Source organism: Hyperolius riggenbachi, chromosome 1, assembly GCF_040937935.1.
Source record: "Hyperolius riggenbachi isolate aHypRig1 chromosome 1, aHypRig1.pri, whole genome shotgun sequence".
In the NCBI taxonomy this organism is placed as follows: Eukaryota; Metazoa; Chordata; class Amphibia; order Anura; family Hyperoliidae; genus Hyperolius; species Hyperolius riggenbachi.
In genome coordinates, this window is record NC_090646.1 from 372,188,119 (window position 1) to 372,476,476 (window position 288,358).

The 288,358-nt window shown below is 43.3% G+C and overlaps 1 protein-coding gene across 1 annotated transcript; it reads right to left on the minus strand.

Moving 5' to 3' along the window:
• Window positions 1–20,650: 20,650 nt before the first annotated feature.
• Window positions 20,651–233,747, minus strand: CORO2A (coronin 2A). The gene is made up of 12 exons (XM_068271342.1): window positions 233,541–233,747; window positions 104,289–104,489; window positions 91,081–91,197; window positions 89,723–89,872; window positions 68,244–68,423; window positions 60,027–60,143; window positions 51,184–51,288; window positions 50,996–51,092; window positions 42,877–42,989; window positions 40,238–40,328; window positions 29,309–29,580; window positions 20,651–20,882 (listed from the first exon to the last, which is right to left on the minus strand). The coding sequence occupies exons 1-12, from the start codon at window positions 233,553–233,555 to the stop codon at window positions 20,751–20,753; spliced, it is 1,590 nt and encodes a 529-aa protein (XP_068127443.1). The 5' UTR covers window positions 233,556–233,747; the 3' UTR covers window positions 20,651–20,750.
• Between the last annotated feature and the right edge of the window lie 54,611 nt (window positions 233,748–288,358).

Below are 288,358 nucleotides of genomic sequence, written 5' to 3' on the forward strand. Positions count from 1 at the left end.
AATTGAAGGCCACAACGTTTGTCTGCAGGTATCGATTCTGCAGAAATTTGGCAACCTCTGGACAATATCCATCTCAGTATGCCCTGGCCCTGTTCTGTGGTTTTAGGTTGTCTTCAGCTTTGTGGCTGGGTTATAATCCTAACGGTTGCTGTTCCCAGTTGCTCTCATACTCGTATAATGCCACTAACATTTGACTAGAATATAAAGTAGTAAAGAAATATTACAAATTGGCTTCCTATTATGGTACAAGGCTGATATTCACTGAGCTCCTGAGAGCAACCTATTCTTTCACAAATGTATAAGTTGGCTAAGTGCTGGTCTTCATACACCCATGGACATGGAAGTGGTTGAAACACTTGAGTTCCATGATTTGGAGGGGTGTCCCAATAATTTTGTTAGTAATATAGTAAAGCTTAGGCCTCTTCCGCAAGTAGCTGAAGGCTGTGAATTCACCGCCTGCCAGGCACTTGCTGGCATAGACTGTCCCCATCCCCCCATGTAGTTGCATTTCAGCAAGGCTGTTGCATGGGACGGTTTTTCACTGCCGGGCAATGCCTTCGCGTTCCAAATGTGAAGTGCTAGTGGCTGGCAGCTGGGCGACTGAACTGCCCGACCAGCAAGCTGTTCAGCCATTTGTGGAAAAGAGTCCTTATCTTTGTTAGCACACTAGGAGGTATGGAAACACTTTCTGGTAAGTCATTTAAAACAGAAGGCAACATGGACTTCAGAGTCCGATAACTAGACACTTTCATTGACTATTGCCAGAAATATGCACCAGTGCGCTACAACGCTAATAAAATGTACTTTCCATTAAACATGGAAAGCGATCAATGGTGTCCTGCCCGCTCTCGTCCCGGGTTGGACACCATTGATCGCTTTCCATGTTTAATAGTACCACAAGGGTGGGAAGCACTGTTTCCGGAGAGGGTCCTATAGTGGCATAGGACCCTTGTTATGTGAGTGATTAAGTTTTATACCTGATGTGCCTTGCTTGAATAAAAGCTGATTTTATATCCACTGAGAGAAATCCCTCTCTGCTTCTCTGTTTGAGTGCACTAAGTTGCACGATAGGAATGCAGATTGAAGGTGCAATCTCTGGAGGTGGATTGGATTCCGTTTATGCTGGTGACAACATAATTCCTGGCGCTGTGTCGTTGCATGACTGTTTATGTGAAGGTGAAGAGGATCTATCCTGGTCACAGCAGTGAAGGCGGTTGCTGAGCAGCATAATTCTTGTGATTATCCTGTGTGGAGCGCCTCTAATCATATCCTTACAAAAGGTACTTTCCATTTTAATTGATAGAGTAAAGCTGCACTTCTTTCCAAGCCTGAACTCTGTACTTAAGTCTAATACACACCTTCAATTTTGGTAGGCCAATCACGGACCAATTTTATCACCTCCATGCAATATGAGGGTCAATAGATTTTGAAATGTATCAGCAGAGTGTGTGGGTAAACTCATACAACATAGAGGTAGTAAAATTGGTCAGTGATTGGCCAATCAAAATTGAAAGTGTGTACCTGGCTTTACTTTGTGGGGTTTGGTCAGCTTCCCATTTAACCACTTGAGGACCCACCCTTTACCCCCCCCCCCCTTAAGGACCAGCACTGTTATTTGTGATCTGTGCTGGGTGGGCTCTACAGCCCCCAGCACAGATCAGGGTGCATCCAGAGCGATCAGATCGCCCCCCTTTTTCCCCCACTATGGGGATGATGTGCTGGGGGGGTCTGATCGCTCCTGCCTGCCGGTGTTGCGGGGGGGGCACCTCAAAGCCCCCCTCCGCGGCGAAATCCCCCCCCCCTCCCTCTCCTACCTGGCCCCCCTGGTGTTCCAGGCTGCACAGGACGCTATCCGTCCTGTGCAGCCAGTGACAGGACGTCCCCTGTCACATGGCGGCGATCCCCGGCCGCTGATTGGCCGGGGATCGCCGATCTGCCTTACGGCGCTGCTGCGCAGCAGCGCCGTACAATGTAAACAAAGCGGATTATTTCCGCTTGTGTTTACATTTAGCCTGCGAGCCGCCATCGGCGGCCCGCAGGCTATTCACGGAGCCCCCCGCCGTGAATTGACAGGAAGCAGCCGCTCGCGCAAGCGGCTGCTTCCTGATTAATCAGCCTGCAGCTGGCGACGCAATACTGCGTCGCTGGTCCTGCAGCTGCCACTTTGCCGACGCGCGGTATGAGTGCGCGGTCGGCAAGTGGTTAATTCATGAGCAGTGATGAGTTCTGCAGAGCTCCTATGTTCAGAATCCGAAATGATGAAAACTTGCGGGCCGCGGCAGGGTGTGCATGTGTGTATGCATCCTTAATTACGAATGAGACGGGAGGCTGACCATACCCCACACAGTATTTAATGTGCTGTTTAAGCGCCCAATTATCAGGAGTAACTGTGTTCTGGTTGCAAAATAATACAGATGCCGCACTCGCTTGGTCTGGAGCATTCTGCTCAGGAGCAGTACTTCTGCACCTGCACAGAATGCTCCAGACCACGTGAGCGCGGTCACCAGCAGCACTGGCGCAGTAGATACCGACCTGGCAAGGCCATCTGCACCGGAGGGAACCCCGAGCCACCAGCTGGAAGCGAAGCTGCAGCATGGCTGGCAGGGGCTAGAGAAAGCCCAAGGTAAGTATTTTTTTTTTTTTCATTATTCCTCGGATGTGATTTTAGAAACCCCCAAAGTAGATAATTACCTCTGTAAAAGGAAAACCTTTGTATGATCTAGAGCAGGCATGGGCAAACTCGGCCCTCCAGCTGTTACGAAACTAGAAGTCCCACAATGCATTTGCCTTTATGAGTCATGACTGTGACTGTCAGACTCCTGCAATGCATTGTGGGTTTGGTAGTTCCTTAACAGCTGGAGGGCCATGTTTGCCCATGCCTGATCTAGAGGCTTTTCTGGTCGACAGAATGGGCTGAATGACTCTGTTCTAAGGGAGCAATGTGAATGGATTATATTGATTAACCACTTCCCGACCGCCTAACGCACAGAGGCGGCCGGGAAGTGGAGCCCTTAACCACTTGCCGACCGTTCACTCATAACGTGCGTCGGCAAAGTGGCAGCTGTAGGACCAGCGACGCAGTACTGCGTCGCCAGCTGCAGCCTAATTAATCAGGAAGCAGCCGCTCGTACGAGCGGCTGCTTCCTGTCAAATCACGGCGGGGGGCTCCGTGAATAGCCTGCGGGCCGCCGATGGCGGCTCGCAGGCTAGATGTAAACACAAGCGGAAATAATCCGCTTTGTTTACATTTGTACGGCGCTGCTGCGCAGCAGCGCCGTAAGGCAGATCGGCGATCCCCGGCCAATCAGCGGCCGGGGATCGCCGCCATGTGACAGACCACATCCTGTCACTGGCTGCACAGGACGGATAGCGTCCTGTGCAGCCCGGAACACCAGGGGGAGGCAGCAGGTAGGAGAGGGAGGGGGAATTTCACCGCGGAGGGGGGCTTTGAGGTGCCCCCCCCCGCCACCCACAGCAGGCAGGAGAGATCAGACCCCCCCAGCACATCATCCCCATAGGGGGGAAAAAAGGGGGGCAATCTGATCTCCCTGCCTGCACCCTGATCTGTGCTGGGGGCTGCAGAGCCCACCCAGCACAGAACAATCAAACTAGCGCTGGTCCTTAAGGGGGGGTAAAGGGTGGGTCATCAAGTGGTTAAGGACCGGCTCACCCACAGAGGCGGCGGTCCATTTAAGGGCATGGGCGGAGCGATCGCGTCATCCGTGACGCGATCCTTCGCCGGCGCCTGTCACCGCTCGCTCGCCGCAACATCCCGCCGGCTATACGGAAGCGCCGGCGGGATGTTAACCCCACGATCGCCGCATACAAAGTGTATAATACACTTTGTAATGTTTACAAAGTGTATTATACAGGCTGCCTCCTGCCCTGGTGGTCCCAGTGTCCGAGGGACCACCAGGGCAGGCTGCAGCCACCCTAGTCTGCACCCAAGCACACTGATTTCTCCCCCCCCTGCCCCAGATCGCCCACAGCACCCATCAGACCCCCCCCTGCCCACCCCCCAGACCCCTGTTTGCACCCAATCACCCCCCTAATCACCCATCAATCACTCCCTGTCACTATCTGTCAACGCTATTTTTTTTTATCCCCCCCCCCCTGCTCCCTGCCCCCTCCTGATCACCCCCCACCCGTCAGATTCTCCCCAGACCCTCCCCCCCAGACCACCCCCCTGTTTACTGTATGCATCTATCCCCCTGATCACCCGTCAATCACCCGTCAATCACCCCCTGTCACTGCCACCCATCAATCAGCCCCTAACCTGCCCCTTGCGGGCAATCTGATCACCCCCCCCACACCAATAGATCGCCCACAGATCCGACATCAGATCACCTCCCAAATCCATTGTTTACATCTATTCTCTCCTCTAAACACCCACTAATTACCCATCAATCACCCATCAATCACCCCCTATCACCACCTGTCACTTTTACCTATCAGATCAGACCCTAATCTGCCCCTTGCGGGCACCCAATCACCCGCCCACACGCTCAGATTGCCCTCTGACCCCCCCTTATCAATTCACCAGTGCATTAATTACATCTGTTCTTCCCTGTAATAACCCACTGATCACCTGTCAATCACCTGCCAATCACCTATCACCCATCAATCACCCCTGTCACCCCCTGTCACTGCCACCCATCAATCAGCCCCTAACCTGCCCCTTGCGGGCAATCTGATCACCCACCCACACCATTAGATCGCCCGCAAACCCGCCGTCAGATTACCTCCCAAATGTATCGTTTACATCTGTTATCTTCTCTAAACACCCACTAATTACCCATCAATCACCCATCAATCACCCCCTATCACCACCTGTCACCTATCAGATCAGACCCTAATCTGCCCCTTGCGGGCACCCAATCACCCGCCCACACGCTCAGATTGCCCTCAGACCCCCCCTTATCAATTCGCCAGTGCATTAATTACATCTGTCCTTCCCTGTAATAACCCACTGATCACCTGTCAATCACCTGCCAATCACCTATCACCCATCAATCACCCCCTGTCACTGCCACCCATCAATCACCCCGTCACTGCCACCCATCAATCACCCGCTGTCACTGCCACCCATCAATCAGCCCCTAACCTGCCCCTTGCGGGCAAACTGATCACCCACCCACACCAATAGATCGCCCGCAGATCCGACATCAGATCACCACCCAAGCGCAGTGTTTCCATCTATTCTCTACCCTAAACACCCACTAATTACCCATCAATCACCCCCTGTCACTGCTACCTATCAGATTAGACCCCTATCTGCCCCTAGGGCACTCAATCACCCGCCCACACCCTCAGAATGCCCTCAGACCCCAGCCCTGATCACCTCGCCAGTGCATTGCTTGCATCTATTCCCCCCTCTAATCACACCTTGAGACACCCATCAATCACCTCCTGTCACCCCCTAGCACACCTACCCATCAGATCAGGCCCCAATTTGCCCCGTGTGGGCTCCTGATCACTCGGCCAAACCCTCAGACCCCCTTCCGATCACCTCCCCAGTGCATTGATTGCATCTATTTTCCCCTCTAACCACCCCCTGAGACACCCATCAATCACCTCCTGTCACCCCCCTAGCACTCCTATCCATCAGATCAGGCCCAATACAACCTGTCATCTAAAAGGCCACCCTGCTTATGACCGGTTCCACAAAATTCGCCCCCTCATAGACCACCTGTCATCAAAATTTGCAGATGCTTATACCCCTGAACAGTCATTTTGAGACATTTGGTTTCCAGACTACTCACGGTTTTGGGCCTGTAAAATGCCAGGGCGGTATAGGAACCCCACAAGTGACCCCATTTTAGAAAAAAAAGACACCCCAAGGTATTCTGTTAGGTGTATGACGAGTTCATAGAAGATTTTATTTTTTGTCAAAAGTTAGCGGAAATTAATTTTTATTGGTTTTTTTTCACAAAGTGTCATTTTTCACTAACTTGTGACAAAAAATAAAATCTTCTATGAACTCGCCATACACCTAACGGAATACCTTGGGGTGTCTTCTTTCTAAAATGGGGTCACTTGTGGGGTTCCTATACTGCCCTGGCATTTTAGGGGCCCTAAACCGCGAGGAGTAGTCTAGAAAACAAATGCTTCAAAATGACCTGTGAATAGGACGTTGGGCCCCTTAGCGCACCTAGGCTGCAAAAAAGTGTCACACATGTGGTACCGCCGTACTCAGGAAAAGTAGTATAATGTGTTTTGGGGTGTATTTTTACACATACCCATGCTGGGTGGGAGAAATTTCTATGTAAATGGACAATTGTGTGTAAAAAAATCAAACAATTGTCATTTACAGAGATATTTCTCCCACTTAGCATGGGTATGTGTAAAAATACACCCCAAAACGCATTATACTACTTTTCCTGAGTACAGCGGTATAGGAACCCCACAAATGACCCCATTTTAGAAAGAAGACACCCCAAGGTATTCCGTTAGGAGTATGGTGAGTTCATAGAAGATTTTATTTTTTGTCAAAAGTTAGCGGAAATTGATTTTAATTGTGTTTTTTCACAAAGTGTCATTTTCCGCTAACTTGTGACAAAAAATAAAATCTTCTATGAACTCGCCATACTACTAACGGAATACCTTGGGGTGTCTTCTTTCTAAAATGGGGTCATTTGTGGGGTTCCTATACTGCCCTGGCATTTTAGGGGCCCTAAACCGTGAGGAGTAGTCTTGAAACGAAATTTCTCAAAATGACCTGTGAAATCCTAAAGGTACTCATTGGACTTTGGGCCCTTTAGCGCAGTTAGGGTGCAAAAAAGTGCCACACATGTGGTATCGCCATACTCGGGAGAAGTAGTACAATGGGTTTTGGGGTGTATTTTTACACATACCCATGCTGGGTGGGAGAAATACCTCTGTAAATGGACAATTGTGTGTAAAAAAAATTAACAAATTGTCATTTACAGAGATATTTCTCCCACCCAGCATGGGTATGTGTAAAAATACACCCCAAAACACATTATACTACTTCTCCTGAGTACGGCAATACCACATGTGTGGCACTTTTTTGCAGCCTAACTGCGCTAAGGGGTCCAAAGTCCAATGAGCACCTTTAGGCTTTACAGGGGTGCTTACAATTTAGCACCCCCCAAAATGTCAGGACAGTAAACACACCCCACAAATGATCCCATTTTGGAAAGTAGACCCTTCAAGGTATTCAGAGAGGGGCATGGTGAGTCCGTGGCAGATTTCATTTTTTTTTGTCGCAAGTTCGAAGAAATGGAAACTTTTTTTTTTTTTTTTTTTCTCACAAAGTGTCATTTTCCGCTTACTTGTGACAAAAAATAATATCTTCTATGAACTCACTATGCCTCTCAGTGAATACTTTGGGATGTCTTCTTTCCAAAATAGGGTCATTTGGGGGGTATTTATACTATCCTGGAATTCTAGCCCCTCATGAAACATGACAGGGGGTCAGAAAAGTCAGAGATGCTTGAAAATGGGAAAATTCACATTTTGCACCATAGTTTGTAAACGCTATAACTTTTACCCAAACCAATAAATATACACTGAATGGGTTTTTTTTAATCAAAAACATGTTTGTCCACATTTTTCGCGCCGCATGTATACAGAAATTTTACTTTATTTGAAAAATGTCAGCACAGAAAGTTAAAAAAATCATTTTTTGCCAAAATTCATGTCTTTTTTGATGAATATAATAAAAAGTAAAAATCGCAGGAGCAATCAAATAGCACCAAAAGAAAGCTTTATTAGTGACAAGAAAAGGAGCCAAAATTCATTTAGGTGGTAGGTTGTATGAGCGAGCAATAAACCGTGAAAGCTGCAGTGGTCTGAATGGAAAAAAAGTGGCCGGTCCTTAAGGGGTAGAAAGCCCTAGGTCCTCAAGTGGTTAACACAGGAGCCATTCACCTCCATTAGGAGCTGGTCCATCCAAACAGACCGTTTTTTATGCCAGTGTGAACCGGTGTTCCAACATTTCAGCATACCCGACAGAATAGCATACAAATGCTACTGAGCATGTGCAAAGTCATGCAGGTCAAAAGTTAACCCCGTAATGGCCATTAGTTGGAACACTGGGACTAATGTTAACATACTATTTGTGCAAAAAGTGCAGAAATAGGACATTTTTAATAGTGCATATTGCAGTAAGTGGTTCATTTCTTACTTTCTTAGGTAACCTTTTGCCCACCTCGCACAAGTTACCTCATATGAGAACTCAGCACAGCGGCTCCAGCGTGGACCCGGAGGATGAAGTCAGCATACAGTGCGGCTCCCAGGAAGAAGAGGTGATCTGATGCAGTGAACAGATCATGTATATATCAAAACGCTTTCTTCACTACTCTACATTTCAGGGCTGGGGTAGGCAGGACCAGATAAGCAGTTTGTGGCACCACAGTGTATAGATCAGGTAAAAAAAAAAAAAAAAAAAAGGCGGCTAAAATGTTAAACCCCATTTACAAGTGCCAACTGCCACTCTTCCTGTTCTCATTGGCTTAAAAGGGGAGGAAATTAATTAACCACTTGACCGCTGAGGTTTTTTCTCCTTTAGAACGGAGAAATTTTTACCTGTCAGCGCTCCTCACTTTCTTTCGCCAATAACTTAACCACTACTAATCACAACCAAATTATATCCTATTTTCCCCACCAATTAGACTTTCTTTGGGTGGTACATTATGCTAAGAATAATTTTATTCTAAATGCATTTTAAATGGGAATAATAAGAAAAAAAAGGGAAAAAGTCATTTTTCCGTTTTTGGCCATTCTAGTTTTAAAATCAAACATTCTACTATGGATAAAAGCCACACATTTAATTTGCCCATTTGTCTCGGTTATTGCAACATTTAAAATATTTCCCTAGTTCAATGTATAGCACCAGTATTTTATTTGGAAATATGTGCATTTTTTCAGTTTTGCATCCATCACTAATTATAAGCCCATAATTTAACCACTTGAGGACCACAGTGGTAAACCCCTCTAAAGACCAGGCTGTTATTTTCATAATTGGCCACTGCAGCTTTAAGGCCAAGCTGCAGGTTCACACAACACAGCACACGAGTGATCCCCCCCCTTTTCTCCCCACCAACAGAGCTCTCTGTTGGTGGGGTCTGATCGCCCCCCTTGTGTTTATTTTTTTTAAAATAAATATTTAGGTTCATTTTTTTGTACTGATTTTTACTAATTCATTTTTTATTTTTTTTTTAGAAATCCCCTCCCTCCCCCAGCCGGCCAATCACGCGATCTGCTGTCATAGGCTTCTGCCTATGAGAGCCGATCACTCTCTTGTCCCCCAGGGGGACAGCCGTGTGACACGGCTGTCCCCAGTACAGCGCTGCTGATGATCGCAGCTCTGTACTATGTAAATAGACGGCAATCACGCCGTCTAACAGTCTCCCGAGTGGCAATAGCCACTCGGAGACTGAAGACGGTGCGGGGCTCCGCCCCCGAGGAGATTCGTGTGCACCCTGCGCGTGATCTCCTTCAGTAGCCAGCTCCAGGACCTGACGCCAATTGGCGTTAGGCGGTCCTGGGGCTGCCACCGCGGCCACGCCCATTGGCGTGCAGCGGTCGTAGAGTAATTAAAGTAATATACCCTCTTGGCATACATATTAAAAAAAGTTTAATCCCTAAGGTAACCATTTGTGTATTTTTTTTTTAATGCAAACATTTTTTGGGGGTACTATGGGAGAGTGTGGGAGAGAAGGAGTTAATTCTAAATGTAATTGTGGGTCTTTTTATTAAAATAAATGAATGTAGGTTTTCATTATTTGATCCCAAGATGTCCTTGCACATTATAGTACACTAATAGGAAATAAATACGCTAAACAGGAAGTAATGCGTGGATGTGTTAGTCCAGAAGATACAATGATGCAGGCATATCATTGATGCCGGCGATCATTGACATGGGGGCTTAGATCATATGATTCATCTCACTGCTAACCAGCGGTGACATGAACAAGAGCGGGAAAGGTGCATGGGAGATGGCAGGGACCCCTGGATCTACACCCCTGGAACGGGAACAGTCTTCCTGTAGATATAGGCGTAGCTATACTGCCTCAGCAACAACAAGTGGTTAATATCCTTGTATTTGAACCTTATAGTTTCATTACTAACAGATTATACAAAACAATATTCACAAAATCTATTTTATTATGGTACAAATAAAAACAACATATAACAAACATGAAAATTTATTTTTTCAAAGACAGGAAATCCAGATATCAGAACCAAAGCAAAGTCTATGCAATCACAAACATATGAACACCTGCTTCTCTGTATGTTCTTTATATAGGCATGGAAGTAGTCAAGTGCTAATGGTTTGTTCTCATAAAGGTTGCCTTGTAAACAATGACGGATTGAAAATTTCAAGTAATTACCACATCTGAGTACATACAGTGTTGGAATAATTGATTTTTTTTAAATATGTAGCAATTTATTTTAAATCTATTCCATAGAATTGAAGTTTACAAAATTACACAGTATATACTTTAATGTAGATTAAGAATAATTTAAATATTATATTCTACAAGAAAATAATCATTTCGATATAAAGGTAATATATCATGCTCCATTATAAACTTTTTACCGTACCTAAAGTTTTCCTAACTTTGAAGTAAAGAAAGAGGTTTCAGGTTATACAGTGAAATACATAAAAATAACTGTACAATGCATCAGCAGAGTAAAATGGCAGTTTAAGGGACGGCCATTTTGAAGTGCAGTGCAGGTTACTGAATGTTTTCAGTAATTATAAGGCTGAACCAACTGCATAGCTTGCAAAATAATTCAACTATTGTTCAGTAATATTCGACAGAAAAATAACCATAAATATCCAGTGTCGCTGGAGGGACTGCGGCAAAGAACGCAACTGTCTAGCAGCCAAAAAAGTCTCAGCTATTTAAAACTTAACTTGTCACCACCATTTAAAATGATGCTCATAACATATTGATAAATAAAACAAACAACAACAGTTTTCCCTCTGCACTTGCTCTGCCATTTTTGCTCCAACTGGAAAATCCAATTAAATTGCACTAAATGACAACTGCACAAAAAATTGCAGCAGATAGTGCATTTGTGATACAAAAAGAATCACACACATTGTAATGCAATGTAAAGGGAGCACTGCGGTTTGCATAGAAAAGCGATCGGCAAATTGCATGCTCTCTGAAAATGGGATTGAAGCCCTTGCATTTTAAAAGAGGCAATACAGAGGACTAAAGGGGCATACAGACATGCGACTAAAGTCGTTGGTAACGAACGACTAACGATCGTTTATAACGACGATCGTTACAAAATAACCGCTAACGATCATTAAGGGTAACGATCAGCGACTGAAGTCGTTGCAAACTGGAAATCCGTCCTGGCGGATTTTTTGTAACGACGATCGTTAGCAAAAGTACGTGTGTATGCTGATCGTTACAAAAACGATCGTTCGTTAAGTACCGTACATGCGCAGACAGAGAGAGAGAGACAGAGAGATGTATATAGATATATGTATATAGATATATATATATGTATATATAGATGTAGATAGATGTATAGAGATATATAGATATATGTTGACATAGATAGAGATATATCTATCTATATCTCTCTCTCCCTGTGTATATATATATATATATATATATATATATATATATATCTGTACGCAACTTCCTCTTTCCTACTGGCCATTAACAATGACGTTCGTTCCGGGTTCATTGATCTGAATAACGTTTAGCATACTAGATGCGCTGCATCATACGTTCGTCACTTCCGCATCGTTCGTTCGGAAACGATCTGATCGTTTCCCACTTTCAACACCTCTTTACTAACGACCTTTTCATTTCTCTCCTTAATTGATCGTTCGTCGTTGCTTACGAACGATCGTTATCGCATGTCTGTACGTAGCTTTAGACGCTGTAAGGCCTGGTGCACACCAGAGGAGTTTTTCTGAGCGTTTTGAGTTTTTAAATCTGCTGCTAATGTTATCCTATGTGTCTGTGCACACTGGAGCAATGAGGTTTTGTACAAAAACCCCCATAGCATTACATTGGGAAGAGCTTTTGAAACCTCTAGCGTTTGGGCGCTAGATGTTTCAAAAGCTCTTCCCAATGTAATGCTATGGGGGTTTTGTACAAAACCTCTAGCTCCAGTGTGCACAGACACATAGGATAACCTTAGCAGCAGATTTAAAAACTCAAAACGCTCAGAAAAACTCCTCTGGTGTGTTTCAGGCCTAAGACAGTTGAATAAAATACACAGTTCTCCTTCAGCCTAGACATGGGCTCAAGGATCCAGAATAATGGAGGGGATAAATGGAGTGGTATCCCCAACACTTATAACCACTTTATTTCCTAAATTCACAAACAAGTGAGACTCATCAGAAAGGGGACAAAAAACAAACAACGTACAAGGCTTAGTATTGCCCAACAGAAAGATTAATTCCAGCTCCACCTAATGGGGAGGCTGTCCAAATTCCTCTCTCCCCAAGCCCAAATGCAAACCTCAAAATGTATTTTCTCAGGAGTTCCCATCATGCATCTCCTCTGTGATAACCCTTGCATGATTCATTTAATTTGCATGCCCAAGGAGAGGTCCAATGGTCTTACCCACATGAATCATATTTAAGTATTTTCAGCTCAATAGATGATCCCGCCAGTATTATAGTTGATGAATCTTGAAAGACTGCCCATCTCTGGGGCTAGCAACAGATTTTGGGGGGTTCACAAGGAAATTGGCTTTACAATCTCCGAGCCTGAACATCCACTGACAGGTGCATCAAACAATGTGTTGTGTCTGTAGATCACAAATCTGACTCCATGGGAGGGCCGCCTGTCCACTGCCAGTACCAAGCACTAACAAGCGTCCGGCCGGAGCAAGAGAGCAACTGTCAGGCCGTAAATTCAGCCCTTACAGCTGCCAGTCTGAAAGAGGCCTTATTCTTAAACAGAAGTGGACATTTAAGTCAACCGACACTATTTCACTTATTTGTGTATTGAGTAATAAGGGGAGTCCTGTAGTAGATGTCATTCCATTTCTCCCCTCCCTTATTCTGGTTCAGCCACATATGTCAGAACTCAGTCAGCTGATATTTATAGTGGACCGTTTCTCATTACGGTCAGCACTTGCAGGTCTTCCTGCCTCTAGTGCTCTTTATTAGTCAATATTTGATGGACATCCCTTAAATGGTGATCATTAAAGTTGCATATTCATTATGTGAGGGTTTTTTTAGGCTACCAGATAGCTGTGTACTTTATTCTGCAGAAAATCCCAAAGTCAATGGGTAAAATATTCCCTTTTTTCAGTTTAAAGCAAAAAGAAGCTTGCTTACATACAAGATACTGACTTTCTGTGGCTCTGCACATCATGCATACTGATACAGAGCCTATATCATGCAGGAGAAAAGACACAAAGCCTTTCAGCTTCTTATAGAAAAAGGTTACCTGAATGCATGGAAATGTATTCACTCATCTACTCCCACAACCAGCGAAAACTACAGACCCCTGAATCAGCTAGGAGTGCTTCAAATGCAATAATGCTTATCTAATAAGGCAACGTGCAATGTACAATAATCCACACACTAACTACACTTCACTTCTGGCTGCTCGCTTCAGTGAAGTGTAAGTGTACCTCTGCAGCAAGGTTTTATTCAATAAACCTAATGGTGAAGTGATACAAATTCTGCTAAACTGGAATGCTAGCAAAACCCTTTTTCTAATTTTGGACAGAGCAAGGAAGAATTATCATCTCTGTCAGATATTCACTGTGTCTGTCTTCCCATTCCCTCATTTCTTATCCCACGGAGACCTCTCTGCATACGCTGAGTGTTCTGTTTCACTACCCTGGAATCAGTTTTCTCACTATTTCTATAGAATCTATAGGGGAGTCAGTAATATGGTTGCCTTGCTAGAGTCTTATTCTCCATAGAAATGTATGAATTGTGGATGTATAGAGGAGTTTAGGGACAGTATTACTACCCTATTGTGGAATCTTTGTAGGTATATAGATAATAGGATTTCCAGGGTGTGGCAACAGGAAGCTCAGCTGTGAGCACACAACAGGCCAGGAGGCGAGTAGTAATAGAAGAAAAAATTGTAATACAAAAAAACAAGTCTGACTGGAATTTAACTTTATAAGTTGATCATTCCTAGTTAATCAGCATAGTTTTGCAAATGGCTGCACAATTTATCCTTACTTATATTAAATGAGTTAAAATAGACAATTAATAAGAATTGTATCAAATATATCAGAAAGTATTCCACGATTAAGTGATCAACTTATAACCGTGTACTTTTAGGCCTCTTTCACAGTGGGACGTTGCGTTTGATGCGACGTTAAAGTCGCACAACGTGCCCCTAACGCAGCGTATGCAGGTCATGAAATTGGACGTTATTTTGCACTGCGTTAGGTGCCTCTTGGTGCGCTGTTTTCATCGCATACTGATGGAACGAAAACGGCACATGAATTACATTTAAAAAAACCAAAACATTACTGAGCATGTGCAACATATTTTTTTTATAACGTGCGACTTTAACATCCCACTGTGAAAGAGGCCTTAACCAAATGGCATACTTGTAAATTTGTGAAACAATAGGCACAATCGTATTGTTATTAACAGCCTGCACAGCGGCCCTTGGAAAGACACACACTCTTTAAAGCACCATGTACAGTACTATTTGGAAATGGTGTGCATGTCTGATGTGTGTGTAACCCATGCAAACCTATTACTTGACAGTGCATTAAAGTTTACTACAGGCTTGGACAGAACTATGTTAGAGCAGTGTAGTTTGGACAGCCCACTCTGGAGAAAGGATCTGCATCATGCTTGTTATTACTGGATTATTTAGCATCAACCTACCCGTAATTATGGCATAGAGTAGCTACTGTATATCACATTTTACATTTCCTTTGTAAGTGTAATATAATCTCTTATGCAATTACACCAAAAATTCTGGTCTTAATCTGCTGTATGCATAAATTACAAAACATTTCATCTGATGTTTTCATCAAAATATTGATCCGATTTACCTTAGAGCTGGTTCAAAGGGTGACTGCCGGTGGTTGTATGTGGCATTTGCCACTGGGACCCTGTCCCGCATTGAGATGAATGGCAGCGTTCATCTCAATGCATTTACCTTTGATTACCAATGATTGTGCGAACGCAACAGTCAGTCAACCAAATTTTTTGAGGCACTGCATGTAGCACCTAGCATTGACTGCGTTCACGAGAGGCTCAAAATGTGATGACAACGCCAGAAGCCAATGCCAAGCGTTTTTTTGCTTGGTAGCAAAAAAGCATTTAGCATCGGCTAAAGGCCTGAGCCCACTGATGCAGTTGAGTCTGCTGTTCAGTTACACATCAATGTTACAGATGCTGAAAAGCGGGCTCAACAGTGTTAGTGGGCTCAGGCCCTAAACAAGCCGCCGGCAGAGTGAACCGGCAGGTACACTATCAAGACAGAGTAAAATTACAAACACATGCTGCCTTTACATATCAGAGTTACATTTGTCCCAGTGTAAAATGTATGTAGCTGTCACTTACAGAAGGTAGTATTAATCTGACACTTCTTACCTCTTACTGTCAAGGTTTTAGGCTAGACAAATGTACACAAATGTATATCAATAAATGTATGTGTACACATGTATTTGAAATGCTACTTTTTTCACAATAATTGTTCTTAAAGGATAGGTAAGCTTTACACATAGCAGTTGTAAGAGTGCTTAATTCGCCACTACAGTATGCATACAAAATATCAGCCATATATGAGGCTAAATTAGAGGCCTCCTTACTTCCCAATCTGATTATTCTTTTAAAAGTCCAGGCTCCAGCGACCCTTAACAGGCAACATTTACCCCACGTGTACATTTCATTACTGACATTCCATGAGCACACCTGAATTGAGGAAGCTAGGAAGACACATACCTGCGTAGAGGGAAGACTCTGGATACCATAGAGCCTCGCTCTGTCGTTCCAGCGCCACCTCCTGTTGAAATTCTGCACCTGGCTGTGTGCTCGGTACACCTTGCGCAGCCTTTGGAAGTACTCGCATCCTCAAATGATCCTGAAGATCGAAGCATCTATATGGCTTCCTGAGACAGGAAGGACTGAGGACCAGGAAGGCTCTGTGGTAACCCAGAGTCTTTCCTCTACACAAGTATCTAACCTGACGTGAGTTTACTCACTTCAAGTTCACTTTATTTTACTTAAAGGGACCCTTAACAAAAAAACAAACAAAAAAAAGTGTTTCACTTACCTGGGGCTTCTACCAGCTCCCTGCAGCCGTTCTGAGCCCTCGCAGTCACTCACGGCTCCTCTGGTCCCCCCGCCTCCAGCTTGTTTGGTTTCTGCCGACTCGGAGTTGGCAGTTCACCACACATACCTTTGCACGCGTTCCCGCTGGTGCAGGACGCCATCGCAGACAGCAACACATATCTATATACGCATGGCGGCCTGCACCGCGTACACATATACATGTTGCCGTCCGCAATAATGTCCTGCACCAGCGGGGACACATGCAAAGGTATGCGTGGTGTCCCGCCAACTCAGAAACAGCTGAAACTAAACTAGCTGACGGCGGGGGACAGGAGGAGCCGTGAGTGACTGCGAGGGCACAGGATGGCTGCAGGAGACTGGTAGAAGCCCCAGGTAAGTGAAACCCATTTTTTTTTGAGTTTAGGTTGCCTTTAAGTGTGCTTAAAAAGAGCTTAAACTGACACTCATGTTAGATGTACTTGCAGTATTTTAATGCATGCCTTTTTAAACCAAACCCAAATCAAAAACTGATCATACCTTGCACAAGAATTAACATTAAATACTAATGTGCAATCCTGATTTTTTTTGGTAAGTATAATTTAACTAATTGCAAACTGGGCAATGTTATGGAGGCAGGGTCAAGTTGCATGCTGCGACAACTACTGCATAAGCTCCTGAAATTTCACCACCCTATAGACGCTAGATCCTCAGCAGAGGGGGCCCCCAACAGAGAATCTAGCATATGTACAAGGCTTTAAACCAATGATGATCAAGCTTCGATCTGTGCGGATCCCTGCTCAGGTAATCGGTTTTGAAGCAGTTCCCACTGTTTTTGAAAAGCTAAATAATTGCAAATGCCTTCAGTTTTAAGAAGGCACACTTACATTTAGTACACGATTAAACTGGCTTTTCTGAAGTAATTGGCAAACTTTTATTGAACTGCTTGTATACATCTGCAAATGCAGAGAACAGGCTGCTTCTGCCTCATTCATGTAATTTTAAGAATTCCAGAGTTTAGAGTAATGCAAATATACTGTATTATGGATTGCAGTCTCACTGGAAGTCATTTAAGCACACTTATGGGCAAGTACATCAACCCTTCAGATATCAGCATTTTACTTTCATTTGATCCATACAATTCTATTTCTGGCAATATTGGGTTGGCAGCATCACTTGCCATCACAATGCTGCTCACAGGAGCAGTTAGTTGTAAATTATACTAGAGCACGGTTGTTTAAGTACCAGGTTTTATGCTACAATAAAATTGTATTTGCTGAAAAAGACAAATTATTTATATTTTATATAAATTGAAATATGGGTATAATCATCTTGGTCATTAGTCATACCATCATTCAGAATGCATTCAATAAAATGTTTAAACATTATTTTGCTTACAAAACCTATATACATTTTGATTTTTTGCCAAGTTTCTAAAACAAAAAATAACTATGAATGACAATATTTATGCAGAGCGGCTTCTGGTATCTGTAGTGATACTCATAGTATACACAGCCAAGAGATGTCCAATAACTCCTCCCCCAGAAAGTCACATGTACATCGACTGCTATTGTGGAATAGATAATCGACTGCTATTGTGGAATAGATAATGAACATACAAACCAGTTTCCTTTATTAGGATAGGTTGCATATACCATGCACTTTCAAATAATTATTATATTATATAGTGCACTGATTAATAGTATAATCCACAAATTCTATTTTTAAATATTCTGCATTTTTTTTATTTACAAAGATGTTGAAAACATTTTATTTTTTAAATATGCAACCAATCAGGTTACTACAAAGGACTGAATATTAGCCTTTGTTCTATCATTGGTTCCTTGCTAGAGAAGGTGGTACCCTTGTTATGTCAATGACAGGTCCAGTGTATAAAAGCATTGGCTCTACATGGCTGTAAGTAAGACATACGAACCAGAAGTAGAGATAGGACATGACACAAAGTATGGTGAATCTAACCAATGTCTTTTCCATCAACATTATTTAGTATTGCAGGAGTTGATGACATTTTTGAGACAGATGCTGAAAAATATAGCTCATTTTATGTAATCACATTCATTTGCAGGCATGGAGCTGATACTCCCAAGGAATAAATCATTTCATTTTCCCTTCAGATTCCCTTTAAATATAAACATATGATATAATGACTTGTATTTGTAGTACAGCTAAGAAGTAGAACATTAGTAGCATAGATATAAGTCTCATATTGTTTCCAGTACAGGAAGAGTTCACTTGTTATCTATGCAAAAGAGCTTCTCTGAGCTCTCCAACTAATTTAGTCAGAGAGCAGTGCTGTTTTCTGAAGCACTTATACATCAAAGAAAGTGAAATACAACTTTAGATAAGATTTTACTGCAGGGAAGTTCAAAGTGTCATTAGCTCTGCTCTGTTTCATAGATTAACATGCAGTGTAGATTGTAAACTGCAAATATTAGAGAATGATGCAATATTATAAAAAAGCGATATAACAAAATAAAAATGAGATTTTTATTTGCTACTAATGGTCTATTAATTATCCATACTACACATACAATTCATGATATAATTTTTTTCCCATTTCAGTGTCATTTTTAGTCAACAATTAAAACAGGACTTGGATTCACATAAAAGTCCCAGTAAATCTACCTGATATCTACATGATATCAGGTAATCTGTTTTGACTCTCTAGCTGATAACAATTGCAATTTACAAATCAGCTCTCTGTAGCCAGAATATTTCAAATATTACCTGAACACTGAATGTCTTTTTTTTTTTATTAAAAGTACCTTAAATCAACCCCCCCCCCCATTATGGCCTAAAAAATAGCCCATATGCAGTGACCCACTGATAAGTCACCCCTCTCCCCCCAGCCTGACCCTAGCCCCCCCCCCCCCCCATGCAGAAACGTGTCCTTGCTGGGGAGCGCACAATAGAACCATAGCTTCCTCACATTGCTGCAGCTTCAGCCTGCAGGTCTTCCCTGCAGCTTTCTATCTCACTACGAGAGCTCTGATGCATACTCCTCATGTGACCACAGTGAGGCACTGAAATCTCGCTCAGGAATGGAACGGGAGAGGAAGCTAAGGTCATCGAATTATTATTCCAATGCATACTCTGAATTGGACTGCAGGCGTAGGCAGTCCCTTGCAAATAAGCCCACAAAAAAAAACGAAAGTTTGGTACAAATAGGTTGACTTACCTGTGGTGATTTGTATTTGTATGTTCTGCTCTAAATTTGAATTGTATACATACTTTGTGTCCATGATGTGTCATCCCTGATATAGCCTCACTAACCTACAGATTCCGCCTCCCTCTATTGTAAACAGAGTTATAGGGGCAGGTTATATCATTTTCAAATATTTCAGAGAAAAGGAGGGCAGCCCTAATGAGTCGGTATTGGTAAATAAGGATGATCAGTCAGATGCAAATAATTCTTAGTTCATGCATAATTATGCATATGTTAATGCAAATTTATGCAGATTGAAAATGTACTAATCAAATGAAGCCAAAGTAGGATTCTATTGATCCAGCTTGAAGCTAGCTGGGCAACAGTGGTGGAACAATGGGCCAGACAGAGGAACAGGAAGGCTCTATACCAGTGATGGCTAACCTTGGCACTTCAGCTGTGACAACACTACAAATCCCATCATGCCTCTGCCTCCCTGAGTTATGCTTAGAGCTGTCAGAGTATTGCAATGCCTCATGGGACTTGTAGTTCCATCACAGCTGGAGTGCCAAGGTTAGCCATCACTGCTCTATACTATCCAGAGCCTTTGCTTTTTTTTTATCTAACATGAAGTGAATTTCTCACTTTAGGTTTGTCTTAAGTGAAGGTTTATGATTGGTTGCTGTGAGCAACTGCTTTACTTTTGCAACTGTTTTGCCCCCGGTTTCCTCCAATTTTCGTTTCATTTTGATAAATCTGCCCCTTTATTATTTTGTTTTTGTGTCACAGGTGATCAGAGAGTCGCACAACCAGTCACAAAAGAGCCTCAGCAGTCTACTCAGAGGACTAAAAGCTCATACACTGCAATGCATTGCAGGGCTAAGGCTGTACAGATGCATCGCTAACCTGCAGGCTAGAGACATGTTCTGTTGCTTTGTGGGGTTGGGGGATTCGGAGAGCCAATGGAGCAGTTGTGACATCCCTTGGGGGGGGGGGGGGGTGTTTTCATTTACTTCTATAGGATTTATAAAAGGTAAGCATAAGATGCACTTAAGATTCATTGATTAAAATTGTACAACTGCAAAGGCATTTTATTTCTACAATTCCTTTTTCCTCCTCGCTTCATTAACAGACTAAGTGGTCTCTCAGGACTGATAATAAATGATTGTTTTTAAAAACATTTTCTTATATTAAAAATACTGGTAGTAAATATATATATATATATATATATATATATATATATATATATATATATATATATGCAGCATGTAGCATTATTACATATCTATCAGCAATTTTTTTTCGTTTTCATGTGTGAAAATAAAAACATAGTGGTTATCTGCAGACATTCTTGATTTTTGTATCTGAGTGTAGTCAATATGCAGTTTCTCTGTATCGCACATTCTTGATTTCCAACTCGAGTTGTCGGATATGAATATCTCTTTGGCTCAGCTGATCACGCAACCTGCGGATTTCTTCTTGCTGCTTGTAGAACATTTGCAATAACTGTGCAATAAAACGAAATAACCTAATTAGCTGTGACACAATAAGATTACTGAATAAAAGTAAGCACACGGTATACACCTAGTCTTTAGGAATCCAGCAAATGGACAATGGACTCCACCTATCTGTTCAGACAAGGGCCTCCTTCCTCAAGGGAATGTCACTGGTGAACTCATCAACCAGAAATGTATGGCATTTTTAAAACAGAGTATTACCACAGAGGACCAAGTTGCAGGACAGAAAGTAAATGTCAACAGGGAGTATGTTTAAAGACTTTGGGCCAGGAAAATGTTGGCTTGACTTCACTTTGTCCTGCAAATCTGCCAGAGTTGATGGAATTGTAGGAATCAATTTCGTGATCACTTTCACTTTGTATGCAGAGCTCAACTGTATATAGAACATGCCCTATGTAAGGGTTTATGACTCGGGAGGTTAAAGGTAACCTGAAGCAAAAGATACATGGAGGCTGCCATATTTATTTCCTTTTAAGCAATATCAATTGCCTGGTTATCCTACTGATCTTCTGCTTCTAACACTTTTAGCCATAGACCTGACATTTTTGTCAAATCTGATTAGCTGAATGCAGAACTGCCAGGCAACTGGTATTGTTTAACCTCCCGGGCGATACGCAGTTTCAGATGCTGCGCCCGCGGGAGGATTTTTTAAAAACAATTTTGATCTAACTGCTTAAGCTTGCACTTTGCTAGCTAACTGTGGCCCCCAAGTCCATTGGCACCGCTCTGATCCCCTTGATCGCCACCGGCAATATTTACCCATCCGCGATCCAGCCGAGAGACGCATCTTCACCCTTTAGCTTCAGCCGTCGCTATGGCGACAATCGGACATGTAATGCGCAATCCCGATCCTCCCCATAGCCAAGCCTGGAGCTGATTGGGAGGCTGCGCCATCGCGGGATCCCTGGGGGGTACATATCACGGCAGTGATCTGGGGGGGATCAGGGGTGAGCAGAGGGACTTTGGGGGCATCATTAGCTAGCAAAGTGCTAGCTTAAGCAGTTCGTTCAAATTTTATTTAAAAAAAAACAACTCCGAGGGCCATTTGATCCTCTCCGGCGGCTAGCCCAAGCGTAGGTCGGGCTTACCGCCAGGGAGGTTAACAAGTGCACTGCATAATGTATTGCAGCCATTAACCACTTGAGGACCGTGGGCTTTACCCCCCTTAAGGACCAGGCACTTTTTTTCCATTCAGACCACTGCAGCTTTCACGGTTTATTGCTCGCTCATACAACCTACCACCTAAATGAATTTTGGCTCCTTTTCTTGTCACTAATAAAGCTTTCTTTTGGTGCTATTTGATTGCTGCTTCGATTTTTACTTATTATTATATTCATCAAAAAAGACATGAATTTTGTCAAAAAAATTATTTTAACTTTCTGTGCTGACATTTTTCAAATTAAGTAAAATTTCTGTATACATGCAGCGCGAAAAATGTGGACAAACATGTTTTTGATTTAAAAAAAAAACCCATTCAGCCTATATTAATTGGTTTGGGTAAAAGTTATAGCGTTTACAAACTATGGTGCAAAAAGTGAATTTTCCCATTTTCCAGCATCTCTGCCTTTTCTGACCACCTGACATGTTTCATGAGGGGCTAGAATTCCAGGATAGTATAAATACCCCCCAAATGACCCCATTTTGGAAAGAAGACATCCCAAAGTATTCACTGAGAGGCATAGTGAGTTCATAGAAGATATTATTTTTTGTCACAGGTAAGCGGAAAATGACACTTTGTGACAAAAAAAAAAAAAAAAAGTTTCCATTTCTTCTAACTTGCGACAAAAAAAAAAAAAAAATGAAATCTGCCACGGACTCACTATGCTCCTCTCTGAATACCTTGAAGTGTCTACTTTCCAAAATGGGGTCATTTGTGGGGTGTGTTTACTGTCCTGACATTTTGGGGGGTGCTAAATTGTAAGCACCCCTGTAAAGCCTAAAGGCGCTCATTGGACTTTGGGCCCCTTAGCGCAGTTAGGCTGCAAAAAAGTGCCACACATGTGGTATTGCCGTACTCAGGAGAAGTAGTATAATGTGTTTTGGGGTATATTTTTACACATACCCATGCTGGGTGGGAGAAATATCTCTGTAAATGACAATTGTTTGATTTTTTTTTTTACACACAATTGTCCATTTACAGAGAGAGATTTCTCCCACTCAGCATGGGTATGTGTAAAAATACACCCCAAAACACATTATACTACTTCTCCTGAGTACGGCGATACCACGTGTGGCACTTTTTTGCACCCTAACTGCGCTAAGGGGCCCAAAGTCCATTGAGTACCTTTAGGATTTCACAGGTCATTTTTGTTTCAAGACTACTCCTCACGGTTTAGGGCCCCTAAAATGCCAGGGCAGTATAGGAACCCCACTAATGACCCCATTTTAGAAAGAAGACACCCCAAGATATTCCGTTAGGAGTATGGTGAGTTCATAGAAGATTTTATTTGTTTGTCACAAGTTAGCGGAAATAGATTTTAATTGTTTTTTTTTTTCACAAAGTGTCATTTTCCGCTAACTTGTGACAAAAAATAAAATCTTCTATGAACTCACCATACTCCTAACGGAATACCTTGGGGTGTCTTCTTTCTAAAATGGGGTCATTTGTGGGGTTCCTATACTGCCCTGGCATTTTAGGGGCCCTAAACCGTGAGTAGTAGTCTTGAAACCAAATGTCGCAAAATGACCTGTGAAATCCTAAAGGTACTCATTGGACTTTGGGCCCCTTAGCGTACTTAGGGTGTAAAAAAGTGCCACACATGTGGTACCGCCGTACTCAGGAGAAGTAGTATAATGTGTTTTGGGGCATATTTTTACACATACCCGTGCTGGGTGGGAGAAATATCTCTGTAAATGACAATTGTTTGATTTTTTTTTTTACACACAATTGTCCATTTACAGAGAGATTTCTCCCACCCAGCATGAGTATGTGTAAAAATACACCCCAAAACACATTATACTACTTTTCCTGAGTACGGCGGTACCACGTGTGACACTTTTTTGCAGCCTAGGTGCGCTAAGGGGCCCAACATCCTATTCACAGGTCATTTTGAGGCATTTGTTTTCTAGACTACTCCTCACGGTTTAGGGCCCCTAAAATGCCAGGGCAGTATAGGAACCCCACAAGTGACCCCATTTTAGAAAGAAGAAACCCCAAGGTATTCCGTTAGGTGTATGGTGAGTTCATAGAAGATTTTATTTTTTGTCACAAGTTAGTGAAAAATGACACTTTGTGAAAAAAAACCCAATAAAAATCAATTTCCGCTAACTTTTGACAAAAAATAAAATCTTCTATGAACTTGTCATACACCTAACAGAATACCTTGGGGTGTCTTTTTTTCTAAAATGGAGTCACTTGTGGGGTTCCTATACCGCCCTGGCATTTTACGGGCCCAAAACCGTGAGTAGTCTGGAAACCAAATGTCTGAAAATGACTGTTCAGGGGTATAAGCATCTGCAAATTTTGATGACAGGTGGTCTATGAGGGGGCGAATTTTGTGGAACCGGTCATAAGCCGGGTGGCCTTTAGATGACAGGTTGTATTGGGCCTGATCTGATGGATAGGAGTGCTAGGGGGGTGATAGGAGGTGATTGATGGGTGTCTCAAGGTGTGATTAGAGGGGGGAATAGATGCAAGCAATGCACTGGCGAGGTGATCAGGGCTGGGGTCTGAGGGCGTTCTGAGGGTGTGGGCGGGTGATTGAGTGCCCTAGGGGCAGACAGGGGTCTAATCTGATAGGTAGCAGTGACAGGGGGTGATTGATGGGTAATTAGTGGGTGTTTAGGGTAGAGAACAGATGTAAACACTGCACTTGGGAGGTGATCGGACGTCGGATCTGCGGGCGATCTATTGGTGTGGGTGGGTGATCAGATTGCCCGCAAGGGGCAGGTTAGGGGCTGATTGATGGGTGGCAGTGACAGGGGGTGATTGATGGGTGGCAGTGACAGGGAGTGATTGATGGGTGATTGACAGGTGATCAGTGGGTTATTACAGGGAAGAACAGATGTAAATATTGCACTGGCGAATTGATAAGAGGGGGGGTCTGAGGGCAATATGAGCGTGTAGGCGGGTGATTGGGTGCCCGCAAGGGGCAGATTAGGGTCTGATCTGATGGGTAACAGTGACAGGTGGTGATAGGTGGTGATTGATGGGTGATTGATGGGTAATTAGTGGGTGTTTAGGGTAGAGAACAGATGTAAACACTGCACTTGGGAGGTGATCTGACGTTGGATCTGCGGGCGATCTATTGGTGTGGGTGGGTGATCAGATTGCCTGCAAGGGGCAGGTTAGGGGCTGATTGATGGGTGGCAGTGACAGGGGGTGATTGATGGGTGATTGATGGGTAAGTAGTGGGTGTTTAGGGTAGAGAACAGATGTAAACACTGCACTTGGGAGGTGATCTGACGTTGGATCTGCGGGCGATCTATTGGTGTGGGTGGGTGATCAGATTGCCTGCAAGGGGCAGGTTAGGGGCTGATTGATGGGTGGCAGTGACAGGGGGTGATTGACAGGTGATTTACAGGTGATCAGGGTGATAGATGCATAGAGTACACAGGGGGAGGGGGGTGTCTGGGGGGGGGGGGTCTGGGGTTAATCTGAGGGGTGGGGGGTGATCAGGAGGGAGCAGGGGGCAGTTTAGGGAATAAAAAAAACAGCGTTGACAGATAGTGACAGGGAGTGATTGATGGGTGATTAGGGGGGTGATTGGGTGCAAACAGTGGTCTGGGGGGTGGGCAGGGGGGGGGGGGGTCTGAGGGGTGCTGTGGGTGATCAGGGGGCAGGGGGGGGGGGGGGGAAGTGTGCTTGGGTGCAGACTAGGGTGGCTGCAGCCTGCCCTGGTGGTCCCTCGGACACTGGGACCACCATGGCAGGAGGCAGCCTGTATTATACACTTTGTATGCGGCGATCCGGGTGCTAGTAACCCGCCGGCGCTTCCGAACGGCCAGGGGGTTACAGCGCGAGGTGGGCGGAGCTAGTCCCCGGCGGCCGATCACGTCACGAATGACGCGATCGCGCCGCCCATGCCCCTACAAGGACCGCCGTGCCTCTGTGCATGCGGCGGTCCTTGCGGGGTCCACTTTCCGGCCGCTTCTGTGCGGTGGGCGGTCGGGAAGTGGTTAACTCCTCCTGGTCCCGAACTACAGCAATTAACTTTCCTGGCCCCCGAGGTTCAGCAATTACCCCCCCCCCCCCCCCTCCAGCACCTTAGTAGGCAGTGCAGCTAGTATCTGTAACCCCCCATCCTTAACCTATTTTGGTTCCTGGACGTAGTTTCTACGTCCAGGAACCATGCGCGCTACCGCGCACTCCCGGCCGCGGATTCGGTAGCCAAGGAATCAATGTATCGGGCTATGGCGCCCGATCACTGATTCCTCTCCCCCGCTGAAAAAGCGACAGCTTCTCTCGGAAGCTGTGCTTTTTCTGGCTGTCTCCTTCCCGATGCGTCACTGTAAGCGCGTGCTACGCTTAGAGTGACGTCATGTAAACAAACTCATGGCCGCCATCTTGTGGCCAAAAAGTAATACTACACCTGAAAAAAAAAAAAGAATTAACACACATTTACATTATAAATCTATTGTTTACCTCCCACCCTCCCAAAAGTACCCAAATAAAATGTTTTCTATAAAAAAAACAAAAACATTACAATAAAAAAAAAAAAAACATGTAAATATTTACCTAAGGGTCTAAACTTTTTAAATATCAATGTAAAGATGAAATATTTCTATATATTTTTTTATTTTAAACTTGTAAATAGTGATAGATGCAAAATGGAAAAAATGCAGCTTTATTTCCAAATAAAATATTGTCGCCATACATTGTGATAGGGACATAATTTTAACGGTGTAATAACCGGGACATATGGGCATAGGCAATACGTGAGTTTTAATTATGGAGGCATGTATTATTTTAAAACTATAATGGCTGAAAACTGAGAAATAATGAATTTTTCCATTTTTTTCTTATTCTTCCTGTTAAAATGCATTTACACTAAAGTGGCTCTTAGCAAAATGTACCCCCCAAAGAAAGCCTAATTGGTGGTGGAAAAAGCAAGATATAGATCAGTGCATTGTGATAAGTAGTGATAAAGTTATAGGCTAATGAATGGGAGGTGAACATTTCTCACGTGAAAATGACGGAACCTGACTGGGTTAAGTAATCGGTTCGGAAACTATCTGGCCCCCTGCCACCCCCTCCAATAATTAGTGTGGCCAATATCTGTACCGCCTCCCTCCCTAGGTATCCGTACAGACAGAATCTGTTACCTTCCCTTTTTCTGGTAACCAGTGCAGTCAGTATCTGTCCCCCTGCCCTCTCATAATCACCCTCCCCATCACCCTACTTGTTAATAAGTATGGCCAGCATGCTTTAAGCTCTAACTCGTGTACAAGCTGACCTCAATACTTTTTTTTTCTTTTTTTTTTTCTGTAGTGAGTGAGATCTAAATGTCTTGACGTAAAGCCGAGGATGTTTGGTACCTTTTGACAGTGTTCCTGTTTCCCAGGATTTCTACAAAAGGACAATATGGACCTTGGCATACAAGAATGGGTACCCTCACTGGACTGTCTCTGATTTTAAAGTTGTATTCTGTTTTTTTTCCCAAAGCAGCTCTATTTTTCCTAGGAGAACATCATCCAATTTTGTGCCAAAATCTGGATCAGAAATGGAAACTTTTTAATTGGCATTTATCTTTTTTCATAGAATTAAGACTTTACATTTTTCCATACTCTGAGCAGAGGACTGGGGCAGGCTCTACCTGAAACCTGCATAGTAACTGTCTTAGTAACCTAGTCTTCTTAAAAGTACTGTATATACTCGCATATAAGCCGACCCCTGTATAAGCCGAGGTACCCACTTTCCCCCAGAAACCAGGAAAAAGTGATTGACTCGTGTATAAGCACCCTCCTCAATATAACCCCCTCCACAGTACCTAGATGTTCCCTCAATACAAGTCAGCCCCCTCCCCATAGCCAGATGTGCCCCATGATTATACAGCGGTGTCTCAAGAAGCCACTAGACTGTCTAGACTAGACTAGATATGAGACGATTGCCACACAGCAATTGCCACATAGGAAGAATTTTTGATTATTGAACTGCTGACACGTTGCTTGCGCTCTCCACAAGCCAGGGGACAGAGGTAGTCTTGAGCAGCATACTCTGCACACCATGTTGCAGGGGATAAAGGGCACAGACACAGCAGGGTGCAAGCTGGCAAGAGCAGGATCACTAGTGCATAATCCTTAGGCTCCTCTGCCATTAAAGCGGATCAGAGATGAAAAACTAACTATAACAAGTAACTGGTCTATATATCTTATCTAAAATTTAGATAGTTTGCACAGCAAATCTAGCTGCAAACAGCTTCAACAGTTTCAAAACCTGCTCCACCATTTGTTTTGCTCCCCTAACTCGCATATGAGCCGAGGAGTTAACTTTTCAGCACATTTTTTTATGCTGAACAATTAGGCTTATACGTGAGTATATACAGTACACCTGAAGAGAGAGGAATATGGAGGCTGTAGTATTTGTTTCCTTTCTAAGAATGCAAATTGCCTGGCTATCCTGTCTCTATTTTTTTTTAACCATAGACTCTGAACAAGCATGCAGATCAGATGTTTCTGATTGAATTTTGACAAGATTTTCTGCATGCTTTCTTCAGCTGTGTGATGCAGCCAAAGAGATCAGCATGATGACAAGAAACTAGTATTGGGAACCTAAAAACTGAGACGGATATGGATTTTTCCTTTTAAAATAATACCAGTTGCCTGACTCTTCTGCTGATCCTGTGTCTCTAACACTTTTATCCACAACCCCTCAACAAGCATGCAGATCACGTGCTCTGACTGAAGTCAGACTGGATTAGCTACATGCTTGTTTCATGTGTGCGATTACCACTACTGCAGGCAAATAGATCAGCAGGACTGCCAAGCAAATGGTATTGTTTAAAAGGAAACTTCCATATCCCTCTCAGTTTAGGTTCCCTTTAAGTTTCCTAAAAAAAAGGGGCAGTTTTACTTACCTGGAGCTTCTACTTGCCCCCTGCAGTCAGAACAATCCTCCAGTCCCCCTTTCAGTGACTGAACCTGTCGCAGGCCACTGTGCCTGCACAGCCCTGCCCACGCACTTCCTCGTTCATGCTCCTGTCACCGGGAGTGTCCTGTGCAGGCACAGTAGAGATATCCTCATACTGCAACAGGAGTGCGAACGAGGACATGCACGGTCAAGGCAGTGCAGACGCAGTGGCCGGAGACCGGCTCAGTGGCCAAAAGTGAAACTGAGCTGCGGCGAGGTACCAGCAGATCATTGAGTACCGGCCCAAGCACAGGGCAACTGCGGGGGGCCGTTAGAAGCCCCAGGTTGTACATTTCCTTATCTACAAAATCTATTAAAATGTTGAATCTGTTAAGAGTGTGGCATACCTCATTTTCTGTCTTAGGTGGGGGACGTTCAAACAAGTCCAAACCATTGGAGATGAAGGAGTGCCTGGATTCTAGCTTCCTGTCTGTGCTCCTCATCTTCCCTCTGTCTTCTCTAATGATCTCTGTCTTGTACTCTACTTCCAGCAAAGCTTTCCTGGGAGTCCTTTCCTCATAGGTTTTCTTTGGCTCTCTTGAAGGCAATTTGGACTCCTCCTCGGGAAGATATATCTGGGAATTCTTCGCTCCAGGCTTTAATGATATTAAAATAGGACCTAAAGGGAAAACAACAGCAGCTGACTAAAATTCATTTATTAAAATAAGGCCTTTGTGTTTTAGGCAAAGCTAGAAGATGAAGACATTGTGTTCCCTAATGAATAGTGGCATGTATTCCTAAAACACAAAGTATGTATGCGGCTTTCTTTATTGAGTGCTAATCAGAGGTGGATCTGCACCTAGCACCCTGTGTATGATGGCCCAGAGGCAAATGCCTGTGACAGCTGACCAACATTCATCTTTCAAAATCCAAGGTTATAGAGCACCCAATGGCCTCAATTCACTAATGGCAGTTAGGGAAAATAATTTAGTTTAATAAAATACTGCATTCTGTATTTTACACTTTTTTTTCCAAATTTGCTAAAGATTTCCTGCATGAGGAAGAGGTTTGGTAATTTACAGAAAAAAAACATGCTTCAATTCACCAAGCCCTGCTCGTTAAGAGTCACTTACTAGCTGTGGAGCAGGTCAGCGCTGAGGCAGGAAGTGGTCTGTATGAGTCGGGGGCTTCTGTCCAGTGCATCCTCAACATCCCTTTAGATGTGCTGCAGACACCAGTGGGAGCTCTTCTGTATAACAGTATACAGATTTTCACATCTAAACGGATGCAGAAAAGCCTCATAAAAAGTCTTTGCCATTCTACATTGAAGTCCCGCCTTCCAGGGTGTCAGACCAAATCAGGATGTGGCTTTCCCTATTGGCTGCCTGCTACATCTGTCAATATGCTACCGCATGGAGAGTGTGAGGTATCGGCTGGTCAGAGCTGGAGGTAAATACCAAATACTTTTGCCCGATTTAGCAAATGCCTAAATCTCTGTGAAATGCAATTTCTTGACATATCTTGAGGTAGAGGCCTGTATCGGGTCGGGTACCCAGCGGGTTACCCAAATTGCGGGTCGGGTTCAGGTACCCGTTTTGATTCTAATCGGGTTGCGGGGTCAGGTCGCAGGTAGTGAAAGCAAGCAATCATGAGATAATTTAGTCATAATTTAGTCAGAAGTTAAAAAAAAAAAAAAAAAAAAAGTTTGTGTATGAACATATGTTTCACTTACTTTACAGCCTTCCAGTGAGACTACCAATGTATTTTTTTATAATAAAATGGAAAAAGCGGGTCGTGGGTTGGGTCGTGGGTCTGGCGGCCTGTGGTTCGGGTGCGGGTACCAGATTCACCAGTAAGCGGGTTGCGGGTAGCAGGGCAGAGGGTGCAGGTCTGAAAATTATACCTGCACAGGCCTTTATTTTGAGGTATTTACCGCACAAGTCAGTAATTTACCTCACTAGTCAGTAATTCTATATTTTCTGTGCAGCAATAGGTTTAGTGAATTGGAATTTGTGAGGGTGATCCGTAAAATCAGCAATTTCTGCATTACCAAATGCTTAGTGAATGGAGGCCAATGTACTGTATGAACTCTGTATGATATATTAACAAAATCACATAGACTTCTAAAAAGGTCAGCCATGCTGCTGGGGCTTCATCTTCACTATTATTTTTTTTTCAAATTCTTTTTTATTGTGTTAAAGAACATATAAACAATAACACAAAAACACAGAAAATAAAAATTGTAGATCATGACAGCATCAAAGAAGTAAGAATATACAGTCCTCCAGTACAGTTCATTCGTACATAATTACTTGAATGTTTGCAGCAAGGTGAATACAAGTGAATATTCACAACAGTAGGAGGGGGGGAACACAGCAGAATCACCAAAGACAGGCATTGAGATACATAAAACTTAAGGAAATATTATAACATATCTATAACTTGAGGAGTGATATCCAGGTTAGCAGAAACTGATTCCTCAGAGTCAAGCCAAGGCTTCCAAATCTTAGAGAATTTAGAGACGGCACCACGTCTCTCCCAGGTAAGTTTGTATAGAGGAAGGGCTTGATTAATTAAGCGGATCCAAGTTTGGAGAGAGGGTTCCAAATTGCTTTTCCACTCTATAGCAATCGTTTTTTTCCCATAAAAAAGGAGATACCTCATTAGGAGCGTCTTGTGTTTATTTAGAGGAAGATCCCACAATACACCCAAGATGCATACCTTATAAGATAGAATACAGGGAAGACTCAATTTTTCTTGCATGAAAGAGAGGGTTTTGGACCAAAAGGCCTGAATAGACGGGCAGTCCCAGCACATATGCTTAAAAGAACCAGGGGTGTGGCCACACCGCCAGCAGGCGTTGGAAATGCTAGGTGAAAATTTACTCAATCTAATAGGGGTGAAGTATATCTGGTGAAACCATCTCAGTTGGATCAGCTTATCTCTAGAGGGAATAACCGTTTTGACATAATTCAAAATCGGCCCAATCATCAGAGGAGATTGCCTCTCCCCAATCTGCCCACTTATCCCTAGCTTTATTTATTCTGTGAGAGTATTTAGATTCAGTAAGATTGGAGTAGTATCTAGAAATAAGTTTAGAGGGATAATTAAACAGGAGCCATTTTTCAACAGTACCTGGGGAAAGACATACTTCGGAGCTGCCAAATTGACACAGAGCAGCATGGCGAATCTGAAAATACCGAAAGCGAGCACAACGTGGAAGATTAAACTCTAAGGCCAGATGGGACCACGTTTTGAGGCTATTATTATGAAAAAGCTGAGAATTCAGTGAGATTAGAGTTACACCAAAGTGGAGAACTAGGAGAGAGAACCTGTTTGTTATCTCCAGCAATCTGTTGGGCCTTGTGAAATGTCTTAAGGGAGAAGGATAAAATATCTGTGCCCTCCCCAGAGAGGGGACTACCCCGATAAATAAGGTTGCAGAGGGCTTCATATGAAGAGGCACAATCAGCTTCAGCATCTAGAGCGGAGTCATTTCTTATACTATGTACCCATCTAAAGATGTAGGAAAGTTGTGCGGCCAGGAAATACCTTTGAAAATGTGGTAGAGCCAATCCACCTTTACTTACTGGAAGACGCAGAGTATCTAAAGCCAGTCTAGGAGACTTCCCAGCCCAGAGAAAGGATTGAACCAATGAGTTCATTTTGGTAAAATATGACATAGGGATCCAGCATGGAGCCATCAGAAGGATATATAGGATTTTAGGAGCAATGATAATTTTTATAAGATTGACTCTACCTAACAGATCCAAAGGTAGGTTGTTCCATCTCCTAAGTTTCTCATCGATATTAGAAATAATAGGGGAGAGATTATTACTAATATAAGAATTGTTGTGCCTCGCAATCGTTATCCCCAGATATTTAAAGGAGGAACAAATTTGAAGGGGAAGGTCTGGGGGTAAATTATTGATAGATTCTTCGTCCACAGGAAAAAGGAGAGACTTTGACCAGTTAACCCTCAAGCCCGACAGATCACCAAATAGTTTGTAAACCTCCAAGACCCTAGATAGAGAGCGACCCGGACTGTCAAGGTATAAAAGCACATCGTCAGCGTACAGGGAAATCTTTTCATGTACCCTTCTAATTATCCAGCCAGTGATATGAGGGTCACCCCGAATAAATGCAGCTAGGGGTTCCATAGCTAGGGCGAACAGTAAAGGGGAAAGTGGGCACCCTTGACGTGTGCCTCTGCTGATTAAGAAGGGATCAGAGATTTGACCATTTACTTTCAGTCTAGCGGTGGGTGAATTATAAAGGATATTAATCCATTTCCTAAAGCCTGGGCCAAATCCAAAGGCCTCTAGGACAAACTGAAGATACCGCCAAGATAACGTATCGAAAGCCTTATTAGTATCCAAGGCTAAAAGTATTCTTTTCCCAGCATTCTTATGAGGAAATTGGAGGTTTACAAATAGTCTACGTAAGTTTAATTTGGTGGAGCGTGAGGGAATGAACCCGGTTTGATCCGGGGCAATTAGTTTTTCAATAACCACTTTAAGGCGGTCCGCAAGGACTTTGGCCAGTATCTTCACATCTGTATTTAAAAGAGAGATGGGACGATAAGAGTCACACATCTCAGGAATCTTTCCAGGCTTCAGAAGAAGGGTTATATGGGCTTCCCTCATAGATTCAGGGAGTGTACCCGCTTTATAGGCATCATTAAACATATGTAGAAGGGCTTGAGAGGTAACTGATCCGCTCTTAATATACCATTCAGATGGTATACCATCAGGACCCGGGGATTTATTAGCTTTAAGGGTTTTAATTGTGGCCACAACCTCTGAGATAGTGATAGGCGCATCCAGGGATGCACAGTCTTCTACATTGAGAGTAGGTAATTGACATTCCTGCAGAAAGACAGATATGGAGGACAGGTCAAATCCTGGGTCAGCTTTATAGAGGTTACTATAGAATAGGCGAAATGCTTCCAAAATCTCTGAAGAGGAAGATAGCACCTCACCAGAGGAGGAGATAATTTGTGGTATAGCAATAGGAGAACATTGGGCCCTAACCATGGATGCTAATAATTTACTTGACTTATTACCGAATTCAAAAAACGTTTAAGAGAATATAAAATTTCGTCTCTTTGCCCTGTTCAGTAATCTAATTTCATGCTCACGGCGGGCTTTGGCCCACACCGAATAGTTTTCTTTGATGGGATTGGACTGAAATTGAGTTTGAGCAGTTAGCATTATTGATTCAGTGCGGGCAATATATGCATCGTCATTTTTAAGGGTGATACCTTTTAATATGAGAGAAATGGCCACGCAGGGTTGCCTTAGATGCGTCCCACACAATACCCAAAGTAGAGGTACCCGGGTTAAGATGCCAATATTCTTTCATTTGTGAGGTACAGTAATTAAGCACCACCTCGTCACATAACCAGAGCTGACCCATCCTCCAGGAACCTGCGTTTCTCAAGGAGTCTCCCACCAGAGTGCACTGAAGAGGCGCATGGTCGGAGATTCCATGAGGAAGGTATTTGATGGATTTAAATTTAGTAAGCATATCATGAGAGCCTAATACTAAATCAATGCGGGACATAGTACCATGAGAGTCTGAGAAGCAGGAGAATGCCACCTTTTTGTAATTACGCCACCTCCAGATATCAGAAAGGCCATGTCTTTGCATCCACTCCACGAAGGCTAAATGCCCCCTATGGTCCCCCGGCGATGATCTGTCTAAAATTGGGTCCGTAATATTGTTGAAATCACCACAAATTGTGACAGGACAGGATGGTAGATCATAAATAATAGACATCACCTTGTCTAGTACAGAAATGTGGAATGGGGGAGGTACATACACGGACGCCACTATAAAGGATCGGCCTTCCAGAGAAAAATGCAGGATTACATATCTACCCAGCAGATCCGTGCGAACGTAGTTGATTTTAATGTTTTTTGACACAAGGATAGCTGTACCTCTGGAATAAGAGGAATATTGGGAGGCAAAGACATGGCCTATCCAAGGCTTTTTAAGTGTATTCAATCGGGAGCCTGTAAGGTGTGTTTCTTGCAAACATACTATTTTTGCTTTGGACTTTTTCAAAAAGTCAAAGACCAGTCTCCTTTTAATGGGATGGTTCATCCCCCGTACATTCCAAGAAATAAAATCAAAGTCACCCATTATGAAACATCGTGATAATGCAGGACATTAAGCGAAGTATATGTAAATGCACGTACAAACTGTCAGAAGGCAATAGTGCTATCATGACCACAGAAACTATAAGAAAAACAAAACCCAGAAAAAAATCCCCGCCCTTATCCCACCCCGCAAGTTGCCCTAAACTACAACCCGCTTTTGTCCCTAACTTAAACAGCTTACTGGAACGTGAAACCAGAGGTAAACTCCAAAACCCCAAATAGCAATTATTCTTAAACTCGTATTAAAGTTATACATATATATATATTACAGAGCAAAGAACCTCATACTCAGAAAATATTTCCTATAAAACAGGCACAGAACAGATGCGTATAAAACGAAAAGAATTAATTTGCACAACAGTTAAAGGAAAGCATGGATACACAGCAGGACCTTAAATAACTTTAAGGCATATTGCGGAAGACTAGGTGGAAGCAATTTTGCTCAGGGGCAATGTCGAGCTGGCATAAAAGACAGAGGTTCTACTTAGAGTCTAGCTCCAGAAGTATAAGGCCAGATAGGTAAACAATGACATAGGGTACAAAGTAGAAAGTTGCTGCTCTCAAACAGTTTTTAGCATTAGTGTCAGCCTAATTTCCATACGGAGGAGAGAGGAATGGGCATCAACAGTAAATCATCTTCACTATTTAAGCAGAAAATGCAAAGTGCAGCAACGTAGAACTACTAAAGAAATTGGAGTTAACCTCTGGCTTTGTTCTTTGCATTATTAGATAAACCTAACAGTGAAACCTAAAAGCCCTAGATAACCACGAACAGTGATTTTAGAAAATAACACATACACATTGTTCTTTTACTGTAGTCTAAAGACAATCAGTAAGTGGTCACAGTAGAAAGGTAGTCAACAAATTCTCATGTCTGGATCAAGAATAGAACTATAATGGTTGGAGAAGAAACGTTACAGATTGTCAAAGCTGTAAAACCCAAGTGCAGTAAAGTTGAACTCCAGGCTAATAATAACAAATGCATTTTGCCAATGGCTCAAAATCTGCACATTTCAGCCTGTACTTAGGATACTGGTGCTGGGCACTATGTGAGCAAGAATGAACAGCCCCTATGATCAATGGTTTTGGTATAGAGTATGTGCAGTTTGAGTCTTATCTGGATTTGCTCTTGATAGGTTAAGGCGCGTACACATGCCATACTGTAGCAAACGAAGGGTCCGTCAGACCCTCCCGCTGGGCGGACGTTCTGCCGACAGTAGCATGTGTGTACACGCTGTCGGCAGACTGATAAGACTGTTTCTGACAGATCCGCTTCTAGGCCACCTCGGCTGATGAAAGGGCAGGTGTAAATTGAGGTCACCTGATAATTGGTCACAAAGTCCATTGTCCTTCTTACCCCGCTTGCAGAAGTCATGCCGCTGTTCCTCCTCCTTTCTTTATAGGCAGAGAACACATTGCTCAGCTGCTGCCTAGCAATGAGTTTGCACAGCATTGGTACCTTGCAGAGTCACCCAGAACATAAGTTTTGATCCTGACTGGTGACACTAATTTGACCCAAATTGTGTGTATGTACGCACCTTTAGGCTAGGTTTCTAGAAATCTAAACTTTCTTTCTAACTTTCTTCACCTCATTAAAATGGCAGGATACTGTATATCTTATCTTCTCGTGATAGCTGGAATTATCTGTAGTAATTACGGTGCAGGACTGACATACAGGGTGTATGTTCAGTAGTCAAAAATTAATCCTACTAATGGGTCATAGGATGTAGTCATTTTAAGAAAAAAGGAACACTATGCAAATTCTCCAATCACAATAACATGATTAAACAGTTGATTTGTTTGCAGAAGTCATTATTCAGTTTAACGTAAGCTTGTCATTATGAGTATTAACTAAAACAAAATGAAACTGTGCACAGCAGGACATTCACTGCACACAACTGAAGCACAATACTGTACGGAAGAAATGGATTTCCTTTCCAAGACGCCCCTGACAGTGGAAAGCATATGCTGTAACAAGGACATGTGCAAGAACTTGCATCCCTGGAGCCAAGCACATTGCCAGCCTCTTCAAAGAAAGAAAGCCAGCTTTGGAATTGTCTATCTCCATGTGTTCAAATTCCACTTTCATTATACAATTGAAATACATATGGAAATATGCTGCATACATCTATTTGCAGATTTAAAAAAGAAGCCAATTTATCAAATTCTTGGAGAATGCCCTATATTGACCTAGAATAATGGAGAGCCTGTTAAACCCATATACTTTGTGCAGCCAGGCATTTGCCAATATCTATTTGGAGTGAGCATGAAACATTTTTTGGGACTTGGATCAAAGGTTTAGGCCAGTGTACCTTAGAGCGGACACTCATTACATGATAAAACATATTTGTTATAGACCCCAAGACATTTACAAACCACAATAAGAGCCCTATACTTTGGTACTGCTTTTCCATAGGTCTGTATAAAAGTGCTGATAAGTTACAGATGATGAAGTCGCCAGCATTGAAATGTCTCTATCATCATTTCTATGACTTTACCAAAACCAACCAGGGCACACTTGGTTGTATAGTTTCATAAAACTTGTCTGTTATTGTATATGCACATAGCCAGAAAGCACAGAGATACAATTCTTGGTTGCCCCAGTAGGCCTGCAAAAATATGTTTTCATAAAGTGAGTCTGCAGCGGAAATCAAAACAAAAAACAGATACATACCTAAGGAGAGTAAAGGCTCTGTGTCCTATAAAGCCTTCCCGGTCTCCTCACGGTGTTCTCATTCCCCTGCAGGCTCTCCCGTGTGAATCTCCCGCCGCAGGAGACTAGCAATCTTTGAAAGCACTTTGGCTCCCGAAGACCGGCGGCTCTGTACTGCATAAATGCGAGTGCTTGAGAGAGGGCACTCACATGTGCGCACTACAGAGCATCTGTCTTCGGCCCGAGTGCTTCCAAAGACTGTCGAAGCCCAGGGGAAGCAGCAGAGAGCAGTCTAAAACCCATGGGTCGGAGACTGCTAATGGGGGAGACTGCCGTGGAACGTGGACACCGTCAGGAGCCCGGGAAGGCTCTATAGGACCCAGAGCTTTCCCCCATCTTAGGCAAGTATCTGTTTTTTATTTTCGCTTCAGACTCCCTTTAAAGGAGTTGTAAGGCAAATTCAAATAAAATAAACGCTACTTACCGCAGTCTGCTCCGGCCCACGTGGCAGTGATTGACAGCGCCGATCGCGCAGGCGCAGTACAGAGCGACCTCCCGGTCGCTCTGACGTCATCGCCGGGGACCGGGTCGGAGCTCCGGCAAACGGCTGCGTGCAGAGATGCGGCGAGGGAGGTCCTGGGAGCTTGGGGCTGGAGGAAGCCCCCGGTAAGTAGCGTTTATTTTATTTAAATTTGCCTTACAACTCCTTTAAATGCATATATGGGAGCTTTCCAAAGTGAAAAACTCCAATGCTCTTCTAGTCATGGCAACAGTACTCCTGTTGCAGAATAAATTTGGTGCCAATCATACGCCTCCCTGATGGTATTGCATGATGAATAAGTATCTGCCTGTATTTCTCAGCATTGAGAACACCATTATTCCTGGCCAAACCTCCAACTCCATTTGCAGAAATGTAGTCCCAAATCTTCAAGGAACCTCCAAAATGCTTTACTGTTGCCTGCAGACACTCAATATTGTACCACTCTCCAGCCCTTCGACACACAAACTACCTTCAGCTAAAGTCAAATATTTAAAATTTTGACTCATCAGTCCAGAGCATCTGCTGCCATTTTTCTGCGCTAGTTCCTTTGTTTTTGTGCATACTTGAGTCGCTTGGCCTTATTTCCACATGATAGGTATGGCTTTTTGGCTGCAACTCGTCCATGAAGACCACTTCTGGCCAGACTTCTCTGGGCAGTAGATGGGTGTACCTGGGTCCCACTGCTTTCTTACAATTGGGAGGTGATGGCACTGCTGGACATCTTACGATTTCGAAAGGTAATAAGCTTGATGCGTCATTCATCTGCTGCACTAAGTTTCCTTGGCTGACCACTGTGTCTACGATCGTCTTCCAAAACCTCACCTTCGTAGCAGAGTTTGGCTGTTCCTCACTCACTTTTAAGCCTCCTACACATCCATTTCTGTTTCAGTTAATGACTGTGTTTCAACCTACGTGTGACATTGCTGATCATTATCATAACAGACTATAATCCTTCAAAATCCTTGACTGTGCACGTGTACTTATAAGAGTTGATACGTGTTTGATTTAGACTTTATTCCTGTTTGCTCACTTTGCATTTTGTAAATTCATAACAATTCTGAAAGCAGTCTTTGCTTACAGCATTTTTTCACACCTGCCTAAAACTTTTACACAGTACTGTATATATATATATATATATATATATATATATATATATATATACACATATATATATATATATATATATATATATATACACATATATACATACATACATACATACATACATACATATACATATATATATATATATATATATATATATATATATATATATATATATATACATACATACATACATACATACATATATATATATATATATATATATATAATGCACACACACACGTACACACGCACACTTACACACACACACCACCTATATTAGAGACGCTAAGCTTATAATAAATGCAGACATCTATTGAATGCACCTTTTGTAAGGCTGAACCGTATTTTAAACTGCCAATAATAAATCTTAGTAGTGAGCTATGATGGAAACATGCACATAACTGCAGCAGCAGCAATTCCAATAAGCGATGCCATGTTAGGTTCACAGTACATGCTGTACCTTAATGGATGCTACAGAAAGGATATTGCTCTATGTTGTCATAAATTTCTGATGTACAGAGGACTGCGAAGGGCAAAACATAAAGGCAGTTCTGTATAAGACATTACTGCAGTATGCTGTCAGTCTGGCCTTTCACTGGATGTCTTTCAGACATGGACTATTTAATTATTAAAGATGACTGCTCTTTAAAGAAGATCTTGCTAGTGATTTGCCTTCCATCTGCTGGTATTTTGTATAATTGGAGAAACATCTGAGTTTGAAAGCTGAACCCAATTTCACACGTTTATGTAGTTTCTTATTTTCTCTGATAAATGCTCAAAGGGGGAACCTTTCTCACAGCCGCTTAAAGACTAGAGCAAGAAATGCTAATGTTGAGATAACAACCAGTCATTCAAGATATCCCAGTCTGACCTTTATTAATTCCACTCAGCCATTCATGTGCGGTGAGGGCTGGCTTCATTCCAGCTGTCATTGGGTAGATGTCCTCCTGGTAAGAATCTGACTGGAAGATACAATATAGACAAGACAGCAGAAATATATATGGTAAGTAGCGCATTGGAGGTCAGAATACCCGATTACTGCACTAAATCATGTATTATCAAAAGGAAATCAGAGTTTTTTGCACAGATGAAAAAAGTTATTAGCAAACTATTATTATTAGTACAGTAGAACCTTGGTTTGGGAACATAATTTGTTCCGGAAACAGGTTTGTAATCCAAAGCACTCTTATATCAAAGCAAATTTCCCCATAAGAATTAAATTACTCAGAAGATTTGTTCCACAATCCAAAACCATTTATGGACAAATATTTAATGCAAAGTACTGTATAAAGTAAAAATGTAAAAAAGATCTTCACTATAACTAACCGAATCACTTCTATCTGTTGGCCCACCCCAACCTTTTTTAAGTGACTAACAAGAAAACGTATCCAAAGACCGTTGCTTTTGCCTACTTTTGAGGATTTTACAGAAAAAAAAATGTGACACTGTACTGTCCCTACACTCAGATTAAAAAAACTATACAGATAAAATTAAACATTACATGGATACTCTTCTGGTAAAAAGTTATAACAACTTGCTGGCTCTTTAGCTTTAAAGACTCCACTCAGAGCCCCTTAGGCACCTGTATATTATGGCTGTATACAGCATTGGTCCTTCCCTTTCAAAAGGGTGCTGACTTCTGGACTACCGATCTGATAGTAACTGTTTGTGTCACTCAATTTATAGACGGCAGGATAATTCCTGAAGTGTGGTGCCTCTCAGGATCCCCCCACCAAAGCGAAGTAAACATTGCTAGGCTGGCAGATGAGCAGCGTATCTGTACAGTCCTCTTTTCAAATACAGTCGCCAAAAATACTGATTGAGTGCACCAGGTGTAAGGCTTTTAACTGTTATAACTTAGAAAATGGCAGATTTAAGAGACCCCCGCGCAACACAGCAGAACAGAAGGGCACCATAGAGTAAAGAAGACACATGGCAGTTACTGGGAGGTGTGTTGTAAATGTAGCCCCTTCCTTTTTTTCAAATGTTATGGGATCATGCAAGCCCAAAAATACCACGGTGTTGACATAGTATTTTTTTTTTTACTTTTTTCATTCGTAGAACATGTGTACAGTGGTAAATAGTGTTAGAACATACCACTTGGATTGTTCATAATGCCAATGTCAACATTCAATACATGACAGCAATGCCTCTGAATAACTTCTTTTATTGCAATTCTTGTTCCACTAGACTAAGCCCTTTATGTAGATAAAACTTTCTATTATACAGACACAAAATATCAATATAATTTATTAAATATAAAAACAGTGGGACACCACATCAGTCGTCTTTAAGTGACCTCCCTTGCACACCTTAAAATGGGGCCTTTGCTTGTCCTCCCACCTGCTTAATATGTATTGGCTGAGGTGTAGTGCTGCTATCCCTAGGAGCGTGTGTACTCACAAAGACATGTATACTGAGTTTATATACATGCCTAACTGCAAACAAACATTCGTGTCACCCCTTATGTTCAACTCTGGTGCCTTCTCTTGGAGAAGTCAAAGCATTCAGAAAGGGGGGAGCCTGGTCAAGTGTGACAAATCTGCATAGTGTCTGTACCACTGCAGAATATCACGCAGTTCCTCTCTCCTCCATTTACTCCTAAACAAACTGCTGCACTTGTACTAGTGAGACAATGTGAGAAACAGCGGGCGCACTACATAAAGTGTATGAAACCTCTACATGTTTCACCCAATTGGGGCTTCGTCAGGAGTACAACAGATTACAGTATAAACATATGAAAAAACCCAAAAAGAATCCCATCAAGTCAAACAAACACACATACAACAGCAATGCAGCCCAAATCAGGCGTCTTTATAAACTCAGTATACATATCTTTGTGAGTACACACACTCATAGGGATAGCTGCACCCCACCTCAGTCAATACACACGAGCAGGTGTGGGGACAAGCAAAGACTCCCTGTTGAGGTGTGCAACAGAGCTCAGTTCAAGACAATTGATCTGGGCTCCCACTTTTTATGTTTAATAAATTATATTGATATTTTGTGTCTGTATAATAGACAGTTTTTATGAATATACAGGACTTAATCCAATGAAACAAGTGGTGCATCTATTATACCCTTGTACGACTTTTTGCGGTTCGTGTGGTACCTCAAAAGCTTTTATTGATCAGGTATATTATGTGGTGTTCATACTGCTATAAGCCTCTAGGCTAAAGCTTAACACACACTTTCAATAATGGTTGTCTGAAATGATCATACTAGATTGGTTGGGGTGACCTTTTCTTGTAAAAACATCTACTCTGTGGAGAGGTGGGGGTGGGGATGAGTAGGAGCAAGCAAACTCCAGCAGGAACGTAGAATAGAAACAATAGAAATCAGGTATGGTTTTCCAGCATGAGTGATTGCTAACAAGTAGTTGGTGAGCTTTGGTAGAAACCTGTACAAACTTTAAGAAGGTGCCCAGAACGGTCACAATTTGGCTCCATAATGTTGTAGGACTCCTCTAGTTTCTTCTGTAAGATATGGAGAATACAAATATTCTCTTACCCGTCTAGGCACAATCATGGAAACCGGCTCAATAAGTCCTTTTACAGTGATCAGTCTGTAAAACCTGAACACTTCACAGCAGGATACATCAAGTCCCCTCTTTGGCAAAGCACCTGGAAAATATTTTACAAATAAAATAACCATGATCAATACATTTACTAAATTCACATCCATATGTTGACATAATACGGTAATAAGAAAAGGTTTATATTTATGTGCCTCATAAACCACAATTTTCTAGGCAATTGTTTCAGTCTTCACAATCTGCTTTTTTTCAAGTTAACTGTATTAGGCCCCTGACACACCAAATAGTGTTTTGCAGGTAGTTTTCGTAAAACTGCTTCCATTGACTTGCATTAAAATCTAGGCAAAATTGCAGCGATAGCAATTTGTCCCAAACTTGTAAACTTGATTTTAATGCAAGTCAATGGAAGCATTTTTTTCAAAAATGAAAACGACCCGCAAAGCACTATTTGGTGTGTCAGGGGGGCCTTTCACACATCCACAGGCATTACCATAAACAAACCAACAGTTTGCGGAATATATTTCACCAGCTCTCTGTCTGCCATGCCTTCTAAATTGTATGATCTTTTTGCAATGCAGAAACATATTAGAGCTGGCAGCCCAGTTTAACCAGTGGGTTTGTTCACATCGACCATGTTTTGCATAACAACAACTGACTGCATGCTTCATGCTTTCAGACAAGGTGTGTGTTTCCATGTGTAATGCACTGTATATGGATGCATACGTTTTAACAAATTTGTTGTGTGTCAGGAAACTCAAATACATTAATAATTGTAAATGCTGCCGTACAAATCAAAGTTACCAAATATCCTCAATTAGAATAAACATTTGCAGCTCTTAAAGCAAGACATTGTCAAACTCAACATAGTGGCCATTAAGGGTAACGTTGCATTCTATGCAGCTTTAGCACTCTTTGTACAGTATTTATTTTAAAAAGCAGATTTTGCAGGTTGGGCATGCTGGCATAGGTGTATAGGGAGCAATCCCTGCCCAATCATCTGATCATACATCAACCTCTGCATTGGAGCAGAAGTTTGCTTATAGTTAGGTGACCAGAAAAGAAAAAAGCGTTGGCATGTCCCGTGAAGACACAGTGCAACCTGCCCTCCTGACTACCAGCTAATCTGCCAGTATCTTATGCATCACTCCCAACAGCCATGAGACTCGAGTCTCTTCAAACGAGCTCTCAAGACAACTTTTCATGCTTGCCTACCACCCCTCATCAGTATCATAATATGTTCTATTGGGCACCCTCTCAACAGACTCTACCCCCACTCTTTAGATAGTATGCCTCTGGCAGGGCCCTTCTTCCTAGTGTTTTTCCAGCTTGATTATGCAATCTCACTGTCGGACACCCCTCTAGCGGACTAGAACAGACCATTTTGAACAAAGACACCAAACTACTGCATGATCTTGTTTTGTTGTGAGTTCCTTGTATATCCTACCTTGTATGTTAACCCATGATATGTACTTATGCATAATATGTTGGCGCTTCATAAATACAATAAGTTATAACAACGGCTGAAAAGTTAACCACTTGAGGACCTAGGGCTTTCTACCCCTTAAGGACCGGCCACTTTTTTTCCATTCAGACCACTGCAGCTTTCACGGTTTATTGCTCGCTCATACAACCTACCACCTAAATGAATTTTGGCTCCTTTTCTTGTCACTAATAAAGCTTTCTTTTGGTGCTATTTGATTGCTCCTGCGATTTTTACTTTTTATTATATTCATCAAAAAAGACATGAATTTTGGCAAAAAAATGATTTTTTTAACTTTCTGTGCTGACATTTTTCAAATAAAGTAAAATTTCTGTATACATGCAGCGTGAAAAATGTGGACAAACATGTTTTTGATTAAAAAAAACCCATTCAGTGTATATTTATTGGTTTGGGTAAAAGTTATAGCGTTTACAAACTATGGTGCAAAAAGTGAATTTTCCCATTTTCAAGCATCTCTGACTTTTCTGACCCCCCGTCATGTTTCATGAGGGGCTAGAATTCCAGGATAGTATAAATACCCCCCAAATGACCCCATTTTGGAAAGAAGACATCCCAAAGTATTCACTGAGAGGCATAGTGAGTTCATAGAAGATATTATTTTTTGTCACAAGTAAGCGGAAAATGACACTTTGTGAGAAAAAAAAAAAAAGTTTCCATTTCTTCTAACTTGCGACAAAAAAAAAAAATGAAATCTGCCACGGACTCACCATGCCCCTCTCTGAATACCTTGAAGGGTCTACTTTCCAAAATGGGGTCATTTGTGGGGTGTGTTTACTGTCCTGACATTTTGGGGGGTGCTAAATTGTAAGCACCCCTGTAAAGCCTAAAGGTGCTCATTGGACTTTGGACCCCTTAGCGCAGTTAGGCTGCAAAAAAGTGCCACACATGTGGTATTGCCATACTCAGGAGAAGTAGTATAATGTGTTTTGGGGTGTATTTTTACACATACCCATGCTGGGTGGGAGAAATATCTCTGTAAATGACAATTTGTTAATTTTTTTTACACACAATTGTCCATTTACAGAGATCTTTCTCCCACTCAGCATGGGTATGTGTAAAAATACACCCCAAAACACATTATACTACTTCTCCTGAGTACGGCGATACCACATGTGTGGCACTTTTTTGCACCCTAACTGCGCTAAAGGGCCCAAAGTCCAATGAGTACCTTTAGGATTTCACAGGTCATTTTGAGAAATTTCGTTTCAAGACTACTCCTCACGGTTTAGGGCCCCTAAAATGCCAGGGCAGTATAGGAACCCCACAAATGACCCCATTTTAGAAAGAAGACACCCCAAGGTATTCCGTTAGGAGTATGGTGAGTTCATAGAAGATTTTATTTTTTGTCAAAAGTTAGCGGAAAATGACACTTTGTGAAAAAACACAATTAAAATCAATTTCCGCTAACTTGTGACAAAAAATAAAATCTTCTATGAACTCGCCATACTACTAACGGAATACCTTGGGGTGTCTTCTTTCTAAAATGGGGTCATTTGTGGGGTTCCTATACTGCCCTGGCATTTTAGGGGCCCTAAACCGTGAGGAGTAGTCTTGAAACCAAATGTCGCAAAATGACCTGTGAAATCCTAAAGGTACTCATTGGACTTTGGGCCCCTTAGCGTACTTAGGGTGTAAAAAAGTGCCACACATGTGGTACCGCCGTACTCAGGAGAAGTAGTATAATGCGTTTTGGGGTGTATTTTTACACATACCCATGCTAAGTGGGAGAAATATCTCTGTAAATGACAATTGTTTGATTTTTTTACACACAATTGTCCATTTACATAGAAATTTCTCCCACCCAGCATGGGTATGTGTAAAAATACACCCCAAAACACATTATACTACTTTACCTGAGTACGGCGGTACCACGTGTGACAATTTTTTGCAGCCTAGGTGCGCTAAGGGGCCCAACGTCCTATTCACAGATCATTTTGAAGCATTTGTTTTCTAGACTACTCCTCGCAGTTTAGGGCCCCTAAAATGCCAGGGCAGTATAGGAACCCCACAAGTGACCCCATTTTAGAAAGAAGACACCCCAAGGTATTCCGTTAGGTGTATGGCGAGTTCATAGAAGATTTTATTTTTTGTCACAAGTTAGTGAAAAATGACACTTTGTGAAAAAAAACCAATAAAAATTAATTTCCGCTAACTTTTGACAAAAAATAAAATCTTCTATGAACTCGTCATACACCTAACAGAATACCTTGGGGTGTCTTTTTTTCTAAAATGGGGTCACTTGTGGGGTTCCTATACCGCCCTGGCATTTTACAGGCCCAAAACCGTGAGTAGTCTGGAAACCAAATGTCTCAAAATGACTGTTCAGGGGTATAAGCATCTGCAAATTTTGATGACAGGTGGTCTATGAGGGGGCGAATTTTGTGGAACCGGTCATAAGCAGGGTGGCCTTTTAGATGACAGGTTGTATTGGGCCTGATCTGATGGATAGGAGTGCTAGGGGGGTGACAGGAGGTGATTGATGGGTGTCTCAGGGGGTGGTTAGAGGGGAAAATAGATGCAATCAATGCACTGGGGAGGTGATCGGAAGGGGGTCTGAGGGCGGATCTGAGGGTTTGGCCGAGTGATCAGGAGCCCACGCGGGGCAAATTGGGGCCTGATCTGATGGGTAGGTGTGCTAGGGGGTGACAGGAGGTGATTGATGGGTGTCTCAAGGTGTGATTAGAGGGGGGAATAGATGCAAGCAATGCACTGGCGAGGTGATCAGGGCTGGGGTCTGAGGGCATTCTGAGGGTGTGGGCGGGTGATTGAGTGCCCTAGGGGCAGATAGGGGTCTACTCTGATAGGTAGTAGTGACAGGGGGTGATTGATGGGTAATTAGTGGGTGTTTAGGGTAGAGAATAGATGGAAACACTGCGCTTGGGTGGTGATCTGATGTCGGATCTGCGGGCGATCTATTGGTGTGAGTGGGTGATCAGTTTGCCCGCAAGGGGCAGGTTAGGGGCTGATTGATGGGTGGCAGTGACAGCGGGTGATTGATGGGTGGCAGTGACAGGGGGTGATTGATGGGTGGCAGTGACAGGGGGTGATTGATGGGTGATAGGTGATTGGCAGGTGATTGACAGGTGATCAGTGGGTTATTACAGGGAAGGACAGATGTAAATATTGCACTGGCAAATTGATAAGGGGGGGTCTGAGGGCAATCTGAGCGTGTAGGCGGGTGATTGGGTGCCCGCAAGGGGCAGATTAGGGTCTGATCTGATGGGTAACAGTGACAGGTGGTGATAGGGGGTGATTGATGGGTAATTAGTGGGTGTTTAGAGGAGAGAATAGATGTAAACGCTGCGCTTGGGTGGTGATCTGATGTCGGATCTGCGGGCGATCTATTGGTGTGGGTGGGTGATCAGATTGCCCGCAAGGGGCAGGTTAGGGGCTGATTGTTGGGTGGCAGTGACAGGGGGTGATTGATGGGTGATAGGTGATTGGCAGGTGATTGACAGGTGATCAGTGGGTTATTACAGGGAAGGACAGATGTAATTAATGCACTGACGAATTGATAAGGGGGGGGGGGGGTCTGAGGGCAATCTGAGCGTTTGGGCGGGTGATTGGGTGCCCGCAAGGGGCAGATTAGGGTCTGATCTGATAGGTAACAGTGACAGGTGGTGATAGGGGGTGATTGATGGGTAATTAGTGGGTGTTTAGAGAAGATAACAGATGTAAACGATACATTTGGGAGGTAATCTGACGGCGGGTTTGCGGGCGATCTAATGGTGTGGGTGGGTGATCAGATTGCCCGCAAGGGGCAGGTTAGGGGCTGATTGATGGGTGGCAGTGACAGGGGGTGACAGGGGGTGATTGATGGGTGATTGGCAGGTGATTGACAGGTGATCAGTGGGTTATTACAGGGAAGGACAGATGTAATTAATGCACTGGCGAATTGATAAGGGGGGGGGGGGGTCTGAGGGCAATCTGAGCGTGTGGGCGGGTGATTGGGTGCCCGCAAGGGGCAGATTAGGGTCTGATCTGATAGGTAACAGTGACAGGTGATGATAGCGGGTGATAGGGGGTGATTGATGGGTGATTGATGGGTAATTAGTGGGTGTTTAGAGGAGAGAATAGATGTAAACAATGGATTTGGGAGGTGATCTGATGTCGGATCTGTGGGCGATCTATTGGTGTGGGGGGGGTGATCAGATTGCCCGCAAGGGGCAGGTTAGGGGCTGATTGATGGGTGGCAGTGACAGGGGGTGATTGACGGGTGATTGACGGGTGATTGACAGGTGATCAGGGGGATAGATGCATACAGTAAACAGGGGTGGTGGTGGTCTGGGGGGGGGGGGTCTGGGGAGAATCTGAGGGATGGGGGGTGATCAGGAGGGGGCAGGGAGCAGGGGGGGGGGGGGGGATAAAAAAAAAATAGCGTTGACAGATAGTGACAGGGAGTGATTGATGGGTGATTAGGGGGGTGATTGGGTGCAAACAGGGGTCTGGGGGGTGGGCAGGGGGGGGGTCTGATGGGTGCTGTGGGCGATCTGGGGCAGGGGGGGGAGAAATCAGTGTGCTTGGGTGCAGACTAGGGTGGCTGCAGCCTGCCCTGGTGGTCCCTCGGACACTGGGACCACCAGGGCAGGAGGCAGCCTGTATAATACACTTTGTAAACATTACAAAGTGTATTATACACTTTGTATGCGGCGATCGCGGGGTTAACATCCCTTCCGTATAGCCGGCGGGATGTTGCGGCGGGCGAGCGGTGACAGGCGCCGGCGGAGGATCGCGTCACGGATGACGCGATCGCTCCGCCCATGCCCTTAGAAGGACCGCCGCCTCTGTGGGTGAGCCGGTCCTTCAGGGCTCCACTTCCCGGCCGCCACTGTGCGTTAGGCGGTCGGGAAGTGGTTAAGGACTCTGCCTGATACAGACTACCTAGGTGTGAATTGCGACTCTTCCTGTTCTGTAAGCCAGCACTTTTTCAGTAAGGAGTCCTTGGGCTAGACTACCTAACACTGCTATTGCCTACGGAGCATGCCTTTGTGGCTGCAGCTCAATCGTTTTGAGTCCACCAGGAGAAAAGCGCACTATAAATGTTATTTGTCTTGTCTTGAACAAATAGACTACAGGTGGGAGAGAAGCACACACATTACACAGCATTGTGAGACAAAAGGGAATGAGAGTCCCGGCCGAAAGGTTTAATGCTGGGGATACACGGTACGTTTCTGTACCGTGTATCGGCCAGCTGACAATATTCAGCTGGCCCGATCAAGCCGCTCGACCCGCGCCCGCTCGATTCCCGCCGGTGGACAATGGCAGGGAATCGAGCGGCTGATAAGGACCACCGGCGGGGACAAGCGGCACTCGATCCGCACAGACGAGCGGGGACGCGGCTGGAGTCGATCCGGCATCTAATCGGCCGCCGGATCGACCCGTCTATGTCCACCATTAGGGACAGAACAGTAGGTGAAGAAAAGCTGTGTGTGAGATGGTGAAAAGTTGTGGTCAGCAGCCAAAGTGTCCTAAGTAGGAGAGTATGCTTGCCTAAAGAGGTGCGTTTTTAGGTTGAACCGAGTAAGGCCTCATTTCCAATATATGCGCTGCTGTGCGCACTTCAGCATAGTGTGCGACACACAAGATGACATAGGCATAGACAGCAATTCTACTGTTATCATATGCGCTGCACAGCAATGCGATGTGCAATCACACTGCTGCATGCATTTTTTGAAATTGCAGCTCCGACCCATTAACTGTAATGAATGAGATCAGCAGCGCAGATGGCAAGCAATCGTACGCATTGTGGTCCGATTGCATGCCATCTGCAATAATGGATGTGAACGAGGCCTTAGTGTGGGTGAGTGGCGGATGTGGTGAGGCAGGGTATTCCGGAAGAGGGGAGAGGAACGGAGAAGTCTTGTAAGCAGGAGTGAGAAGAGGAGACCAGAGGGGATGACAGGAGCATATGGTTAGTAGAGCGGAGATTACGTGTTGGATATAAAGACCTTTGTAGGCGAGAGTCAGGATTTTAAATTGTATCCTTTGTGAAACTGGCAGCCAGTGAAGGGTTTGACAGAGGGGGGTAGGGCTGGAGAAGCAGGAGGAGAAGTGGATGAGTCGTGCAACAAAGTTTATGATGGGCTGTAGCGGGGTAAAATGGTTAGCTGGGAGGCCACAGAGCAGAGAGCTGGAATAATCTAGTCGTGAAATAATCAGGGCATGCACCAGAAGTTTAGTTGTGTCCTGAGAAAAGAGTGGATGAAGGAGATTTTTTTTAGGTGGAAGTTACAAGGGGAGGATAGTTTGTCAATGTGTGGTTTGAATGAGAGACTCAAGTGCAGTATATTACACCTAGGCAGCGAGCTTGTGGGACAGGCATTATTGAAGTGCCATCAACATAAATAGTGATGAAATAGCGTTGAATTGTGAGGTGAGATTACCATTTCAGTCTTTTCCATATTGAGTTTTAGAAAATGGGAAGGAAGGAGGAGATTGCTTGAGCTGTTAGAGTATCCAAGTCAGGAGCCAAAAGGAAGATTTAGGTATCATCAGCATAGGGGTGATATTGTAAGCCAAAGGAATGGATGAGCTGACCAAGACCATAAAATCATAGACTCCTCAGTATTGCACTGTCCGAATGCAAAACTTACCGATTCCTTTTTGAGGTAAGGTAGAACGGTATTCATTCAAGTATTGTAAATATGGCTTTTGAGGAGCTACTTCATAATATCGAATGCTCCCTTCTCCCTGCAGGATAAAGCAATTTATTACGATCACTTTAACAATGTCAGATTTCACTCCCTCACTAAATGAATTGTGTAAACACAGAAACACTCACCTTTCCCACTAAATAGATCATATTTGTGTCATTGTCAAAAAAGGGGAAAAGCAGACCTGAGGAACCGTCCAACTCTTCAACATGTAAAGGCACTGAGAGGTCATTCTATGGTGTCAAAACACATTCAAACAGTGATTATTTCTAACATGCAAATTAAAATCGTGATTTATATATCTTTCCAATAAATCTATATTTAGGAGGTCAGAGAATCTGCACGTCTGTAGCCAACAGGGCTTTATAAACTTTAAGAATTATTACAGGCTATAAACAGTTTTAGTTATGCATACTTGTAAAGTTTTAAAATGAGGCTCTAATCAATAATGCAAAATGCTTGCATTACTGATCTTAGCACTGTTAAGCTACTGGCATGTGATCCACACAGTTTACACGGAAATCACTAATCCAGTACTCCATACTCAGTGGGTACTGACATTCTCTGCACAGAGGTGACAACAAGAAATAACATTTTGGAAACCCAGCACATACCACAGCATTGCTATCAACAATGATACAAAGTAACAGCTTAAAGAGACTCCGTAACAAAAATTGCATCCTGTTTTTTATCATCCTACAAGTTCCAAAAGCTATTCTAATGTGTTCTGGCTTACTGCAGCACTTTATACTATCACTGTCTCTGTAATAAATCAATGTATCTTTCCCCTGTCAGACTTGTCAGCCTGTGTCTGGAAGGCTGCCAAGTTCTTCAGTGTTGTGGTTCTGTGATGAATCTCCCCCCTCCAGGCCTCTCTCTGCACACTGCCTGTGTGTTATTTAGATTATGGCAGATTCTCTCTTCTCTCTTATCTTTTACAAGCTGGATAAATCGTCCTCTGAACTGGCTGGGCTTTCACATACTGAAGAATTACAGACAAGGGCAAAGCTGTTTGCAGGAGAAAAAAGAGCAGCCTGAAACTTCAGTGCATGAGAACTGCAGGGAGAAAGAAACACACAAATGATCTCTTGAGATTCAAAAGGAAGGCTGTATACAGCCTGCTTGTGTATGGTTGTATTTTCTATGTGTGGACATACAGTACATCAACCTACTTCCTGTTTTGGTGGCCATTTTGTTTGTTTATAAACAAACTTTTTAAAACTGTTTTTAACCACTTTTAATGCGGCGAGGAGCGGCGAAATTGTGACAGAGGGTAATAGGAGATGTCCCCTAACGCACTGGTATGTTTACTTTTGTGCGATTTTAACAATACAGATTCTCTTTAAAGTGATTGTCCAAGCTCCTAAAAAAAAAAAAAAAAAAAAAGATCCACTTATCTGGGGCTTCCTCCAGCCCGCGGCAGCAGTCCTGTGCCCTCGCCGCCGCTCCAGTGGCTCTCGGTCTTCTCCGCTGGTGCAGCCGACCTCGCCAGGTCGTCATCAAGACGGTACTGCGCCATCATCAGTGGGATCTGTTCACATTGCTCTGTTCGAACGGATCTATTAAGTTCGGTCCGCCGAATGGAGCGCAAGTTTTGGAGAGGCTTCATCATAACTGCACAGATCAGCCTTGTCTATGAAGGGGCTAATTCACATTTCCACCTTGACAACTAGAATTTCAAAAGGCAGGATAGCAATATCACCTCATTTATTATTAATTAGATCTTGTTCCAAAACTGTAAGTACATCTAAAGCACCACTGTCATTTTGACTTGTGATTTAAATAGGTCACTGGACAATTAACTATATACCGGTACATTACACACTGTAGTGTTGTTACCTTTAAACATCAGTGTGTAGACTAATACCACATACTGTATATTTGCAGATTCCATATGAGCATCAGAATGCCTGAACTGGAAATTAGCACTCCTGGCACGCTTGTAAACTCAACAGTATATGTTCCTTGACATACATGAAGAAAGCCACTAGAGGGCTCATGTGTACAATATGGAACCTCAAAAGTACTGTACTTCAGATGACCTGGACAGCAGAATCCAGCAATAGCGCTTACCATCATTCTGATTATTATGGTGTCAGGGTACTTTGTTTGTATGATGGGGAAGACATGTTAGAAACATATGAAAATGTTACTTATGAAAGTTTTAAGTGAGAAGAATATGGACAGGGCCTTTGCGGACTCCCTTCTGGAAATGCCTGCTGCATGGCTATTACAGCCCCGTTAACACTGCAGAGTTCCCCACATGTAAAAACGCGTAGTATCAAAAATAATTGAAATTTTGCTGGTATGGATCTGGAAATTTGCGTGGACCAATTACACTGAATTGCTAATTAATTAACTCATTAATAATCTGCTGCAAAGCAAATGAACCTGACTGGATTAACCTGATTAGCTATGAAAATGGACAGCTTTATCCCTGCATAGTTCCCATTCCTGTCAAACTAGAATTTGCCCATTCTGCAAATTTTTGATCATCAATGGGGTTACACAAACAAAAATTCTTCACGTGATCAACAGCCAAAGCCTTCTGTTACACAGGACTATCTGTAACACACCTTCTGCAAACACAATATGGAGATCATTTGATAAGGACTTTTTTTTTAGTTACATTTAACAAATATAGTTGCTAATTCACAGAATTTATGACATGATTTCTCACTTTTTCTATTTATCACCTTATATATAAAATGTATTTTCAACACATTCCAAGCAAACATTCCCTGAATATAAGTAGTTTGTGATGAACATAAGTGCAAATAGAGGAAATATGGGCACAGATTCTACCAAATAGGTTGCAAAACGTGCTTATATTTGTAGGAAAGTAGGCAGTCACATTTTCAATGGATAGGCTAGATGTGCAGAGGGGTAGGTGCTTTGGAAAGACAGGCAGCTAGTAGCATCAGGCAGGACATGAAAAGGTTGCTAGCTGCCTGACTTCCTGAAGCACCCACCCACCTGCGCATCCAGCCATTCCACTGAACATGTGAGTGCAGCCTGTTTATGTGGATCAGTGCCTAGCGCTCCTCCATTTGCATTTTGGAATATGTTTGCAAGTCAAAAAAAAGCGATTGATTTTTTTTTTTTTATTTCAAACAGACATTGTAGCCTGATGTTACTTAATACTTACTATGGGGTCCACATATGCCCGAGTGTGACCATTGTCTTTACAACAACAACAAAACATTCGTAAAGCACTTTTCTCCCATAGGACCAAAAGCACATAAGCTTGTCTCAGATCAGTACATAGTGATGTGTATAAGGGAAAAAGTTATGTGATCATGAAAGCCAGACTAAACAGGTGGCTTTTCTGTTTTGATTTAGATATGTCCAGGGTTGGAGCAGTCTTAGTTAAGTTTGGCAAGGCATTCTACAGGGTAGCGTCAGCAAGACAGAAAGCTCTGGCTCCTAAGGTTTTTAGTTGAACTCTTTAGTAAACTTCCATCATTAACTTAACTATGTTGTTATTTCTCATTCTTTTTAGTATGGTGATAAGGAAGGATTATTTATACAAATTTAATACAAAATAAACACACATTGTAATCAAAAACAGCAGGAAGCGGTTCCAGTTCCAAGCTGCATGCAATTTGCATGCAAATTGGAATAATTTGCATTGACCATCTATCTCTAGCCACAGAGTTACTACTAAAGACAAGAACAGATATTAGATGGGTTAAGGAGGTTGAATTTATTGTCATGTGGGGGCAAACTAGCAACATTTCTGAACAGCACTGATGTCAGATTGATAAAACACAAATTTCAAATAAAATATTAATTACCAAGAGATCTCTGTACTCCCCTAGTGATGTTTATTTAGGCTTCTTGCACACAGGGACATTACAGGTGCACGTTAGTGCAGCCTGTAACGCTCCCCCAACGCACAGCAATGTAGCACAAGTGGGCTGTTCACACTGCCCACGTTGCGTTACATTGTAACGCAGCAAAGTGCTGCATGCTGTGCGTTCTCCGCGGCTAAGCCGCGTTAGACTGCTTGCACATGCTCAGTCATGTTGGGGAGGAGGGGAGAGCGGCCGGGCACATGGCTAATTAATATTCACTGCACTCAGTGACGTGCAGTGTTTACTTCCTGGAGCTGCCGCTCTGTGCGGCGATTGGCCGGGCGGGACCACGTGATGCCGCATGCGTCCAAGAGTACGCATCACGGCAGCCAGAGTGAGCTGCACAACGTGGCTCACTCTGACGTCCACATCAAAGAGCACCAGGCGTTGCGTTAGGGGCACGTTATGTGCCCTATAACGTCCCCTAAACGCAACTTCCTGGTGTATAACTAGCCTTAATACAATTATTTAACACATTTTCTGCATGGAAGTTGTGAATGGCCCCATTCCTTCACCACTCCACTCAGCATGGACAAGTTAAAATTATTATAAAATGTATTACACTTAGTATTACAAGAGTGGTATATTGTGGCTTTTATGGAGACTGCTGCAATCAGAAAGATCGCCAGCATTCTTCTTTATTAATTTTCCAGCAGTCATGATGCAGTCATTGAGCTACTCATATGCTTTTAAGTCTGGGTGATTACCTTCAGTAACAAACAAATCGTTTGATTGGCTGCCTTACTTACAGCTAAGCTACTGATTGTCCAGGATGACACAGGAGCTTGTTGAAATACTTACAATATTGAGATAATGTGATAAGGTCCTAAAAAAAAGTCCTCAGGTCCTGAGCACAATTTTGTGCTTCTATTCATTTTTCAACAGAACATCAGTGTTACAGACCAATATGCGGTGCTTAACCACTTCTCTACCACAGGTTTTTTCCCCTTCAAAAGCTCTTCCCATACATTCAGTAATAACTTTATCACTAATTACCACACTGAAATGATCTATATATTATTTTTTGCGGGAAAAACTAGGCTTTCATTGGGCAGTACTTTTTGCTAAGAATTATATTATTTTATATGCATTTGACAGGGAAGAAGAAGAAAAAAATGAAAACAATCACAATTTCTCAGCTTTCAGCCATTGTAGTTTAAAAATAAAATGTGCTATTTTAGATAAAACAGACACATTTTATTTGCCCATTTGTCCCGGTTATTACAATGTTTAAATTGTGTCCCTAGTACAAAGTATGGCGATAATATTTTAATTTTGGGTTAGGGGTGAAGGAGTTTCAAAAACAATGAAAATGTATTACATTTTTCTATGGTAATTGAATAATGGTGTATCTGGAAGTAGTTTTACTTTTTGGCCACAAGATGGTGCTATACGTACTCAGTTTTCTAAAAATCGAAAACAACCAAATATTTACATGTGTTTAGAGATGTTTGTAAACAAGGACGTAGAAAAGCGTGGCAGAAGTTGCTAAGTGGTTAAAAATGCACAGAAGCGCACAAGTATGCTCAGGCCCTAAAGAGGTTTTTTTAGATCCACTAAACAAAGTTGTAGATATACAGCATGATTTCTCTACTTTTCTAATTCATTTAAGCCTAGCTGTTGGCCTTCACAAAAACAGCACTTGACTGCCTTACTCATGGCTAAGCCACTTATTGTCCAGGATGTCCTGGCCTGTCAGTGGTTCCTCTGTTAACAAACCAGCCAATCAGAGACTTTGTTTAACTATAAAAGTCCACCCATAGGGTTAGGCTAGTACGGTGCTGAAAATTCAATTATGGCTGCCAACAAAGTAGTAAATGTATGTAATGACAGTTAAAGTGGACCCAAACCAAACATTTTTTTAATTCAAAATATTTAGTTGCACTACTCTGACACATACAAAGATAAATAAATACTCCTTCAAGCCTATGAGCATTTCAGTGCATACTTTTCACCCTTCTCTTTTCATTAATAGGGTTATACAGGTGGCAGCCATTAGCAGACTGCCATTCAGTCCATCTGATTCTGTCGAGGATGCTGTTTGGATTAAGGTTTCTTTCAAAGGCTGATTTTCAGCCTGTTCAGCCACACTGCTGGCCAATCAAACATTGGGATATTCAAGCAACTCTAATGATTGGGTGCACCATAACTCCAGTTTAGCCTGGAGACCATTAATGACTTGAAACGTTGCATCACTTTCTATTAGAAAAAAAGTGTATGAAGAAGGAAGAAAAAAAAACAAAGTTTCAAAATCACACATTACAATTCTTGCAAATGCAAACAGCTGCCCTTAAGAGGTTTTTGTGAAGTTTCACATTGCACTACAAAATGCTTTTATAAACATTCCATGGTGCTCATTAGGCCATTATGTAAATGTGTGAGTAGGTGCGGTGGTGTGTGTGTGTAATAATTAATAAATATATATATATATATATATATATATATATATATATATATATATATATATATATATATATATATATATATATATATATATATATATATATATACATACATACATACATACACACACACACACACACACATATATGCCCACACATATATACAATGCTGCCCATAATTATTCATACCCCTGGCAAATTTTAACTTAGTTACTTTTATTTAACCAGCAAGTAATTTTTTTGACAGGAAATTACCTAGATGTCTCCCAACAGATAAGACGATGTACAAGAGGCATTATTGTGGGGGAAAAACAGTTCTCAGCTTTTATTTACATTTGAGCAAAAGGTGTCCAGTCCAAAATTATTCATACCCTTCTCAATAATCAATAGAAAAGCCTTTATTGGCTATTACAGCAATCAAATGCTTCCTATAATTGCAGGCCAGCTTTTTGCATGTCTCCACAGCTATTTCTGCCTATTCATCGTTAGCAATGAGCTTCTCAATTGGATTCAAGTCAGAACTCTGGCTGGGCCAACTCCAAAATGTTCCTGTTGTCTGCTAACTATTTCTTCACCGCCTTTGCTATGTTTTTTGAGTTATTGTCATGCTGAAAAGTCCACTGATGCCCAAGGCCAAGTTTCTTTGCAGATTGCCTGATGTGGTCATTAAGAATCCACATGTATTGCTCCTTTTTCATGGTGCCATTTACTGTATTAGGTTCCTTGGTCCATTGGCTGAAAAATACTCCCAAAGCATTAGATTCCCACCACCATGTTTGACAGTGGGGACGGTGTTCTTTGGGTTAAAGGCTCCTCCTTTTTTATGCCAAATGAAGGAAACATCATTGTGAGCCAAAAATTCAATTTTTGTTTCATCTGACCATAACACAGACCAGATCAGAAGTCTTGGTCTTTGTCCAGATGAGCATTTGCAAAGGCCAAGCAAGCTTTTGTGTGCCTTATCTGGAGAAGTGGAGTTCTCCTTGGTCTGCATCCTTGGAACACAGCAGTGTGCAGTGTCCATTGGATTGTCTACCTTGAGACATTGCCACCAGCAAAGCTCAGATTCACCAGGATGGCCTTGTTGGTGATCCTTGGATTTTTTTTCACCTCTCTCACTATCTTCCTGGCCAGTACAGGCATCACTTTTGGCTTCCGATCACGTCCTCTGAGATTTTCCACAGTGCAGAACATCTTGTATTTTTTAATAATACTTTGCACTGTAGCCACTGGAACTGGAAAACATTTAGAAATGGCCTTATAGCCATTTCCTCGTGAGCAGCCACAATGCGCAGCCGCAGGTCCTCACTGAGCTCCTTTGTCTTAGTTATGACTGTCCACAAACCACCTGCAGAGAGCTGCTGTTTTTCACCTTTTGAGTTGATTAAAACAGCTGTTCCCAATTAATCAGGGTAAGTAGGATGCTTTAGAACAGCTTGGACTATTTGAAATGATATAGAACTTTGGATTTTCCCACAGACTGACAGTCTGACAGACATTAGACATGGGACGGGTTAAAGAAGGCTGCTGGGTAAGTTTAACCCCTGCCCCGCACCAGCTCAGCTGCACGAATTAGAAGATGAAATCTGATTGAAACTCATTCAATCGGAGCTCATCCAATGGGGACATTTTGTTTGGTAAAGGGTCATTATGAGGAGGTATATTTAGTGTGGAACAGTAGTCAAAATTTCTCTTTCACTCCAGTAAAGGTTGGGATCAGATATTCACTTGTACATTATGCTGCTTTAATGCACTATGGCGAAAAATAGTCCAAAACCTGTCACTTCTGTCAGATTTCTACTGGGAAAAAAAAAGCCCTAAAAAAGTGCTCCTTAATGGTGTGGTGCGGCTCATAATCAAATACATTACAACAAAAATTGTATAGGCATTGAGCAATCAGCTCATTTCAGACATATCAGGATCCCCATATTGTACCCGGTGATTTAGCTGCTTATAGAAAATTTCCACTAGCACCATCAGGTACTTCCATCTTTTCAAACTGAAAGTGCAACAACTGGCAGTAATCTATGAAGATATTACCAAAGACAAGTAAAATGTTGTTCAATCAGTTCCACCCCACTTAACATCAGTATATACAAAAAATGGTCCACAAGGTTTTTTTTAACGGAACAGCATCAGTCTTTAATTCTTCATAAACAGTATATCATTTGATTGTAGTCGCATAGACAGGATATCCAATTCTAACACCAACAATGCCTGACACGTGTTTCACGGCCAAAGGCCGCTTCCTCAGAGGCAAACAAGTGCGTACAGTGTGTCTTTTAACAGACTGTACGCACTTCTTTGCCTCTGAGGAAGCGGCCTTTGGCCGTGAAACACGTGTCAGGCATTGTTGGTGTTAGGATTGGATATCCTGTCTATGTGACTACAATCAAATGCTATACTGTTTATGAAGAATTAAAGACTGATGCTGTTCCGTTAAAAAACCCCTTGTGAACCGTTCTTTGTATATAGTAATCTAGGAAGATGTTTAACAAGAAGCACAAACTTTGTACACAATAATCAGCTTCTCTGAATTAATGAATCAAACTAATTTAATCAATGCCGACCAGAGCTGCTGGAACCTTGGCCAGTCTTTGCACTAGACTTTAGAACCATGGGCAAATTAGGGCGGCACAGCTAACCTCAACTACTTTCTGACAACACATGGCTACAATGTATATGTACTTTACAACAGCAAATTCTACATACTTGATCAAAAATGATAACTTGTCTGTTGTTATGAGAAGATAATCCAGTAGATACAATTTTTTTCATGTTTCCTAGAAACAAAATTTTGCTGGCTCTGTGATGTTTGCCATCAGATTCCTGCAAGGATAAAGACATTTTATGCTTTAATATAGTAAACATTTTTAAATGAAAGACACTATCAGCTAACGGCAGGTATAAATATCATGGACTTTTAAAGCAATAACAAAAAAAGAACAGACTTCTAGTAACATGCATCAGTACTTGATAGCACCCAGAAGACCACAGATATGAAAGCCTAGTGCCTCGTAAAATAATAAGGATTTTTGTACCATGATGATGTTTCGCAGACATTTAGGCTCTTAAAAATTAATAATTATACAAGGAGGAACACGGATTTCATATTTAAGGTCTACAGAAATGTCTGTGTTTTAACAAAAGGAGGTAAACAAAACATTACTTAAATTAATGTGTTTCATATAAAATATGGTGGGTCCATTAATATTGCCAATACATGTTTTCAAGAGCCAATTCATAGTGAATTAAAGTTATGAAAAGCTTAGCCTAGCCAAATCATTGCTTAATATACTAGAACCTACGGTACATATGGGATATCTTGAGTGTATAGAGCAGGGCTTCCCAACCCTGTCCTCACGTACCACCAACAATGCAGGTTTTTCAGAAAACCACAAACATGCACAGGGGAGGTAATTAGTGTCTCAGCAGAGCTGATTAACCACCTCTGTGGATTTCCACAAAACGTGCACTGTTGGTGGTTGGTGGTACTTGAGGACAGGGTTGAAAAGCCCTGGGACGGAGTTACAGATTGCCCAGCAAGCTCATGGTGAACCAGAACTCCTAGGAGTGTGTAAGGGGGTGAAAGACACTTACACACTCCTAGGAATTCTGGTTCACCATGAGCTTGCTGGTTAGTCTGTAGCTCTGAGTGTTTTAAGTCCTACCCCGTAGTGCCATATTAATCCATGCCATGCACTGATGAGGATCAACCAAACCAAAACAGTCTGTATGCATGTTGGATTAGCTTGGCTCTGTAATATTAACAAGCATCACATCATTGCATTCCAGCGGATCTGAAGGTGTGTTTAGTTATCAGGGAAAACAATTTGATGATTTGCATATTCAGCAGTGATGCACTGTGAGACACCTCAAAGCTCACTCCCACCTGGATAATCGCAAACGCCTTCTGTTTTAAGAACACAAACTTCTGTTTTTGAGTGGATAGCACTGCCAGTTAAAGGGAACCTGAGGTGATAAACATGGAGACTGCCGTATTTATTTCCTTTTAAACAATACCAGTTGCCTGGCAGTCCTCTTGACCCTGTGTCTCTAATACTTTCAGCCATAGACCTTGAACAAGCATATGTAGATCAGGTACTCTGGCTCAGTTTTTACTGGATTAGCCATAGGCTTGTTCCAGGGTCTTGACTCAGACACTATGTATGCCAGAAGATCAACAGGACTGTCAGGCAACTAGCATGGTTTACAAGGAAATAAATATGGCAGCCTCCAGATCACTCTATATCAGTAGAAACAGTAGGTTCTGTTGCTTTTCCACCAGCCACACCAGATCAGGCCAATAGCCTGGGGCTAATAACTTGCCGATATGGCCGATACGGCCACAGTGGTATGCCGCATGGCTAGGACTGGCGTTCTTTCAACCCATGGGGACCCTCGGACTCCTTGTCTCTCTCATCTCTCTTTCTTTTCTCACTCTTCACCTGCACTTTCCAGACATGCGGTGGGGCATCTGTAATGTGCGGACAAGCAGTAGAGCGCCACACAATTTGTGGCTGCTCTGCTCAATATAGCACTCAGATGGACCCCTCTAGTCCTCTCCACTGTATCAAATGTATTGTGCAACATGTAATGTATATGATGAAAATTGTGTATTCCACTGTATGTTATGATGACAACTCTATATTCTACTGTATGCTGTTACCGTACCATCGCCATCCCTGTATGCGCCAAAAATAATTCCGGGTACAACCCCATTGTATTGGCGAAATAAATGATTGACTCTGATTCTGACTTTCACCTCGGGTTCCCTTTAAGACACTTTTTTTTTTTTTTTTTTTTTTAAAAAAGAGTCTGCTAGCATGGGCGCTATGTCAGCATTAAAAAATGGCCGCGGCACTAGTCCTTTAAGCGATGTCCATTCACATAACTGGACAGCACAGGTACCATTTACAAATGCTGCACATGATCCTGATTTTTTTCCCCATCTCGTTCCTTCCTGGATCTGCTATGCGCCGCGATTCCCCTGCGGGTGTCAAAAATGACGTAGGACCCCATTAAAGGTTGCCAAGTGCTTTTTTGCTCACTAGCAGAAAAGCAGTTTAGCGAGACGCCGTGGGACGCCCTTGTGAACATGCTATTAGACTGCATGAATTAACTCACAAATGATTTGCCCTTTGGTTTAGTTACATTTTAGAATAATTTGTCCCTGGTGAAGGAAGCGCAGTCACATGACTATTGGCGACCACCTCTTCAGCAAGTTGAAGGGAGTAAAGTAATGTATATAGGTCATTTATAATTTACAGAATCAGAGAATCAATGAGATTCTGCAATATATTTTATATATACTCAAATATAAGTTGACTTTCTATAGAAGCTGACCCAAATATTTGACCATCTTAACCACTTCGGTACCAGCAGCCTCTGCCCCCTTAACCACTTCAGGATTCTGCGTACGCATATATACGCCCCTGAATCCTGAAGTGGATTCCGTTACATGTCAGCTCACGGAGGGTGTCTCCGTGAACACCCTGCGAGCCGATCGGCGGCTCGCAGGGTAAATGTAAACACACGGGGAAGATCTTCCCCGGTGTTTAGTGGTTTCAGACCTCCTATCTGGCAGGACACAGCAAGTATGTCTGGGCACACACTACTCTAATCCAGTGCCACTTCCCTATGGAGTTCCACAGGGTTCTGTACTATCACCATTACTCTTTGCAGTCTACATGCTCCCACTGGGCAAAATAATCCAGAACTATGGCCTAGGCACGGGCGTAGGGGCCACGGTCGCAGCAGTCGCCTGTGCGACGGGGCCCTCAGGGGCCCGCACCTCCTCCCTGCGTGCCTCCCTCAAGCTCTGCTTCCTGCTTCTAAATATGTGGTCACGCATGACAGCGCGGCCACCGGCTCTGCTGACTGCTGCTATATGTCGGGCTTCTGCATCACTCACTCATCCCGACTCTCACTTTGATGCTGCCCCGCTCTGCACCGTCCGTGTCTCAGTGTATTTACAGCCCCTGCGAGTGGGGGAGTGGCGCTTTGCACACACTTTACTCAGTCTCTGTGCCCCTCCAGGCAGAGCATGCTGCTTTCTATATGGGCTATTGGGCTGGACGGGCATGACAGCGGATCAGTCAGGCTTCATGCAGCTGCAGCTCCAGCGGAGAAGAAAGTGTGGGATGCTCTTCCCCCTCCTCTCAAGGAAAGTTCAAAGGCTGCCTGTGGTAAAGTATTTGCTTCTCGGATGCTTGATTGTCCGGAGGTGGGGGGAGGAAAAATGGTGACAGATTGTGTGTATGTGAGAGAGAGAGAGAGAGAGAGAGAGAGAGAGAGAGAGAGAGAGAGTGTGTGTATGTGTGTACAGTGTGTGTGTGTGTACAGTGTGCGTGTGTGTGTGTGTGTACAGTGTGCGTGTGTGTGTGTGTGTGTGTACAGTGTGTGTACAGTGTGTGTGTGTGTCAGAGAGAGAGAGTGAGTGTGTGTGTGTGTGTGTGTGTGTGTGTGTATATCTGAGTGCCAGAGTGTGTATCCATAGTGTGTGTGTGTGTATTTGTGTGTCAGTGTGTGTGTCAGAGTGTGTATTTACAGTGTGTATGTGTGTGCCAGAGTGTGTATCCCCAGTGTGTGTGTGTGCCAGAGTGTGTATCCATAGTGTGTGTGTATATTTGTGTGCCAGAGTCTGTGTGTGTCCACAGTGTGTATGTGTGTACCAGAGTGTGTATCCACAGTGTGTGTTTGTATTTGTGTGCGTGTGTGTGTTTCCACAGTGTTTGTGTGTATATGTGTGTCAGAGTGTGCATGCACAGTGTCAGTATGTGTGTGCCAGAGTGTATGTGTGTGTGTGTCTGTGTGTATCTCCATGGCAGTGTGTATTCATAGTGTGTGTATGTGTGTGCCAGAGTGTGTATCCAAAGTGTGTGTGTGCCAGTGTGTGTGTGTGTGTGTTTTTTTTTTTAAAGGCATGCTTTCTGGGGAAGGGGGGGGATGTTGTTGGCGGAGACGGTATTACCTAGGCCAGGGGCTCCTTGGGAGAAGCGCTCTTAGGGGGAAGGGTGGTAGGCCATAAAAGGTACACTTTATGGGGGTAGGGGTTGACCTGGGGGTGTGGCCTGTGCTGGGGGCAGGGTTTAGGGTGCCAGAAATTCTGTGCCTACAGGCTCCTAAACTGTAAATCCGGTCCTGCTCTTGCTTATTAAATGTAGGGGGGGGGGGGGGGCCCGGATCAAAAGTCTGCATCGGGGCCCCGAGGTTTGTAGCTACGCCACTGGGCCTAGGATACCATTGTTATGCAGATGACACACAACTGTATCTGTCCTTCAAGCCTGGCACCCAAGACCCATCAGCATCCATAAATGCGTGTCTAGTGGATTTACAAAATTGGATGAACACCAGCTGGCTGAGGCTGAACTCTGACAAAACAGAGGTGTTGGTGGTAGGTGGTCCACACATGATGGATAAAGTTCAAAACGCTCACCACCTCAAACTAGCAATTGGGGGAGATACTGTACAGTATAAAGACTCTGTGCGAAACCTTGGGGTGATCCTGGATGGAAATCTAAAACTCAAACAGCAGATATCAGCTGTTGTCAAGTCTTCCTTCTTCCATCTAAGAAATATAGCGAAAATCAAACACCTTATCCCAGCTGAAGACCTACCTGCTCTGGTTCATGCATTTGTATCCTCCCGCCTAGACTACTGCAACGCCCTGTTCATCGGATCTACAGAAAAGGTTCTGCGCCCCTTACAGCTAGTACAGAATGCTGCAGCCAGACTCCTAGCCAATGCCCCCCGCAGCTCACACATCACCCCAGTACTGCAAACTCTTCACTGGTTGCCAGTAAAATGGAGAATCAATTTTAAGATCTGCCTGCTGACATTCAAGGCTCTACACCACATGGGACCCAAATACATAGCGGATCTATTGGAACTTTATGCCCCTCCACGCACCCTCCGCTCTGCCAACAAGATGAAGCTGATTATTCCCAGGATACACTTAACATTTGGTGCTCGGGCCTTTTCCTACGCAGCCCCTACTCTATGGAACTCACTTCCACAATCAGTACGAGAGGCTCCCTCTCTGGACAGCTTTAAAAAAAGGCTAAAAACTCACCTCTTTTCCCTAGCCTTTGAGACTGCATAATGCAGGGTCACAGCGCTTTGAGTCCCCAGGGAGAAAAGCGCTATATAAATATTATTGTTATTGTTATACGGCGCTGCTACGCAGCAGCGCCGTAGAGGAGATTGGCGATCCCCGGCCTCTGATTGGCCGAGGATCGCCGGCTTCTGATAGGCTAAAGCCTATCCCATCAGGCGCAGGACGGGAATCCGTCCTGCGCCGCTCACAGGGGGAGGGAGAGGGAGGGAAGGGGAAGGAGGCCAGGAAGCGCTGCGGAGGGGGGCTTTGAAGAGCCTCCCCCCCGCAAGCGCAAGCAGCCGGCGGCCATCAGACCCCCCCAGCAGGACATCCCCCTAGTGGGGAAAAAAGGGGGGGGGGGAAAGTCTGATCGGCCTGGCTGCAACCTGATCTGTGCTGTGGGATGGAGAGCCCACGCAGCACAGATCAGCACAAAATAGCGTGGTACAGAAGTGGTTAAGGACCAGAGGCTGCTGGTACGCTAAAACGCCGCATCCCGACGAATCGCCGCAATAATCCGTCGCTCCCACCGGTCACGCCGCTCTGGCGTATCTATGACGGCAGAGCGCTGTGCGCCGGTCAGGAGCCGCTTTCATTGGCTCCTGACCCTTTCACTCAATGTAAGCCAATGGGATTCGCTTATTAGTAATGACAGGGCCAGGAGCCAATGAAAACGGCTCCTGCCTGGCTCACAGTGCTCTGCCATCAGAGGCGGCAGGGCAGCACATTGCGGCGGGTAGAAAGCGGTGAGAGCAGCGGGGTCGGGCTGGGAACGCGCGGTGAATGGGACGTAGAGTTTACGTCCAGTCAGAACTGCAGCGCCACCCGCCCGACGTAGATTTAAACTGCGTCGGTCCGCATTTGGTTAAGCTGAAAGTGTACCACTAAGGGCTTAGGTCCCCAAACACAGCCATAATACCCTGTGGTTCCCAAATGCAGCCTTTAAAGTGGTCTGAAACTCCGACATACCATTCAATAAAAATGTGTTTTCCTACTTTTTATTACTCCTACAGTTATCATATTTGCTTTTGTGCATAAGTAATATTGTTTGTTTACAAATTACAAGTTTCTAAAGTGTAGTTTTCTTACCCTGAAAGCTGGCATTGCATTTTATTATTTTTCTATTATAACTGCTTTTTATTATATATTAAAATCTTCTAATGAGCTATTCTGAACACGGTGTGTGCCTGAAGCAGAGACAGTTTCTCAGAGAGTGTTTGTTTACATTCCAGTGTTGATACATTTGTGTTTAAAAAATAAAAAAGATACTGTTCTCTCCAGTTTGGATGCAGATTTGAAGCTGAATAGCAGGAGAAAGTGCTTTGTTTAATCAATTCAGTGATGTCCTGCTAGAATTTTTTTCTGGGATAGCTTTCAAGCTGTGAGGAATCTTTTAGAGCAAAGTAGAAATGCTGGCTTTCAGACCACTTTAACACAGCCAGTACCAGCAGAATAGTGCCTCATAATAGAGCATATGTAAAATGTGGGAAAGCGTTGCGGAAGTGCGACTCAAACTAAAATATGAGGGTGCAGGATAAATGCTGCTCCAGGCTGCTCTGTCTGCACTGGTGCGGTCAGGCGCTTCAGCCACTGGCTTCAGGCACCAGCAGCACTGACAGGAAGAAACACTAAGGGCCCATTTCCACTTGTGCGGTGGGAATCGCCGCTGGAAAAATTTGCATGCGGATGCGAATTTCGCATGCGGTTCTATGCGAATTTTCATGCAAATTTGCATGGATGACGATGTATGCGAATTTAACCATGGCAGTGCCTGTGTGCTTTTCCATGGATTCCATGCGAATTTGCATGAAAATTCGCATGAAAATTTGCATACCCAACCCACATGCGAATTCCCCATTAAATACATTGTATGTGAATCGAATAGCGGTATGCGGTATGCGAAGTCTGATGGCTCTCCCGTGCAGATTTTTTCTGCACAGACAAACGCTCAGAAATCCTGACAAGTGGAAACAGTCCCATCCACTTGTATTGTCTATGCGAATCTGCATGCAGGAAACGCATGCAGATTCGCTCTAGTGGAAACGGGCCCTAATAAGAGATGGTACTGTGGGAAGGAACAAGGTTTAGTAGCGCGAATTGTCACAGTATAACCTGCATTTTACAGGACTAAGGGCTCTTTCAGAGTGCGACGTTAAAGTCGCACGTTGGAAAATTTTATAACGCGGACTAACGCACAGCAATACCAAAGTCTGTGCGACATTCACAGTGCACACGGTGTGTTAGTGTGTACCGTGAGGCGTTATTAGAAAGTGCTGCATGCTGTGCATTTAACAATGAATCTGCTGCGTTAGTTGTGTTGCTCATGCTCAGTAATTTTTTTTTGTTATGTAACGCATGCGCCGTTTTCGTTCCATCACTGTGCGACGAAAACGGCGCACCAAATGCAGGGCTAAAGAATGCACTATAACGTCCAAGTTATAGTGCACAATGCTTTGCATTACGGGCACGTTGTGCGACATTAACGTTGCATCAACCGCAACGTCCTGATGTGAAAGTAGCCTAAAAGTCAGAAATCTAAGTAACCCCCTTTGATTTACTTTAACAAGTAATTATGGATTACCATGTTAATCTGCATTAAGAGCACACTGCAATCGTTCCAGGGAACAAGATCTGTGAAACATAACATAATGCACATTGTAGTGCCGACTTTGCCAATTTGCTTTCCTATATGATTACACAATGTTGTCAGTTAGTAACACCTGCTATGAATACCGATAGGTAATATCAGTGCACCCTTTCTTTTAATTAATAAGCACAATATTTATTATTTTCTTTATAAGGAGGAATTAAAAGAACAACAACATACAAACCTGTAGAATGCACCCATTATGGGGGTCAATTAACCTAATTTTTCTGTCTTTGCAAGAAGTTGCCATAAGACTTCCATCTAGATTGAATGACATAGAGATAATGACATCTTTATGACACTCTATCGTCCTGACAGGACTGTGAATTACTGGATCATCATTGTCAAGGTTCCATATCATGATCTGTAAGAATAAAAATACAAATGTAATATTGCTAACAAAGTAATTCTAATGAATGACAAAATATCTAAGTCGGCTGGTCTCTTCGCATGTATAGCTTAGTGATCACAAAGGGTTATACCCGTTCTAAGTTTATTAACACCAACCAGTAAAGTAAAATCTTTAGCTTACTTCAGTGGCTTCAGAAACCACATAGAAAAAGCAATGGTCATGTGAAAAGCAAAGTAGCCTATTGTAACAGAGGATACCCGAGAAAGGTGCATTTTGATTGGTTGCCACTGGTTATTTAACTTAACCTTATTGAATATACCAAATTGTGTCTATGGATTGTTGCATTTCTGAGAATTATTAGCTTATTTTAAACCTCAGTATTATCAAAAGGCAACACATTAGGTCACAACAACAATTGTTGATCACGATTTGGTCATCATACAATTTTTACAGACCAATGAGAGCACAAGGTAATGCCAGTCATTCTCATTATAAAAAGGCCCAACAGGCAAGATGATGCTGGATTCATCCTTCAAGCAGAGGAGGCTACACTTGCTTTGGCCTCAATTCACTAAGCTTATCTCCTGTCTTTAATAACTCTTCTAGAGTTGTTACCATGGTGATAAGGCATGTAGTATTCAGGAAACATTTTACCTCAGGCAAACCTAAAGTTAACTCTTCTGTCTTTAAGTTAACTCTTCAATCCTTAAAAGAACTTCAGAGTTAAAGACAGGCTGTTTATTAACTGTGTGTGAAAATAACTACAGAGGAGGTAACTTAACTACAGAGGAGGTAACTTAACTACAGAGGAGGTAACTTAACTACAGAGGAGGTAACTTAACTACAGAGGAGGTAACTTAACTACAGAGGAGGTAACTTAACTACAGAGGAGGTAACTTAACTACAGAGGAGGTAACTTAACTACAGAGGAGGTAACTTAACTACAGAGGAGGTAACTTAACTACAGAGGAGGTAACTTAACTACAGAGGAGGTAACTTAACTACAGAGGAGGTAACTTAACTACAGAGGAGGTAACTTAACTACAGAGGAGGTAACTTAACTACAGAGGAGGTAACTTAACTACAGAGGAGGTAACTTAACTACAGAGGAGGTAACTTAACTACAGAGGAGGTAACTTAACTACAGAGGAGGTAACTTAAGGAATGAAGAGATAAGATAACTCTCTCTTATGTGGAGGTAAGTTTTCTCTTGCCTTATCTCCAGCATGATCTTAGTGAATTGAGGCCTTTGAGTGTAATCTTTATATTTTAGAGGCAATAAGGTGCGTACACACGCACTACAGAAGCCAACGACGGGTCCTTCGGACCCTCCCGCTGGGCGGACTTTCAGCAGACAATAGTGCGTGTGTACGCACTGTTGGCGGCCTGATAAGGCTGTTCCTAAACGATCCGCTCAGCGTACACATGCACTACTGTCTGTTGAAAGTCCGCCCAGCAGGAGGGTCCGATGGACCCGTCGTTGGCTTCTGTAGTGCGTGTGTACGCACCTATAGAGACAGTAACTCCATCAGACTATTGCACCAACTCACATGTAATACAAAAGGGGATTTTTAATAGTTTTTTTTAATTACTTCATGAGGAAGAATAAAAATTGTGTGAATTTAAAGGGACTCAGAGCTAAACTATAAAAAAAGATTTAATACATACCTGGGGTTTCCTCCAGCCCCATCTGCTCGGATCGCTCGCTCCCACGCTGCCGTCCTCTGCTGTCTGCAGCTTCGAGAACCAGGTCCTGTCACTGCCGTCAGTCAGCTCCAGTCTGCGCACGAGAAGTGAGCCCTCTACGTATCAGCTGCTGGAGAGATACGCAAAGAGCGCACTTCTCTTACATCAGACTGGAGCCGACTGACGAAAGTGAGTGGACCCGATTCCCGTAGCTGCGGACAGGAGAGGACGGTGGCGTGGGAGCGATCCGAGCAGATGGGGCTGGAGTAAGCCCCAGGTATGTATAAATATTTTTATTACATTCAGCCCTGGTACACTTTAAAGCTTTCTGCATCCAAGTGAAAGGGCTATTAATATGATCTTAGATTAGCTTTATAGTTGGGCTTTTAACCACCCTGGCGTTCTGATTAAATCGCCAGGGTGGCTGCGGGAGGGTTTTTTTTAAATAAAAAAAAAACTATTTCATGCAGCCAACTGAAAGTTGGCTGCATGAAAGCCCACTAGAGGGCGCTCCGGAGGCGATCTTCCGATCGCCTCCGGCGCCCAGAATAAACAAGGAAGGCCGCAATGAGCGGCCTTCCTTGTTTTGCTTATATCGTCGCCATAGCGACGAGCGGAGTGACGTCATCGACGTCAGCCGACGTCCTGACGTCAGCCGCCTCCGATCCAGCCCTTAGCGCTGGCCGGAACTTTTTGTTCCGGCTACGCTGGGCTCAGGCGGCTGGGGGGACCCTCTTTCGCCGCTGCTCGCGGCGGATCGCCGCAGAGCGGCGGCGATCAGGCAGCACACGCGGCTGGCAAAGTGCCGGCTGCGTGTGCTGCTTTTTATTTGATGAAAATCGGCCCAGCAGGGCCTGAGCGGCGACCTCCGGCGGTGTTGGACGAGCTGAGCTCGTCCAGACCGCTCAGGTGGTTAAGTTGGGTACACATGGCACAATTTTCCTTCAGATTGATGGATTGATCAGATAATTTCTGACCAGCCCGATCACATTCCGATCAATAACGCAATTGATTTTGGGTAATTAGCACAAAATTGATCGTATTATCAATCAGGAACAATTTGGACATCTACACACGATGCAACTTATCAGATCACCTGTCGCCCGGATGGAAAATTGTACTGTGTATTAGGATTTAACCACTTGAGGACCGTGGGCTTTACCCCCCTTAAGGACCAGGCACTTTTTTTCCATTCAGACCACTGCAGCTTTCACGGTTTATTGCTCGCTCATACAACCTACCACCTAAATGAATTTTGGCTCCTTTTCTTGTCACTAATAAAACTTTCTTTTGGTGCTATTTGATTGCTGCTGCGATTTTTACTTTTTATTATATTCATCAAAAAAGACATGAATTTTGTCAAAAAAATGATTTTTTTAACTTTCTGTGCTGACATTTTTCAAATAAAGTAAAATTTCTGTATACATGCAGCACAAAAAATGTGGACAAACATGTTTTTGTTTAAAAAAAAAACCACATTCAGCATATATTTATTGGTTTGGGTAAAAGTTATAGCGTTTACAAACTATGGTGCAAAAAGTGAATTTTCCCATTTTCAAGCATCTCTGACTTTTCTGACCCCCTGTCATGTTTCATGAGGGGCTAGAATTCCAGGATAGTATAAATACCCCCCAAATGACCCCATTTTGGAAAGAAGACATCCCAAAGTATTCACTGAGAGGCATAGTGAGTTCATAGAAGATATTTTTTGTCACAAGTTAGCGGAAAATGACAGTTTGTGACAAGAAAAAAAAAAAAAAAAAAAAAAAATTCCATTTCTGTTAACTTGGGACAAAAAAAATGAAATCTGCCACAGACTCACCATGCCCCTCTCTGAATACCTTGAAGTGTCTACTGTCCAAAATGGGGTCATTTGTGGGGTGTGTTTACTGTCCTGGCATTTTGGGGGGGTGCTAATTTGTAAGCACCCCTGTAAAGCCTAAAAGTGCTCATTGGACTTTGGGCCCCTTAGCGCAGTTAGGCTGCAAAAAAGTTCCACACATGTGGTATTGCCGTACTCAGGAGAAGTAGTATAATGTGTTTTGGGGTGTATTTTTACACATACCCATGCTGGGTGGGAGAAATGTCTCTGTAAATGACAATTGCTTGAGGTTTTTTTTTTTTTTTACACACAATTGTCCATTTACAGAGATATTTCTCCCACTCAGCATGGGTATGTGTAAAAATACACCCCAAAACACATTATACTACTTCTCCTGAGTACGGCGATACCACATGTGTGGCACTTTTTTGCACCCTAACTGCGCTAAGGGGCCCAAAGTCCAATGAGTACCTATAGGATTTCACAGGTCATTTTTGTTTCAAGACTACTCCTCACGGTTTAGGGCCCCTAAAATGCCAGGGCAGTATAGGAACCCCACTAATGACCAAATTTTAAAAAGAAGACACCCCAAGGTATTCCGTTAGGAGTAGGGTGAGTTCATAGAAGATTTTATTTTTTGTCACAAGTTAACGGAAATTGATTTTAATTGTTTTTTTTTCACAAAGTGTCATTTTCCGCTAACTTGTGACAAAAAATAAAATCTTCTATGAACTCACCATACTCCTAACAAAATACCTTGGGGTGTCTTCTTTCTAAAATGGGGTCATTAGTGGGGTTCCTATACTGCCCTGGCATTTTAGGGGCCCTAAACCGTGAGGAGTAGTCTTGAAACAAAAATGACCTGTGAAATCCTAAAGGTACTCATTGGACTTTGGGCCCCTTAGCGCAGTTAGGGTGCAAAAAAGTGCCACACATGTGGTATCGCCGTACTCAGGAGAAGTAGTATAATGTGTTTTGGGGTGTATTTTTACACATACCCATTGCTGGGTGGGAGAAATATCTCTGTAAATGGCAATTGCTTGATTTTTTTTTTACACACAATTGTCCATTTACAGAGAGATTTCTCCCACCCAGCATGGGTATGTGTAAAACTACACTCCAAAACACATTATACTACTTTTCTTGAGTATGGCGGTACCACGTGTGACACTTTTTTGCAGCCTAGGTGCGCTAAGGGGCCCAACGTCCTATTCACAGGTCATTTTGAGGCATTTGTTTTCTAGACTACTCCTCACGGTATAGGGCCCCTAAAATGCCAGGGCAGTATAGGAACCCCACAAGTGACCCCATTTTAGAAAGAAGACACCCCAAGGTATTCCGGTAGGTGTATGGCGAGTTCATAGAAGATTTTATTTTTTGTCACAAGTTAGTGAAAAATGACACTTTGTGAAAAAAAAAAACAATAAAAATCAATTTCCGCTAACTTTTTGACAAAAAAATAAAATCTTCTATGAACTTGTCATACACCTAACAGAATACCTTGGGGTGTTTTTTTTCTAAAATGGGGTCACTTGTGGGGTTCCTATACCGCCCTGGCATTTTACGGACCCAAAACCGCGAGTAGTCTGGAAACCAAATGTCTCAAAATGACTGTTCAGGGGTATAAGCATCTGCAAATTTTGATGACAGGTGGTCTATGAGAGGGCGAATTTTGTGGAACCGGTCATAAGCAGGGTGGCTTTTTAGATGACAGGTTGTATTGGGCCTGATCTGATGGATAGGAGTGCTAGGGGGGTGACAGGAGGTGATTGATGGGTGTCTCAGGGGGTGATTAGAGGGGGGAATAGATGCAAGCAATGCACTGGGGGGGTGATCGGAAGGGGGTCTGAGGGAGATTGAGAGTTTGGCCGAGTGATCAGGAGCCCACACGGGGCAAATTAGGGCCTGATCTGATGGGTAGGTGTGCTAGGGGGTGACAGGAGGTGATTGATGGGTGTCTCAAGGTGTGATTAGAGGGGGGAATAGATGCAAGCAATGCACTGGCGAGGTGATCAGGGCTGGAGTCTGAGGGCGTTCTTAGGGTGTGGGCGGGTGATTGAGTGCCCTAAGGGCAGATAGGGGTCTAATCTGATAGGTAGCAGTGACAGGGGGGTGATTGATGGGTAATTAGTGGGTGTTTAGGGTAGAGAACAGATGTAAACACTGCACTTGGGAGGTGATCGGACGTCGGATCTGCGGGCGATCTATTGGTGTGGGTGGGTGATCAGATTGCCCGCAAGGGGCAGGTTAGGGGCTGATTGATGGGTGGCAGTGACAGGGGGTGATTGATGGGTGGCAGTGACAGGGGGTGATTGATGGGTGATTGACAGGTGAATGACAGGTGATCAGTGGGTTATTACAGGGAAGAACAGATGCAAATATTGCACTGGCAAATTGATAAGGGGGGGGGGGGGGGTCTGAGGGCAATCTGAGCGTGTAGGCGGGTGATTGGGTGCACGCAAGAGGCAGATTAGGGTCTGATCTGATGGGTAACAGTGACAGGTGGTGATTGATGGGTGATTGATGGGCAATTAGTGGGTGTTTAGGGTAGAGAACAGATGTAAACACTTCACTTGGGAGGTGATCTGACGTCGGATCTGCGGGCGATCTATTGGTGTGGGTGGGTGATCAGATTGCCCGCAAGGGGCAGGTTAGGGGCTGATTGATGGGTGTCAGTGACAGGGGGTGATTGACAGGTGATTGGCAGGTGATCAGGGGGGATAGATGCATACAGTACACAGGGGGGGGGGGGTCTGGAGAGAATCTGAGGGGTGGGGGGGTGATCAGGAGGGAGCAGGGGGCAGTTTAGGGAATAAAAAAAAATAGCGTTGACAGATAGTGACAGGGAGTGATTGATGGGTGATTAGGGGGGTGATTGGGTGCAAACAGTGGTCTGGGGGGTGGGCAGGGGGGGGTCTGAGGGGTGCTGTGGGCGATCAGGGGGCAGGGGGGGGGAAATCAGTGTGCTTGGGTGCAGACTAGGGTGGCTGCAGCCTGCCCTGGTGGTCCCTCGGACACTGGGACCACCAGGGCAGGAGGCAGCCTGTATAATACACTTTGTATACATTACAAAGTGTATTATACACTTTGTATGCGGCGATCCGGGTGCTAGTAACCCGCCGGCACTTCCGAATGGCCGGTGGGTTACAGCGCGAGGTGGGCGGAGCCAGTCCCCGGTGGAGGATCGCGTCATGGATGACGCGATCGCTTCGCCCATGCCCCTACAAGGACCGCCGCCTCTGTGCATGCGGCGGTCCATGGAAGAAGCAACTCTCCGGCCGCCCCTGTGCAGTGGGCGGTCGGGAAGTGGTTAAAGGGAACCTTAACTGTGATTAAATTAAAAAAAAATTAAAAAAAAGTTTCACTTGGGGCTTCCCTAAGCCCCCTGCAGGTGTCCTGTGCCCTCGCACGTCCTCTACGATCCTCCGTTCCCCAGCCGTGGGTTAATTTCATTATCATCGGCGCGTCTCCTTGTATGGGTTAACATCGTCAAGTCCGTCCTGCGCAGGCGCAGTACGAGATTTCTATGACTGCACCTGCGAAGGACACGCTTGATTTCGGTAATGCGTACAAGGAGACGCGTGGACAGAGGCCGAATGTCAGTCACCCGATAACCATGGGCGTTTCGGGGGGGGGCAAAAAGGGGTGGTGTTGTGCCAAAAAAATGGAGCTACGTCATGCGGCGCGCCGAAAAATGGGTGTGGTCATGAACCAGAATGTGGGTGTGGTCGTGGGTGGAGACAAGTTTACATGAACTAAGCAATGGTGGGACATTAGATTAGGACAGTGGTGGCGAACCTTTTGGAGGAATGAGTGTCCAAACTGCAAAGTCACTTTACTATCACAAAGTGCCAACAGCAATTTAAACTAAATACAAACGTTTTAACTCATACATGAACATGGAAAATCCAAGTTGAAAATGAACTGTGAAGATAAACAATTTCATCCATCCTACTTCTGAAAAATGTATTCATTTTTTTTTAGAACCTCCCAGTTTCATTTTCTGTTTTAAAAAGCGGAAAAAGCAGGTTTAATGCTATTCATATGATGAGGATTCAGCTTTTTCCATAGTCTCGCAGTTAGCAATCATGTGACCCCCAACAAGACAAATTCAGCAATCATGAGGCCCCCCCATCAAGACAAATTCAGCAATCATGAGGCCCCCAACATGACCAACTCAGCAATCATGAGGCCCCCAACAAGACAAATTCAGCAATCATGAGGGCCCCAACAAGACAAATTCAGCAATCATGAGGCCCCCAACAAGACAAATTCAGCAATCTTGAGGCCCCCAACAAATCATGAGGCCCCCAACAAGACAAAGTCAGTAACCATGAGGCCCCCAACAAGACAAATTCAGCAGTCATGAGGCACATAAATAGACAGCATGTCACATAAATAGACAGAATGCCCCCTTAATATGGTAGACACCTCTCACCTGGCAGCAGTTCCCCAAAATACACAATCTGACAGCAGTGGTTCCCCAAAAATAGGTAGCCCCAGGTCTATAGATGTCCCCAGAATAGGTGGCCAGCGGTATAGATGTCCCCAGAACTGATAGCCAGAGGTAGAAATGTCCCCAGAACAGGTAGCCAGGGGTATATCTGCCCAGTATATGTAGGCAGGGGTATATGTGTCCAATATATGTAGCCAGAGGTATGTGTGCCCAGTATATGTAGGCAGGGGTCGAGTCCTGCGTGGACGCGGGTGGACGGCGTCCACTTACTTTTTCCAGAGAGTGAACGCCGTCCACCCTGGCTTGTGTGGAGGAGAGCAGCGCAGAGAAGGCAAGCTATGGTGACAGTGGGGAAGGGCGGACGTCTCCCCCCCTCCCCTCACCTTCGTGCTCCCCTTCCTGCCTCTCCCCTCCGGTGTTTTCAAGTTTTGGGCCGGCGGCGAAAGTGGGCGGAGACTTACCGCCTTCTTCCAGCCGCAAGGGACGCTCCGCTCTGTGTGTGGCTAGAAGACCAGACTAGCTGCACACAGAGCGGAGCGTCCCTTGCGACTGGAACGCGGTAAGTCTCCGCCCACTTTTGCCGCCGGCCCGACACTTTAAAACACCGGAGGGGAGAGGCAGGAAGGGGAGCACGAAGGGGAGGGGGGGGGGGGAGACGTCCGCCCTTCCCCGCTGTCCCCATAGCTCGCCTTCTCTGCGCTGCTCCCCTCCTGCTGGGGGCACACCTGGCTAGCTGGGGACATATACCCCTGCTTGCATATACTGGGGACATATCCCACTGGCTACATATACTGGCACATATACCTTTGCCTATATATACTGGGCACATATCCCACTGGCTATATATACTGGGCACATATCCCACTGGCTATATATACTGGGCACATATACCACTGGCTATATATACTGGGCACATATCCCACTGGCTATATATACTGGGCACATATCCCACTGGCTACATATACTGGGCACATATCCCATTGGCTACATATACTGGGCACATATCCCACTGGCTACATATACTGGGCACTTATCCAACTGGCTACATATACTGGGCACATATCCCACTGGCTACATATACTGGGCACATATACCTCTGCCTATATATACTGGGCACATATCCCACTGGCTATATATACTGGGCACATATCCCACTGGCTATATATACTGGGCACATATCCCACTGGCTATATATACTGGGCACATATCCCACTGGCTATATATACTGGGCACATATACCCCTGCCTATATATACTGGTCACATATCCCACTGGCTACATATACTGGGCACATATAACTCTGCCTATATATACTGGGCACATATCCCACTGGCTATATATACTGGGCACATATCCCACTGGCTATATATACTGGGCACATATACCCCGCCTATATATACTGGGCACATATCCCACTGGCTACATATACTGGGCACATATACCTCTGCCTATATACAGTATACTGGGCACATATCCCACTGGCTATATATACTGGGCACATATACCCCTGACTACATATAGTGGGCACATATACCCCTGGCTACATATACTAGGCAACTATACCTCTGGCTACATATACTGGGGACTACTATACTCATGGCTACTTATACTGGGGACACCTATAGACCTGGCTACCTATGCTGGGGGTACCTATTTTGGGGGAACTGCTGCATTTTGTGGAACCGCTGTTATGTATTTTGGGTAACAGCTGCCAGATTATATGTATGTTAGGGGAACGGCTGCTGCCAGATTACGTGTATTTTGGGGAACTGCTGCCATATTGTGTATGTTTGGGGGACCACTGCTGCCAGATTATATGTATTTTGGGTGTTACGTGTATTTTGGGTGTTCCGCTGCCAGGTTTCGCGTATTTTGGGGAACTGCTTCCAAATTATGCGTATGTTGGGAGAACTGCTGCTGCCACATTGTCTATTTTGGGGAACCACTGCCATATTATCTGTATTTTGGAGGAACTTCTACCAGATTATGTGTCTTTTTGGTGAAATGCTGTCAGATTACATCTATTTTTGGGGGATACAATACGGCAGAGCTCAAACTTCCTCGGCAGACCTTTTACATCACTGCTAAGGTCATGTACATTTGGCCCCACCCATGACCACGCCCACGGTATGCTTGACCATGCCCATTTTTCTATGCGCGGTACAGGGGTTTTCCAAGTGAGTCCACTAGACCCCTGGGCAGGGGTATATGTGCCCAGTATATGTAGTCAGGGGTATATGTCCCCAGTATATGTAGCAAGGGGTATATGTCCCCAGTATATGTAGCCAGGGGTATATGTCCCCAGTATATGTAGCCAGGGGTATATGTCCCCAGTATATGTAGCCAGGGGTATAGATGACCCCAGTATATGTATTCAGGGGTATATGTGCCCAGTATATGTAGTCAAGGGTATATGTGCCCAGTATATGTAGCCAGAGGTATATGTGCCCAGTATATGTAGGCAGGGGTATATGTGCCCAGTATATGTAGTCAAGGGGATATGTGCCCAGTATATATAGGCAGGTGTATATGTCCCCAGTATATGTAGCCAGAGGTATATGTCCCCAGTATATGTAGGCAGGTGTATATGTCCCAGTATATGTAGGCAGGTGTATATGTCCCAGTATATGTAGGCAGGTGTATATGTCCCAGTATATGTAGGCAGGTGTATATGTCCCAGTATATGTAGGCAGGTGTATATGTCCCAGTATATGTAGGCAGGTGTATATGTCCCAGTATATGTAGGCAGGTGTATATGTCCCAGTATATGTAGGCAGGTGTATATGTCCCCAGTATATGTAGCCAGGGGGTATATGTCCCCAGTATATGTAGCCAGGGGGTATATGTCCCCAGTATATGTAGCCAGGGGGTATATGTCCCCAGTATATGTAGCCAGGGGGTATATGTAGCCAGGGGGTATATGTCCCCATTATATGTAGCCAGGGGTATATGTCCCAGTATATGTAGGCAGGGGTATATGTCCCAGTATATGTAGGCAGGGGTATATGTCCCAGTATATGTAGGCAGGGGTATATGTCCCAGTATATGTAGGCAGGTGTATATGTCCCAGTATATGCAGGCAGGTGTATATGTCCCCAGTATATGTAGGCAGGTGTATATGTCCCAGTATATATAGCCAGAGGTATATGTGCCCAGTATATGTAGGCAGGGGTATATGTCCCCAGTATATGTAGTCAGGGATATATGTGCCCAGTATATGTAGGCAGGGGTATATGTCCCAGTATATGTAGGCAGGGGTATATGTGCCCAGTATATATAGCCAGGGGTATATGTGCCCAGTATATGTAGCCAGAGGTATATGTCCCCAGTATATGTAGGCAGGGGTATATGTCCCTGGGCACATATACCACTGGCTATATATACTGGGCACATATCCCACTGGCTATATATACTGGGCACATATCCCACTGGCTACATATACTGGGCACATATCCCATTGGCTACATATACTGGGCACATATCCCACTGGCTACATATACTGGGCACTTATCCAACTGGCTACATATACTGGGCACATATCCCACTGGCTACATATACTGGGCACATATACCTCTGCCTATATATACTGGGCACATATCCCACTGGCTATATATACTGGGCACATATCCCACTGGCTACATATACTGGGCACATATCCCACTGGCTATATATACTGGGCACATATCCCACTGGCTATATATACTGGGCACATATACCCCTGCCTATATATACTGGTCACATATCCCACTGGCTACATATACTGGGCACATATAACTCTGCCTATATATACTGGGCACATATCCCACTGGCTATATATACTGGGCACATATCCCACTGGCTATATATACTGGGCACATATACCCCGCCTATATATACTGGGCACATATCCCACTGGCTACATATACTGGGCACATATACCTCTGCCTATATACAGTATACTGGGCACATATCCCACTGGCTATATATACTGGGCACATATACCCCTGACTACATATAGTGGGCACATATACCCCTGGCTACATATACTAGGCAACTATACCTCTGGCTACATATACTGGGGACTACTATACTCATGGCTACTTATACTGGGGACACCTATAGACCTGGCTACCTATGCTGGGGGTACCTATTTTGGGGGAACTGCTGCATTTTGTGGAACCGCTGTTATGTATTTTGGGTAACAGCTGCCAGATTATATGTATGTTAGGGGAACGGCTGCTGCCAGATTACGTGTATTTTGGGGAACTGCTGCCATATTGTGTATGTTTGGGGGACCACTGCTGCCAGATTATATGTATTTTGGGTGTTACGTGTATTTTGGGTGTTCCGCTGCCAGGTTTCGCGTATTTTGGGGAACTGCTTCCAAATTATGCGTATGTTGGGGGAACTGCTGCTGCCACATTGTCTATTTTGGGGAACCACTGCCATATTATCTGTATTTTGGAGGAACTTCTACCAGATTATGTGTCTTTTTGGTGAAATGCTGTCAGATTACATCTATTTTTGGGGGATACAATACGGCAGAGCTCAAACTTCCTCGGCAGACCTTTTACATCACTGCTAAGGTCATGTACATTTGGCCCCACCCATGACCACGCCCACGGTATGCTTGACCATGCCCATTTTTCTATGCGCGGTACAGGGGTTTTCCAAGTGAGTCCACTAGACCCCTGGGCAGGGGTATATGTGCCCAGTATATGTAGTCAGGGGTATATGTCCCCAGTATATGTAGCAAGGGGTATATGTCCCCAGTATATGTAGCCAGGGGTATATGTCCCCAGTATATGTAGCCAGGGGTATATGTCCCCAGTATATGTAGCCAGGGGTATAGATGACCCCAGTATATGTATTCAGGGGTATATGTGCCCAGTATATGTAGTCAAGGGTATATGTGCCCAGTATATGTAGCCAGAGGTATATGTGCCCAGTATATGTAGGCAGGGGTATATGTGCCCAGTATATGTAGTCAAGGGGATATGTGCCCAGTATATATAGGCAGGTGTATATGTCCCCAGTATATGTAGCCAGAGGTATATGTCCCAGTATATGTAGGCAGGTGTATATGTCCCAGTATATGTAGGCAGGTGTATATGTCCCAGTATATGTAGGCAGGTGTATATGTCCCAGTATATGTAGGCAGGTGTATATGTCCCAGTATATGTAGGCAGGTGTATATGTCCCAGTATATGTAGGCAGGTGTATATGTCCCAGTATATGTAGGCAGGTGTATATGTCCCAGTATATGTAGGCAGGTGTATATGTCCCAGTATATGTAGGCAGGTGTATATGTCCCCAGTATATGTAGCCAGGGGGTATATGTCCCCAGTATATGTAGCCAGGGGGTATATGTCCCCAGTATATGTAGCCAGGGGGTATATGTCCCCAGTATATGTAGCCAGGGGGTATATGTAGCCAGGGGGTATATGTCCCCATTATATGTAGCCAGGGGTATATGTCCCAGTATATGTAGGCAGGGGTATATGTCCCAGTATATGTAGGCAGGGGTATATGTCCCAGTATATGTAGGCAGGTGTATATGTCCCAGTATATGTAGGCAGGTGTATATGTCCCAGTATATGGAGGCAGGTGTATATGTCCCCAGTATATGTAGGCAGGTGTATATGTCCCCAGTATATATAGCCAGAGGTATATGTGCCCAGTATATGTAGGCAGGGGTATATGTCCCCAGTATATGTAGTCAGGGATATATGTGCCCAGTATATGTAGGCAGGGGTATATGTCCCAGTATATGTAGGCAGGGGTATATGTGCCCAGTATATATAGCCAGGGGTATATGTGCCCAGTATATGTAGCCAGAGGTATATGTCCCCAGTATATGTAGGCAGGGGTATATGTCCCTAGTATATGTAGCCAGAGGTATATGTGCCCAGTATATGTAGGCAGGGGTATATGTGCCCAGTTTATGTAGGCAGGGGTATATGTGCCCAGTATATGCAGCCAGAGGTATATGTCCCCAGTATATGTAGCCAGAGGTATATGTGCCCAGTATATGTAGTCAGGGGTATATGTGCCCAGTATATGTAGGCAGGGGTATATGTGCCCAGTATATATAGCCAGGGGTATATGTCCCAGTATATGTCGCCAGGGGTATAAGTGACCAGTATATGTAGGCAGGGGTATATGTGCCCAGTATATGTAGGCAGGGGTATATGTCCCCAGAATAAGTAGCCAGGTGTGCCCCAGCAGGAGGGGAGCAGAGAAAAGAGAGAGCTATGTGCGGACAGTGGGGAAGGGCGGACGTCTCCCCCCCCCCCTTCCCTCACCTTAGGGGGCTCTCCCTCCCTCGCTCTCCCCTCCGGAACGAAGTGTGCAGCGGCTGGGCCTTACCTCGTCTCCTCGCAGGCGGCGGATGGATTAGCCGCTACTCTGGTCTGGTCCAGACCAGAGTGCGGCACCAGAACTTCCGGCGCAGGAGCGAAACGAGGTAAGTTCCGCCCGCTGCCCAGCCGCTGCACACTTCGTTCCGGACTCTGGAGGGGAGAGCGAGGGAGGGAGAGTCTCCTAAGGTGAGGGAACGGGGGGGGGGGGGGGGGGGACGTCCGCCCTTCCCCGCTATCCGCACATAGCTCTCCCTCTTCTCTGCGCTGCTGGCCCCACGGGCACGTGGCCGGGGGGGGGGCAGCAGGCGGCCAGGGTCGGGCAGATGCCCGATTTTGCTATATGTGCGGACGCCCATGCCGATAACTAAACTAACTCGCAGTCGGGGAACAGAGGATCGTAGAGGACAAACGAGGGCACAGGACAACTGCAAGGGCCTTGGGGAAGCCACAGGTAAGTGATTTTTTTTTTATCACAGTTAAGGTTACCTTTAAAGGACAACTAGTGATTAGAGCAACTTTTTTTTTTTTTCGCTGTATGTTGGCGCTCACTTTACCACAAGTACTAGGAGCGATTTATTTTCTCACACAGCTCTGCCTCTCTGATATAATATCATGACACTTCCAGATACAGAAAGTGTAGGCTCTGCAGGACTGGACTATTTTCCTGCACAGGGGGGTTGGTATAAACTCCTCAGTGCATAGTCTAGAATAACCCAGCTAAAAGATTCTTATTCAGGTGATGGTAAGGGGTAAAGTTTCCAAAAATGTGTGTTTATTGTCTTCACTTCTCTGACTGCTCACATAGACATATCTTTATCAATGCGTTTCCCCCTCTCGCCCAGCATGGATAACACAGAGAAGCCAGTCAGCTAGGAGTGGTGTACTGTATACATACCCCCTTTGTTAGTTATATTGTAGCACATCTAGCTACCCGTTACCTCTTCTGATCAGCCCTCTCCTCTGACTCTGCTTTATGCTGCGAGGGGAACACAGTTAAGTATATATGTGAGCTGTGTGAGAAAAAAGGCTATCACATTCGTCTAGCGATTGTGATCCTGATTTTGGATTACTTTTTACAGCAATTTGTCAGCGATTGCAGTTTGCGATTCTCATTCTATTGAATGACAATCGTTATGCAATCGCTGCATGCAGCACGTTTGCGATTGGTGATAATCGCAAATACGCCACAACAGCGGTAATGTGGTGCAGAACTAGTGGTAAAGTTTACTCAGTATAATGTATACCACAAAGTATTAAAAAAAGTTTTCAACAGTTGTCCTTTATGTTTACATACCCTGGCAGAATTTGTGAAATATTGGCCATTTGGTTTATGATTTTTTTTTTTGTAGAAAATATGATTGACCATGCTCAAAATGTTCTCTTTCATTTATGGTTAGTGGTTGGGCAAAGCCATGTTTTATCACCCTATTGTAATTATAATGTTAACAAAAACAAATACAAGTGGAATTACAAATTACAAATGGCCTTGTTAAATAGGTTTACATACCCTTGAAGTTTTGGCCTAATAATATACACACTAATTGACACCCACATTGGACATTAAGGGCAACTGTCCACACCTGTCACTTTTTGCATGCAATTACAGTAGTATGTGCAAAGAAAAAAAAAAGTCAGATTCTGATCTCTTGATAGTCACCTGCACATTTCAATGTTGAATTAGTATATAAACAGAGGTGCCAGAAATAGAGTAAAATATTTAAAATCAGTTTAAGAAGGGAGGTAGTGGTGGACTTCCCTCCCCAAGCAGACTCAAAACAGTCAATTAGCAGCAGAACAATAAACTATTCATAACTCCAAAATTTGCAACACGTTTCATGGGTCTATGCCGGCTTCAACAGGCTAGAACAGCAGCAACTGTTATTAGAATCACATCAGAAGAATCACAGCGGCTTTGCCAGCAGTGATTGTTCTGCGGATAATTCCAGAGCTGCCAAAGCAGCCAGGAGAATTGTTTGGGATGTTAACAAAAACCTGAAAATAACTTCAGCTGACATCCAGGCTTCTGTACAATAGAGGGGTGCGGATGTTTTAAGATGTACAATAAGTAGCCACTTGAAGATAAATTAGCTGCAGGGTCGAGTTATCAGAAGAAAGCCATTAGTGTGTCAATGACACAAAATTACCCACTTAAAATATGCAAAACATGACCATGACTACCATAAATACCTACGTAAACATTTTTTGGGGAGTGATGAGAACAAAATTGAACTTTATGGTCCCAACCATAGACTCAACAGAAGAGTCAACAAAGCCTATGATGAAAACTAAATCATCCTTACTGTTACAGTAAGCCAGCACCTATTAAAGAAAACCTGTAACTAAAAAAAAAGTTCCCCTGGGGGGTACTCACCTTGGGTGGGGGAAAACTTCCAGAGCCAATCGAGGCTTCCCCCATCCTGCTATGTCCCACGGCGGTCTCGCTGTGCCCCTCCGAATAGCGGGGAAGTAAATATTTACCTTCCCAGGTCCAGCGAAGGCGCAGTATCAGCTCTCCGCTTGGAGATGGGCGGAAATAGGCGATCGCTGTCGTTCCGCTCTACTGCGCCTGTGTAGTAGTGCAGACCCGACTGAGATCGGCTATTTCCGCCTATCTCCGTGCTGAGAGCCGCAACAGCACCCCCTGTTGAAGCCAGGGAAGGTAAATTTATCAGCGCTTGTCAGGCTTGTCGGGGAGGATTCCGGGATGCTTTGGGGGACCCAGCGCTGGATAGCCTGCAGCTACAGGGATGGGCAAAGCCTCATTGGGACCCTAAGGCTTCCCCCTCCTGAGGTGAGTACACCCCAGGGGATTTTTTTTGTTAGAGTCTCTTTAAGTATGGAGACCCTGGGCAATACTCACTAACACTGCTACTGCCTATAGAGCGTGTCCTAGTGGCTGGAACTCTGCCACTTTTAAATGTTCTGTGCCTTGTCAATCATGGAGGAGGATGTTTTTCTGTGTGCATTTATTTTATTTATTGGGGGGGCGGAGGGGGGGGGGGGGTTAGGGGCACAGGTAATTTCTAGGTTTTCTTTAATAAGGGTGTTATTTCGAGAGGTCTCATTTAACCACTTGCCGACCGCCCACTATCTATGGGCGTCAGCAAAGTGGCACCCCCAGGACCGCGTAATGGGGATCGGCGGTCGTACCTGAGGGACTGAATAGCCGGGGATAGTGCGCATAGATGTTAAACCCCGATCTGCCGCTTACAAAGTGTATAATACACTTGGATAAGCTAACAAAGTGTATTATACAGGCTGCCTCCTGCCCTGGTGGTCCCCGTGATCAAGGGACCACCAGGGCAGGAAGCAGCCCTTCTAGTAAAAGCACACACACACACACACACACACACACACACACACACTGAACCTGCCCCCCCGCCCCCTGATTGCCCAAAGCACCCCTCAACCCCCCCCCCCTCCCCATCACCCCCTCAGACCACTGTTTGCACCCAATCACCCCCCTAATCACCCATCAATCACTACCTGTCACTATCTGTAAACGCTATATTTTAGATTAGGTCCTAAACTTCCCTCCTGGGAGCTCCTGATCACCCCCCCCCCCCCGCACCCTCAGATCCTCCCCAGACCCCCCCTGTGTACTGTATACATCTATTCTCCCCTGTAATCACCCACTGATCACCTGTCAAGCCACCCATCACCCCCTGTCACTGCCACCCATCAGATCAGACCCTAACCTGCCCCTTGCGGGCACCTGATCACCTGCCCACACCCTCAGATCACCCGCAGACCCGCCCTCAGATCACCTCCCAAGTGCATTGTTTACATCTGTTCTCCCCTCTAATCACCCACTGATCACCCATCAATCACCCCGTCACCCCACCTGTCACTGCTACCCATCATACCCATCAGATCAGACCCTCATCTGCCCCTTGTGGGCACCCAATCACCCGTCCACACCCTAAGATCGCCTTCAGACCCTCCATGATCACGTCGCCAGTGCATTGCTTGCATCTATTCTCCCCTCCAATCACATCCTGATCACCTATCAATCAGCCCGTCACCCCCTGTCACTGCTACCCATCAGATCAGACCCTAATCTGCACCTTGCGGGCACCCAATTACCTGCCCACACCCTCAGGTCGCCCTCAGACTCCCCCCCCCCCCCATCACCTCCCCAGTGCATTATTTACATCTGTTCTCCCCTCTAATCACCCACTAATCACCCATCAATCACCCCCTGTCACTGCTACCCATCAGATCAGACCCTAATCTGCCCCTTGCGGGTACCCAATTACCCGCCCACACCCTGAGATCGCCCTCAGAGTCCCCCTGATCACCTCCCCAGTGCATTACTTGCATCTATTCCCCCTCTAATCACACCCTGAGACACCCATCAATCACCTCCTGTCACCACCTGTCACCCCCTAGCACTCCCATCCTTCAGATCAGGCCCTAATCTGCCCCCTGCGGGCTTCTGATCACCTGGCCAAACCCTCACCCACCCCACCGCAGAGATAATTTTTTTTTCTCTGATCACTGCTGGTCTCTACGACTTAATTGTGGCTGAAACCAACCGTTATGCCACACAATACGCAACCGCCAATCCGAGAAGCTACCATGCCCAGCCTTTTCGGTGGAAACCACTCCAAGTTTCCGAGCGTAACATTTTTTGGGGCCTTCTCCTTAACATGGGTCTAGTCAAAAAGAATGTATTGCGGTCTTATTGGTCTACGCACCCAATACATCACATGCCCATGTTCTCTGCTGTCATGTCCAGGTCACGATTTGAGAACATCCTGCACTTCAGTGCCAATACAACCTGTCATCTAAGAGGCCACCCTGCTTATGACCGGTTCCACAGAATTCAGCCCCTCATAGACGACCTGTCATCAAAATTTGCAGATGCTTATACCCCTGAACAGTCATTTTGCGGTATTTGGTTTCCAGACTACTCCTCATGGTTTTGGGCCCCTAAAATGTCAGGGCAGTATAGGAACCCCACAAGTGACCCCATTTTAGAAAGAAGATACCCCAAGGTATTCCGTTAGGTGTATGATGAGTTCATAGAAAATTGTATTTTTTGTCACAAGTTAATGGAAAATGACACTTTGTGAAAAAAAAAACAATAAAAATCAATTTCCGCTAACTTGTGACAAAAAATAAAATCTATGAACTCACCACACTCCTAACAGAATACTTTGGAGTGTTGTCTTTCTAAAATGGGGTCACTTGTCACTGCCCTGGCATTTTAGGGGCCCTAAACCGTGATGAGTAATCTGGAAATCAAATGCCTCAAAATGACCTGTGAAATCCTAAAGGTACTCATAGGACTTTGGGCCCCTTAGCGCACCTAGGCTGCAAAAAAGTGCCACGCATGTGGTATCGCCGTACTCAGGAGAAGTAGTATAATGTGTTTTGTGGAGTATTTTTACACATACCCATGCTGGTTGGGAGAAAAATCTCTGTAAATGGAAAATTGTGTGTAAAAAAAAAAAAAATCAAAAAAATCTCATTTACAGAGATATTTCTCCCACCCAGCATGGGTATGTGTAAAAATACACCCCAAAACACATTATACTATTTCTCCTGAGTACAGCGATACCACGTGTTTGCAGCCTAGGGGCCCAAAGTCCTATGAGCACCTTTAGGCTTTACATGAGTGCTTACAATTTAGCACCCCCCAAAATGCCAGGACAGTAAACACACCCCACAAATGACCCCATTTTGGAAACTAGACACCCCAAAGTATTCAGAGAGGGGCATGGTGAGTCCGTGGCAGATTTCATTTTTTTTGTCACAAGTTAGAAGAAATGGACACTTTTTTTTAGTTTTTTTTTTTTTGTCACAAAGTGTTGTTTTCCGCTGACAAAAAAATAAAAACTTCTACGAACTCACCATGCCTCTTAGTGAATACTTTGGGATGTCTTCTTTTCAAAATGGGGTCATTTGGGGGGTATACTATCCTGGAATTCTAGCACCTCATGAAACATGACAGGTGCTCAGAAAAGTCAGAGATGTTTCAAAATGGGAAAATTCACTTTTTGCACCATAGTTTGCAAATGCTATAACTTTTACCCAAACCAATAAATATACACTTATTGGATTTTTTTTTTATCAAAGACATGTAGCACAATAAAAGTGGACAAAAATTTATATAGAAATTTTACTTTATTTGAAAAATGTCAGCACAAAGTTAAAAAAATCATTTTTTTGACAAAATTCATGTCTTTTTTTGATGAATATAATAAAAACTAAAAATCACAGCAGCAATCAAATAGCACCAAAAGAAAGCTGTATTAGTGACAAGAAAAGGAGGTAAAATTAATTTAGGTGGTAGGTTGTATGACCGAGCAATAAACCGTTAAAGCTTCAGTGGTCTGAATGGAAAAAGGATGCCTGGTCCTTAAGAGGTTTTAAGACTGCAGTCCTTAAGGGCCCTTTACCACTAGCGCGTTTGCGCTGGCTGAATCGGAAAGTCGCAAACCGCTAGCGATTTTACAATCGCTACGGTTTGCTTTTTAACATTGGAATCGCGGTAGGTCATTTCCACTACCGCGATTCGTTTTTTACAGGAACGCGAACGCGCGGCGGAACGATTATTGCTGCGATTTTGCTATGCAGTGCATAGCATAGCAAAATCGTGACCGCAAACGTCGGGAAATCGCCGCTAATTTTTGTACTTTTGCGATTCAGCAATAGCTAGCGTTCAGCGTGAACGCCAGCGACTGCTAGTGGAAAAGGGTCCTGAGTGGTTAAAGAATGGTATGCATTTTACAAACTCTTGCAGGGTATTTAAACTTACGAGTAGAACTGTAGATGTAACTCAGTTGAAAATCTAGGGTAGCTACAGGTGTCCTCCGAAGATGCTGGCAAAATGGTCTCAAAGACCCCTTTAACAGCTTAAAGAGCCCAAACAGAATTCACAAATTTCTATATACATATTTCAAAATGATTTGGCCAGCGCAAATACACATTTGGATGAGACATAATGTTCGGCACAAAAGCCAAGCAAGTGCCTATTCGTGATCTGTGAACAGCATTACCTTGTAATCATATGCAGTGCTGAAAATAATATTGCCTGCAGTGGGATGCCATTCAATAAGACCAACTCTTCTAGAGTGACCCAGAAGCTCTTTCCTGGCATTGGTTATAGTCTTTGATACGTAAGGTTTTGGAATGTCCCATATTTTTACCTGCAGGCAAAATACAACAGAAAATTAAGTAGGTTACAAAAGACATACAAATATATGAATACTTAGCACTCATAGCACCAACAAAGGTGGAATATGTCTGGAAAACCAGCAGGTGAAAGAGCCTTTGACTGGAAATTAGAAATCTTCAGTTTCTTCCACTAGCTTCTTGACACTAGTATTACTGTAACAATTTGCAGAAGATGTATCTTTCCTAAGGGCCCGTTTCCATTAGAAACTTGCAGAAAGCATCTAGCTTCTCACATCGCAGACAGTTGCGCATTGTCTTCCAGCGGCTGTCACTGTCTGCTAAGGTGAAACCGGATGTGTGCTGCAGAAATCTGCAGCATGCAATCAATATTTCGCCAAGCAGCGCTTCCTATCGTTCCATAATGGCTCACCCGCATTTAATGAAAACTACTCCATTGATATGCATTGGTTCAGAGCCATTGCGGAAAATCGCAATACAAATTTGTGTCTAGTGGAAACGGGTTCTTACTGTAGTGCACTGTAAAACCCTGAACAAAAGATCTGTACATCCCAGGACAGCAAAAAGTTTTGTCAGAGCAACACGGGCATACTACTCCCTTCTTTTGATGCTTCTACCCAAGGGTCTTGGGAAAGAGGACATGATGTATAATGCATTGCGTCTGATATATATGAAACAGACTTTTCCCCATTCCTACTTTAATACTCAGTCTGATTTAATGGAAATACAAAGAAAAAAAAAAGTCTCGTGAAGCCAGCATGATATTTAGGGCTGGTTCAGACGGACGCTTGCAGAGCGTTTACAGCCAGCATTCGGGGCTTGGTGTTAACGTTTGTACCAAGCTTTCAAGCGCGTTTGCATGAACGCGGCGTTCGGGTCACGATTTTCCCTGGCGTTCTAGGAGCCCCTGGAAGCTACATGTAGCTTCCAGGGGCGGTTAACCGCGACGGCTAATGTCCCTCTAGGGGAAGAAAAAACACGACCGCATCGGAACGCAACACGAACGCTGCTGAAAGCCCGCAACCGCGATGCCAACGAACGCGACGCCTCCAAACATCCGTCTGAACCAGACCTTAAACTAAATATAGGCGAGTGACTTTTTTGCAGTCAATGAACGATTTATTCACATTTACATGTAATTTGAAAGGAAGAATTTATTCAGAGATTTAAACATCTTTTTACAATTTTGTAACAAATCAGATTTAATCTCTTAAGGACTTACAGTTGAATCCTCTGAGCAAGAAGCAATTACATAGTCATCAAAAGGGTTCCACTTGATGTCAAGCACATTTCCTTTATGGCCACACACTCTGGGATAATGAGGGTCAAGTTTTCCTGACTGCAAAGAAAATATTTTTATTTAAAGATCAAATAAAAACATTACCAAGCATTGACATACAACCCAACCAGTCTGAAGACTCTACAGGATCTTCTCAAAAAATTAGCATATTGTGATAAAGTTCATTATTTTCTGTAATGTACTGATAAACATTAGACTTTCATATATTTTAGATTCAAATACACACAACTGAAGTAGTTCAAGCCTTTTATTGTTTTAATATTGATGATTTTGGCATACAGCTCATGAAAACCCACATTTCCCATCTCAAAAAATTAGCATATTTCATCTGTTTTTAAAACAAAAAAAGTCAACCTTCAAATAATTATGTTCAGTTATGCACTCAATACTTGGTCGGGAATCCTTTTGCAGAAATGACTGCTTCAATGCAGCGTGGCATGGAGGCAATCAGCCTGTGGCACTGCTCAGGTGTTATGGAGGCCCAGGATGCTTCGATAGCGGCCTTAAGCTCATCCAGAGTGTTGGGTCTTGCGTCTCTCAACTTGCTCTTCACAATATCCCACAGATTCTCTATGGGGTTCAGGTCAGGAGAGTTGGCAGGCCAATAGAGCACAGTAATACCATGGTCAGTAAACCATTTACCAGTGGTTTTGGCACTCTGAGCAGGTGTCAGGTCGTGTTGAAAAATAAAACCTTCATCTCCATAAAGCTTTTCAGCAGATAGAAGCATGAAGTGCTCCAAAATCTCTTGATAGCTTGCTACATTGACCCTGCCCTTGATAAAACACAGTGGACCAACACCAGCAGCTGACATGGCACCCCAGACCATCAATGACTGTGGGACTTCAGGCATTTTGGCATTTCCCTCTCCCCAGTCTTCCTCCAGACTCTGGCACCTTGATTTCCGAATGACATGTAAAAGTTGCTTTCATCCGAAAAAAGTACTTTGGACCACTGAGCAACAGTCCAGTGCTGCTTCTCTGTAGCCCAGGTCAGGCGCTTCTGCCGCTGTTTCTGGTTCAAAAGCGGGTTCATGCTTCCATCTGCTGAAAAGCTTTATGGAGATGAAGAAAAAGTTGAGACGCAAGACCCAACACGCTGGATGAGCTTAAGGCCGCTATCGAAGCATCCTGGGCCTCCATAACACCTGAGCAGTGCCACAGGCTGATTGGCTCCATGCCATGCCGCATTGAAGCAGTCATTTCTGCAAAAGGATTTCCGACCAAGTATTGAGTGCATAACTGAACATAATTATTTGAAGGTTGACTTTTTTGTTTTAAAAACACTTTTCTTTTATTGGTCGGATGAAATATGCTAATTTTTTGAGATAGGAAATTTGGGTTTTTATGAGCTGTATGCCAAAATCATCAATATTAAAACAATAAAAGGCTTGAACTACTTCAGTTGTGTGTATTTGAATCTAAATTATATTAAAGTCTAATGTTTATCAGTACATTACAGAAAATAATGAACTTTATCACAATATGCTAATTTTTTTTGAGAAGATCCTGTACATTAACCCATCTTAGTAGTTATTATTTATTAGATTTATATAGCGCCAACATATTACGCAGCGCTGTACAATAAATAGGATTACAGACAACGATAACAGGGGTGACAGAACAATACAGGTAAGACAATAGATACAACAATAGAGGTAATAGCAATAAGATACACAACACAATGCAGATAGTAAAATTACAAGTTCCAAATTCTGGGTAAAGTGCATACAGTCAAGTATGATACACAAGGGGAGATTCTATTTAAATTATACTGGTGGCAAAGCCTAGAAACAGTAGATTACAATATGTTGCACATATGATATTACAAAGCAACCCTAAAGCTAGTGACTGGATAGTGTAATGGCTGGGAAGAGACATACACTTGATGTCCACATAGTTTGTTTTACTTCATCAAGCAGTAAATGGCTAGTGGTTGGTGGATATAACTAATATTTTCTGCTGAAATCTCATTCATACTAAGTGGTGTATGGCTATAAAAAACGATCAGTATTCCCCGATCCTCAGTCAATCAGGGAAATATTGATCATATCCATTCAGGTAAACACTGAATAGTGTATGGGTACCTTTACTTTGAGTGAGGTCAAGGGAAGCAATGCCATATATAAGACATGTACATTTCTTATAGGGGTGCATATATTATAAACTACTGCGCATTTTATATATTTTAAAGTAATTCCAGCCTCCTGATGGGCATACAGGTCATACATGTAAAAAGGTGGATGCTGTAATTTGGGTGCTGGAGATAGCCGCTACTAAAATATTGGTAAAGTTACCAATACTCTACTATTGGGCAGTGCCAATGCCCAATAGTAGCGTATAGGTAACTTTACCATTATTTTACAATTACCAATTTTACAACTTTACAAAATATCAGTAAAAATTAGATATTTTACGATCGGAATTACCACTGCCGCAGTGGTAATTTCGACTGTAAAATATCAGTAAATTTTACTGATATTTTACTATTGCTAACCCTAACTTACCCCCACCCACTGCAAAATTCTCTAATATTTAACTTGAACCTAACTATTCTCACAACAACACTCATACACAAGATAAGTCACCGCCACACCATCTCATGCCCGCACCAAAACAAATGAAGGCTTTCCTTTGTGGTCAAACTTGGTAGCTGCATATCTGAGCATAGCAAGTTCTGGGACTCCCAGGGAGCTCCTATTACAGGTGTCCAGTTTTCACTGACACTTGCAGCTTATTTTTTTTTTTAATAATTTTGAACCAAAACCATACACCATTTGAGCCAACATTGTTTATTAAAAAGAACAGTGCAATCAGTGTAAGTCCAGAGCAATCTGTAATATGCAAATTTATCATAGTCAGAAATATCACACATGTCATATTTTACATTTTCATTAAACTCACTGATAAAACTGAGGTTTTATCATTGAGTAATGATAAAAATAGAAATCCTCTTAACCTTTAGGTGTGGATTTCCTCAAATAGGATCACTTTGATCAAATGTTCTGGCTATCTGTTGACCCTACTGTATACAATTAATAAACTTCCACTCAACTTTAAACAGTTTACTGTGTAGTGGATGGCACTCTCGCCTTATAGCACTGGGTCCTTGGTTCAAAGCTCAGCCGGGGCACTACCTGCACGGAGTGTTTGTATGTTCTCCCCGTATCTGCGTGGGGGATTGACAGCTGTATAGCATTGTTCTGCATCGAGTGATTTAAAGAGAATCTGTATTGTTAAAATCGCACAAAAGTAAACATACCAGTGCGTTAGGGGACATCTATTACCCTCTGTCACAATTTCGCCGCTCCCCGCCGCATTAAGTGGTTAAAAACAGTTTTAAAAAGTTTGTTTATAAACAAACAAAATGGCCACCAAAACAGGAAGTAGGTTGATGTACAGTATGTACACACATACAAAATACATCCATACACAAGCAGGCTGTATACACCCTTCCTTTTGAATCTCAAGAGATCATTTGTGTGTTTCTTTCCCCCTGCATCTCTCATGCACTGAAGTTTCAGGCTGCTCTTTTCTTCCTGCAAACAGCTTTGCCCTTGCCCTTGTCTGAATTTCCTCAGTATGTGAAAGCCCAGCCAGCTCAGAGGATGATTTATCCAGCTTGTAAAAGATAAGAGAGCAGAGAGAGAATGCACTAATCTAAATATCACACAGGCAGTGTGCAGAGAGGGACCTGAAAGGGGGAGTTCATAGCAGAACCACAACACTGAAGAACTTGGCAGCCTTCCAGACAAAGGCTGACAAGTCTGACAGGGGAAAGATACATTGATTTATTACAGAGACTGTGATAGCAGAAAGTGCTGCAGTAAGCCAGAACACATTAGAATAGCTTTTGGAACTTGTAGGATGATAAAAAACAGGATGCAATTTTTGTTACGGAGTCTCTTTAACACTAGTCATTCTCTAATGGTGCCCTTTAACAGTACAATTTTTTCACCAAATGCGATTTTTTGATGCGATGTTAAATGATCTAATTGTATAGAAAAATTCATAAGGAACAATTCTTTGGTCGATTGCTAAATAGGATAAAATGGACCCGAAAGTTGCATTTTATGATCGTATTTGAAGAAAGAATCATCCAGTAAATGTGAAAAATCGATCATTACCTTCCTATTATTTTCGATCATAAAAATCGCATCGAAAGATCGCATTTAGTGAAAAATGTATTGTTAATGGGCACCTTAACAGATTATCAGCTTCAATTTAATTGAGACTGACTGAGACAAGATGGTAGTGTTACATTATTGTTATATTTGGATTTATAAAGCACCAGCATCTTCCTTGGCACTGTGAAATAGAGTAAAAACGACAGCTACAAAACAGTAGGATACAGAAAATGGACCATTGAACAGGCAGTATTGATTGCTACCATTAGATCAATTCCCGATTGTGGATTTATCGATTGCTTGCCAGACTAGACAATTACTATGTATTTAAAGGGATTTTCTGATTTACAAATCCAAGGCACTCACATTCTGTAATGAGAATTGCTGTGAGAAGATGCAGCTGTGCCGTGTGTTCACTGGAAAAGGTACATGTACAATTGTGTCACATCTCCCTGTGCCTTTTACAGTTCAGTCAGCATATTGCAAGCCTGAGGCAAATAGGTCAGCTAACCTTATGTAATTACAAATCATTTCTCTGCAGCATTCACTGCTAGCTAGATATTATACAAGACTAAAGCACACACAAACACTATAAAGACATCCTGGGCACAGCTAAAAACAATCAAGGTCGTTTATAAGAACTATAAAACAAAAAGGTATTTTGCCTTTGGCAACAAATTGCATTTCAATTGCTCGTTTTATAGGATAGGTTAGAAACATGATTAGTTGCGTCAGCATTTTCTTTTGTTGCACTATTGATAGGCAAGCCTAAAGACCAGGCTGCACCAATCTTGTATGTGGTTATAGCGATCCATAGACTTTTAGTCTTTATGCCTGGCACACACCATGCAATTTCCAGTCAGATAGATGGGTCCAATCGTTTTTTTCCGAAAGGTCCCAGCTGATTTATAATTGTTTTTGGATCGATTTTCTGATCACTTCTATACAAAATCAATCAGGAAAACAATCAGAAAACAGATCTGACCTATCGTAAATAATCAATTTGACCTATCTGATGATAAATTGCATGGTGTGTACCAGGCATTAGACTGTTACAGCAGATCAACTTCTACTGAATATGTAAATGCTGGTAATACACCATGAGATTTTTTGGCAGATACAATAGATGGTTTCGATCTGATTTTTGAGCGTTTTTTTTATCGATTTATTATAGAAGTAAATGGAAATCGATCGGAAAAACGATCAGGCATTAAATCTACTGAAAAATGCTATTGTGTATGCCCAGCATAATACTATTCAGATTCCACAGACAACAAGAGTTGTTCATCAGGTGAAAAGTGGTAGTAGATATGCAACCATATCAGCCATTCAAAATAACATATCTATGTCCACATTGAGATACCTGACCACACCGGGTGTCTTCTGATCTCAGCTTCTCAACCTTTGCTACATTGAGGACTGGTTCACACTATGATGGAATGGCTGCATATCCAAATAGTAAGAAGGTACTGTACCAATCAGGCAGTCCCTGGCAGCGTGCTCTACACTTGCTGCATTTGGGAATGGATGCCTGTCATTCTGTGCCAACATATCTGCTGTCTAAGGGCTCAGACACACTATAAGCAATTTTCTGAGCGCTTGCGATTAATTGGGGCTCACAATCTAGTCCCTACCATAGTCATCGGTCTATGTATGTATCATATGTGTCATAGTCTAGGGCCAATTTAGGGTGAATTAACTTTTCTGCATGTTTTTTGGGATGTGGGAGGAAAACGGAGTGGCTGGAAGAAACCCACAGACACAGGGAGAACATACAAACTCCTCGCAGATGTTGGCCTGGCTGGGATTCTAACTGGGGACCCAGCGATGCAAGGCGAGAGCGCTAACCACTACGGCACCGTGCTGTCAGAAAAGGATCTAGGGTGAAAAAAATAAAAAAAATAACCTGCTGCCCAGACCTGATCATGCTGCTTCATGTAATACTCTATTGCACGTGGCTCTTCAGCACGGGATTGCAAATGTGACATTGTATGCAGCTAGGCCTGGGCATATAAGGTCGTAAAGGGTATAAAAGATCTTGTCAAGGCTTATCTTGAAAGCAGGCAGGCAGATTAACTTTTGTTTCCACTTGCTGCATTGTTAAAAAGACCTTGGATTTTGGGGTGCTTTTCCTCCAACACTTATGCCTGGTACACACAATGCAATTTCCTGTCAGGTTGATGGGTCGAATCAATTATTTCCGGTAAGTCGGATCTGATTTCCAATTGATTTTCTGATCGCTTCTATACAAAATCGATCAGCAAACATGACTGGAAATCAAATCGGACTTGTTGGAAATAATCGTTTCAACCCATCTGACAGGAAATACCATGGTGTGTACCAGGCATTAGTGATGACCTAATTTGCAAGAAGCACATAACTTTAGCTAGGGCTTAGGACTCTTGACACTGAGGGTAAATCAAAATATGGCAATATTTAGGTCATTTGCTATATTGTAATTTAAATTCAGACCAGATGCCAACAGAGGAACTGGCAAAATGGCAGTGATGGTCAGCATGTGTTTTAAAACACAAGGGGCTGTGTTATGTCTATGTCACCCAGAAATTTGACTGACGGGTTGAACTGGTCTGTGTGGCTCATTGCTACTGTGAAAATAGTAATAAAAACAATCAAACATACTAATGAAACATCCAAACTACTACTACTACCTACTGGTCCAAAGCAAAGAACTTGTGTCAAGTTATGGAAAAGGCGTACGTTAAAAAAGGGCGCCAGGAAAAAAGGGCGCACGGTTTTAAACGATAAGTATGAATAACGTTTAAAAAAAATTGTGCTATATTTCGTTTAAAAATAATGTTTTATAAAGTTATAAATCATTAAATAATGTGTATGAAATCGGCAATTGTAAAAACGTTAATCTTAGCTGTTTAATAAGTGATATTTATAATAACGTTTTATAAAACATTAATAAGAATGTTACTAAAGCTATACCTAACCCTACTCTCACACAGAACCCTCCCTGTACCTATCCCTAACCCCTAGACCCCCCTGGTGGTGCCTAAACCTAAGACTCCCCTGGTGGTGCCTAAACCTAAGACCCCCCTGGTGGTGCCTAAACCTAAGACCCCCCTGGTGGTGCCTAAACCTAAGACCCCCCTGGTGGTGCCTAAACCTAAGACCCCCCCTGGTGGTGCCTAAACCTAAGTCCCCCCTGGTGGTGCCTAAACCTAAGACTCTCCTGGTGGTGCCTAAACCTAAGACCCTCCTGGTGGTGCCTAAACCTAAGACCCCCTGTGATAAGCATTAATAACGTTTTAAAAAAATATTGTGCGGTTTTTCGTTTAAAAATAATGTTTTGAAAAAGAAATTTTTTTACAATTTTTCGTTAAAAAATAATGTTTTAAAAATATTGTACTGTTTTTCGTTTAAAAATAATGTGTAAAAAATTATAAATCATTAAATAATGTGTAATCATGAGAAGCAGTTATAAAACATTAAAAGTCTCCGGGCGCCGCTTTTAAAACATTTTTCTCCGGCGCCCTTTTTTCCTGTTGGGCGCCAATTAAACGATTATTATGGGAGTGAATGGCGGCGCCCTTTTTGTCCACCTGCCTCATGCGCCCAAATTTCCTGCTTCCATGGAAAAGCCTTATAAAATATGTACAAAAAATGGTCCTTGCAGCGCTGGGTCCCCTGTTCAATTCCATGCCAGGGCACTATCTGCACAGAGTTTGTATGTTCTTCCTATGTCTGTGTGGGTTTCCTCCGGCCACTCCAGTTTCCTTCCGCATCCCAAAAACATACAGATGATTGGCTCCCCCTAAAATAGGCTCTAGACTACGATGGGACATATGACTATAGTAGATATTACATTGTAAGCTACTCTGGGGGACAGTTAGTGACAAGACTTTTTATAGCCAGTAAAGTGCTTTGGAAGATGTTGGCACTATATAAATACTAAATTATAATAAAATATTTTATAAATGCAAAAAGTAGGAACATATGGGATAATATATCGAGATACTGAAACAAAAGCAAACAGGGTTTTATAGGCCAGTCAATCTTATTAAGATAAAGATAAAATATAACTTCTATTACCCAAGCATTAAATAGTCAGGTATGTTAACATGAGTAAGAAAACATACTGTACATATGTCACGTTAGAATATATGTACAATGTTTAGCCTAGGTTTAGGATTAAGGAGATAAAGTCACTCCAGTCATAGGGGTATTTCTTGTAAAGCAGACAGGAACAGGATATGGACATATTTTTCTCTTAAATCCGTAGTTAAAGCTTGTTTATAAAAATATGTATGGAATATATCATAATTTGCAATGCACCCCGGGGAGCTGCCTTGTCTGACTACCGTGCAGGCGTGAAACCTCCTGCCACCTGCACAGTGCAGCCAAGCTTATACAGAAGCACAGCCATACTGCACATGTGGCAGTGGGTTTCCCATCTGCATAACAGAACGGAACTGCTTGTGCACAGAGGGAAAAAAAAAAAAAAGCTGTGCATAATAAGTGGCTCCATTTTTTTTTTTTTTGGACAGTCCGTTTATCTGATGGTCGAATCTGCTGCAAATCTATAAGTGTATGGCCACCTAAAGGTCGTAAAGGGCATAAAAGAATTTAAAGTGGACCTGAACTCAGAACTCCTCTCTGCTCTAAAAGATACACAACAGCGTAATAACCTTTAACCAGTTCACCCCCAAGGGTTTTTATCCTAACGGACCAGAGCAATTTTCAGTTGTCAGTGCTCCTCCCTTTTTTTTTTAAACGTTTTTTTATTAATTTTTCAATAAACAATGACAGCTGAAATGATCTTCACAGCGAAGATATAGTGCAAATCAAACAGGATAGACAGTTCAAAGAACCCCTTCCCCCCACCCTTTCCCCTTCTTTCCCTTCCCCTCCCCTTGGTCACTCCTGCTTAGCTAGATTAGAGTCAAATGGAATCTCTTCCAAGGTCCCTAAATTTGGGATTGACGTCCAGTGTCCAGTAGGGTAAATCAAGCTCTTAGTTTCAGTCTGCCCAGAGAGCCAGATAAATCAGCCTTTGCGTACCACGAGGAGTACTTGAAGGGCTGCACGAGGCGTTGTAAGTCAGAGTCCGACATTGTAAGCAGTAGGAAAGGTTTCCATCTCTTGAAAAAAAACTTTGTCCCTTTATCCATATTCATTGTTGCGTCCAGTTTTTCCATTAGCATTAAATGTCTTAGTTCCTCTTGAACATCCCATAATGTGGGAGGTGTTGGGTATATCCATCTATTAAAGATTGATTTACGCGCTGCTAGCATTGTTATATGTACTATGTCCTGTATGCGCTTGGATTGAATTGGTGTATTTTCTTCAGGGGTAGCATTAAATAGAAGCAGGAGCGGCTCTTTTTCTATGGTGCAGTTTCCCAATTTACTTGCAAAAGTGCATATCGAGTCCCAGAATGTTTGAATTGAAGGGCAGTTCCAAATGCAGTGGGTCATGTTAGCCTGAGGTTGATGGCATTTAGGGCAGTGGTCTATGTATCCCGGTCTCGGGGTCTTATAGATTATATTAAAGGCATATTTTGCTTTATATATCATTAGTAAGTGGGACTCCCTCCATTTCTCGCTTACCACTACTCTCCTCACAGAATTATTGCCTTCTAGTATCATTTTCTCCAAGTTGGGAATTTGAAATGTTTTTGACCAGCTACTCATATTATGTATTGCTTTTTCTTCCATCCTAATTGCTATAATGGATCTTTGGATCTCCGTTAGGGACAGCCTCTCTCCTCTTGGCTTTAGGAATAGATCAAATGGTAAGATATCAGCTATTGAAGCTATGTTTTGTAAATTGGCTCTAACATAAGAGCATATTTGGTTATATATGAGGAAATCAATTCTTGGGATACCATAATTTTGGGATAGTTCTCTTAGAGTTAAGAATCTGTGCTCCCGGAGATCCAACATATTGCCCAGTTTCGTGATCCCTTTGTCTGCCCAAGCTGAGTAGTGTTCATGGAGAGAACCTGGTGTAAATCCCGGATTACCTCCCAGGGGCATATACTTTGATATCCTCCAAGGGAGATGAAATAGTTTACGTACTGCTCCTCCCTTTTATTCCCTAATAACTTTATTACTACTTATCACAAGAAAATGATCTATACCTCGTTTTTGTTCGCCACCAATTAGGCTTTCTGTGGATAGTACATTTTGCTAAGAATTTTTTTATTCTAAATGCGTTTTAATGAGAAAAACAGAAAAAAAAAAAGAAAGAAAATCATTATTTCTCAGTTTTCAGCCATTATAGTTTTAAAATTAAACATTCTCCTGTGGATAAAACAAACACATTGTATTTGCCCAGTTGTCCCAATTATTAAACCGTTTAAATTATGCCCCTATCACAATGTATGGCGACAGTATATTATTTTGAAATATAAGTGTTATTTTTCTGTTCTGTTTTTTGTTGTTCTGGCCATAATTACAAGCCCCTATGTAATAAATTAAAATTAATTTCCCCCCATAAAATATAGATTAAAAAAGCTGAGTCTCTAAGGCAACTATTTTTTTTTTTAAGCTGATTTTTTTTTTTACAATTCATTACCACTTTCTACTTGTCAGGTCTAATGTAAGCATAAACACACCATACCATTTTTTAAATATCTGTTCAACTTAAGAATTGCAATCAATTTTTTTTCTGACTGATGGAAACATATCAAAAATATGACCAGAGTACCACACACATATATGTTAAATTTTTCCCCAATTATGATAAAAATGATTGGAAACTGAGAAAATTGATAGGGTGTGTATATTAATAGGTTGACAAACACACACCATACAATTTTTTCTTTTAAGAAAAATTTCCAGCATTCCAGATCGCTAAAATAAAAAAAAAGGGAAATCAGATCAGATTTTTCAGTCGAATGAAAGAAAAAAAGCTTTCGATTTTTTTCAGGAGATCTGATCAGATTTATCGAATTGCCATAAAATCGGATAATTTTATTGTATAGCGTGTGGCCACCTTAAGTAAAATACAGAGATAAATGTTCATGCTTACGAGCACAAAACAGATGCCAGCTAGAGAATTCAGAACCCAGATAATTAAAGCTTTATGCAGATAATATATACAGTATATCCTTGTCTTTTTTATTGACTTAAGTATAAGTCTACCTAGTAAATATAATGTAAATTGTTGTGGCCAGGACTTGTGTTTTCTTGGCATTTCCTTTATCAAGAAAGCTGAAAGGATCACTTACCGTGGTAAATTAGTGGAAATGGGAATGTCACTAATAGTACACACGTTACTTAGTGTGCTCAGTGTTACAGCCATTGGTTCATAGTGGATGCCTCTAAGACTCACATATCAAAAGTAAGCTAGAAAGTAATGCTTTTCCAAGCAAAACGTGAAGGTGGATGGGGGGTTATAAAGCATGTTGGCTGCTGCGACTCGCTCTGCAAAGGTTTAAAGAGGTGTGGCCCCCATCCACTTGGCTAGAAGTTAGAAATGTAGGTCTGCCCTGAGAACAAGTAGACCCCCATTCTTTTATTTAGCGAGTCAGACCTAAATTTATAGACTTCTAGTTGAGTACTTTGTTAAACTCATGCAAACATGGATAGGAAAATGGCAACTTTTTTTTTCTGTATATGTTGTTTCAGCCCATTGAATACAATAAAGCTCTTTGAGTGAGAGTTATCTGTGGTCACAGTTGAGCTCAAAGCTCCTCAGCTCCAAAGAGGTCACATTAAAAGCGGTACAAAAACCCTGACATAATATTCAGTAAAAACGTGTTTTCCTACTTTTTATATGCCATACGGTTATCATATTTGCACTTGTGCATAATTATTATTATTCATTTAGAAGTTACAAGTTCCAAAAAGCACAGTTTTTTTTGCTTGATAGCTGCCTTTGCATTTTATTTATAACTGGTTTTATTCATGTTGTATTGAAAGCAGAAATGCTTTCAGTGTCTCTCTGTGTCCAGGAGCTTCTGCACAGTCAGAGAATGTGTCACATTCCTCACTTGATACAATTAAGTAAACACAAGACAACATTATCTCCACTTCTAATGCTCCACATTTATCTGCACTGAACTTTCAAGCCCTGTGTTTAACTAATTAAATGCTGTTCTAGTAAAAAAATGGTGGCAGTATATAATACACTGTAAATAATTTTTTTAGAGCAAAGAAGAAATGCTGGGTTTCATTCCGCTTTAACTCAATTCATTACCACTTTCTACTTAATAAAGTGTCATAAATTTAATAAATTTCAGTATTTTTTTTTTTTACCCGCTCCCTCCCCCCGCCAGCCAATCAGCGTGATCGGCTGGGATCACTTTCCAGAGCAACAGAGGGGACAGCCGTGTCACACGGCTGTCCCCAGTACAGCCCTGCCTTAGATTGCAGCGCTGTACAGCCTAATTAGACGGCGGTTTCGCCATCTAACAGTCTCTGAGCGGCGATCGCTGCTGGGAGACTGAAGGTGGAGCGATCTCCGGCTAGCCCCATAGAGAGCCGATCATGCCGATCAGCGTGGCACGGTCCTGGGGCTGCCGCACTGCTCACACCAATTGGCATGGAGCAGTGGGCAAGTAGTTAAAATCCATTTTTTCTTTGAATTTTTTAAAATAGATTTTATCAAAAACAAATCCAAATTGAATTTTTTTTAACTTTATCCCATGGAAACACACAATCCATGCCGTTAGTATCGGCGGGTCGTTCGCAAGTCGGGCGTTCATACGTTGGGGACTACCTGTAATTATATATATTTCACACTAAAGAATATGTGAGTTTCTCAATTCTTTATCTCTTAGCCATTGAATAGATGTATTGTCACTGGAATAGATGGATTGCCACTACCCAAATCCCCAGAGTATGCGCATTGCACTCATTTCTCCCTTGTGGACCAGAGTGGATCACCATTAGTTTTGTATACAGATCAAGAAGTCGATGCATTGCCAGTACTTCTATCTCTAGGCCCCAAAGTACATCATCACTCGTTATATGTGCAGGTCAAATCGTTGCATTGGCAATAATTCTGTTATTTCATGGATATCGCTCACCTGCTGTACTGGAATTACAATAAAGGCTCCACCACCTGCGCATTCTGTCACTACAGCAATGAAGAGTGGATTGACTGCACAAAAATGGTTGTCATGTACACTTCTTGTAATAGGCACATTGTCGTAGCAGTTTTCTTTGTTTGCATTCTTTCCAAAGACATGACGGTACTTTGAGTTCCGATACTGAGGCTGCCATGACATCTGTGGAAAGAAGAAAAAAGCTGGGGTCACAATCAGTTACAATGGCACTCTCTGCAACTGTAGAAGCATGCTTTATTATTTTACATTTGTCTCAGACGGTAGGAGGATTCTGACTTTGCAAAAAAACAAACAAAACACCAAAGAAACAAAAATCCATCTCCTTTCTGAAGCTTTTTGGATTTTCACAAAACAATTTGCTGAACAGCAAAAGCTCTGTTTATTAAAAGACAGGCTAGAAATCAGTAGTCAGATAAAAGTAAAGACAACAGTCATGTCAATTAACATCAAGGCTCTTAATAGGTACACATGAAAATGCTTTGGAACATACATACATATGGTCATATGATCATAGATGATGTATACCGGTAATACATATTTCAGGGCTGGAACAAATACAGGGAGAGCGGATAAGCCATACACTGTGCACCGGTACTCCTGCACTTAACAGCATAGGCAACATTGAGATAAAGCATACGCTAGTTAAAAAATTGCACCACTCTTTAAGCCCCATACACACACACACACACACACACACACACACACACACACACACACACACACACACTCACTCACTCACTCACTCAAACAGCGGTCTTTTAGGCTCTCACAACTTTTCTTGTGAAACACCTAAAAAAAAAAAAAAAAAAAAAAATGTTGAATTGACTTCTTATCAGTCTTATCAGCTGCTTGAACAATAGCAAGAGATTTTTTTTAGGTGTTTCACAAGAAAAGTTGTGAGAGCCTAAAAGACCGCTGTTGAGTGTGTGAATGGGGCTTAAGCATTGGCTTGAAGAGGACCTATAGTTTGTGAAGTTTGCATTAGTTAATTTAATCCTCATACCTGAAGACAGCATTGGCAACTGAATGGGTAGATCACTCACCTGTTTGTCTAGGAAACTGACATTCTTAAACTCCTACCCCTGTTGACAAAACTACTGTGGCCAATTTTGCCTGCCAGACAACTAGAGCCAGAGGGATATGGAGGCTGCCATGTTTATTTCCTATTTAAAAAAAAAATCCAGTTTACGGTCACCCCTGTTGATCTATTTGGCTGCAGTAGCGTCTGAATAACACCACAGGCAAGCATGCAGCTAATGCAGTCAGATTTGACAATATTGTCAGAAACACCAGATCTGCTGCAATGATTGTTCAGGGTCTATGGCTAAAAGCATTAGAGGCAGTAGATCAGCAGGATGACAGGCTTCTGGTATTACTTGAAATAAATATGGCAGCCTCCATAGCCCCCTCACTTGTCATTTAAGCCCCCCCCCCCCCCACACACACACAGTGGGAATCACAAAACGCTTGCAATATATCCAGCGTTTTGCAAAGAGATTCTCCTGTGATTTTTCACTGTATCGAAAAGTGATTTTGGAGTGATTGCATTTCAATTCTAAACAATCACAAAAGCAATCGCACCAAAATTGCTAAAAAAAAAAAAAAAAAAAAAAAAAAAAAAAAAGCTGCATGCACTACATTTACGATTTCAGCAAATCACTTATCGCTGCCGATTGCTACAGTGAGAACACCGACATACACTTTACATTTCAGTGGCACCAGTGGAAGAAAGCGGTGCTGAAATCGCTAATAAAATGTTCCTGTGTGAATGGGGACTTAGCCGGAGGTGCAGTAGGACTTTGACCACATGGAATGCAGATTATTAGTTAACCCACAGCACACCACAGAAGGCAGGAAATAGACTTATTTTTCTTTTCCTTCCTCATTACTACAGTGGAATCTGAAGTCATAAGTCTGTGATTACAGCAATATAAATGTTACTATGGAATCACATCTTTATTCCTGAAGGAATCCATATTTTTTTTACTGCTAATGAGGTCTTTACAGGACAAAGTGGAGGGAATCACACTTCTGTCCTTCTTAACCTTGAAAGTCTAACAAGTTAGCAGATGCATCAACTATATAAAAAAAAACTGCTAGAAGCTCAACTACTACCGCCAAGAAGAATATAAATTATTTGTACTATAAGGAGGTGCTCGCTTCTGCATTTAGACCCATTGAGTTATGCTCCTTTTTGCCTGATGAAGTGGGACCACACCTGCGAAACGCGTTGCACTAAGTGGAGTTGAATAAAAAATTTTGTATTGATATATTGTGACTCAATTGAGTTTTATATTTTCGAGGGAGGCAAGTCCACCTGAACATCCCCCTCTTTTAGACGGTTTTTATCCTACTCTGGCGCCTCTGTACACCAAGCCTTGCTGAAATCTTGATTCCACCCTCGGTGGAGGGGTGCTACCCAGTTTCCTATCTCCAGAGAGCGACATCTTAAAAACCTGAGTGGGACCAGGTTCTAATACTCCCCCACCTGCACTTGAAGTGGTTGCCTATGGGTAACCCATGTTTGCGAGTATATCTAAATATTTTGCTTTAAACCACAACCAACTTAACCATACTACACCACTACACCATATTGGGCTCTCGATTTCTCTTTGTTCTTCCAAGCATATTCGTACTATAAGATTTTCACAAAAAGGTACTTTCTAAAGCATTTGGTGGCCACACACTGTATGACAGTCTTGGTCAATAACAGGCACATGCAATGATTTGGTTCACGTGATGTCGCTTGTAATAGACTATTAAGCCTGGCACACACTTTCAATTATGATTGACCACAATTATGATTGACCAATCACTGACCAATTTTACCACCTGCATGTAGTATGAGCATTTACCTACACAATCTGCTCATTGTATTCAATATCCGTTGACCCACTTACTGCATGGAGGTGGTAAATTTGGTAAGTGATTGGCCAATTATAATTGAAAGTGTGCACCATGCTGTCTTGAATTTGTTAAAAATTCCTGATTAGTGCACGCATATTGAAATTCTCTAGTGTTCTCAAACTATTACCTCGGTAGAGGCAAGCCTCTAGTTCCTCCAGAGGATTCCACTATCCCTCTACTAAGTTCACTGCTGGGCCCCTCATGTTCTTTGCGGCTGGGATCCCGTCTGAAAAAGCATGGCTGAACTGATGGCACTCGCACCTGTGCACAGAGGAAAAAGCTGTACAGGACCACCTCTGTGCTACTGCGGAGGTGCTTGTCTTGCACCTGTGCAGTGTGGCTGCACACTTAGACAGGAAGATCACTTGGTGAGGGCCAGGGGCCAGAAGAAAGCTGGAGGAGAGTGCATGCAAAGGTTAGGTTTGTACGCTGAAATAGTAACGTGTAGAAACAAACAAGAGGGGGGGAGTGATCTGGGCAGACTAAACATGAAAAGTCCTTAGATATTGATTGAGAAAATACTGTACACCGTAGAGCAGAGTAGCATTGGGTTCGCTCTGAATGAATCAACTATGGCTACAGACTCTGTATTCTCCATGTTACCTCACAGTTTTATTAACTTAATTTATGGAGGAAGTGAGAGTAGATATATATTTCTAATTCTACAACTATTCCTGCTATTCATTCTTGCAAGGTTTCTGCACGACTTAGAAATAGTTTCATTCAACTTTACACACAGGTCAGCGTTCACACAGGTGTGGCAGTGCAATAATGCCATCAAGCTACATTCTTGTGTCACTTTTAGATAAACATGACCTCCTGGCATGGACTGTTTATCTCTGCTAAGTGTACCGTATTCCTCTGCCAAGAAACAACACTAAAATCATTCGGTAATATTTGTTTAATTTAAAGCTCAAACTCTAAAGGAAAAACGATCATCTATTTTAACGGAGTCAGTATGCAGACCTGATTTTGTCTTTGTATCAGCTTTCCCTAATCTACTGCATAGCCGGACAGAGACTAAAGCACAATCTACACGATACGATTCTTTGTGCGATTTGATTACAATTCTATTTACGATCCGATTAAATCCGACATGTTCGATTGGGATTCAATTCAATTCGATTTGCCATTTTTCGATTTGCCATTGCAAAACTATGGCAAATCGAATTGAATCGAATCCCAATCGGACATGTCGGATTTAATCGGATCGTAAATAGAATCGTAATTGAATTGCACAAAGAGTCGTATCGTGTAGATTGGGCTTAAATGCAGGTAAGCCAGCACTGTGCCTTCATTGGGCCCTATGGTTTTAGTATAGGCTTCATACGCATGCTAGATAACGACCGTCTCTGCCGAGGATCTAGTATGTGCACAGTGGCCTTCTGCCCAACCGGATATTGATCTCTGTTAAATGACATTCCTTGTAGATGTATATGATCCTTAAAGGTGCCCCCTAATGATACAATCTTATTTATTATTATTGGGCAGGACGGTGGCGGAGTTAGCGCTCTCACCTTGCAACACTGGTTCCCTGGTTCGAATCCCAGCCAGGTCAACATCTGCAAGGAGTTTGTATGTTCTCCCCGTGTTTCCGTGTGTTCCCCCTAAATCGGCCCTAGACTATGATACATACACTACACAATACATACATAGACATAGGAGTAATGTAGGTTAGATTGAGAGCCCCTCAGAGGGACAGTTAAGTGACAAGAGAATATGTACACCGCTGCGGAAGATGTTGGCGCTATATAAATACTAAATAATAATAATTATTATTATCTCCATGTCATATGAGGGACTACCTAAAGCACTTATTCAAAGTATATTCAGAAATTTTACACTACATAGATTTGGAGGAAAAAAAACAAAACTGTACAATTAAGACTCATTAGTGGGCACCTTAAAGGTCTGTACACACATCCAATTTTAAACGGCAAATGGTTGGCCAATTTTATCAATCCCATGTAGTATGAGAACTTATGCTAGGTACACACTGAGATTTTCTGGCAGATTTACTGTCAGGATGATTTCCAACATGTCCGATCTGATTTCCAATCGATTTCTAATAGAAGTTAATGGAAACCAGTCGGAAATCGGACTGGACATGTTGGAAATAATCGATCTGATAGTAAATCTGCCAGAAAAACTCATAGGTTGTACCCAGCATTACTCTATCCATTCAGAGATCAGCAGCTTCAATTTAAAAGCTTTCATTGAAGAAGAGTGCTGTTGGTGTTGAACCCCTTAGATTTATTCTGGATGCGATTGCTCTGCTCACTGCAGTGCACTGTCTGGATGCAGGGCTGTGCAGAGCGTGATTGGAGACATCACACAAAACAAAAACAAATAACATTTATATTGGAGCTTTCTCTTGGCAGATTCAAAGCACCATAGCTGCAGCCACTAGGACGCACTCTATAAGCAGTAGCAGTGTTAGGGAGTCTAGCCCAAGGACAATTTACTGAATAGGTGCTGGCTTACTGAACAGTAAGAGCCGGGATATGAACCCTGGTCTCCTGTGTCAGAGGCAGAGCCCTTAACCATTACACTATCCAGCCACTGAGACACAGAACATTTATATCAAGCTTTTCTCCTGGCGGACTCAAAGTGCCAGAGCTGCATACACTAGGGTGTGCTCTATAGGCAGTAGCAGTGTTAGGGAGTCTTGCCCAAGGTCTTCAACTGAATAGGTGCTGGCTTACTGAACAGGAATAGCCGAGATTCAAACCTTGGTTTCCTGTGTCAGAGGCAGAGCCCTTAACCAGTTCACTATCAGACAGCACCATCTAAGCACTGTCATGTCCTGGCAGATTGCGATATGCGTTGCATTGCTCAATCAGCAACACAGAAGTGTACATGGATCCTAATTTTGTGGGGGAAATGCTAGATAATTTTGTAGTGGAAACGCTGGGTAATTATACAGACAAGAGCTGGCTAATTATTATTTTCCTTTTTTGGTTGGGAGGGGGCGTGCTGAATAATTTTTTGGGTACAGAGAGGCCTAGCAGGTTTGCCCAGTATGGGTAGCCCCAATGGCAGCCCTGCAGCATGGTATGAGGTAAACAGTGGAGTGTCAAACATAAGAAAGGATGGAGTGACTTCATTTTCTGTAAAGAAAAATCACAATTTGGTCACATACCCTTGAATGCTTTTTTGTGAACATTAGTAGTGAATTATTTCACATTTAGTTACAGTGGAGGAAATAATTATTTGACCCCTCACTGATTTTGTAAGTTTGTCCAATGACAAAGAAATGAAAAGTCTCAGAACAGTATCATTTCAATTGTAGGTTTATTTTAATAGTGGCAGATAGCACATCAATGGGAAAATCGAAAAAATAACCTTAAATAAAAGAGCAACTGATTTGCATTTCATTGAGTGAAATAAGCTTTTGAATCCCTACCAACCATTAAGAGTTCTGGCTCCCACAGAGTGGTTAGACACTTCTACTCAATTAGTCACCCTCATTAAGGATACCTGTCTTAACTAGTCACCTGTATGAAAGACACCTGTCCACAGAATCAATCAATCAAGCAGACTCCAAACTCTCCAACATGGGGAAGACCAAAGAGCTGTCCAAGGATGTCAGAGACAAAATTGCACAAGGCTGGAATGGGCTACAAAACCATTAGCAAGAAGCTGGGAGAGAAGGTGACAACTGTTGGTGCGATTGTTCGAAAATGGAAGGAGCACAAAATGACCATCAATCGACCTCGCTCTGGGGCTCCACGCAAGATCTCACCTCGTGGGGTGTCAATGTGGTTCTGAGAAAGGTGAAAAAGCATCCTAGAACTACACGGGAGGAGTTAGTGAATGACCTCAAATTAGCAGGGACCACAGTCACCAAGAAAACCATTGGAAACACATTACACCGCAATGGATTAAAATCCTGCAGGGCTCGCAAGGTCCCCCTGCTCAAGAAGGCACATGTGCAGGCCCGTCTGAAGTTTGCCAATGAACACGTGAATGATTCTGTGAGTGACTGGGAGAAGGTGCTGTGGTCTGATGAGACCAACATAGAGCTCTTTGGCATTAACTCAACTCGCTGTGTTTGGAGGAAGAAAAATGCTGCCTATGACCCCCAAAACACCGTCCTCATTGTCAAGCATGGGGGTGGAAACATTTTGCTTTGGGGGTGTTTTTCTGCTAAGGGCACAGGACAACTTAATCGCATTAACGGGAAAATGGACGGAGCCATGTATCGTGAAATCCTGAACGACAACCTCCTTCCCTCTGCCAGGAAACTGAAAATGGGTTGTGGATGGGTGTTCCAGCACGACAATGACCCAAAACATACAGCAAAGGCAACAAAGGAGTGGCTCAAGAAGAAGCACATTAAGGTCATGGAGTGGCCTAGTCAGTCTCCAGACCTTAATCCAATAGAAAACCTATGGAGGGAGCTCAAGCTCAGAGTTGCACAGAGACAGCCTCGAAACCTTAGGGATTTAGAGATGATCTGCAAAGAGGAGTGGACCAACATTCCTCCTAAAATGTGTGCAAACTTGGTCATCAATTACAAGAAACGTTTGACCTCTGTGCTTGCAAACAAGGGTTTTTCCACTAAGTTTTAAGTCTTTTATTGTTAGAGAGTTCAAAAACTTATTTCACTCAATGAAATGCAAATCAGTTGCTATCTTTTATTTAAGGTTATTTTTTCGATTTTCCTTTTGATGTGCTATCTGCCACTGTTAAAATAAACCTACCATTGAAATGATACTTTTCTGAGACTTTTCATTTCTTTGTCATTGGACAAACTTACAAAATCAGTGAGGGGTCAAATTATTATTTCCTCCACTGTATATGTAATACACTAGAATCTCATTATAGTAATCTCTGATATAGTAAACCTCTGGCTAGTAAACTCAGTCTCCAGGTCTCAACCATACAAATTATGACCAATCCTTTATATAGTAAACTTTTCATATACTGCACTACTTGGCCAGGTCCCTTGGAGGTTCCTATAAAGGCATTTACTGTATCAGGGCTGCGGTATGAGTGGATAGTGTACAATGTCTTACTACTGTGGCTATATACATATAATGCTGGCAAAATATGTCTTTAGATAGACAACTAACAAAAAACCTAAACCGCCTAAATCCAGTGCCAGTCAGCGAGGCATCTGCCAATTGGCCGACTACACATACAAATCTGTGGCTGAGATGTGTGATGAATCTGTTTTTAATGTTATCACAATGGTTAATACAATTCCCTCCCTCCGATGACATTTATAAACCTTGTAATTTAGGTCTAACTTAAATTAGGATTTTATAGGTGCAATCTGCTTCAGTTATTTATGATACAAAAGGTTGGATTCATTAGCAATGAAAAAAATCAATAGGTCATGGGAAATGCAATTAAATCAGTACACAGGAGTCACGACCTGTCAATGCGAGCAGTAAAATCCTTATGTACTGTATCATGTTTTTTTAACCCCCAAGGCTGTTGAGGACATTTGTACTGAATGTAAACTGGTCAGAAGTGAAATATGCAGATTCTACCAACCAAAAGGTCAGGCCATATCTCTGTGTGAGCAGGCACTGATCCTTCCACTTTCTATAAAGGAGGGTGACGCCAGTTAAATGACACCAGTGACTGGGGCAGTTCCTGGCAGGTTCTAGGATGGGCACGTGTCCCAGAGCTCATCGTCCTTTATGAGACATCTGCACCTGCATTATATCCAGCCCAACTTCTAAAAACGGTGTGGACCTATTTTTTTCCCCTCTGTTTCAGGGTGAATATGACTCTTTATCTGTCATCATTCCACAACAAGGCTTTGCAAAGTTCAAGTGTACTGAATAGCTGAGAATGGCTTTACACGCCATGCTTTAATTACCATGATCTTTCATAGACAAGTACTGCAGTGTTTATTTGTTTCACCTTTTAAGTGTGCTGGCGTAACCAAGGTATACAAACACTGCTCTGTCAACAATTCAGAAAACCTCATGCTTTTGGCCTTCAGCTTTTCTTGGAATAATCTTATTTCTGTGTTTTATGTAGTTTATTGTAAATAGCAATATTATTACATCACTTTATGGAGCTACAGTCAACCCCCACAAAACACACCAGAGAACTGATGGATGTGTAGACATGGTCTGTCACTACCAGTGCAACTAGCAGCCAGTAGCCAAAACTAAGTAAAGAAAGCATTGAGTCATTTGTATATGTAATGCTAGGTACACTGAGATTTTCTGGCAGATTAACTGTCAGTGATTATTTCCAGCATGTCCGGTCTGATTTCCGAGCATTTTCCGATCGGTTTCCTAATGAAGTGAACGCAAAATGCACGGAAATTAGATCAGACATGTTGGAAATAATCGATCTAACAGTAAATCTGCCAGAAATTCTCATAGTGTGTACCTAGCATAAGTAGCATTAATGTGTACACACACACCATTGGTGTTGCCTACCAGTACTAAGCTCGATTATGCAAGAGGCAGTACAGGAAAGCGTGCTATACAGATGTATGGATTTGGTACAACAGAGCGGTGCATACGGTTGCTATGGTATGGGAAGGAGGGACAATGGCACAGAGCATGTGGCGTGGCTTCCATTAGGAGGAGTGAGAAGGGAAGCAATGCACTCAGGGGTTGTTGTCGTTTAAAGATCTGGCATGCTGGATATTACAACCAGCTTGGGGGATACTTGTACTCATGCTAGATTCCATAAATAGACAAATTCATCCGAGTCACATCGATCATGTGTACGCAGCCTTAGGAAATTTGTATTTAAAAATGGCCTAAAGCAAGCCATACATGAGCCTGTAGGGCTAGCGACACACTGTTGCTGTAACAATCTGTACATGCACATAAGGGGGAAGAGGTGCCCAGGTTAGAGAAAAACTTCTAAAAACAGTTTAAAAGCAAAAAGTAATGAGTTGTCTTACCTCAATGATGAAATCCTTGTAAATTTACAAGAGATTTTTATTTAGCTAAATAAAAATCTTTTGTAAATTTACAAGGATTTCGTCATTGAGGTAAGACAACTCATTACTTTTTGCTTTTAAACTGTTTTTAGAAGTTTTTATACAACCTGGGCACCTCTTCCCCCTTATGTGCATAGTATATCCCCGTACATATTTTGCACATGGAGTGGTGACAGAATACCCGTGGTGTCTACCACAGTAGACATCTGTCTCCTCTTTTCGTCAAGAGAGCGACCACATCGTGGACCACCCCGAGTGGAGTCGGGTTTATGATCTCCACCTGCTTCCTTTGGTCGGTTGCCCCAAGCAACCCTCTTTTGTGAGTAGTAATTTACTTCATTTTTTCCACAACACTAACAACTGACATATTGCACTACTGGGATCCAGGTTTTGTCTCCTGTGCCTTTTTCTACAGGACAAGACACCACTACAACATCTGTATATGCAGATCGTTCTCTTGACTGCACAGGAACAGATGAACATTTGATAGGAAACAATGAGGTCCAAACCATGGATTTAAAGCGAATAATGAGTTTATTGCAAGGGTGCAATATACATATGACAACACACAGCAAAAGCACACGGTGCACCACAGATCCCAGAACAACAACACCAACTAAACATATACAAGGCACATATTCAAACACAGAGTCATACAAATATGTACACAAACGTCATAACTAAAAATGGCAGGCAAGAGTAGTCAAACAAACACTGGATCAAAGACAGAACATCCGATAATATAAACAGCAGGGGAAAAAAAAAAAAAAAGAAAGGAGTAGAGTCAGACAGGCAAAAAATCAATACCAGGGAGTCAGATAATCAGAAATAGGGAACAAGAAACAGATGACTAGAATCACAGGCGATAATGCTCTAGCAGTTCTGTGATGGCAGAAGCAGAGTTTAACCACCCTGGCGTTCTGATTAAATCGCCAGGGTGGCTGCGGGAGGGTTTTTTTTAAATAAAAAAAAAACTATTTCATGCAGCCAACTGAAAGTTGGCTGCATGAAAGCCCACTAGAGGGCGCTCCGGAGGCGATCTTCCGATCGCCTCCGGCGCCCAGAATAAACAAGGAAGGCCGCAATGAGCGGCCTTCCTTGTTTTGCTTATATCGTCGCCATAGCGACGAGCGGAGTGACGTCATCGACGTCAGCCGACGTCCTGACGTCAGCCGCCTCCGATCCAGCCCTTAGCGCTGGCCGGAACTTTTTGTTCCGGCTACGCTGGGCTCAGGCGGCTGGGGGGACCCTCTTTCGCCGCTGCTCGCGACGAATCGCCGCAGAGCGGCGGCGATCAGGCAGCACACGCGGCTGGCAAAGTGCCGGCTGCGTGTGCTGCTTTTTATTTCATTAAAATCGGCCCAGCAGGGCCTGAGCGGCAGCCGCTGGCGGTGTTGGACGAGCTGAGCTCGTCCAGACCGCTCAGCTGGTTAAAGGACAACTGTAGCGAGAGATATGTGGAGGCTGCCATATTGATTTCCTTTTAAACAATTCCAGTTGCCTGGCAGCACTGATGATCTATTTGGTTGCAGTAGTGCCTGAACAACACCAGAAACAAGCAAGCAGCTTATCTTGTCAGAACTGACAATGTCAGAAACACCTGATCTGCATATGCTTGTTCAGGGGCTATGACTAAATTGCTAAAAAAGGAAATCAATATGGCAGCCTACACATACCCCTCACTACAGTAGTCCTGTAAATGTGCTGAGTGTTGGTCATGTGACTGCTCAGAATGTTCACAGGGTCTAACCCGCAGGTGAGCCAAAGAACTGCAGTTCTGAACAAGAAGGGGGACATCTGCTGCTGGACAGCGGAAGCCCATACAAAAGTTCACAAGTGCTGCCACCAACAGGAGACTTGAAGGCACACTTCATGCGGGAGAAGGGAAGACAGAGTAGTGCATAACAGAGGGGGAAGGGTGAGTAAAGAACAATGCCCTAAGTGGATCTCTCAGTGAAACATCTAGAGGCCTAGATTCTCTGAGGGGCTGAGGTGGCTACGAGCATCAGAGAACCATCTGGTGTGCTTATGAAACCTAACTCTTCCTATCTCACAAAAATGCTTTGTTGTCCTTTCTGGGATGCTTGTATATATTTTCACTTGAAATTCTCATGGATAACACCACAGGACAGCAGTCAAAAGCAAAAAAAGATTTGTTTTGGAAGGGTGCTGTAAAGAAAGGGGGGCTCAAATAATAAAAAAAAAAAAAGTAGGCTACTTGATCCGCAGGGCTGAGCGGATCAGGTAGCCACAAAAATCACCTCTCCCTTGGGCCACAATGGCTCACTTGCGTGACTCCTTGGTCACGATGCTGCGCTGAGAGACTGTGTGGTCTCTCATAGCATGCAGGGAGGCGGGGGAGCGGCAGGAGGCACGGCCAGGGGAGAGAACTGCCCAATGGCATCTAAGGGAACCCTGCAGGAACGCCCCTGGTGTTTAAAACATGGAATTCCTCTCCCCTAAGAGATAGTGACAAATTTACCTCAGAGTTAGTGACAAATCTTTTCACTAAACTCAGGGGGCTGTAGTGTGGCGGGGGGGGGGGGGGGGCAGAGTGCAGTGGTTGGGGGACACAGAGCCAAGTCATTAGGCAAAGAACATGGCTCTGTGTCCCATCTGCCCCCCCAAAGATCCACCTCAGGTTCTCTAATAGTGGCCACTAATGATCCAATCTTTTTCATCCAATCTTACCATTTCTATGTAATGTAAGGGAACTGCCTGAAGTATCTATTCAGTATAATCACTCAGTTTACCCCTATAGTACATAGATTTGGTAAGATTGGTTGAAAAAGATTGGATCATTAGTGGCCACCATTAGTCAAAGCTTGCATTTGGAACCCAACTACTGCAGTGGGGTCTATGCACAGAAATTACTTTATATGTTTGATATCTTCCTGATATAGATCATTTACCTGTTCCACCACTTTGCACCACAAGATATTAGGCAAGAATTTGGTAGAAGCCTTGTATATTATATATATCCCACCATCACCTCCGCTAGCTTTGTACTGTGTAATGCAAAACAAAGCTATAAAATCATCACTTAGGTACTGCGGCGCCAGTGTCCTCCCTACTCTCCTGCCTGGGATCGATCATACCATACAAAAAATAGGCATCCCTAATCAATATTTTGATCAAACCTGAACCAAATAACCCTCGTAAAAAAAAAAAAAAGTTTAGATTTGATGTTCATATGGAGTCTAACATCTATTCTATTAAAAACATTGTAAAATGTAGTCTTACTTTAATCTAAATATCTAAATTCAAATCTCCTCTGGTTAGTTTTGCAACTGGAAAACCAAATATGTAAGCATTGTACATAGAGCAAGGACAACACATTTTAATCTTTAGTCTCCCAAATTCCAAGGATCAAAAACAACGTATCCTACAAGAAAAGCTAACCTTCAAGGGGCTCAGCTGATAGCACATTTGTAACTCTACTTGTAAACTGGCCCTGATTTCCAAGGACAGTCTCAAAGTCCCAATATTTGTACTGAGATATTTGTGTTCCAGTAAAGCCTTTTACAGACACTCCAGTCTTCTGACTTGTCCTGACTATAATCTAATGTCTGCACACAGCTTACATCTGTTTTCCTGCACATTATTATTACCATTTAGTATTTATATAGCACCAACATCTCCCACAGCACTGTACAGAGTACATGTAGTCACAATAGTAATTTGCCAGTAGCTTGAGCACTAGCACAAAAAAAAAGTTGTAATTTCAAATGCATGTGTATGCATATGTACGAAATGTACATTTGTTCCCGAGTAAAATGCACCATAAATTTATTTTTTTTCTGTGTTGCTGTCGCTTGTAGAAATCTGACCGGTTTTGGACTAGTCCAACTCATAAGGAATTCTTTGGGTTCCCTTTATTTGTAAAAGCATTTCCTGAACAGCAGTTGCTCAGTCCAAATGCCAAAATAGTGTGCAAGTAAGTAGGGAGGCTGACTGGCTGTATAGATCCTTTCCTGCTTCCGTAGCTGTCTGTTTATGCCTAGGAGAATCAGATCTGTGCTGCAGATATCTGCAGCATGCCATCCATAATTTTCCCGGGTCGCATCTCATAATTCACATGCAATGGTAACTACTCCATGCATTAGCTTCAGGTTAGATGCGATGCAATGTGAATTTGCGGCTAGTGGAACCGGGCCCTAAAGGAAATGTGGATAATCCCTCATGAGGAGATAGACTAATCCAAGACCTGTCAGTTCTGTCAGATTTGTACAATATATTGTAAGTGACCGCAACATAGATAAAATAAAACATTTTCTAGTCCAAAGTCGGTCAGATATTTCAGATTTTAAATATTCACTGTAAGGGACAACATAGGAGAAAAGTAATTTATAGTGCATTTTATTCTGGGAGAATTGTAAAATTACACATGAGTATTTTAATTTTTTACGATAGCGGTCCTTTAAGTGCTTACCATTCTTGCCTTGCATATCTGGCAACCTATGATTGCAAGCCAGGCAGGATGCTATCTGCACTGAGGGCTGGTGCACACCGAGCGGCTTTTTCAGCGTTTCTGCAGCCGCTTGCGGCTGCGGATCCGCTTGGTCAATGTATCTCAATGGGGTGGTTCACACCAGAGCAGGAGGCGTTTTGCAGAAACGAAAAATGCCGGGGTGAGGCATTTTTTGGATTGCGGGTGCGTTTCTGCCTCAATGTTAAGTATAGAAAAAACGCAAACCGCTCTGAAAAACGGCACTTCAGAGCGGTTTTGCAGGCGTTTTTGTTACAGAAGCTGTTCAGTAACAGCTTTACTGTAACAATATATGAAATCTACTATACTGAAAATGGCAGCAGCAATCTGCAAAACGCTAGCAAAACGCCATAGAAAAATAAAAAAAAGCGTTTCAAAATCTGCTAGCATTTTGCGGATCTGCTCGCGGTTTTTGGTGTGCACCAGGCCTGAGTGCATATGGGTTCCCAATGCTTGTGTGGGCTTCCTGCCACCCACAATACAAAGATATTCTGGTAAGTGAATTGCTTTCCACCCCAACACTGGCCCAAGAGGAAGGAAGGGAAAAGAACTCTCAGTGACAATCTACAAACACATGAGGGAGAAATGCCACTTGATACTATCCTTTGTAATCCCCCGATCAGCCAAGCAGCTCACACTGTTTTATGGACAGGGGAGAGGAGAAGACCAGCAAGAGTTATCACACTGCATAGATTTCATTAGCAATATTTCATTACTATGGATTTACAAACATACTTAATATTTAGTACTGCATACAATAAAATAAAAATAAAACTATCAATTCCCAGAAGTTCAGCTCCCAGAAACAGGTCACTCAATTGTAAACAGGCCTGTGCAACAGTACAGCACCATTCCTAAAATATCTTTACTGTTTCAACAAGTATTTGCAGCTTGAATACAGAGCTTGGTAACCATGCACCTCAGTACACGATAAAGGCAAAACATCAAAAACAGAACAAATCTGCAGTTAGAGCAAAATGAAAATTTGCTGAGAATAAAAAGGTAAGACAATAAACAGGTAAAGCCCCCCCCCCCCCCCATATAATGTCCATACACAGTACATTTTTTTTCATTTTTTTTTAAGATCAGAAAAAAATTTAAATCAATGATTCCGTTTGGTCGAATAGTTTTTAAAATTATTTTCGAGGTACCATGCACGAATGTTAGATTTTTCTGAAAATCCGAGAAAATGATTGTAGAAGAAAAAACTATTGGATAACGTTCTCTTCATATTCAACCTACCATACACTATACAATTCCCCAATCACTCAGTTTTTTTTTCAACATGATTTTTAAACTATGATCATTTTGGTTGAATAAAACGGGAAAAATCAAACCTTTTAATTGTACCATGTATGGGCACCATTATAGATATATTACGATTGTGCCTTCATAGAATAAAGAAAAGTGGGCATATACTATAATTTCTTATAAAAATTAGTTGCAACATGACCACTACCGCCCTCCTGCTGTCTGCTTTGATTGGCTACATTTATTTATTTTTTCCTGGGTGCCCAGGGAGTAGCAATCAATGGAACCTCAATTTAAAGTATTAAAATTAGTAACATGAGGGGCATAAAATCTCTTGCTATATAGAGGGATGGAGGGCCAACAGCAAGGCACATAACAGAGCTTGCACACTGCCAGGTTGATCTGCCAGGCAGATGGCCTGCTAACACATCGAGGAGGATCAGGCGCTGCTGTATACAATACTTTCAGGTGACCCCGACTAGCGGTCTTGGCTGAGAACCATCTAAAGAGTGTTTTTACCGTGATGCTGCGCTCAGTCCTTTATCTCTGATGAGGCTGCTGACTATAAATGGAGAACAATCCCAGTCACAGTTAAACATTTTGGTAATAGTCGCGCCAGTAGTTCATACACAATCAAATCGATAGATCTGCAGAACCTTAAAAACAAGGTTTAAGGTTCCGCAGATCGATTGATTGTGTGTGGACTACTGGTGTGACTATTACCAAAATTTTCATCTAAAGAGTGTACAAGGCTTTACTACCCCTGTGACACCAAATTTTCAAGTCTACACCCATGTCATCAGAAAACAAATATGGTTGAACCAAACCCAGAATTACGCCAGTTAAAGTGAACCTCCGGACTAAAAATCTACTCAGCAGAACTGAAAAGGCTTGGTGTTTAACAGATTCACAGCATCAGAACTTTGTTTTTCTTACCAAAGCATCATTTTTAGCTACATTTTTACCTAAGCTCCACCCATCAAAGAAAAAAAGCCTGGGCTTTTTTTTCCCTGATGCTGTGCAGAGCATGATGGGATTTCCTACGTTGTTATTCACGTTGCCTAGCAACTGGGAGAGGTGCTAAGGACACAGGACAGTTGGAACTGTGTATCATGCTCCCTGTCACCTCCTTTCAACCAAAAAGATGGCTGCCATCATGAAATCAAACATTTGCCTGTTCTTTTAAAACAGGGTGGGTAAGAGATATTACCGATCTATTTTAATTAACATAACTAATGTAACTTAATGACATTATGTTTGTTTATGCTGGAGTTACTCTTTAAGAAGTCGCCTTCAGCCAAAATAATGCCACAGCAGTTACTTAGACACCCAAACCTTGGCTGTTGTCTCTCTATTTTCCCTCTTCTGTGTGGCTACTACAGGAGAGGAATTATGATGCCATTCTACTTAATCACCATTCCTTCCTAGCTTTCGGATTTGCCAGTCTCCTCCCACTCTCTGACATCCATTTGTGATGGATTGATGTGGTCAAGTAACTGGTTTTTCAGCCTGGAACCAAAAATAGCCGAGACAATAGCTAGGGAAGATTCCTTCTTGCATTTCATTTGTCTTGTATATTCTCATGCATTGTTCCATATTATGAAATGTTTTCTTTTGTCAAACTTTCTCTTGTTTGATCAACCCCTGAAAAACCCAAGTCTGTATATGCAAATTACTCATGTCAAGCAAATGTTCACCTTGGAGGGTCACATGATAAATACAGTGGCCTGCAAACAGGACATATTTTGACAGGTTAAAGCCCCATACACATGGTCAAAAGCGGTCTTTTATGCAGCACAATTATCAAACAACTTTTGTTGTGAAACAAGTTGAAACAACCAGAAAAATGTTGCTTGCTATTGTTCAATCAAATCATAAGACTGAAAAGATGTCAATCCAACAGTTGGATTGACGTCTGATCAGTTGTTTGAACAATAGCAAGCAACTTTTTCTGGTTGTTTCAACTTGTTTCACAACAAAAGTTGTTTGATAATTGTGCTGCATAAAAGACCGCTGTTGAGCGTGTGTATGAGGCTTAAAGCATCTCCTTTTATAAAAAAAAAAGCAAACCTACGAGCTTCTGGAAACGGAGGCAGAGATATCTTCCTTTTGGATTCTCTGTATAGGTACGCTCCTACATTTACTCCTCAATGTCCAAAATTTCAATAGTTAAGGTGTCCACACACACAATACAATTTTTTAAATAACTTCTCATTTCAAGAATTGCAATCACTTTTTCTGACAGATTGTAACATTTGAAAACATCTCACCAATGTACTACACATTTATGTGCAGTTGGTCCCCAATTTTTTAAAAAATGATTGAAAACTCAGAATTGGTGGGGTCTGTACATCAAGAAATGTCAATCTTTCAAACACCATTCAATTGTCATAAAAAATTGATCAGAAAAATCTGACACCCTAGATCTATCTTTAGCAAATAAAAATGGGAAATTCTATCAGATTTGTTGAACGAATAAAAAAAAAAAAAAAAAAAAAAAAAAGAAGCTTTTGATTTTTTGGGACAAAAGATCATTTTTATCACATTGCTGTAAAATTGAATCATTTTATTGTATGGTGTGTGGCCATCTTTAGGCTTGTAGCAACTCCTTTAGTGCCACATAGAAACATCAGCATAGGTCATAAAAGAAACAGTATTTTGAAGATGCACTTCCCAGACCATTATTCATTTTTCTTAAAGAGACTCTGTAACAAAATTTTCAGCCTTATTTATTTTATCCTATAAGTTCCTATACCTGTTCTAATGTGGTCTGTCTTACTGCAGCCTTTTCTTGTCGCACAGTGGCTGTATTATCTCTGTTAGGCTCAACACACACACCATACAATCTTGGTTGTACAGATTTACCAAATCTATGTAGTATAATGGCCAACAGATTGCAAATACCTTGAATGATTGATTGGATAAGCTCTTATACTACATGAAAGTGGTAAGATTGAACAACTAAGATTGTATGGTGTGTGTTGAGCCTTATATAATCTTCTTTCCTTTAGATTGTAAGCTTTTGGGCAAGGTCCTCCCTTTTGTGTCCTACCTGATCAAGCACCTCCATTACTGTGCACCCATGCTATGCATTTGAGTGAACCTAACTTGCCTAATCTCCATGCTCCCATCCAGTGACTGACTAAGCATTACCTTGTACTCATACTGTGCTGTGTGATCTGGTTTTCTTGTATTCCTGTATTGTCATATGGCTGTATGTCACCACTAAATATTGTTTGTAACCTAAATGAATGTCCAGCGCTGCATAATATGTTGGCGCTTTATAAATACAATAATAATAATAAATAATAATTTCCTTTGTCAGCTTTGTCGTCTCAGGCAGGAATGTGCTGCTCTGCTGTGATAGGTAGAAGTTATACACACCCTCTCCACGCCCCCTCCAGGCTCTGTATGAGTCACAGACTGAGCTTCTCTCAGCCTATCACATGCTGGTTAGCAGCCATGTTTTTTGTTTGTAAACACTGCCTAAAACTGACAATTACAAGCCAGGATTGCAGCAGGGAGTGGCAGACACAGCAAAGGGGCCCAGGAGAACATAATGAATAAAATGATATGATTTTTATTGTAAGAATTTTAGAGTACAGATTCTCTTTAAGCCAAGTTCACAGTGGTGTGTTGTGGTGTGACATTATGGGGGCATCTTAAAAAGGACCCTGTACAGGTGCTAAAATAAAAATTTCCACTTCCTCCAGCCCGCAAGGTCCCCCAGCGTCCTCCTGGCTCTTCTCCCGGTCGACGGCTCAGTTATTGTACGACTTCGGCCTGAAGTCATCAGGGCTGCTTCCCAATTTGCTGATAGTCATCACGCCGGCCCGCTTAAGAGTCCTGCACATGTGCAGTTCAATATTAGAGAACCGCACATGTGCAGAACTCTCACGCCGGCCGGCTTGATGACTATCAACCAAGCGGGAAGCAGCCCTGATGACTACTAACTGCATTCCTGCCGTGGTCAATAAAAAATTCTGGTTGGTAGCTCACGCTTACTCACTACTTGGAGCACTACGTATTTCCCCTTTCCAACAAATGGATAAGCAACATCATGGTTGTTCACTCACATGGATACACATATTTTCTATAGCAACAGGCAGCTTCAATAGGATGCCATTATAGTCTGCTTCTATTTATATTCCCATGCATTTACTTCCTAACGGTTTCATTTCCAAAGCACATCTCTCAGAATGAGGCTTTTTCTTTTTATAGCCCCTCATTATCTTGGTGGCACCCTCATGTTTTATAAGCCTTTGTTTTGACAAATCAGTACGGATATTAAAGGGAAACTGTATTGCGGACAATCCTCACCCAGATAGTGCCCTCATAATATACAACTAATTTCTCAGGGCGCACTCCCCATTTAACACTTTTTCTCATACACCCAAGCTGGTCACTTCTCAGTTCTCCGGTTTATGTAAGATTTTCATAGTACAGATTCTATTTAAATAATAAACGTACCAGCCTGTTTGTGGTCTTCTAGTCCCACCCCTCCCCCCCCCGCACCCCGCTGCTTTCTTGGTGATAAAATCACTGTTTTATTCATTGTTTTTGTAAACAATGAAGATGGCTGCCAAGCAGGAAATACATCAGAGCAGGTGCCTACTCACACTTGTTGCCTTAGCTGCTTGTCTAAACTCTGCACTGATCGCTCAGCACTCACAGCTCTGTGAGCCACGCAGACAGGCTGGCTGTGAGCAGAGACCTTGCCTGTGACTCATACAGCCAGCACACAGGAGAGCTGAGGGGGGCGTGCATAACTTGTCCCTATCACAACAGAGGAAGTGCATTCCTCTCTGGGTCGACAAAGCTTGACAAAGAAAAGATGATAAGATATATTACAGAGACAGTGCAACTAGAAAAGGCTGCAGTAATCCAGGCCACATTAGAACAGGTATAGGAACTTATAGGGTAGAATAAATAAGGCTAAAAAATTTTGTTAGAGTCTCTTTAACACAAATCTATCATTTTCACCATTTCAGATGAAATTTAGTAAAGCTTTGTAAAAGATCCACATGGATTATTTAATTTAAATAACACCCAACCCCCCCCCCCCCTCTCCCAGGTCCTCCTTCTCCCTCCCAGGTCCTCCTCCTGTTTAACGAGATCCTCCAGCCAGATACCTTCTCCCTCAACCCCCCCACCCCCCTCCCAAGTGGAATCATTTGATGTAGAACTGTGCAATCGCGTGAGCACAGCTAAAGCAACCACTTGTCCACAATTTTTTTTTTTTTTACTGTGTATTGCTCTGTGCTGCTTGGAAGAACGTCTGAGCAGCTGGGGAAAAAAGAGGGTTGGATAAAGGGAAGGGAGCAGACCCCAAAGAGACAGGGCAGGAGCAGCACTGAGGGGGAGGTAATATAGTCCACCATAGGCATCAATCAATAGGATTTTCTCCGATTTAGATGTACTTTAACCAGTTCACCCCCAAGGGTTTTTATCCTAACGGACCAGAGCAATTTTCAGTTGTCAGCGCTCCTCCCTTTTATTCCCTAATAACTTTATTACTACTTATCACAAGAAAATGATCTATACCTCGTTTTTTTCGCCACCAATTAGGCTTTCTGTGGATAGTACATTTTGCTAAGAATTTTTTTATTCTAAATGCATTTTAATGAGAAAAACAGAAAAAAAAAGAAAAAAAATCATTATTTCTCAGTGTTCAGCCTTTATAGTTTTAAAATTAAACATTCTCCTGTGGATAAAACAAACACGTTTTATTTGCCCAGCGGTCCCGATAATTAAACCGTTTAGATTATGTCCCTACCACAATGTATGGCGACAGTATATTATTTTGAAATATAAGTGGTTATTTTTCTGTTTGTTCTGGCCATAATTACAAGCCCCTATGTAATAAATTAAAATTAATTTTCCCCCATAAAATATAGAATAAAAAAAGCTGAGTCCCTAAGGCAACTATTTATTATTTTTTTTAAGCTGATTTTTTTTTTTTACAAGTGTTATTTTTGGGGGGGAGGGTTGGAAGTGTAATTTTATTAATGATGTGTATATACTTGAAAATGTATGTATTTTGTAAGTGTAATATACTTTTTGGCCACAAGATGGCGCTGGTGAACACTCATAGGACGTGTTCACTTTTTTTTTTTTTTTTTTTTACACACTTTATTAAACTGTTACATTTCCTGTTTATGTGAATGGACGTAGCCGCTGTTCGCGGTCACGTCCATTCACTCCAGGCACTGCGATTGGGTAGAGGACTGTTCAGTCCTCTTCCCCAATCGCCCAGCACGGGATCCCGACGGTAATGGCGGCGGTAGCGGCGGACACACGGCGGTAGCAGCGGCGGGAATGCGCGACGTATTAAAACGTCATGTTGCTGTTAATAGCGGTAAGCATGACGTTTTAATACGTTAGGATGGCGGTAAATGGTTAAGGAACATTGATTGGACAGGTTAGAAAGCCACATTTGGTTGCTGTTATTTCCCACTGGTAAGCGAGCTTCACTGTCTCCACACTATACTCTCTCTCTTCTACATGGATCAGGCAGGCCTTCCTGCTTACCATATGCATGCAGTCAAATATTGTGGTGTGAGGGAAGTCATACTTGGTTGAGTGACCATCCTCATGACTGCTCTGGAAAGTATTGCCCATGTTGTACGTTCAGCTCAAATGCCACTTTTATAATGTATATGAATTACATTTCTGTCATTCAGGAAACACCCGAGTATCTGTAATGTGTTAGTAAAAAACTGCAATGAACATTCATACATATTGCTCATATGAACTGCAGACAGCAACGCAAATACCTAATGCATTCTGAATCTTCAAGCAAATATTCTGAAAATAGAAATACTTAACAAGGCAATACATGTCTAAATATTTTCCCTTTAGGTATATACAGAACTGCTATCTAACATGAATTTTCTGTATATCGCATGAAGTTTTGTGCAAAGAATATGGTACATGTATAATATATTTGTAAATTCAAACAAAGATTTAAGCTGAGGAAACCTCATTATGTCAATTTAGAAATACAGTACATTTTTTTTCTTGACACCAGTTAATCTCTGCAAAATACACCTCTTGTGTCCCTGGTCACAGTATCACTATCGAACCAAGTTTTATATGCTGCAACATCAAATTTTGTGGTCAACCTTAAAAATAAATAAAGTAAATGCAAAACATCTTTATATGCAGAGTACAGCAGAACTGTACTCTGAGCTGGGTGTTCTGCTACAGTGACTACTTCTTACCAGCTCAGTTGTGGCCTGCCCTGGATCCCTATTCACTTGTATTGGAATCAGGGCCGTCCTTTGAACGACCTGAACGATTGTTCTGGGCACCACAATAAACTTCTTGGAAGGGGCACAGAGACCTCTGTGAAGCTCCACCAACACACCTGTGACCTTGCTGCAGGGGTATAGTTAGGCTGTAACACAAGGTTCTTTTCCACTTACAGTCCTGCTGTTTGAAATATATTATGAAGGGTCATACAAGGCTGCTATTTTTTTTCATTTTGTCTGTCCTTCATACTAATCTTTTGTCTTCAGTTGTTTCTGAGTATCAAAACTGTAACAAGCACATATCCGGGTCTGAATACTTATTCTGTGGCAAAAACTTACAAGTAATGAGGGAGAGGATCAGAATTCAGCAGTGGCACCTTTAATATACCTCACACTTCACGTTTCCAATAATTCCTTTAGAAGGAGTACAGTTAATCCCTTCAATCAGTTCACAGTGCAAGCTGTAACCTGCAACGTACAAGCATGAGGACTGCAGGTGCTCACACTGGTTCCTACCCCTGGTATTAGAAAAAGAAAGCTTTGGCTGGTCAACAATAATTTTACTGATTCTACTTTAAAACCCCATCAAAATATAAGGGTATCTTTGTAGTGTTATTAACCATAAACTATAAATGGAACGCTGTATTTGTATACATCCATTCTTTATATTTGTCATAACTGAAAAAAATCAGTTAAAAGCTCAGACCATCAGTGAGGATAAAAACCTTTATTGTATAAGAACTATTTGTAGGAGAATGTCTGAGAAGGCTGTGACAGCAGCAATACAGTAAGTCAGACCGATCAGCTAGTTTCTGTGCCAGAGGTCACCTTAGCTGTGACTGGACTATGCTCCATTTTGTGGAAGACAAAAGTAAGAAAAGCTTAACCAAAAAAAAAAAAAAAAAAAAAAAAACACACTAAAGCGTACCTGAACTTCCTCTCTGCTCTAAAAGATAAGCAATAGCAGAATAACCTTTCAAGAAAAACATTTTACAGCTGATACAAATCCTGCAATAAATTTGCAGTATGTCTACTTTCTGCTTTCATGGAAGCAGACAGTGTTAACATCCTGTTTTATAAATAAGATCCCTGTCGTGGCAGTCAGCTGACAGAGCTGAGGGATCAAATTACAATTTGTGCTTAGTGACAGATAAGGGGGAATTAGGCTAAATTCTAAATACAGTGTGCATTTCTCTAAGTTTTCCTTCTGTCTTGTGCAAGAGTTCCGGTCCACTTAAACCACTTCCCCACCACAGGCTATTTTCTCTTAGCATGTGGTCACGGTGGGGAATTTTCACACATCACGCTCCTCCAATTCATTCGCCAATAACCATCGCCACTTATTACACCAAAATTATCTATACATCGGTTTTTTTTCGCCACAAATTAGGCTTTCTTTGGGTGGTACATTTTGCTAAGAATTGTTATTTTAGCTGCATTTTAAAAGGAGTAAAAAGAAAAAAAAATGAAGAAAAAAAAAAAATTCTCAGTTGTCACCCATTATAGTTTTAAAATAAAATATATGATGAGATAGAAAAAGACAGACATTTTATTTGCCCATGTGTCCTGGTTATTAACCACTTGAGGACCGTGGGCTTTACCCCCCTTAAGGACCGGCCACTTGTTTTCCATTCAGACCACTGCAGCTTTCACGGTTTATTGCTCGCTCATACAACCTACCACCTAAATAAATTTTGGCTCCTTTTCTTGTCACTAATAACGCTTTCTTTTGGTGCTATTTGATGGCTGCTGCGAGTTTTACTTTTTATTATATTCATAAAAAAAAGACATGAATTTTGGCAAAAAAATGTTTTTTTTTTAACTTTCTGTGCTGACATTTTTCAAATAAAGTAAAGTTTCTGTATACATGCAGCGCAAAAAATGTGGACAAACATGTTTTTGATTAAAAAAAAAAACCCATTCAGTGTATATTTATTGGTTTGGGTAAAAGTTATAGCGTTTACAAACTATGGTGCAAAAAGTGAATTTTCCCATTTTCCAGCATCTATGACTTTTCTGACCCCCTGTCATGTTTCATGAGGGGCTAGAATTCCAGGATAGTATAAATACCCCCCAAATGACCCCATTTTGGAAAGAAGACATCCCAAAGTATTCACTGAGAGGCATAATGAGTTCATAGAAGATATTATTTTTTGTCACAAGTAAGCGGAAAATGACACTTTGTGACAAAAAAAAAAAAAAAAAAAAAAGTTTCCATTTCTTCTAACTTGCGACCAAAAAAAATAAAATCTGCCACAGACTCACCATGCCCCTCTCTGAATACCTTGAAGTGTCTACTTTCCAAAATGGGGTCATTTGTGGGGTGTGTTTACTGTCCTGGCATTTTGGGGGGTGCCTAATTGTAAGCACCCCTGTAAAGCCTAAAGGTGCTCATTGGACTTTGGACCCCTTAGCGCAGTTAGGCTGCAAAAAAGTGCCACACATGTGGTATTGCCGTACTCAGGAGAAGTAGTACAATGTGTTTTGAGGTGTATTTTTACACATACCCATGCTGGGTGGGAGAAATATCTCTGTAAATGACAATTGTTTGATTTTTTTTTACACACAATTGTCCATTTACAGAGAGATTTCTCCCACCCAGCATGGGTATGTGTAAAAATAAACCCCAAAACACATTATACTACTTGTCCTGAGTACGGCGATACCACGTGTGACACTTTTTTGCAGCCTAGGTGCGCTAAGGGGCCCAACGTCCTATTCACAGGTCATTAGATTGTAAGCTCGCAAGGGCAGGGTCATCCTCCTAATGTTTACTGTCTTTGTAACAATATTTGTGCTGCTTGGAACTCTGCTGTATATTTGTTAGTTGTATCTATGTTCCCCTTGTCGTCTTATTGTGCTTTGTAAAGCGCTGCGGAATATGTTGGCGCTATATAAATAAAAAATAATAATAATAATAATAATAATAATTTCGAGGCATTTGTTTTGTAGACTACTCCTCACGGTTTAGGGCCCCTAAAATGCCAGGGCAGTATAGGAACCCCACAAGTGACCCCATTTTAGAAAGAAGACACCCCAAGGTATTCCGTTAGGAGTATGGTGAGTTCATAGAAGATTTTATTGTTTGTCACAAGTTAGTGAAAAATGACAATTTGTGACAAAAAAAACAATAAAAATCAATTTCCGCTAACTTTTGACAAAAAATAAAATCTTCTATGAACTTGTCATACACCTAACAGAATACCTTGGGGTGTCTTTTTTTCTAAAATGGGGTCACTTGTGGGGTTCCTATACCGCCCTGGCATTTTACGGGCCCAAAACCGTGAGTAGTCTGGAAACCAAATGTCTCAAAATGACTGTTCAGGGGTATAAGCATCTGAAAATTTTGATGACAGGTGGTCTATGAGGGGGCGAATTTTGTGGAACCGGTCATAAGCAGGGTGGCCTTTTAGACGACAGGTTGTATTGGGCCTGATCTGATGGATAGGAGTGCTAGGGGGTGACAGGAGGTGATTGATGGGTGACTCGGGGGTGGTATGAGGGGAAAATAGATGCAATGAATGCACTGGGGAGGTGATCGGAAGGGGGTCTGAGGGGGATGTGAGGGTTTGACCGAGTGATCAGGAGCCCACACGGGGCAAATTAGGGCCTGATCTGATGGGTAGGTGTGCTAGGGGGTGACAGGAGGTGATTGATGGGTGTCTCAAGGTGTGATTAGAGGGGGGAATAGATGCAAGCAATGCACTGGCGAGGTGATCAGGGCTGGGGTCTGAGGGCATTCTGAGGGTATGGGTGGGTGATTGAGTGCCCTAGGGGCAGATAGGGGTCTAATCTGATGGGTAGCAGTGACAGGGGGTGATTGATGGGTAATTAGTGGGTGTTTGGAGGAGAGAACAGATGTAAACACTGCACTTGGGAGGTGATCTGATGTCAGATCTGCGGGCGATCTATTGGTGTGGGTGGGTGATCAGATTGCCCGCAAGGGGCAGGTTAGGGGCTGATTGATGGGTGGCAGTGACTGGGGGTGATTGATGGGTGGCAGTGACAGGGGGTGATTGATGGGTGATTGACAGGTGATTGACAGGTGATCAGTGGGTTATTACAGGGAAGGACAGATGTAAATAATGCCCTGGCGAATTGATAAGGGGGGGTCTGAGGGCAATCTGAGCGTGTAGGCGGGTGATTGGGTGCCCGCAAGGGGCAGATTAGGGTCTGATCTGATGGGTAACAGTGACAGGTGGTGATAGGGGGTGATTGATGGGTGATTGATGGGTAATTAGTGGGTGTTTAGAGGAGAGAATAGATGTAAACACTGCGCTTGGGTGGTGATCTGATGTCGGATCTGCGGGCGATCTATTGGGGTGGGTGGGTGATCAGATTGCCCGCAAGGGGCAGGTTAGGGGCTGATTGATGGGTGGCAGTGACAGGGGGTGATTGATGGGTGATTGACAGGTGATCAGGGGGGATAGATGCATACAGTACATGGGGGGGGGGGGGGGGTCTGGGGAGAATCTGAGGGGTGGGGGGTGATCAGGAGGGAGCGGGGGGGGTAAAAAAAAATAGCGTTGACAGATAGTGACAGGGAGTGATTGATGGGTGATTAGGGGGGTGATTGGGTGTACACATGGGTCTGGGGGTGGGCAGGGGGGGGGGTCTGAGGGGTGCTGTGGGCGATCAGGGGGCAGGGGGGGGGGAAATCAGTGTGCTTGGTGCAAACTAGGGTGGCTGCAGCCTGCCCTGGTGGTCCCTCGGACACTGGGACCACCAGGGCAGGAGGCAGCCTGTATAATACACTTTGTAAACATTACAAAGTGTATTATACACTTTGTATGCGGCGATCGTCGGTTTAACATCCCGCCGGCGCTTCCGTATAGCCGGCGGGATGTTGCGGCGGGTGAGCGGCGTCAGGAGCCGGCGGAGGATCGCGTCACGGATGACGCGATCGCTCCGCCCATGCCCTTACAAGGACCGCCGCCTCTGTGGGTGAGCCGGTCCTTGCAGGGTACACTTCCCGGCCGCCGCTGTGCGTTAGGCAGTCGGGAAGTGGTTAAAACATTGAAATGGTACAATGTATCGTGAAAATATTAGATCAATAATAGATCAATAATATTAGATCAATAATTACAAGCCCTAATTTGCAAAAGTAGTACTGATATACCGTCATATACATTAAAAAAAGCTCCCTAAGGTAACCATTTATGGGTTTTTTTTATGCGGTCCCTTTTTTTTCCCCTTAACAATAACTATAGTTATACAGGTAGGAGGGGGAAATGAGGGGTTAAAATTAGAATTTTTTTAATTAACTAACATTTGTAGGTGCAGTTTTATATTTGGCCACTAGACATCCCATACAATCCTGTGCACTGAACAGTACACAGGAAATAGCGAAGAGATGTGAATTAAGACGGCATTTCAGTGATGCCAGAAGATCATTCACTGCTTGCACAATGAGTACCAATCTTACCAATTCTTTCCCGGAGGGTCGATAGCTACGGTTGCTGTATACACCGCGGATCATGTATCTACGACCCTACTGTTCTTAGGGATGCTCATTCGGATTCCGTGGAATTGAAATTTCTGCATTTCCATTAAGAAATCAGAAATTCAGGGGAACAGATTTACAACAACCAGGGGAGCCTCTAGGCATAGGCAGTACAGGCCATTGCCTGGAGTGCCATTGGTCCTGAGGGGCGCCATGTTGCTGGATTAAGCCCCACCCCAAATTAAGCCCCACCCCGGACTAAGCCCAACCCCGTGGGTGTTCTATTACTTTCTTCTGCTGCATCTACTTAGCGTAAGTCGCAGGCAGCTGCCATCTCTGTGCCTTGAGCATCCTTCTTTCCCCCTTTGTGCCTCCTTCAGTCCCTTGTGCCATTTCTGACCTCGTTTGTCCTTCTGTCTCCCTTTGTGTCTGTCTCCATGTGCCTCCTTCAGTCCCCCTGTGCCACCTCTGCCTCCTTCTGTGCCCCTTTGTGCCTCCTTCTGTCCCCCTGCCTTTATTTGCCCCTTGTGCTTCCTCTGCAACCTGTTCCTACTTCAGTCCCACTCTGCCTCCTTCTGTCTCCCTTTGTGCCTCCGTCTGTCCCCATGTGCCTCTTCAGTCCCTATGTGCTACCTCTGTCCCCTGTGCCCCTTTGTGCCTTCTTCTATTTCCCTGTGGCTCTTTATGTCCCCCTCTGCCTCCTGTCTCCCTGTGCCTCCTTACATCCCCCTCTGCCGTTTTCTGTCCCCCTTTGTACATACTTCTGCTTCCCTCTGTGCCTCCTACTGTTTCCCTGTGCTTCCTTCTGCCACGCTTTGTGCTTTTTTCTGTCCCCCATTCTGCCTCCTTCTGTCCCCTGTGTGCCTCCTTCAGTCCCCTGTGCCTCCTTTTGTCCCCCTTTGTGCCCCTCAATCTGTCCCCATTGTGCCGTCTCCTGCCCCACTTTTTGCCTCCTTCTGCCACACTTTGTCCCTCCTTCTGGCCCTCATGCCTTCTGTCTCCCTGTACCTCCCGCTGCCCCTCTGTGTACCTCCCTCTCCTCCTGTGCCTCTTTCGGGCATCCTTTGTGTCATTCTGTCCCCCAATGTGCCTCCTTTTGTCCCCCATTGTGCCTCTAATCCCCTTGTGCCGCCTCCTGTCCTTTTTGGCTTCTTCTGACCCTTATGCTCCTTCTGTCCCCCTGTGCCTCCCTATGTCCCCGTGTGCCTTCTTCCTTACATGTATTTTCTGTCTTACATGTATTTTCTGGTGAAACGCTACCGCAATAAGTCTAATTTCTGGTGAAACGCTGCTGCATCACAATTTTCTGGTGAAACATTGCCGCATTAGCTATTTCCTGGTGAAATGCTGCCGCATTATGATTATTTTCATGGGGGAGCACCAAGGGGGCAGGGGGGCGCCACAGGTTTTCTCGCCTGAAGGGACAAAATGGCTAGAGGCGCCCCCGCCAACAACTCTATAATTTTAGCCCAATCACAGAACTCAGAAGCATTGGACCAATCAGAGAATGCAGTATTTTTCTGCAATAAATCGGATACCCGTGGTAATTTTAGATCACAAGATTCCGACTTTACGATTTTTTTTTTGGTGGGGGGGGGGTGTAAAATAAAAACAAAACCAAACAAAAAAAAAACAAGACTCCTTGGAAAAATGGAAATCAGCATTGGCAGAAATCAGAATTAGACATGGGCATTTCCGACCATCCCTAAAGGCCCTATTCACAGTGGTCAATTGCTGCAGAATAATTCTGCATGGCAATGCACTTCCCATATAATTCTATAGGCCTGTTAACAGTACTGCGTTGTAACTGATCGTGTTATTCTAACTCATAATGTGTGCATTGTGCAAGTGACCACTGTGAACCCAGCCTCACTGTTATCTTGAGTGAATGGAGGCTTAGGAGCATACATCTAAAAAAGGGTGCCGCAGTAATTTGGGTTCTGGGTAAAGCCGCTAGTTGAATATCGGTAAAATTGCCACTGAATTCACCCTCCACCAATATCTGTACCTCCTAATTCTGATATTTATTGGGCGCTATCCACTAATTGCTGGTATAGTATTTTCCTGAAGCGGCGCTGTTGCCCAAATTACCTGAAGTCTTAACCCCTTTCCAACCGCCTAACACTGATAGGCGTCTGGAAGGTGGCAGCCCCAGGACCACTTAACACTGAAAGGCATAAAGTCCTATGGCGGGGGTTTGCAGGGGATTGTGCACACATCCCCACTTGAGAGACGGAGCTTTGCTTCATCATCAGTCTACCAGCGGCGATCACCGCTAACAGACTGTTAGTGTCTATTTATACGGTGCAGAGCTGCAATCTACGGCAGCAATGTACTGGGGACAGCCGTGTCACTCGGCTGTCCCCATGTAGAGGCTCCGATAGCAATCCCCTCTCATAGGCTTATGCCTATGAGAGAGGATCGCCGTGCTTAGTTGGCGGGAGGAGGGAGGGAGAGGTGAAAAAAAAGAAAAAATAGACATATCTATCTATCTATCTACCAGTTCACCCCCAATGGTTTTTATCCTAACGGACCAGAGCAATTTTCAGTGGTCAGTGCTCCTCCCTTTTATTCCCTAATAACTATTACTACTTATCACAAGAAAATAATCTATACCTCGTTTTTTTCGCCACCAATTAGGCTTTCTGTGGATAGTACATTTTGCTAAGAATTTTTTTTTATTCTAAATGCGTTTTAATGAGAAAAACAGAAAAAAAAGAAAAAAAATTATTATTTCTCAGTTTTCAACCATTATAGTTTTAAAATTAAACATTCTCCTGTGGATAAAACAAACACGTTTTATTTGCCAAGTTTATGCCGATTATTAAACAGTTTAAATGATGTCCCTATCGCAATGTATGGCGACAGTATATTATTTTGAAATATAAGTGTTATTTTTCTGTTGTTTTTTTTTTATTCTGGCCATAATTACAAGCCCCTATGTAATAAATTAAAATTAATTTCCCCCCATAAAATATAAATTAACAAAGCTGAGTCCCTAAGGCAGCTATTTTTTTTAGCTGATTTTTTTTTTTACAAGTGTTTTTTTTTGGGGGGGGGGGGGGGGGGGGGAAGGGTTGGAAGTGTAATTTTATTAAAATCTGTATGTACTTGAAAATTAATGTATTTTGTAGGTGTAATGTACTTTTTGGCCACAAGATGGCGCTAGTGAACACTAATAGGAAATGTTCACTTTTTTTTTTTTCTTCACTTTATTTAATTGTTACATTTCCTGTTATTGTGAATGGACGTAGCCGCTGTTCGCGGTCACGTCCATTCACTCCAGGCACTGCGATTGGGTAGAGGACCGTTCGGTCCTCTTCCCCAATCACCCAGCACTGAAGCCCGATGGAAAAAGCGGCGGTAGCGGCGCACACACGGCGGTAGCATCGGCGGGAACGTGGGACGTATTAAAACGTCATGTTGCTGTTAATAGCGGTAAGCATGACGTTTTAATACGTTAGGATGTCAGTAAATGGTTAATAACAAATGAAAAGAAAGGGGGAGCACCAGCGATCAGAGCCCACCAACAGAAAGCTCTATTGGTGGGCAGAATGGGGGGGGGGGGAGGGGGAGAAATTCATTTGTGTGCTCAGTAGTATGGCTCTGCAGCGAGCTATTAAAGCTGCAGAGCAGTAATTTGTAAAAAAAATAGCCTAGTCACTAGGGGGGGGTGTAAGCCTATGGTCCTGAACTGGTTGAGGTGCCCATACATTTATTGATCGAATGATCACAGAGGGGCCTTCGAAAACGAATGATCACAGAGGGGCCTTTCCCTTCCACACACTGCACATAAAGTTCATGCTGAAATCTGTTGAAAGTCTATTGAAAACAAAATTGGCACTTTTAAATGTAGACAAAAATGCTTGCGCATGGAGGAAAAAAAGCAATGCACGAGTGGCTTACTTCTACTGGGCATTCGCAGACATATTCACAACGCCCAGTCAGGATTCCCTTGTACATGGTGGGAGCTCAGCCACAAGAAACCTATTTGACAAACATTATTATTGTTGATTTATATAGCGCCAGAATCTTCCGTGGCGCTGTACAATAGCATACAGGGTATAACAATACAGAGTATACAATACAACACTTGATACAAGACAAGAGGGTATAACTGCTGCTAATACAGTGAACAAATTACAAAAGGTGGGGAGGTATATACACCCATTACACAGCATTGTGAGACAAAAGGGGAGGAGAGCCCTGGCCAACAGGCCTTACAGTCTAAGCATTTAAGGTATAGGACAGTAGGTAAAGGGAAGCTGTGTGTGGAGTGATAGAAATGGTGGTTAGTGGGCAGGGTCCTAGGTAGGATAGTATGCTTGCCTGAAGAGGTAAGTTTTCAGATTGCGCCTAAAAATAGTAAGTGTGGGTGAATGGCGAATGTGTTGAGGGAGGGTGTTCCAGAGGAGGGGAGAGGATCGAGAGAAGTCTTGCAAGCGGGAATGGGAAGAGGTGATCGGGGAAGATCGTTTTCCGAAGGGGGTAGGAGGCGCCCGTATAGTGTATTAGGTGTACTCTTTATACCAAGAGACTCCACTTGATAAAAGGTTAAGGAGGTTTATTTTAGCACAATTTGGTATAAAGAGTACACCTAATACACTATACGGGCGCCTCCTACCCCCTTCGGAAAACGATCTTGTATCACCTCACTCGTGGGGTTCTTCGCGACCTTCGAGAAGCGAAGCCTTTTTCTAAGGAGCAGCGACCAACGATCGATAAAGACCGAGTGGGGACGGGACTTCCCTACACGCCGGTACAAGTGGTTGCCTTTAGCAACCTACACTTGTGAGTATATTTACTCTTAAATTTTATCTCCTTATCTGAGGATAATACACCATAAGGGCTCCTGGTACCCTGCGGGTTTTTTCTTTTTGTCTTTCCTCTATAGTGACCTGATCAGGGAAGAAAAAGGAGGATATCGTTAGAGCAAAGATTGCGTGTAGGATGGTATATCATATATTCAGAGGGACCCAGTGCTGGAACAGTGGGCTGGAAATGGATCCAGGAAGTCTCTGGACTATTCCAGATGTTTACCGCTGTGGAGGCAACCATCTAAATTTTAACAAATGTTTTCAAACCAGGTATGCTTTAATCCCTTTATTTACTCATATTTCCACTGCTTTGCATTATTTCCTAATCGTGGCTGCTAGCGTGAACCAACCCACAAAAAAAAAAAAAAAAAAAAGCTTTTTAAAATGTTAGCATACACTGATAAGCGTTCCGTTTAGCTGACCTCTGTCCGATACACACCCAAAAACATTTAAAGGACAAGTGCATTTATAGTTCACTTATTCCTGGTTTAACTGGCATGAGAGCCAGTAACAAAGAAAAATATTAATGAAAAAAAATCCATGAGTTCTAGGATTGGGCTTGCTGCAGATTTCCATTGTTCTGAGAAACACACAAAAATCTTAATCTCCTGGCCACCATAGGTGGGCGATTGAGACTAGTATGACAGGTTCCCTTACTAATCACTGTAATGGAGGAATGGATGCTTTCTCTACACTCACTGGGCCCAATCCAATTCACTTTTTCTCCTTAAAAGTGAATCCAAGATGAGAGTTATACGGAGGCTGACATATATATTTCCTTAACCACTTAAGGACCGGGCTATTTTCGCCTGATCTGTGCTGCGTGGGCTCTCCAGCCCACAGCACAGATCAGGAATCAGCCAGGGCGATCAGACTCCCCCCCCCCCCCTTTTTCCCCACTAGGGTGATGTCCTGCTGGGGGAGGGGGGGGTCTGATCGCCGCCGGCTGTATTTGTTAAGCGGGGGGGGCTCTTCAAAGCCCCCCTCTGCAGCGTTTTCTGGCCTTCTTCTGTTTCCCTCCCTCCTGCTTCCCCTGGGTGGCGCAGGACGGAGATCAGTCCTGTGCCGCCTCTGACAGGCTTCAGCCTATCAGACTGCGGCGATCTCTTTTACAGCGCTGCTGCACCGTAAGATGTAAACAGCGGGGATTTTTTTCCCCGCGTGTTTACATTTCGCCTGCGAGCCGCGATCGGAGACACCCTCCGTGAACTGACATGGAAAGTTTCCAAGGAAAACCACTAACGACCTGCCAACGCCTATCGGCGTTATATATATATATATATATATATATATATATATATATTTACCTCAACGTGATTCGGGGGGTCCCGGCAAAACAACGGAAGGACGGAGGAGGACAGGAGAAGCTTTGTTAGGATCCAGAGGCTTTCCCCTCCCAAGGTAAGTATCCCCTAGGTTTTTTTTTTTTTTTTATATACATATCCTCTTTAAACAGAAGATATAAAATGATCTCTGGGGAGAAAAGTTAGGATAAAAAGTGAATTGGCTTGGGCCCCATGTGTGCGTACCCCAGTAATAGCTTCATACTCCTGCCAGATTGCTGGAAACCTGTCACAGATGGATGGAAACACTTCTGACTACACAGACCTTGAAGGTTTTACGAGTAAGCAAAACATTTTCTTGCTCCTAGAGGGCTCGTTCACACTTAGGGGCGTTTGGGGCCTTTTTCAAGTGCAGGCGATTTTTAACATCTCCTACAAAATGCTTGTAAAATAAAGCTCTATGAAAAAGTTAATATCACGGTTCATGCGCTGTGCATTCAGCAAAGTGGTGCCTGTATCATTTTTGAGGCGTTTTTACTATAATGGAAGGTACAGGAAGAGCAATAAACGCTCACAAAACCGCTTTATGCTGCGATTGCGTTTGTGTTTTTTGAGATTAAATATATTGTATTTATTATTTTCCAGGTCAAAGAGTTCACTTTCTGACTTGCGTCAGAGACTGAAGTACAAAACCTCCTGGAAAAGCGCTTAGAAAAAGCGCTTTTACCAGAAACGCAGCACGCAGTGGAGCGCCGGAAGAGGGGGGGGGGGGGGGGGAAGCGCACAAAAAACGCAAAATGCTTGCGTTAGTCACATTTTAGGTGTGAATGAAGCCCCTACCAGCTTATAGGTAATACCAGTTCACAAATACAATAACTCAGAGCCTAGGAGCTAAAAGTCCCTCAGGGAAAAAAACAAAACACACTAGGAGCCATGTACAAATTAATGTATCAAGTGAAGGGGCGCAATGTAAATCTCGCCCACAGCCCTTTAGCTTTGCCACTGTTGCTTTTCTAACTGAAGAGATCTGATAAATCCTAAGGCTAGGGCCCGCTTCATCACTTTCAGCTGTGCTTTGGGATCCCTGGCACTCCCAAAAAGCACTACACTGATGCAAGTAAATTTCTGGAGCAATCGCACTCCAATACAAGAGAAAGAAGTGTTGCAAAATAACTTTTGAATCTTTTTTTTTTTAAAGCCATTTTGCAGCAACTTTGAGGGGCAATTTTGCAGTTTAAAGAAAGTTTAAACTACCGTGTTTCCCCGAAAATAAGACAGTCATATTTTTTTTTCTTTCAAAATATGTGCTAGGGCTTATTTTCAGGGAGGTCTTATATTTTGTGAGGGTAGCCAGATCCCCCTTTAGTATTTAGCCAGAGTCCCCCCTGTGTGTTGCCAGAGTCCCCCCTGTGTGCAGCCAGAGTCCCCCCTGTGTGTAGCCAGAGTCCCCCCTGTGTGTAGCCAGAGTCCCCCCTGTGTGTAGCCAGAGTCCCCCCTGCGTGTGTAGCCAGAGTCCCCCCTGCGTGTGTAGCCAGAGTCCCCCATCCACAACCCATCCGCTTTACCTTCTCTCTGTGGACAGCTCCCGGCCCCTGGAGACAGTCGGTTTCCCCTGAAGTCTATGCCCGGCAAAACTCAAACAGCAGATCTGCGGTGAAGGCAGCTAATGCAGCTCAGTAAGCGCTGCCATATACAGGAAGTGATTTTTGTTTACTTACTGTACAGGGCGGCACTGTTACTGGTCTACATGAGCAGCCTTTCACCGCTGATCTGCGCGGTTTCAATTATGCCGGGCATAGACTTCAGGTGGGTCCGACTTTCAGAGGGGGCCAGGAGCTAAGCACAGGACAGGTACAGCAGGTGGGCTGATCGCGCTTTGGCGGGAGGGCGGGATTTGGATGGCCGAAGGTAGCAGGAATCCAGCGCCGACCGTGTCCCCACCTGGCCCCCTGTCTTATTTTAAGGTAATGTCTTATATTTCGAGTACACTCGAAATATATACTAGGGCTTATATTTAGAGGAGGTCTTAAATTCGGGGAAACAGTGTTTTCTGGGTCTCCTTCTGGAACTCGATCCTTCAGGCAACTGTTCAGGCCCAGTTCTATACAGACGCCTCGAGGGTAGCAACGCGTACTGTTGCCATGGAGCGGAGAGGAGGGAGGATGCGTGGCATATCGCAGAGCAGAAGGGATAAGGAGGGGAACAATAGTCTTGACCTGTGCTTGGCCGAGATGATCCTGCACTCCAGTCTCTGGGGGAACGTCATGGACCACCGTATACAAGCTCAATTCTCAGAAGATGATGCCCTGACCAGCTGCCTCAACCCAGAACCATCCAGCTTGTGTACAAGGATTAAGACAGGGTTACTTGCATAATTGTGATTTTTTTTTCTGCACATCAGATAGCCTTTCTGCATAAACATCCTTTAGTATTGTATTATCCAAGTACCTTTACTGGTCGGTTGAAATTAAATCCATTATTAGCTTTGCTCAGTTTAGATAAACAAAGCACTAAAAGGCCAAGTATGTAGGACTTACCATTATTGTACATGCTGTAAGTTAATTTGTACTCCGTTTACTTTTGTAAATGAATGCATGATCCATGGATATCACACAAAGCAAGTTTTATGTATCCTGAATCAACAGACACCATTCTACAACACACTAAATTACTACTGGCAATTTACACAGGCGCATCATTATTCTATTTACTGTGCACTGTATATGGCTGTATAACCACATCCTAGTCTCGTATTACAGAGAACCACTGCAATGAAGGCTCTGAGGCAAAACGATAATTTGGGTCATCAGAATACAATTACTTTCGACTGCGATTGTTTTCACATAAGTATATGAATATATATGTATGTCTGTGTGTACATACAGACAGCATACTCATGTCTCATGTACATGCACTGAACTGCTATGACAGCACTTATCTACACAACTAAGATCAATGAACCCATAATGGTATCCAGGAAATACAACTGTGCTACAGTTAGAAAGTCTGTTTTGTATAGACAACTGCTGTCAGGCTCATGAAGCTCCTCAAGGGGCAGATCTGCAGCTTCCGGACACAACTTCCCTGCAATGCTGCAATGTATTTGGACTAGGATGTTGTGTTCTAAAATCGATGTACAGACTCCAGTTAATAAATTATGATCTGACTGTAGAAGTGAATAGTATCAGATAGGATTTTCACATTTAATAGTCTACTACCTACACATGGTAAGTGGCTCTCATTTCCCCAACTTTAATAAAGCTGAAATACTGACCCAGGTCCTGTTTTAGATAAAACAAACAGCACATCTTGGCCTCTATTCCAAATACTATAAATAGGCGGCAAGTCCCCCACATGAAGTTAGGTAGCCATGTCCCCCATATTATAATTGTAGGCAGGTATGCTCCCCAATTAACAATGCAGCAGCATGTCCCATGGGCAGACACTGGATTTTTAAGGGGGGGGGGGGGGGGGGGGGGAAGATTCCTGAGAGGTCCAGCCAGAAGTACTTATATCCCCCGAGTGCTTCCGAATACAGGTGGCTCCATACTGCCCATGCACAAAAGTGCGCTGGCGTATTACGGAGCTGCCTATCTTTGGAAGTTCTCAAGGACACGAGTGTTTCTGAGGGCTTCTGGTAGCAGCAAATTTGAACAGGGGACAGCGCTGCAACAACTCCCCGAGAGAGGAACGGGAGATAGACTTAGTTTGGACAATTCAGTGGAATATGCCACATCGTGTCACATAGCGCAAGCGATAGCCATATGATGCAGGGATATATGCATCTGCGGAAGATGGCGGCACTATATAAATACTAAATAATAATTTGCCTCACCAGGATTGCACTTTTATTTAGCTTTCCTGTATGACAAGAAGACACAGCCAGCCAGCACTAGGGGAAGAGGGAAACAAAGGTGAATGAGGGAGGGCTGGTGCACACCAAGAGTGCTTATGAGCGTTTTTTCAAATCGACAGTGATTTGAAAAGCACTTGGCTAATGTTACCCTACGAGGGTGTTCCCACAGCAGCGTTGTGATTTTTTTTCAAAAATCGCAGGTATACTGCATGTAGCATTTTTTTGAGCGATTCATTCAGAAATCGCTCTGAAAAATCGCTTCACAAAATTGCAGTCACAAATTGCTAGCAAATGCTATTGTGATTTTGTCGTGCACTAGCCCAGAAAGAGGAGGAGTGGAGAGAGACTGAGAATAGCCTAAGATGGAGCAGAAATCTTATCTGTATTGCAGTCCCACATGACACAGAGGCTACTTGCCTGTAATAGGACTCCTGTCCCTGCTGGTCTCTCACACAAGTCAGGATGCAGCCCTCCTGGAGTCTAGGGACTGTCAAAAACTTTTTAACTTGTTTAACACCTTATCCACACATGCAGTCATAACAATGGGGAGAGACCAGACAGATTTTTGCCCACGAACTCTCCAGGGAAGCTCTGCATCATGCTGTGTATATTTACCAGCTTGCCTGTCCTCTAATTGCACTTTTATCAGCTAGCCTAGTGTTTCACATTGCCTAACAACAAAAAACTGAATGAAAGGCGGCCTAGGGGGAGATTGACCCTTACAATAGTGAAAGAGCTGATTTTTTTCCACAGACCCTGCAGGAGGCAAGCCTCTGTACAGGATCTTCTCAAAAAATTAGCATATTGTGATAAAGGTCATTATTTTCTGTAATGTACTGATAAACATTAGACTTTCATATATTTTAGATTCAAATACACACACAACTGAAGTAGTTCAAGCATTTTATTGTTTTAATATTGATGATTTTGGCATACAGCTCATGAAAACCCAAAATTCCTATCTCAAAAAATTAGCATATTTCCTCCGACCAATAAAAGAAAAGTGTTTTTAAAACAAAAAAAAAGTCAACCTTCAAATAATTATGTTCAGTTATGCACTCAATACTTGGTTGGGAATCCTTTTGCGGAAATGACTGCTTCAATGCGGCGTGGCATGGAGGCAATCAGCCTGTGGCACTGCTCAGGTGTTATGGAGGCCCAGGATGCTTCGATAGCGGCCTTAAGCTCATCCAGAGTGTTGGGTCTTGCGTCTCTCAACTTTCTCTTCACAATATCCAAAAGATTCTCTATGGGGTTCAGGTCAGGAGAGTTGGCAGGCCAATTGAGCACAGTAATACCATGGTCAGTAAACCATTTACCAGTGGTTTTGGCACTGTGAGCAGGTGCCAGGTCGTGCTGAAAAATGAAATCTTCATCTCCATAAAGCTTTTCAGTAAATGGAAGCTTGAAGTGCTCCAAAATCTCCTGATAGTAAGCTGCATAGACCCTGCCCTTGATAAAACACAGTGGACCAACACTAGCAGCTGACATGGCACCCCAGACCATCACTGACTGTGGGTACTTGACACTGGAGTTCAGGCATTTTGGCATTTCCCTCTCCCTAGTCTTCCTCCAGACTCTAGCACCTTGATTTCCAAATGACATGTAAAAGTTGCTTTCATCCGAAAAAAGTACTTTGGACCACTGAGCAACAGTCCAATGCTGCTTCTCTGTAGCCCAGGTCATGCGCTTCTGCCGCTGTTTCTGGTTCAAAAGTGGGTTCATGCTTCCATCTGCTGAAAAGCTTTATGGAGATGAAGATTTCATTTTTCAACACTACCTGGCACCTGCTCACAGTGCCAAAACCACTGGTAAATGGTTTACTGACCATGGTATTACTGTGCTCAATTGGCCTGCCAACTCACCTGACCTGAACCCCATAGAGAATCTATGGGATATTGTGAAGAGAAAGTTGAGAGGCGCAAGACCCAACACTCTGGATGAGCTTAAGGCCGCTATCAAAGCATCCTGGGCCTCCATAACACCTGAGCAGTGCCACAGGCTGATTGCCTCCATGCCACGCCGCATTGAAGCAGTCATTTCTGCAAAAGGATTCCCGACCAAGTATTGAGTGCATAACTGAACATAATTATTTGAAGGTTGACTTTTTTTGTTTTAAAAACACTTTTCTTTTATTGTTCGGATGAAATATGCTAATTTTTTGAGATAGGAATTTTGGGTTTTCATGAGCAGTATGCCAAAATCATCAATATTAAAACAATAAAAGGCTTGAAATTCTTCAGTTGTGTGTATTTGAATCTAAAATATATGAAAGTCTAATGTTTATCAGTACATTACAGAAAATAATGAACGTTATCACAATATGCTAATTTTTTGAGAAGATCCTGTATATTTACCAGCTTGCCCGCTTCAGCAATTTCATGGATTTTTTTGTACAGGAGTCTCGGGGGGGACTGGAGACGGTAACCCCCGTCTGAATGCGCCAGTGTGTCCCTCAATAAAAACAAACAATCAGGTAGCATGCCTATCCTAATAACTAAGCAGTTATGTATTCCAAAGAAAACAATTAGGAAGTATTTCCTACAAATAACACAATTAGATAGCATGTCCAGAACCAAAGACCTTCATCCAGGAAACATGTGAGGGAGTGTTTATTTACCTGTAATGGGTGTGGCTGCAGTTCCTTTCCACTCAGTCGACTTGGTCTCTTTATAATTATCTCCTGCCAGCACTTGCATGTGACATCACTCAAACACTAAGATTCCAAGAAAGGCCATTGGGAGAGGAAGCCAGCCAGTTGGAGAGGAACTATAGCTGTGGTCAAATCTCACTAATATTATAAATGCGAAAGTTTGGATGTTTGTTAATCCGAGTGGACTGCAGTAGAGTAGTTCGGTGAGAGATATTGCAGCGCAGATAAGCTGGGCAGAGTCCAAAGGAATGGGACAGACGGCAGGCGAGCAAGTGCAGAGCAATGCGCCCTCTAGAGGAAGCGCTCAGAGGCTGCAGCCTGCCCAGTCTCTGCCTCGTCCCGGCCCTGCTTGTACTGTTAATGGCACACGCCTCAAACCTGGTACAGTTGGTCATTGGGTGACTGGGGTTCAAATTCAGAAAAAGGGGTAGAGCCAATAGCTAGTAGTAAATATAAATACTGCCTCATATGCTTCCCACTTATGTTTTATTATTATGGGTATTTGTTTTACTTTATGTCTTTCTTCCTGTGATAAGGGGTTGGTATAGCCCATATACCATGGCACATAACTGATGTCAAAAATGCTGTTCCTGATCTGTTTGGTAATGATTGGTAGACCTCAGTAATAGGCAGGTAGTTATGGGTAGATTCTTGTGGTAAGCAGATATGGATAGGTAGATTCTTGTAGCAGTCCCATAATGATGAGGTGGTTTCTTGTTAAATGCAGGTATTGATCTGTAAATTCTAGTGAAAGGCATATAGTCATAAGCAGGCAGATTTGTGACATGTAGTTTCTAGTGGCAAGCACACAGTGACAAGTAGATTCTAGCAAAAGGCAGGTAGTGGTTTTAAGATTATGACGAAAGTGAATTACATCACACTTTTAATAACACTTGCTAGATTTCATCTTCATTTCCTAGGAAATAGGCAATTAGCTGGTTAGATAAAGTAAAATCAATAGAGAAATAAAAGGCATCGGAAAATAAGAAGTGTAACAAAAGTGGGATCAGATGTAGAAGTTTGTTGACAAAGTTATGAGTTATCTTTTGAAAACTTATATCTGTTTAGCAATCACAGATTTAATATTTGAAGATATTTTGGTAAATTTTTATTGGTTTTTAAGAAGAAAAGTGGATCCACAAAGTGGATGCAGAATATTTGAAGATATTTAGATCTAAAATGTCAGGATGGTATTTTCCACTATGAGATTGGTTGGTGCTGTAAGGAGGTGGTTAATGTAAACACTGATATGAAGGGGGCATATGAAGATTTTTATGGTGAACTTTATTACCTAGAATCTTTTGACTTCTGGAAACTGGCAAAATATATGAGACATAGGGCCAAGTTGGCACTGTTACTCTAACAGATAATTCAGGCTGTAGGATGGATCCATTGTAGGTGAATTGGCATGTATCATGACTGATAAATTATGTCAAGGTGCTACTTAAAGAGGAACTTTACTATACATAACTTCATAAAAATTGCTTATTATTTATAATGTAAAGTATTGTAAAACCCTCTCTTACCCTGATTTACATTCTTAAAATGTATCAGTGATATCAGTATCTTTACTGCTGGCAAATTGAATCACTGTTGGATTTTTTTCCTCATTATGTAGTGAGCAGGGGCATCAGCTGATCTCCCAGAGTGCTCTGGGGTAGAAGGCTGAGCAACATCCTAGACTAGGTTAAAACATCACTGGGAGGATGGGGTTACATACCAATATATAAATATAAGAAGTGTTTCTGATGCTTAAACCAGGAAAAATTACAAAAACATGGGTATACTGAATAATGTGTTATATTCTGTTGTGACCCATTACAGGTCCTCTTTAACTGTTGTAAAATGTTGCATGTACTTTTGCTCCAAAGATTTTGCCACTTCTCCATTGTAAGTCTGTACCAGAATTCAGCATCTCAGACTTTAACAAGTATCAGAAGCCAATAATAACTCTACCTCCTCTCAGGGCGGGACCACATCCAAAACCCAAGTCTTGATTACTTGGAAAATCCAAACGGCAATGCTTTATGAATCTATCATAAGAGGCCCATGTGATATCTTTACAAATTTAAGCACAAAGGAAGAATTCCCATCTGCCCAGGAAGAGGAGACAGCCCTAGTGGAATGTGCTTTCATGTTCTCAGGAGCTGGCTTCCCTGCTATATCAAATGCTGTCAATGCATAATTTCAACCAATTACTGAGTGTACTTTTAGACACTTTTAACCCTTTTCGGGTACCCTGAATTTGAACAAAATATCTTCCATGCCGAGGTTCTCCTTAGTCTAAAATTGCTGAGGTGACAAAGTCCCTAGCACACAAAGTGATAACTTGTTCTGACGGACCCTTGTTTAGTAACAAGCGCTGTTCAAAAGCCGCATAGTGAGAAGGAGTCAGTACTATGTAAGAAATTCCCCATGTTTCTTTATTTCATTATATTAAAATGACAAAAAAGAGGCTGCTGTACAGCGATAACCCTTTTATTTCAGGCAAATGAAAGCCTTTCTTCAGGTTGAGTAGACCACACCTTTTAGACACAGATAGGCCACTGTGAAACGGTACACCTGCTCCTGCTTCAAAAAGATCTTCCATGTCTGTCTCCATGGCCCCTCAATCACCATGGAGAATAACAGTGGATACCAAGACTTTTTTGGACAGTCTGGCACAATAAGATTTATTGTGGCCTGATCCTTCACCGCTTTTTTGAAGTACCTTCCCTATTAAGTTCAAGGAAGGAAAAGTATATGTTCTCTCCAGTCCTCAGTCCAGCAGAAGTGCAGCCACACACTCTGGGAAGCCTCTGGGGCTGAGGAAGCAGAATCTGGCAGACCTATGGACGGCAGACCCCACTTGCTGCCGATCATCATAAATACATCCTTGTTCAGATACCAGTAGTTCTAAAACAACGGTTTGTGACTCAACCAATTTGCTAGAACATTGTCCTTTCCTTGTGTTATGTCCAGCAGAATATCTGAAGAGAGAGAGAGAGAGAGAGAGAGAGAGAGAGATAGAGAGAGCGCAAGAGAGATTAGGGGTAGACTGATTACCCCTTGCTTATCTAAATGAGTAACTGACGTCTGATTGTATGTTTGAACAATTGCCTGTTTTCCAGCAGATTCTCCCATTTTTGGATGGTCCTCCAGACTGCAAGCAATTCCCCATGGTTTGAGGAAAATATTTTTTTTTCTTTTAGTGGAGACTATTTGCCCTGTATAACATTTTATCCCCAGATGCACTCCCCAACCCTAGGGACTTGCATCTGTTAAAATAACTAATGGATTTGAGCTCTCTCTCTTACTCCTCTCTGCAGATCTTGTCTGAAGTCCACAATTTTAGGGAGAGAGGGTCACTGAATCAGACAACCAGATCATTTTCTCTAGATCTTTGTAAAGATCCTGGGAGCATTTGATATCCTGAAAGGGAGAGCCTTGAACTGCAAATGAAGGACCTGGGATTAAATCAGAGCTGCTGCTTTTCCTTATTATATGAAAAAGCACATCTGCACAAAACCATTATCTGAAAAGCATATTTGTTATCAGAATATCTATGTGGAAAAACATCTTTGCTATCAGAATGTTTGCCACAAAAATTATCTGGAAAAAAAACATATCAAAATATTTATGCACAAAAATCATTATCTGAAAAACACACTTGCTCTCAGAATATTAATACACAAAAATAGTTATCTGAAAAGCATACTTGCTATCACAAAGTATGCACAAAATCATTATCTGAAAAAGGAGCATTGCAATCAGAATGTGTATGTGCATATTCCTTGCACATAATTCTTATCTGAAAAATACAATTGCTATCAGGATGTCTGTGCATATGCTCATTATCTGAACAGCTGAACCAAAAGTATTTTTCCCCCAACACAAGGCCACAAACTTTATTTTGGCTAGACCACCATTTTCAGCCACATGAACTTCTAGTAGAATCAATTTATACTGAACTGCAAGTAGAAATTTCCGATTGCTTCACAAGATGCGTCAGCAAGACATTTTGCAGAAATTTTGCAGCTAACCTTAAGGCTCATACACACATCAGACCATAGTCTTTTGAAAATGAAAGATCACAGACCAATTTTACCCCCTTCCATGTAGTATGAGAGCCATACCTTCACAGTCTATTCTATGGAGCTGAACTCCCCATCAGACAGAAATCTTTGCAAGATGCTGCACACACAGATGCTGTAGACATTCAAACGATCAGTATCTGCAAAAGATCTGTTCCTGTCAAAGATCCGTTCCTGAAAAATGCATTCATAGTCTGAGATCTACAGATCATCATACACACCTTGTTTAACAGATATTCATCTGCAAATCAGATTCACCAGGATGGATTTTCAGATCTGCAGATGATGGTCTGATCTGCAGATTAATGTCAGTTAAACAAGGTGTGTATGAGGATCTGCAGATCTCATAGACTATGAATGCAATTTGCAGGAACGTCTCTTTGGCAGGAACAGATCTTTTGCAGATACTGATCTTTTGTGTCTGTACAGCATCTGTGTGTGCAGCATCTTGCAAAGATTTTTTTCTGATGTAGAGTTCATCTCCATAGATTAGACTGTCTAATACTCTGCTCTCATACTACATGGAAGGGGGTAAAATTGGTCTGTGATCTTTCATTTTCAAAAGACTATGGTCTGATGTGTGTATGTGGCCTTAGAGATGACAGATTGAGAATATTCTTAACCTCCTTGCCGTTCTGATTCATTCCAGATTTTAGGGTCTAAAAGCGGTGCAATTTTTTTCCACTCTTTCAGACCCTAAAACCTGAAAAAAAAAATCATTCTGGCAGGGAGATCTGCAGCAAAAAAAAAAAAAAAAATTACCATTCTGGGCTCCTGTGCTGCAGTTTTCTCTTTGCCCACAAGATGGCGCTAATATACATATAAACAAACTTCTCTATATTTCTCTAATATAGAGAAGTTCGTTTTCAATATTAGCCCCGCCCCCGATGACGTCACGCTGCCACCACCGCTCTGCTGCCACCACCACGGCTGCGCTGCTCCAACTGGCTGCCGGGTCCCCGGAAGAATAGCGGGGACATGGGGGATCCCGGCGGCCAGTCAAAGACCCCACACTGCCAGGGAGAGAGGCTGGAGTCCCGCTGCGCAGCGAGATCGCGCGCGGGACTCCACAACTAAAGGTAAAGCTCTGCAATGCCTACCCCGACCTGAGCTCGGGATCACCGCTAATAGCTTCTTTTTTCTACCCCGAGCTCAGGTCGGGAAAACCGGCAAGGAGGTTAATAGGAGATCCAGTTTTAGGATGGGTCTGCATCTCTTGCAACCAACAATTAAGCATCTGGCTGTGCAAGTGGCTGCCAAATTAGGAGCACATTAGGCTGACCACCTCCCATACTCTTGCAAGGAGAGCTTCCATTCCTTGCCAACATAGCTTAAAAGTTCCTGTATCCTCAAAGGAATACCTCATTATAAAACCAAACTATTTCTTGTCAGGTTATTTCCATTTATTTTCAATTAAAATTAATCATGGTTTTATGAACCAGAAAACCCAACCACATAAGTGACTTTGTTCTGAATGCATAACATGCAAGTTTCAGTCTGATATTTCATGCTGAATATTTACCCTCTAGCAATTTTCCAGCTCTAGGAGAAATTTAAATTTTCCTTTAGCAGAGCTATAGGGAGTGCCTCACCCCCACTGGTTTGGCTGCCTCTGAGGAGGAATCTGAAACCCTAGGAGGATGAAACACCTGAAGCATCTCATTAGCATGATTAGACTGGATTACCTCTGAATGCAAATAGTAAAAAAGGAGATTCTTAATGTGTAACGGTCAGGCATAAAATAAAAAATCAATTCTTTATTTTTATCTGGTAAACAAGTTCTAAGGATGCTAACCAGGCAATGCAAAAGTTAAAATCATTATTACTTTTCTTGTTGATAAATGATCATTCCCCAGTGTACCTGACTTATGTGGTACACAAAAAAAAAAAAAAAAAAAAAAGAAGAAGAAGTTGCAGGGCATGCTGGGTTGTCCTTATTTGCTTCTCTAATTCCCCTCAGACTGAACTAATGCAGCCGGATTGGCTGAAGCCTCTTTCCCTCCTGTTTTCCCTCCCACACCTCTGTTCCTCTCTGATTGGCCAATATTTCTCATGCCGAGACAATGCACTTTCTATATTTAAGGGCGGGCATTGCATACACAATCAGGCAGAGGAGAATAAGGGAGGAAATGACATCAGGATTGGTTTAAAAATAGCCACACAAAATGGGAAAGGTTAAGGATTTTCTCTTTTACTGTAGAAAAATCACTAAAATAAAAATGTGGACAGTGCAATACATAGGTTATGTAACTAGAGCAAGTATTCTTTCTGCTTATATATGTGGGGGGTTTTCTGAGATAGTATGGCTGACAGCTCCTCTTTAACATAAGAATATTTCCCAGTAAGTTGTACTTGAAAATTTGAAAACATTCAACCAGGTAGCAAGTTATCTATGGCGAATACCACCAAGTCAAATGGATTAGATTTGCCAGTGATTTTAGCAGGCTTAGTGTCCTGAAATAATACAACCAGGAATATCCCATTACTTTCCTGCTAGTTTTCTGCCATAAACCAAACATTTTGCTTCCTTAAGGCTACTTACACACCAAGACGTTGCGTTTTAAGGGACGTTATGGTCGCATAACGTCCCCCTAACGCAATGCCTGGTGCTCTTAGATGTGGACGTCAGAGTGAGCTGCGTTGTGCAGCTCACTCTGGCGTCCGTGATGCCGCGATGCATACTCTTGGATGCATGCGGCATCACGTGGTCCCGCCAGCCAATCGCCACACAGAGCGGCGCTTCAGGAAGTAAACACTGCACGTCACACCGTGCAGTGAATATTAATTAACCATGTGCTGGCCGAGGAGGAGGAGGGAAGACCTCCTCCTCCAACACTACTGAGCATGTGCGCAGTGTCTAACGCGGCTTAGCCGCGCATAACACATTCAACGGACGTCCTGTGTTACAATGTAACGCAACGTGGGCACTGTGAACAGGCCATTGATTTTTCATTACTGTGCGGTGGGCTGCGTTACAGGCTGCACTAATGTGCGCCTGCAACGTCTCACTGTGAAAGCAGCCTTATACTAACATTCAAAACCTTACCTGGTCAGAGTCAGTTTGTGGTGCTGGTTCCCAAGAGGATTCATCCATTGTGTGGAAAAGTATTGTGGAATATCCGCCAACAGCTCTGCAGTGAGACACTACACTGTTAGAATGGAAGCCTGCCCAATTTCCGGTGTCTTCTCTGCGACTCTTCTTCCACTCTTGGCCGGTGGAGGTCCAGGATTAATAGCCTCCGCCGGAAGTCGCATAGAGACGCCAGCTAGCGCTTCAGCGATGTATCTACAGCTGTAAGCAGTGACAAAGTATCCACAGGGAAGCGTCTGCATGTGCCGGATCTCACCTCCAGAAGCCACTCACCCAGACCACCCAGGTCATCTCATTGTTCCCCACCTTGGTTCACCATAGATAGGCGGCAGCCCCTGGTCTTACCCTTGGGCCTCAGGTTTGCGAATTTGGCAAATTCGCAAACCTGAAATGTGATATTCAGCCCATCTCTACAGAATAGTACTATAGCCTGTAAATAACAGTAGCCTGTACTTTGCCTAGTTCTACTCCTAGTTGTGGCATCTTAAATTAGTCATTGGTAGAGATTGACAGGGAATTGCAAAAAAATATATATTTCGGTCTAGCACGCAAATTTAATTCAAAAATTGTATGCTGCTTGAAACGGAGTCAGGAGGAAGCCTAGACCCATGATGCATACAATTTACATTTGCAAGTCGGAATTTAAAAAATAAAAGGGTGAAAACTATTTGCATATTACTTCGCATCTGAAGCAGTTATATAGAGTTAAGGTGGCCACACACACACACGCGACACAATAAAATGATCCAATTTTACGGCAATTCGATAAAAATGATCGGATCTCCTGAAAAAAATCTAAAGCTTTTTTTTTTCATTTGACTGAAAAATCCGATCAGATTTCCTGTTTTCTTCGATTTTTATCCATCTGGAATGCCAGATATTTTTCTTCAATCTTTCTAAAGATTGTATGGTGTGTGTTAGATTGTCAGTTTATTAATATACACACCCTAGCAATTTTCTCAGAGTTTCCAATCATTTTTATCATACGGTAATTGGTGAAAAATTTAACATAGGTGTGTAGTGCATTGGTCAGATTTTTGAAATGTTACAATCAGTCAGAAAAATTGACTGCAATTCTTAAAGCAGATCTGCCAGTCCACATGCAAGGCCTTATAGATCAGAGGATCTGCTGAGTCGCTAGCTGAAGGGAGATTTGCACTATACAGTAGATGTGAATAATCCTGTGGTGGTCTGCAGAATACCAACACTGAACACTTGTATCCCTCCTATAGAGACCTTTTAAGGCGCGAGCACTTCACTGTTTGATATTGATGTGCATTTACCCATATGCAACAAGGGCAATGCTATATAATCTTACTTTATCTGTTCAGATAGTATACATTGTATTGCGAGTGCTGGCTAGCTTTCTTTTGTGCATAATATCAGTGCAGAGCACTTAGACAGTAATATCACTTATCACCGCTTTATAATATGAAAACCCTTTGCTTTTTTTGCTGCCCTGTGCTAGAAAGCCAAGAAAATGAAAGCAATAAATCACAGCACAACAATGTTACCACTGCTCCTCCTATGAAAACAGCAGTCACTGAAAAAAATAACCCAAAACAAAACAGAGTGATTGCAGAGATAAATAGGTATCATTGTGGCTCTATAAATACGCTCCTTGTCTGTGAGTTAATTTATAGTGGCAGGTACAAATAAGGTTGTGGCAAACTTTGAACAATTGTGTAGCGAGCAGTCATAAGCCTTTATTTAACAGCAGAAACCTGATTGCCTGCTGCAGGCAATTCTACACCTTGCTACGGTTTTGATAAATCAGCTCCTTTGAATGGTAAGGCTATATGAAACATTTGACAGTACTACTTCCCGCCCTAAATTGTCTGCTGCTCATAAAGTGCACTCTGCAAAGAAAAGCTTTTAAACATAGCTCATCTTCCCCTGAGAAAAGAAAATAGGGCAGGCGGAAGACCAGGCAATTTCTGCTTGCTGATTCAATCAACTATGTATCCTGACGTCAACAATTAACCCTTCAGACCTCTCAAGCAGAAACGTCTAAAAATGACCTTCAAAAGATATGTATCAAATATCACATTTTCTAAATAAGAACTATTCAAGTATACACCCATTTCTACAGGTTTTGCAAAGACACAATAAAACTGACATGTATGCAAACCTTGTCCTATTAGCAATCACTGAAATCCACAAAGCCTAAACCCACTCAAAAAGTCTCTGTGTCTCCAATATTAAGGGCCCATTTACACTTAGGCGATTAGCAGGCATTTATCGCTAGTCGCAGGTGATCGGCGTGCTAGTGCTTTTAAAGCGCTAACGCAATGTTAACTATATGGCAGTGATCTCACTGCCACGAACAAAGGCGACTGGTGCTAAACGCAAAACCTGGTTCATGCAGCATTTTTTAAGTGATCGCAATGTAATTCAATCGCAAATTGTGATTGCTCAAAATCCTCAAAAATCTCCAGTGAAATATACGCAATAATCATGCAAAAATCGCCCTCGCACAACATTAACTAGTGTTTCGCCATCTTAAGTGTGAACAGGGCCCTAAGGATCCTTTTACATAAAGCACATTGCATTGCAATACCATCGTAATGGAACATAAATACCTTAAAGTCACATTGCAATGGTATGACCATATAGTTCAATGAAACCATGCTTCACCACCACCATAAAAGTTATTCAGTAAAAACGCACGGCATGCTGAGCGTTATCCCGAAAGCAATGCGAACATACCACAGGAATATATTGTTTGTTGCAACAGAACGCAATGGATTCAGTGTGAAAAGACCCTTGACCCATTTTCCAAGTCTATTTAAAAAAGTGTACCTGAGACAAGAAATATAAAACTATACATACCTGGGGCTTCCTCCAGCCCTCTTAGGCTGATCAGTCCCTCGCTGTCTTTCCAGGTCGCATGGATCCTCTGCTAGGCGACCCAGTAATTTCACCAGTTGGGGCCAATTAGCACAGTCTGGCCGGGCGGACTCCCCATCACCCTCCCACAGCTGGGAGTATTCGGAGCCTGCACAGTAGTGCTGCGCACATGCAGTACTATTGCAATGTAAGCGCAATGTGCGGCACGGCCTTGCATGCGTAGTATGTCCCGACTGGCAGAATTACCGGGCTAGCAGAGACTTCAGGAAGCCTGGAAAGGTGGTGAAGGACAGATCAGTCTAAAGCTGGCCACTAACGGTCCAATTTCTAGCGAAAAATCGTTCAAGCGATCAGAAATTCTGATCGGACGAAAAATCGTTCACTACACCATCAACTAACCAATCATTGCTTTCTATCTATCACGACCACCAAGAAAATCCAAATTTTCGTTCGATGAAAATTCATTCGGGCGACATTTTTTTCACTCGTTCATAATCGATTGTGTCCATCAATGGAGATTATTTACAACCAATCCGATCAGAATTTCTGATCGCTCGAACGATTTTTCGCTACAAATTGGACCGTTAGTGCCCAGCTTTAAGGGGCTGGAGAAAGCCCAGGTACCATATGCATATTTTTTTTGCTTTTTGATCACTCAGGTTTCCCTTAAAGAGACTCCGTAACAAAAATTGCATTCTGTTTTTTATCATCCTACAAGTTCAAAAAGCTATTCTAATGTGTTCTGGCTTACTGCAGCACGTTCTACTATCACCATCTCTGTAATAAAATCAACTTCTCTCTCTCTTGTCAGACTTGTCAGGCCTGTGTCTGGAAGGCTGCCAAGTTCTTCAGTGTTGTGGTTCTGCTATGAACTCCCCCTTCCAGGCCCCTGTATGCACACTGCCTGTGTGTTATTTAGGATTAGAGCAGCTTCTCTCTTCTCTCTTATCTTTTACAAGCTGGATAAATCGTCCTCTGAGCTGGCTGGGCTTTCACATACTGAGGAAATTCAGACAAGGGCAAAGCTGTTTGCAGGAAGAAAAAAGAGCAGCCTGAAACTTCAGTGCATGAGAGATACAGGGGGAAAGAAACACACAAATAATCTCTTGAGATTCAAAAGGAAGGCTGTATACAGCCTGCTTGTGTATGAATGTATTTTCTATGTGTGGACATACTGTACATCAACCTACTTCCTGTTTTAGTGGCCATTTTGTTTGTTTATAAACAAACTTTTTAAAACTGTTTTTAACCACTTTTAATGCGGCGAGGAGCGGCGAAATTGTGACAGAGGGTAATAGGAGATGTCCCCTAACACACTGGTATGTTTACTTTTGTGCGATTTTAACAATACAGATTCTCTTTAAATACTAGTTCTACTTACATAAGTACGTCCAATACTGTCCACATTATGATTCCTATGAATTTTATAAAGGAAAAGCAGAGAATACTATTCTATACAGTTACCATCTTGGTTACCTTTGAATGAAGCTAATAGGGCTTGTTCACATCTAAAATCAAAAATCGATTATGCCAGCGATTTTTGATTTTTGATTTTTTTTGGGCTTCCCTCCCCCCCCTTACCTGCGCGCTTCAATTTGTATAAAGCGCTTTTGTAAGCTCTTTTTCAGAGCGATTCAGATTTTTCTATTCCTGACTTCAGGAAGTCAGGAAGTAAATGCTTTCAATGTATTTATGCATGAAAGCACTGGGGAATTGCTATACAAAGTGATTTTTCAAGCGCTTTGCGTTTTCCCTAGATCCTCCATTGAGGCAAATCGCCCCAAAAATGGTACAGGCAGCGCTTTGCTAAGCGGCTCAGAAACGAAACGCTCAGAAATCAACACTCATAGGGAATCTTTGCACATGCGCTTTTAGGGCGATTTTGAAAATAGTCGGTTCGATCGACAGCAGAGCTGTACCGGGGACAGCCATGTGACACGACTGTCCCCCTGGGTGGCAGGGAGGCGATCCGATGTCATAGGCTTCAGCCTATGCCAGCCGATCGTGCTGATTGGCTGGCGGGTGAGGGGGGAGGATTTAAACAAAAAAGGCATTAAAAAAAAATATATATATTTGTTTTTTTTTATAAACAAACATCCTGGGAGCAATCATAGCCCACCCACAGAAAGCTCTGTTGGTGGGCAGAAAAGGGAAAGGGGGGGGGGGGGGTCACTTGTGTGCCAAATTGTGTGGCCCTGCAGCAAACCCTTAAAGTTGCAGTGGCCTGAATTGTAAACTATAGCCTGGTCACTAGGAGAGTTTAAGGGGGGGGGGAGGGTTAAGACCGTGGTCCTTAAGTGGTTAAGAGATACACCCACTAGATACCTATTAACACTTCCCTTTGATTTGCAGACTGTATACAATAAAGGTCAAGTGGCTCCTTAGGCATATCTTTTTCTGCAGTACACACTAAACTGGGTATAAATGCTTTACAATCAGTAATTTACGGTTTGAAAAATATTTAGGGCTGATTTATAGAAGCATAAAAGATGAAAAAAATGCTCAAACCATTTTTAGTACAAGAATGAGTGAGCAGCTGTTACCGCATTGATGAATATATCTTAAGAGACTGCTTCTGCTACCCTTTAGGCTAGGGGTTGGCGTGGAGAGGGTAGCAGCTCCAGCTTCCAAAAGGAAGGATGGGTATTGTCACTTAAATATATTGTCACTCCAGAAAATTAATGGAAAAAAAAAGTTAAACGTGCACAAGTCAAAGAATTATGTGCATGTGCATACTTCTGTAGTGGCCTGCCATCTCCATGGAAATGTCAAAGAACACACAAGTATACGCACACACACAAAGTATACAGCATGGATTTTGTAACTGCATGCAATCATGTAGATGTAAAGCTCTTGGGGGCCACATGAAATGGTGTGGGGGGCTGGATTCGCCCCCCATGCCTTGTGTTTGACACCTGTGCTTTAGGCAATAACGTCTATAACCTTGACTAGGGGAAGTAGAGAAGCTTGTACAAGTGCAAGCTGTTTCCACTCAGTGGGGCTGCCTATTTGTTCCACTAGAGATGCAAATAATTTTTGCTTTTATGTAATGTAAATAGTATGCTGCTTGGAAATGGACTAATCGAAAACACCAGGAAGTGCATCTCACCCAGTTACACGCTGCATTAAATCATTTAAATCATCATGCAACCCAATCTAGCCAGTCAGGGCCTAGTGGAAAAGGAAAAAGTACGACAACTGTGTACTTTTTTTTTGTTTTGTTTTTTTTTAATCGCAAAAGGATCTTTGCTGGGAATAAACTGTTCGTTTTTTAGGTGATTAGATGGTTCGATAGATAATTTCCGACATGGCCAATCTCCCTTTTCGATTCTTTCACCACTTGATTTCTGATTGAAGTGAATGGAAAAAGATAAGAAAAACAAGCAGAAGATAAGAGACTCGACTGCAGAATCGAGCGGCAAAAACGATCGAGAGGAGAAACGCACAGCAGAAATGAACCATGTAGGCTTTTATAAATAGGCTGAAGTTTCTTTAAAGTGTACCTGAGGTGAAGTGTGACATGATGAGATAGACCAGCAAAAGCTCGGTATACAGAGGTACACTTGAGTCTTGATAAAACAGAATTGACAAATAATTTATTCAACTCCACAAATGCAATGAGTTTCGCAAGCGTGACCCCGCTTCCTCAGGCAAAAATGGGAGCACAACTCAGTGGGTCAAGCAGTAGGTTTGTGCTCCCATTTTTGCCTGAGGAAGCGGGGTCACGCCCGCGAAACGCGTTGCATTTGTGGAGTTGAATAAATTATCTGTCAATTCTGTTTTATCGAGACTCAAGTGAGTTTTCTTTTTTTGTAAGAGGGAGGTAAGTCCACCCTAACATCCCCCTCTGCTTTTAAACGGGTTTTAAAACGTTTTACTCTACTCTGGCGCCTCTGTATACAGAGTTTTTGCTGATTTTCTAGTCCACCCTGGGTGGAGGGGTGCATCCCCATCTACTATCTACAGAGAGTGACTTCTTAACCTGAGTGGGGTCAGGTCCTAATGCTCCCCACCTGCATTTAAAGTGGTTGCCTATGGGTAACCCGTGTTTGTGAGCATACACACATAAAATTGTATTGAACTCTTCATTTTACCTGTCAATACTGCACCATATTGGGCTCTCGATTCTCTTCTTGTTTTTAAGCATGATGAGATAGACGTGCATGTTCAGTGGCAAGCAATAAAATAACGAAGTTGTATTCCTTTTCTTCTTTTCTGCCTGAAATGGTTAACTGTTATAGTGCTATCCTCACTGATAAGGAGTACAAGGGATAGGTTAAAAAGGGTAATAGTCAACCGTTCATATTTTAGCTCCTGGACAAGCAGAAACAATAAAACATTAGATCTACTTACGGTAAGTTTTTAAGCATAGGATAAAACTGTAGGATATCTGAAAAAAAAAAGGTTCAATTGTTTTTCTCATCAGTTTATTTTCCTCTCAGGTTCCCTTTAAGTGACGTGAAGTGGGGCTAAGTGTAATGTGGTCTACTGCAGGAGACACTGGAAAGCTGAAATACACTACAGTGGACATTGGAATTATAGAATATAATTCATGGTACACTGTAAAGTTGTGATATACTGCAAAAGAACTGGAAACCTGGGATATACTACAGGGGAAAATGGAACCCTGGGATACACTATAGGAAACAGTGCAAGTCTTTCACAGATAACATGGATGTAGAAAGAAGGGGGGCTTTGGCACCTCCATATTTTTTACTGCATAAGAGGTGTTCTTCATCAAGGGATTCAGTGGTTTTATCAGTCAGTGTATGCGTTCTTTAGGGTTCAAGTGTAATACAGTATAAGCACTAGAGAAAGTACATACTAGACAAATAAATTATTATTGATGTAATAGCTGCTCCTAAATGACGTTCACTTTCTGAAATCATTTCTTACACAATTCAGTTGAAAATTACAAAGCAAACATCTGCTTGGGGAATACGATTACATAGTATTCATGCAGTTCAACAATACTCCTTTTACTGTAGAACAGTGTTCCTATTGTCATGTTATAACCTAGACAGCGACTAGATAAACAAAATAATGGTGCAGGAAAAAATTGTGCTGTGCATTGCCAATGCCACATTGGAGGTCCATACTAACCAAAGATGAAAGAAAAAGAGTTTGCAAAGACTAGAATTTGTGCTAGTTTAATTATATCGAGGAAATCTGATCAGGTTGCTTGCAGAGGAGCATTGCATCATTCAGAGCAGCATCTGCTTAATGGCGTTGTTGTAATTACTTCAGCACATCTCTACGTGCTAACCCTTTACTTTCCATTCACATGAATGTACATCATGGAAAACAGTCAATGGGCCAGTTTCTGACTATACATTATTTCTCCATCAATATCTCAGTATTGCAGAAGCATGTAGCACTGGAAATCATCCCTAAGCCCCACAATGCTGCCCTAATGGCATGTCATGTACAGGCTTTTAATCTTTGTCTTTCCAATTTTTAGCAACAGCAGCTTTGGAATGATTGCCATACCAACACGCTGTCTGACTAAGTTATACTCGATGTAGAGGTAAGAGGGAAGGACAATAGGGAATTAAATGTCAGCACAGTAAAACGCGGGAGACTTGGGCGCAGGATACAGCCGGTATATGGCTGATCCTGCTGCTGCAAAAGTTACCGTCTGCATAATTACTATTCCTCCTCCAGGCCACCATGGATGGTGGAGAATGAACTAATTTGGCTTCCAGCAATTGCTGGAAGCCAAATTATTGTGTTTTAAAAGTAACATCAGCTCAGACTTCTAACGGCGCAGAAGTTACTCCCTGTGCGCCCAAGTCTCCTGCGCTGGATTCACTGTGTTCGAGTGAAACTACATAACAATTGGGCATGATTTCTCAGCATTTCAGATTGCTTGTAGCTTCTTCACAGGCATCAGGGGCACTTGTGCATACATAGAACAGTAGCCCGAAATGATCTTGAATGATCGTTCTGGTTGCAAGTTCGTACATCCCTTAACTCTGATCTATACTTGTCCCTCTTCATCGATGAAGTGATCTCGGCCCTTCTAGTGACCACTCCGGTCTTATTTCTTCAAGTATTGACTGGTTAGATCTTCTTCCAGGGAACTCTTTGTAGCTTTCTTCACAAAGTTCAAAAGAATCAATTTTTCTGTGCATGGCTTCATTTATAGTCCAACGTTTACAGTCATATGTGAGCAAGAAGGCGTTCTGTACAACAGCTGTTGCAAAAAAGTATCCAATCTTTATTGAAACAAGTTAAAAAGTCATATAGCTAACATGTTTTGGACCCACACTGGTCCTTAATTATGTAACATGTGCTATGACTAAGGACCAGTGTGGGTCCGAAACATGTTAGCTATACGGCTTTTTAACCTGTTTCAATGAAGATTGGATTCTTTCTGCAACGGCTACGTACGGAACCCCTTCTTTTTGCTCACATTGCTAGTGGGTTCAAGTCACCTGGTTCTCAAGCTACCACTGCAGCGTGGGTTGAGCTGCAGTCACCTTTTTGTATTTTACAGCCATATGTTACAACTGGAAAAACCATAGGTCTAACTATCCTAATCATTGCTGGCAAAGTATCTTGTCCAAAGTTGCCATAAGTTTTCTTCCAAGCAACAAGTGTCTCAAACTCATTGCTGCAGTCACCTTCTGCAGAGAACTTCAACTACTTTTTCTCCATCTATTTGCATATAGTTCATTGGAGCAGATGACATGACTTCTTGATGTTAAGCAGTAGACCAGCTTTGCCACTTTTTTGTTTGAGAGGACTAGGCTCTTAAATTTTTCCTCGGTTTTAGCCATCGGTGTGGCATCATCGGCATATATAAAGGTGGTTAATATTCCTGCCCACTATTTTATTTTCGGCATGCAACTCATCGAAACCGCTTTCCAATTACATATATATGCAACCTTGTATTCCTTTACGAATTGTGAACCAGTCTGTTATTCTATACTCACTTCTAACTGTTGCTTCTTGGTTTGCATATACATTCCTCAAGAAGGCAAATGGCCTGGTATCCCCATTCCCATGAGAATCTGCCACAGTATATCATGATCTACACAATCAAAAGCTTTTGAATAGCCAATAAAGTAAAAGTAGCCATTCTTCTGTAATGCCCTTGCTTTTTTATGATCCACTGAATGTTGGCAATATGGTCGCTTGTACCTCTCCCTCTTCTAAAACCAGCTTGCCCATCTCGCAGTTCTCGCTTCATATATGGCTGCAGTCTGGCATGTAGGAATATGAGCATTACCTTGCTAGAATATGATACAAGGGCATTCATTTGAGCACTCTTTAGCATTGCCCTTTTGAAATTGGAATGTAAACTGACCTTTTACAGTCCAGAGGCTGCGCTTGTGTTTTCCATATTTGACTGCAAATTGCCAACAGCACACTAAGGCTATGTTCACAACATAAAATCGACAGCACCATTGCAAGCGCGGGGCGATTTATTGAGAGTTTCGTCATCGATTTTCCCTGCGCTTTGAAGATCAATTTTCTAAGCACTCACAGAGCGATTCTTTTTTCACTTCCTTACGTCAGTCAGAAATTGAACGCTTTCACCCGGAAATGAATAAATACAATGTATTTATTCGTAGAAGTGCTCTGGAAATCGCTATACAAAGTGCATTTTCAAGCGCATTGCAATTTCCCTATACCTTACATTGAGCCAATGCGCTCAGAAAATTGTACAGGAAGTGCTTTTGAAAGCAGATCTCAAATCTAACTGCTCATATGTGAACACTCTCATACAGAATCATTGCACAAGCGCTTTTAGGTTGATTTCTAAAAATGCCAGCGCTTAAAAAAAAAAAAAATGCAAACGCACATAGTGTGAAAACAGCATCCTCATGCAAGCTTTTCAGAAGTTTCACTGGGATTCCATCACACGCTATACTGCACCATAAAAAGCAGTGGGCGATTAAACACGCTAGCATTCAGCTAATGCTATTTCAATTTAATTTGATTCAGAAATGCACAATTTTTACCAGGCATGCATAGATCTTGAAATATCCATGGTAACAAACTTACTTAGAGAGAAGCTATACTGTAACCAGTTCCACACTAGCTGTACTACTCATATGCAAAGTAACAGAGTTTTCTTTGTATTATAACAAAATGAGTACAATTTTCTAATGGGCAAAGCATCAGTCACAAAGAAGCATGTAATCAGTGAGCTCCTGGATCATGGAAAGCGATTTTAATCATTATTATAGTTATTTAATCATCTCTAAACTTTTATTATTCCTATTATGTAACCCTTCCCCTATGAAAAACAATACATACCAGTTTAAAAATTCCCTTTGAAAAAGAGCAGCACAGAGCAAAATATTATGAAGTTGTTCAGTGCTATTAACCACTTGAGGACCCACCCTTTACCCCCCCTTAAGGACCAGCGCTGTTTGTTGGGATCTGTGCTGGGTGGGCTCTGCAGCCCCCAGCACAGATCAGGGTGCACGCAGAGCGATCAGATCGCCCCCCTTTTTTCCCCCCTATGGGGATGATGTGCAGGGGGGGTCTGATCGCGTCTGCGTGCAGGCATGTTGCGGGGGGGGGGCACCTCAAAGCCCCCCTCCGCGGCGACATTCTCCCCCTCCCTCTCCTACCTCCCTTCCCCGGAGATCCGGGCTGCACAGGACGCTATCCGTCCTGTGCAGCCAGTGACAGGACGTCCCGTCACATGGCGGCGATCCCCAGCCGCTGATTGGCCGGGGATCGCCGATCTGCCTTACGGCGCTGCTGCGCAGCAGCGCCGTACAATGTAAACAAAGCGGATTATTTCCGCTTGTGTTTACATTTAGCCTGCGAGCCGCCATCGGCGGCCCGCAGGCTATTCGCGGAGCCCCCCGCCGTGAGTTGACAGGAAGCAGCCGCTCGCGCGAGCGGCTGCTTCCTGATTAATCAGCCTGCAGCTGGCGACGCAGTACTGCGTCGCTGGTCCTGCAGCTGCCACTTTGCCGACGCACGGTATAAGCGTGCGGTCGGCAAGTGGTTAATAAACCAAGATGAGGCTTACATTTCTAGACCACAACTAACCTGCAATCCGCATACATCTACATGCCTTCTTTCTACTGTATGAAGTGCAGAGCAGGGACAGGGTCCTCCAGCACCCAAGGCTGAGACACCAAAGTGCGCGCCTCCATCCCTCCCACCCCAGCCGTCACACACTGATTGCTATTAGACTAAGAGGGCCACAGGGCCCACAACCTCCCCAACACCTTAATAGCTAGTTATCTGGCTTGCAGTCACTGCTATGTATCCCCTTTTCTTATTTCTTTCTGCTTCATACACAATTAGGAATGACAGCTGAATGAATTGTGCGCCCCCTCCTACACTGCACCCTGAGGCTGGAGCCTCTCCAGCCTATGCCTCGGCCCGGCCCTGATGAAGTGCTCATACTGTAAAAGTGATGTGCGATCTGTGAGTGGCTGCTGGAGAATGGTGCATTCCGCAGCAGCTGCTCACAGATCACTGTACAGCTAATGCTGAGGTGCCTTGGATGCCAGGAGGAAGGCAACCTGAGCAGAACTTATGCCGTGGACAGATTTAGCCCATTGAGCCTTTGAATCAGGGCCCCGTTACCCTGTGACTCCACCATGTGCACATGATGTCAACAGGGAAGAGTAGACAGGACATATTGACAGGTGAGCCAAATCTACACTGCAACACTAACCACGGGTCCAGGGGCTGCACAGTACACATCAGGGGTGACCGGCCGAGGGGGCACCATCGTTTGTCAAGAAATTGAAAGCCACTACTGCTGTGCAACCGACTGAGCCCTTTTCAGCATGCCAGATCAATTGTTTCAATCTATTTAGGCAAAGAATCGATCAAAACGACGATCAGGTTCCCACGTTGCGGCATCCTTCACTGCCAAATTCAATCACTATGAGCCAGCTTTAAAAAGGAAAAAAAAAAAAAAATCACAGCCTGGACTATGTAGTGGAAATTACTTTGCATGGGCACAGGAACACTTCCAAAAACCAATGTCCATGATCACTATTCATTTCTGCATCCACAAATGCAAATGAAAACTGCACCATGCAAAGAAGCCATATGTAAATATGATCCAGAATCCAGAAAGGATTGCAAGATATTACAAGAATAGAAGGCAGAAAATAGAAGAACGAAGAATAGAAGTCAGAAAAATAGAATTAGCTTAAAAGATCAAAGAATAATGAAGTATACAGATAAAAATGCCAGATGAACGGTAGGGGTAAAAAAAAAAAATCCACTTTAACGACTTATTATTTCACCACAAGTTTTCCATCAGTGACAACCTCTATATTTGTGGGGGTACCTATTCCCACTTCCCATAGCACAAAGTGGGGATGGGCCCTTTTGTCTTTAACAATGGACAACATCTGGCAAAGGGGAGGCTTTTTTTTTTTCTTTTTTTTTCCACCAATGCTATGATTCATATGGGTTTGTACAGGAGGCAGAGCTCCGCATCCATCAGTTCCAAAGTTCCTGGATTTTGCCAACTTGTCTGAAAGGCTAGGGTTAATTGAGCTTGAGATAAGAATGGTGCACTCTTGCAATTCATATTTTAAATTAGAAATTTTAAGCAAAAAAAAGTAAAAAAAAAAATAAAAAAAAAATGAATGTTCACAATACATTCTCACACTCTGGGTACATCATCTTTTCCTGTTCAGCATGTGATGGGCTGATGCTGATATTTGATGCGGATGGTGCATGTGTATGGTTGGTTTTTGCTTGGCACACACAGGGCCGGGCCGAGGCAGGAGAGGCTCCGAGGCAGGAGAGGCTCCAGCCTCAGGGCGTTGTGTAGGAGGGGGCGCACAACTCACTCAGCTATCATTCCCCTATTATGTTTGTAGCAGAGAGAAATAAGAAAAGGGGATACATGGCAGAGACTGCAAGACAGATAACTAGAAATTAGGGTGTTGGGGGCTCTGGGACGCATCTTACTCTAATAGTAATCAGTGTGTGATGAATGGGGGGGGGGGGGCACTTTGGTGTCTCAGCCTTGGGTGCTGGAGGACCTTGTCCCGGCTCTGGGTACACATGCCTCATTTTAAAGTATGCATCTTTACAGTGCAATAGTACATCACACCCACAGATTTTCAGTCATGAACGGAAAGGTTTGACTTTCACCGTGACAACTTCTTAGCCAAATACCTAGCGATTTTGTGGCCCGATCGACCATCCGATTCAATAATATTTTTAAATTGGATGAAAATCGATGACAGAACAAGCATGCTCGATCATTGATTCAACCGGCTTTGGCCAAAATCGGTCAAATTCATTGCAATATTGAAAATAGTGTTATACAGCTGCTCAGTTGAGTAAACTGATCTTGAGGAATGGTTTGGGTATCATCAGAAAGTGGCTAGCAAAAGTACAATAAGTTTATTTTAGATTTTCGCGATAAAATGGCTACTTGACTTGTGTGCATTTGACATTCTCTTGAATTACTTTATCACGTGATTATTCCCATAGGACCGGCACAATAAAAGAAAATGAAATAATCATTGTAATTGATTTGTGGACATCTGTTTATATTAATTCTTTTAGATTTGAAATCCCTTTTAATAAACATAAGTTTAAAGACTCCTAGCTTACCAGAATTAAATGTAATTTCCTCCAGCTTTAATAAACGATTCTGAGATTGTGCTTTATTAGGCTTATCTGCAAAAGTCTTTGTATTAAGGCAGTGGTGTAAAGGCGTATACAATGTATATTTCCTACCAGCCCATACTATCTATAGATTTCAAATATGAGCAGAGTGAAATTGTAAGCACAATCTACTGTGCCAGAGGACTCTGCCCTAGCTACCTTTATTGCACCTACAAAGGTAATTTAATAGCTATTTTACTAACTATAAAACCTAGGTTACATGGTACGAGGTTGTGTTCAAAGGTTAGGAATTATCCGATTCTGGTCATTTCCTGAATATTTGCTTTATATACTTTACAAAACAGTAATTCATCTATCATAGGAAAGGACTATGTTGCCACCCACTTGCATACATATTTTTGATCCTCAAATGCACTAATCTGTCAAAGGTAATTACAGAGAATACCAAGCATCTTAAACATCATTAAACACTGGCATTCCAGTTATTTCAGCCGTAGTCATAGGACTGTCTTATTCAACAAATAAAAATTCCAAACTCGACTTTGAAATGCTCAAGCCAGTGTGTGTTTTCACACTCAACTTACATCATGAAATCCGGAGATCACTGGATAACAATCCCTGCAGTACATTAAAGGGACACTGTAGTAAGATGTGATGGCTGCCTTTTTTCTCTTGTAACCTATGACAATTTCCTGGCTGTCCTGCTAATCCTAGGTCTCTAATCCTTACAACCACTGACCTGAGTATGATCAGGTGCTGTTATTAAAGTCTTACCATATTAGCCACATGCTTATTTCAGGTGTGCAATTCAGACATTGCTGCAGCCAAACCGATCAGAATGACTACCAGGCAACTGTTATTGCTTAAAAGTATTTCCATGTGACAGCCTCCATAACTCATTATGGTGTCCCTTTAATACCAGGTTTTGCAAACATCACAGAAGGTGAATCATGTAGCCTCTTACCTGAAGAAGTGCTTAAACGTCCCCTATGTGTGGAGTAGTGCTAAACTAAATTGGAGAAGCATTGTGAGAGCATGACTCTCACATGTAATAAATGTAACACATTTATTATATAGCAGCAACATCAACCACACCAATTTTCCAGAGTATATATAGTGGTGTCACTAACTGACCCTCAGAGGGGCTCACAATCTACTCCTTAACATAGCAAGATGTCCATCAGTCTAAGGCCAATTTGGGTAAAAGTCAATATGTGTGTTTTTCAGGATGTGGGAGGAAACTGGGGACCCAACACTAAGGCGAGAGTACTATCCACTACGCCACCCATGGACATAAAAACATGATACAGAAAAAGTTTCCATCTCACTAATGGTACAATTCACCAGGAAAAAGAAATAAAAATGTTTAACACATTGATTATTTTACCACCAACCAACCAATCTGTACTTCCTATCCATCTGATTATAAAAAACATTTTTCCAATTGACTAAATTGTCATTTAATAATCACCATTAGAAATGATCACAGTCTATTTGGGACATCAACTAGGTTTATTTTCAGTGAAACCAATCATATTTATCTGATAGCTCAAGCGATTCTTCTCTGAAAATTGTACCATTAGTGGGCATATTTAGACAGCCTCCAAAGAAGGAAAACGGACTAGACAAAACCAGAGAGGCTGGCATTAAAAGATTACATTTAAATACAACAAATAATACCACCAAGTGAACAAATTCACATTGAATCTGAGTCAGCCACATCAATTAAAGGTTAGTAAGGACATTTAAAGCACTTAGGAGCTTGAAAATTTATATGTAATCGCTGAATAGTAATCTTTAAGTACAGCCCTTACAATTTTATCCAGCCCTGTTTACCATTTAATAAATAAAAGCAGCTACCTAGATTCTGGGAGTGCTTCACAGAAGAGTTGGACTTCAGCACTAGATTGAAATAAATCACGCTAAACAAACATTGTAAAAACATCCATGCAGTTATGAGGTGTTCAATAATTTAAAAAAATGGCATTTGCACTGCCTGACTGAAACCGCTTACCTCAGCGCTGGTCACCTGCTTTACACGGGTAAAGGCCATTTTGGACGCTTGTCACTTTTTAACATAAGCCCTTTATTCTTACTTCAGGACAGATGAAGGTGTATATTCCCCACATACAGCTCATGTGAAAGAGGTACCACCACTCTGTAGTCTTCAATTAATGGAAAAGCCCATTGAAATCCTGCAGATTATTCTCCTCAACAAATACCCTATTGATCTTTCAACAAGGAAGCACAAACAGCAATACCTACAACCAATGTGAAACCTTGTCTTTATTGCATGCAACTAATCTGTTCATGTCCATAAACCTGTCCCATGGAAACTGACGTAAACAGCCATACATTGTAAGGTATTGTACGTTATTTGGTCAGGAATACTAACAATACAGTGAAGATGCTCAAATGTTCATTCTAAAAGTGGCCACTAACATACAATTTGCAGTTTACAAACGATTATTCATATGAACGATCAGAAATGATCGATTGGGACCACTATCAGACAAAAATCTTCTAACCAATTAAATCAGATTAATGAAATTGATCTGATTTTCGGATCGCTCCCGTTAATCTGATCAAATCTCTTAGGAGATTTTTGTCCGATAGTGGTCCTAAATGATCATGTTATGTTTTTCATACGAATAATCATTCGTAAATGAACGTTCGCCAAATTGTATCATAAGTGGCCTCGTTCACATTGCATTCATTGAGAAATGTATAATAGTGCATGATATAAAACGCATTCGTTTGTGCACGCTTCAGTACAGGTTTCAGTGCGCTTTTTTTAAGCATGTTTTGCTTAGTGTAGCAGTTATCAAAGCTTTGTTTTCATATGAAAATGTATTTTTTTTTTCAATTAGGGGTAAAAAACGCATGCGCTTTTATGCACTTGTATGCTCTAAAAAAAAAGCCAAAACATCCATTCGCTAGCATTGATGTGCTTTTTACAGCTCAACGCACAGATATGCATGCAACACTACATTTTTGTAACGCAGCCCAGCGCAGCGCATAGATGTGAACCAGGCACATTACATGGGAAAATCAATACCTTGCAGAACGCACAGGACAATGCGCTGTGAAAAGAACACTGAAACGGCCCTGATGTGAAAGACGCCATAGTGAGACTACAATAGAGTTTCAGCTTAGAGTAATTTCTTTTCAAGCAACATGTAAGTGCCCAAACTATAATTTTTATACATACAGTGGGATGGTAAAGTTTGGGCAACCTTGTTAATAGTCATGATTTTCTTGTTTAAATCATTGGTTTTTACGATAAAAAAAATGTCCAGTTAAATATATCATACTAGTAACCTTAGCCCATTTCAAAAAACGGGCTAGGTCCGTCACCGCCGCAACCTGCCAGCGCAACATGTCCGCCTGGCCTGCCAACCCCTGGCTGACCTGCGGCAGATGCGCAGTAGCGCAAACGCAGGGACATACACACACGGATATGGGACGCAGAGACACGGGGGTTTTATTATAGAGGATAGGAGACAAACAGTGATATTTAAGAAGTTAAATGAAGTTTTACTGGATTTACAGAAAGTGTGCAATAATTGTTTAAAACAAAATTAGGCAGGTGCATACATTTGGGCACCACAAAAAAAAAATAAAATCAATAAAATCAAGAAATTACAGCCTCTAAACGCTTCCTGTAGGTTCCAATGAGAGTCTGAATTCTGGTTGAAGGTATTTTGGACCATTCATTCCTCTTTACAAAACATCTCTAGTTCATTCAGGTTTGATGGCTTCCGAGCATGGACAACTCTCTAACACACACCACCGATTTTCAATTATATTCAGGTCTGGGAGTGGGGACTGAGATGGCCATTCCAGAAAGTTGTACTTGAACCTCTGCACGAATGACTTAGTGGATTTTGAGCAGTGTTTAGAGTCGTCTTGTTGAAAGATTCAGCCCCGGTGCAGCTTCAGCTTTGTCACAGATTCCTGGACATTGGTCTCCAGAATCTGCTGATACTGAGTGAAATCCATGCGTCCCTCAAATTTGACAAGATTTCCAGTCCCTGCACTGGTCACACAGCCTCACAGCATGATGGAACCAACCCCATAGTTTACTGTAGGTAGCAGGTGTTTTTCTTGGAATGCTGTGTTCTTTTTCCTCCATGCATAACGCCCCTTGTTATGCCCAAATAACTCAATTTTAGTTTCATCAGTCCACAGCACCTTATTCCAAAATGAAGCTAGCTTATCCAAATGTGCTTTAGCATACCTCAAGCAGCTCTGTTTGTGCTGTGGGCGGCGAAAAGGCTTTGTGTGCATCACTCTCGCATACAGCATCTCTTTGTGTAAAGTGCGCCGAATAGTTTAACGATGCACAGTGACTCCATCTGCAGTAAGATGATGTTGTAGGTCTTTGGTGCTAGTCTGTAGGTTGACTGACTGTTCTCACCATTTGTCGCTTCTGTCTATCTGAGATTTTTCTTGGTCTGCCACTTAAGGCTTGATTCACAAAGCGGTGCTAACCTACTTAGCATGTCTAAAGTCTTTAGGCGCGCTAACCAGGGTGCTAAATAGGTTAGCACCGGTTTTCTAAATCAGATTGCGTGCTAAGTACCACGCACAAAGTTTTACGTGCGCAAAGTCCTATGCGCTCGCTAAGTCCCATAGGCTTTAATGGGCATTTTGCGCGGAGCGCCCTGTGCAGTGCGCATGTAAAGTTTTACACGCATAAAGATTTGCGCGCAAAAAGCTTGTTTAGACGTGCTAAGGGGGTTTTCACAGGCGTGCTAACAGTTAGCACTGCTTTGTGAACCAAGCCCTTAGAGTCTTAACTTGAACTGAGCCTGTGGTCTTCCATTTCCTCAATATGTTCCTAATTGTGGAAACAGACAGCTGAATTCTCAGAGACAGCTTTCTGTATCCTTCCCCCAAACCATGATGGTGAACAATCTGTCTTTTGGTCATTTGAGAGTTGTTGAGACCCCCATGTTGCTACTGTTTAGAGAAAATTAAAAAGAGAAAAACTTACAATTGACCCCCTTAAATACTCTCTCATAATTGGATTTACCTGTGTATGTTAGTCAGTGGTCATTAAGCTTACCAATACAATTTGAGTTCCAGTACTTAGTTCTAAAGGTTTTGGAATCAATAAAATTAGAACAGTGTACATACAGTGGCTTGCAAAAGTATTCGGCTCCCTTGAAGTTTTCCACATTTTGTCATATTACTGCCACAAACATGAATCAATTTTATTGGAATTCCACGTGAAAGACCAATACAAAGTGGTGTACACGTGAGAAGTGGAACGAAAATCATACAAGATTCCAAACATTTTTTTACAAATAAATAACTGCAAAGTGGGGTGTGCGTAATTATTCGCCCCCCTGGGACAATACTTTGTAGAACCACCTTTTGCTGCAATTACATCTGCCAGTCTTTTAGGGTATGTCTCTACCAGCTTTGCACATCTAGAGATGAAATCCTTGCTCATTCTTCTTTGCAAAACAGCTCCAGCTCAGTCAGATTAGATGGACAGAGTTTGTGAACAGCAGTTTTCAGATATTGCCACTTTGGACTTTGACTGGGCCATTGTAACACATGGATATGCTTTGTTTTAAACCATTCCATTGTTGCCCTGGCTTTAGGTTTAGGGTCGTTGTCCTGCTGGAAGGTGAACCTTCTCCCCATTCTCAAGTCTTTTGCAGACTCCAAGAGGTTTTCTTCCAAGATTGCCCTGTATTTGGCTCCATCCATCTTTCCATCAACTTTGACCAGCTTCCCTGTCCCCGCTGAAGAGAAGCAATCCCAAAGCATGATGCTGCCACCACCATATTTGACAGTAGGGATGGTGTGTTCTGAGTGATGTGCAGTGTTAGTTTTCTGCCACACATAGCGTTTTACATTTTGGCCAAAAAGTTCCATTTTGGTCTCATCCGACCAGAGCACCTTCTTCCACATGTTTGCAGTGTCCCCCACATGGCTTGTGGCAAACTGCAAACAGGACTTCTTATGCTTTTCTGTTAACAATGGCTTTCTTCTTGTCACTCTTCCATAAGAGCCAACTTTGTGCAGTGCACGACTAATAGTTGTCCTACGGACAGATTCCCCCACCTGAGCTGTAGATCTCTGCAGCTCATCCAGAGTCACCATGGGCCTCTTGAATGCATTTCTGATTAGCACTCTCCTTGTTCGGCCTGTGAGTTTAGGTGGAGGGCCTTGTCTTGGTAGGTTTACAGTTGTGCCATACTCCTTCCATTTCTGAATGATCGCTTGAACAGTGCTCCGTGGGATGTTCAAGGCTTTGGAAATCTTTTTGTAGCCTAAGCATGCTTTACATTTCTCAATAACTTTATCCCTGACCTGTCTTGTGTGTTCTTTGGACTTCATGGTGTTGTTGCTTCCAAGATTCTCTTAGACAACCTCTGAGGCCATCCCAGAGCAGCTGTATTTGTACTGACATTAGATTACACACAGGTGCACTCTATTTAGTCATTAGCACTCATCAGGCAATGTCTATGGGCAACTGATTGCACTCAGACCAAAGGGGGCTGAATAATTACGCACACCCCACTTTGCAGTTATTGATTCGTAAAAAATATGTTTGGAATCATGTATGATTTTCGTTCCATTCCTCACGTGCACACCATTTTGTATTGGTCTTTCATGTGAAATTCCAATAACATTGATTCATGTTTGTGGCAGTAATGTGAGAAAATGTGGAAAAATTCAAGGGGGGCGAATACTTTTGCAAGCCACTGTATTTATGCACCTGCCTAATTTAGTTTAAAAAATTATTGCGCACTTTCTGCGACGTGCGGGAGCGCGCATGCGCGCGGTAGGCGCGGAGACAGACCTAGCCCATTTTTAAACGGGCTAAGGTCACTAGTATGATATATTTAACTGACTTTTTTTATCGTAACAATCAACGATTTATACAGGAAAATCATGATGATTAACAAGGTTGCCTAAACTTTCACATCCCACTGCATGGCATGTGATATTTAAAAAAAAAAAAGGGTTGTACCGAGGTACAGAATAAAATACACAAAAAGAACTGTTACATTCTATGAAGTGTTCACTTCAGCCTTCTGAATGAATCTTTTAAAGTGATAAATGTTAGACAACAAAAGCAGTCTGATTCATGTATAGTTTGGGTAAGATCTTGTACTGATGAGAGAGGTCTCTCCCCTGGTACATACTGGGAAAGCACAAGAGATTGTTCACTTCTTGAGTCGCTCAGTGCCTTTTAGGCAAAAAAGAGGAAACATCAAAGGGAGCACAGTTAATATAAGGACACAGAAAGACAGGCTTGCAGAAGGCAGACATAACATTTTTTAAGACTTGAAAGATACAAATACATCTATAAAGACATTGAGGCAACCCCTTTAAAGTATGCAACAACTATAGCAGAAGTTTAGTCAGATCAAAAATAAAACAAAAAAATATATATATTTCTGTGCATGAGCCCTTTCCTCTACTGGGCATGTGCAGACAATATTTGCACATGCCCAGTGCAGTTGTGCCAACACAGTAGAAGCCTATTGGTGGGATGTAAAAGGACATTAGAAGTCTCTGGAATATCTATTGCCTTCCCATTGTCAAAATAAGTATCAAAACGATTGTTGCTTTTGCATTCACTTTAGGATTGTTTTAAAGCAAACCACCTGAAGCAAAGATTTATTCCCCCCCCCCCACCCCCCCCCCTAATCCTTCATCCCTCGAGACTAGACCGAAAGCTAGGCAAAATACTATTTATTTATTTTTTGCTTTAAGCTTGTATTTGAGAAAATGAACAATACATAAATACAGCAATGAGCAATATAACATGCCTTATAAAGAACTGTGTACAGAAATTACACAAGTCAGATAAGGATTTATGATGCAACAATTTCTCATCAGAACCATGAGATACATATTCTTCTGGTAAAGCTAACACAAGAAGTTGCTAAACCTTGGGAATCGAGCTTGTGAAGATAGTAAATATAATTGAATTGCTGTATAAACACTAGATAAGAACAGTATAGCATTTTCTTAAATTAACATGGTAATAACCCATAGATAATTACAATTACCATTAGCAACAAAAACACTAACAACAAAACACTAATCTTATAGAATAATACTGTATATATCTAGCTCCTGTGCGTACCAAGCTCTGTTGGACGAACCCAAAAATGCCTCTACCTGCCAATATAGTTAAAGGGAACTTTAACTGAGAGGGATATGGATGTTTCCTTTTAGACAATACCAGTTGCCTGGCAGTCCTGCTGATCTCTGGATGTAGTAGTGACTGAATCACACACCTGAAATAAGCATGCAGCTACTACAGTCTGACTTGAGTCAGAGCACATTAAGTGCATTTATCCCTACCTTCTGCCGCTTAAAGAAATCAATTTGTCCCATGAGATTTGCAACTGTACCCAATGGAATTTTTAAGTTTGTGGGTTGAACCAAAGACCCTGGGGAACATTTCCTAAAATATCTCCAGGCTTTTACAATGTCCTGAAAAGTAATTGGGTTAGATTTTGGAGCTTCCATGTTAATAATCACTCCCAATAGAGTATCTATAAAAGGGATTGGGTTAAGAGTTTCCTTAAAGTGGATCCAAGATGAACTTTTATTCATTACAGAATTTGTTCCTTCTATATAGTTTATAGGGCATTCCTAAAGCCAAATCCTACTTTTTTTTCTTTTAATTGTCTAATGCCCTATAAACTAAACAAGCCTCGCCCACAGCTCCTCCAAAACACCAAGGCACTCAGACCCATGTAGCAAGGGCTTATGGGAGATCAGTCTGGGCAGGAGGAGGTTATTAGCCAGAGATTTCAGAGGCAGAGGGGAGGAGGGAGGAGGAGAGCAGAGTGAATTTGTCACAGGCAGAGAGCTGGAGATGGTACCAGCTTTGCCTGTGTGTAATGTTTACAAACATGGCTCCTCTCATTGTATCACAGGAAGAAATAAGCATATTCTGTTGAAGCTGTTCGCAGCTAGATTTGCTGTGTAAACTAAACTTTAGATAAGATATATAGACAAGTTACTTGTTATAGTTAGTTGTTCATCTTGGATCTGCTTTAATAGCCACCCAAGTCTTCCGCGTTCATTTTTCCCAACAATGTTTAGAATAGACCAAGAACGAATATACTTGCAAGTTAGGCAGGCCAAGTCCCCCCTTATTTTTTGGGATGGAATAAATACTAAGTTATGTTCTTGGTTTCCGTTTTGCCCATCTCAAGTTAGAAATGAAGCCATTTAGGCTTGTGAAAAAAGATTTTTTGATGGGGATGTTAACGGTTCTGAAAACAAAGGATTTCGGTAACCACTTTGAACAGATTTATTGTACCTGCCCAGGATAGGTCTTGTTTGGCCAAATAATTGAATCCTGCTTTGGTATGCTTTCAGGGATATTTATACCCAAGTACTTCACAGTTTTTGGCAAAAAAGAAAAAGGGAAAATTAGAGGATATAAACCTTTTTGTAGCCATAGGGAGAATAATATCCAGTAACAAAGATTTGCTATGATTGACTTTATAATAAGACATGTCAGAAAATAATCCAGAGACTGTACCACCTGATGTAAAGATCGTACTGTATCTGTAATGGTTAAGATCACATCATTGGGGAAAAGGCCAGTTTAAAAAGGGACTGCCCCCCTATTTGAACTCCTTTGATCTTCTAACACACCCTAATAGATTCAGCTAACGTTTCCATAATTAATGTGAAAATCAGAGCAGATGGTGCCCTCTTGACGAGTACTAATAGATATATTAAATGCATTGGAGTAAATGAGCCATTTGATTCTGGTTCTGCATACAAAACCATTACACCTTTGAGAATATGACCTGTCACCTCTGAACCCAAATTTGATAAGAGTGGAATCAGAATATTTCACCAAGTACTCTGTATGTGTCCGGAATGGTTTGTGGTTCCCATGGCTTTGGCAACAGTACAAGGACAACAGCAACATCAATAAGAACAAGCACTTGCAATTTTACAGACATACATTCATTTACAAACTTCAAGGTGTGCAATTTAGCAGGCATGTGATATATAACAGAACTGATACAATGAAGGGTGGAGTGCAGGAATTGCCAGTGGACCCCGTTGAACGCCTTTTCTGCATCTAGTGTTAGTAATAGAGAAGGAATCTGACCAGCCTTCAGGTGGTGCAGCACTGATATTCTTCTTATGCCATCAGAGGACAGTTTCCCCTTAGTAAAGCCGACTTAGTTGGTTACCCAATCTATCATAAATTGCATCATGTGTACCCAGCTTTAAGGTGTACATCGATGATACAATATTGATTGTACAAGGTTATCAAATCAATGTAGTATAGTAGTGGGCTCAACTGAGACAACATACTTTAAATGGATATATTAGGTAGTCCCTCATGTTACATGAAGTGGCAAGATTGTACAATCGATTGCATCTTGGAAGGGAATCTTAAAGGTGCAGATACATTATTCGATTTTCCTTCTCAATCGAACATTCAATTTGATAATTTAATCCAATCGGGGGAAAACTGATTAGGTTTCATTCTGCTCGCTCAATGGAAATTGGGTGATTTCTGGTCGAATCGAACAATTTACTCAATTAGGCAGGATGGAAAATATTAGTCCATCATAGAGAAATGTACTACTGTGCACGATTTCAGTTCGACAGAAAATGGATTTTCCGTTTCAGGGCATGGAGGCACGGAATAGTTCAGCTCAATTAGTGAAGGAGAATCGCACAGGATCACGCTTGTAGTGCGTGGGCCACACTGTTGTTGATTGCCCAATAAAGTCAATCACATAAAATCGCTCAATGGAAAGTCAAGTAATGTATGGGCAACTTTAGTGAGGTTATGGGTCTTATGCTGGGAATATACAATGAGTTTTTTTCAGCAGATTTACTTTCCAATCGATTTCCATTCAATCATATGAGAACATCAATCAGAAAAAAACTAAATAAGATTGGACCTGTTGAAAATCATCTATTGAGCCATCTATCTGCCAAAAAACTGTATTCCCAGCAGAATTTCCAAACTAAGACAGAAGCATAAACAATATCAGTGACTAATAAGCACCTGTCTGGAAAAGCAAATGGTATCCACAGTGTATTCATGGTTAGATTACCATGCTTATACTGAAATAAACCAATTTCTTTTCACTCAGGGAGAGAATTCTCAGACAAAATGCTTATGACAGAATCTCCACAGGGGTTAGGAGCTTGAACATGTGAATCAGGTGATGCATAAGGTTATGTCATTTAATTCAGTTGAGTGCTGCTTTTCATACTCTATGCAGCTGACTTTTTTTTGCATCTTTTGCATCTCAGCAACCATTAGGAAAATAGGATATTAAACAATACCTCTTACTATCTAACTGAATCTATGAAAGGGTTACAGTATAGTACAAAAATCTACATAAGAGGTTATCACTGGACAAACCATTTTGTGACTGAATGCAATTAAATATTATCAACCATTAACCCTCTGTACAAGCTAGAACACAGACAGGTATAAAAGCAACAAAGTTGCCAAAATGGAGGAGGTTTGTTTCCAAAACAGACTGCAGCGACAGCGATTCATGCAGGCTTAGAACAAGAGGGCAGTGTGTCAGGGTGCCGCTGATCTTGTCGGTCTATAGGATGGCTTCCTTTCATGATATTTCCATGAACAAGGGGTATTTCCCCTGGTTTATATTTTCACTAGTCTCCATGGTCACTTACATTTGTGCTGTCAGAGATCTAGTGAGCCTAAATCACTTCTTTTGCACATATCTGTCTGTGGAGATATAATGCACTCATAATCACAATTGTGTGTGGTTTACTGACCTATTGCACTTTTTTCACATTGTATGAATTTTCTATAATTAATTCTAGATCTCTCAGCCGCCAGTGCAGGGTCCAGGCTGTACAGACGCATTGCTAGCGTTTGGGATAGTGACATGTTGCTATGGGTGTGTGTGTGGACCTACAAAATGGTGCTCAAGGAGAGTCACAGTGGGAAGTTTGAGTGCAGAGAACAATGCCCTTGGCCAGTGCTCAACCAAATCAATCCACCAGGCTGATCGCCAATTGAGCTGCCGAGGAGGGTTGAGGGCCACTGTATATACACTATATATTATGTATGGCATTAACTGCGCATTCAACCCCCCAAAAGGCTTTAGGTGTTTTTATTCGATTTTTGTCTACCTTTCAATATTTAATAAACCTTTGAAATCTTATTGCAATTAGTGCTGCACATTTTGAAAACTTGTCTGAATGCACCTTATATACTTGAGTATAAGCTGACACTCCCCCCCCCCCCCCCCCCCCCAACTTTTACCTAAAAAAAAACCCAAAAAAAACGTGAAAGTGTTTGACCCGAGTATAAGCCAGGGGTGGCAAAAACCACAACACCACTAACAGCCATGGCCGGCCATAACCATATACTATAAAAACTGCACAATACAACAGATTGCAATAAAAAGCCAGAACATAGGTCTACAATGGAGGTGGACATGCAAATAACTCATGTTGCAAAGTTTAAGCTGGCATAAAGATAAAGCAAGGAATGTAGAGCCAAATAGTCATGTGTCTAAAACTTGATATAGGAATGCAAGGATTCTCACTACTCAGTAGATACTGTCCCTGTATATGCCTTCCAAGGCTACAACTCGAGATGAGGTTAGCTGAGACCATGGAAGTGCCAAGTGTGTGGTCTCCCTCAGATGATGCACCACTGTGCATATAAAGGGGGCACAGTGGGGGTTACTCAAAGAGTAGTGACTCTAGTATAAGCCGAGACCCCCACTTTTGGGCCACTTTTTTGGGACCAAAAATTAGGCTTATACTCGAGTATATACAGTATGTTACTTTTGCTCTGGTTTATTTTAATTTTCTATGTTGTCATACCTGTTGGAATAAGCAACTTGTATTGCTGTGATCTGCTTTATTTTTGTGAATAAAAAAACCCAAGCTAAGAACGGAAAGAGGAGAACTCTGGGTACAGTATATTACAGTTACAGTAGTTTGTCCTATAGGTTTTTAATTCAGCACAAAGCATGAAGAAGAACTTTTTGCAACCATTCAGAGTTCAGAGCCTAGCTGCTTTGCTGAGGTTATTGTAATGATTCCTTTATTCCACAGGGTGGAGGGATGCAACACATCTGTAGGGATGGTGGATTTATATATATGGACTCTTAAATGATTACTCCTATCTCACCAACTGCTAAGGGAAAAAAAAATTCACTATGAATTTAGCACCAATAAGCAGAAAGAAACAGAGTAAATCACAAGTATATCTGTGTAATACAGATGGTTAGAAAAATACTTTGACTACTTTTTTTAAATTGGGAAAGTGAAGATACCACTAGGGTGTTTAATCAGTTCACTTTTTTTTTTACTTTGTTTTCTCCTAGGAGAAAATATTTCACCTTCTGGTAAAAATAGTTTTCTGCAAATGAAAATAGAAAAAGTTAACTGAATAAGGGCCTATAAGCACTAAGCTAACTCGCAGAAGAAATCTGAGACTAAATGGATTGGAAAGAGTGAGATGACAAAATGGTTTGGGCGAGGGCAAGTTGCAAATCCTACAAATGGGCTTTACCTATTAAAAAACTCTCATGTAATGCTTATATATTGGAATATTCTTAGTGACTGCAGCACATTTACATGTTTACCAGGAAGACATCTGCCCTATCTGCTGTGATTTGCATGTATGAGCACAGACCTTAGCTACAAAGGCTATTAACTGTTTACGTATATATGAGATGATTGTTCTGAGTATATACAAGTCGTGCCCGAGGCAAGGAGAAACTGCTGTGTTTGTTCTGTGCAGGTGCATTCATAATAATGCAAAGCAAGAGAACAAATGCTGGAAATGTGGCTTTGTAAGCAATGACTGCAATCTTGGAGCTCATCATCAAATCACACCTATCAGTATGAGGATTATGAGCATAGGAGAGAGCAAGGGATTTTCAGAATTACGGTATGACATACTACATTAATTTCAAGCAACCTCAAAGAAAAATTTCACCTTTGTTAAAAATAAATACGATGACATGTATGAGTGGGGCACACATGATTTTGTAGTTTAACCCATTCAGGTTCCGTCGTTTTCACGTGAGAAATGTTCACCTCCCATTCATTAGCCTATAACTTTATCACTACTTATCACAATGCACTGATCTATATCTTGTTTTTTCCGCCACCAATTAGGCTTTCTTTGGGGGGTACATTTTGCTAAGAGCCACTTTACTGTAAATGCATTTTAACAGGAAGAATAAGAAAAAACGGAAAAAATTCATTATTTCTCAGTTTTCAGCCATTATAGTTTTAAAATAATACATGCCTCCATAATTAAAACTCACGTATTGTATTTGCCCATATGTCCCGGTTATAACACTGTTAAAATTATGTCCCTATCACAATGTATGGCGACAATATTTTATTGGAAATAAAGGTGCATTTTTTCCGTTTTGCATCTATCACTATTTACAAGTTTAAAATAAAAAATATAGAAATATTTCATCTTTACATTGATATTTAAAAAGTTTAGACCCTTAGGTAAATATTTACATGTTTTTTGTTTTTTTTTTATTGTAATTTTTTTTTTTTTTATTGTAAACATTTTATTTGGGTAGTTTTGGGAGGTGGGAGGTAAACAATAGATTTATAATGTAAATGTGTGTTAATTTTAAATTTTTTTTTTACAGGTGTAGTATTACTTTTTGGCCACAAGATGGCGGCCATGAGTTTGTTTACATGACGTCACTCTAAGCGTAACACACACTTAGAGTGGCGCATCGGGAAGGGAACGGCCAGAAAAGGCGCAGCTTCTGAGAGAAGCTGTCGCTTTTTCAGCGGGGGAGAGGAATCAATGATCAGGCTCCGTAGCCTGATACATTGATTCCCTGGCAACCGAATCCGCGGCCGGGGAGTGCGTGTGCACGCGCGCGATCGGCCGCGGGAGCGCGCATGGTTCCTGGACGTACAAACTACGTCCAGGAACCAAAATAGGTTAATGAACTTTCAATTTTAGTTTATAGCAAGCTCTGAAAGTAAGGCCCTGGATGTTTAGAAGACATAAGAACCTCTGCTAGATTGCATTGATATATAGTGAACTGACATACAGTGAATTTGGTGCCACACTGCCTCTGAAGATGCTGAGTTAAGCAAAATGATTGTCAGGTGGGCTGCCACCCTCTACATCGCCCCACAGGCTAGCTTTGAGCCAGAAAGGGTGTGTCGATATATAACTAATATGTGACATGTAGGCAACTTGCTGTATTTTATACGGATGTAAGCCGACACAATAAAGCTTTTTTACTACAGATATACAGAGTGCCGGGGAAATCCATCTATTACAAAGAATATATTGAAGACTGTTTTTCCTTACCCAGAGTACACGTTCTGTGGAAACATATCGCATACCCAAACTCCCATACTACTACTGGGTGATAGATCAACCACAAGCTATGGTAGTGCCTGTCTCTTGATTGTTGTAATTCACCAACTTCTTGTGGTGTATATAGGTATCAAAAAAGTGAAATTACGTGACAATCTCAACAGAGACACAAACTGCAAAAAACAAACAAAAACCTTTTTCTCCATGATGAAGTCAGATGATTAAGCAATCTGGACCTCTCTTTAAAAAGGTAACTGGCAGGACAGCTTTCATATCTCTAATACTACAGGGTCACTTTCTTTAAGGTGGCTATTCACTATGCAAGATTATTCATGGATAACCAGTTCCATTCACTTTTTCCCCTGAGTGTTCTCCTAGGTGATATTTTCATACCTTGTCAATAAAATTCCGCTTAAAGAGAATCTGTACTCTAATATTCTTACACTAAAAAGCATACCATTCTATTCCTTATTTTCTCCTGTGCCCCTCTGTGCTGTTTCTGCCACTCTCTGCTGCAATCCTGGCTTGTAATTAACTGTTTTAGGCAGTGTTTACAAACAAACTAACCAGCTCCTAATAGGCTCACATATACAGAGTGTGTGAGTCATTCAGAGTGTGCAGGGGGCCTGCAGAGGGTGTGTATCGCTTCTATCCAATGACAAGCAGCCCTGCACATTCCACACATTCAAAGCCTTAGCCCGACAGACACGACAGGGGAAAGATACATTGATTTATTACAGACAGTGTAATTAGGAAAGGCTGCAGTAAGCCCCAGCACATTAGAACAGGCATAGGAACTTATAGGATAGAAGAACTAAGGCTGAAAAAATTGTTACAGAGTCTCTTTAAAACCCTTACAGACAAGAAAATACTAATTATAGTACTCATTCACCTAATTTTTTGTACTCATTTGCAAAGTGCTGAAAAGTTGTTTTAACCACTTAAAGGGACCCTGTAACAAAAATGTCATTGTGTTTTCTACCATCCTACAGGTTCCTAAACCTATTATAATGTGCTCTGGCTTACTGCAGCACTTTCTACTATCCCCATCTCTGTAATAAATCAGCTTATCTTTCCCCTGTCGGACTTGTCGTCCTGTGTCTGGAAGGCTGCCAACTCTTCAGTGTGATCTGCTATGCACGCCCCCTCTATGCACACTCCCCTGTGCAGGGCCGGCCCACTCATGAGGCGGGGTGAAACTTTTGCCTCAGGCGCCAAACTTCTAGGGCCGGCATCCGCCCGTCCGTGGGTGTGGGGGGGCCGGCCGCCGAGCTGGAGGGATAGCGGGCAGGACGGGGGTATTGGGCCTAGCTTTAAATAGTGAGTAAGCAGCCGACAGTAAGAGGCACGGGCGGGGGATCACTCACCTCTTCCTCGTTCCAGCGTGCGCTCCACTGACGTCACTTCCTGCAACGCCGCGCACTGTATTGTAAGTGGCCGGCGTTGCAGGAAGTGACGTCAGTTGAGCGCACGTTGGAACAAGGAAGAGGTGAGTGATCCCTCGCCCGTGCCCCTTACTGTCGGCTGCTTACTCACTATTTAAAGCTGGAGGGGAGCGCAGATCGGGGGACCCAGGTGAGGGAGGGGGGGGTTCTTCTGACCCCCCTCCCCACCGCTAGGCCCAATACCCCCGGCCCTGTCCGCTACCCCTCCAGCTCGGCGGCCCCCCAGGGGGGGGGGGGGGCGGCAATTTTTTCAAAATTTGCCTCAGGCGGCAAAAAGTCTAGGGCCGGCCCTGCCCCTGTGTGTGTGTGTTATTTACATTAGCCAGCTTTTCTCAGCTCTCTTATCTTTTACAAGCTGGATAAATCCTCTGTTCACATACTGATGAGTCACATACTGCAGAATTACAGACAACCAGGCAGAGCTGTCTGCAAGAAGAAACAAACAATCAGCTTGTAACTCTTCAGCGAGCTGCAGGGGTAAAGAAACACATAAATGATCTCTTGAGATTCAAAAGGAAGGCTGTATACAGCCTGATTGTGTATGGATGTATGGATGTATTTTCTATGTGTGGACATACAGTACATCAACCTACTTCCTGTTTTGGTGGCCATTTTGTTTACAAACAAACTTTTTAAAACTGTTTTTGACTACTTTTAATGCGGCGGGGAGCGGCGGAATTGTGACAGAGGGTAATAGGAGATGTCCCCTAACACACTGGTATGTTTACTTTTGTGTGATTTTAACAATACAGATTCTCTTTAAGGACCAGCGTAGTTTTCAATGATCTGTGCTGCCTGGGCTCTTCAGCCCCAGCACAGATCAGGTTTCAGGCAGGACGATCACACTTCCCCCCCCCCCCCTTTTTTTCCCACTAGGGGGATGTCCTGCTGGGGGGGGTCTGATCGCTGCCGGCTATTTGTGTGTAGCGGGGGGTTCCTCAAAGCCCCCCTCCACATCGCTATTCCGCCCTCCCTCTCCTTCCCTCCCTCCCCTCCTCACTATGGGCGGTACAGGACAGCGGTCCGTCCTGTACTGCCTCAGATAGGCTTCAGCCTATCAGATGTCGGTGATCCCCAGCCAATCAGAGGCCAGGGATCGCCGATCTCCTTTACGGCGCTGCTGTGACAGCAGCCCCGTACGATGTAAACACCGAGGATTACTTCCCCGGGTGTTTACATTTAGCCTGCGAGCCGCGATCAGAGGCTTGCAGGCTGTTCACGGAGCCCCCCGCCATGAACTGACATGGAACGTTTCCATAGAAACCCACATGCGACCAGCCGCCGCCTATCGACGTTGGCTGGTCGTTAAGTGGTTAAATAAAGATTAAATATTTCCTGGGAGAAAACTCCAGAGAAAAAGTAAATTGCATAAAGGCCAGACTGAAAGAAAAAATATCTACCCATTTAGGAGTCAGTCACCAATACAGTGATTATACCGTTCCCACATCAAAAGCTGACCAAAACAAATAAGGTTTAGTTGGGCTTTCACAGTAAACCAAATGTGTTGATTCTTCCTACCACTTCAGCTGTAACACAAAGAATTGCAACTTTTTGGTACTGAACTGTACCATCTGCAGGTCTAACATAAGAATAAGGAGCGCCGTACAAACGCATACTGCTTCCCGCAGGTTCTATGCAAACAAGTTGTTGGCCTGTAGGCTAACACTTTATATTGCCATGGAGAGGGAAGGAAGAGGGATAATGGCTACAGACGGCTATAGAATAAGATCATTTGGCCATCTTAATTGACGCATCAAAGGTGGGGGGAGGGGCGTAGGTGGTTTGTGCTGAAGGGGTATGTTTATCTGGTGCTGCCGTACAGAGGCTTGACTGTCGGCAGAGGCAGCTCAGCTGAGAACCATCTACAACATGAATACAAGGCTTTGGAAGAGCTTATTCTAAGTAACTTATAATAATTAGTTATTTGTTTTAGCACCAATAAGTGTAAAAAGGTTTATTATGCCACAAAATTGAGCATCTGCTCTATTCATTTTATATGATGAATCAATATAAAGAATCATTTCTAGACAATGCAAATATTGGCAAAGTATGTAACCTGCAGACTAAAAAATTATATTGCTTAGCAGCCAGCTTAAACTATTTAGTCATGTAACATAAACAAACAGCTGACACGCCTTGTTCGTACAGGTGTTGGATGTTAAATATAAACATAACATACCTGTCATGATAACAAACTAGTCATCAGTAAAAGAAAGGATTATGTTAAGAGCAAAAATAAACTATTAAGGGAACAAATGTCTCCAGCATGAAATATCAATTCAAAATGGCTTTAGTGAAACAAAATAAATAGAGTACTGGGGAACTTTGTATTACATGACATGAGTAATATATGCTGTGGTTGCAATTTATACAAATTAAATGGGGGGGGGGGGGGGGAAGGAGAAGGAGGAGAAGGAGGAGAAGGAGGAGAAGGAGAAGAAATGAAAAGGTAAAAAATTATTATTTCCAAGCTGAAAGGAGGAAGCATCAGAGTCACATGAATCGCGACGTGGAATGCATAGACTCTCTCCACTCAGAATGGTGCTGAACTGCTGCTCGAACAACACTTATTTCCAATATGGTGTAAACATCAAGCAGCGCATGACAACAAAACAACTTCACCTGCAGTCTTCACCACTGGGAATAGGAGGCACAGATCTACACAGCTCTGAGCATGTGCGTAGCCTGGGAGTTCTAACTGATGGGGAATGGGGAGTTAAACTTCATAACTCATATTTCTGCTGTTGTGAAATCATCCTATTTCCACCAGAAGAACATTGCGAAAATCCACCACTTGATCCCCCCAGAAGATCTGCCAACCTTAGTTCCTGCCTTCATTACATTCCCGACTAGACTATTTTTTTTAAACCAACAGAGTTTATTGAAGCATATAATAAATGTACAAGCAAACATTGCAATATTAGTAAAGAGAATAGAAAAAAAAATAGATTACAGTCAGTGTAATAGATAGCGGAGATGCCGCCGCAGCGGTGAGCGGCATGGCGGCTGTCTCCGCGTCTCAGCCGGCGGCCTCCGCCGCGCAATTACATGGTGGAGTTTTGCCTGGTCCTTCAGTTGCACATAGACTGAGGGCTACGCGCGCGCCAGGCGACAGGACCTTTATGCGAATAGAAGGGGAGTCAGCTGATCGGCCGGTCAGCTGACTCCAGCAGTGCTCCTGATTGGCTGAGTGACGGGGGCGGCGCTGTGGGGCGCTCTCAGTATATATAGGACCTGCCTGTCAGTAGCTCCTCGTCTGCTGTTACAAATGCTAAGTGTTAGCACTCAAACCTTAGTCAGATCCCAAAGTGTGCTAGAACCAGCAGGAGCTGGGGATCCACACTTCGTCAGATTCTGTTGATAGCTAAAGTACTAATTGAATTGTATTATTTGTTATGACCTTCTGCTAGCCTTGACTACTCTTCTGCCTACTGATTCTGTGCTTCTGCCTATCTGATCCTGTTGCCGACTCAGCCTGAACACTACTCTGATTTAGCCTTATGTCTTTGTACCATATCTGTCCGTTTGTTGCCGAATCTGCTTGTCTGACTCTCCTGCCCTCACCATTGAGCCTAGTCCCTGGTGAGGGATTCTCTGTACAGCTTAATCAGCTGCTCCTCAGGTGACCAGTAGCTGCAGTACAGTCTGAATCACCTGCTCCTCAGGTGACCAGTAGCTGCAGTACAGCTGAATCACCTGCTCCTCAGGTGATCAGTAGCTGCAGGACAGTCTTAGTCATCTGCTCCTCAGGTGATTAGGCGCTGCAGTACAGTATTGATCTCCTGCCCCTCAGGTGACCCCTTGCTGCAGTGCAGTCTGGATCACCCACTCCACAGGTGATCAGTATACGTTGTCTTACTGTGCACCATCCGCTCCTCGGGTGAACTGATTACTAGTTCATCTGCATCTCCGGCTTGCTGGAATGCTGATCCCTGTGTTCTATAGAGATATCTCCCTCTACTAGCTCCTCTGGGGAGTTGGTATCTCTATCTGTATTACTGTTGCACCAAACACCTATCTTTACATCTGGTTGTCCTGTGTCTCGCTATACTCGCATTATTGGTGATTCTGCAGGTCACTACATAATCAGGTATAGCATCTGTATTATTGGTGATACTGCAGATCACCAATAATCAGAAAATCTGTTCTTGCTGACACCAATCGTTACAGTCAGTAACTCATTTTACAGCAAGTGTAAACCATAGCGGTATCTTATCAGTCATACTGTATATAGCCATATAACAGTGGATTAATGACACATTATGGTGCAGACAGTTACGGCAATTGAAATGTAGTCAAAAGAACAAGATCACTTTCATGAACATATTAACAGAAACAGGGGGGGGGGGGGGGGGGGAAGAATGTTGCAACAGTGACAGATGTTGTTGAAGTAAGCACATAGTACCAAAGACTAGGGGTTTATTTCCAGTTTTTCCATTGATCCCATTCGAGATGAAATTGGGGCAAACAACCTCTATGTGTATAGTCTAATTTTTTGTCCGATCTTCTGATCCAGATGGAGAGAAGCAGTGCAGTAGGAGACAGCCATCTCAGGGTTATCTCCTGACGCGCCATAAATAGGGTTTCACAAATGAAGGATTTACTACAAGGTTGTAATCCCTCATCTTGGATAACACCTAATACACATATTATCAGGTTGAGTGTTACTGGGGAACCCATTTTATCGTGCAAGAATGTAACCACTTGTTTCCAGAAGGAGGTTATCTGGGGCAGCTCCAGATCAAAAGAAAGAATGAGGGGGAGTCAGTACCACACTTAGAGCATAATTTACTAGCATTTGCATTATACTTGGCTACACGGGATGGCGAGATAAGCTTAATGCAAAATGTACAGTTGCGTTGCACGGTCTTTGATACACAAGGAGACTCCTTTAACTGCCTCCAGGGTTTCATCCCAGTCATCTAAATCTAATCCCATCCCAAGCCATATTTCTTTAGAACCCAAGGTATGGTCACAGGCCCCACTTTCTATATATTCCTTATAAATATCACCTATTTGGTGTTTTGTAGGTCCTAGTTCAATCAGTTGGAGTATATCATGAGGTTCAATATGGATTGGTGCATTTTTAAATTGTGCATGGAAGGCGTGTTTTAATTGCAAAAATCTAAAGTAATGAGACGAAAGTGCATGGTAATGGTTCAGAAGCATATCAAAGGAGATAAGCTTTTGCCCATGTACTATGTGGCCTAAGAATATAATGCCGGCTCTTTCCCAAAAGACAGGAGAGTGATGGTTTTAAATTCATGACATTTTGGGTTACGCCATAAAGGAGTATGATAATCCACCCACACATTTCAAGACTAAGTGCCTCGACTAGATTATTGTAATCCTCACTACATCTGCCTGCCAAAAAAAAAAAAAAAAAAAAAAGTACTTGTACCACCTACAGCTGATACAGAATACTGCTGCCAGACTGTTGACCAACCAACCCAATCACTGCTACATAACACCGGTCCTGCCCTCCCTTCACTGGCTACCCATAAAATGGAGGATCCTATTCAAGATCGGCCTACTGACATTTAAATCACTACATAATCTGGGCCCTGAATACATGAAAGAAATGTTGCTGTTGTGTAGCAATCCCCGCATTCTCAGATCCACAGGTCCTAATAATCTAGTCATACCCAGAGTCCACTTGGAAACTTTTGGTTCCAGAGCCTTCTGTCGTGCCGCTCGTACATTATGGAACTCCTTACCTCAGCAGATCAGGACAGCTCCATCCCTAGACATTTTTAAATCCAGACTGAAAACCGACCTGTTCAGTTTGGCATTTGCAGAAGTATAATTTTTGTTGCGTTAATACTTCATCCTATTACTAATTTGTGAATCTGTGAGAGACCTTAACCGTTTTGAGTCCTATGGGAGAGTGCTACAGAAATGTTATTGTTATTAAAATTATAATAACAGGTCTATAATTAGACCCAACTGGAAGAGATAAGAAAAAGAAAAAAAAAAAAGAAGGAAGAACCAGTACAGAGAAGGGGAAAGAGAGGGTAGGTTAGCCAGCCATGTTGGCTCTTGCAGAAAAAAATATCTGAAACGCCAGACAGCAATAGGGCAAAATATACTACCAAAACCCTACTGAAATGAAGTTTATAATCAGGCAGTTAATTGTTCCATTTTTTAAACTCACTGGACTTGATCAATAACTGCCCCCACACCAGACAACCCTGACCTTTGCTAATGAGCAAGGATTAAACATCTAGCTACCATAAGATAATGGTTAATCAGCCTGTGAGTGGGAGGGCCTGTTTCCACTACCTACAGAAATGCATAGTTTCCCCACATCTACAGCGGACGGGGAAACGCTGCCTATTCTGTACAATAGCATGCCATCCAGATGGCATGCCGGCACGATTCTGTACGGCATGCTACAGCTTCCTTCGGCACACACCCGGACCCCTTATACAGCATATTGTAGAACAAATAGCATAAAATGACAACTTGTCTTTAAATAAACAAACCAGAGATAAAACCGGCAAAAAAACACTAGTCACCGTTCAGTCCTAGATTTGACTCACTGGGTGTCTGAGGCCCTGGTACTTGAGCCTCCTTGCAATACAAAAAAGTTCCCAGATCAATTTCCTGTTACTTCATCATACAGTTAAAACAGTAATATTTCTTGTTTGACAAGTCAATCAGAAATATTATCAAATCCCCTTAGTGGCGGATGTAAGAGAACACCCTCAGACAGGGCTGGGACGAGGCATAGGCTGGAGAGGCTCCAGCCTCAGGGCGCAGTGTAGTAGGGGGCGCAGAATTCATTCAGCTGTCATTCCTAATTGTGTTTGAAGCAGAAAGAAATAAGAAAAGGGGATACATGGCAGTGATTGCAAGCCAGATAACTAGATATTAAGGTGTTAGGGAGGTTGTGGGCCCTGTGGCGCCTCTTAGTCTAATAGCAATCAGTGTGTGACGGCTGGGGTGGGAGGGATAGAGGGGCGCACTTTGGTGTCTCAGCCTTGGGTGCTGGAGGACCTTGTCCCGGCTCTGCCCTCAGAGTCTAAGTTGCTCACCATTAATCTATACTAATTACTGACCTGTAAAATACAAATAGAAAAAAAAGAATCACTTCTATAAAGTGGGAACTGCCATACGAGAGCCGATTATTGCACTTAGGTGAAACACGCCCAGGCCAGACACCATGGAACACTGATGACTAATGCCATACCTCCAGTCAGAAACATGATTGCAGCATGAGTGGCTCACATTCACAGCAAAGAACAGTTAAGACAAATGTAGTTAAGGACATAAAGAAGGTATACAAGGCTCTGCACTCGCCAAACATGCTAACAAAAAAGGCTGTTCACTGAAAATCTCAGGCGTTTTTCAAGCTAATAAAACATCACAAACTCCAGCACGAAAGCACACAGTGCAAAAAGTAAATCAAGTTATCGACAACTTTAGCCCACTTTTTAAGGCTTATAAAAAAACGGCAAAAGATATAAAAATGGAAAACATTTTAATTAAACGGATGAATAATTTTTTTAATGCAAATCTGCAAGCCTTCTTAAGTGTTCTTTCAACCCTAATGCAAGGAATACACAATGAGATTTTTCAGCGAACTTTCTGTCCGATCGATTTCCATTCACTTCTACGAGAAATCAATCAGAGAAACGATTAAGAATCAAACCATCTATTTGCCAAAAAATTTCCTCGTGTATTCCCTAAGGGCTCGTTTCCACAACTGCAGAATCCACTGTGTTTCCCTACATGTGATTAGAGCGGGGCAACACTGCATATTCAGGTCAATAGACTTGCCATTCGAATCCCATGCCAGTAAGATTTGGATCCCATGCTGCAGATTACCGCAGCAATACTAACTGTACCGATCCTCTTCAAACATTTACGTGGGAAGGGGCTTTTTGAGTAAAATAAATGAATTAAAAAAAAACAAACAAAAAAACAACAAAAAAACACACCCCCCAAGAAGAATCCCCATCTAGTATCAAATCAAAGACAGCTTTATTGGCATGACCAAGCTTCAATACAGGCATTGCCAAAGCAAGGGTAATGGGGGGCATGGGGTGGGGTCCAGTGAGTTAGCAGTTCATGGACATTTTGGGGGGGGAGGAGTTTACAGTTCATTTATGCTCCTCTCAGTCTGTGGCATGCTGTGACAGTGTGCAGCAATTGTCACTGTGGATTTCTCTTCTCCTAGTAGAATGCAGTGTTTTCTCTCATCCTCTAATGTGTGGAAGTCAGGAAATAGTTCCATCACTCTCTTAAAGAAAGTTTCCTTGATTGCGGTATATTTGGGGCAGTGCAGCAGGAAGTGATTTTCGTCCGAGGGTCTTCTGCTCACAGTGTTGGCACTGTAGTAAAAGCATAGTAGAGTATTCAAGGAGACAAGGCCTATGACATCACAGCTATTTTCTCCACCATTCCAAGCCTCCCCGTTTCTGCAATTCTGCAAATTTGTTTTTATAATTTGTGGCAGAATCAGTACTATACCACAGAAATTAGAATTCGACAGAATACAGAGTACCAAGGCTCGACATTTTAGGCCAATCACAAGAATCACAAATTTCAAGCGGTTGTCAGAAATGCAGATTATGCATACTAATGTACATTTTTGGGGGGATAAAAGGTAGTGCCTAAGGAAGGGAATTATAATGCAAACATGTCCTGAAGAGAAAGTAAAAAGTAAAAGAATAAGGAGCTCCCTTCGTTCCCTAAGATAATCTGATATCGCTATACTGCGTACATTCAGTTTCGCCGCCTAGTCACTTTGATGCATCGTTGACCGAATGCCGCTCAAATTCCGTAGCAATTCCGTAGAAGAGGAAACACCAATAAAAACAAAGAAAAGGGAGAATAAAAAACAAAAATTAAAACCTAATGGAGCTATTTTATGATAAAATAATTGCCAGAGCAATACCTTGGAAGCTTAAATAAGACTGGGAAAGCAAACTTTTAAAAAAATATATAGATCTAGGCCATTTTAAGAGGAAAAAGGAGGCAGCCCCTATGAATAATTACACCTTATAAAAGGAAAGAATGGCGATGTACTGTAAGGATTGACCCTGAAGAAGACGGCTGGGTCCATTGAAACATGTTGGTCTGAGCAAGGGTACAGCGTTGAGTGGACTTGTCCTACACCACTATTTGTAGCAGAGGAGATATACGCAAGTTCCATCTGAGCACTGGAAGGAGGTGATGTAATGGGCCAGTACATCGCCGCAAGAACAAGAGAAACAATAAGTCAATACCTGCTAGGCATCACTGCACACACTAATTGCAGAACAGAGCTATTAGTACAGCTGCATTAACATGAGGCAAGAGCTGTCGCAGTAAAATAATACATGGAGAGTGAAGATCTTCAAGGCATAGTGTCTGCACAGAACTGTACCAAGTGAACCATGGTAAGGTTGGGAGAAATTTTGTATGATTTGTAACCCAAATATTTAAAGGACAACTGAAGTGACGTGACATGATGAGATAGACATGTGTATGTACAGTGCCAAGCACACAAATAAGTGGGCTGTGTTCCTTTTTTTCCTTTCTCTGCCTGAAAGAGTTAAACATCAGGTATACAAGTGACAGTTTCTGTCTGGGTCAGGACCAAATCGGACTGGGTCAGTCTATAGCATAACCCTCACTGATAAGTAATTACAGCCATAAAACACTTTCCTGGTAGTAAATGGCTTCTGAGAGCAGAACAGAGATAAAAAGGGTCAACAATTCATAAATTTGAGCTCTGACACATGTCAAGTGAAGGGGTTATTGAGCAGTGACAATGAAACAGTAAAAACTTAAAAACTAGATTTAAATATAAAATAAAAAAAACTATGGGATGTCTAAAAAAGACATTTTCAGGAGACTGAGGATAGATACAAATTGTTTTTTTAACCTTCCTGGCGGTAAGCCCGAGCCGAGCTCGGGCTATGCCGCCGGAAGGCACCGCTCAGGCCCCGCTGGGCCGATTTGCATAAATTTTTTTTTGCTACACGCAGCTAGCACTTTGCTAGCTGTGTGTGCATTCCGATCGCCACCGCTAGCCGCCGATTCGCCGCTAACCGTCGCGTCGCAGCCGCCCCCCCCCAGACCCCGTGCGCTGCCTTGCCAATCAGTGGATCGGAGTCCCCTTTGACGTCACGACGTCGATGACGTCACCCCGCCCGTCGCCATGGCGATGGGGGAAGCCCTCCAGGAGATCCCATTCTTTGAACGGGATCTCTTGATCTACGATCGCCACTGGGGGGATGCCGCTGAGCAGCGGCTATCATGTAGCGAGACCTTGTCTCGCTACAGGAAATTTTTTTCTTTTTTTTTTAAATGGCTTTGCTGCCCTCTGGCAGATTTTGACAAACCGCCAGGAGGGTTAATCAGTTTATTTTCACCTCTGATGTCCTTTAAGCCTTTTTCTTCCTTCATCACTAAGTCACCAGCTTGCCATCCACATACACACACATACTCTTCATGCTAGCATAGATAAAAATGGCTGTGATAAATGTACAGGCAGAATCCACAAATGAAGCAGCACTGCTACAAAAACTTAGCAAAATGGGCTATAAAAGTAAATTATTATTCCTTTTACTAAATAAAAGTAAATTATTACTCCATTTAGCAGTATAATATTTTATGACTACTACAGCCTTAGTAATAGATTAGTATACTGGCTCATCCTTGACCCTGGCAAACTAACTTGATGCAGTCTTCAATGAAAATGCAGCACTGCATGGCAAAAACTCTTCGGCCCAGTGCACACCAAAAACCTCTAGCAGATCTGCAAAACGCTAGAGGTTTTTGAAGCAGATTTCAGTGCGATTCCTAGGCATGTTTAGAGACGTTTTCTAAACATGCCTAGTGTTTTTTGAAGCTTTTTTGTGTAGCAGATATCAGATGATATTTACAGTAAGGGCCTGTTTCCACTACTCGCATATTGGATGCAGAATGGATGCAGAAAAACTGACTAATGAATGCCTATGGGCCTGATTGCACTTCAACGCAATTTTTCTGATGCAGATTTCCCATAGGCATTCATTGGAGTCAGTTTTTCTGCATCCAATCTGCGTGTAGTGGAAACAGGCCCTAAAGCTCTTACTGAACAGCTTCTGTAACAAAAATGCCTCTGATCTAGCGTTTTTCAGAGCGGTTTTCCACTTTCCTATACTTTAACATTGAGGCAGAAACGCCTCAGAAATCTAAAAAATGCTGCAGCCCCTGAGTTTGCATTTGTGGAAAAAACGAACCGCTCTGGTGTGCACCATCCTATTCACTTTCATTAGCCAAGAAGTTTTCCCCCTACAAGCGTTTTTAAAAAAAACGCTTCAGAACTGCTCTGGTGTGCACCAGCCCTTCCTTAAAGCGGAATAACCCTGCATTTCAACTTTGCTCTAAAACATTATTTACAGTATATTATATGCAACCAGCATTTTTTTTTTACTAGACCAGCATTGGAAGGGTTACACAGAACTTTAAAGTTCCTGGACAGAACTGCAGATGCATCCTAAGCTGACAGATACATTTTGTTTACATAAATGTATCTAAGTGTGGCATGTGACTCACTCTCTCTGACTGAGAAGGAGCTGGAGGACAGCCAAACAGTGTGTAACATTTATCACTTGTTACATTCTATGTAGTTAAATGTATCTATCTGAACTTCTGCATATCTCTCCACGGAACTTTAAACCTCTGTGTTTAACCCTTCCAATGCTGGTCTAGTAAAAAAAAAATGCTGGTTGCATATAATATGCTGTAAATAATGTTTTAGAGCAAAGTTGAAATGCAGGGTTATATTCCGCTTTAAGTTTGCTTGGCATAACCAAGCAACATGTCTGTGCAGTACTGGCTTCCACACTTTCGGCCAAAGGATCAAGTCCCTATATCTACGGGTGACTGTCATTGTGCGTGTATATTCACTTTAGTCAGGAAAAAGTGGGGAAGAAAATCTGCTAGATGACAACACTGGCTTGTAGAATAGAGTGTGAGGGGAGGGGCAATGTCTCCTCTCTCAGGCACACAAGGATAGGATTCATTTCTGGCTACTGTACTACCAAATGCTGTATCACTTTTCTCAGTTATGAATAAAATGTGTGGCTGATTGTGGAAACGCATATTAAATGTGTTACCTTGAGTATAGGACTCTGGTTGAACAGTAGTAGGAGAACAGAGGCGCCAGCAGGATAAAAATGGATAAAACCTTTAAAATTTGCTTGGAGGAAGTGGTGGACTTACCTCCATAAAGCAGACACAAAAGACTGAATAGTAGCAATCGCATTTATTATATAGTACCCCAAAAGTGCAGTGCAACGCGTTTCGCAGGCCAAGCCCGCTTCATCAAGCAATAAACATAGGGACAAAACTGCAGACAAGAGACAGTACATTATGCTATAGTGAACTCTGCAGTTACAAATTTGCATATCAATATATTGCATATCGTAAAGCATACCATATGAAAAATTGCTTTGTGGAGATGGCATAAAGAGTTGGGTGTACAAGTAAACAATAGGGGGTAGAGGCTATGGTGCTCCTGATAGTAACGGCTATGGGGTGTTTTTTTTTTTTTTTTACACAGATTTGCAATGAATTGTATTGGTAATGGAAAAGGGTATATGTCAGCAAGTGTAATGGGTAATAGAGCATTGAGAAGAGAACAAGGGGCCAGAAATACAAAGTACAGTGTGCAAATAAAATAGCATAAAGAACTCACCAGAATTTCGGCAATAGCAGGTGTAGCGCTTCAGTGAAGTGGTGAGGACGCTCAACTCCTTATATATAAATAAGTTTTGGGATAGTGTTCTGTGGACTGATGAAACAAAATTCGAACTGTTTGGGCCCATGGCTCAACGCTATGTTTGGAGGAGGAAGAACAAGACCTATGAAGAAAATAACATCTTGCCTACTGTGAAGCATGGTGGGGGGGGGGGGGGTCAATCATGCTTTGGGGCCGTTTTGCTTCTGCAGGTACAGGGAAGCTTCAGCATGTGCAAGGTACCATGAATTCTCTTCAGTACCAGGAGACATTGGAAGAAAATGTGATGCAGTCCATCACAACCCTGAGGCTTGGGAGACGTTGGACCTTTCAACAGGACAATGATCCCAACCATACCTCCAAATCCACTATAGCATGGTTGCAGATTAAAGGCTGGAACATTTTGGAGTGGCCATCGCAATCACCAGACTTAAATCCTATTGAGAACCTCTGGTGGGACTTAAAGGAGTTCTGTGGGGGATTGTGGAAGAAAAAAACGGACACTTACCTTGGGCTTCTATCAGCCCCGTGCAGCGGTAATGTCCCACGCTGTCCTCCTACCATCTGCCGTTCTCTGCCGCCGGCCCCGGTCTAAGCGGCATGGGATCCAACTGCGGCTGCGCTAGAGTGGCCGCGCACCCGCTCGCTTCCGCCTGCGTCATCGGTTATAGCGGTATAGCCCCTCCTGACGTCAATCGCTGCACATCGCCGCCTCTGCCCGCCCCTCTCTGTGAAGGAAGAGTGAGAGGGGTGGGAAGAGGCGGCGATGCGCCGCGATTGACGTCAGAAGGGGCAGAGCTGAAGCTGAAAGCTCTGCCCCTTCCAGGAAATGCCGGCGGATTGCCCCCCGGGCGATTTGGGGGCTCTGCAGCCCTCGTTTTGCGGTGGGGACGCGGCGGATTACTTGTAATGGGGAGCACTGAAGCGAACTAGAAGGTAAAATAGGCAAAATAGTTCGCTTCAGTGTGAATTTGATTTTGAAATAAAAATCAATGAAAGGGACGGGGACGGGGGGCTGCTGATTGATTGATTCCCTTATGCGGCCCAGCCCCATCCTGACTTTGCCTCCTGCGGCCCTCAGGTAAATTGAGTTTGAGACCCCTGCTCTAAGGGCTCATTCCCATTAGCCACATCACTGCAGTGCGAGGCCAACATCACATCACACTGCATCCTACCATGGGCGTTTCCGGAAGTGGCTTCCTGTTAGCGCCAAGCGGTTTGCCTCTGCCGCATCCCACCATAAACACAAAAATTTACAAACACATGCCCCTGCAGCAGAGCGCGCAGACAGGGCCATATGCATAGTGCAATCCCCCGGTCAGTGACAAACTCACTGCTGGGCAGGAAGTACATCACTGGGAATCCCGTTGGTCCTTGCATGTGTGCCATGATGCAGTCCGTCGTTTACACTATCCATGTTGCCTATAGACTTGCATTACAGCAGACACTGCGGTATGCACAGTGCCTGCGGTAACACCCTTCTGCACTTGCATCGCCTCGGCAGTATCTGGCGCACCGCATCAAGTGTGAAAGGCTTCATTGCCTTCCATTGCTTTTGCGGCACCATGCAGCAGATTATGGCAATGCATGCAGGTTTACCCTGCAAGTGTGAAAGGGTCCTAAAGGAACATTGTAGTGGCTGAAGTAGATAAATAAAGCCCAACGTAAAGTACTGATTGTACCAACAAATGCCATCTCTTAACTGATCCTGATTAGTATAATGAAACTTCATACAAATCTGACATTAGGATGGTCATCAGAGCTTTCCCTGGACGCTGTGGTCCTTCCTTCCCCATTTTGACTAAGGACCCCATTCACCTTCTGTTTTTCCAGCCCATTCGTTCAGAAGTAAATAGGGAAAAATGTCACTATATAAGGTGGGTGGGTTTGGGGGGGCAGGGTAGCTACTGCATCCACCTCAAGTTACCGGAATCCTGCTGATGGTTAGGGAGAAATGTCACTGTATATGGTGAGTGGGGTTGGGGGTAACAGGCTAGCTACTGTATTCAAGTCAAGTTACCGGAACCCTGTTGATAGTTAAAGTGGATCCGAGATTAACTTTTACTCATTGCATAATTGTGTTCCTTACATATAGTTTATAGGGAAGTGATGGCTAACTTTGGCACTCCAGCTGTGGTGGAACTACAAGTCCAATGAGGCAGTGCAATACTCTGACAGTTCTAAGCATAACTCAGTGAGTCAGAGGCATGATGGGATTTTTAGTTTTGTCACAGCTGGCGTGCCAGGGTTAGCCATCACTGTTATAAGGCATTCCTCAAGCCAAATACTTTTTTCTTTTTGTTTTAATACTCTAATTCCCTATAAACTAAACAAGCCTCGCCCACAGCTTCTCCAAAACTCCAAGGCACTCAGACCCATGTAGCAAGGGCTTATGGAAGCTCAATCTGGGGAGGAGGAGGCTACAAGCCAGTGATTTTGAAGGCAGAGGGGAGGAGGGAAGAGGAGGGAGTGAACTGAGGGCTGGAGATGCAGTTGCAGATTACCTGTGTAATGATGACAAACAGAACATGGCCGCTCTCATTGCATCACAGGAATAATTGATCATAAACTGTTGAAGCTGTGTAAAGCCAGATTTGCTGTGTAAACTATCTAAACTTTAGATATATAGACAAGTTACTTGTTTTAGTTACTTTTTCATCTCGGATCCGCTTTAAGGTGGCCATATACTTAATAGATTTGCAGCAGATTGGACCATCAGATTCCTGGAAGATGCCTGTCAGGTCGATTCTGACAGGAATGTATCTAATGCTGGGTACACACTGTGCGTTCCAGCACTCAATTCCCGTCGATTCCCGGCCGCTTGATTATTTCCAACACGTCCGATACGCGTTTCGATGGATCGTTAGGCCGATTTGGCATACTTTAACCACTTCCCGACCGCCGTATATACAATTGGCGGCCGGGAAGTGGACGCCGCAAGGACCGCCGTATTGACAATTGGCGGCGGTCCTTGTATGGGCATGGGCGGAGCGATCGCGTCATCCGTGACGCGATCCTCCGCCTCCGCCTGGCGCCGCTCACCCGCCGCAACATCCCGCCGGCCATACGGAAGCGCCGGCGGGATGTTAACCCGACGATCGCCGCATACAAAGTGTATAATACACTTTATAATGTTTACAAAGTGTATTATACAGGCTGCCTCCTGCCCTGGTGGTCCCAATGTCCGAGGGACCACCAGGGCAGGCTGCAGCCACCCTAGTCTGCACCAAGCACACTGACTTCCCCCCCCCCCCCTGTCCCAGATCGCCCACAGCACCCCTCAGACCCCCCCCTGCCCACCCCCCAGACCCCTGTTTGCACCCAATCACCCCCCTAATCACCCATCAATCACTCCCTGTCACTATCTGTCAACGCTATTTTTTTTTTATCCCCCCCCCTGCCCCCCGCTCCCTCCTGATCACCCCCCCACCCCTCAGTTTCTCCCCAGACCCCCCCATGTACTGTATGCATCTATCCCCCCTGATCACCTGTCAATCACCTGTCCATCACCTGTCAATCACCCCCTGTCACTGCCACCCATCAATCAGCCCCTAACCTGCCCCTTGCGGGCAATCTGATCACCCCCCCACACCAATAGATCGCCCGCAGATCCGACATCAGATCACCTCCCAAATCCATTGTTTACATCTATTCTCTCCTCTAAACACCCACTAATTACCCATTAATCACCCATCAATCACCCCCTATCACCACCTGTCACTTTTACCTATCAGATCAGACCCTAATCTGCCCCTTGCGGGCACCCAATCACCCGCCCACACGCTCAGATTGCCCTCTGACCCCCCCTTATCAATTCACCAGTGCATTAATTACATCTGTTCTTCCCTGAAATAACCCACTGATCACCTGTCAATCACCTATCACCCATCAATCACCCCCTGTCACCCCCTGTCACTGCCACCCATCAATCAGCCCCTAACCTGCCCCTTGCGGGCAATCTGATCACCCACCCACACCATTAGATTGCCCGCAAACCCGCCGTCAGATTACCTCCCAAATGTATTGTTTACATCTGTTATCTTCTCTAAACACCTACTAATTACCCATCAATCACCCATCAATCACCCCCTATCACCAACCGTCACTGTTACCTATCAGATCAGACCCTAATCTGCCCCTTGCGGGCACCCAATCACCCGCCCACACGCTCAGATTGCCCTCAGACCCCCCCCTTATAAATTCGCCAGTGCATTAATTACATCTGGCCTTCCCTGTAATAACCCACTGATCACCTGTCAATCACCTGCCAATCACCTATCACCCATCAATCACCCCCTGTCACTGCCACCCAACAATCAGCCCCTAACCTGCCCCTTGCGGGCAATCTGATCACCCACCCACATCAATAGATCGCCCGCAGATCCGACATCAGATCACCACCCAAGCGCAGTGTTTCCATCTATTCTCTCCTCTAAACACCCACTAATTACCCATCAATCACCCATCAATCACCCCCTATCACCACCTGTCACTGTTACCCATCAGATCAGACCCTAATCTGCCCCTTGCGGGCACCCAATCGCCCGCCTACACGCTCAGATTGCCCTCAGACCCCCCCTTATCAATTCGCCAGTGCAATATTTACATCTGTTCTCCCCTGTAATAACCCACTGATTACCTGTCAATCACCTATCAATCACCCATCAATCACCCCCTGTCACTGCCACCCATCAATCACCCGCTGTCACTGCCACCCATCAATCAGCCCCTAACCTGCCCCTTGCGGGCAATCTGATCACCCACCCACATCAATAGATCGCCCGCAGATCCGACGTCCGATCACCTCCCAAGTGCAGTGTTTACATCTGTTCTCTACCCTAAACACCTACTAATTACCCATCAATCACCCCCTGTCACTGCTACCTATCAGATTAGACCCCTATCTGCCCCTAGGGCACTCAATCACCCGCCCACACCCTCAGAATGCCCTCAGACCCCAGCCCTGATCACCTCGCCAGTGCATTGCTTGCATCTATTCCCCCCTCTAATCACACCTCGAGACACCCATCAATCACCTCCTGTCACCCCCTAGCACACCTACCCATCAGATCAGGCCCCAATTTGCCCCGTGTGGGCTCCTGATCACTCGGCCAAACCCTCAGATCCCCCTCAGACCCCCTTCCGATCACCTCCCCAGTGCATTGATTGCATCTATTTTCCCCTCTAACCACCCCCTGAGACACCCATCACCTCCTGTCACCCCCCTAGCACTCCTATCCATCAGATCAGGCCCAATACAACCTGTCATCTAAAAGGCCACCCTGCTTATGACCGGTTCCACAAAATTCGCCCCCTCATAGACCACCTGTCATCAAAATTTGCAGATGCTTATACCCCTGAACAGTCATTTTGAGACATTTGGTTTCCAGACTACTCACGGTTTTGGGCCCGTAAAATGCCAGGGCGGTATAGGAACCCCACAAGTGACCCCATTTTAGAAAGAAGACACCCCAAGGTATTCTGTTAGGTGTATGACGAGTTCATAGAAGATTTTATTTTTTGTCAAAAGTTAGCGGAAATTGATTTTTATTGGTTTTTTTTCACAAAGTGTCATTTTTCACTAACTTGTGACAAAAAATAAAATCTTCTATGAACTCGCCATACACCTAACGGAATACCTTGGGGTGTCTTCTTTCTAAAATGGGGTCACTTGTGGGGTTCCTATACTGCCCTTGCATTTTAGGGGCCCTAAACCGCGAGGAGTAGTCTAGAAAACAAATGCCTCAAAATGACCTGTGAATAGGACGTTGGGCCCCTTAGCGCACCTAGGCTGCAAAAAAGTGTCACACATGTGGTACCGCCATACTCAGGAAAAGTAGTATAATGTGTTTTGGGGTGTATTTTTACACATACCCATGCTGGGTGGGAGAAATTTCTATGTAAATGGACAATTGTGTGTAAAAAAATCAAACAATTGTCATTTACAGAGATATTTCTCCCACTTAGCATGGGTATGTGTAAAAATACACCCCAAAACGCATTATACTACTTCTCCTGAGTACGGCGGTACCACATGTGTGGCACTTTTTTTTTACACCCTAAGTACGCTAAGGGGCCCAAAGTCCAATGAGTACCTTTAGGATTTCGCAGGTCATTTTGCGACATTTGGTTTCAAGACTACTCCTCACGGTTTAGGGCCCCTAAAATGCCAGTACAGTATAGGAACCCCACAAATGACCCCATTCTAGAAAGAAGACACCCAAAGGTATTCCGTACGGAGTATGGTGAGTTCATAGAAGATTTTATTTTTTGTCACAAGTTAGCGGAAAATGACACTTTGTGAAAAAAAACAATTAAAATCAATTTCCGCTAACTTGTGACAAAAAAATAAAAACTTCTATGAACTCACCATACTCCTAACGGAATACCTTGGGGTGTCTTCTTTCTAAAATGGGGTCATTAGTGGGGTTCCTATACTGCCCTGGCATTTTAGGGGCCCTAAACCGTGAGGAGTAGTCTTGAAACAAAAATGACCTGTGAAATCCTAAAGGTACTCATTGGACTTTGGGCCCCTTAGTGCAGTTAGGGTGCAAAAAAGTGCCACACATGTGGTATCGCCGTACTCGGGAGAAGTAGTATAATGTGTTTTGGGGTGTATTTTTACACATACCCATGCTGGGTGGGAGAAATACTTCTGTAAATGACAATCTTGATTTTTTTACACACAATTGTCCATTTACAGAGGTATTTCTTCCCCCCCCCAGCATGGGTATGTGTAAAAATACACCCCAAAACACATTGTACTACTTCTCCCGAGTATGGCGATACCACATGTGTGGCACTTTTTTGCACCCTAACTGCGCTAAAGGGCCCAAAGTCCAATGAGTACCTTTAGGATTTCACAGGTCATTTTGAGAAATTTCGTTTCAAGACTACTCCTCACGGTTTAGGGCCCCTAAAATGCCAGGGCAGTATAGGAACCCCACAAATGACCCCATTTTAGAAAGAAGACACCCCAAGATATTCCGTTAGTAGTATGGCGAGTTCATAGAAGATTTTATTTTTTGTCACAAGTTAGCGGAAATTGATTTTAATTGTGTTTTTTCACAAAGTGTCATTTTCCGCTAACTTTTGACAAAAAATAAAATCTTCTATGAACTCACCATACTCCTAACGGAATACCTTGGGGTGTCTTCTTTCTAAAATGGGGTCATTTGTGGGGTTCCTATACTGCCCTGGCATTTTAGGGGCCCTAAACCGTGAGGAGTAGTCTTGAAACGAAATTTCTCAAAATGACCTGTGAAATCCTAAAGGTACTCATTGGACTTTGGGCCCTTTAGCGCAGTTAGGGTGCAAAAAAGTGCCACACATGTGGTATCGCCGTACTCAGGAGAAGTAGTATAATGTGTTTTGGGGTGTATTTTTACACATACCCATGCTGAGTGGGAGAAAGATTTCTGTAAATGGACAATTGTGTGTAAAAAAAATTAACAAATTGTCATTTACATAGATATTACTCCCACCCAGCATGGGTATGTGTAAAAATACACCCTAAAACACATTATACTACTTCTCCTGAGTACGGCGATACCACATGTGTGGCACTTTTTTGCACCCTAACTGCGCTAAGGGGCCCAAAGTCCAATGAGCACCTTTAGGCTTTACAGGGGTGCTTACAATTTAGCACCCCCCAAAATGTCAGGACAGTAAACACACCCCACAAATGACCCCATTTTGGAAAGTAGACCCTTCAAGGTATTCAGAGAGGGGCATGGTGAGTCCGTGGCAGATTTCATTTTTTTTTTGTCGCAAGTTAGAAGAAATGGAAACTTTTTTTTTTTTTTTTCCCTCACAAAGTGTCATTTTCCGCTTACTTGTAACAAAAAAATAATATCTTCTATGAACTCACTATGCCTCTCAGTGAATACTTTGGGATGTCTTCTTTCCAAAATGGGGTAATTTGGGGGGTATTTATACTATCCTGGAATTCTAGCCCCTCATGAAACATGACAGGGGGTCAGAAAAGTCATAGATGCTTGAAAATGAGAAAATTCACTTTTTGCACCATAGTTTGTAAACGCTATAACTTTTACCCAAACCAATAAATATACACTGAATGGGTTTTTTTTATCAAAAACATGTTTGTCCACATTTTTCGCGCTGCATGTATACAGAAATTTTACTTTATTTGAAAAATGTCAGCACAGAAAGTTAAAAAAATCATTTTTTTGCCAAAATTCATGTCTTTTTTGATGAATATAATAAAAAGTAAAAATCGCAGGAGCAATCAAATAGCACCAAAAGAAAGCTTTATTAGTGACAAGAAAAGGAGCCAAAACTCATTTAGGTGGTGGGTTGTATGAGCGAGCAATAAACCGTGAAAGCTGCAGTGGTCTGAATGGAAAAAAGTGGCCGGTCCTTAAGGGGTAGAAAGCCCTAGGTCCTCAAGTGGTTAAATGAGAATCATCGAAACAATCATCAAAACACGATTGGAAATGCTCGGAAATAATCGAGTGGCCAGGAATCGAGCGGGGCATAGAGTCCGGGAACGCACCGTGTGTACCCAGCATAATGTGTGCCACACACAAGCAACAGATTTCCAATAGACTTCAGAATTAAATCATTGAAAAATCAATCAAAATGCATTATTGCACCATTCGATCCAATGCAGCTCTATGGGCCATTGATCTGCTGCCAGCAGCCAATCGGCCTAGATTTTTCCATCCGGACTAATCCAGCAAATTGATCGAAATCAGTCAGAAATAGATCAACCGATCGATCATGCTTCCTGTTGCATTGACTTCTAGCCATTTCGATCAGATCAAATCGGCTGTCAATCGATGGCAGAAATCGACCAGTGTATGGGCCCATTTAGGGAGAAATGTCACTATATAAAAAGGTGGGTGGGGACAGGGTAGCTACTGTATCCAAGTCAAGTTACTGGAGTCAAGGCAGATACATTGTGGATATGGCACTGGGTGGAGCCTTATATATATATATATATATATATATATATATATATATATATATATATATATATATATATATATATATATATATATATATATATATATATATGCATGCCTTTTTTTTTAATTAAAACTCACATTTGTATGCAAAATTTGGCACATGATTTTGATCCACGGGTAATAAAAGTCAATGGCAATTCACATGCAATGTTCAAATTTATGCTGCAAAAAAGTAAGGGTTTTCTTTACACATGCAAAAACACAGATTTTAACAGAAGTGCAATCCTCCATTGATTTTAGTTAGTTTGTGACAAACGCATCTTCACACATTCGCAAACTGCACGCAAATTGTAATAAAAAGGGAGAACCCTGCCTTAGCAAGTTACTAGGAATGATCAATAATATGCAAATACTTCAGAGTTTATGCAATGTTTATGCAAATATATGCAGCTTGAAAATGGATCAATCAAGTCCCACTCAGGTTTAAAATAATTGGTCCAATTTCAAGCTGTATATATTTGAATAAAAATGTACACACATTTACATGCATTTGGAAGTATTTGCATATCATTAATCATCCCTACCAGTTACTGTAAGCAACTAGGATATGAATATCTCCAGGTGCACATGAATAGTTGGTACCAAAGGGGTTATAGTCAAGCTGAGCAGAATCCTTTGTACCATATGAGTACAGTACACCCATCCTTTCATAAACTAATAAAGCTTACAAATGAACCGTGAAGGTGCTCTTCCTTTGCCATAGAAAGGGACAAGAGCTTATTTACTATTTGTACATAATGTACTTGCATCAGAGATTGTCTAACTTTTAACTAACTTTGGATTACTGAAAAAGTATTTATACATAAATTAGTTTACCTCTGGGGCCTTGCTAGTCAGGTTTCTTGTGCAGCAAGTTTTAAATGTGCAGCACTCAACTAGTTAACTTGAAAGGGAAGCATTAAACAAGCTGAAGGTTACATCCTATCCTATTACACTGGGGCCTTCCAGCTGTAGCACAACATTTAGGAAAAACAAACAAAAGATAGAGTTTTAACTTTCACCTGTCTGGCAACATGACATACTCGGTTACACCTAAGGATTCATCATGTGACCAGATGCACCCTCTATACCTTACATTACAGAGCTGACCCGTTGTTGCACTGCGCAAGAATAACAGACTGTATAAATACACAAAAACACACGTGTAAAAAACACATTCACAGATGGTGATGCAGTTTCTTCTTTTGTGGATTTTGAAACACAAGAACAAGTTATACAGGGACTGTGGAATATGTACATTTGGATACACACTTTTATTCATTAATGAGGTTTTGTTTTTATTTTTGCAAGATCCTTGAGATTCCTCTTAAAGGGGAACTGAAGTAAGGGGTATACGGAGGCTGCCATATTTATTTCCTTTTAATCAATACCAGTTGCCTGGCAGCCCTGCTGGTCTATTTATCTGCAGTAGTATCTAAATAACACCAGAAACAAGCATGCGGCTAGTCTTGTCAGATCTGACTTTAAAGTCTGAAACACCTGATCTGCTGCATGCTTGTTCAGGGGCTATGGCTAATAGTATTAGAGGCAGAGGATCAGCAGGGCTGCCAGGGAACTGGTATTGCTTAAAAGGAAATAAACATGGCAGCCTCCATATACCTCCCTCTTCAGCTCCCTTTTAAGGCCTTCATAGCCCTTAGGATGTCATCTATAGCTATATATTTTCTGCTACTCCAGGGTTGTCACTCAGTATGGATTCGTTTGAGAACTAGGTTCTAAACAAATATGCGTACCCCTGGAGATAGTTTAACTACATGAACTTGTCATAGTAAATCTATTACAGAGCGTTGGGCATTTTAAAAGATCCTAAATCATATGTAAACAAGCCTAAATGCTATATTTTTCGCACCATAAGACACTCCTAGGTTTAGTGGACAAAAAAACAAACAAAAACAAAAACAAAACAAAAAAACACAGGAAAAACAAAATGTTCTAAACCTGGTACATTTATGGTGCAGGGGAATCTTGTGGAGTGCCCCCTCATCTGCTCCTCCTAAGCTAACACTGCTCCTCCAGGGCCCTAGCAGAGTAGCAGCAGTCATCCCCAGTCTCCCACTAAGCTGCCTCCCCTCCTAGTACTGCTCACCAGGGGCCCTATCACAGTAACCTGTTTCAGGTGTGTCCCCCACACTGTCTCCCCCCCCCCCCTTCAAGCTAACAGCGATCTCCATGGTCCCTGTAGAGTATAACCACAGCAGAAGTCCTCACCTCGCCAGCTGGTGTGCTCTGAGTCTTCCATCATGTACCCCAACTCCTGACTTGTATTGTCGTTGGCGCCCTCTTCCAATGACCTTGCAGCACACCAGCAACAATACAAGCCAAGATATTAGACACAAGACGGAGGACTCAGAGTGTGCTGGTCGGAGGGGTGGGGGCACTTCACTGTGGTTACTGTATACTCTACAAGGGCCATAGGGATCACTGTTCGCTTAGACAAGGGGATGAGGAGAAAGGTGCATCTTATTTAGCAAAAAATATGGTATTTTAGCTACTTAAAAGGATATAAGATTGTTTGAAAAGGATTTATGCAAAAACACTGATTAGTCCTGACAAACATACATTGTATGTGTGTCAAGTAAATAGCCACTCAAATTACACGATCAGGAGTTCAACAAGAGGTTTTTAGCTTTTCTTTCCATAAAAAGGTATATGGAATAAAACTGAAGCCCGATTTCTGAAAAGGCCACATAGACCACGGGCTAGGAAGGCTTCTGCCCAAGGGGGAGGATGGACATGGAAGAGGTTGCTACATATGGGAGAGAAGGCTGTAAATGCAAAGCCACACATGGAAAATGGGAGATATTGCTCAAGAGAGCTGTACATGAAAGCAAGGGGCTCTTGTCTGTGGCTGTTACACAAGAATGTTGGCCTAGGAAAGGAAAAGATATAAATCTTGCCTTGGTAACAATTGCTAATGATAAATTCAAAGTTTGATTCTTTTGTTAAAATTCATTAAAAAAAAAAAAATTACATATATTATTTCCAGCTTGCAACTTCTACACAACTTGCCTTTGGCAAGCGCTCAAACTTAAAGACTTTGTGATTTAGGCCCTAAACACAGGAGACCATCCAGTCGTATACTGTATTTCAAAGTACATGGGACCCGTATTATGTACAAGGAATCATAACTCTACATACACACTTTAGTCATTTGAAACAATATTTTGTGATTGTTTTAATTAAGTTAAGGAAGGACTTTTGACTTTTACTTAACCAACTCCCTTATGAGCAACATGTTTGTATGGAAAGAGGAGGGAGGTGAACAAGCATGGCGAATGCAAGGAAATAACAATAGTCTGTGAGTTCCCCAACACAGTGGACTGCTGAAGAGGAGATAGCTGAGGTAGGGAATAGCTAAACAGACACTTGACTATCAGCTGGGGCGATCATTTTGGGCGAGATACACAGCTTCAAACTAAAAACAAATTAGCTTGCAAAATGCCCAGATGATGCACGCAGCTGAATCTCACTTACTATAAATTACCATCAGGACAGACTACTTAGCAGTGAATGCAGAGTAAAATAGAAAAATCATGTCTTGAAGAGCAGTTCCAGGAAAACTAGCAGTATGTATGCCAGAAGTGTGTGGTGCTCACCACAGCACTGACCGATTTCTCACAAGAGATCTTTAACCACTGCGTAACCACAGCACTGTGAGGATTTTAGTAATTCATGGATTTGACCATCAATACTTGAAGTGAACCTGAACTGAGTAAAATTATTTAAAGTAATATATGATGCACCGGCAAATTAACATTACATACATACCTTGCAATCAGTTCCTCTCAGAAACTCAGCATTTCTTTTAACAATGATTCCTTTGGCCACATACACACATCAGACCATAGTCTTTTGAAAATGAAAGATCACAGACCAATTTTACCCCCTTCCATGTAGTATGAGAGCCATACTTTCACAGTCTTTTCTATGGAGCTGAACTCCCCATCAGAAAAAAAATCTTTGCAAGATGCTGCACACACAGATGCTGTACAGACACAAAAGATCAGTATCTGCAAAAGATCTGTTCCTGCAAAATATCCGTTCCTGCAAAATGCATTCATAGTCTATGAGACCTGCAGATCATCATACAAACCTTGTTTAACTGACATTCATCTGCAGATCAGACAATCATCTGCAGATCATAAAATCCATCCTGGTGGATCTGATCTGCAGATGAAGGTCTGTTAACCCATTCAGGTTCCGTCGTTTTCACGTGAGCAATGTTCACCTCCCATTCATTAGCCTATAACTTTATCACTACTTATCACAATGCACTGATCTATATCTTGTTTTTTCCGCCACCAATTAGGCTTTCTTTGGGGGGTACATTTTGCTAAGAGCCACTTTACTGTAAATGCATTTTAACAGGAAGAATAAGTAAAAACGGAAAAAATTCATCATTTCTCAGTTTTCAGCCATTATAGTTTTAAAATAATACATGCCTCCATAATTAAAAAACTCACGTATTGTATTTGCCCATATGTCCCGGTTATAACACTGTTAAAATTATGTCCCTATCACAATGTATGGCGACAATATTTTATTTGGAAATAAAGGTGCATTTTTTCCGTTTTGCATCTATCACTATTTACAAGTTTAAAATAAAAAAAAATAGAAATATTTCATCTTTACATTGATATTTAAAAAGTTTAGACCCTTAAGCTGGCCACTAACGGTCCAATTTCTAGCGAAAAATCGTTCGAGCGATCAGAAATTCTGATCGGATTGGTTGTAAATAATCTCCATTGGTGGACACAATCGATTATGAACGAGTGAAAAAAATGTCGCCCGAATGAATTTTCGTCGTACGAAAATTTGGATTTTCTTGGTGGTCGTGATAGATAGGAAGTAAAGATTGGTTAGTTGATGGTGTAGTGAACGATTTTTTGTCCGATCAGAATTTCTGATCGCTCGAACGATTTTTCGCTAGAAATTGGACCGTTAGTGGCCAGCTTCAGGTAAATATTTACTTTTTTTTTATTGTAATGGTTTTTTTTTTATTGTAAACATTTTATTTGGGTAGTTTTAGGAGGGTAGGAGGTAAACAATAGATTTATAATGTAAATGTGTGTTAATTTAAAAAAAAATTTTTTTTACAGGTGTAGTATTACTTTTTGGTCACAAGATGGCGGCCATGAGTTTGTTTACATGACGTCACTAAGCGTAACATACGCTTACAGTGACGCATCGGGAAGGGAACGGCCAGAAAAGGCGCAGCTTCTGAGAGAAGCTGTCGCTTTTTCAGCGGGGGAGAGGAATCAATGATCGGGCACCGTAGCCCGATACATTGATTCCCTGGCTACCGAATCCGCGGCCGGGAGTGCGCGTGCACGATCGGCCGCAGGAGCGCGCATGGTTCCTGGACGTAGAAACTACGTCCAGGAACCAAAATAGGTTAAACAAGGTGTGTATGATGATCTGCAGATATCATAGACTATGAATGCATTTTGCAGGAACGGATCTTTTGCAGGAACAGATCTTTTGCAGATATTGATCTTTTGAATGTCTACATCATCTTTGTGTGCAGCATCTTGCAAAGATTTCTGTCTGATGGGGAGTTCAGCTCCATAGAATAGACTGTGTAGGTAAGGCTCTCATACTACATGTAAGGGGGTAAAATTGGTCTGTGATCTTTCATTTTCAAAAGACTATGGTCTGATGTGTGTATGAGCCTTTTGAGTTCTGACACAATCTTGTTGGACAACTGATATACAAGGTAGCTTCCATGCTTACCTACGGTTCAAGATATATTACTGGTTAGGGGAGTGCTGACCCAGAAGCTGTTACTGGGTCATCACCATTTCTAAAATAGTGGACAGAGATCCATCGATCACAGTGGACAAATAAGTCAGGGGAGAAGAAAAAGAAATTGATAATCAGACCTAGGGCTCATTCACACTAGAGCGTTTTGCTGGCGATTTTGGCAAAATGCTCAAGCACTAGCGCTTTAAGCGCTAGTGCAATGATACCCTATGGGCCCGTTCTCACTTGGGCGGTTTGCGTTAATCGCCGGTGATTAACGCAAACGTATTGCCTGCACTATTTTCAGGCTAAACACGATCGCTGAAAAATCGCTGCAGTGTCCAGTGATTTTCCTGTGGAAAAAAAAAAAAATCACTCCCACAAAACACCTGCGGTAATTGCCGGCGTTTTGCGATTTTAAGTGTGAATGGGCCCTAAGTGGGAGGTAAAGTATATAGTGTGTAGGTTTATTTTGAGTTTTATTTTTCAGATCAGGTTTGCTTTAAGCCTAGTCCACATGGATGGTTATACCATGGTTGGACTAAGGTGTTGGGTGCCAACCAACTGCCCCCCACTGTACTGCACAGACGATTCTGTTGGGCGCCTGTACAGCACTCATCATTGGAAATGGTAAATGAGATGCAAATTGCAGCTTGCATGCAAACTTCACACAAATTGAATGCAGCTTGAAACTGGACCAATCAAAATCAGCAGGAAGTTAATGTAATTAGTTTGATTGGTCTAGTTTTAAGCTCATTGATTATCTCTGTACATCAACTGTATGGTTGAAGCCTATTCAAAAACCTCACATGGAACATCTTATTCACAGTGGGACATTGCATTGTGATGGACGTTAAAGTCGCAACGCAGCATTACAACGCAAAAAAAAAGGTGGTAACGCACATTAATGCTGAGTTTCCATCACATACAGTAAATACAGGCAATGAAAAGTATGCTTTCCTATACCTGGAAATGTGCGTTTAGAGGTAACGCACTGCAGCAGTGCATTAACATAACGCTACATGTTACAATGCAACACTAACGTCGCAACTGTGAACGTCCCATAGGTTTATCATTGCAGTAGGGCAAGCTGAGTAATAAAACTTTATAAACACAGCTCCGCAACGTCCCACTGTGAACGTAGCGTGACAGTCTTTGATGTCGCTCAGTTGCTGCAGTATATTTCAATGTGAAGGTCCTCCAAATGCATTGTGAATGCCTTTAATGTGCTTGCATCCAGAATGACTCCAATCTCTCTCTCGTGGAAAAATTAGGTGACAAAGTGGATCTCTAACCATTTTAACCACCCAGTAGCTACATTAGCGTGTCTGACTGATATTTGTCAAATTTTGATGAACACCACCAGACTGCTACAGAACACCCAAGAACTGCTTTGGGGAACCACCTACGAATAATACACAGCTGAAGGGCTCTTTCACACCAGAGCCCTTTACTGCGTTGTAACCCAAAGGCAGTTCTTTGCGTTAACCAAGGTAAATGAAAGTCCATAGACTTTCATTTTACCTTTCACATCCGACGCTGCGTTTCGGTACGTTGCGGTTCCGACGCACCCGGGCGCTTTGAACCACTGGGAGCCGGCGTTTTCCTGTCGGGCTAATTAATTACTACCGCTGCTGATTGCGTTGCACCGCAGGTACCCGACGACACGCCCCAGGCTTTCAACGCGTGCAGGAGAACAGCTCCTGCGCACGTTGTCTGGTGTGAAAGGAGCCGAAGGTAAGTAGTTCAGCTAGTTTCAAAGTGCAAACCATTTGTATTACCTAGCATTTAATGGTATGCATGTAAAAAAATAAAAAAATGTCCCTAATAATTTCAATGCATGTGCAAATATGAGTAAATTTTGACTTGCCAGTATTTTTGTAGCCTGTAGGATTTACATTTATGAAGACTGACACAGGATGCGCTCCCTTCATTTGACAACAGTTTGTCCGAATTCTAACTGCCACTTTTACACACAAGGCTCTATGTTACTGGGGATTTTTTTCTGGCTTTCTCAAGCAGAGCTATAGCAGGCTAATTGAAAACCAGCACCCACTAATCCTGTCACCAATACCACATGAATAGAGGTGCTGACAGTCAGCCAATGGGAGCAGCTAGATGAAGGAGAAATGCTGGCACAATTCACAACTCGGACTGAAGTCTCACAACATCCATATGTTAAAGGACAAGCGACCTAGAAATAAAAAAAAACACCATACATACATAGATTACACATATATATATATATATATATATATATATATATATATATATATAGATAGATAGATAGATAGATAGATAGATAGATAGATAGATAGATAGATAGATAGATAGATAGATAGATAGATAGATAGATAGATAGATAGATAGATAGATAGATAGATAGATACATATACGCATAACTTATCCGTTAGCCGGGCGCATCCGGCAGGTGGCGCTGTTGCCAATTTCATTCATACTTCACGTAGTAGTGTGTGAATGTAACCACCACAGGTGGCGCTAATTACATTTCTAGTTAACGTAACAATAGTGTTCATGTAAACGAATAAATTGTGTTTGAAGTGCCCGGAAACTGTCAGTTAATGGAATTAAAATGAATGTAACCACCACAGGTGGCGCTAATTACATTTCTAGTTAACGTAACAATACAGTGTTAATGTAATCGAATAAATCGTGTTTGAAGTGCCCGGAAACTGTTTCAATTGAATTAAAATGAAGCTGGCGGCAATGTAACAGATGAAGCCGCCGGCTTCGTCTATTGTTCTTCTCCCCCTTTGCCCTCTCTCTCCTATAGAACACTGGCAGCTGGAGGGGGAGGGACATGAGTGTCCCCACACAGTCGTTCGTCGCAAGCAAACAAGCGTGATTCCATTCCGCGACGAACCACTCTGGGGGGGACACGCATGTCCCCGCAGGCTGCCAGCATTGTATAGGAGAGAGGAGGGCAAAGGGGGAGAAGAACAACAGACGATGCCGGCGGCTTCATCTGTTACATTGCCGCCAGCTTCATTTTAATTCAATTGAAACAGTTTCCGGGCACTTCAAACACGATTTATTCGATTACATTAACACTGTATTGTTACGTTAACTAGAAATGTAATTAGCGCCACCTGTGGTGGTTACATTCACACACTACTACGTGAAGTAAGTATGAATGAAATTCGCAACAGCGTCACCTGCCTGATGTGCCCAGCTAACGGATAAGTATAGGAAAAGCAGAAAATCCTATTCTAGGCAGTGGCCATTTTGCCAAGCTAATGCTGACATCATATCCTTCCTGACTCTTGTTTTCCCCCCTCCCTTCTCTTGCTCATTGTGTATTCATTAACTGCCCTCCTCCCAGAGTCTTCAGACACTCCCACTAAGGTGTATACTAGGAACTGCACTGTCTTTTTTTTTTTTATTTACACATCCAATCGCTGAGTCACCTCAGCGTTGCTTGTAAACACAAGTAATCAGAGGGAGTTTCTGATAAGCAGCTAGGCAGGGAAATAAATGGAAGAGGAGGAATATATTATAGATAAAAAGAACTCCCAGCATTCAACTGTTTGGCCCTAGGGCCAGTGCACCTAAAGTATGTGATAACTCCAAACCATAACGGCAGAAAAAGTTATGCAAGTTTTGAATGCAGGATTAGCATCTTTATCACTTAATGCACTCAGACCTTTTTCACGTTTTCCTATAAGGGCTCTCATACGCGTGCAGCTGAAAATAGTACAGTTTACTGTCTGTCCTGTGTTCCTGTTCATCTACGATATGTGTGCAGGTGGCAGCAAGCATCCAGCACTGGTGGTTATCCCGGTAGACAGGGCATGCAGTCACTGCACCATGAATCTGCTGACATGCATGTGGTTACAAATGATCCCATTCCTTGCCTTATAGAACAACTGGAAGGCGCTTGCTCTGGGCAACTGAGCAGCTCATCGGTGTGAGAAACACGCCATTTTGCCATCTGTATGAAAGAGTACTAAACAGGATTTGAACACAGGTTCACTAAAATAAATAAGCAAAAACTATACTTAGCAAGTTTCCTCCAAATTAGTAAACATTAAAAAGTATTCAGAGCTCTTTAAGCTTCATAAGTAGCACAATGGATTTTAGAATCCTAATAAAAAAAAAAAATAAAAAAAAAAACAATAAAAACACACACACACACACACACACACACACACACACACACACACACACACACACACAGATTAATTTACCGACATAAATAGCTTGGACTAAAATACGATGTATAGAATCTATTTTCAGTTTCTATGGCCTGTTTCGTTCCAGGAATAAAGGTTAAAGAAACTGCACTCGCTCATAGATGAAAAGTGCTGGTGCACATACATCCTATTAAATGTAATATCTCATATGTTTGAAGATGTAGTCCATTTACTGGATCAAAGTTATATTCTGAACTGTAGTGTAAATCTATAGACAGGGTATAAGGCAAACAGAGGAATGCGCCCTGTATGTATTTAGAGGGTTTGGCGTTTAATTCCCCCTCATTTGTGTCTAATCACAAGTTGTAATTTGATCTCTCCCCTGTGTCACATGACTGCCATGGCAGATAAGCCCATTTAAAAGCACAGGCTGTTAAAGAGAAACTGTCAGCCATAATATCTCAGAAAAAAACACATCTATAAGTAGATAAATTGCTCTACTTACAGTGGCTTGCAAAAGAATTCGGACCCCTTGAAGTTTTCCACATTTTGTCACGTTACTGCCACAAACATGAATCAATTTTATTGGAATTCCACGTGAAAGACCAATACAAAGTGGTGTACAGATGAGAAGTGGAACTAAAATCATATAGGATTCCAAACATTTTTTACAAATAAATAACTGCAAAGTGGGGTGTGCGTAATTATTCAGCCCCCTTTGGTCTGAGTGCAGTCAGTTGCCCATAGACAATGCCCGATGAGTGCTAATGACTAAATAGAGTGCACCTGTGTGTAATCTAATGTCAGTACAAATACAGCTGCTCTGTGAGGGCCCCAGAGGTTGTCGAAGAGATTAGGAGCAACAACACCGTGAAGTCCAAAGAACACACAAGACAGGTCAGGGATAAAGTTATTGAGAAATTTAAAGCAGGCTTAGGCTACAAAAAGATTTCCAGAGCCTTGAACATCCCAAGAAGCACTGTTCAAGCGATCATTCAGAAATGGAAGGAGTATGGCACAACTGTAAACCTACCAGGACAAGGCCATCCACCTAAACTCACAGGCCGAACAAGGAGAGTGCTGATCAGAAATGCAGTCAAGAGGCCCATGGTGACTCTGGATGAGCTGCAGAGATCTACAGCTCAGGTGGGGGAATCTGTCCATAGGACAACTATTAGTCGTGCACTGCACAAAGTTGGCCTTTATGGAAGAGTGACAAGAAGAAAGCCATTGTTAACAGAAAAGCATAAGAAGTCCCATTTGCAGTTTGCCACAAGCCATGTGGGGGACACAGCAAACATGTGGAAGAAGGTGCTCTGGTCAGATGAGACCAAAATGCAAAATGCTATGTGTGGCAGAAAACTAACACTGCACATCACTCTGAACACACCATCCCCACTGTCAAATATGGTGGTGGCAGCATCATGCGCTGGGGTTGCTTCTCTTCAGTAAGGACAGGGAAGCTGGTCAACGTTAATGGGAAGATGGATGGAGCCAAATACAGGGCAATCTTGGAAGAAAACCTCTTGGAGTCTGCAAAAGACTTGAGACTGGGGCGGAGGTTCACCTTCCAGCAGGACAACGACCCTAAAGATAAAGCCAGGGCAACAATGGAATGGTTTAAAACAAAACAGAATGGCCCAGTCAAAGTCCAGATCTAAATCCAATCGAGAATCTGTGGCAAGATCTGAAAACTGCTGTTCACAAACGCTGTCCATCTAATCTGACTGAGCTGGAGCTGTTTTGCAAAGAAGAATGGGCAAGGATTTCAGTCTTTAGATGTGCAAAGCTAGTAGAGACATACCCTAAAAGACTGGCAGCTGTAATTGCAGCAAAAGGTGGTTCTACAAAGTATTGACTCAGGGGGCTGAATAATTACACACACCCCACTTTGCAGTTATTGGTTTGTAAAAAATGTTTGGAATAATGTATGATTTTCGTTCCACTTCTCACGTGTACACCACTTTGTATTGGTCTTTCACGTGTAATTACAATACAATTGATTCATGTTTGTGGCAGTAATGTGACAAAATGTGGAAAACTTCAAGGGGGCCGAATACTTTTGCAAGCCACTGTACATATCTATTGCACTGTCCACATTTTGAGTTTAGTCATTTCTCTACAGGAAAAAAAAAATCCTTCTTTGCATTTCCCATTTTAACTGTGGCTGTTTTGAAGCCAATCGTTATGTAATTACATCCCTTAAGGAGGGTACACACATCAGATAAAAGTCTTTGGAAAATGAAAGATCACAGACCAATTTTACCCCCTTCCATGTAGTATGAGAGTGTATCTACCCACTCTATTCTATTGAGCTGAACTCCCCATCAGATACAAATCTTTGCAAGATACTGCACACAAAGATGCTGTACACATGCAAAAGATCACTATCTGCAAAAGATCAGTTCCTGCAAAATGCATTCATAGTCTATGACATCTGCAGATATACACACCTTGTTTAACGGACAATCATTTGCAGATCAGATTCACCAGGATGGATCTTTGGCTCTGCAGATGAATGTCCGTTAAACAAGGTGTGTATGAGATCTGCAGATGTCATAGACCACAGTTCCCCAACCCTGTCCTCAAGGCCCACCAACAGTACATGTTTTGCAGAAAACGCAAACACATTCACAGGTGAGGAAATTAGTGTCTCAGCAGAGCTGATTAACTACCTCTGTGGATTGTCACAAAACATGCACTGTTGGTGGACCTTGAGGACTTAAGGGAACACTGTCAGACTATGAATGCATTTTGCAGAAACTGATTTTTTGCAGGAACTAATCTTTTGCAGATAATGATCTGTTGCATGTGTACAGCATCTTTGTGTACAGCATCTTGCAAACATTTTTATCTGATGGGGAGCTCAGCACAATAGAATAGACGGTGTAGAGTATGCGCTCATATTACATGGAAGAGGGTAAAATTGGTCTGTGATCTTTCATTTTCCAAAGACTTATCTGACGTGTGTACCCACCTTTACTCTCCTTTGCCTGATTGTGTGCGCATTGCCCACCCTTCACTATAGAAAGTGCATTGACTCAGCATGAGAAATATTGGCCAGAGAGGAACAGAGGTGTGGGAGGGGAAAACCGGAAAGAGGCCTCAGCCAATCAGGCTGCATTAGTGAAGTCTGAGGGGAAGAAGAGAAGCAAAAAAGTAATTTTCATGAAGGAGTCCGCACACAAACCGTAGAAGCAATAAACGTGAAGTATTTATTCTCCCATCACATACATGGGCAGACATGGTCTGACCTGCTTAGGTCGACGCACGTTTCGGGGCCACGCAGGGTCCCCTTTGTCAAGACAGATAGCAGATAAGACATACACCTTGTCAAACCAGTATACAACTATAGATATACCCCCTAATCCTTTTGGAACAACCCCTGGGCGGTTCCATCAGTCACAAAGCTGTTACAATTCAAAATAGCTGTTGCAATTCAAACATGTGTATTTGCAATTCAATTGCATTGCCTAAATGTCAATAGGTCTATCAGCCTGTCAATCAATGCTATGACACTCCGATGCACTGCATGTCCCAGCATGGTGTTCACATGAAACCGCATATCCAACAAACCTATCCTTGCTTTGGAAGGTGTGACCACCTCCCTGGTAATCATGTATGTGACTATGTGTAGCCGAACGTGTTCGCATGACCCGTCCCTGTTGCCATAGCAACTTCTAAGGGGATGCGACCGTTACGTCGCATTGTGGGCTATGTCGCATGTACACAATTGATGTGCGATACATCACAATGTACGCATGACGCCATATGATGCGTTGCAACGTACGCATCGCGTTACGCCGCAATATGAACCAAACTGCAGGTACGAAATTAACATGTAATGTGTCACAATGTGTGCTTGACGTCTTATGATGCGTCGCAACGTACGCATCGCGTCACGCATCTCCAGGGTAACCAGCAAGGATGGTCAGATGCGCATATATCAACCCATAATGCGCAACATTCTCTTTCAGGCTATCATGGGACAGGCTGGGGGAGGTCCCTCAAGGAACTTACATACCGCCCACCCGTTACCATGGTGCTGTTACATAAACACGCTAAAAAAAAATGGTAATATAACCCAGTATGTAAAGCTGTTCATGCTAAGTTTTTGAACCACTGCCACAGCACAGCAAAGCCTAAAATAAATGGATATGTGTTACATACCACCCAGATTGACAACGCAGTCATCGAAGAGCCAGAATTGATGTACTCGGATGTTAAGAATAGGGGTAATCATGGATTAGTGAGGTGCACGTGATAATCCCTATTAAAAAATAGCAAAAAAGGACATACCAGCATGCCCTGCAACAGCGTCAGGTAAACTGGGGAATGATCATTTATCAACAAGAAAAGTAATAGTGATTTTAACTTTTGGATTGCCTGGTTAACATCCGTATTACTTGTTTACCAGTTAAAAATAAAGAATTGATTTTTTTTTATTTTATGCCTGACAGTTTAACAATATGTCTGCTTCCATGAATAAGGATGTAGAAACTGTGCAGATTTATTTTAGGAATTTTAGGATTTGTATCAGCTGTAACAAAGAAATGTTTTTCTTTAAAGGTTATTATGCTGTTGTGTATCTTTTAGAGCAGAGCGGTAGTTTTGAGTTCAGGTCTGCTTTAACAACAGTGCAATTATGTTATGCTGGACTAATCAATAGACATCTATGGGCAAGACATACCATACATGCATTCAGCTGTGTGTTCAGGGTGTTGCCAAACCACCGTTTGTTTGATCTATCCAGACCTTTAAACACCAGGCCCTGATTGGTCTTGGGAAACACAATGTAATCTGTGAAAGCTATTTCAAGAACGAGTCTGAAGTGAGGTAATTTAGTTTACATATAGTCAAAAGTACAACCATCATCACACAGAACATTAGCCAAAACCTCCTTTGTTGGAGAGGGAGGGAAAGTTAAATAAAGAATGAGTTAGCTCCCGTTTTCATTTTGTGCTTATGGGGGGGGGGGGGGGGGGAGATTTTGAAATCAGGATAGAATCACAACAATTAGAACGCTGCAACAATTTTATTGTACGATAGGGAAAAGTAGAGCCTACAATACAGCATGAAATGTTGTCTAGATCAATATCTAAATGACATCAATTGTTAACTTGGAACCACAGTGAATGAATCAATATTTCACATATCAGCAAACATATGATGCAGCATGAATCTAATTGCTACCACATCTAACTTTGTGCAGCTCAATGTAGTAGTAAGCTGAGGAAAACATTCATTGTGTGCCTCTCCCATCCCTCTCCACCCATGTCTACATAACGAAAGAATGGACATTTCTGCACAATGTTCAATGGACTTTATTGGCCAAAGTCCTCTAGAGCAGTACTTCCCAACCCTGTCCTCAAGTACCACCAACAGCCCATGTTTTGTGGAAATACATAGAGGTAGTTAAATCGGCTCTACTGAGACCCTAATGACCTCAGCTGTAAATGTTTGTGGTTTTCTACAAAACATACACGGTTGATGGTACTTTAGGACAGAGTTGGGAAGCCCTGCCCTAGAGCAGTGTTCCCCAACCCGGTCCTCAAAGCCCACCAACGGTGCATGTTTTGTGGAAATCCACACAGGTAGGTAAACCGCTCTGCTGACACACCAATTACCTCACCTGTGAATGTTTGTGGTTTCTTGCAAAACATGTACTGTTGGTGGGTCTTGAGGACAGGGTTGGGGGATCTCTGCCTAGAGGACGGTAGATTGAGGGAGTCTTGTCCCTTTCAGTGGTCTAGGACCTTACCGTACTTGGGAATAACTTTATCCCCATGCCAATTATCGACACTTTCTTTGTTCCCTGTCTATACTTCTGTTCGCAGTTCCCAACCACTATTTCCCTTATTTGGAGTGGTAAACACACCAGAGTTAGGGCTGGTTCAGACGGGCGTTTTTGTGGCGTTTAACGCAGCGTTTCAGATGCAGCGTTTTTTGGGATCTACTGCCATCCCATGCAAGTGAATGGGAGCGTTTAGAGCTGGCTTTTGCAGGCTTTCATGAAAGCCTGGCAGTAGATCCCAGCGTTGCGTCTAGTCTCAAAAGCAACATGCTGCTTTCAGAGGCAGTAAACGCGAGGAAACAATAGCAGAGACTAGAACTGCTAGCCTTGAACGCAATGCCTAGCAAAAGCTCAGCAGACGCCCGTGTGAACCAGCCCTTAAGAGACCTACCATGGAAATGTTCAAATACCGTATATACTCGCAAGCAAGCCGAATTTTTGACCCCCCAAAAGTGGGCCAAAAGTTGGGGGGTCGGCTTGCTTGCGAGTCATGTGTGGGTGGGTGGATAGGTGCTGTCCCTCCCCGCTCCCCCTGCGGCCGCCGCTGCTGCTATTACCTCAGGCGGCGCCGCTGCCTCTATCCCCGTCCTCCTCCGGTAACTCATTCACACAGCAGCGCGCCCCCCGCTGCTGTGATGACGCAGGAAACCATAGAGAGCGGTTCCCATAGTAACGGCATCACGCTACAGGAAGCCGCTCTCTATGGTTTCCTCGTCATCACAGCAGCGAGAGGCGCGCTGCTGTGAATGAGTTACTACCGGAGGAGGACGGGGATAGAGGAAGCGGCGCCGCCTGAGGTAATAGCAGCAGCGGCGGCCGCAGGGGGAGCGGGGAGGGACAGCACCTACCCACCCATACTGGGGCATTATGCTAGCTATATGGGGCACTATACTAGCTATAATGGGGCACTATACTAGCTATACTGGGGGCACTATACTAGCTATACTGGGGGCACTATACTAGCTATACTGGGGGCACTATACTAGCTATACTGGGGGCACTATACTAGCTATACTGGGGGCACTATACTAGCTATACTGGGGGCACTATACTAGCTATACTGGGGGCACTATACTAGCTATAATGGGGCACTATACTAGCTATAATGGGGCACTATACTAGCTATACTGGGGGCACTATACTAGCTATACTGGGGGCACTATACTAGCTATACTGGGGGCACTATACTAGCTATACTGGGGGCACTATACTAGCTATACTGGGGGCACTATACTAGCTATACTGGGGGCACTATACTAGCTATACTGGGGGCACTATACTAGCTATACTGGGGGCACTATACTAACTATACTGAGCACTATACTAGCTAAACTGGGGCACTTCACTAGCTATACTGAGCACTATACTAGCTATACTGAGCACTATACTAGCTATACTGAGCACTATACTAGCTATACTGGGGCATTTTACTAGCTATACTGAGTACTACCTACCTATACTGAGCACTATACTAGCTAAACTGGGGCACTTCACTAGCTATAATGAGCACTATACTAGCTATAATGAGCACTATACTAGCTATACTGGGGCATTTTACTTGCTATACTGAGCACTACCTACCTATACTGGGCACTATACTAGCTATACTGGGACATACTGGGGGGATCACGCGGCCAGCGTTTCCTACCCCGGCTTACATGAGGGTCAATCATTTTTTCCTGTTTTTTGGGGTAAAAGTGGGGGGGTCGGCTTACATGCGGGTCGGCTTGCTTGCGAGTATATACGGTACTCTGACAAATACAAAGAGCTAATGAATGGCGAGCTATAAATAAAGTTGGAGTATATTGGATACCACTTTTATCCCTATGACACACTGTCTCTCCTTTGCTCTCTCTATGCCTCCCCCTATCCTGAGGGGAGTCCCTGTAAGGTGCTTTATCAGACCACTTTATAAAAGTGCCATATGGCTTCTTTGTGACGCTCCCTGTAGATGACTATATATGTACGAAAGTTACAGTATATAACTCCGACTCTAATGTTACACATTACGATACCAGTAGGCCGCAAACATTTGGTATACAAGGTTTTCTGTGATCCGATAGGATGGGTCTAGTTTTTCAACCACACAAGTATTTTGTAACTTTCATGTTATGTAACCTTCATGTCATGTAACTTTCAATCACATTGTTATGTTGCCATTTTGTAATGCCTATTACTGTTCGTTTTATATTTTTGGCAAATAAAAAGCTTGAAATGGAAAAAGAGACCTACCATGTTTGCATATAAATATGATGGTGGGTCCCACCTTTTCCCCCTGGTAACACTTTTGTAGCTCTCCTCTGGGCAGAGGCCTCCCTAGCTAAGCTTGACTCTTCAGTAGAGTTGGGCGAACTGTTAGTTGAACTGCAGCCGAACTGTTCGGCTGCCCAACCTGTCATGTGGCTGTGGCTCTTACTACTTCCGGGTCGCAATGACCCGGAGTAGTACGTCTGCGCTGGCCCGGCGGAGCGCGTCCTAGATCGCGCTCCCGTTGCTGGGCACTCTCTGCGCATGTGTGTGACGTCACTCATGATGTCACACACATGCGCAGAGAGTGCCCGGCAACGGGAGCGCGATCTAGGACGCGCTCCGCCGGGCCAGCGCAGACGTACTACTCCGGGTCATTGCGACCCGGAAGTAGTAAGAGCCACAGCGACATGACAGGTTGGGCAGCCGAACAGCTCGGCTGCAGTTCAACTAACAATTCGCCCAACTCTACTCTTCAGCATAGTTTATTAGTGTGGGACTCGGTGAGTTAAGGTGCATACACACATCAGACTATAGTCTTTGGAAACTGAAAGATCACAGACCAATCTTACCACCCTTCATGTAGTATGAGAGCCATACCTACAGTCTATTCTATGGAGCTGAACTCAACATCAGAAAAAAAAATTTGCAGGATGCTGCACACACAGATGCTGTACTGACACAAAAGATCAGTATCTGTGCCTGCCAAAAATCCATTCCTGCAAATTGCAATGATAGCCTATGAGATCTGCAAATCATCATACACACATGATTTAAATGACATTCATCTGCAGATCAGATCCACCAGGATGGATTTTCAGATCTGCGGATGATTGCTTGATCTGCAGATGAATGTCAGTTAACCAGCTGAGCGGTCTGGACGAGCTCAGCTCGTCCAACACCGGCAGAGGCTGCCGCTCAGGCCCTGGTGGGCCGATTTTCACCAAATAAAAAGCAGCACACGCAGCCGGCACTTTGCCAGCCGCGTGTGCTGCCTGATCGCCGCTGCAGCGCGGCGATCCGCCGCGTGCAGCGGCGAAAGAGGGTCCCCCCAGCCGCCCGAGCCCAGCGTAGCCGGAACAAACAGTTCCGGCCAGCGCTAAGGGCTGGATCGGAGGCGGCTGACGTCAGGACGTCGGCTGACGTCCATGACGTCACTCCGCTCGTCGCCATGGCGACGAGGTAAGCGAAACACGGAAGGCCGCTTATTGCGGCCTTCCGTGTTACTTCTGGCCGCCGGAGGCGATCGGAAGAACGCCTCCGGAGCGCCCTCTAGTGGGCTTTCATGCAGCCAACTTTCAGTTGGCTGCATGAAATAGTTTTTTTTTAATTTAAAAAAAACCCTCCCGCAGCCACCCTGGCGATTTAATCAGAACGCCAGGGTGGTTAAATCATGTGTGTATGATGATTTGCAGATCTCATAGACTATCATTGCAATTTGCAGGAATGGATTTTTGGCAGGAGCAGATCTTTTGCAGATACTGATCTTTTGTGTCTGTACAGCATCTGTGTGTGCAGCACCTTGCAAAGATTTTTTTCTGATGGGGAGTTCAGCTCCATAGAAAAGACTGTGTAGAGTATGGCTCTCATACTACATGAAGGGTGGTAAGATTGGTCTGTGATCTTTCAGTTTCCAAAGACTGTGGTCTGATGTGTGTATGAGCCTATACTCAGCTTACAATCAACATTATGCCCCTCATTTACTAGTGCTGGGAATACACCATGAGTTTTACCAACGGATAGATGGCTCCATAGATAATTTCTGACAGGTCCGATCTAAATTTCATTCATTTTTCTGATTGTTTTTCTGATCAGTTCTATACAAATCAAATCAGAAAACAATAAAAAAAAAAAAATCAAAATCGGACCTGCCAGAAATTCTATCAAGCCATCTATCTGCTGAAAAAACTGATTGTGTATTCCCAGCATAATAATCTGATTTTTCTGTGAGGCCCCAGATGCTTTTAAGTGGTAGATCAATCAAGGTCTTATCAAAGTATCCAATCTACTCAACTCTGAGGGCATAATTACATGGCAAGACATACTGGACAAATATCAAGTTTTCCCGATAGCTACAGATAAAGCACTGGTTGAGCTTGCTTACCAGAGGACACAATCTCACTCCAGATACCACCTCTGTGGACATGTCACGCTGATTTCAACTGTTTACTCCTTTTTCTCAACTTCCCATTCCTATGTCAACAATTGGGAAATCAATCTAATGGTGGCCATACATGGTATAATTTTTTCATACAATCTTACCATTTCTATGTAGTATAAGGGTAAATTAAGTGAACACACTGACATGATAATTTAGGCAGTTGCCTTATATTACATACAAATGGTAAGATTGTATGAAAAAAAATTGTATCATGTATGGCCACCATAAAACCTAGTACACACCATTCAATTTCCTTTCAGATATATGGGTCGAATAGATCATTTCCGACATGTCAGATCTGATTTCTGATCAATTTGCATTGAAGTGATCAGAAAAAAAGATTAGAAATCCGATCGGATCTGTCAGAAATCATCTATCGACTCATCTATCTGATGGGAAATTGCATGGTGTGTAACAATAGTAAAAAGAAAGGTGCACAGGACCACCACAGGCCTCCCCGGAGTGCTCCAAGCTAAAAAAGCAATTCCACCATACCAGTCACTTGAAGAGATGAGAGCAGCTGGGCACATCCAGTAAAAAACGCCTTTACTGGAACATCATTTAAAACCAGTATCAAAACAACGGCATCAGTCCACCAGGAGAAAGAGGGACAAGAATGTGAAGATGTCAACAGCTGTTTCACACTCAAACTATAGAGCGCTTTCTCAGGAAACCCAAGCCCCCCCATCATCACCCCTTAAATAGTATACTCACTATTTGCTTATTGGTGTGGGAGGACGCCAGATTCAGCGCACCATCACAACGCTGCACCAGCACTTCCTGGACGCCAACTGCGTTCCAGGATCCGGAAGCGGCGTCCCCGGAAGTGGTCACCAGCAGCGTTAAACCAATCAGGACCAAGTAAGCAGAACTCTGGTCCGTGTGAATGGCTAGCTCGCCTAAAACAAACCCACCCCCAACAACTCTAGAGTGACGTATGCACTCAATAGAGACCTCCACCTATCGCCATCCTGAGTGCACAAGAGTCAGGACAAAAGACACCGCCCCCTGCACATCAAGGAAGCAAGCAATGTCCTTGGCAACTGTTACTACCTAATGAGAATTGACAGCACTGCTGTCTATAAACAGGGAGGGTCTTACAGATACCATCTAACAGCTATCGGGGCGCAACAGGCATCCTCAAAGGAAATTTTCCCAGGCTATAAGGGATGGCAGCAAAGGCTGTCCGCTGCATAGAACACGTTACCTGACCGATCACAAAACCAGGTGCACTGCTGCCCCCCCCCCCCCCCCCTACACACACACACACAGAGGACGATTCCTAGAAATACACAAGGTGACAAAAAGGAAAAAGAGGAAACAAATTAAAAACACAATAAATATTGTCAAAAGCAACATATCCAATTACAAAAACACTAAGAGATCATTCCTATCATTTAATCCCATAGGGCCTACAGCTTCAAAGAAAGATAACCAAAAGCTTTCCCTGCGTTGTAATTTTCTAACCCAATCGCCCCCTCTTGTATCTCTGGTTACTACCTCCAGCCCAAAGAACCTTAACTTAGAGGAGTCACCCATATGAGCAGAGTTCATATGGTCCATGACCCTGGGACAACCCTTAGCACGAGGATTTCCCACAGAGCTACAGTGTTCTTGGTATCTATCCTGCATCATGCGGGTAGACATACCTACATACATTCTGTTAATATATGGAGATGCTGGTTCCTTTGGTGAATTCATGGCGGAAATAAATGAAAATGATATCGACGTGGCCTTTACCTACAATTAGGGTGAAAAAAACTGTTGAATTTTTGGATCTTAATATTGATGTCAGTAGGGGGTCATTAATTACTAAGACTTATAGAAAGCCCACAGCAGTTAATTCTATTTTACACTCCTCTAGTTATCATCCCCCCTCCACCATCAGATCTCTCCCTTTTGGCCAATTCCTCCGCCTTAGAAGGAATGCGACCACTATGGAGGATTTTGTGGAACAGGCAGAACAGCTTAGGGATAGACTCTGTGCTAGGGGCTATAAAGAGGAGGTCATTTTTGAGGCATTTCAAAAAGCTGCCAATAACAATAAACAATTGTTGCTGGTTCCCAAAACAAAAAGACAACAGAATAGATTTTTTTATGCACTTTACTTATTCTCCTCTGTTTGATAGGATCAAAAAAATCTATTAAAAATAACTGGTGGATTTTACAGGAGGATAAAACTTTGGAGGAAAAATGTCAACAGACTCCCTGCATCTCCTATAAAAAGGTTCCAAATCTTAAGGATCAACTATCCCATAGTGAATTTGTGAGTACTAACACTTCTAATTGGCTTGGTAGAAGCAGACCCCCTGGCAACTATAGATTTAATTCCTGTTCCTGTTGTATTTTTTTAATAACTGGGAGACAATTTAGCAGATTTGGAAAAACAGTGAGATTGACAATTTATCAATTGTAAGACAAAATGAATCATTTATGCCCTTATTTGCCCCTGTCAATTCATGTATGTAGTTATGTCTACCCGCATGATGCAGGATAGATACCAAGAACACTGTAGCTCTGTGGGAAATCCTCGTGCTAAGGGTTGTCCCAGGGTCATGGACCATATGAACTCTGCTCATATGGGTGACTCCTCTAAGTTAAGGTTTTTTGGGCTGGAGGTAGTAACCAGAGATACAAGAGGGGGCGATTGGGTTAGAAAATTACAACGCAGGGAAAGCTTTTGGTTATCTTTCTTTGAAGCTGTAGGCCCTATGGGATTAAATGATAGGAATGATCTCTTAGTGTTTTTGTAATTAGATATGTTGCTTTTGACAATATTTATTGTGTTTTTAATTTGTTTCCTCTTTTTCCTTTTTGTCACCTTGTGTATTTCTAGGAATCGTCCTCTGTGTGTGTGTGTGTGTGTGGGGGGGGGGGGGGGGGGGGGGGGCAGCAGCAGTGCACCTGGTTATGTGATCGGTCAGGTAACATGTGTTCTATAATTGGTCCCTATGCAGCGGACAGCCTTTGCTGCCATCCCTTATAGCCGGGGAAAATTTCCTTTGAGGATGCCTGTTGCGCCCCAATAGCGGTCTTGGATGGTATCTGTAAGACCCTCCCTGTTTATAGACAGCAGTGCTGTCAATTCCCATTAGGTAGTAACAGTTGCCAAGGACGCCGCTCGCTTCCTTGATGTGCAGGGGGCGGTGTCTTTTGTCCTGACTCTTGTGCACTCAGGATGGCGATAGGTGGAGGTCTCTATTGAGTGCATACGTCACTCTACAGTTGTTGGGGGTGGGTTTGTTTTAGGCGAGCTAGCCATTCACACGGACCAGAGTTCTGCTTACTTGGTCCTGATTGGTTTAACGCTGCTGGTGACCACTTCCGGGGACGCCGCTTCCGGCTCCTGGAACACAGTTGGCGTCCAGGAAGTGCTGGTGCGGCGTTGTGATGCTCGCTGAATCTGGCGTCCTCCCACACCAATAAGCAAAAAGTGAGTATACTATTTAAGGGGTGATGATGGGGGGGGCTTGGGTTTCCTGAGGAAGCGCTCTATAGTTTGAGTGCGAAACAGCTGTTGACATCTTCACATGCTTGTCCCTCTTTCTCCTGGTGGACTGATGCCGTTGTTTTGATACTGGTTTTAAATTATGTTCCAATAAAGGCGTTTTTTACTGGATGTGCCCAGCTGCTCTCATCTCTTCAATTGCACGGTGTGTACCAGGCATTAATGTGCCTATAGCCTCATACACACGCTTGACTAGTCAGCCAATAGCAACTGCCTCAGCCGACAATCAGGTGTGTGTACAAAAGCTCACGACCCCCAACCGCAAGTGATCTGCCCGGCGGATCAACTCGCCCTACTCAACGGCCAATCCCATTGCACACGCCACTTCCCCGCCCTCCGAATAGCAACACAGTGCATCGTCAACTACACAGCTTACTTGCATCGGTGCAGCCCAGCCGAGTGATGTCACCCAAGGGGATCAGATACCGATCCCCTATGGGCAACTTTAGTAACAGGGGTGTACACATCTTAACCACCCTGGCGTTCTGATTAAATCGCCAGGGTGGCTGCGGGAGGGTTTTTTTTAAATTAAAAAAAAACTATTTCATGCAGCCAACTGAAAGTTGGCTGCATGAAAGCCCACTAGAGGGCGCTCCGGAGGCGATCTTCCGATCGCCTCCGGCGCCCAGAATAAACAAGGAAGGCCGCAATGAGCGGCCTTCCTTGTTTCGCTTATATCGTCGCCATAGCGACGAGCGGAGTGACGTCATCGACGTCAGCCGACGTCCTGACGTCAGCCGCCTCCGATCCAGCCCTTAGCGCTGGCCGGAACTTTTTGTTCCGGCTACGCTGGGCTCAGGCGGCTAGGGGGGCCCTCTTTCGCCGCTGCTCGCGGCGAATCGCCGCAGAGCGGCGGCGATCAGGCAGCACACGCGGCTGGCAAAGTGCCGGCTGCGTGTGCTGCTTTTTATTTCGTTAAAATCGGCCCAGCAGGGCCTGAGCGGCAGCCGCTGGCGGTGTTGGACGAGCTGAGCTCGTCCAGACCGCTCAGCTGGTTAAGAGCAGTGATGAATCGATAAGTATCTGGAATAGAATTCCCAAATGTTAAATCTACATACCGTTGATGGTGCCACTTTTACAGGCTCTTGAAAACTTTATTTGGGGTAGTCATCCCTAATCCTTTGCAGGCACTACTACTTCATGAAAAGTTAGATGCCCTGATTGAGACCCAAAACAAACTAGATACCCTGGTACTTTACGCTGTGACAATGATAATCGATAAGAATTGGAAGCAGTCCTTTATAGATTTTTCAGAAGTCAAGACTAGGATAAACTCTCGTATGCTAAATGAAAAAACTGACGCCCCCCACACACTTTTACTTTTTCTCAATAGCGATCAATCCTATGACACATATGAGATTACTATGAGAATCCTATGGGACTACTCTCACTGCAGCAATTGCAATTTCCTCAAAACGCAAATGCGCTACATATAGCACTTACTGAGCAATTGCACTCGGATTATCATTTACTGAAATGAGAATTGCACAGCACAAGCATGGCATGCCGCAAACCAGAGTTCAGGATCGGTTCAAGTAACAATTGGGCCCTAGGGCAAAATTAGCCTGGGGGCCCCCCCAACAGACACCCCCGACCAAAAAGCGTCATTAGAGGCCCTTTGTTGCAGCCAAATTTCCCTCCCATGGTTCCTGAGCTGGCTGCTGACCCTCCCCCAATCACCTCCCAACTTAACCTCCTGGGCGATAATCCCGCGCAGGAGGATTTCTCAGGCCCTGGTGGGCCGATTTGCATATTTGTTTTTTTGTTACACGCAGCTAGCACTTTGCTAGCTGCGTGTAACTTCTGATCGCCGCTGATCCGCCGCTACCCGCCGTGCCGCGCAGCCCCCCCCCCAGACCCCTTGTACAGCCTGGCCAATCAGTGCCAGGCAGCGCTGAGGGGTGGATCGGGACTCCCTCCAACGTCACGATGTCGATAACATTGGTGACGTCATCGCGAGCATCGCCATGGCGACGGGGGAAGCCAAGCAGGAGATCCCGTTCTAAACTGTGCTGATCACCGGAGGCGATCGGAGGGGGTGGGGGGATGCCGCTGCATAGCGGCTATCATGTAGCTAGCGCTAGGCTAGCTACATGAAAAAAAAAAAAAAGTGCTGCGCCCCCTCCTGGGCGATGTAATTGTATCTCCCAGAGGGTTAACAGACTCTGCAGAGTCCCTGGGGAGCAACAGTTAAGATGGGGAGGGACACCTTGGGGGCCCCTACAGGCTCTGGGGCAATTGCCCATTTTTTTCCTATGGTAGCTCTGGTCCTGCCAGAGTTACATATTAGGTAGGGTGAGTGAGACCAATGCCCTCGGCCGAATTAATCCGCTCGGCGGATAGCTTGCTGATAGGATGTTGAGGATCAGAGGCTGCTGTACACACACTAGACTCTCGACAAAGGCAGTTGTTATGGGCCATCCAGCCAAGTTTAATCTAACGTGTACGTTTTTCTTACCATCACCACCCTTCCCTCACAAAATACTAAACCCATCACCCACCTACGGTACAGTTTATATGGGGGGGGGGGGGGGTCTACAGTTTCTGCTGCAGTCACACCTCTGTGGTAAATGACAACTTATCCATTAGCTATCAGTCACTGGAAAAGCATGATTGCAGCAGGGATTGGATGAACCCCACTGCAGTAGGCCTTACTACACATAATAAAGACACATAACCTTAGCTAACCAACTGTTGTGATGGGCAAGGAAAGAAGTAGCAGGATATGAGGACCTGGCCATTGGCAGGACCGAGCCGAGGCAAGAGAGGCTCCAGCCTCAGGGCGCAAAGTAGGAGGAGGTGCACAACTCACTCAGCTATCATTCCCCTATTATGTTTGAAGCAGAGAGAAATAAGAAAAGGGAGGACATGGTAGTGACTGCAAGCCAGATAACTAGACATTGAGGCTGGGTTGAGACCAGAAACCAGCATCAGCCTTAATGGAATACCATGCTATTCCCTGAAGGAATACCGCATTCCCTGTCTGGCCACCGGCCAAGTAGGAAGTGACACGCACGTGACGCACACTTGCCATCACTTCCTGCTTCGGGTATGCAGAAGTGTATTGTTTAAATACACATTCGCACCACGACGTCGCGTCGATATTCTTTTAAACATCTACACGTCACCATAGACTAACATGACTTCTGGGCCAACGTAGTGCTTGACCTGCGTCGGGTATGTGGCAAAAACGTCACTTCCATCGCGTCTTGCCATAACGTCGTAGTACGAAAGTCTCCATAGACTTTCATTGCTTGGCGGTGGGGTGCGGTAAAAATACCACACCACCTCGGTGTAAAAGGGCCCTGAGGGGTAGGGGGCCCTGGGGCGCCTCTTAGTCTAATAGCAATCAGTGTGTGACAGCTGTGGTGGGAGGGGTGGATGGGCGCACTTTGGTGTCTCAGCCTTGGGTGCAGGAGGACCTTGTCCCAGCTCTGGCCATTGCCAACAATTTTCAGTATTTTTATTCTGTAAAATTGCCTCTTTTTTTTGCATAATTCTAACTGCAATTTTTACAGCATTTCTGCAAGATGCAATTAGAACTGCTGAAGCTGAGGTATAGCTTTAAATTCAGCAAAGTAAATCCTCACACTGCAGAGTTAATGGTTAACAACCGCAGAACCAAAATTGCCTTGTGCCAAATTTTACTGTTGTGTGCAAGGAAATAGCAGTATGCTCTGAAGTGGATGTCATCTGTTGCTTGTAAAGATTATTTGGACATACTCAACACATTCTATGACCCAGGTGCTCAACACCCAGAATATGTGGCCCAAGCTGTACTTATGTTGGGCAAGACTACTAGGAGTTAATTAAACAAAGTTTAGAGGTTGAAAAAGAAGCAATCTTTAGTATTTAATAAATGACTTTGTTTAGAAGTTAAAAAGGCAACCTTGAGTATTTTTTTTAACAAAGTGCCTTTAAAACCATTTATATACATGTATTAATAACGCCTAGCCAATGTGCCAAATTATATCTTCTGCAAGCACTGTCTTTCATAAAGGGATACATGCTATTATAATGTAGCAATACACTGTTCTACGACAGAGCAAAGATACTACATGAACGATACAATATTACAACATTATCAGTATTAGGATTTCCTAAACACTGCAACATAAAGCAATATGTCAATGTTTGGTGGAGGCTGCTAGTTTTGCTACTGTGAAAAGTGGGTGTGTGAGCATATGCATTAACAGTATTCATTTAACACAAACTTACTGCAATAAAGAGCGAACATGCCAAATAAACACATAGTAAAGTGAACAGTCCTGACTCTTGAGCTTGCAGAGAGGTGGACGGGTCACTAAACACACGTGTCAATGCAGTCACTAGTAAAAAGGTTATTTGAACACCACAAGGTACTTGCTAGCTCACAACACACAGTTGAAACATGTAATGCAAGAATTATTTACACTGCAAGGACCATGTCAGTTCAGACACTATGCAGAGCAGGGCATAGGCGTGTTCCTCTGGATTCACATTAGGAGATGCATAACAACATTCCTGATTAGGAGACGTTTTGCAGCTCAGACACCTGAAGCCAGCGCTGCTCATCCGCAGCTAAATACAAGCACGGCACTCCTATGGTTCCCATACATAGTGGATAGAGGGGGACACACACACAATAGTCTCCTGCTTACCTTTGCAATAGTCATGCAGATTGCTCCCCTCAGGTGCTGCCCCTGGCTGGTACACGGGCCGCTGCAGCAATGATCTGAGAGCAGAGAGAGCCAAGCCCTGCCCTCTATCCCAATGCACTGCCTGTAGATAGACTCTGCTGCTGCTTCTCTCCTCCTGCTGCTGCTCTCATGTAAAACCACGCTGATCTGTAGTGTCCCTTTGTAGATTCTGCACAATCAGCTAGTCACGTTGATCTATAAGCCATGACAAATTTGTTTTTTTCTGTAGCTTCTGGCGATGAGGGATGGAGGATCCTTTATACAGTTCTTACTATTTAAAATAAACTCTGCACACTAGAAAGGCTGCATTAGGGGATTCATTAGAAAGGTTAGCAGGACAGTGAAAGGACAAGTGAATGGAGACACAGGGCTCTGATCCTTTCCTTTGTGTGTGTTAGAGGAGCATGCATGCAGTAATAGGAGCCTCCCCAGGGCAAGCAAATTCATATTTATTAGTAGGGTGTGGCTAAACGGGCAGCAAAGACAACAGGTTGCCAAGCATTGATCGCACACATCCCTGTGCGCCCGAACTGCTGCTGCCTGGAGCCAGAAGTTTCCCTCCTGTGGAAACTCTGAGATGGCAGAATGTTTTTCTGAAGAATATAATTTAATAATAACCATTTTAAGATGGGTATTAAGTAAATAAATTGTTGTATAATTATTCTTATTCAGCAATCAGCACTTCAACAATTTATCAAGTGTTATACAATGAATAATAGGAAACGCAAAAGGAAGTAGGAACTAGGAACAGCTTTCGTAAATCTTCAGCTTTCCTGCCAGAGAAAGAGAGAGGAACGTGAAGCATGCTGATATTTTATTTTTCTCCCTGTGTCTGCGCAGGTTTCCTCCGGGCACTTTGGTTTCCTCCCACATCCAAAAACATTCAGATAAGTTAATTGTCTTCCCCTTAAATTGGTCCTAAATTATGATACATGCGCTACATGATACACACAGACATATGACTATGGTAGGAATTATTATTATTATTATTATTTATTTATAAAGCGCCAACATATTCTGTGGCGCTGTACAATGTATGAAAACAAACAAGGGCTACATAATGATACAGGCAATGATATACATCAAATATAAACACTGATACAAGATACAGCATTGCTGATTACAATTTGATTTAACATGATGACTAAAATGTATACATGTCTACATAGCCGGCCTTTGACCTGAGCGACCGGAGCGGTTGCTCAGGGTGCCGGCTTCCAAGGGGGCGCCTATAGCTGGTTACCTATACTGAGGGCACCTACACCGGATTTCCTATACTGGGGCACCTATGCTTGGCAACCTATTTTGAGGGCACCTTTACCTGGCTACCTACCTATACTGAGTCTCAGGGTGTTTTTTGGGGGGAGGGGCACACAGCATAACGCGTGGTGCAAATTGTCGGTGCTGTGCTATCATTCTAAATTCGGAGGGGGGGGGGGGGCGGTTTAGGGGGCGACTGACTGTCCCACTGATTGTTTTTATTAATACTCCTGAAAGGTTCTAGCCTTCATTTTTAAGTTTATTCAGGATAATACACTCTTTCCATCCTTTCGTGGTTAGTAATAGTATTTTTTCTATTATACATATGTGACGTGTCACAGAGATCTGAGCATTTGGCGTGATGTGTCACGACGTCAAAAAGGTTGGGAGCCACTGTCCTAGGAGATATCTTAGGAGAAAAGGTAAATTGCATATGGGCCTGTGTGTGTGCGCGCATGCGTGCATGCGCAAAGAGGATGAATAGGGGCACAAAAATCAGGTTTCGCTCAGGGCGCTGTGAAACCTGAGGCCGGCCCTGCATGTCTAACAGTGTGCAAGCAATTAAATTAATAACAGTCCATGACACAAAAGGGCGAGAGCCCTGCCCTTGCGAGCTTACAATCTAAAGGAATGGGGTGGAAACAAGAGGTGGGGATGTATACAGTATATGTACAGGCAGTGCGTAATTAGGTTATTTAGTGGGTGCATGGCCTAAGCTAGATAATATGCTTGTCGGAAAAGGTGGGTTTTGAGGGAGCGTTTAAAGATTTCAAAGGTGGGAGAGTGGCGGATGTGTTGTGGAAGGCCATTCCAGAGGAGGGGTGAGGCACGTGAGAAGTCTTGTACACGTGAATGTGAGGAGGTAATTGTAGAAGAGGATAGAAGAAGCCCGTGTGCAGATCTGAGATTGCGGTTGGGTTGGCATCTGGAGACTAGTGAGGAGATGTTCAGGGGAGAGAGATTGTGAAGAGCTTTGTAGGTTAGGGTTAAGAGTTTGAACTGAATTCTTTCATTAATTGGTAGCCAGTGAAGAGCTTGACAGAGAGGGTCAGCAGAGGAAGAGCGAGAGGAGAGATGAATGAGTCGAGCAGCAGAGTTCAGTACAGAATTGAGCGGTGTTAGTCGGTTAGTTGGAAGTCCACCAAGCAATATATTGCAATAGTCCAATCGAGATATAATAAGAGCATGTACTAACATTTTGGTTGTGTCATGGGAGAGAAAAGGTCGGATACGTGCTATGTTTTTCAGTTGGAAATGGCAGGAGCTGGTTAGGGAGTTAATGTGAGGAGTAAATGAGAGAGAAGAATCAAATATTACCCCCAAGCACCGTGTTTTGGGAACTGATGTTATAGACGTGTTGTTTAAGGAAAGGTTCAGGGAGGGTGGGCAAAAAATAAAAATCAAATTCCACTTACCTGGGGCTTCCTCCAGCCCGTGGCAGGCAGGAGGTGCCCTCGCCGCCGCTCCGCAGGCTCCCGGTGGTCTCCGGTGGCGCGCCCGACCTGGCCAGGCCGGCTGCCAGGTCGGGCTCTTCTGCGCTCCAAGGCCCAGAACTTCTGCGTCCCACGCCGGCGCTCTGACGTCATCGGACGTCCTCCGTGCTCTACTGCGCATGCCCAGAAGAGCCCGACCTGGCAGCCGGCCTGGCCAGGTCGGGCGCGCCACCGGAGACCACCGGGAGCCTGCGGAGCGGCGGCGAGGGCACCTCCTGCCTGCCACGGGCTGGAGGAAGCCCCAGGTAAGTGGAATTTGATTTTTATTTTTTACCCACCCTCCCTGAACCTTCCCTTTAACATTTATTGTAATATCAGGCAAAGGGGTGGACAGGGATGGTGGAAAGACTATTAGTTCAGTTTTATTCATATTAAGTTTTAAGAAGCGAGAGGACATGAAAGAGGAAATAGCGGACAGGCAGTCGGGAACCCGTGTGAGGAGGGAGTTAAGGTCTGGGGCCGAGAGGTACAGTTGTGTATCGTCTGCATATAGGTGGTATTGGAAACCAAATGAGCTGATTAAGTTACCAAGACCGTGCATGTAGATGGAGAAGAGGAGGGGACCGAGGACAGAGCCTTAAGGTACCCCTACAGACAGAGGATGTGAAGAGGAGGCCTGATCTGAATAAGAAACAGTGAAAGACCTTCCAGAGAGGTAGGAAGATATCCAGGAGATAGAGAGGTCCTTTATTCCTATAGATTGTGAATCCCTCTGAGGGACAGTTAGTGACAAGATAATATGCTCTGTACAGCACTGTGTGTAATATGTTGGCACTATATAAATACATAAATAAGTATTTTTGAAATGTTACATGCAGTCAAAAATTGATTGCAATTCTTAAATTGAACAGATATTTAAAAATTGTATGGCGTGTGGCCACCTTAATGCTGGGTACACACCATACAATTTTCTGTTCGATTTTACGATCGATTCTCCAATAATTTTCGGATTGATTTCCATTCACTTCTATGAGAAATCGATCAGGAAAACGATCGAAGATATGATTGAACATAACAGAAATTATCTATCGAGTCATCTATCTAACAGAAAATTGTATGGTGTGTACCTAGCATCAGGGCTGATTCCCATTACAAGAGCTTTTTAAATGCTAGAGATTTGAAAAGCTCTTGCTAATGCAATGCTATGGGGTATTTTTACAAAATCACATCAGGGCTGGAACCTACTAGAGCGCTTTTTTGAGCGTTTAGGGAGCGCTTTAACCACTTCCCAACCACAGTTTTTTCCCCTTAAAAACCAGAGCAATTTTCATATCACGCTCCTTCCATTAATTCGCTAATAACATTATCGTTATTAATCACATAGAAATGATCTATATAATTTTTTTTTCGCCACCAATAAGGCTTTCTTTGGGTGGTACTTTTTGCTAAGAATTATTTTATGTTACATACATTTTAAAGGGAATAATAAGAAAAAAAATGAAAAAAAATCATTTCTCAGTTTTTGGCCATTATAGATTTAAAATAAAACATGCTGCCATAGTTAAAACCCACACATTTTATTTGCCCATTTCTCCTGGTTATTGCAATATTTAAAATATTTCCCTAGGTCAATGTATGGCACCAATATTTGATCTGGAAATAAAGGTGCATTTTTCAGTTTAGTGATTTCTAATTATATATATCTAATTAAAATCCTTTATTTTTGCAAAATTAACAGTAATATTCCTTCCTGACATTAACATATTAAAAAGTCTGTAAGTTAACAATTTTTTTTTTTATTATTATTTTTAAATTGTCTTTAAATTGTCTTTGTGTTTATTTGGGTAACCATAGGGTAGGAATGTAATGAGTTAAAATGTTATAAAATGTATGTATAACTATATATAAAGTGTATGTGTGTGTATGTTTGAGTGCATTTTACTTTTTGGCCACAAGATGGCACTGCACTTAACTTTAAAGTACGGTAAACAGTACTCGGAGCTAGTTAGTGTATCTGTTTACGTGAATGAAATGCCAGCGTCAGCGTGAAGCCAGGCTTTTCATTCATCGCGGGGACAGCGATCGGGACGGGAACAAGCTGTTCCCAGTCCCTGATCAACTTAGCGGCGGAACTGTGGTGGAAATAAGCGGCGGCAGTGCAGCGATTGTGAGTGGCGAGGTAAACAATGCGGGTACGTGTATTTACGCCCCTGGTTGTGAAGCAGTGTGCATGGGGGCGTAAATACACGTTGCGGCGGTGGTGTAGGGGTTAAATCGCTATGACTTTCCCTAAACACTCTGCAAATGTAAATAAATGTAACAAATTCCACAGTAGTGATTGTGATTAGCAAATTTGCAATCGCAGGACATGCAGCATACACATAGCGATTTGAGTGTGATTTTAAATGACTGCAAACTGTAATAAAAAATATGATACATTGAAAGGACCAAATAGAATTAAATGAGGTGTCTTACCTCAATAAGGACATTCTCATAGAAGAAAAGATAATTCTATTTTTGCACAGGCAATGTGTTTCATGGGTCTAAGCCCGCATCCTCAGGCCAATAAGAGTGCCAGAGTATGTAGAGCCAGTATGCATGAAGTGCTCCATGCATACTGGCTCTACATACTCTGGCACTCTTATTGGCATGAGGAAGTGGGGTTAGACCCGTGAAACGCATTGCCTGTGCAAAAATAAAATTATCTTTTTTCCTATGAGAATGTCCTTATTGAGGTAAGACACCTCATTTATCGTTTTTACTGTTGTTTTTAACTCAGTTTTATAAACCCCTGGGCGCTTCTTTACCCTCATTGTACTTGGTCACCCCCCCACACCTGTTGTGGGTGGGGTTCAAAAACAAACCATGTTTGAAGCCGTTATTGTCTTTTAAAGAAGAAGAGACCACCACCAGTCCCACTCTGAGACACCCCGAGTGGAGACGGGTTCATTATCCCCACCATATGGGCTCCCGATTTTTGTTTTGTCTCTTCTTTCCAGGGTGTCCCGACACCCCATCCACTGCATCAATCAGAATTAAAATTGCTAATCGCAAATCGCTACACAATCACTGGCAAAAAGCTTACACTTTTTAAAATTGCTCCTAAAAGCACCGGAAAACGCTCATGAAATTGCTTACAAATAGAGATGGCCCGGACAGTTCGCCGGCGAACGGTTCCCGGCGAACTTCCGTAGTTCGCGGTGAACCGGGAACTTTTCCAGAAGTTCGGTTCACCCCCATAGTGCATCATGAGGGTCAACTTTGACCCTCTACATGACAGTCAGCAGGCAGATTGTAGCCAATCAGGCTACACTCCCTCCTGGAGGCCCTCCCCCCTCCCCACCTTATAAAATGCAGGCAGTGTCAGGCATTGGACTCACTCGAGTGCCTGCAGTAATTAGAGAAGGGAGAGCTGCTGCAGACTCTCATAGGGAAAGCTTAATTAGGCTCTTGTAGGCTTGTTAGCTTGCTCCTTGCTGATTCCTATTGCTAAAAAAAGCACCACTCAAAAGCTCTTTTGAGAGCTAATGTTGTTCTTGTGATCTATTTTTTTTTTTGTTTTTTTTGTGTGTGGCCCACTTGCATTATGTACAGCCCTGTCAGTCAGTGTCACTGTGCCTGTCTGTGTGTGACAGGTGCACATGTAATACCCATCACTGCATATACCTACTACCTGTTGTGTTCGCTTCAGTGCACCCACCTACCTACGTGAGCGCACGCAGTGTCACTGTGCCTATCCGGTACCTGTCTGTGTGTGACAGGTGCACATGTAATATCCATCACTGCATATACCTACTACCTGTTGTGTTCACTTCAGTGCACTCACCTACCTACGTGAGCGTACGCTGTGTCACTGTGCCTATCCAGTACCTGTCTGTGTGTGACAGGTGCACATGTAATACCCATCACTGCATATACCTACTACCTGTTGTTCACTTCAGTGCACCCACCTACCTACGTGAGTGCACGCAGTGTGATATACCACTCTGTGCATACCTGTTAACTGCACCTGTGTGACTGACTGCACATTGTATTAGTCAAGTCAGTGCATTCCTTTCACTTCATCCCCCCCAATATGGACAAAACAAAAGACAGAGGCAGGCCACCTGGCAGGTCTGTTCGAGGTCGCGCTGTTGTGACTTCATGCGGCCCGCAACCAAAGTACAGTGTTCAGAAGAAGGCACGTACCATCAACCCCCAATATTGTCAGGACGTAGTTGACTATTTAACACAGAACACCTCATCTTTCTCAGTTTCCGTACGGAAGCATGACATATCTTCCTCCTCCTGCTCTGATTCTGGCACCCCACTTAAAGAGAATCTGTACTCTAAAATTCTTACAATAAAAAGCATACCATTCTATTCATTATGTTCTCCTGGGCCCCTCTGTGCTGTTTCTGCCTCTCCCTGCTGCAATCCTGGCTTGTAATTGCCTTTTTTATCCAGTGTTTACAAACAAAAGACATAGCTCAGTGTGTGAGTCATACAGAGCTTGGAGGGGGCCTGGAGAGGGTGTGTATAGCTTCTAGCCAATCACAAACAGCACAGCACATTCCAGTCTGACTGCCTCAGCCCGACAGAGCCAACAGAGGAGAGAAGATTAGATCATATAACAGAGATAATACAGCCACTGTGCAATTAGGAAAGGCTGCAGTTAGACAGAGCACACTACAACAGGTATAGGAACTTATAGGATAGAAGAAATAAGGATGAAAATTTTGTTACAGAGTCTCTTTAACACTCAGACGGCCGCCACCACCAAAGTGCCATCATCCCAGGGCTCAGCGGTGTGGACATTTTTTTTGTGTGTCTGCCTCAGATGAGAGCAATGCCATCTGTACTCTCTGCCACCAAAAATTTAGCCGTGGAAAGACCAAGACCCGCGTAGGGACAACTACCTTATGAAGGCACATGATTACAAAGCACAAACTGCAATGGGATGACCACCTGAGGGAAAGCAGCACACAAAAGCAAATCCACACACCGCAGTGGAAGATATGCAATTATTATTTCTCAAAAAGTGGTGTCATCTCTGGCACACAGCGTTGGGTCAAGGGACCATCTGACCACGTGGTCTGCAAAGCACGGTCAGGCCTGCCCGAAGACTAAGTCAGTCCCCACACACAGCATCTCTGCATGCATGCCATGTGACTGCCTGCCCCAAGACTAAGTTGCTCCCCACACAGCATCTCTGTCTGCAGGCTGCTTGACTGCCTTCTCCACCACCACCAACAGGGTCCAGGACTCCAGGCGGATTCCTGAATTTTCGCTATAATAATTTTTCTGGTGCGTGTACATGCCTGCCTAATTTTTCTTGCTGCACTACGGCTGCAACAACAAAACAAAAGGCATGTACAAGTGCCAATTTCCCTTTGTGAACATTACCTTGCCGCGGTGAAGGCGCTTGCGTATCACAAAGAAGCAATGACCGCCGGCTATATAAGTATCTCGGGGGGGGGGGGGGCACACCCAAGATAATAAGGTCGTTGCTTCATTGTGGACAGACCAAATTTGATCAGCTGGACAGTCACTGTTCTGTCATTCAGCTACCTCAGCCCGGCGACCATATGGGCTTGAAAACCGCCACGGCCTGCACTCTGGCCATAGTGCTCACCAGTCCAGCACGGCCGTCACTACACAAACAGCTGTTTGCGGTGCGTTACACAGTGAGTTTGGTGTGTCAGTGTGAAGCAGTACTCTAATTACACTCCCTGATTGATGTATACACATGCAAGATGTTTTAAAGCACTTTAGTCCTGCAATTTAGCATTCAATGTGATTTCAGCCCTTAAAACGCTGCTTTGTGTCAAATCCAGATTTTTTCCCCGATGCTTTTGGCTTCTATCCCACTCCACCATGTCCCCCTCCAGGTGTTAGACCCCTTGAAACATCTTTTCCATCACTTTTGTGGCCAGCATACATTTTTCTAGTTTTCCTAGTTTGCCTCCCCATTGAAGTCTATTATGGTTCGCGAAAGTTAGCACGAACCGAACTTTCGCAGGAGGTTCGCGAACCGAAAATCGTAGGTTTGGGCCTTCTCTACTTACAAAGCGCTAATTAAAAAACGCTAGTGATTGCGATAACAATTGGCTATTTGTAGTAGGTTCCATGCCTCACTCCAGTGTGAACGCACACATAGGATAACATTGGCAAGAGCTTTTAAAAACACAAAGCGCTTAAAAAAGCTCTTGTAGTGAGAACGAGCCCTAAGTCTGGTCACTTCGTAATCTGGCCCGGCCAGGTTCTGTCATTTTGGGATTTTGCCTGCCATAGTCATGAAAAAGTAAGAATTTTTTGTATTTGACTGCATCAATCAGCTACTTTACAAAGTGGCGAGCCAGATCTGGATTTGGTCAACCTTGGGTTCTGGCTGTAAAAGATTGTATACTCATTTTTATCTCTCTGATGCTGTGTCTTCAGCTTATGCTGCCAACGTGTATTCTAGTCCAGCTCCTTGTGGGAGATTCTCTGAGTTTTTTTTATTTTCAAAAGCACTTAGGCCTCATTCACAGCAGTGCAGTGTAACGGCCGCTTTGCAACATGGCTTACCGCACTGCAATGCACCACCTAAGCAACTTTTACAATGTGGTGGTAGCGTTGCTGTATAAGGGATTGCGGTATGGTAGCGCACTGTACAAAGCAGACGTACACCTCAACTCACCGCTGTGAATGGGGCCTTACATATCTATCACCTGACCAAACTGACCACGGGCTTCTTCATGACTTAAACGCACCCAAAACGCATGAAAAACGCATCTGCATTAAAAACCCGCAAAATGCACCAAAAACGCAGTAAAACGCATTACCCTAACACAAACACACCTCTGCAAAATGCAGGATTTTCACGCTATGGCTTCAATTCATCAAGCATTATCGCATTCGGTAATGCTGAAAACAGCTGACTTAACGGAGCACTTTCGAAAATGTTAATTCATCAAAGCTGTTACCGAATGAGAAGCTGAAATGACAGAGCAATGAGATAAATTACCGACATGTGCTCAACACATGTCAGCAAATGTCAGTAAATGTTAATTCATCAAGGTTACCACATTCGCTAACACCGTGTTCCGTGTTTATCTCCAGCTCTCCCCTGTGGTAACAGGCTTCCAAAGCCTTCTGTGTGAATGTTTTCATGATTAGCAGGAGCAGGCAGCCAATAGAAACAGACCCTGTTCTCCCACAAGTGCTGCTGATAGGTCACACAGGCTTCTCCACACAAGCTTTCAGACCCCCCAGGCAGTGAGCAGAGAGAATGGGACAAAAGATATCCCCAGATACCCTTCGGTGGTGTAACCCTTTGAGTCCCTGTTTGAATATGCAAAGATGCTGGTGGTGAAATCACCAAGCATGGCATTTGTAATGTCTCCAGGAAGTTTATCTACGTTGTGGCAAATAAGTAAAATGTTAAGAAACACTGATGGACAGATTCAGAGCAGCAGAGGCAGTATAAGTAACAGTAAATATAACACGTTTACATGTAAAGGGATGTCTGGATGCCTTCTATTGTTATCAGCTTGTAACAACACAGAGACATTCCAAGCTGCTCTGCAACACTCTGCTGTTATCTAACAGCCTTTAATGAACTGAAGCCTTAGTACTTCGGTAACTTAACGAACCTCTTCCACACATGTGAAAATATTGATGAATTAGCACAGTGAAGTGTAAAATACCGAATGCGGTATTTTAAGGACTGGGATTTTGTTGTCGAACACCCTTTGATGAATTGAAGCCTATGTCATATGTGAACCCAGCCTCAGACAGAGGAGTCAGAGATAACTTAATTGGTTAAGTTCTTCATAGATTTGGCACTGCAGGATTTGTACACTTGCTGTGCCTTTGAATTGTCAACAGGCTTATCCTGCAGATCATATCAATAGCCAGGTGCTGCCTGGGAGTGATCACATACCATTTTTTTGTGTTTTGCATGTCAGCAGATAGCGCAATAAACCCTGAGGGCTCGTTCACACTTGGGGCATTTTCGGCCTTTTTTCAAGCGCAGGCGAATTGTAAAATCGTCCACAAAACGCTGGTGCAATCTCTATGTGAAGGTTCATATCACCGTGGTTCATGCGCTGTGCGTTCAGCAAATCGGTGCCTGTACAATATTTGGGGCGTTTTTACTATAATGGAAGGTATAGGAAGAGTGCTTAGAAAAGTGCTTTTACCAGAGACGCAGCACGCAGTGGAGCGCCAGGAGGGGGGGGGGGGGGGGGAGCGCACAAAAACCCCAAACGCTTGCATGTGATTGAGGCCTGGCCCCTTATTACCGGACACCCATCCAGGCTAGTGGGTGCCTGAAGAGCTTTGTTGCCCATCCAGCAATTGGTGCAGTTCTTGGTAAAGGGGATACATGCATGTTGCCCCTCCTAATAAGACACTGCCCCTCACTTTTGGGGACCATAGGAGTTGGTGACCAATTAAAACAGTTCCAAGTTACAAGAATGTTTATTTTGAATATCAAAAGTACAACTTTTAAAGAGACTAAGTTAACTAAGTGTATTGGGCCACTGTTATCTAAAATTGGAATGTTTTGAATTTTAATACAGGTAGTCTCCAGTTAAAGGGACTCCGAGCTCAGAAAAAAAAGGAAAGTTGTACTAAAGCGCGCATGCGCAGTACTTTCACGCCGGCCGCCATGATGACGCGAGGCGGCCGGCGTGTGACGTAATCCGCGTCATATGCGGAAGAAGCAGCCCGACACTCGGGAGAGTGTTGCCCGGGCTGCGGCCTGCCAGCCATTCCGGAGCGGGGAGAAGGAGAGGAGCCAGGACGCCGGCGTGGGACCTCCCGACCAGCACTGGGCTGGAAAAAGCCCCTGGTGAGTACAACTTTCCTTTTTTTTCTGAGCTCGGAGTCCCTTTAATGAACGATGTAGGGACTGTAGGTTTGTTCTTAACCTGAATCTGTTCTTAAGTCAGAACATTGTGCCATTTCTGTCCCCTGTACCTCCTCTGTGCCCCTGTGCCTAGAGTGTCCCCCTCTGTGTCACCTCAGCCCTCTGTATCTGCTTATACAAGTTTAAAAGCCATTTTTTCTTTGAATTTTTTTAAAATCGATTTTAAAAGTCCAATTTAAAAAAAAAAATGTTTTGACTTGTTCCCATGGAAACACAGAATCCATGCTGTTCGTATCGGCGGGTCGTTCCTAAGTCGATCGTTCGTAAGTCGGGACTACCTGTATTTTAGGCTGGAACTACGTACTGTACAGTAACTGGTTAATTTCAGTAAATTCAAACTGGCCTTTGTGAAATATATTAATTTGAGAATATATACATATGATATGATATATGTGTAATAAGAAGGTCAACACTGCTTCAGGTACTTTAAAGAACTATTCAAAAAATCACAGATTGTGAGAAATAAATAAAAATGAAGACATCTTCACAAAGAATTTGCAGAGAATGTTGACAGTTTCTCTTGAAGAACCTGTCCTGCTGCACAAGCTAATAGCATAAGATACCTTAAATTCAAAACAAATATTATTAAAGAGACTCTGTAACATTAAAAAGATCCCCTGGGGGGTACTCACCTCGGGTGGGGGAAGCCTCCGGATCCTAATGAGGCTTCCCACGCCGTCCTCTGTCCCACGGGGGTCTCGCTGCAGCCCTCCGAACAGCCGGCGACTGTGCCGACTGTCAGTTCAATATTTACCTTTGCTGGCTCCAGCGGGGGCGCTGTGGCGACTTTCGGCACGGAAATAGACGGAAATACCCGATCTCCGTCGGGTCCACTCTACTGCGCAGGCGCCGGAAACTTGCACCTGCGCAGTAGAGCAGACCCGACGGCGATCAGGTATTTCCGCCTACTTCGGCGCCGACAGCCGTCAGAGCGCCTGCGCAGGAGCCAGGAAGGTAAATATTACGTCACCGCTGCACGGAGGGCTGCAGCGAGACCCCTGACGGATGGAGGACGGCGTGGGAAGCCTCATTAGGATCCGGAGGCTTCCCCCACCCGAGGTGAGTACCCCCCAGGGGCCGTTTTGTCGTTACAGTTCCTCTTTAAAGCAAAACATGTTTTATAATGCACATAACCATCTAACCTTGCCAGCCTCTTGCTATCTGCATATTGTGAAAATGATGTCACCTGGATCTAATACTTTTTTTTCTGACTACCAACACTTAATTTCTGCCTTAAAGAACAAGTGACACCCATGCTAACCTAGAAATAAAAAAAACACATCACTAATTTCCAGATACAAACCCAATCGCAATCTCAGATCTGCACATAATCTTCTATTGTCCTCCTCTAGAATCACCTCCTCACATTCACGGTTGCAAGATTTTGCACGCTCTTCACCCCTCCTCTGGAATGCACTCCCACAACACATCCGTCACTCGCCAACCTTTGTGACCTTTAAACGCTCTCTAAAAATGAATTTGTTACGACAAGCATATGGGCTACCTTAGGCCACTTCCCTTTGTCCTAAGACCAAATTGCACTCCTACTAGGTATCCTAAAACACACTGCCTCTATATGTTTTATGGTATACTACCCCTCCTCTTGTTTCCAACCCCATTCCCTTTAGATTGTAAGCTCGCAAGGGCAGGGCTCTCTCCCCTTTTGTGTCTTGGAAATCATTATACATTTTACTCATCATGTTACTTTTATCACTGTCATTACCAGTTCTATATTTTGTATTCTGTATTTTGTATCATTTTTTTTGTATATTGTCACTAATTATGTATCTTGTATATTGGTGCACACTATTGTCTGTATTATGTACCCCATGTTTATTTCTTACTTTGTACAGCGCCACGGACTATGTTGCCGCTTTATAAATCAATAATGATAATAATAATATTAATAATAAGTAGATAAATACTAGTTCTACTTACATAACAAATGTGTTGCACTGTCCACGTTATGATTTCTATGAATTTTATAAAAGGAAAATCAGAGAATCCCATTCTAGACAGTTTCCATCTTGGTTACCTCTGAATTAAGCTAATTCTGACATCATTTCCTCCCTCACTTTTTTTCTCTTCTTGCTAATTGTGTATTTGTTACCCGCCCTCCTCCCAGAGTCTTCAGACACTCCCACTCAGGTCTATTAGTATAGAAGTAGGAAGTACACTGTCTTATGTCATTAAAAGGAGGGGAAATAAAGGGAAGAGGAGGAATATATTATAGATAAAAAGACCCCTCCCAGCATACAACTGTTTTGCTGTGAGAAAATGCCGAAAAGCCGCCGTGTGTGCTCAGAACAAGGCGGCTGATTCTGCATCCAACGCGGCGGTTTGCACGCGTAGGCCTACATCTGCCAGTATGGCTAAACGCGGAGAAACCGCGGAGAAACCGCCGCATGCCCTGATAGCGGTGCGGCTGGTTCCGCGTCCAGCGCGGCGGGTGGTACACAACACATGTCTGGTGTGGCTGGGACTGATAGTCCACACGGGTTCAGAAGGACACGCGCGCGCGCTGAGAGGCAGAACTTTTATGACAGCCAGAAGGGAGTCAGCTGACCAAGCCGGTCAGCTGACGAATCTACCAGTTCCCATTGGTCCAGCACTTAGGGGAGGCGCTGGAGAGCGCTGTACTATATATACCGGGTGCTGGTCATTCACTGGTTGTCTGCCATTGCGATCACTACGTGGAAGCACTCAGACCTTTTGTCAGAATCTGTGTTATCATTCTGTTATACTTCAGACTAGTTCCAAGGTGTTGATGATCACGGACCTCACACCCAAGATTAGGGACTTGTGTTACCATTCTGTTATACTTCAGACTAGTTCCAGGGTGTTGATGATCACGGACCTCACACTCAAGACTAGGGACTTGTGTTATCATTCTGTTATATGTCAGACTAGTTCCAGGGTGTTGATGATCACGGAGCTCACACCCAAGACTAGGCATTGTTTATTATCTGTTATGACTTTCTACTTTCCTGACCACTCTTCTGTTCACTGATTCGGTACTTCGCATAACTGATACTCTGTTGGCAAACCCTGCTTGCCTTAGGATTACCGAATCAGCCTCCTGTCTTTGTACTTTGTACAGTATGTCCATGTGTTGCCGACCTGGCTTGTCCGACCTTAAGAAATATCTCCCCAGTTTAGAGATAGTCCACAGATCAGTCAGTGACATCCTCCTATTGGTGTCACTCACGCTCTGGTCCTTCCTTCTCCCAGCCTGACTCCTCCCTGCGGGGGATTCTCAGGCTGCTGAAAGGTACTTGTTCTCTAGTGCAGTATTTCTTACTGCCTTTGTACCTGTCCTCCTGATATCGTCCTCAAAGTATTACTGTTGCACCAAACACTCATATCTCTCAGGTGTCCAGAGGTTAGTAATATATCTGATTATCGGTGATACTGCAGATCATCAATAATCAGGCATATATCTGCATTTTTGGTGATACTGCAGATCACCAATAATCAGACCCTCTCTGTGTTACACCGATTGTTACATTTGCCAGCCAATTGCAATGGCAATTAAAGTGCCAGTGCTCCTAAGGTATGTGATAACTTCAAACCATAACAGCAGAAAAAGCTTTGAAAGTTTTTAATGCAGGATTATCATCTTTCTCAACTTAATACACTCCAGTCCAGACCAGTTGCTGTTGAAATTTGATTTGTATGGTGACAATCCCACTTTAAAACGTCTTGGAGAATGCACTGTTTACACAGGGGGGAGGGGGGAGCAAGGACCCAGCCAGTATTGCTAACTAAGACCGACTCAACAAAACAGAGAGTAAGGCTATCTGAGGATAAGTTCTCCTCTAAAGCCATACACCATACCAGTGCTGTCCAACTTCAAAGGTATAGAGGGCACATTTTTTTTTCAGACTGACTGCATGGTTGAAGGCCGACTTTAATAAGTATTAAATATTTAAAAATCTCTGATTTGCTTGCTCCTAAATGATGCTCCTTATTTAGCAAAGTTTCTGATGGTCAGTTATTACCAGTTTCTTATTTGGAAGCCATAATAATATTATTACTTAAGCCTAGGAAGGATCCGCATATTTGTGGCTCTTATAGGCCTATCTCGCTCTTAAACACAGACGCAAAAATGTTAGCAAAATTACTAGCTAATTACTTTCTTGATTCACAATGATCAATCAGGTTTCATGCCTGGAAAAGGCACAGGTATTAACCTGAGACGGCTCTTCACGGATGTGTCGCTGGACTCCTCGGGGTCCAACCGCAGGGTGGTTGCCTCGCTGGACACCGAGAAGGCCTTTGATTCTCTGGAGTGGCAGTTCTTATGGGAAGTCCTTTGGCTTTGGCCCTAGATACATCTCATGGATTAAAGCATTATACCGAAACCCAACAGCTAAAATATGCACTGCAAGTATTTTTTCTGATCCCTTCCCTTTATCGCGAGGAACCAGACAAGGCTGCCCTATGTCCCCTTACTTGTTTGCTTTGGCCATTGAGCCAATGGCCATATTAATTCAGAATTCAGAGAATATACAAGGTATCTCAATAGATTCCATCGAAGAACGTGTATCTATGTATGCAGATGACACCTTGCTATATCTGGGTGACCCAGAGTCCTCCCTTTCATCAGCTCTTTATATCATTCAGGCTTTTGGTCTTTTTCTGGCCTGTGTATCAATAGGGGGAGGTCTGTTGTTATGCCTCTCGATGATTTACCTCTTATACTAACTGATTATCCTCTACAATGGGTAACTGAATTTAAATATTTAGGAATAATATAACGATACAACTAAACAATTATTATAAACTTAATATATATCCAATGATAGAGGCTTTTCGTCAGAAGTGCCAGGTCTGGAAATCTCTCCCGTGATCTCTCATAGGAAGAATAAATCTATTTAAAATAATATTCCTACTGTAACGATTGTGGAATTATCTCCGTGGTCAGCGCACAAGATGTGCGCTGACACTGCGGAAGTCCTCCACAAGCGTATCAAATGATAGAACCCAGCTTTTGGTGCAAAGCACCAGTAGAGGGGAATTCCCACCGGCAGATGGAGCTGTGGAGTGCAGACGAATAAACCCTCTGCACTGCCACAGATGCCAGTTGGGAATTGTACGAAGGGAAGCAACACAGAGCAAGATAGCCCCCAAAGAGAGAGAATGAGCACAGGGACAGAATGTATGTGTGTCCACCAATCTAGTCGCCACCCAGCGACGGTGAACACACAACAGCGGAAACAAAGCAAGAACGCAATCGCAAGAATGGCGATTGCCATTAGTGACACAAGACCGAGTAAGACAGAGCACAAGGGTAGCAAGAAAGACACAGCAATAACAATGATCAGAACGTTAAGGAAAATAACAAACGCTAGCTAAACGCGAACACCGCACTCATTCGCAACAGCGACCGCGTTTAAGACACGATCTCCGCACGTTAGGTGCCCAGAGATAAGCGTGCCACCCTAACTAACCAATGTAACACAAACCTCGAAATAGAGAACGCGAACGCTTTCTAAACGGTTACCTCACCGAGCCTACAGCAAGCGTTCGTACCAGACAAGACAGACAGAAGGAGTAGCCAGTAGCAACTGCAGCACTGGCCTACACTCCCAGACAGAGTACAGAAGGATCCACCGCCACTACTACTAGGGCAAATGCGATCCCAACAGACAGAACGATTTCCTGTTGACCGCCGCTGGCGACAAGACAATCGCAACAGATAGACAAGACAGAATAGGCTGTACAAATTAAACACAAATCTGACTGCACTAAATAGGAGTGCAAGGAGCACTCCCCAAGAATTAACTATACTAAGATAGCAATGGCTGACACTCCAGGTGAGTTTAGCAGGAACAAACCTCTATGACCAGCAGGGAATTCTGGGAGCAAAGGCTATTTATACTGCAAGCCCTCAAAGGAAGCAGCTAGGCAATTTGCATGACAAGTGTATGCAAATTCCTCACCAGAAGAGCAACTCTGAAACTTGCAAAGTGAAGACAGGTCTCTTTTCCAGAGACCTGCAGCACTTAGACCTAAAAAATGGTCAAAAAGCTGTCTGTCTGTACAGACAGCAGAGCGGATGATTACACCTACCCAAATTTCTATGTGTCTTTAGACAAAAAATCTTCATTCAATGATATCTAAATTTAATTGGAATGGCCAGGCCCCTAAGATCGCTCTTACAACATTGCAATTGCCTATTGCCCAGGGAGGTTTAGCCTTGCCTAATATGCAACTTTATTATTATGCATCGTGTTGGTTTCAGTGAGGTGGTGGTTTTCCCAGGATGCATACCCCATTATTTTTGAAGTTGCTAGACTCAGTTCTTGCTTTTACTGATGGCTAACACGGTACAATACCCTACTGCTAGACTCAGTTCATGACTGTCTTACCCTACTGGTATTTCGAGGCACATCTGCTGATGAACATTGTACAACCCTGAGGACTACAGTGTGTAGGGTATGGACTGAGGCGATTAAATATGTTGGGGAACAACCTTATATTTCTAAATTTACTCCATTATGGAATAATCCCAACCTTAACCATTTCTGATCCTATTGTTTAGGTCAAACAAGGAATTAAATCACTTGAACATATCATTAGCAATGAGGGATTATTATCCTTTGATGAATTAAAGCAGAGATATAGGGCCTGATTCACAAAGCATTGATAACCCAGTTATCACGCCTAAAAGACTTTAGGCATAATAACCTTTGCACTAGCAGAGTTATCACTGCTTTGTGCTGCTGATCGCGTGAAGCTCCCTCGCGCAAAGTGTTGCGCGCGCAACGTCCCATAGGGTTTAATGGGCGCTGCGCGATTGTGCGTGCAAAACTTTGCGCGTGGAAGCTTTGCACGAGTTTCTTTTGATCACGCCTAAACTGAGTTTAGGCGTGATAAAGGGCTTTTCACTGGTGTGCAAACAGTTTGCACTGCTTTGTGAATCAGGCCATAAGTCTTCCCAACAAAATGTTCTTTTGTTTTTTACAACTTAGGCACGCCTATAATTCGCAATTCCCATGCGTCAGCCCAAACCTTGAAAGTTGCTCTTTAGAAACTACTCTTATGCAAAATAGGTTGAAAAAACCTCTATCGGTTATTTATTTTGCACTTTTAAAGACTAATCCTAGGGGTCTCTTGAAATACCAAGAAACATGGAATATGGATAATCCAGACTTAGATGAAACAGACTGGGAAGAAATTTTAGAAGATTTTGTAAAAACCCCAATCTCGGCTAAATTCTTACATTGTACATACCTCACTCCTGAGAGAATGCACACAATTTCACCTTCCAATAGTGATCTTTGTCCGAAATGTCAAATAGAGCGTGGTACATTTTATCATATGTTTTGGAGTTGTTCCAAGTTATCGTTATTTTGGACCACAATCTTTGATATTATTAATGATAAACTCTCTCTGCAGATCATAAACTCCCCGAAGATAGCCCTGTTAGGACATATGCCAGAAGTCTCCACTGGTAAACATTCCCAATACCTTATTCAAATTCTTTGCTTTTATGCTAGAAAGGAGATTTTACGTGTTTGGAAATTGTACATCTTACCGTCAGTTAATCAGTGGAAAAAGACAATTAACACAGCTCTTCCTCTTTATCGTATGACATACAAAAATCGTATCTGTCCAACGAGATTTGATAAAATATGGGCACCCTGGTATAGCAATAAAGACACCACAAGCACAGATCCAGATCCAGGTTAAGGTGTATGTCAGTATGAACTGCCATATACTTTTGTATTGTCTTTGGTCTTTGTGGTCCCTGAGGGGGGACTTTCCAGAGCTTCTTCCTTCTCCTTTTTCTTCCTTTCTCTTCTCCTCTTCCTTCTTCCCTCTGCTCGTCCGTTTCCTCTCTTCCCTGCACCATTATGGTACAATTTAAATTTATTGAAGCCATAGTGTTATATTACCTTATGGATGCTTTTTCATATTTATATGGCAATATGTCGACATTGTTGTCTTATGTGATTGGCAATGACTATATGCTACATCACCACTGTAAACTTTTGTTATGCTATAACAATTGACCCTTTGCACACGGTCTCTTCCTTTTGTCTTTCACTTTGTATTGTTTTTCAAAAAATGAAATCAATAAAAATGTATTTGTTAAAAAAAAGAAACTCTAGTAATTGCGATAACGATTTGCGATTTGTAGTGGGTTCCAGGCCTAAAAATGAAGAGTAGCTGGCTTCTGCCTTTGGTCATGGTTGATGTGGCCTTTGCAGAAATCTGGCCCATAATTGGGTAGCTTGCATCTGCTACATTAGTTGACTTTATAGGAAAGGAGTGAGTGACCATATTGAGGGCATACATTCAGAGTATACACATGCGAACAGTCATGCAAACATTTTAGTTTGATTTTTTTTTTTCACAGAGAGGTTGTTTAAAATGCTGTTCTTTCCCTGCTACAGTTGACTTTGGGTGCAGCAGCAGCGTGTGTACAGAGCATGGAGCAGCTCTGGGGAACTTAACAGAGCTAGGTATGAGCACAGCCCTGTGCCCTGCTGCATGAATGCTTTACTTTCCCCCGCATTACCAATGTCGGCTGTCCTCATTATTATCTGTATCTAAACTCCTCCTGATCGATCCCATTGTCGATCGGGAGCAGATCGGACATTTAGGAAATAATTGTTAGATCCTGTCAGTCGGACGGGAAATTGCATTATGTGTACCCAGCATGATGTCCTACCATATTATTATACTGTATTGTATGTGGCTGAGAGAGACCTTTCAGGAATCCCCCCTTTGAAAATCCTGGGTTTGCCCCTGCCTTTAAACAAAACCAGTTGCCTGGCTGCCCTGTCGATCTATTTGGCTGCAGTAGTGTCTAGATCACACCAAAAAACAAGCATGCATCTAATCTTGTCAGATCTGACAATAATGCCAGAAACACCTGATCTGCATATGTTTGTTCAGGGTCTATGGATAAAAGTGTTAAGGTAGCCATACACTGGTCGATTTGCCATTAGATCGACCAGCTGACAGATCCCTATCTGATCGAATCTGATCAGAGAGGGATCGTATGGCTGCCTTTACTGCAAACAGATTGTGAACCGATTTCAGCCTGAAACCGATCACAATCTGTGGAGCCGCCGCTGCCGCCTGTCCCCCCCGCGCATACATTACCTGACGCTGGCTCCCGGGCATCTTCTCCGCATCTTCTCCACGCTGCACCCGCTCCATCCCGGCGCTTCCTGTGTCACTCCGTGACCAGGAAGTTCAAATAGAGCGCCCTCTATTTGAACTTCCTGGTCACTGCAGTGACAGGAAGCGCCGGGATGGAGCGGGTGCAGCGCGGAGAAGATGCGGAGAAGATGCGGAGAAGACGCCCGGGAGCCAGCGTCAGGTAATGTATACCTGATCGGATCGGCCGCCGCTAGCGACGCGCTCCCTACCCGCGGGCGATCGAGGGTAATTTCCCGCACGGCGCGATCGACGGACCGATCCGAATTCGGGAGGAAATCGGATCGGCGGGTGCGTTTAGCGCGAACGATTGGCAGCAGATTCGATCCCAGGATCGCATCTGCTGTCGAAACGGCCGCGAATCGGGCCAGTGTGTGGCCACCTTTAAAGGCTGATCACAGGGCTGCCAGACAACTAGTATTGCTTAAAAGAAAATAAATATTGCAACCTTCATATACCTCTCGCTTCAGTTCTGTTTTACATAACAGCTTGTGACTAGTGAATCCTAAATATGCCTTTCTCTCCAGAAGGGGAATTTGATCCTGTGCATGTCTCAGGGCTCGTTTCCACCATAGCGAATCCGCATGCGGCGACGAGATGCGGATTCGCTTGTTACACTGAAGTGGCCGGGGCTGTTTCCACATGTGCGGCGTGCGGGAGCGATTTGGCGGCGGGCCAAATCTGCACGACGGGACCCACAGAATTCGCCTGCGTCGGGAATCCGTGCGAATCGCCGCTAATGTATTTAATAGTAAAAACGCATGCGTTTGTTACATGCGTTTTTACCCGCGATTTCGCGTGCGATTTCGCACCCTTTTCAATGTTATTTTGCCCTGGCAGTGTCATGGTTAATTTCGCATGGCACCCTGCCATGCGAAATCGCACGCGAAATCGCGGGTAAAAACGCATGCGGAAACGCATCCGCGTTGCGTTTTTACAAGCGTCGGAATGCCGGCGAAATCGCGTTGCAACAGTGGAAACGGGCCCTTATGTGTTACTTATCTCTGTCCTGTAAACAACTCAGGAGTGAAACTTACACTCCCACAGCAGTGCTGTGCTGTACTCGGTTTTCAGGTGGAGTAACTGGTAAACAAAGCAAATGATTAAATGCCTTCTAGGACTGAGTCATGACTGATCCTGATTTAAAGTAGCAAAATAAAGGAGATTCCGGTTGGTGCAATATTTGAAATTGATTTATGACTAAAGGTGCCCAAACACACATCAATTTTCGTATTTGATCCCTGGCAGATTCGATCACTGATAAATTCTGCTGGGAATCGTACCCCCAAAATGTCTGATTGATGGATTTTCTGTCTGATGGACAGAAAATCTAGGTTGATCGAGGGCAGGAGCAGCAGATCTATGGCCCATAGTATTGCACTGCAATCAATGCTGTGGTTCAATTGATTTTCAGTAGATTCCCACACGTGTGTAATGGGAGTCAGGTTCTAGATGGGACCCACTGCAGCGCTTTTCTAAGTGCTTTTGCTTTGAAAGCTCTTGCTAATGGAATGCTATGTTTTGGTTTTTTTAAATTACTTCCTACCAGTTTGGGCCCACGTGTAGATAAAACTTGTGGCTGCCTAAGCTTGTGCGCTTTAACACCGCCTATTCCTGAACATAGGACGCAATAGCAATAGTTCCGTAGCCCATTTGAATTAGCTTCTGACCTCCTGATCACTGTGAGCCAATCACAGTTATCAGGAAGTGTTTATTTTTTGTTTGTTTGTTTGTTTTTTTTATCAAAAAGTGTAAAAAGGAAAAAAAGCCTCTGGTCCCTTCCCCTTCCAGCCTGAAAGCAGTTAAGCATAGCGTTACATTAGCAAAAGCTTTTCAGATCACATACACTAAGGCCTCTTTTCCACAAACTGTTGATAGGCAGTGAAATGCCTTATCAAACTCTCACAACTGCTCACTGCTGCCTGGTAACTGCTTGCTGCTGCCTGGTAACTGCTTGCTGCTGCCTGGTAACTGCTCGCTGCTGCCTGGTAAGGCCCCGTTCAGACTGCAGAACGCAGACCGCAACGCATGCGTACCGCAACGCGTACGAACGCACGCCATCCGCGTTCGTATGCGTTGCGTGGCTGATCCCATCACTGAAAAGTGAATGGGACAGCCATGCGTTTTTACAAAAAATGCGTGCAGCATGCGTTTCCGGACCGCACAGGTCCGGAACGCATGCAGTGTGAACATCAGACATTGCACTCTATGCAATGTCTGATGTCGTGCGTGTCGGCCACCTGCACGCGTTTCCAAAACGCGGCTGGAAACGCGTGCAGTGTGAACGGGGCCTAACTGCTCGATGCTGCCTGGTAACTGCTTGCTGCTGCCTGGTAACTGCTCGCTGCTATACTAACAATAGAGGTGACTAAACCTTTTGGATCTGTATGGTTATGCAGGCTATAGCGTTATTTTACTGTGGGAAACATCCCTACTAATATGGCATATGCAATTCGAATTCGCACTGCACTTTAATACTCAACCAGTCTTTAACACTTTAGGCTACTTGCACACCAAGACGTTGCGTTAGGTGCTACGTTAAGGTCGCATAACGTGCACCTAATGCAACGTATGGTGGTGCGGGAGAGGACGGTAGAGTGAGCCGCGTTAGGCGGCTCTATCCGTATAAGGTCTCCCAGAGTGGCGCTGATTGGCTGGCGGGACCACGTGATGCGGAGCGAGACACTCCGCATCACGTGGTCCCGCCGGCCAATCAGCGGCCGCCAGTGCAGTGAATATTAAGTAGCCATGTGCGCGGCTACTGTAGCAGCATCTCCCCGCCTCCTCTCACCCCCCACTGCGCATGTGCAAACAGTCTAACGCGGCTATAGCCGCTCTAACGCCGTAGCATGCTGCACTTTCGGCAGAACGTGCAGCGTTACATGTAACGCAACGTGGGCTGTGTGAACAGCCCACTTGTGTTACATTGCTGTGCGTTGGGGGAGCGTTACAGGCGCACTAACGTGCGCCTGTGACGTCTTAGTGTGTAAGCAGCCTAAAGCTCAAATAAAAAAGGGTTTCAAGTGTATATAGAAAAGTATAACAAATTTTATTTAGTCAATAGTGATTAGCAAGCTAAAATGGGGATAAGGGTAGGGAAAGGGGTTGATCTATAAAATCAATTAGGGATATAGCAGGCTACAATGTCACATTGCTGGCCAGCTTACAATAGACATACACCAGTCATACGCACCACACCCCATTTTAACTTGCCAATCACTATTGCCTAAATAAAATTTGTTATACTTTTCTATATACACTTGAAACTGCTCGCTGCTGCCTGGTAACTGCTTGCTTAGCACACAGCTCAACAGTTTGTGGAAAACAGGCCTTAGAAAAGCACTGCTATTGGGTACCAGGTCTCTTTCTGAATTGATTGGGATTAGAGAGGAATCAATTGTTTTGATAGTGATAGTAGCAAAAAGTTTCTGTTAAAAAAAAAAAAGTTTCACATCGAGTGGCAATCTATTAATATATGACCAGCTTTAGTGTTCTATAGATTGCTTAGGCCATATGGTGATTGATTTAGATGTACTTTTTGATATTTTGGATGCACATTACAGAATATTGGATGCACTTTATATGACTCAGCACATTGTAGACAACATCTCACATTTGCGAAGTAGTAGCAGCAGGGCTGGGCCGAGGCAGAGGCAAGAGAGGCTCCAGCCTCAGGGCGCTGTGTAGGAGGGAGCGCAAAACTCACTCAGCTATCATTCCCCTATTGTGTTTGAAGCAGAGAGAAATAAGAAAAGGGGATACATGGCAGTGACTGCACGCCAGATAACTAGGGATAAAGGGGTTGGGGGCCCTGGGACACCTCTTCACCTAATAGCAATCAGTGTGTGACGGCTGGGGTGGGAGGAATGGAGGAGCCCACTTTGGTGTCTCAGCCTTGGGTGCTGGAGGACCTTGTCCCGCCTCTGAGCAGCAGTAGCGTATTGTAATGTGATTCAAAACTTCCTTTCACATTTGCAAAGAAATGAATGATCCCCAAGACAACCAGAAAAATGTTCTGTGTACAATGCAGGCTAAATTATAGAAAGGAAATAAATTCCACAGAAATACAGACAATCAGACTTGGAAAACATGCTATAAACACTATAATTATATTTTGCATGTATTGATTTACCTTCGTTGCAGGATTTTTCTACTGTAATAGGTATTTTCTACAGTTATAGGTTCACACATTTTTTACCACTATTCATAGACCTAGATGCTTTGAGCAGCTACAGACCCCTCTCCAACCTCCCCTTTCTGGGAAAAGTTATTGAAAAGTGTATGTGCAACACTGAGAGCTCTTTTCCACTATGAAGCGCAATCACAATCGCGTTTCAAATTCCACTATGCGATTGTGATTCAGCTACTATTTCAGTACAGTAGAGCTCAATCACCTCCAAAATGCGGCAGGACGACGATTGTGCTTGGACCAAAATCGCGACACAATCGGATCACACTATTGCAAATTGCTGCTGCCGTTTCCATTAGTTTAATGTACCTTGCTGCGATCCGTTAGCAATCGGAATCAAATCGCAAATCGCAGAGTAGTGCAAAAAGGCCCTAAGCCGGCCTCTCAAGAAACAACATCTTTGATTCTCTACAATCTGGCTATAAAAACATTACAACTGTGAAGCTGCCCTCAACCAGATCTGCAATGATCTGCTCATGGCAAGAGGTAGTGGCTAGTGTTCCATTTTGATTCTGATTGCTCTCTCTGCAGCTTTACAGGAGTGGATGGATAACAACTAGCTAAAACTAATTGCTGACAAAACCGAGGTTCTTATCATCGAAGGTCAATGCTCGATAGCAAAGCAGCTCCAGTCTTAGGCCTGGTGCACACCAGAGGAGTTTTTCTGAGCGTTTTGAGTTTTTAAATCTGCTGCTAATGTTATCCTATGTGTCTGTGCACTGTGTCTGAGCAGTTACCAGGCAGCAGCGAGCAGTTGCCAGGCATCAGCAAGCAGATACCAGGCAGCAGTGATCAGATACCAGGCAGCAGTGATCAGTTATTAGGCAGCAACAAGCATTTACCAGGCAGCAGTGAGTGTCTGTGCACACTGGAGCAATGAGGTTTTGTAAAAAACCCCATAGCATTACATTGGGAAGAGCTTTTAGAGGTTTCAAAAGCTCTTCCCAATGTAATGCTATGGGGTTTTTATACAAAACCTCATCGGTCCAGTGTGCACAGACACATAGGATAACATTAGCAGCAGATTTAACCTCCTGAGCGGTCTGGACGAGCTCAGCTCGTCCATCACCGCAGGAGGCTGCCGCTCAGGCCCTGCTGGGCCGATTTTGATCAAATAAAAAGCAGCACACGCAGCCGGCACTTTGCCAGCCGCGTGTGCTGCCGATCCGCCGCGAGCAGCGGCGAAAGAGGGTCCCCCCCAGCCGCCCGAGCCCTGCACAGCCGGAACGAATAGTTCCGGCCAGCGCTAAGGGCTGGATCGGAGGCGGCTGACGTCAGGACGTCGGCTGACGTCCATGACGTCACTCCGCTCGTCGCCATGGCGACGAGGTAAGCGAAAACACGGAAGGCCGCTCATTGCGGCCTTCCGTGTTACTTCTGGCCGCCGGAGGCGATCAGAAGAATGCCTCCGGAGCGCCCTCTAGTGGGCTTTCATGCAGCCAACTTTCAGTTGGCTGCATGAAATAGTTTTTTTTTTATTAAAAAAAAACCCTCCCGCAGCCGCCCTGGCGATCTTAATAGAACGCCAGGGTGGAAATTCAAAACGCTCAGAAAAACTCCTCTGGTGTGCACCAGGCCATTAACAGCACCACTAGGGAGAGGGCATTCAGACCTGAATAGCTAAAACTTTGAGCACAGCTTATCGATGTGGAATTAAACTTATTTATTCCATTCTTCACCTAAGGAACGTCGCAAAAATTACGCATCTCATACCTCCAGCAAATCTACTAACCCTAGTTCATTCCTTCATCACGTCACGGCTGGACTATTTCAGTGCTTTCTATACAGGCCTTTAAATAAAGACCTGAAGTTAGTATAGGATGCCACCGCAAAACTGAAACACACCAACCTCTCCATTGCCACATAACACCGATTCTTCGCTCACTCCACTCGCTACCCATAAAATGGAGAATCCTCTTCAAGATTGGTATATTAACATTCAAATCTTTACACAGTTTGGGCCCTCGATACCTGAAAGACTTGTTGCAACTGCATCACACCCTCCACAATCTTCCATCAAGAGGATCTAATAACGTGGTCACGCTCAGGCTGGGAACACACTAGGAAGTGCGGGAAACGTAGCGTTTAGCTGCATATGCGTTTGTGCATTTTTACGTGCGTTTTCTGTGTGTTTTGCTTTTTTTCCCTGCACATATTTTTTCTTGCGTTTTGTGTGTGTTTTAATGCGTTTGCGGTTCGCATATATAAATCGTATATGTGTTTTGTATGCGTTTTGCATGCGTTTTATGGAAATCACTAGTAAGTCAACAGGAAGCGGAAATACATCATCAAACTTGTTTTTTTTAAAGAACGCATATAAAAAGGCATGCAAAACGCATACAAAACTGAAACGCAATACCTCTGCATCACCATTGACTTTCAATATGTGCGCTTTTTATGCATTTTTGAAAAATACGCAACAAAACCAGAGTTTTTAAAAACGCACATTGCAGATGCAAGCATATAGGTTTTTCATGCAGCCCATTGACTTGCATTATGTGCGTTCTCGCAGTGTTTTCTGCAATGCTAATATTTCTGCCTAGTGTGTTCCCAGCCTCAGAATCCACCTCGAAACCTTTGGAGCCAGAGCCTTCTGTCATTCAGCCCTTACACTTTGGAACTTCTTGCCACACTCAATCAGGACATCCTTGGAAGCATTTAAGTCCAAACTGAAAAGCCACCTGCTAGTCTGGTATTTATAAACAATTGACTATTTCCTCTGTAACACAGTCCACCCTGGAACCATGTGTTGATATCAGACATGTCCAGTGGTGTTCGGTCACTCGGGCATGGGCCGAGGGCCCGTGGTCAGTAGGGTTCCACCCCTGGTGCCCCTGCAATCTGGAGGTTTGGTTATCGGGGTTCCCCACCGACCCTGCAGAGTTGCAAGCAGGGCTAGTTGGCACAGATACTTTAAGTACTTATGTGCTCCAGGCCCCAGCACCGCCCCTCTCACTGCTCTCAATGACATCATAGGAGGCGCCGCCGGCTGGAAGAAAGAACGCTAGCGATGAACAGAGAGCAGTCAGTGCTGCTGCTTGCTGGAGCCTTCCCTGAGGCTGGAGCACGTAAGTATCTGTGATAAGCCAACTAGTCCACTCGCAACTCTGCAGGGCGGGAGGGGAGCCCCCCAGCACCACAGCCAGCATCCAAACCAAGCAGCACCCAAAACTCTCACCCAAAGCAAGCAGCACCTAAACCACCCTCCCACCCACCCAGCACCCAAATAACCCTTCCAGCACCAAAAACACTCTCCATGCACCCAAACCAACCAGCATCCAAATCACCCACCCAGCACTCAAACCACCCTCCCTCCCACCCAGCACCCAAACAACCCGAAGGATTTCATATGTGGGAGCTAACGGTTCTTGCATTTCATGTGTCGGAGGAAAAGATTGTTGCATTTCATGTGTTTAAGGAAATGGTTCTTGCATTTCATGTGTCGGAGGTAACGGTTCTTGCATTTCATGTGTGGGAACTAACGGTTCGCTAACGGTGCTTGCATGTCATGTTGTGGAAGCTAACGCTTCTTGCATTTCATGTGTCACAGGGTATGGTTATTGCATTTCATGTGTCGGAGGTAATGGTTGCTGCATTTATTTATTTATTTGATGGTTATATGGCTACATTTTAATTAGTAAACATTTATTTTGAACATAGTGAAGAGAAATTTTATAACAAGTGTAGGTTATGTGGGTGGGGCTTGAGGATGGGCGAGTGTGGCTTGCAGGGGTACGGGCTCCATAATCTCCTATTGCTCGGGGGCTCCATCAGTTGTCAGTCCGCCCCTGGACATGTCAATCCACTTTGAGTCCTATTGGAGAAAAGCAAATGTTATTGTATTATATTGTACAGGTATATGTAGGGCTGGTCAATGAGATGCAAGTTGTTGCAATCAATATCTGTATGCCAATTTAGGTGATTGGTCCATTTTCAAGCTGCATAATTCCGCATCAACTATAAATTATTTGCCATTTATCGGCCATCCCTATTTTTATGGAAGATGATGGCCTTAATTAAGCAAAAAAGTTATAATGATAGCAGAGTTACAGAGCAAGATACTGATCCAAAACACAAAAGTAATTCTATTTTGGAATGGCTGAAGAGAAACTAAATTCTTGTTCTGGTGTAATCAAAATCTTAATTGAAAGCAATAAAAATGCGGTGTCAGCTTGGGTGAGCAGAGATGACTAAACTGCAGATAACAGAATAAGCAATCATCAGTTAGCTTTGCACATGCTGGGGCTCTATTAGAACCAGGAAGCAAGCTTTTTTACCATGAAAGGTAAACTTTTAATTGCTGTCAACGGGTTGTATCTAATTCATTTTGGCATCCCTGTATATAAACACTGAGTCATTGTGCAGGTTGTAGGTCCACTTTTTAATAGCAGTTTAGTTTTAAATGAACTAGTCCAGGTATGCTGGTTCTCTTATGATATCCTCGCTGATAATGCTTGGAGATGACTTACATTTAATTGGGCTCGGTGCATTTGCTGATTTTCATTGATTTATGTAAGCAAAGGTGGACACTGCAGGACGATACTGCAAGTTAAAAACAGAAAAAATAGAGAAATAAGGGCTCGTTTCCACTAGTGCGGTGCGGAATCGCCTGCATTCCACCGCGGACAAAATCGCATGCGGGTGCGATTCAGCATGCGTTTTTGCCGCGATTTCGCATGCGATTCCGCATAGGTAAGGCTGTATGCGATTTTAACCATGTCACTGCCTGAGTGAAATAACATTAATACCTATGCGAAATCGCATGCGATTTCGCGTCAAAAAACGCATGGTCACCCCGCATGCGATTTCCCTATTAGTTACATTAGCGGCGATTCGCGCACATTCCTTCTGCAGGCGAAATCTGACGGCCCTGCCGTGCAGATTTCTGCCGCACCAAAAAACGCTGCCGCAGCCGCACAAGTGGAAACAGCCCCATCCACTTACATTACCTATGCGAATCCGCGTGCAGTGCCCGCATGCGGATTCGCTATAGTGGAAACGGGCCCTTCTACATACAATAAGGAAAGATACATACTTTTCAATTCTTTTTTGTTAATGCCATTTTTTTGTCCATTACTGTATTTAGCACATTGAGGGGAACTTATAGGGCTTGATTCTCTAAGACAAATAGCATGCCTTATCAAAGTTAGCACGCCTTATCAAAGTTAACACACCTTATCAGAGTAGCATAGCAAGCGCTACGAACCTGCAGGGGCTCAGGGCAGGACGAGTGGAGCTCTCGTCATTGCCAATTAGCAGGCATAAGTTTGCTATGCTTCTCTGAAAAGGCATGTTAACGTTGATAAGGCCTGTTAACTTTTAAAAGGCATGCTATTTGTCTTAGTGAATCAAGCCCATAGAGTTTAACCTACACAGCAGATAAAGATCTAGAGCAAATCCTTAGGCAGGGAACACACTTGCAGGGCCGTTTTCCCCTGCGTTTCCCAGGTTTCCGTCGGGTTTTGCGGTCGCGTCTAACGCGTGCGTTTTTCCGCGTGCGTTTCCACGTTTATGCGTTTGCATGGCATGTACTGCCATGCAACGTGCGGGAAAAAGCAGAAAACTGTGCGTTTAGAAAACGCGGAAAAAAACGCGAACGCAAACGCGCACAAACGCATGCGGCGCAGCGTTTCCCGAGCTAGGCTATTAATTTCAATAGCCTCTAAAATCGTGCGCGTTTTGCCGTTCGCGGCAAAACGCGCAAAAACGCATGTAGTGTGTTCCCTGCCTCAGTGTGGTACCCCAGTCCTTCCACAGAACTAGTCTTGTGTTAGGATCTCTCCATATACTGCCAGCCATAAAGAACAGGGGCTTCCTGGTTTGTCATCCAATGGCAAGACTTGTACAAAGGCGTGGCTGGCCATAGGTGGCCTTGCTCCCACTGTACTAACTGAGAAGATGGTGAGAGTCAGGTGACAGTTTGAAAAAATAAAAGGGCAGCGACACTCCTCTGATGCTGTCATTTGCTAGAAGTAGAACTATGTAGTGGTATCCATCCATGTGCATCCTCCCAGCTACCCAAACAGCCTGCAGACTCCCGGGCACCCAAACAGCCTGCAGTCTACCAGCCACCCATCAACCTGAAGTCTCTCATCCAGTAACCCACTCATACTCAGCCTGTAGCATCCCAGCCACCCACCAAGCATGCGTTCTCCCAGTCGACCAGCCTGCCACTCCAACACAAATTTTACCAGGCATTATGCAAACTATATAATGTACGTTGTGGAGTCTGCAAAACTCTGCAATACACACAATCCATATGTTGCTTGTGGTATATGCGGCCTATTTTGTTTTAAGGTGTAAATCTTCCTAATAACATGTTGCCTAATTATGTTGCTTTAAAGGGAGCAACCTGCCTAATTGCGTTGGAAGGGGGGGGGGGGGGCACTACCTAATTTTGTTGAGGTAGTGTCTGCCTAAGTATGTTGTTTGCAGGATATGCTGTCTATTTCTGTTTTTAAGGTGCTGCTCTGCTGAATTGTGCCATTTGGGTGTGTTCATACTGCCAGATTAGGATGTAAGACTACATGGAAAATAAATACACTGTATTTTATAAACATCTCATATGGCTGTTTGTATGATACTATTTAATCTTTTGAGGAAAGAGGTCTTTGTCCAAAGTTTTGCTGGCAGTGCCACTCGGGGAAGGCCTGGGACCTTTTAACCTCTGGGGGAAAACAGAATCAGAATCAGTTTTATTTCGCCAAGTACAGCAGAGCTGTACTCGGAATTATTTGTGGTACACATGGCATAGGCATAGTATAGGAAGACAAGACGTAAAACACAACACAAACAGTTGGAATTACAGTAATGGTATAGGTCTGACCCTCGTTAGTAGCACAAACACAAACTAGAGGCCCGTTTTTACAGCAGCCCCAGCCTAAATTACATCATACACGTGCCTCACTTGCTATATGCCGGTAGTCACGTGGGAAGTACAGCAAGGACACTCAAGGGACAGCGTGACAGGTAAAGTATAAATGCACTGGCACCGGGGGGCACATAATACATTTTGAGTTACAACGGCCGGGGTTTCCGTTGCGTTCATCGTTTGTGATGATCACACTTGATCAACCACATCGGCAATCCTGGCCAGGCCGCACATGCGCTTGAAGCGCGACTGCATACACACATACAATTTGAATTACCCGCCAGGATCAAACTCTATCCTGTAGCTGATACAGCAGGGCCCCAATAATGTTGCCTATTAACACATTCTGTGTCTATGAAGCTGGAAGGAGGGACAATGGAGCAGCTTTCACAGGCGGGATAAGAAGGTGTAAAATGGACTCCAATTGTCGACTTAATGATCTGGCATACCTCAGCAGACACATGTACACATGCAAGATTCTTTGTTCAGTTGGCCTTGGTCAGAGAGTGTCTGATGCTTTACAACAGAAACCATTCTCTGTTACAGTTGTGACAGTCACCAGAAAAACGCAAATACTTTTTTACACCCGTAATTTAGCATTTCACAATAGAAGCGGCAATGCAGATCTTTAGGCAGTAAGGAGGATCATGACGCTCAACCCCCAACCATCATACCAGTCGGTGCAGGATCAGGCAAGCCAGGCCATGGTAGTAGAGAAATGCAAAAAGGATCCGCAAACCAGAACAGGTTGAGGTAAAAAAAGGCTGAAATGTTTATTTGAAAAATCCACAGACAAGGCAATAAAATCACAGGATCAACTAACGCGTATCGGGCCTACCATCTGCCCTTAATCGTAGTTAAGAGTGTACCTGTGCGAGAGGAAATTTATGTGAAACTAGGGGAGAGAAAGCTCCACCCCCAGGAACACACAAACCGCCTCTTACAGAGACATACATCCCCAAAGAATATAATATAAAGATACAATAATGACATTGAAAATATGACATAGAAAACAAATAGACCACGGCCAGATCTATTGAGGAATAGGGTGGCGAGGGGGGCCGGAGAGGATCGGGTCACTTTTGTCACCGGCTACAGCCTTGAGTATAATAAAATTACAAGCATTATCAGAAAATATATTCCTGTGCTGTATCCGGACACAAAACTTAAAACTATCCTGGACAAAGGATGTCGTTTTTCTGCCAGGAGGGCTCGTACCCTAGGGTCCATTCTTTCACACAGCCTTTTCCGGTCTCCCTCCTCTTCCCACACCCCGACCTGGCTAGCCACAGTGGGTTCTTATCCTTGTGGGTTTTCTACATGTAATTATTGTCAGTGCCACAAAAAAAGTAATTCGATATTTTCCTTTGCTCATAACAAAAGTTTTCCTATTAACAAGTATGTTAACTGCGACACCAAATACACGATTTATGTTATCTCTTGCATGACATGTCGTATACAATATGTGGGGTGCACTACCCGTCACCTCAGAGCCCGCATAGCGGAACATTATTGTGGTACTAACTGGAACACTTTTCGCAAATCTGCGGTCTCTAAACATTTTGAAACAGTACACGAGAGAGATCTCTCTTCTTTTGCCTTTCAGGGAGTGGAGCGGGTGGCTTGTCCAGTCAGGGGAGGCGATCTGCAGAGATTGCTTTTAAAACGTGAAGCCTTTTGGATTCACAGGCTAGGCACCCGTATACCACAAGGTTTAAATAGGAGATGGGATTTGAGCCTGGTGTATACACATTGAGGCCCTTTTCCTCTCCATAACTATACATGTTGTGCTTAGACAATGGTCTATGTGATTTGCCGCTGCTGTCCTCTCTCCTCTCCTGTCAATCTCTATTTCCATGGTTTGTCAGTGACAACTTTTTCTTAACACATTTTTATATTTATATTTCTATGTCATATTTTCAATGTCATTATTGTATCTTTATATTATATTCTTTGGGGATGTATGTCTCTTTAAGAGGCGGTTTGTGTGTTTCTGGGGGTGGAGCTTTCTCTCCCTTAGTTTCACATAAATTTCCTCTCGCACAGGTACACTCTTAACTACGATTAAGGGCAGATGGTAGGCCCGATACGCGTTAGTTGATCCTGTGATTTTATTGCCTTGTCTGTGGATTTTTCAAATAAACATTTCAGCCTTTTTTTTACCTCAACCTGTTCTGGTTTGCGGATCCTTTTTGCATTTTAATGCAGATCTTTACCTGTCACACACTACTATATAGCCAAAGAAAGAAAACAAAATGAAAAAAAAAAACCAAAAAACAGCAAGATAGACGAGTAAACAGCAAAATAATATAACTGGGATAGTTTACAGTGCCATCTAGCCGCCTTTCTAAATATTGCAATTGATGCCATACAAAACACCTTTAAAGTGATCCTGAGCTGAAGCTTGGGAACCAAATCGGATACTTATCTTAACCACCTTAGTGGTAACCCCGAGTCGGGCTCGGGACAGAAATACGCAACTCAGAGTGGTAATCCCAAGTCTGAGTGAGTTATATGCAGGGGCTGCTGCAGATCTCTTTGCAGTATGTTTTTTCTCCTGTTTTTAGGGTCTAAAAGCTTGTGAAAAAATTCCACCGCTTTTAGAACCTAAATCTGGAAATACATTATATAGCTAGAAAGGTTAAGAAAAGGAAGCCTCAGGATCCTATTGAAGCTTCCCTCACTGATCTGAAGCACCCTGTTGCTGAGCGCAACCCCCCTCCACATGGAGGCCGCAAAGCTCTACTTCCTAAAGTGTGACCGTTCAGTTGCTGCCCGAGCTTGCCGTGCATGTGCAGTACCACGGAGCCCGCAGCTCTGGCTTACTTTGCATGCGCAGGAAGGCTGGGTCAGCTTGTGCGCAGGTGGGCTGGGTCGGCTATTGCGGCCACACTGGAGGAAATAGAGCTGCACTGTCCTGATATGATTAGCAACAATGATATGATTATTAGCAACAATGCACAGGATCCTGCGGCTTCCCTCTCTTTAGGTCTGGTGCCCACTAGCAGCACTTTTCTAAGCGCTTGGGATTTAACAGTTCAGATTTTATTTATTTATTTTTTTAATAAGTAAAATGAAGAACATACCCACTTCATGACAACACGACGTATATATACTTCCACTATATTTGTAGAGAGTGCTCTACCAGTTTGTTAATAAATGTGGCACATTTGGTATCATTTTAACCGTGACAAGTTGTAGAATACATTTTGGAGCTTCTTAAAGCTTGGATCCACATCACATAAAAAATAGGTAGGGGCAAAGCAATCAAAACAGAAAAAGTCAATTTCAAAATTTTAAACACACTTGGAAAAGTTGTAGGAAAACTACAAGAGACATATGTGGTAACATATTAACCATGATAGGTAGTAGAATAAAGTTTAAGAGTTAAGAGTTAAGTTAAGGTTGAGGCCCATGCCTTGTATATTTTTTTTAGTCACAAACTGAATCAAAAGCAATTACATTTTTGCATATTCTGTACTAAAATAACAATTAAAACAAAGTTACAGAATATAAAAGAAACAACATATATTTTTACCTTAGGAACTTGGCTTTTTAAATATATATGCCATGAGGGTATATTACTATTATTTTTGCAAATAATGTCTTGTAATTGATAGTAGTAGCAGTAGGGTATTGTACCGTGTTAGCCATCAGTAAAAGCAAGAAGTTTTAAATCAGGATGATACCATTTATTGGCTAGCTAAAAATGAATAAAAATAAGCAAGCTTTCGGCCTTGCAGCCTTCGTCGGGCTTATATCCTGTTAGTTTGCAGGCTGGTGGTAAAGACAGCTTTATACATGCAACCTCAAAAGGGAAAACAGATATTTTTTTCAAGCATAAATACATGTCATTAAGATGCCTTAATTCAAACAGACCATTTAAATGGGGTTAGAGGTTGCTAGCTAAGATAAGGATCCTTGTTTACTCCATGCTCACAGACCTGGGATTAGGATTGACCCAGAGGTATCGTAAATTCTTAGTTCAGAAGTTCAGCTAGAATGGCTGAGAAAGTTCAAATATCATTAGCCCCATACCAATATAAAAAGTTGTTGTCCTTATTCAAACCGTTCTGCACAGCTTTGAACCAATTTATAAATTTTGTTTCTGCTATTAATCGATCATTTGACGTTTTGAAGCCACCCTTCAGGGCAGTGAAACGAAGATCATCCATGCTGTGTCCGTTGGACCGAAATTGTGTAGCAACTGGGAGTCCAGATTTGGTATCATTATTAGTGTGCCTGTGTCCATTCATACGTTTGCGCAGAGTTTAAACCAGAAAGAGGAACGTGTCCCTTTGGTTGTCACCTACAACCCACACCTGGAAATCTTATGGAGGATTGCTAAGGAACTTCATCCCATTTTACTTAAGGATCACAGACTGAGAACGATATTCCCTAAACCTCCACTCTTGTCATATCGGCAACCACACAATCTAAAACAGATGAATGTCAGGAGTTCTTTGAATAGGCCTCAATAAAATGGAACATCACCCTGCCGACAAAAAATATGTGGGACCTGCAGACACATTTACTCCACTGACAGGGTAACGATACTAGGTTCACAACAGGAGTACAGAGTACAAGGTACATTTTCCTGTGGTTCCACCAATCTGGTATATCTGATCATGTGTGCTAAATGCCCCAATGTTATGTACGTGGGAGAAACTGGACAAACTCTGCGCAAACGTATGAATGGACACAGACACACTATTAATGATACCAAATCTGGACTCCCAGTTGCTACACACTTTCGGTCCAACGGACACAGCATGGATGATCTTTGTGTCACTGCCCTGAAGGGTGGCTTCAAAACGTCAAATAATCGATTAATAGCAGAAACAAAATTTATAAATTGCTTCAAAGTTGTGCAGAACGGTTTGAATAAGGACAACAACTTTTTATATTGGTATGAGGCTGATGATATTTGAACTTTCTCAGCCATTCTAGCTGAACTTCTGAACTAAGAATTTACGATACCCCTGGGTCAATCCTAATCCCATGTCTGTGAGCATGGAGTAAACAAGGATCCTTATCTTAGCTAACAACCTCTAACCCCATTTAGATGGTATGTTTGAATTAAGGCATCTTAATGACATGTATTTATGCTTGAAAAAAATATCTGTTTTCCCTTTTGATGTTGCATGTATAAAGCTGTCTTTACCACCAGCCTGCAAACTAACAGGATTTAAGCCTGAAATAGGCTGCAAGGCCAAAAGCTTGCTTATTTTTATTCATTTTTAGTTAGCCAATAAATGGTATTATCCTGATTTAAAACTTCTTGTAATTGATAGTGTACAATAAGAAAACGAAAAACAGAAAATAGATGCCTTTATTTCCAAATACAATATTGTCACCATACATTGTACTAGGAACATAATGTAAATGTTGTTATAACCAGGATGGATAAGCAAATAAAATGTGTGGGGTTAACTTATAGTTAGCACTGTTTATTGTAAAGCTATACTGGATGTAAATGGAAAAATAGTGTGTTTTTTCATTTTTTTCCTTATTTTTCCTTTAAAATGCATAGAAAATAAGGTAATTACTAAACAAAATTATTACCCGCTAAAAGCCTAATTTGTCCTGAAAAAAACAATACATCGATCATTTAGGTGTGATAAGTAGTAATAAAGTTATTGGTGAATGAATGGGATCAGCGCTGATATGTGAAAATTGCTCTCGTCCTGAAGTGATTAAATATAGACAATTCCACCCAGCATGCATGGCATAGTCTAAACACAGTAGTTGAGGCTGTCTCACATAGCATTACAGTAACATTGTTACAGGGTGCTCCATGGAAACATAGCATTATTGTATTTATATAAATGTTTACATTCAAGTTATATTGACTTCCTTATTTTGAAAAGGCTTGTCATGCATGCAGGTTGCCAGCACACATACAATGACTGTGATGAAGGGAATGAGAAGGGAGGAAGGAAAAAGAAGAAATGGAGGGGAGGAGAAAGGAAGAGGTAGAGAGGGTCTGTTTCCCCTGGTCCACCTCCCCCCGTTGTCCCATCACTCTAGGGACTTGTTTGTTTCTCGGTAAGAGACCCAGGGTGCCCATATTTTGTCAAATTTTTGTGTACAGCCTCTGCTGCTATATGTACAGTGGGATGCAAAAATTTGGGTAATCTTGTTAATCGTCATCATTTTCTTGTATAAAATCTTTGGTTGTTACGATAAAAAATGTCAGTTAAATATATCATATAGGTCGGAGACACACCCAGTGATATTTGAGAAGTGAAATTAAGTTTAGTTGATTTACAGAAAGTGTGCAATAATTGTTTAAACAAAATTAGGCATGTGCATAAATTGGGCACCACAAAAAAAGAAATTAAATCAATATTTAGTAAATCCTCCTTTTGCAGAAATTATAGCCTCTAAAAGCTTTCTGTAGGTTCCAATGAGAGTCTGGATTCTGGTTGAAGGTATTTTGGACCATTTCATCTTTTCAAAACATCTCTAGTTCATTCAGGTTTGATGTATTCCGAGCTTGGACAGCTCTCTTTAACTCACACTACAGATTTTCAATTATATTCAGGTCTGGGGACATAGATGGCCATTCCAGAATATTGTACTTGTTCCTCTGCAAGAATGCCTTAGTGGATTTTGAGCAGTGTTTAGGGTCGTTGTCTTGTTGAAAGATCCAACCCCGTCACAGCTTGAGCTTTGTCACTGATTCCTGGACATTAGTCTCCAGAATCTGCTGATACTGAGTGGAATCCATGCGTCCCTCAACTTTGACAAGATTCCCAGTCCCTGCACTGGCCACACAGCCTTACAGCATGATGGAACCACCGCCATAATTTACTGTAGGTAGAAGGTGTTTTTCTTGGAATGCTGTGTTCTTTTTCCTCCATGCATAACGCCCCTTGTTATACTCAAATAACTAAATTTTAGTTTCATCAGTCCACAGCACCTTATTCAAAAATGAAGCTGGCTTGTCCAAATGTGCTTTAGCATACCTCAAGCGGCTCTGTTTGTGCTGTGGGTGGAGAAAAGGCTTCCTCTGCATCACTCTTGCATACAGCATCTCCTTGTCAGGGGTGCAGCTAAGGTTTTTGTGGCCCCAAGCAGACTGTAGGCTGTGGCTCCAACCTGCGTCGTGACGAAAAATGGGTGTGATTATTGCGTGGGAAGTGGGCGTGGCCATGCCATGTGGGTGGAGCCCGGGTGTGGCCATGACATGTGGGTGGAGCCAACTGCATGATGCTTACATGTCAATATGGACAAAAAAAACCCCAAAACATTTCAATGTAGAAAGAGGTAGACTTTACAGCCCCCTCCCCCAAAAAGAAAAAAAAATACATAAACAAAAAATACATCATTAAGTAGGACATTAGACTATGGTAGGGATTAGATGGTGAGCTCCTCTGAGGGCAGTCACTGACATGGCTATGCACTTTGTAAAGTGCTGCACAAGAGGTCACAGCAGTAGTAATGCACTAGCACAGAATGCTGCGATATGCAGAAGCACACACGGCTAAGCATGCGCAACAGAGCACACAGTCAGCCCAGTACACCAGCCCCGAGCCTGATCACAGCCAGCAGTATAGGTGGTAAGTTACGTCAGTGCGGCGCGGCAAAGCGCGCTGCGGCAAAAATGGGCGTGGTCATGATGTCATGTGGGCAGGGCTAACTGTAATGTAACACATAACCGTGAGGCAGCAGGTCAGAGTTTCCTTCCTATGGCAGAGTGCACGTCAGCACCCGCTCAGTGACTTACTTCCTGTTGTGCAGGAAGTACATCACTGGGATTCCCAATGGTCCTCATATGTGTGATGCACTGCACTCAGTCGTTTACACTACCTAACTCCCTGCACACTGCAAATCCGATTTACAATTCCAATTTTCCCTGAATGCTATCAACAGAATAATGGAGAAAAAACACAGCATGCAGTAATGATTAAAAATCGGAATCACATGTAAAAAAACGATTAAAATCGGAATCACATGCAGTGTGCAGAGAGCCTAAGGGTAATTAGACATCATTCCACAAACACATAAGGAAGCAATGTTTCTGCCATGATGTGGTGAGACAGAAGATTTGCATCATGGATGTGCAGAGGATAAATCAGCAGAAACTGATGCTATTTATTAGCATACCATTTAGTAATCATGAGATGACAACAGAATGTCAAATGCTGCAACAATGATCCCAAAGCAGCAAATGTAGCCAACTATGACCATCAAGTAATAAATGCAGCAACCGTTATCTCTGACACATACCGTATATACTCTCATATAAGCCGACCCGCATATAAGCCGACCCCCCAACTTTTACCTACAAAACCAGGGAAAAATGATTGACCCCCATATAAGCCAGGGGTAGGAAATGCTGGATTGGTGCAGGCCGCATGATCCCTCCAGTGTGTCCCAGTATAGCTAGTATAGTGCCCAGTATGGGTAGGTAGTGCCTCAGTATAGCTAGTAAAGTGCCCAGTATAGCTAGTATAGTGCCCAGTATTGGTAGGTAGTGCCCCAGTATAGCTAGTATAGTGCGCAGACCACCACCCACCACCACCCACCACCCAAGACTCGCATACAAGCCGACCCCCCAACTTTTGCCCCCCTTTTTGGAGGTCAAAAATTCGGCTTGTATGCGAGTATATACGGTAAACTGCAACAACCGTTACCTCCGACACATCAAATGCAAGAACCATTACCTCTGAAACATGATGTGCAGCAACCCCTACTTCTCACACATGATATGCAAAAACCCTACTTCTCACACATGATATGCAAAAACCCTACTTTCGACACATGATAAGCAACAACCCCTACTTCCACCTATATGCAACAACCCCTACTTCCGACATATGATATGCAAGAACTATTACCTCTGAAACATAATATGCAACAACCCCAACTTCCGACAAATGAATGCAGCAAATGATTTCCCTAACACATGGAATACGGGAAACGTTACTTTTGACATATGAAATGCAGCAAATCGGAAATTAGGCAAATATTACCTCCCACACATGTTAAAATTCAGTAAGCATTATCCCCCACACATGAAAAATACACATATAAAAATGCAGCAAATGTTACCTTAGACATAATTTAATTAAATGTTCCGGCCCACTGGGTGCTGGCGGGATGGTGCTGCTGAGTAGGGTGGGAGAGTGACACTGGATGCGGCTGAGAGGGTGACACTGGGCGGAAGGAGGGTGACATTGCCTGGAATGACACTAGGTGGGGAGGAGGATAACACTAGGTGGAGAGAGGGTGACACTGACTGGGTTGGGAGGTGGGTGATACTAATGGGGTGTGGAGGAGGGTGACAGACAAGTGGGGAGGAGGGTAATAGGTAGGTGCCCCCGTAGGTAACTAGGCATAGGTAGGTGCCCCCGTAGGTAGCTAGGCGTAGGTAGGTGTCCCAGTATAGGCAGCTAGGCATAGCATATGTAGGTGCCCCCATAGGTAGCTAGGCGTAGATAGGTGCCCCCATAGGTAGCTAGGCGTAGGTAGGTGCCCCCATAGGTAGCTAGGCTTAGGTAGGTGCCCCCATAGGTAGCTAGATGCCCTCATAGGTAGCTAGGCATAAGTAGATGCCCTAGTATAGGCAGCTAGGCATAGCATAGGTAGATGCCCCCGTAGGTAGCTAGGCGTAGGTAGGTGCCCCCGTAGATAGCTAGGCGTAGGTAGGTGCCCCCATATGTAGCTAGGCATAGGTAGGTGCCTCCATATGTAGCTAGGCATCTGTAGGTGCCCCCGCAGGTGGCTAGGCGTAGGTAGGTGCCCCCCTAGGTAGCTAGGCGTAGGTAGTTGCTCCATAGGTAGCTAGGTGTAGGTAGGTGCCCCCATAGGTAGCTAGGTGCCCCCATAGGTAGCTAGGCATAGGTAGGTGCCCCCGTAGGTAGCTAGGCGTAGGTAGGTGCCCCATAGGTAGCTAGGTCTAGCTAGGTGCCCCCATAGGTAGCTAGGCATAAGTAGGTGTCCCAGTATAGGCAGCTAGGCATAGAATAGGTAGGTGCCCCTGTAGCTAGCTAGGTGTAGGTAGTTGCCCCCCGTAGGTAGCTAGGCAATGGGCATAGTAGCAAGGCGGGCAGGGAGCGGGGGTAAAAGGCGCAGACAGGCGGGTGAGGAGAGTGGTGGCTTTGTCGGGAGTCATGCGCCATTCTTACTTCCGGTTCCTGCAGTCCATGTGGAATGCAGAACCGGAAGTATGCTGCGCATATACCCGGCTTCAGGGAGGGTGGGCAGAGCAGGTGCCGCTCTATTGGTGGGTGGGCAGGGACAGAGCCTTCCCCTCGCCGGCGTCTGTCCGGCCCGAGTCCCAAAAGCAGCTGCTGCGGCCAGTGCGGATGGGGACAGTGTGACGTCACAACGATGTCACGGAGCCTCCGAGGCCCCTAAAAACATGAGGCCCCAAGCAGCCGCTTGGCCTGCTTGGTGCCTGGCGGCGCCCCTGCTCCTTGTGCAAAATGCACCGAATGGTTCAACGATGCACAGTGACTCCATCTGCAGCAAGTTGATGTTGTAGGTCTTTGGTGCTGATCTGTTGGTTAACTCTGACTGTTCTCACCATTCGTCGCTTCTGTCTATCCAAGATTTTCCTTGCTCTGCCACTTTGAGCCTTAAGTTGAACTGAGCCCGTGGTCTTCTATTTCCTCAATATGTTCCCAACTGTGTATACAGACAGCTGAAATCTCTGAGACAGCTTTCTGTATCCTTCCCCTAAACCATGATGGTGAACAATCTTTGTCTTCAGGTCATTTAAGAGTTGTTTTGAGACTCCCATGTTGCTACTCTTCAGAGAAAATTAAAAGAAGAGGGAAACTTACAATTGAACCCCTTAAATACTCTTTCTCATAATTGGATTCACCTGTGTATGTAGGTCAGGGGTCACAGAGCTTACCGAGCCAATTTGAGTTCCAATAATTAGTTCTAAAGGTTTTGGAGTCAATGAAATGACAACAGTGCCCAAATTTATGCATCTGCCTAATATTATTTAAACAATTATTGCGGTACTTTCTGTAAATCCAATAAACTTTATTTTACTTCTCAAATATCACTGTGTGTGTTTACTGTATGATGTATTTAACTGATGTGAGGCACAGCGGAGCAGCCGCCACACAGGGCAGCATGCCGGCGGTCTCCGCTTCACAGATGGCGCTCTCCGTGTCCCAGCCGGCGGATTCCGCCACTCATGCGTAGCCGCCGTCACAGAGCAGAGGGGACACCGCCGCTGCTGGCAATATGGCGGCGGGTCCCGCAATTCACCCGGCGGACTTCGGAGATAGATAGATTATGATTTTGTTAAGGGATTAGGGGTTCCCTTACAACCCTTAGACCGACAAATTGTCGTCACCGCAGTAGATGACTCCTCTACAGTGTAGATCACCTCTCTCTCAGACCCCAAGGTTGTCATGTACGATAGGGGTTCTACATAAGGAGAGCCTACAGTTTCTTGTTTTGCGCATGGCAACCTCCACCGTTATTCTTGGTATGCCCTGGTTACAGCTCCATTCCCCACAGATAGATTGGGCCTCAGGTCAGTTACTCAGCTGCTCACCCTATTGCCATACTCATTGTTTGGGGAAGGTTGCCATATGTGCTGCCAAGGTAGAGGTCAAGGGGGTGCCCACATAGTACGCTGAGTTTGCGGACGTATTTTGTCCTAAGGCCGCTGATAAACTCCCACCACATCGGAGTTTCGATTGTCCTATCGATCTAAGATCGGGTTGTATGCCTCCTAAGGGTCATCTTTATAATCTCTCTGGTCCAGAGAAACAGGCAATGAGGGAATACATTACTGAGAACCTGGCAAAGGGGTTCATCCACCCTTCTCGGTCACCGGCCGGGGCGGGGTTTTTTTTTGTTAAAAAAAAGGATGGAGGCCTTAGACCCTGTATTGACTACCGAGGTCTAAACAAGATCATGTGAGGATCCGCACGGCTGCCTGCGCAGGCAGGCAGCCTTTTGACCACTGTTCAGGTCTGCATTCTGCAGGTCTCTGGAAGAGAGACCTTTTGTCAGTTGTGCAGCTTGCTGCTGAGGAATTTGCATACGTTTGTCATGCAGATTGCCTAGCCACATCCTTTGTAGGCTTGCTCTATAAAGAGCTATGTTTCTCAGAGTCCTTGGCTGGTCATAAGGGTTAGTTCCTGTGAAACACTCCAGGGAGTGTCAGCCTTGCTCATTGTTTGAAGATTAGCTTAGAGTAATTCCTGGGACTGCACTAAGCAGGTTTCCCTAGTGCAGTTAGGATTGCTTATCTGTTTTGTTTGTCTGTTGCGATTGTCCTGTCCCAGCGGTGGTCGACAGGAAATAGTGTGTCTGGGTGCTAACCTGAACAGCGGCTGTTACTGGTAGCCCCTTCTGTTCTGTCTTCCTGGATCGCACTAGCCTGTTGCGCTAGTGCTGTGGATCCTTCTGTTCTGTCTGCCTGGATCGCACTTGCCTTGCGCTAGTGCTGTGGATCCTTCTGTCTCCCTGGATCGCACTAGCCTCTTGCGTTAGTGCTGTGGATCCTTCTGTTCTGTCTCCCTGGATCGCACTAGCCTCTTTCACTGGTGCTGTGGATCCTATCTCTCGCTTGTTCCTGTTTTCGTGTGTCTGTCTTGTTTGCTACGAACGCTTGCTGGAGGCTCGGTGAGGTAACCGTTAAGCAAGCGCTCGCGTCCTCTGTTTCATGTTTACCTGTCGGTGGTTAGTTAGGCGTGCTTGTCTCTATTGTGCTTATCACGTGGAGACCGCGCATAAACGCGTGCACTGTTGCGAATGAGTGCGGTGTTCGCGTTTAGCTAGCGTTTGTTATTTTCCTTATCTTCTCATTGTATGATTTGCTGTGCCTTTGCTACTCTCGTGTTCTGCCTTGCTGTAGCCTTGTGTCTCCTCTGGCAATCGCCTCCCTCGCGATTGCGTTCCTACTTCATATCTGCTGTTGTGTATGCACCGTCGCGGGTTGGCGACTAGTTTGGTGCACACACATACAATCTGTTCCTGTGCTCTTTCTCTTCCGCAATCGCTTCTCTTGCGATTGCGTTCTCACTTGGTTTCTTCTGTTGTTTGTCCACCGTCGCAGGTGGCGGCTAGATTGGTGGACAAACATACATTCCTCATCTGTGCTTATTCGGTCTTGTGTCGCTGTTAGCAATCGCCATCTCCGGCGATTGCCTTCTCGCTTTGTCTTCCTGGTTGTGTGTTCATCGTCGCAGGGTGGCGACTAGTTTGGTGAACACACATACCCTCTGTCACTTTGATCTCTCCCTTTCATGGCTATCTTGCCCTGCGTTTCTTCCCTTCGTGCAATTCCTGTCTGGCTTGTGTGGCAGGGCAGAGGAGCTGTTCCTCTGCACTCCACAGCTCCCCCTGTCGACAGGAATTTCCCTCTACAGGTGCATTGCACCTTTTGCTGGGTTTCCACAAATTATACGCTTGTGGAGGATTTCCGCAGTGTCAGCGCACGTCTTGTGCGCTGATCACGGAGAGAATTCCACAATCGTTACAGATCACCATAAAGAATCGCTATCCATTACCTCTGATAGACGATCTCTTTGGCCAGATTACCAATGCCACTATTTTTTCAAAATTGGACCTACGTGGGGCATACAACCTGCTACGCATTAGGGCTGGTGACGAGTGGAAGACGGCCTTCAATACACCCGACGGCCTTCAATACACCCGACGGCCATTACGAGTACCTAGTTATGCCCTTCGGGTTGTGTAACGCCCCGGCCGTCTTCCAGGACTTGATTAACAAAGTTTTCAGGGAGGTGTTGGGGAGATTTGTCGTGGTATATCTCGACGACATTTTGATTTTCTCCCCAAACCTCACAGAACATCGTAAGCATGTCAAATATGTCTTGAAGAGGTTGAGACAAAACCTATTGTATGCAAAACTAGAGAAGTGCCTCTTTGAGGTCACTCAAGTCCCTTTCCTGGGGTACATTATTTCTACGTCAGGTCTTTCTATGGATCCAGAAAAGGTTTCGGCTGTGTTGGAGTGGCCACAACCGGCAGGCTTGAAGGCACTCCAAAGATTCCTTGGTTTTGCTACTACCGGAGATTTATCAAGGGATTCTCTTCGGTAGTAGCCCCTTTGACTAGTCTCACCAAGAAGGGGGCTGACCCTTATCATTGGCCACCAGAAGCCCAGACAGCCTTTAACACCCTTAAGAAATTGTTTTCCTTGGCACCGATCTTGAGACATATCGATGTCACCCTTCCCTTCATGCTGGAAGTGGATGCCTCAGAGGTTGGGGTGGGGGCAGTCTTGTCTCAACGTTCAGGCCCTCAAGGCAAGACACATCCCTGCGCCTACTTTTCACGTAGATTCTCCCCTGCTGAAAAGAACTACGACGTAGGTAACAGGGAACTTCTTGCCATCAAGCTAGCTTTTCAGGAATGGCGTCATTGGCTTGAGGGTGCGGAGCATACTATAACCGTATTTACTGACCATAAGAATCTGGAGTATATTGAGGGTGCCAAAAGGCTTACTCCCAGACAGGCCCGCTGGTCTTTATTCTTCTCTCGCTTCAGATTTGTCATCACCTATACCCCAGGTTCAAAAAATGTTAAGGCAGATGCTCTCTCCAGGTGTTTCGAGCCCGAGACAGTTCAGTCGACACCTCCAGAGGGCATCATATCCCGTAAGTTAGTGCTAGCTGCCACTGAAACATGGGAGGATTGGGCTGCTACATTAGCGTCCTACCAGCTAGATACTCCAGAAGGGAAACCAGAAGAGGTCCTCTTCGTACCACTCCCCTTCCGATTGCAAATCCTGCAGCTGTTCCATGCCCATAAGAATGCAGGTCACCCTGTTGTCACTCGCACTCTGGCATTGCTCACTAGGTGTGTCTGGTGGCCCTCCTTGGCCTTGGATTGTAAGGAATTTATCAGAGAGTGTGTTGTGTGTGCCAGGAGCAAGCCTTCTCGCCTTGCTCCAGTGGGAACTTTACAATCCTTACCAACACCCAGTGAACCATGGACCCATCTGTCCATGGACTTCATTGGTGAGCTCCCCAGATCGGAAGGCATGTAAGTCATATGGGTAATTGTGGATAGGTTCAGCAAAATGGCTCATTTTGTTCCCCTTAAAGGATTCCCTTCGGCCCAGGAGCTGGCCGATCTCTTTGTGCGGCACATTTTCCGCTTGCACGGAATCCCGGATGATGTGGTTTGCGACAGGGGGGTCCAGTTCGTGTCTAAGTTTTGGAGGGCCTTTTGCCATTCTTTGGGGATGAACCTGTCGTTTTCATCGGGGTATCACCCACAGTCCAACGGACAAACTGAAAGGGTTAACCAGGCTCTGGAGCAGTTCCTTAGATCTTACGTCACAGATGCCCAGACCGAGTGGGTAAAATTTTTACCTTTCGCTGAGTTCGCACACAACAACCTGAAGAGCTCATCAACAGGGTTGTCTCCTTTTCAGGTTGTGTCAGAAAGTCCCCTAAGTTCTCCCCATTACCTGTGTGTCCTTCCTTGCTCCCAGCTCTAGAAGATTGGCAGAAAGCTTTAAGGGTGCTTTGGGGACAGGTAGAGAAAAATCTAGGAATAGCTTTTCAGAAGCAAAAGAAGCCGACAAGAGACGGTCTCTTGAGTGGCACTTTGCCCCGGGAGACAAGGTGTGGGTGTCGACCAGACATTTGGCTCTTCGACAATTGTCTACCAAGTTAGGCCCCAGGTTTATAGGGCCTTATCCTGTGGTCAAGAAGATCAATAATGTTTCATATATCATTGATCTCCCTGCCAGTATGAGATGTGGGAGATCATTCCACGTCTCATTACTGAAACCGGCAGTTTGTGTGGATTCCTCCCCCCCCCAGTGGTTGTAGAGGGCCAGAAAGAATACAAGGTTGAAAGGATTCTAGATTCTCGCCTGGTGCAGAATTCTGTGCAGTATCTGGTCCATTGGAAGGGGTATGGGGTGGAGGACAGATCCTGGGTACCAGAGGCTCACATGCATGCTGAGAAATTGAAAAGAAGGTTCCATCAGTTATATCCCGAAAAGCCATGTAGGAGGTGTCCGGAGTCCACTCCTCAAGGGGGGGGGGGTACTGTGAGGCACAACGGAGCAGCCGCCGCACAGGGCAGCATGCCGGCGGTCTCCACTTCACAGATGGCGCTCTCCATGTCCCAGCCGGCGGGTTCCGCCACTCATGCGGAGCCGCCGGCACAGAGCAGAGGGGACACCGCTGCCGCTGGCAGTCCCGCAATTCACCCGGCGGACTTCGGAGCGCACGCTGACCTGGAGCCTGGCCTCTCTGACATTCAGAGGCAGAGGCTCATGCGCATGCGCGCGAGGCGACAGGACTCTTACCTCCTATGAAGGAAGGTCAGCTGACTCTCCAGTCAGCTGACCTCAGGAGGTCTCCGGATTGGCTTAGCTCCTGGGCGGGCTGGGTGAGTTACACTCAGCATAAAAAGAGCTGGATGTCAGTTCTTCTTTGTCTGCTGTCGTGTAAACACTTCTGTGTTAGCGCTCAGACCTTAGTGCAGTGCCCTGGTGTTGATACTAAGGACTTCACACCTTACCTTAGGATTATTATTGTATATTGATCTGTGTTTTGACTCTGGCTATCCCTGACTATTCTATCTCTTGCTGATTGTGTACTTTTGCCTATCTGATCCTTGTTGCCGACTCCTCTCTTCTGCCTTCCGCTCCTGTACTGCCGCTGCCATCTCTGTTGCCGAGCCCTTGCCTGGGGGGCCTGTGGTGGACATTTCCACACCATCTGATATTTTACTGTCATATTGTGTTTTTGCTGGTGTTCAGAGGTTAGCAATATATCGGAATATCAGTGATACTGCAGATCATCGATAATCGGGTATATATCTGCATTCTTGGTGATACTGCAGATCGCCAATAATCAGATACTCTCTGCGTGCTGACACCGATCATGACAACTGACATTTTTTTATCGTAACAACCAACGATTTATACAGGAAAATCATGATGATTAACAACGTTACCCAAACTTTCACATCCCACTGTACAATGTTTAGAGCAAATTAAAACTATCTGCAGAGTGATTTGGTTCACAAACAAGTGCAAAAAAGAAGCAAGATAGATTTATGTTCTTAATAGCAAATCACCTTATGGATTAAATGAAGAGAGCTATTTTTCTATTAAGTTATTTTTATGACCACTTCATGTCTTGGTAACATGATTTTATGTTTATTCTTTTGCAGAAATGTGTATGTCTAGTTTTATAATCTGAACATCACCAGTCTTGTCTGATATACCTGTATATATCTGTGATTGACAATTTTTGTATTTGAAGGTTTGATTTGATTGCAATCATTTTGATATTTTTTTGGTCACATTGGTTGTATTGTATTGTGCTATACTGCATATAAGATATGTACTCTACTGCACAATTGTGTATTTGAGCAAACATATGCAACCCGGGTTCTTTGCCCTGATTGGCCTCAGTACTGATCACATCAGGTGATAGACATTTTATATGGGTCATTTAACCTTTATTCACAATAGAAACTGGTGTATGTTATGTAATAAATATGGTTTATTGATACTTAATTGCAGGTGAACTGTTTGTACAGCTTTGTTTTAAGCAATTGTTGTCATGCTTATTGATTGTTATAATACGTATTTCTGATTGCATTCTAATACTAGTGTGGTGCTATAAATGGGCCTAATACTGATGGAACATCTGGCTATGTATACTGAGGAGGGGGGCTACCTAATACTGGGGGCACATCTGGCTACTTATACTGGTGGTGGTAGTGCTGGGGGAGACCTACATTATACTAGGGACATATGTGGCTATCTAAACTGGGAAAGGGAGTTACCTAATACTGGAAGTATATCTGGCTATCTACACTAGTAAAGGGAGCTGCCTAAAACTTACTGGGGGCACATCTTGCTACCTATACTGTGGAGGGTAGCTACCTACTACTGGGGGCTCCTCTGATTAACTATGCTGAGCGTAGTAGCTATCTAATACTGAGGGCATATCTGGCTACCTATAGTGGGAGGGGGCTTCCTAATACTGGGGGCTTATTTGTCTATCTATACTGAGAAGGGGGGGGGGGGGGGCTACCTAATACTGTCGGCATATCGGACTACCTATACTGGGGAGGGGGGCTATTTAATAGTGGGGGCTCATTTTCACAGCACATTGGTTTACAGTACAATTTTAGAGAGTGATCATATTTAGAATAAAATTGTTCAGATCATATTGTATAAAATCAGAGAAACTGATGGGCCCAATCGATACAGAACAATCACATTACTGATGTAATTGACTGAGTCTTCTTGCTCAGTAAGCCAGCACCTATTTAGTAGGAGACCTTGGGCAGGACTCCCAAACACTGCTACTGCATATAGAGCATGTCTTAGTGGCTGCAGCTCTGGCGCTTTAAATCTGCCTAGAGAAAAGCGCAATATAAATGTTATTTGTCTTTGTTTTGATTGTTTCCTTAATTAACGGTTGATCAGCAAGAACATTTTTTCATAGATGCAATCGTAGCTGGTTTTGATACGATCACAAGTTGGATTCTTTAATGCTGTAGATTGATTAAATACAATCTAGTCTTTCAATCTGAATGATATTATTGAAAATAAGATTGTTTGCTAAAAATTGCACCATTAATGGGCACCTTTACCTTTCCCCTGTGACATGGCACTTCAGGGAGAGGCATGGTGCGGAGATCTTTGGTGGCGGGCTGGCGCACGTGTCCCAGTCCTTAGCAGCACTATCCTCCATGGGATCAGGTGGGGAATCGAACCACGAATCCAGCGCGATAAGTATACTCAGCGGCTCCTCCGAAGCCCTTAGCTGATGCCAAGCAGTGTCAGACGTGTGTACGAGCCTTAACATTGTCTTAATCCAGTTTTATAGTAGCATTGTGTGCAGTTTGAGTTTATTTGAAGAGCAATTGTATGAGCTTTGTTGTCAAATTTGTTGAAATAGTACCATCTACTGGTAGAAAATAAGTATACTACATAAAAGAAATGCCATTGCCATTCAGCGTTCTCAGCATAACAACAGTACCTTCCAACTTTTTAAGATGAGAAAGAGCCATGACTTTTGACCCAAAAACATTTGGGGGTTAAAGGGCTATATACTAGGGGAGGGATACAGGGTAGGATAGGGTAGGGAAGGTACACAAGGTAGGGTAGGTTAAGTAAGGGGCACAATGTAAGGTAGAGAGGCAATGGCACCTCTAGCCATGTTGTCACTCCAGGCGAGAAAACCTGTGGAGCCCCCCCTACTCCCCCTCCCCCCCTGGCAAAATCATAATGCAGCATGGTTTCACCAGAAAATAATCATAATGCGGGCAGCATTTCACTAGAAGATACACGTAACGTGGGCAGTGTTTTTCACCAGGGCAGGGCTCCTCTTTTATCTTCATTAGTTCCCCCTAATTGCTCTGGTGCTAGTGCTGCACCTGGAAAAAAATATAAAAATGACTCACCTTGCAGAAGACTCCTCTCCAGTGTGCAGCTTTCACGATGATCTTCGTGCAACAAGTCCTGCTGCAAAACTCCCATGCTGCCAGGAAGAGCAGGGCTATGGTAAAAATGGTGCATGAAGCCCTGAGACACAAATAGTCTCCAGTGCAGGGCTTCGGATGCCATTTTCCCGCCCATAGCCCTGCTCTGCCTGTCGAAGCCTACAGACTCTACAAGCTGGAGCGTTGAGCTGCGGGCTGTGGCTGGTAAACTGGCGCTGCGTCTATCAGACGTCGCAAGCCAGTTCACCACCTGGAGAGACACACCATATAGCGGAGGGTGGCCGCAGTCCCCACCAGGCACCTTGGGGTGGGGGGGGGGGGGACAGCATAAGATGGAGAGTGGGCAGAGGAAAAGAGAAGAAGGGGAGAGACATCATAAGATGGAAAAGGGGGCAGAGGGAAAGAGACAGGGGAGAGAGGAGACAGCATAAGATGGAAGAGAGGAGAGAGAGACAGCATAAGATGGAAGACAGGGCAGAAGAACAGAGTGGGGAGAGACAGCATAAGATGGAAGACAGGGCAGAGGAACACAGTGGGAAGAGACAGCATAAGATGGAAGAGGAGGGAGAGTGACAGCATAAGATGGAAGACAGGGCAGAGGAACAGGGAGGGGAGAGACAGCATAAGATGGAAGAAGGGGGAGAGAGGACAGTATAAGATGGAAGAGGGGTAGAGAGAGACAGCATAAGATGGGAGAGCGGCAGAGGAACAGAAAGGGGAGAGACAGCATAAGATGGAAGAGGGGGGGGGGGGGGGAGAGAGACAGCATAAGATTGAAGAGGGGTAGATAGAGACAGCATAAGATGGGAGAGCGGCAGAGGAACAGAAAGGGGAGAGACAGCATAAGATGGAAGAGGGGGGGGGGGGGGAGAGAGACAGCATAAGATGGAAGAGGGGAGAGAGAGAGACAGCATAAGTTGGAAGAGGGAGGAGAGAGACAGCATAAGATGGAAGAGGGGCAGAGGAACAAAGAGGGGAGAGACAGCATAAGATGGAAGAGGAGGGGAGAGAGACAGCATAAGATGGAAGAGGGAGGAGAGAGACAGCATAAGATGGAAGAGGGGCAGAGGAACAGAGAGGGGAGAGACAGCATAAGATGGGAGAGCGGCATAAGATGGAAGAGGGGGGAGAGACAGCATAAGATGGAAGAGGGAGGAGAGAGACAGCATAGGATGGAAGAGGGGCAGAGGAACAAAGAGGGGAGAGGCAGCATAAGATGGAAGAGGAGGAGAGAGACAGCATAAGATAGAAGAGGGAGGAGAGAGACAGCATAAGATGGAAGAGGGGCAGAGGAACAGAGAGGGGAGAGACAGCATAAGATGGAAGAGGGGGTAGAGAGGCAGCATAAGATGGGAGATGGAGGGAGAGACAGCATAAGATGGGAGAGGGGCAGAGGAACAAAAAGGGGAGAGACAGCATAAGATGGAAGAAGGGGAGGGAGACAGCATAAGATGGAAGAGGGGGGGGGGGGGAGAGGACAGCATAAGATGGGAGAGGGGCAGAGGAACAGAGAGGGGAGAGACAGCATAAGATGGAAGAGGGGGGAGAGAGACAGCATAAGATGGGAGAGGGGCAGAGGAACAGAGAGGGGAGAGACAGCATACGATGGAAGAGGGGGGAGAGGGGCAGCATAAGATGGGAGAGGGGCAGAGGAACAGAGAGGGGAGAGACAGCATAAGATGGAAGGAAGGGGGGGGCAGCATAAGATGGGAGAGGGGCAGAGGAATAGAGAGGGGAGAGAAAGCATAAGATGGAAGAGGGGGGAGAGAGAAAGCATAAGATGGGAGAGGGGCAGAGGAAAAGAGAGGAGAGAGACAGCATAAGATGGAAGAGGGGTATAGAGAGACAGCATAAGATGGAAGAGGGGCAGAGGAACAGAGAGGGGAGAGACAGCATAAGATGGAAGAGGGGTAGAGAGAAAGCATAAGATGGGAGAGCGGCAGAGGAACAGGGAGGGGAGAGAAAGCATAAGATGGAAGAGGGGGGAGAGAGAAAGCATAAGATGGGAGAGGGGCAGAGGAAAAGAGAGGAGAGAGACAGCATAAGATGGAAGAGGGGTATAGAGAGACAGCATAAGATGGAAGAGGGGCAGAGGAACAGAGAGGGGAGAGACAGCATAAGATGGAAGAGGGGTAGAGAGAAAGCATAAGATGGGAGAGCGGCAGAGGAACAGGAAGGGGAGAGACAGCATAAGATGGAAGAAGGGGAGGGAGACAGCATAAGATGGAAGAGGGAGGAGAGAGACAGCATAAGATGGGAGAGGGGCAGAGGAACAGAGATAGGAGAGACAGCATAAGATGGAAGAGGGAGACAGTATAAGATGGGAGAGGGGCAGAGGAACAGAGAGGGAGAGACAGCACTAAAGTACAACAGGTTACAGCCTAACCAGACAGCTTTCAAATAAACTTCTGCAATCAAAAGTGAGCTATTTTTTAAAACCATGAGCTATATTTAGAAACTATAAGATTTTTAGAAACACTGAGCTATATTTACAAACAATGGGCTTTATTGAAAAGCAATGTGCTATATTTAGAACTCATGAGCTAGAAGCAAAGAACTACCGTACATTTAGAAAGCATGAGCTATATTTAGAAATCACGAACTATTTTTAGAAACCACAAGCTATTTTTAGAAACAATAAGCTATATTTAGAAACAGTGAGCTATTTTTAGAAACAATGAGCTATATTTGGAAACCATAAGCTATTTTAAAATCCATGAGCTATTTTTTAGAAACCAAGAGCATTTTGAAGAAATCATCAACTTGAACCTATAAGCTACATTTAGAAACCGTGACCTATTTCTAGAGCCATGAGCTATATGTAAAAGCAATTAGCTATTTTTAGAAACTATGAGCTTTATTTAGAAACCAAGAGCTATATTTCGAAAATATGCACTAGAACAGCGCTGGGCAAACTACGGTGAAACTCACCTTGTTCAGCGATTCCCGCGTCGCGTTTCCATGGCAATAGGACATCTTATGATGTAACGTTGGGATGTGCCAGCGTTTAATACGCTGGCACGTCCCGAAGTCACATCATGTGATGCCCTGTTGATATGGGGATATGACGCAGGAATTAGTAAACAAGTTGAGTTTAAATTAAATATTTAGAAAAAAAAATGAGCTATATTTAGAAACAATGAGCTATTTTAAGAACCATGAGCTATCTTTAGTATCAGTGAGCTATGTTTAGGAACAAAAAGCTATATTTAGAAACGGTGAGATATATTTAGAAAGCATGCACCAGAACTTATATGCTATATTTAGAAACCATGAGCTATTTTTAGAAACCATGAGATCTATTTTGAAACCATTAGCTATATTTAAAAATAGTAAGCTTGAGCCATTTTAGAAACCATGAGCTATTTTTAGAAACAGATAGCTATATTTAGAAACAGTGAACTATTTTTTAGAGACAATGAGCTATATTTAGAAACAGTGAACTATATTCAGAAACAGTGAGTTATTTTAGAAACCATGAGTTATGTTTAGAAACCATCAGCTACATTTAGTAAA

Excerpts from the sequence above, each read along its gene's own strand:
- CORO2A (XM_068271342.1), bottom strand. Across the intron at positions 40,329-42,876 it reads CCATGATTGTGCCTAGACGG|TCAGATTCTTACCAGGAGGA; the intron begins GTAAGAGAATAT and ends TGTATCTTCCAG. Across the intron at positions 29,581-40,237 it reads GCTGAGTGGAATTAATAAAG|GTCCTATTTTAATATCATTA; the intron begins GTCAGACTGGGA and ends TTTTCCCTTTAG.